The sequence below is a fragment of the Colius striatus genome, chromosome 2, assembly GCF_028858725.1.
Source record: "Colius striatus isolate bColStr4 chromosome 2, bColStr4.1.hap1, whole genome shotgun sequence".
Classification (NCBI taxonomy): Eukaryota; Metazoa; Chordata; class Aves; order Coliiformes; family Coliidae; genus Colius; species Colius striatus.
In genome coordinates this window covers 15,763,477-15,973,221 of record NC_084760.1, presented here as the reverse complement: position 1 = coordinate 15,973,221, position 209,745 = coordinate 15,763,477, and the positions used below count along the sequence as shown (strand labels likewise).

The window sequence follows — 209,745 nt, the reverse complement described above, 5'->3', positions numbered from 1 at the left end:
CAAGTATTATCCTGGATTCAAGGTATTTCCTTGAGTTGGAGAATTAGTATTAGTGAGGCCTCACCTGGGATGTTGTGTACTGCATGTTACTCATCTTTGACAAATATGAACTGTGATAGGCACAAATAAAGTCATAAAGGGGATGATCAAAGAGCTGCTCGTGTGAGAGAAGACTAGAGAGATTAGAAGGACAAAACCTAGAGCAATTAAAATAGATATCTAGAAGTACAGAATTGTTTTCTAGACATACAGTGATTTTAAACAGTAAGAATAATCTTCAAACTAGAGGACAGTTGATATATAAGACTGCATGTGTGTAACTTCACCATAAATGACCTTGGCTTGGAAAAAGATTTTTGCAATCGGTAGAAATTTCTTCATGTGACTTATTGGAAGGAAAAGTAACTCAATAAAATTTTAAAGGTTAAATCTGATAAATTTAGGAAAGGATTTATGTGTGTGGTTGCCTGTGGCTATAGGGGAATGTACTAGGTCCTTCAAAGGTCCCTAGCAAGTGCTGCTTCTAGCTAAAAAATTTTAATGTGGGGTATAGATAATGCAATACTTTGAAGCTGTTGTTGACCTTTTGAAGTACCAAATATATTGTAAGGACTGTTTCGAAAATATATAGCAGAACTTAGTATGTTCTCTCCTTGTTTAAAATAATAAAAACCATCACAGAGCACTGATTCCTTGTAGTAGGTGTTAGTAGGCATCCTAGATTTATGAAGAGATGACTCCAGTTTACTTACAAAATTAATTGGCATTAACTGATGCATCCTAGTAGCTAATTAGGCACATGACATTCAATGATTCTCATTCTAAAATGTCAAAATGCATACTTAAATATGTGTCTTAAGTTCTTCCGTGTCCTTTGAGTGTTGGTAAGCTCTTTATACTTCTCACCTGACCCTGCTCTCTTTTCATATGCTTGCAAGCAGACCACATTCAATGAGAGCACTGTCAAATAAAAGGACTGTTAGCTAGTTTGGTTGTTCACATCAGGCTTAAATGTAGTTGTGCAGTGAGAATAATCGGCATTAACAATTCTAGTAATAATATATTTGGGTTTTAAAGCAGTTGGCAGTTGTATGAAGTACAGAAAAAGTACAAGCGTTTTCCTTCATACTACTTTAGTATTCAGCAGCAATGTTACGTGATGGTGGCAGCGTATTCACTGTGAGTACTGAGATTTTGTATATGCTTCTAAGGAAAGCAGAATATTATTAGTATGGGATTTTACATGAGACAGCATTTCAGAAGGAAGTTGTGTAGGTACTTGGAGAAAAGCTGACAGGAGTGACCACTTGCTTTTAATGTGGCACAATGCTTTTTGGATGTAGTCAGTTCCTTGCAGAGCATCTACACTTTCTCTCTGGATCTTCTACTTCTCTACAGTAGCATTTTAATTGCCAAATGGTAATAAGTTTGTTTTCTCCATTCAATTCACTCTTCCCTCTGATGTGAACTACTGGGGTTGTTAGGGCAGTGGAGAAGTGTGCTGTCGTGGTTTAGGTCTATCCAGGGACAAAAGACCACAATTAGACTGAAGTACCACAGACCCTGGAACTCCTGAAGGACAGGGAGGGCTTAATTGCTGCTTAAGGTCCAGGACAAAACAGACCAGGCTGCTTGGCTTGGGGAAGAAAACAGAAAATAATTTAATCCACCACCAACCAAAATATAACCATAGACCCCCAAAACATAACCAACACAAAACAACACAGAATGGTACAATGATGAGGAGCACAACTAGCACTTTAAGAGCACCTTCTCCCCACCCCTCCCCTCTTCCTGGGCTCAGAGCCCTGATCCCAGTGTCTTTATCTCCTCCCCTGCTGAACAGCTCAGGGGGGGCAGGGAATGGGGGTTTCAGTCACTCTGTTCCTGATGGTTTCTGCTGTTTGTCTCTGCTCAGGGCAGGTGGGCTCCACACCAGTCCTCCCTGCACCTCCATGGGGTACCTCACACACACGGCAGCCCTGCACAGGCTGCTCCAACATGCGTTCATCCCAAAGGCTGCAGCTCCTCTCTGCCTCTCGTGTGGGGCTGCTCTGCGGTGCACAGGCTCTCCAGCACAGCCTGTGCCATGGCCTCCTCACACAGTCTCTCTCCCATCCGGGTGCACTCACCTGGAGCTGCTGGTGGCTCTCAGTCCTGCCATTGCCCTTCATAGGATGCAGGGGTACAGCCTGCCTGCGTTCTCACCATGGCTTGCAGAGGGGCCTCTGGTCTGGTACTCCTCCTTCTTTCCTCCTTCTCTGACTGTGGGGTCCACTTGGTCGCCTCCATCTTTTACCACTCTTACACGTCAAGCACTTCAAATTCCCCTCCTTAAATAGTGATGATAGAGGCACGAGATTAGCCCAGCAGGGCTGGAGGTGGGTCTGAACTCAGGAGCTAGAGTAAAGTCTGAGAACTCTTTACCGGGTCTGTGCTGCAGTTCTGTCCCCCTGTTACCAAGCAAAAGCAGCTTCTCACAAGCCCATGACACCAGCAAAATGTCCAGCTGGCACTTCTCTATGGTTTGACAAGGAGTGAGCAGGGCCCTGTTTCAGTTCTTCTGATGACCTGACAGCCACTGCTTGCTCTGTTCCTCCCTCCAGTGCTATCACTGCCTTGTGGAGCAAAAAATATCTGAAAATATAATTTTTTTCCTTGCATCATTCCTGTAAATTTTTTTCCTAATATTTGGTCAGATAATGAAAAATATGCATTTCCTATGTAAATGCCTTGATATATGAAATTGTACAACTCTGTTTCTTTCTCCTTATAGAATAGGAGATACATTTTAGGGTACAAAAGTGGTCATGAAGGAGCAAATGCAGCTTCTTTGATTCAAAATTAAGACATATTGTGAGGCGCTGTGGATGTATTGAGCTACATGAAATTTGTATGATATTGACAGAATTAGATGAAAGATTATGCCATATATTTATCTGTACCACTCAGTCTAGCATTCTACAGATTTCATTAGGATCACAATTTTTGATCAAATTTAAAGTATAAAGAATTGGGAGCAAGTGATGAAAAATAGTTTTGTCACCATTTTCTTGTGTTTCCCAGAAATGTTAGTTATGCAGAATAGAGCGGTTTGCTTCTTAATTTTTCTGTTTACATATGTAAATGCTGTCTGGGAGAAAATCAGGATCTTAAACACATTGTACATATATGTGTATTGATTTAATTGAATTTAGTAGTACATGATTGCAGGAAGTAATGTAAATTATCAGTACTGAAACACTAGATTTAGATTTCTGGTCTGTCTTTCACTGAAATTGTTTTCTCTTTAGCATAATATCAGTGATTTATACTTGGAAAGAAAGACAGTGTGGAAACATTTCCCTAATGGAATGTCAGGTGTTTTTGCGGGGTGTTTGTCATTTTAGTTCCTTTAAATTATGCTTTAAATTTGCTTACATAATGGCTTGCTAATTTAAGCCCTACCAACTTGAGCACATATGCTATGCAATTTAACTGTGTACTAATGGTAAAACAACAGAAGTTGTCAGTATTGTCAGAACAAAATGTCTGGATCGTCAGGAGCATTTTTATGTCCCTTTCACGGGAGTCCTATGTCAAATTGTCCATTAAAAAGTTAATTTATGTCAGTTCTGACTAATACAGCTGTAGAACCTAAAAAAAATCCATCAGAAGGAGGTAAATTACATAGCAAATTTCAAAGTGATAGTAGATAATTTCTCTGCCTCTGTAGCATTCAATGCAATTCATTTCCTAGAAGATGTGGGGGTTGTGTACAACAGGAAAGAAGCACAGCTTTTCATTAGTTGCTCCTTAGAACTGCTGCTTTCAGCAGATAAAAGAAGTCCAACAAGAAACAGTCCAGGGGTTGTTCTTCTTTATGCAAGATGGGAGCGACCAGACACCAATATCACGTGCATCGACTCCAAATTTATTGTCACATAACCATCACTTATATACTTTTTCCAAATGCTATGTACGTGCTTCAATTCATGACAATTAGTTAATACTAAGGATCACGCGCTATGCATAAGGCCTCAAAGTTTCATTTGTGTAACAACTTAGACACCAACCTCATTGTGTTAAAACACCATCCTTATTGTACTTAAAACATCAATCTTATTGTGCTTATAGTATCACCCCATCTATTTGTCCTTCAGTTAGTTTTCACTCACACTAGACTATGGTTATGCTTACCTTACATTTTACTTAACTTTTTACTATTGTTAGTTACATATATTGCAATTTGTTAGTCATACATGTGATCACACAATGCTTAATTGAATGCTCTATCCTGTCTTCTCGTTTTGACCTTGCCTCCATTACAGTCTATCGTTTCAGTTTCTTCCCTGCTCAAGCTTGCTGTCACATGAGCATTGTTTTCCTTTCTTTTTATGCTCCTGAAGGCGATTCAAAGATGAACTGCTGACTTTCTCCATCTTTGTCTAACTCCATAACGTTCATCATAGGCCCCAGCAACCGAGGAATTGCATCTCAAGTAACATGTAGAGCACTTTGCTTTCTGGGAACTTAGTTCACCTTCAAACCAATCCAAGATTTAATATTTTTAGTTAAATCTTTCTCAATGGGCACTAACAAAAACTATGCTTTTTTTTTTCCCCCAGCTTGGTGCTCAGAGAGGGAAAGAAAAGCTACTAGATTAACTTTAAGCTTTTTTTTTTCCTTCAATGTAGTATTTTTATCATTTTAACACCAAAAACCTCACATTCTGTTTGGTCCAATAAAGTTGGTGGTATAAAGCCAAAGAGCATGAACTGGAGAGGTTTGGAGTGATTCTCACAGCGATGCTGTGTATCCTACTGCCTCAGATATTGTCTGAGGTGTTTTTTTTCTCCGGTGAGTGAAGATTGTGTGATTTATTTTTTTGTTTGTTTGTTATTTAGAAGAAACATATGCTGAATACATAAGAAAAGTTTAATCAGTTAAAGGGAAAAAAACTACACAAAAGCAGATGTTGACTTCTTTATCACATTAAACAAAAATGCTACAGTTACCTGATCACAGTGGTTGCTCCACTGTGTTGCACGGTAGTTGTAACTATGTTTTTGCAAGAACTCATTCTATAATGATAATATTATCTCCTGTATTTCCTGGGAGAAAACTTTCTGTTTCTCTTAGTTTTTCAATGTCTGTTTTATAAGGTGTTTTCAGTTAAACAAAAGAACACCTTTTCCTTGCCTAGTGCGATTTTCACCAGATGTGTTATTTTGCAGTAATAAATGGTGAAAAGAAAGCTTTTAAAAAAGTATTAATAAATTTTAGATTTTAAAAGTATCATGTGACAATACACTTTATTTCCCTTAAGAGTTTTTTATTCCTCATTCTAGGAGTGAAATAAGATTTATAGCTTCTTGATTTTTTTAAACTTCTAATTGCTTGTGTGTGATCAAGTGTTGCCCTTTTGTTACCTTATGTAATAATAAACAGTGTTCACTGTGGTTTTGCATCTGCTGATGCATGAAAACGGGAAACTTGTATGGAGATATGATATTAGGGATTTGGAAAATAATTCTGGTTTTGGAAAAATGCACCGACATAGAAATACAATTGTTCATTTTCTGTCAAAGATGTATTCATCTATGTCCTAAACCTCTGAAGTAAAAAAGTGGGATGAGGGCCTTGTGTAAAGGGAAATATTTTCATGGAATTAATTTCAACTGCAGATTCATATTGAAAAGAAGAATAAAGAAAATAAGTTCTAACAATTGAAATCTGAGATTTCTTGTTTGCTTTGCACCTTAAATAGAAATAAGGAAATAAATTACTACCAGTGCAATGCAATATTAAGGAATCATGAGAATGGCCTGTTTTCTGTTTAACATGTTCATATCATAGAGTCATAGAATCATAGAATGGTAGGGGTTGGAAGGGACCCCCAGAGATCATCTAGTCCAACCCCCCTGCAGAAGCAGGTTCACCTAGATCAGGAACATGTCCAGGCGGGTCTTGAAGACTTCCAAGGAAGGAGACTCCACAACCCCTCTGGGCAGCCTGTGCCAGGGCTCCCTCACCTCAACAGTGAAATAGTTTTTCCTTATGTTTAAGTGGAACTTTTTGTGTTCCAGCTTCATCCCATTACCCCTTGTCCTGTTGCTATCTACTATAGAAGAGAGGGGTGTCCCAACCTCCTGACAGTCACCCTTTAGATATCTATAAATGTTAATAAGATCGCCCCTCAGTCTCCTCTTCTCCAGACTAAACAGCCCCAGTTCCCGCAGCCTTTCCTCATATGAAAGATGTTCCAATTCCCTGATCATCTTGGTGGCCCTGTGCTGGACTCTCTCCAGCACTTCCCTGTCCCTCTTGAGCTGAGGAGCCCAGAACTGGACACAGGACTCCAGATGAGGCCTCACCAGGGCAGAGGAGAGGGGGAGAAGAACCTCCCTTGACCTGCTGCCCACACTCTTCTTGATGCATCCCAGGATGTCATTGGCCTTCTTGGCCACAAGGGCACCTTGCTGGCTCAGGGTTAGCTTATTACCAATCAGGACTCCCAGGTCTCTCTCTGCAGAGCTGCTCTTCAGCAGTTCAACCCCCAGCCTGTACTGGTGCATGGGGTTGTTCCTTCATATACCTTAATAAAGTCCATAGAATCCTTAACTGTAAATTTATAGTAGATTTGGATCCTTGTCTATTCAGTGCATTGCAGTTTTGAAAATTAACAAGTATGACCTTATAGAGTTAATATGATAATTTATGCATATCTGGGTCAAAAGGAAATGACATGAACAGTTTGGATCAGACAGAATTCTATTCATTCACAATTACGGCAAAATATGTCTATAATTTGATAAGATAAGGAGAAAAGAATCAGCCAAATAAAAAAAAAATTGCTGAAATGATGTGCTCATATGCATGAAATCAAATTTTCTTTCTACAACTTACTGCTTATTCCTATTCATTATGACAGACTGGAAATACATTCATAGTATTTAATTGCTCTTCTGTTTGCAATTGTGCCATCAAAAAAATCTATAGATGGCTGTAATAATAGTGATACATACAATTAAAATCCTAATTATAAATAGAGCTCTTTAATGTTCTTTGATGGAGTATTTCTCCTGTAATGGGAACTTTTTAGAAATAGAAATTTGCACTTGTTATAGTTTCTGAATTAAGTTTGCCCTCTTCCATTTTACCTTAAGCCAACAGTTTTCTTTGCAAGGTACTGGATATTTACTCTGTTTCTGTTACCTTCACTTCTATGATGTGTTAGTTGTCACAGAATCATAGAATGGTAGGGGCTGGAAGGGACCTTTAGAGATCATCTAGTCCAACCAATCTGGTCACACAGAAACATGTCTGGGCAGGTTTTGAAAACCTCCAAGGAAGGAGCTTCCACACCCTCCCTGGGCAGCCTGTGCCAGGGCTCCCTCACCTGAACAGAGAATTTGTTTTTCCTTATGTTTAAATGGAACTTTTTGTGTTCCAGCTTCTTTCCATTACCCCTTGTCCTATCACTGGATGTAAGAGAATAAAGTGCTGCCCCAACGTCCTGATATCAACCATTTAGATATTTGTAAATATTAATGAGATCCCCCCTCACTCTCCTCTTCTCCAGACTAAACAGCCCCAGTTCCTGCAGCCTTTTCTCATAAGGAAGATGCTCCAGTGTCACCAGTGCAGATGCTCCAACATGTCTGCGCTATGTCAGCAGTGCAGAAATTACTGGCATCATTAGAAATCTCTAAACCACTATATACCATATATAATAAACATGCTGTTATTTTGTTTCTGCTATGGAATGCAGAACTAATGAGCAAATACACTATGTTAATAAAAAGGATGTAGAAAAAAGCATCTTCATTGTGCTAGCTTTAAAATCTAAAAATTTAAAATATGTTTTCATATAACATTTAACTATCTCAGTTGTGCTGCATATAATCTTTCTTCAGTCTGTAAAGAAGTCATCTTGGAGAACAAGAACTGGAAGTTTGGAATAAAAAGGCAGTTAATCCAGAGACTGTGATTGGTATAGATAATTTCAATTTGCCCCTATCTATCTTCTCTGAAATCTGGCTTGCATGTATTTATTGTATCAACACATTAAAGAATAGGTTAATTTTGTTGGATTAATTTATAGCTCTTTGAAATTAATAATTTGCAACATTAGGTGAAGGACAATGTGGAAGCCAGTGTGCTCTACCTGTGTGAGGGTGGGGTGATTAAGTAATTGTGCTATTGTTACTGTTGACAAACATGTAATGCGTATGCTTGTGTTGTGTCAGATGGTTGAGGTACTTATTACCAGCATTTGTTAATGTCAGAGACAGACTATCGACCAAGGAGGCATCTGGCAGTCAGAATCATAGATATTCATCATTTTGAAGTATTTCTTGAATGCTTCACATAAATGTATCAAAAATCCACACAAATCTATTTCTAAATGGAGGGCCACATTGCAACATGCCATCTGTTGGCAAACCAAGCGGGGTTGTGGACAGTTTCACTTGGGATGCAAAAAAAATTAAATCAATTAGTCTGGCATTGTAAATTGGAGACTTAATGCACCCAGGTAGGGGCTGTCCAGGAGCATGAGGTGGAACTGGCAGGATTCCCCAGGGAAGCCTCTGTGTAATTAGAAAGTGAGGAGGTACAGCTGAGCCACAGTGATAGGAGAAGTCTCCAGTGGGAGGCTCTGCAGAAGGGATTTCATGGAAGCCATGGCTGAAGGCAAAGGATTAATGCACAAAGACATACAGGGCTGGCAAACGTTTCAAACCACCTAAACTTTCATCTCATTCACACAGAAGACGTGAACCTTGATATCTCTTCCTGTTGATATTCTAGTGAAAGCTTAGCCTTCATGACTGGGAGACACTTTTGGTCCTTCATTTTTTTTTTTCTTCCTCAGCAATGTTGAGGAGAAGACCTCGAGGGAAATGCCTTAGGCTCAGGATGCTTGAAGGAGTGTGTGTTACTCAGTGGATGCCTGAGAATATACGGTACAGCAGCAGAGCTGAGTGCTGATGTCCAAAGAAAGAGCTCAGCTATTCATCCTGCAGCACTACGCAATGGAAGCAGTTTTGGGCTGAACAATGCACCTTCAGTTTTTCAGTGGTGGTCTGTTTTCTAGATATACTTGGTTTTAGTGCTCTGATTGAATCTAGACTGTCCTTTAGTTCAAACTATGTCCAGCTGCAGTATCAGTGAAGAGTCCTCCTGTGAAAGGATCCAGTAAAGTGGAAGATTTCTTCTAATCCTGCAGCATCTTTCTCTAATAACCTTCAGGTTTTGACAACTGAGCAAACTGAATCCCCTCATTCAGGCTCAGGCTACCTCTGTTCCATGGGGTCACATCAAAACTAGTATGCTGCCAACTCCTGGCACATTAGACTGTTGTTTCAACACAAGCTAATTCAACAGACCAAAATCTGCCTCTTACCCCCAGCAAATTCTGCTCTTGATCAGTTTCTTTCTTCTTGGAATTTACGTCTTTCAGCTCGAATCATTATGGTTGTCATTCATCTGATGAGATTTTTAACATGACATGTAGGGTTTTGGACTAAACACAACTTCTAATATTCATTTAAAATTTCCACAGCAATGTACACTGCTGAGGCACAATTCTGTGTTTCTAGTAATTACAAAACAATGTGGAGGTGCTAAATGGAACTACATTTAGCAAACTGAATTCTAGGGCTATTTTGTCACCCCCCAAACCAGGGAGACTTTAACTTATAAAAAGAATAAAATCTTAGTGCAAAGTGAGATTTGATAAGATTTATGACCTACTAAGCATGATGAGAAACTGACAAGTAGCAGAAAAAATTTCCAGAGAACAAAGCAGTTATGAGGACTAGATGTAATCTCTGCTCTCTCTACTTCTCTTTTTATTATAAATAACCTTAATCCTCATCCAGGATTAAAATTCAGTGTATATTTAGCAATGCAATGTCCTAGATAGAAGATGCTTCCAACTATATTTTTATATATTTTGTATCTTTTGCATTCTAAAGCATTTTGTGATTTTACTTAACAGATGGATGCTTTCATCTATGCATCTCCAATGCTGCAGTTAGTGAGGGATTAGGATAGTTTGTCACAGATATACCTGAGGAACCTGATTTTATTAAATATAGTGTGTGACTTTGAGGATACAACAGTGTGTTTTAAGCAAGCAAATCTATAGACAAAGGTTCTCTAATATTTTGTGAAGGCTTTTTTTTTGCTGTTTTGTTAATATAGGACCCATTTGCAACTCAGCCTTCCCTTGGAGATATACGAAACCCCTTCCTAAACCTATGATTATGAAATTATTTTTTTCTACTTGTTTAATGACTGGCAAGAGATGACATGAAACTCTGCACAAAATGTAATCTGCATTTTTTTAATGGTGCAGATAACACCTAATAGTTTCTCTTTATGCAGATCAAGATTTCCAAAGAGCTGCAAGTTACTTAGGCTGAAATTTAAGCATTTACTGTGCAACTTCAGCTAAAACACCCATCTACAAACTTACATTCAACAGGTGTACAGAGAATTTGGAATGAAATGTTGTTTTCTCAATGATCTGTTAGATTTATAGTTAACTTGTCCATAGAAAGCCCACTGCAAAACCTTTGTATTGGTGAGATTTATGAAAACAATTGGCAATATCATATTATCAAAAATTGAGTATTACTGAGAAATACAGATTAATCATAGGGATGAGCAGATGTTGCAGGGACTCTATAAATAGATCATGCACATGATGCTTTTGTTGTCATGATGGGAGGAAATTTTTGTATGTTCCTACAATGTTATTAATGAGAGTGTAACCTGCACCTCTGCAACATGTGGTAAGGATTAAAACTTATGTATTCTGTTACATACCTATCCATGCATTGGCAAAGTTAATTTTTATCTCTGTAACTTTTTTCTCTAGGTCAAATGTAGCTTCTACAAATAGAGAGAGGGCAGTTGAAATTCCATCCAGTAAACTACTCTCAAGACCTTTGTCAGCCTGACAGCTTTATGCTTTAGGATTATTTGGATCAGTCATTTTAGCTGCAGAGAAACGTGCTTTCCTAATCTATTTCAGGGACTGGTCTGAATATCTTTGGGTAGGGGTTAAAGAAACCACAGAGACATCTTCGTGCCCACATAAGTGCAAGCAGAAGGAAAAGCAGCAAGGTGGACTAGGGAATTAAATGGAAGAAAATTTCATTCACCTCCTGTTCTTCTGTTAGTTTTTTACCCCTATGCTTTCAGTATAGATATAACCTTACCCATGGTGCAGGTTATAGCCCTTTGCACTATACACCTAAGTATATGTTTTCTTAGTCAACCAGCAAGTGAGTATTTAGTAGAGCCTACTGTTCACATTAGAGGAGCTGCCCTCTTGATTGCTTCTGTAGACTATTAAAGAGGTGGCTGGTGAGGTGTCCAATAAAGATTCAGTCAATACATTTACATTTACCTATCAGACTGAGTAGGAATCAGTTCTAGATAATAACCCCTACATTAAATGTGAGCTGTGGTTTTGCTTTTATTATGCTTTCTGGAGGATATCAGTATGCCTCAGAGTGATTCAGCTTGCTCTCAACTAAACTAAATCTACTCTGAATCTTTCTCAGCTGTACTGCCTGTTTAGGGAAGTAGAGCCCTGTGTCATCTAGTGTCCTAGAAGGTACTTCAGAGTTTTACTGTGGCTCCCAGCAGCTACCCTAGGTGAGAGTGGCTCTCAGGTAATGTAATTCCCTCATACCTAGCAGCCCCATACTCTTATGTTGGAAATGTTAGGGCATTGCAGGTAGAACTGAAAGTCAATGTTGAAGCAGTTAAATCCTACTACAGATTTTCATTAGTTACAGTAGGAAATCAGACTGCAGCGATGGTCTGTAGACACATTTAGAAGCCTATATTTAGTCTTATCTCAAATGAAACTCTACATGCTCGGTCTGTGCAAACCTACGCTTTCTCTCCCCTACAGGCAACCTGACAATTCATACGGCAGCAGATTTTTTTTAGCCTTTTGTCTCCTACACAAATTGACCTTCTTCAAAGAGAGTATCTGTGGCTTTACGCAGTCTGTGATATGTGGAAAGCTGTGACTATATTCTGCTATAGAAAGTCCAATATGGAGGTTTTTTTCCCCATGTTAAAGACAAACACTGACAAGAAAATATTATATTGTACTAACTCACAATTTTCAGTTTTTATTTAGGATGTTTTTCAATAAATTATTAGTGTTAGAACTTTATTTTTCCTCTTCTTGAGTGTAATTCGTAGACCTGTGTAGACCAAGATACTTTTTTAGCTCTATGGCTATACAACTGGACACTCAAAAATTCTTGTTCAAAATTTGTTAGACACAATCTTTAGGTAATGAGAATGATGTAGTTTAACTGACTATGAGTATTCAGCTTCATAAAGATCAGTAGTCAACTAAAGGAAGAGTTTACTTAGCTAGCTTAATGTAGGCTAGAATGTTTTAGCCTTCTTGAGGTTAAGATGGTGACTGGAGAAAACCCAAGGTGGTCTGGTTGATTTAGGAGAAACTGTTTTTGTAAAAAGAAGCTGACTGACAGATTAGGGATAAAAAACCCAGATGTTGTAAGCCATACAGGCTATTTCTCTGAAGTCATAACCAAGAAGTAAGCGTAATGCTTAAATATACAAAAGGTTCAGGTAGGCTTAGCTAATATGTGCTTTTCAGAAACCATTCTCTCTCTGTAATGCCAGAGACACTTACTCTCAAAATTTACTGCAGAAAAAGCTTTGTGGAGTCTCAACATCTGTTGCAAACTGTTAGGTAAAGTTCTCTTCGAACTCTCTGTCTAAATTCCAAGGTCATCCATGGGAAAGAGAGCTTAAAACTTGACAGACCTTGGGCTCTGTGGAAAGATCCAATGATAAATAGAAATGAATACTTCACCAACTGACACAATGTGAAAAGTAACTTGTTTCTTAGGTCTTGATATGGAAGTTTACGACTGAGTGAAATTCGATTAAGGAGGCTGTTAGATCTATCCAAGCTGCATCCAAAATTTATCCAGTTTTTTTTTTTCTCCCATTGAAGACTATGGGCAGAGACTGTTAAGTCTCCGAAGACCATAAATGGGCTTCCAGTCATTTGTAAAACAGAGTTTATTTCACAAAGACAATGTTTATGCCAGTCAGATGCATTTTGTCTTTTTGAAAGTCATGTTAAAGAGGCTTCTGTGGTTGAGTTGACCTTGACTGGCTGCTAGATACCTGAATGGAGCAGGGGGAGAAAATAAGATGAAAAAGCTCATGGGTTGATGTAAAAACAGGCAGAATGCTCACCAGTTACCATCACAGGCAAAACAGATGCAACTTGGGTAAGATTAATTTATTGCCAACCAAACTAGAGTTGGATGATGAGAAACAAAACCAAACCTAAAACACCTCCCTCCTCCTCCCTTCTCCGTAGGCTCAATTTCAGTCCCCCATTCCTGACTCATCTTCCACATCTTGCTGAATGAAGCAGGGCAGTGGGGAATGAGGGTTGGGGCCAGTCCATAACAGCTCCTCTCTGCCACTCCTTTCTTCCTCACACTGTTCTCCTGCTCCAACTTGGGGACCTTTACTGCAGTCTTTCAGGAAAAAACCTGCTCCTGTGTGGATCCTCCAGGGGCCACAGCTCCTGTCAGGAAAATCTGTTCCAGCATGGGCTTCTCCATGGCTGCTGGGGAATCTGCTCAGATGACTGGAGACCCTCATTCCCTCCTTCTTCTCTTACCTCAGTGCCCACAGTGCTGTTTCTCACACTCTTTCCTCACTCCTGTGCCATGTTGTTGCCCTTCCTTACACTTTCCTCAGGCACCACCGTGGTGGCCGTGGGGCTGAGCCGAGCCCTGAGGCAGATGGGCTGGAGCCAACTGGAACCAACTGTGTCACCAGGACACCTGCATGCTCCAGCACAGATTCAGCCATCTCCCTGACAGTGTTTATGCAGCCTGCTGGAGGCTGGCCCGAGTCGTCTGTCCTGTTTAGTCCTCATACTATTTTCTCTTTCTTTCTTAGACATTTCTTTGTTACTTTGGCTGTGGTGGGATCAGCTCACTGTGTTCTGCTTAATTGCTTCCTTTTCTTATAAGTACATGTAGTTACTGCTCTCTTCAGTTAAATTACTGGATTTAATTCTTTGGTTTGGTGAGTTACCTTGTTTTCAGTGTAAATTATGTACATTTTTGAAACTTTACTTTGGAAGGTTTTGCTTTTTTATCTTTCTTGCCTTTTTTTAAAAGCACAGAATCCTTTATACAGTCAGTGACACACAGGTTGTCGCTTGCTTCCATTTTTCATTTTGTTCTCAGCTTTTGACTATTTTTCTGATTACCTGCAAATTTTGGAGCTATATTGTGGTGAGTTTTGAGGCAGTGTTGCATACTGACTTTATTTTCATTGCAATCTAATATATATTTAAGTAATAATTTAATAGATAATAATGTTGCACTTAGCATCCTCCTTCTATGCTGTATCTTGTGTAATAAATTAGAATCATATAAAAGCAACTTTGTATACATCAAGTGGTTGAAAATGAGTTAAAATGCTGATCACAGCGCTGATTCTAAGCTATCTTAAACATTAAATTACTCTTTAACCCTCAGAAAGATCAGATTTAATTGTATAACTGCTGTAACATTTGTTTTTAAAAGCCACTCTTTTGCAAGTGCTAAATTATGACAAGAAGAGCTTCCTGAGGTATAACACCTTATATTGCTTGTAAGTTGGGCTGCTTTCTTGAGTCATCTCGCACACTGTGCTGTCTGCTCTTTCACTTGGTTAAGGCCTTCAATTTGTTTGATAGCAGTTTTCCCTTTAGTGTTTTATTTTAGAGCAGTTCTTAGGTGACAAACTCTCATTTTTGGCTGTATCTAGGTTATAAATGTAACCACAATGCTTATGCGCTGAGAAAAAACAGTTTTTCCTCCATGCTTCTTTTCTTGGTTTTATTTTTCTTTCCATTTTCACATATAACCTGCCCAGAATATATTTTAATAGCAATTACTATTTCCTAGAAGTTTGTTTTACTGAATAAGTGAGAGGTATGTACTCTCTTAATCTTTTTTCCTTCTTTATGTCCGACAGCTTTAGCTACCCAGTAATTTCCTTTTCCAATTTAAGTATCACATAGTATTTTACTAAACAAGTGCAGGTAACAATGATTTCTGTGCTCCAAATGGCAAAAAAAAAGATAGTAGCATGCAAGATTGATGTAGCATACAGCAACTTTTAGGCTTCTGTCTTGTAAACTCTTTGGGGTAAGTAAACATAAGTAAATATATGTAGATGTGGAAACTGCTTTGATTTAACTTGAAAGACAAAACTTGGTACTATAGTCTGACTTAAGCAGAGCACAACATTAAGTGCATATATTAAAACTTTCAGTTCTCTCATATTTGGCCAACACCAAATGCTTAGAATGTTATCAATACTCCTATCACCAGAAGAAAAAAGTTTCTTCTAGTAGCTGGATGTTAAATTTTGGAATAGTTCTTGTTTCCTTAAAATAGACAGGACAAAAAAAAAAAAGAAAAAAAAGGAAAAGAAGGATTTGCAAATAAAAGATTACAATGCCACATCATTATTACAAAAGCTGCTGGACATGCTTTGTTTCCATTTAGAGCTTTAGTGTCTCACATTCAATCTGCCACTGTTTTCTGCTGTGTACTAAGAGTCCTAGTAAGCTCATTCGCTAGGTTGTTTGTCGTATTGCACATGTGTGTGTGTAGGCTTGTAAATGTTTTATGCTGATTTTGTCTGAAGAGACTTAAGTCTTGCCAAACCACATTTTTCTTTAAAATAATAACCCTGAATCCCCAAATGCTTGCTTTCTTTTCTGAAGAAACAAATTTCAAACCCGAAACAAAAATCACAAACCCAAAGGAAAAAACTGAGGAAAGGAAGTAGAGTTTCCTCTGAAGTAAGTTGTATTTTTCAGTGCATCATCTCTGTTCCAAATGCAATAACCTTTGATATGTGACAAAAGGCCAACCCAATTTTGTTGCTTTCCCAGCACCATTGTTTCCTCTTAATTCCTAATGCTTGTCCTTCTTTCTCCCTGTGACCTCTCTCTGAAATTTTCTCCTCCAATTGTCGTTGCCTCTTTAACTTTTCTTTTTTGTCCTCTTGGACATTCTCTCTTCTAGATCACTTCATCCCACAAGTCTTCCATCTTATCCTGTATTTTTTTGTCTAGAAAGAATAAAAACCTGAAGTGGTTAAGAGAAAATTGTTAAAGAGGACAGGATTGAGAGAGTCTGACCTCCAGTAAACCAGTTGTACTTAAGCTGGGATAAACCGCTGGTTTTAGTATAATCATCTAAAACTTACAGAGACAACCAGGGTAAAACAGTGCTAACATTATTAATATGTAGTCTACTGACCTGATTTCAGTATAGAGTTTAATTATAAACTAGAGAGAAATACAAATGAATGATTAAACACACATTCTAGAAACAACAGATATTACTGATATAAAATCTTGTAGAAAACCTTTCATAAAACCCTGTGGCTATGGATGAGGGTGGAATTTTCACATTTGTCTATTATATCTGTCTGGGATTGAAATAACCAAACTGATCTGTTTGTCTGGGATGATTCTGCTGCCCTGCTGTATTGTGTAATCTTTTTTTTTTAAAAAAAGAGCTCAAAGAATGATTGATGGATTCAAAAGAGCGTGCAAGGCTTAAACAGAAATGATTTTTTCATTTCAAAAGATGGTCGGGCTTTTTGGATGCAGCAAAAGGCTGATGTACCTGAAAGTTGGGTTTTTTTCCAGATCTACCATGTGATCAGAAATACTTCTAGTTCCTGCAAACTGTATAGTTGTGTTTAGTGTTCAGCTGCTTCAAGAATGGCTGCATTCTGAACTTTAAATATAGTTAACATCTGTATAACAGGAAAGGTGGTCCCAAGTTTAGGCAACAGTAGATGGACTCTGCCAGCTCTGGAAGGTATTGTTATTGGGAAGACTGCCTTCTACCAAGCCAGAGAATAAGGAAGTTCTCCCCTTAGTTACTGATATGCATCTCCTCTATATAAAGTGCAAGTACCTGGGGAGCTAGCATTTAAGAGAGATCTAGCTGGCCATTAAATTTCTTCTAGGTCCTGGTACACACAGAAACCTGCAACGTACAAATCAGTTACTTGGCTAAAATGTTTGCTTGCTTTTGTTGAGCAGACTTTACATGTGACCACAGAATGTCTTCACCAATGTATAACTGTGGACTAGGGGCTTACAGTCCCAGTGTTTATATCACTTGGAGTACTCATCCCTCTACTTCTGATAATAAAGAGGTAATAAAGAGGCAGGACATCCTTAACTGTTGCCTCTTCTACCCATACCCTTAAGTCATCACTGTGCTATATACCTTTTGTTTGTTTAGGAAATAAAAAGCCTCATTAGATATCTGTGAATATACAGGTAAGTGCAGAAGATCAGAATGGTTGTGTCATCATCTAGCAAAGTTCTGATCTCATTTTTTTAACCTGTTTTTGTAACAGTAGCTTCATTGGATAATGAAATATCATTACTGTTTGAATTTCCCAATTGTAATGTTCTGCACTGCTTTACATCTTCTTACCTTACTGAAACTGTCCTCTTTCCCTGTGTCATCTGCCAGTAGTGTTGTACATTCAGAACAGTAAGCTTCTGAAATTGATACCAGGGATGGTCTGTAGATTGGCTGTCAACATTAGGCTGCTTAGATCAGATAAAAAATTGGATAATATTCCTACAGTGGCATGAAACTCCTACTGCATTTTCCTGCCCCATTTTCCTTTTCCTTGTATTTTAAATCTTCCATATTCAAACTCACAATTGTTTATCCCTTTCTCAGTCACCCTGTACTTTTTACTCTCCTGACAATCTACACATTTCCTTACCAAAAATACATTGTTTCCTCCAATTTCTTTTGTTTGTTTTTTCTTCATTAATTCTTAGCTATCCACTCAAACTTGTTGTAGAACACTGATATTCTCTCTTCCCCTTCCTCAAATCTTCCATCCCAGATTTACTGAGATTCCTTTGTGCTCGAGCTTGATAGCACAGATAGCACAGACTTAACCAACTTAGCCTCAGACTCTGCACCTGGAGCGAGAGGTGGGAGAATTAAGAGAAAGGACCATGGACATCTCAGAAGGTAGGATCAACAAAGATGAAATGTAACAAAACCCCCAAAACCAAAAAACTTTGCCATCCTTTCAGTAAGGAAGTAACTGCAAAGATGTTCAGCCGACTTGTGTGATATATTGTGGTTTCAGCATAGTCTGGTAGCATATTCAGATGGAGGTGAGCTTAAGTATTTCCAATTGTGTGGAGAAAGCTACAAGCTTAAGGGTGAGGCTGGGAGAGACTGTGAATCATGAATGTATATAAGATGTGTAGGGTGTAATCCTACTTGGTGCTTTTCAAAACCACTAATGGGCAGTTCTAACTGTTGCAAAATACTCCTTTATGAGTAGGTATGAAAGATACTTAATGTTCCCCAAGCATGAAAATTTCTGTCTAGCTATATTTCCACTGTGTTATATGAATATAATGTGCATTTTTAATCTTTCATTGAGAATATTTGCTCCTGTTACTTAGGAAAAGGTAAAATGTGAAGGACCAAACTGGTAGAGGTTTGTCATGGTGTCATTTATTTCAGTTTACATTTTCAGTTTGATCTGGATTGTGTCTAGTGTTATATCTGTATGTGATATTATAAAGTATCTGTAATAGATCAAGCAAAGATCATTTCACATCTTTACTCTCAGCCTCAGGAGGACAAAGGGAAGGGCAGTGGCTGCCCCTGGCAGTGGTGGTGAGCTGGGGCTGGGTGCAAGGCTGCCGAGGCACTGGAGGAAGCCACATTCTCCTTCACTGTATCAGTGCAAATTAGATGCTTAATTTCACAGTCTGACAACCTTATCCTAGGCTTTGTGTGGACTTGAGGGTGTAAGAGGTAAGACCTCTAAGCAGAAGTCATCAGACAGAACTTCCCATCATAGGAGTTGGTGGGGAACAGAAAGAAGTTCTTGTAAGCAGAGCTGACGATCATCTGGCAATATTCCCTCTGAGGGGAAGGATGATCAATCAGAGTGGTCAGACAAGGACTCTGTCAAGCTGCACGACAGAGAGGACTGCGATGTTATTATCCTACAATATGTAAAAAATATGCTTTCTGTCCTCTCAGCCAGGGTGGATTTTAGCATTTGTTTGAACTGATAGATCTGAATGTGCCACACTCACTCCCTTGTGGTCCCTGAGCACGTAGTTATGTCATCCGTAAAAATCCTTGTCCTAACGTGATTGTCACTTTGCTGTATATTCAGCTTATTCCCATTGGGAATACCCCTGAACTGCCAGCCATCCTCTGTTGCCTTCTATCCCCATTTACACAGCCAGTAACGGTTCTCTTCTTCCTCACAGTCCCTAGATTTCTGCATCATGTCTGCATAGTGCTCTGTTAGTCTCAGCTCCACTGTCTCTTCCTGTGGATCTAAGCAGTCTCTGTAAGCATTGCTCTTCTCCTGTGCCCATTGTTCTTTCCCCTGAATTTTCCATGCAGATAGAGTGCCCTGAATAGATCTCCTGGTGACCCCATGCTCCTAGTGTCTGTTAAGTCCACTGTATTCTCTGAGGAACTCAACAGTCACATACATATCACTTGTCAGGGAACTCCAAATGCAGGTTTTAGGCAGACAGTCTCTTTTGAATCTAGAGGGAACACCATCAGCTATTAACACCTTATTTCGAAACAAGATAGAGAGATTTAATATCTGGAGATACATATGTAATTATTTTAAGACAACTTGATTCTCACTAACTCATACTGGAATCTTTCGAGCACACACCAGCATTTGGTGGAGGTGGCTGAGAGAGCTGAGGGAACTAGCTGTGTTTATAGACTGTTGTGTGCTCCTGGAAGAAAACAAGTCAATATCCTGTGGGCTTTCCATAGTGCCTTGTGTGAGTACAGAGCCTCTCCAACACAGAACTTTTCAGGTTTTATGTACTGTTTGCTTTAGGGCACAAGATGGTATAGATAGTAAAATTAAAAAGATAGTAAGAGTAAAAAGAGGCAGGTCTTCTAGCACTAAAGTATGATAAGCATACTAATACATAATGTAGTTCAAGAACTGTAGTACCAAGGTATTTAAATTTCTCAGTGCTTCACTCCATGCAGAATCACAGAGTGGTTGAGATTTGAAGGGGCATCTGGAGATCCTGTAGTCTGGATCTTTACTCAGAGCAGGTGTCCCCTTGAGTTTTGAATGTCTCCAAGGATGGAGAGTCCATAACAGTGTTTTTATTTTTCGGTGCGTTTGAGATTATAAAATCAGAATTTTGCCTGTGCCCATCAAGTCCCCTATGAGCTTCATCAGGTGACCCATTCACTTTTCCTTCCATGAGCTTTTTTTTGCATTTCAAGAATTCAACTATGCAGGTTAACTCTCTTTCCATTTTAACTAACCTTCTTTATGACTTCTCTGCAGCTACACATTTTCAATTACTTTTGTTGTAAGTTATTTTCTGTTCTATATTAAAAAAAGCCCTGTCTTGCCTCTCTACTATATTTTCTTTGATACAGCTTGTATAAAATAATATTCATACAGAAGGATAGTATAGAAACCTTCCTCTGGAGACATTCAAAACCCACCTGGACAAGTTCCTGTGTGACCTACTCCAGGTGGCCTGCTCTGGCATTGGGGTTGAACTAGATGATCTTTCAAGGTCCCTTCCAGCCCTTAAGATTCTGTGATTCTGTGAAAGATAAATAATGGTGTTGTAGTGAAAGCTCACACAGAGATGATATACACAGTCCTGCACCATTAAAGACAGTGTTGGTCTGAACATTTGTATATGTTGGTAAATATGTAAGGAGTGGAAAGCTTCTGGTGAGTTCTCTCTGGTTTTTGAATGACAAATTTTGCTTCAATCCTGACTAAGCTGTTTCATGCCATTTACCTCGTTTTGTTAGACTTCTATCATTTTAAAAAATTGTATGTATGCTCCATATACATCTGTAACTATGGAAACCATGAAGTGATGAACAGGAAGACAGTTGATGCTTCTGTGGCTGATCAGGACAGACAAATGTTCAAATAGACAACATCTTTTGTTGTTTTTATGAAATTTAGAAGAATGTACAAAAATTATGTATGAGAATGATTTCTAGTCTAACTGAATAGTCTGTGGAAAGTGGAGATTGATGTTACAGAAAGTGTGACTAACAATTCATGGCTACTACATTGTAAGAAATATATTGAGAAATTGAGGGAAATTCAGGCAGAGAAAAAAAGTTGAAAAAGAAACCAATCTATGAGGAAAGAGTAAGATCAAAGCAGAACTTTCTGAAGCTATGATTGTTGCTGGGGCTTTGAATTCTGCCACTGCCAAGCAAATAAAAACTCTGAGGGTGAAACTGGGTAATGTGGACAAAATGACTGAGAAAGGAGTAAGTGTAACAGTGTGGAAAAATGGATCATACCAGTGATTTAAGCATCATCATGATGACCTGTGGATGAATAGTCTGTGCTGTTTGATGTGCCATAAACGTTTCACAAAGGTTTTCTTTTTTTTCCAAAGATGAAATTCTCATGCCCAGACAAATCAGCCCAAACATATAATACTGAGCCTCTGATTTTTAACCAGCCAGGGTAAAGTCTCTCTGATTTGTAAGCTGAAAGTCTCTCCTTTCAGCTAGTATGATAGTCTCTTCTGTTTCCATCCAAATCATAGGTCTGTAAATATTGATCATTTTAGTTAGAAGTAGACCTAAAACCAAAGGTACAAGGAAGTTCAGGTGCAAGGTTTCACAGTTTCTCCTCCTTTAGAAGGTCACAACTGGAACTGTAACAATACAGTTTTAGTAGGCTGTTTAGTGGTGTGTATTAATTTGTCTAGTAAATTTAGAAAAAAACACAAACTTTCTGAGAGAGAACATTTCAAATTACTGCATGTAAATGTGCCAGTGTGAGTTTTTAGACAAAGCCTATGGCTTCACCACTGGTGATTTTGTTTTCTTCCTTAAACTCCAACAGCATTCTCAGAGAATTATATTGAAATAGTGACTGGAAGCTGTCTGTATGCTGTTTTAGAGATAATATTTCGCATGATAAATTTATAGTTGCCTGAATGTATCACTTCCAGCACTCAGTTTGCTGCAGGATTATTCTAGAGAATGTCTCAGTTTTTAAGTCATCGAGAGCTTTCTTAAAGATTGACAGCTGTAGCTGAGAGTTTTTGGCAGCAGGGCATGGGAAAAAAAAGTTGTTTTTTGTTTTATTTTTATCTTAAATGACTAGTAACACTGTTGCTGGCATAAAATACCCTTTCAATGTTAACTCCTTGAGTCATTGCTCCACTGCACCTTTTCTGCATCTTTCTAGTCACAGTTTGTAATGCTAAGTTTAGAAGCTTAGGGCAGGAAGAAGATTAGGATTGATGTGTAAACGTGTGTTCAGTTGTCTACAAGTAGATAACTGATGCCACTTTTTTATGCCCTACAGTACATAAGACATGGACATATGGCTGGCAGATGTGATGTAACTTCTGTGGCAAGCTTAGACCCTCTTAAGTGGCACGTGGCAGCCAGATGGGATCTGCTGACTTATTTCTAAGGGCACTAGCCTATCATTAGGCACTGGATTTCATCTTATCGTGTCAACTTGAAAGTGAGTGGATTCTCTTTGGATAGAAGCTTAAGTACCTACAGTCATTTCTGTGTAGACAGAAAATATTAAAGCATCTTGCTCTCATCCTCATTCTTACATGTAGGATCTGATTGGGAAAGTTAACCTCTCAGTTGACTATGAAAGGGAAGCTGGAAGAGAGGAGGCAGTGTGCTGTAGTACAAGCGGGAAATCAGAATGACAGAATCATACAATTGTTTAGGTTGGAAAAGACCTTTAAGATTATCTGCCACCTGTGCTGCCACCTCCACCTCTAAACCATGTCCCCGAGCACCACAGTTCTGATAATGAAGGCTTTTATTATCCCTCCTGGATGCTCTCAGTCAGGCACTAAATGGCATGGCAGACTTGAAGGTGACATAGTCCTGTGAACAATGGAGTCTCATTCCCTATGAACGTGTCTTGTGGTTGAATTGCCATGTAGATTCTGTGATGGCAATAAAAGGTTGCACTAATAAATATTTATAGACTTTTTTGTAAAACTGCTCATTTCATGAAACTTTTAAGAATATAATCCCTTGAAAACTTCTATGCCCGTGCAAAATTTTTCTGCATTTGTCCAGTGGGTTAAAACATCATTGGAGGGTGATGGGGTAAAAGGGGGAAGAAACCAATCCACTGCCAACATAAACCTCATTTTCTTGCCAAACCAGGATAAAAATATCAAGCTGAAAACGTTGAGCTACGAAGAAAATCTGCTGTGCACAGGAATGAAAGAACAGAGAGTGCTAAAATGATTTTAATAGCACAGTCCTGAAATGACTGAGCTACAATATGGTTGAGAATCACCAGCATGGACCAAGTGGTCCTCTCTTTGCTTGGAGGAGGGAGTGGCAGAGAGTTGTTCTGTGCTTTTGAACTCTTCAGTCTGGAGGAGAGGCTTCAGAAAAAGCAGAACCTAGATTCCTAGGCTACTTCATTACTAAGAAATTAAACCTAATCTGGAACTATTCCTAGGTATGAGAGTATCTATGCTAGTAAGCTGTCAGAAAGCTGCTTGGCATGATCCTGGTCTTCTGCCCACTAAGACTTTCTCATCAATTTTTCCTGGTGATTTAAGAGTTGGGATGCTCTGAGGCTTACGTCAAGGAGGCAACTTTTATCGAGCTACCTTGCTTTGAGGTAGAGCACAGGTCCTAGCATAGATGCAGGTTACTTCATCTCATTTGACTTCAGTACTCAAAAAAGGTTTCTGCACAAGTTTAATGTGCTAGTATTGGTGTCATTTCAAGATGTAGTTTGAGACATCAAGCCGGAAAACTTCTCCCCATTTGCTTGTGTTCTTGGCCACATGATTCCACCACTCGTCATCCTCTTATATAAGAAATACAGTGATAAAAAAGTGAAATCAATTAAAAAATACATTTAATAGTAAATTTAAAATATATAAATACAATAATTATATAGTAATTTAATAATAAAATATATTTTTAAATGCAAGTGGCTCCAGAGAGGACCTGACAATCAAAGAAGATGATGCAAGGGTGTATGTGGTATGGGAGAAGCTGGGAGCGAGGAAAGGAGAAGATAAACCTTGAAGGGGAAAAAGAAGAGCAAGAAAAGGAGGGAGGTGGGAAGAAGACCTTCTCTTGTGGTGTCTGGAGCCTTTGTATGAACCCAGCTGTCTGTACAAATTTTGAAACATTTATTTAATGAAAGCTTGGATTATTCACAAGCACATTTTCATTAGAAAGATAGAGTTCTTTACTTTTTAGATGTTGGACTAATGTAAGGATTTAAGTAGATTTTCAGCTTCATTTAGTTATATTTTAATGGAATGAAGCCTCATGACACTTTAGCTAGGGTTTTATTGCAGAATTCATTTTCAGACAGCAAAAGAGATCAATGCAATGCTGTATACCAGTTTTGTGGTTTGCTGCATCTTTTTGTTTTCCCAGAAACGTTAACTGATACATGGTCTAATCATTCTGTGATTTAATAGTTCTATAACAGCAAATTGGTAATATTTCTTCTCTCTGACTTTCAAGAGATGAATTATAGGATGGTGATAGAACTCTCCTGAAGTTCATGGTGCCTCAGGCAAAGAAGAGGGTCTGTCTAATTAGATCTGTCTGAAATAAGTGTGAGAAGAAGGTGGCTAAAGGGGCGTTAACAAAAGCAATGAACTGAAAAGATGTGAATACACCCTTCAAAAGGAAAATGATTAAGATAGCATGAAGGTTCACTAAGGAACAGCTGTTGGCTTGCTATGTTAGCACACTTGTTACCTAATTTGCTGTACAGAGGGGAAGCATGGTGCATAGGAGTCAGTGTAGCTGTGGGTTTGCAATTTTGAAACTCATGAAGCGTGAAGGAATGTGCTCCTAATGGAGCCTCCTCAGAATCTGGGCTTGGGTGAAGGATTTGGGGAACTTGCTCTGACCTCTGTCTGTGTTTTACCTGGCATGTGTCACACAAATTTGGTATAAAGTTTGTATGCCCCCCTAATGTAACTTTAGCCTCCTAGTGCATGGTTGGAAGCCTCCAAATTTGAATTTGAAAAAAGCTTTTCTTCTGCATTCTAAAATGCAGCTTTGAAATAGGTAATTCTGATGAAATGTTTTATTTTCGTAACTGAAAATACTCTTTTTCTCTGTATGTATAGTTGTATATATTATTTGCTATGGGCTCTTTCAAGTTGCAATTTCATGTTGTGTTAGTACAGGAATACTGTTCCTACACATTGTGGATCTCAGTCAACAGTACCTGTAAGAGTAAGTTTGAGGAATATTTTTTCTGTGAATGAACTACCCTGTATTCCACATGAAGGCAAGCATGGGATCCTTCTAGCATGTTTTCACGCAGCCTGCAAAGTTTCCACCTGAATCTGTGTGGGAACTGTTGACCCACCTCTGCTGAGTCCTGTATGTGCCACGTTGTTTTTGTTATGTAGCAATTAAGCCCAGAACCCTTTGCTATGCTGTGAAAATGCACATTTTTTTTTCCAGAGCCATTCATATGACCCCTTTGAATGAGGAGCACTCCTTTACTAATTCTATTTAGTAGCTTCATGTGCAGAAACATATTGACCTATGCAAGGATCCAGAAAACCAGAAAAGAACCCAAGAACAAAGAACAGACTCTGGATGTCTTGGGTGACTTACTGTAGCATTGCATCAGAGCCCACCATCCAGAAAAGAGTAAAGAGAAACTATTTTTGAACTGACAGGCCACAGAAAAATTGTCTCACACTCTTCATTTTACTGATGTGTTGTGTGGAGGTCTAGAAGCCACATTAGAAAACTGTAATCCTTCATCAGAGCATTTGTTTGGTTGCCTAACATCTGTGGATTGTTACGATAAGTTATTACACAGACCTGCTTTAGTTTAGATTAGTTTGGACCGCTTCCCAGTATATTCAATCAGGATATAATTCCTGCATGCTGCTAAATTGCTTGCTCCACATACTTCTCTAAAAATGTTTTTCAATATACAGTTTTGTCACTGAAAGTCTTCTGTCATCTCAAGTTTTCTGGATTTTTTTTCCATCTCAAAGAAAAGCTTTTATTATTGTTCCTTTTGGACTGAATATAGCATTTAATAAGTCCCGAAGAGACTCCTAAACAGGGATGGTAGTGTAGCTTCTATGTGAGTATTATACAGATTTCCTACATGTGTAATCTGTGGTGATGGGTATGTATTATGTCCAAACTGATGTGCTTGAAGACAGCTCCAAGGAATTTGTTTTGTATTTACATGTGTAGTATTTCTTCTTTCTGTATTTCGTATTTTCTGTGTCTATTGCTGCATTAGCTATTCCTGCTTGTTTGGATCTCACAGCACTTTGCATAAAATGAATTAGAATATCAAAGGTGATTATGTATATTAATGGCAATTGAGTGACATTTATTACATACTTTATACACATTTAAAATGAACAAAGACATTAAATTTGAAATTAATTCTATGGCCATCTTTACACCTTTAAATGTGCTAGCACACATACACGCAGATTAACTGTAATTAGAATATTTAAATATTACTTTAATATTTCCTATCTTTCCTTTAAACAAACTTGAGTTGATTTTTTTTATTAACACTTTTTAAAACTTTCCCTGTAAATTGATAAAATACAGGCAATGACATATTTTTTATTAATGACTTCGGTTTGTAGCGTTGACATAGATTTTATACGCTGACATGTGAAAACTCTTGCTGTCTAATGCACTAACAGTTGTGTCAGTCTATAAAGACATTGAAAAATGTACTTTTTATTTTTCTTTTAGTCTTGCTGATTTTTTAATACCTATAATAGTAACACCAGATAGACTAAAAGCCTGTTGTGTTAGAACAGTCTGATACACTGAATCTCTGTTTATGTGAGATATGCTAGATGAAGAAAATAATCCATTTTGAAATCAAGTGATTTTTTTTTTTGTAAAAGACTGACATTTCTTTTGTCAAAGTTGCTGTTCTAATGATCCTAGAGAGGGTTATTTGATTATTATCATAATAGAATGTTTGTGCCATTGTTGGAATAACTAGCTTTTGATTAAGTTGGCACAATCCAGATACGGGGAAAAGATCGGTATGTCTTCTCAGCATGCTTTGGTCAAACTGCAGAAGTGGTGTTGGAAGATCTGATGTAGTCTTCAGACCTAAGCAGATAGCCTATTCTAGGGAGTTTTAATTATCTTAAGTATGTAAAATGCCTACAATTTTCATCATGCCATATAAGCCCTACACTTCCTCCCCAGGCCACAGATTAAGAAAACTCAGTACCAGAGCTTCTGTCCTATTGCAATTTCTTTGCTGTTTTTTCGCTTCTTTTGAAGTGTTGTGTGTTTGTGACTGTTGCATCATTCCTGTGTCTAGACAAAATAACTTAAGCATATTTTTCATTGCAACTTTTGCCATCCTTCTTGCCATCATTACCATTTTGTCCACTTTTTCTTCTTTCCACATTAAATTCAAATATTTTCTCCTTACTAGCCATATTCCTTATTAGCTATCAGCTTGGTTTCCTTTGATCTCTATTTTTATTTCTGATAAAACTCCTGCCTCTCGTGTATTCTTCATGTGTTTTTTTGTTCCTCTGTCTCAAAACTCTTTTTTTTGCTTTATCTCTTTTTTTTTTCCCTAAATATTCACACCCTTTAGAGTCTTAATTAACCTTTTCTCTGGTGATTTGCTCCTGTACATGACTGTCTTGTGCTGTATGTAAACTTGAGTCACAGAGTCTCACTTTACTGTGTCTCCTCTCATTTATCTGTATATCTGGAATGAAAAAGCAATTAAAGATCCTAAGAAGCACTGTTCATATTATGCAGCTTGTGATTGACAGAGACTCATGTGTGCTTTATTTATTTGTTTATCTATTAATTACAGCTATAACTCAAAGAGATGGTAAATGATCATTTCCAAGTAGTACAAATTACAATACTTTTGCATTCTTCTTATTGGTGCATGTAGTTCTTTATTAGTAGGTTTCTTTAGGTCTTACCTTACATCTCTGGTAAGTAGTTGTTGTGGATGTAGCTAAAACCATGCACAGTCAACGATGAATTTATTTGCAGGATAATATTGAGTTATGTTGCGTGAGAAAAATTAATTAAAGGGAAATACCATGTCAGTTTTCTGTGGTGGCAGAGGGTGGGAGGTAGCTTGGCAGGACTCCTCCACCCCTGGTAGAAGTCCTGATTGCAGTCTGGTAGGCTTGTCCTACCAGCACTCCACACCATGGTAAAAACCAACACCCTCCCCAATTCCCCCCCAGTTGCATCAACACTCACAGCAAGCGTTGGTTGCGTTGTTGGTGTTTATAAAGAAGAGAACTAGGGCTGTGCTGAGGAGGGATTGCCACAGGTAGGACTAATGTATATTGACAGCATATTTTGGAGAAGCTCACGTAGCATGTGCCTGTAGGATGCTTGGCTCTAGCCAGTGCAGTCAGTGCTTGGAGAAGCATGTTCTGGGTCCTGTCATGAGCACCAACCTGACCAGTTCAGAGGAGAGTGAGAGGTCGTACCCACTCTGTGATAGTAAGCATGAGTTTCAAGGTCTGAGTGGGAGCTGCACTGACTCTTCTTGTTGTCTTCTACTAGGTTATGTGGGTATGCAATTTATGTCGAAAGCAACAAGAGATCCTAACGAAATCTGGAGCGTGGTTTTTTGGAAGTGGACCACAGCCCTCACCAAGCCAGGACGGAACACTGAGTGACACAGCTACTGGTGGAAGCTCAGATGCACCAAGAGAAAAGAAAGCAAGGCTTCAAGAGCGATCGAGATCACAGACTCCCTTAAGTACAGCAGCTGCCTCGTCACAGGAAATCTCTCCTTCCAGTGTGCAGTCTGACCGGAGGAAAGGAGCAGAAGTATCACAGCCAACTATGGGCCTGGATCAAAAGCAAGCTTCATCAAGGTCTAGAAGTGAACCTCCAAGAGAGAGGTAACGCTTTCTGTCTTGACAAAGCCTTGTGATTGTAAATGCTAGTTCAGTAATACTACACAGGGCTTTCAGCTGGGCCTTGCATGTAAGAAAAAAGAATTAATTGGTTTACTGACCACAGAAGCATAAGTGTTCACTAACATTGCCTGATTTGGTCTGTGCAATAAAAATGAGGAAAAAAAATATTGTATCTTAGGGATATTTCCATGTACTTCAATGCATTTCGGTGTACACTTTTAATACAGAATTGTAGGATACCTTAAAATTTGGCAGGTATTTTAAAGTTATTAAACAAAGAGCAAGCCCTTAGCTTGATGAAATAATGTACTTGAATTTTACAGACTTCCACCCCCCCATAAAAATCCAAACCAAACACCTCAAAACAAAAAATCCCACCCTATGGAGTTCTGTCAGATGTCCTTATATGTTATCTTTTTTATCAATGATTAAAATACTTTTAGTTATAAACCAGGGATTATTGAAAAACTTATTTTTTCATTCATAAACATTCATAAAGAACATCAGTAGTACCATATTGAAATCAGAGCAAGTCATATGAAAGAGTAAAGCCAACCAGAAAGCAAACTGTTAAATATTTTAAATGAGTAAATGAGTCAATTGCCAAGCTGCATTCACTGTAATGAACTGGCTGCGGAGTAGCAAATCAAGAGAGGATAATGTGATGAAGCAGTTGATGTTCTTTTGACTGCTGCCTGGCAGATGGCAGAGCAGTTGAGGAGGGAGACTGTGGCAACAAAACAAGAGTCTGCCGTAGAAGATTCTGTCTTGGCCAGAATGGTTAACCATTTTTATAGCTATTGAAGTTGAAAATGGATGAGGAACAGTGAACAGTGGTTGGTAACTTACTGTGGAGGTGAGGTCTGTCTGGGGTTAACTGGACCAAAACTCCATGATGAAACATGGCACATGGTGCACCCACACACACTCCCGCACCTCGATTCTCTTGACTTTTTTCCCTCAGCACTGGGAAGGCCTCCAGAGCAGTCATCACCACTCAGCTGAAGGACAATTTTAGGGCAGCAAAATGCTTTCTATTTCTGTTTTGTTGTCCAAAAAGGACATTATAATTACTATGTAATGTTCTGTACTTGTCACTGAGGCTTTCAAATGAAGTCCAAGACTTCTGAATAGACACCTTCTATGGTAAGCTCAGTTCTCATTTATTGCAAAAGCTCAGGAGAATCAGGAGGTGGTGAAAAAGGAGACAGGAGCTTAACTGGGATTGTATCCAACTTTGCCTGTCCTGTCAGATACATCTGTGAAAATCTGTGAAATGTAGCCCAAAGATTTCTTAGTTGTGGAAGGAAAGACACAAGGCCACAAAACAAAGCCTTCGTGACTTTGTCCTGGTGCGGGTTCATCTAAAATACAGTGTATAGATGTGTTCAGCTTTCTTAAAAATTGATGAATTTGTTTGTGAATTGGTAAACAAAAAGGCAATTGAAATGATGAGAGAAATAAAAATATCCAGTAAGAGATTTTATGATTCTTCAGCTTACTTACTCTCCTAAAGCAGAAGATGAAAGAGGAGAGACCATAATTTTCAGGCAGCTTGGTTATTCATTGTTTTGTACTTTGACTGTATAGAGAAATAAATTACACTTTTCATCCCCTTTTATTAACAGAGAAAGGAATGCCATTAATTTATCTCAAGGAGTCAATTTGTTTTTCATGACGTGCTTACAAAATGGGCACTTCTTTTTAGAGTTTTACCAAGATAAAGCAAACTAGGTCAAATATTATTGTTTCTGATTATATTCTCTTTTACATTTTTTATATCCATATTAACTCTTTCTGTTGTGTCATTGCGAAAGAAACTCCATTTGGTGGTGTTTATAATATCAGAGTGTTTGAAGTCAGTTATGTATATATATGGTTAGTCTGCAACCCTCATGATTGCTGCCAGGATAATGGAGAACATGTTCCATTACTTTGCTCTAGCGCTGTAGTTACTACCAAGACAACTTTGAGCCTTCTAACTTATGTAGGTAAATTGTTTGTACCTGCACTTATCCGTGTTAATATTGCTTGTGATTTTACTCATTAATGGGACCCTCTGTAATTTATGTTTTTGTGAACTCTGAAAGTTGTTTGCTATTGGAAAGTAAAAGTACCACTGGCCAGATTAATAGATTGAATTCATGTTAATGGATCCAGTACCTTTCTATATGTTTTGCCATAGCTTATCCCGATTTACAATCCTTTTACAGTAACCTATATGATGCATTCAATCCTTCAAATTATTGTACTTCTTTTCATTGCAGGAAGAAGACAACACTGGTTTCAGACCAGAATGGGAAAGGCTTAAAGAGCGAGCGTAAGCGTGTGCCAAAATCCTCACTTCAAAAAGAAGGACCAGCAGACGACAGGGAACGTAAAGAACGGCACGAAGGTAGAAGGCTGGAGAAAGGCAAGTCACAGGACTACCCAGACTTGCCAGAGAAACTTGAGGAAGGCAAAGTGCCTGATGATGAAAAAGAAAGGAAGGAAGATGAATATCATACCCGTTACAGGAGTGACCCCAATCTGGCAAGATACCCTGTAAAACCGCATCCCGAGGAGCAGCAGATGCGCATGCACGCGAAAGTTTCTAAAGCGCGGCACGAGAGAAGGCACAGTGATGTAGCTTTGCCACACACAGAAATGGAGGAAGCGGAGGTACCTGAGAATAAATTAGGAAAACGCTCACAATTACAGGGAACTCAGGACAGAAAATCTCTTGTGGAAACTCAGAGGTCGTACTCTATAGACAGAACAGGTGATGTAAGAATTTCTGTTTCTAAACAATTAACTAATCATAGCCCACCAACTCCCAGGCATAGTCCAGTTCCTATAGAACACGTAGAATACAAGAACCACGATTCCTTTAAAAAACAGAGCCGCCTTGATCCTAGCTCTGCTATTCTCATGCGAAAAGCAAAGCGGGAGAAAATGGAGACCATGCTAAGGAATGATTCCCTTAGCTCTGACCAGTCGGAATCAGTGCGGCCATCCCCTCCAAAGCCTCATAGAGCAAAAAGAGGCGGAAAGAAAAGGCAGATGTCAGTTAGTAGCTCAGAGGAAGAAGGGGCATCAACACCAGAATATACTAGCTGTGAAGATGTGGAGATAGAAAGTGAAAGTGTCAGTGAAAAAGGTAAGGAACTTTCTGTATATTATGCACATGGCCATGGTTTGGGGAAAAAACCCACTGTATTTTTCTCTCTCTCTTTTGCTTCCTTTTTTTTCCCCTTACCTTTTTTTTTTTCCCCAACTGAGAAGTGTCTTATACCTGTTTCTGTTTGGTTTGCAATGTTTCCTTTTGCATTCTTAGATGAGGTGGTTACAGGGAGCATCCGCTGATGAATTTGTCATTCTCTTCCCTCTTTCACCTAGAAACGACAGAATTCAAGGGTTCTAGTTTATTCTCACAATGATATCTGTACACCTTTGGTCATTGCTTCATCCTTTTGTCTATATGCAGAGTAATTTTCTGTGAATAGATTGAGGTGGAAAGTGAGTTCTGCAACAATCTGAGAAGCCCATTATAAAGTGTCATAATCTTACTGACACCTCAGTCTTAAGATATACAAAATCTTATTACATTTAATGAAATGTCAGTGTTCTGCTAGAGTTCATCATTAACAAGCACAAGATATGGTGCAGGAGAGTGTTGTATAGGAAAGAATTGAGAATTGCCTAACTTCTTGTCTACATGGATTTGCTTCCAAGCTTCCAAGTATGTTTAAAATCTGTTACTCCAATTTGTCTTAATCTGTTGAGGGTAACACTCAGCAATAAGGACTGAGTTTAGTATACACTGTGTGGTTTTAAACAAATCCATTCTTCTGGCTGAAGAAGTTAATCAAATTTGTGGACGGTGAACAGATAAAAGACTGTGGTAGAACTAACCAACTGTCTTATAACCCTAATTTGTCTTTAAGTAACACTACAGTGAGCTGAAGGCTTTTTATGGCTTTAGAAGTAGCTTTTAGCTCTTTAGTTTAATTATCTGTATTTGTGACTTGAAAGTTTTCTGCTGGTGTTCATAGTTAAAATGCCAATGGCTTGTCTGCACTGCCTTTTACTTCCTGGCAGTTTCCTGACATGTCTTTGATTCTTATACCCTAACCTATCTGTCTGTCTCTGGTGTTGTGGTCTCCTGACATCCCTTAAAGCTCTAGGTATGTGTATAAAAAGAGCCAACATTTCTTTCCTATCCTGTCTAAATAGCTATTTGTTTTAACCTTCTAAGCACGAACTTTTCCATTCAAGGTACAAAAACTTACTTTTCTGCCCGTTTTTAAGGAGGGATGATGATCACGTCCCTGAAGTTTTAATTCAGGTTCCACTTAGACATGAAAAAAACTCACCTTTTTGACTATGGGGGTTGTCAGGCACTGGAACATATCACAGTTCCAGTGTACAGTTTCCATCTTTGGAGATGCTCAAAACCCAAATGGAAAAGGTCCTGAGCAATGTGCTGTAGCTGAGCCTGCTTTTGAGGAAGGGAATTTGAACTAGGATTCTACAGAGGTCCCTTCCAGTCTCAACTATTCTGTCTTTCTGAGACAACACATCTCTTTCTTTGGTTTTGTGGCAATGTTTTATGTGGACATTTGGATTTTTGTAATTTTCCCTGACTTCCTCTGTTGGTAGTAGCAGTCTGCAATATAGCAGTTCCTTTCCATCTTTCTTTTTTGTTTTAACTCATGTGCATCAATTAGAGGTTGCTTATGAAGTTGAGGGATATTATTAACTGGAAGACTGATGATGTGAAAGTCCAGTCCAGGCTGAAAGGCATTGATACTGATATCAATATGTTGCCATAGTTTACTCTATAATGTAAAACCTTTTGATGGTTGCTTTCAGGCTCATAACACTGATCTCAGCTTTTGACCAATTTCCCACTGTATTGTTAAACTGTTAAGGATTGGACTTTTTCATTGTGTTGTAAATCTCAGAGGTTTCCAAATGTCACTAAATGCTTATGTTCTTAATAACTGAATCAAGTTCTTGATTATCTCTGAGATAAATATTTAAGCTCTCCCTTTAGACAGTGGAGGCCTTGGTCTGTATCACAGCAGAGTGCTATGATACTCACTATATTTGAATAAAAATTGTAATGGGATTATGTTAGGGACTTGTCTGACCACTGCCAGCTCAATACTTGGTTAGCGTTGCTGAGCATTCGTTGAGTCCTTACCTTTACTTCTCAGTAAGCCAGCACCATGTTAATGTGCGAGTATGGATACAATAATTACAGAACTGTATCTGGGACTGTTTAGTCTAGACCTTATTAACATTTACAAATATCTAAAGGGTGGGTGTCAGGAGGTTAGGACATCCCTTTTTTCTATAGTAGCTATGAACAGGACAAGGGGTAATGGGATGAAGCTGGAACACAAAAAGTTCCACTTAAAGATAAGCAAAAACTATTTCACTGTTGAGGTGAGGGAGCCCTGGCACAGGCTGCCCAGAGGGGTTGTGGAGTCTTCTTCCTTGGAGGTCTTCAAGACCCGCCTGGACATGTTCCTGTGCGACCTGATCTAGGTGACCCTGCTTCTGCAGGGGGGTTGGACTAGATGACCTCTAAAGGTCCCTTCCAACCCCTACCATTCTGTGATTCTATGATTCTATATTTGTTGATCTAATAGCTATGAGATATAACTGTTAATGGTTTGATTTTTTTTTCCTGACCTTGATAGGACTTTTGCATTACTTGTCATGGGAAAAGGAGTAGAAAGCCTTTGAAGCTGGTGGTATAGTATGGCCAAAGAGCTAGGATATATGCCTACAAAATACAAAAGCTAAAACATTTTTGTTAATAAAGTATCCAATTAGAATTAAATTTTCAGTGGTACTTGAAAAATTCTTCAGTATTTCATAAGGATAGATGGAAAAGCAGGAAATTTTGTTACTTAAGAAAATCTTTTAGGAATCTTTCAACACTCTAAAGGGGATAGTGTTACAAAATTGATATAAATAGTTAAAAAATATCCCTATTGTTACCAAGGTCAAAATCTTGTTCTTTGTCATTTAAGCAGCATTGTTACAAACAGAATTTCACCCACCATTCCTTTGATGGTTTGCTAGTAATTTGGGAGATATACTGCACAGGTCCCTAGTTTTAGCACTACAGTTTATAAGCCCAGGAGGGTCTGGAATCCATCCTCTCTTATCTAAATATCAGCTCAGTCAGAAATCTGGTGCCAAAGCAATATAAATGGAGCTAGTAAGAGAGAATTATTGCAAATAAAATTTTTAACTGTGAAGAGGGTTGCCAGGAAAAAACAAGATTTTAAAATATGTTCATGTTTAGTGAGTACCAATATAAACCAATCATTAAAGATACGTTCAATTCTGTATTGAACCATTAAACCAGAAATTTTCTCTGGAAGATGGCCTCCCGAGATGTTTAAAAGAAAATGACACCCCACAGAAATATAAGATATAAGTAATGTGGATATGACTGTATTGAAATTCAATAGCCAAAAGTGACATCTAAAATAGTTACTGTTCAGAAGTTACTTTTTAACATTTGCATTTCCTAGAAACACTGCTTAGGATTGCATTACTCTGTCTTCTGAGCACAAAGAAACCCTTCTGAGAGCGATATTCATGAACACGAAGCAAGCTAATTTAGCTACTACATGCTATTTACTATAACCATTTAATGGGCATTTCTTTAAAATTATTAGCAAAATAAGTTACAAGCAATAGAGATAGTTTCTCCAAAGAAAAAAAAATGATTTTTGCAATACAGTGGAATGTTATCTGTTCAGCAGAGGATGCATAAACTTATTTTGACTTGTTTCCATTTTGAAGTAAATCTAGAGAAAGAACTGCTTAGCTGTGTCCAAAAAGATAATCTCAAATTTCTATTAAAAAAAAAAATCTATATCCTTTACAGGGCACTATTACCAATTACTGATAATCATTTTCATCCTATTATTGATACAAGCTTTAGAACTCCTTATTCTGAAATCAGTAGTAGTTGAACATTAAGTGGACGGAGTTTCCCGTGGCAACACCCAGGCAAAAGGAGTCCTCTTAGAAGGTATAAATTGCATTCATACTTGCTTCAAAGACGTACTAGAATAACATAAAGCAGACTATTATGAAATCCAGACCTCATTTTAAAACTGAGAACTGCTTCTGCCTATTTCCATCCACTGAAGAATGTAAATTGGATTTGGAGTAGGTTTGAGAAAAAATACTTTCTTTCAAGTTTAAAACCAAGTATTTGTGTAGAACTAGTAGATTTGTGTCCAGATGAGATTGTACATATCTTCTTTTATCCTGTGATAGATACAAGATATATTCTAGACTTCTGTTATGCAGTCTTTGAAACTCGGAGATCAAATAGTGTTGCAAATTGGAACGATGTGAGGAGATACTACAAGATGCTCATGTACTGTTGTGTAAATAGACATGCTAATGGTTTTACATTTTGCATACTTATTGTTTATATCTGCTTAATGTATATTTTGTTGACACTGTCTAGGCTTGAAAATATGCCTAATACTTGCATATTATCAGCAAAATGGTAAAAAAGCTAAGTAAAGCTCAATTGTGTGTTTTTTATGGATTTAATTGGGAGAGAGCACAGTAGAGTTGGAACCTTGTTTGAAAAAGTCCTCCTTGGATGACTTTTGGGTTTCTTTCACTGAAGATGTGATTCTTTCATTCACAATACCTTTCTTACAGTGCTGGGAGGAACAGAGCGACCCAATTACATTTCCTTCTTATGACATTACCCTTCTGGTTAGAAAGTGTTAGGAACTGGGATCTTGCCGTATGTGCAGGTGTGAAGCGGCGTGGTTGTGACCAGGAGGAGTTGGACTTGTAGGTCAGAAGGAGAAAGGGACACTGGTTTGCAGATGTATATGTCTGTGCTAGCTCAGCTCCAAGGGGAGAGGATCTGATCTCTTCTTCTGTCCTCCTCTGGTGTTTTGAGTGCCACGAGGGAAGGAAAGCATAAACGAAATCTCTGCCCTGCTGATTTCTTCCAAGTGCTGTAGCATTGTTGGCAAGGAAGGTAGCTTGTGGGCTTGTGAGCAACCACATGCCTGCAGCAGATTGTGTAAATGGATCAAAAGAAAACATCAGGAAAAGGCTATAGAGAAGAGGAACCTGGTTTTAAATGTTTTTAACTAAGCATTTTCAGTGAGGTATTTTAAATCTGGAATGTAAGCAAGTCAAGCTGTACTGCAACATCTGCTAGCATATTTTCACATCTGTTCACGTGGAGAGTCAGGCATGGAGTTTTAAAAGAAGCTGAACTTGTTTAAAAATGCAGATGAGCTTTAACTTGGTGTGAAATCTTGATTGCTACATCTTACAAACTACTTCCAATTTATCTTTTAGTCCTTGTGCAATAATTTAGATTTACATCTGATTCAGATTTTAATGAAAATATAATCTAAAATGGCTCTAGTTTCTGAATTTTGGTCAGTGCTATCAATATCCAGTACTTTCAAGTAGCAGAAATTATTTACAGTGCTTATGTTGCTGTAAATAAGTGCTTGTTAACTTAGTGTTGGCCAGTGAGAAATCTGTTTTGTGTATATGAAATTATGTAAAGTGTATATATGTGTATGCAAGTGAAATAAGCTGAGCATGAGTGGGAAAAAAGTCATACTGTTGCCAAGAAATCCAACACTTCACTGAGATACATAACCATACAAATGGGGATGTCGCAGAAGATATGTGGCTGAATTCTTTAAAATCTTACTAAAGCCCTTTCCTAGTTTGAGTTAAGAAGACTGTGAATGTGCTGGAGGGAGTTTTCAAAAGAGCAGTGAGATGGACTGAGGTCTTTAAAGCATAATATATAAGGAAAGGTGGAATGGATTTGGGCTGAATAGTCTAGAAAAGAAAGAGGACAAAAGAGAAAGAGACAGGAAGGAAGAAAGAGGAAAACATTATTTAAAAGGCAGGAAGGAGGGACTGGGCTTTAAATGGGAAGGAAGCAGCTGGAGGGAGAAAGAGATTTCATTCTTCTCTCTTCCCGTAGAGGGTTAAGTTACAGATAGGGAGATTGAAGCTTGGTGCCAAAAACCATGCCAACTCTAATAATTGCAGATAATTGTAATCATGATTTCTTACTTGGTTGAAATAGAGAATTCCTGGGAATACAAATAGATTTATTCATAGCCTACACTGAAATTGCTCTGTCTTAGAAATACTGCTTTTGTTCTTGTGGCAGGCTCTGGGTCAAGGTGGGGAAATCTGGGGATAAATCCACAGTACTCTTGAGTGTAGCTTATTTTTTTTGTCACCTTTCAAGTAAAAATATTACCAGTAGAAAATCAAGTAACAATCTATTTTTTGAAAAGGAAAAAAAGAAACATTCATTTTGACTTATCAAGAGACATGGAAGAAAAGGATGTCACAGCCTTTCAAATCTCGAGTTCCTTCTTGCATCTCTGGCAGCTGGCAAGGCATTATGTTTTGTTACTATTAATGTGCTCAGTTTTTTAACATGTTCATTATATTATTAGTTTTTTTGTTGTCACTTACCTTTCTCCTGCACATCTAATTCATAAAATAATAACACATTTGTGCTGATAGTAATTTGTCCAGTAGTAAGGTTAGTATTGTCATTTCAAAAAAGAGGTACTAAAGCATGGAGAAATTACGGTCATATGTTCAAGAAGACTTAACACATGACAAGGACAGTAGCTTTAATTTCAGGAGCTGTTAGTGTTTGGACCTGCAGAGAAACCCCAAGACTTCTCTAGGTTTTTCCATGAAAGACCAATTCTCAAAAGCGTTATAGGAATCAGGCTTTTTCCAAACTACTAAAGGTAACTGTTGCAAGAAGTGCAGTGGGAGCTGTGGGTGGTGGAGCACTTTTTAAAGGTCTAAGAGAGAGCTGAAACCTTTTGAAAAACTTGGTTTTTTAATGCCATAAAAGGCCTGTGAATTGCTACTCGGGTTTACTGTTATTCTTTTGATCTGAGAGCTTAGAGTAAAAGGTGAACAGTAACGGATGAACCAATCTTTCTTTGGTAGAGCTGCATAACTGTGGAGAATTTGTGTTTTTCTACCTGTATGAAGAAACTTCCCACTTTGGATGAAAAAATAAAGCCTAAGGAAAAGAAAAGTAAATTTATTGTTGACTTAATCAAGAATAATATATACACTGCTATACATTTTAGATTTAATTTTAGTTGATAAATATTAATATAATAATAGTTAATAATAGTTAATTTTAGAATTAAAAAGGAACAAACAAGCATCTGTTTATGTAATTTTCTGACAAGTTTCATTCTATTTCCTTCAGTGTATTCAGTCAAATCATCCCATTGAATTCAAACACAGGGCTTATACCGTATGGTACTGAGTATTATTGCTTAGTATTTTGTGTTAATTTTTCTCTGATACCTTTGAAATAATTTTTTGCTTATAATAATACACTTAATTACTGTAATGGACAGGAACCATTCCGGTTTCTTTCAACACAACTTTGAGTAGATAGACTGGCTTATTTGAAGGCCTTTCTAAAATCAGTGTGCTGATAAATGGCTTCTAGATAAAACTTGATTGTGTCAGAGAGAAGAGTCATAATTATGAAATGTCTATGTTTCCTTTAGCTAAATATGGATGATTTCATCTTGTTATTGTCCATTCTGCTTTCCTGTTTTGGCTCATTTGTTTTGACATTGCTCTTATCCTTCCTTCCTTCCTTCCTTCCTTCCTTCCTTCCTTCTCTATGCAATGTATGATCTTCAAAAGCAGGGACTCCCCACCTACACTTTGGAATTGCTAAAGTTCATTCTTTTCTCATTTAACCCCTGATACTAAGCACAAGAGTTACATTTTTAAGTGTGCGCATCTGATATGGTCTCATTGGCTATATTTACTTTACTAGTAAATTAAAGAGCCATTCTTTGACATCTTTGGACAAGTAACAACACATGCATTTCCATATGATGAAGCTCTTGCATTCCTCAAGAAAAAGGCTCCATGGAAGCTGTCTGTTAGTATTTATTCTTGGCCTTTCTCTTGCTTAGAAATACATGGAGAGTGCTAACTGACCCAGGGGACAACTGTTCCAGGGGTTACTCTAATGACAGAGCAAGAATCACATTCATCCACTTGCTGTTGTCTATTATGCTTGTATAAATGCAGTCACTGTTTCTTCTTTGTTTGTCTGCCTGTTTCCTTGCTTTGCATTTAAATTGCCAGTTCTGTGAACTCATAGAATCACAGAATGGTAGGGGTTGGAAGGGACTTTTAGAGATCATCTCGTCCAACCCCCCTGCAGAAGGAGGTTCACCTAGATCAGGTCACATAGGAACATGTCCAGGCGGGTCTTGAAGACCTCCAAGGAAGGAGCCTCCACAACCCCTCTGGGCAGCCTGTGCCAGGGCTCCCTCACCCTCACAGTAAAATAGTTTTTCCTTATGTTTAAGTGGAACTTTTTGTGTTCCAGCTTCATCCCATTACCCCTTGTCCTGTTGCTGGATAGAATAGGAAAAAGTGATACCCCAACCTCCTGACATCCACCATTTAGATATTTGTAAATATTAATAAGATCCCCCCTCAGTCTTCTCCAGACTAAACAGCCCCAGTTCCTGCAGCCTTTCCTCATAAGGATGTCAGGGATTTCTTTATATATTTGTACAGCGCCTAACTGAATTTTAGTCCATGACTGAGACTCCAACTTGCCTTGATGATAATAAAATAGTATGCTTGTTTAATGCAAGGATGTGTCATAATTAGGTATCTTTTTCTTCCATTTGTCAGCATCCAGCAGAATTCCAGATTACTATCAAGTGTCCTCTGGCACACTTGCATTCTCATGTGACTAACTGCAAGTTGCCTGCCATGAGGGATTCAATCAAAACCAGATTCCTATTCTTACTTGTTATTAGTTTGCTCTTAATCAGCTAAATTGCCTTTTTAATTGCCTGGTATCAGGTAAAAAAGCATGTATACTTCTACCACTTAGAAAGACATTGTGGAGCTATTTCTTTCATGTAAAAAGACCAGTTTTACAGTCCTTCGAGGCTTTTTTAGCCTTTGGGTTGGGGTTTGTTTTCTGTTGAGCATTTATAATTTTTTAAAATTTGTTTGTTAGTTTTTAATGATGGGTTTTTGGGGGGCTCCTGAGTTGTTTTGATTAATGGAACCTCCACTAAAGGATATTACAGCTTGATGGTTCTATGCTCTATTCATTTCTCATTAGTTACTGCCCCCTCCCTAGTTTTTAAGACCTTAATGTAATGGTTCTGGTAAGTAGTCACATTGCTCTTCTGGTCCAAGTGGAGCTTTTAGTTCAAAGACAGACAGGACTTTCGCTTCAGCCTGATGACACATAAGAAAAGGGCAGCATGCTACAGTTTTATTTTCAATTTGATATTTTTGTCTTTTCTTCACAAGTTTGCTGTGAGAATAGAAAGTCTGCGAGCAGGGTATACAAGGTATAATATGCAACAGTGATTTTTTCTTGCCTAATTCATGTTGTAGACAGCTAGGACCTACGTGCTTCTATCCTAACTCTTCACCACTTCCTTCAGCAGACACCCAACTGCTCTTAATGATAAGAAACAGAGTTGAGTTAGTTACTTTTTCAGGTGCTCCAATACTGAAAATCTCAGCATTTGTACATGTTCAGCGTCTCAAAGATATCTCTGGCATGTGTGAGTTCCTAAGCACATTCTCTTGACTGACTGCAAAAATAGTGTATGAAGAGCTCTCTAATTGTTACACAATGTCAACCCTTGAGGTTTTTTGTAAAAGAGCATAAGTCTCAGAAATACTGTGACAATACACAGTGTGTATCCACAGCAATATTTTTTAGACCCTCAATATTAAATATTTTATTACATTTTCTTTCCAGACATGAATTGAACTTCTAATGAAACATTTTACTTAAAATATTTTCTTTTCACATTTGTTTCCTGTATGTAAACACAACCTTTTCTATTTTAGAAAAACTAATATCAGCACTCTTTGCTTTGTGACTTGTGGCTTTGCTGAACCTTATATGCAAACTGAACCAAGTTTATTGAGCAAGTAGAGAATTGTATAGGGCAGCATGGATCATCTGAACTTCCCAAAGCCAAATAGTGCTTTTGAAAGGAAGGTGAGCTGGTGTTGGAACATTAGACTGAAAAGGGGGGTTAAAATAATGTTATTGTATGCTTTGCTAGGGCCACACCTAGCATGGGATTATCTTCCAATTCTAAATGCAGGTCTGTAAAGAATTTACACGTATGTTTAACTTTCATTACATAGAGGTTTTGATTGCATATAGGATCCTAACTTGATATATCTATAGTATTAGCTGTGGGAACTATGTGTAGTGGAGGAAGAAGTAAAATTGTTATATACCTTGACTAGCTCTTAGTAAAATGTGTAATCTAAGACAAAATATTTTCAGACATGTAGCAAGGAGAAATGAAATCCTTCATGCATTTATCTGGTTTTAGCTCATATGTATTTTATGATTTAATTGCAGACATTAATTTATAGAATTTAAACTTACAGTTTTTGAAACCTAGTCATCAATTTGGTAATTCTTTCCTCTGTGATATGAACATCAATTCTAATAAGTCATTCTCAAAATTATTCTTGTAAGAATGTTCTATTTAAAGCAACTTGTTAATGTTGTTATACCAGTTTTCTAAAGGATCCAAATTCTTGGGCAGACTTGAGGTTATAGGCTTCTTTTCCTTCTAAAAAAATCATTGCTGCTCTGGATTTGTTCAGGAGTCGTCCTTCATAGAATAGAAATCACTTTTGAATCAGACCTGAGCTTTGAAATTTACTTCATGTATGTAAAGGCAGTGTGTATGTTTTAGTGATTTGCTTGTCATTAATTTGGGGTTTTTTTTCCTGAAAATCATAGAATCATGGAATGGTAGGGGTTGGAAGGGACCTTTAGAGATTATCTAGTAATTTGAAAAAAAAGGTAAGATAACTTTTCACTGGAAATGTAAACTCAAATGCAAGTGTAACTTCAACTGCAACTCAAAATCAGCAATTTCTAAATCTTTGCTGTTCAGGAAGTTGTATTTCTTTTTTGGAGACAATTTTAATGTTATATTATTAAAAAAACCTTCAGTGATAAGAATCTATTTTACTGTGTTTCTCAAAGAAGAAACATGCACCAAACAGGGCTCTTTTTAACTCTTCAGGCCCCATGCCCTTAACCATTCCCATTGGTGGGCCACTAGGGGGGGCAGCCAAATCTTCCTCTGTCACTCTCTCCTCATGCAACATGATTTTTCTCTGGGCAGAGTCTGGAAATGCAGGCACACCTTCCTGCTTGAACTAGTAATTTAAAAACCTTTCTCAGGTCTTATCTCCATCTGCTTTTTTTTTTTTTGGTAGGCAAATTGACACAGTCCTGTAGGTCCAGTGTTCAGAGATGATGTATGGAATGTATTCTGGGTATGGAAATTACACTGTCAAGTATAGCTCTATGGAAGTGCTTATTCTTTGCAGGAGTTGAGACATAGCTGCAGGAAAATGCACTCATAGGGGAAAAAACAAGGTATTCTTGTTTGAGGATCATGAGCCAGATTTAAGGAAAAAAAAAAAGAGGAATCTCAGGGATGTACATTTACAGACAATTCTGTGTGTCTGTGCTTAAGAAATCTTGCTGGTACTTCTGGTGAAGTCATGTATTTTCTTCCTACTTACTCTTCCAACCTATTTTTCTGTGACATAATGTGTAAGAAGCACCTGTTTAATGAGAGCCCACTGTCTTACCTGCTTCAGAAATGCTGCAGTAGGTTCAGGAACAGAAAGGAAAGATGTAGTGTATGTGAATGCTTTCAAAGTCTTTGTTTTATTGTAATTTTGTATCGTTAGCAAGATGAAATTTTTTGAGGGATGTACATGCTTATGAATATACACATGGACATTTATATGAATCAGAAGGCACGTGTGCATTCCCACACATCTGTTGCATTCAAGTACTTCAGGTATCATGATGTGTGCTTGGAGGACACCATCCCAGAGTGGCATTAGAGCATATATCTGTGTGTGAATATAAAATTCTGCAGATTTTTAATTTATTCTTTGCCTTTGTAAAGTATCTGAAAGTCAGACTTCTCTGCACTAAAGATCATTAGCAAATGTCACCTGAGAATAAATGTTCTGAAGCAGCTGGATACTGTCCTTGGAGTGCCTTAGCCCTGCTCCCAGGTGGGAATTGCAGATCCTGGTCCAGGGCTCCTCTGACTTTTGAGCAGGAGTGACCGATAGCTCTGCAGAGCTTTGCTTTGCTCATGCTGTGCAAAGCAGTGCTTCCTAGACAGCTTGCTTTAACCTCTGTGCAGTTTATTCATACAGTTCTCTAATGAATTGTGAGATGAGCAAAAGACTTTGCTCAGGCAGTGAATACTAATTAGTGCCATGAGCTGAGGGCTAGTGAGCAGCCAGATTTTTTTCAACTCCCCCAAGTCCTGGGTCAATCAGAGATAGAATGCTGGGTTTTGCCTGTCGCCTTCCTGATCTCTACCACAGCAAATTGGTGTAAATTTACATCAAAAAGTGTGGAATACCAGGCCATTTTGTATTCTGTACAGGCTCAGATTTTACTTATAAAAGTGACTTTGTCTTACAGATAAAACTAAAACCTCACCAAAGTCACTCACAAATTCAAATTGAAATACATGTAGATTCACAAGCCTTTCCAGTGTTTGCCGTTTCTGCCCATTTTTATGTAACACACTTAAGCTTGACATTGTGCCCAGGTCTGTTAAGTTATTCCCCCATGGGCCAGGTGTTAGGGATTTGCCAGTTAGTGGAGTTGTCCTCAGCTTTAAGTAGAGACTGTGGGAGGGCACAACAGTCCACTGGGAATGGGAATTGAATTGAAAGCTTAGGAACAAATACAGCTGTACTATTGTGGGCTCTTCCATTGAAAACTTGCTCTGAAAGAAGTTATACAAAAAAACTTGATTAATCTGTTCCTGTTACCCAGTTCTAAGTCTCCCTGCCAAGGATGTCTTAGGGAATGAATATTCCTGCAAGCCACTGAAAGGAGGTACTTAGGAAGATATTAACTTTTTGACAGTAAGCAAATCTATTTATTTATTAAACAGACGTACCATTTACATTTTTATTTCTCTTCAAATATTTCCCTTAGAATTCTAATCTATCAGTATTGTTTTACTTTAAAAAGAAAGCTATGACAGCATATAATGTTATTAACTTAAGGCATGTTAAGGTTAGACGTCAATTGTCTGTGCTGTTGTGGACCTAATCCCACTTTGACCTAGAAAATTATTATAAGGATTAGGAACTAATTTTCGGGCACCTCTTAAGCAAACAACATGGTCATCATTAAACCCTGCATTTAGATGGGTGGGTTTTTTGTGGTTTGTTTTTGTCTTGTTTTGTCTGCATGGTATATAACATCTTAAAGTAATAGAAAATGCTATTTAATAGAAGTTGACCTTTTGAAATGGTCAGTACTTGTGGTGCTGCTGCTCTAATTTCTAGGAATCGGAAATTTTTACAGTTATAGGATTTGGGAGGAATCTGACATGTAGGAGGAACTGGAAATTAAACCATGTCTATGCAGACTTAGGTGATATTGGAAAAAAAGCAGGGAATGTGAGCTAAGTTGTCAGAGCTATCAAATAGAATGGCTAGTAACATATAGAGGTTTATCACCCTTGACTGTACAACCTTTCAATCACAGCCTGTATGTGAGTCAGTTCAAGACATGCATTGTCTTTTCTTTTGCTGTGTTTTGCTAATGGTGGTGGGGAGAAGAATTTGGAAAGGAAAAAAAAATTTTTGTAAGAAGTTTTGGTAAGGGGAGGTAGCTGAATGAAATGAGAAACTGTAATGACATTGTCACTGTAGATTGGAGCTTCTGTTTTTTTTGTGGCCTAGGTTTCAAAGTGATACTTATTGCTTAGTTTCTCTTTTGGCAGGAAAACTTGGGTGCAGGTTACATGCCTGTGGTTTCTTCTTACAGGTAGTAGTACTGAATTGATTCAAGCAATTTAGTTTAGTGAGTTCATGTACTTGAACATGGTTATCAAAGGTAGTGGTGTCATACCACCAGTTCATCCTGACTTACCCTGCATCAGGCAGGGAAAAGGCTTTGAATATGAGTCTTCCACATCCAGCATGCTGTAGGGCATGAGAGTTGGGAGGAATCTGTCCTTATGGAGACAGTAACATAACAATTAGGAATAACAACCAGAGCTGGGAACAGAAATGATATCTTGACTATTGGTCAGTAAATTGACAAGTCAGTGTCTGCATATCACTCACAATTTCACTGAAGGCATTTGGCTTTGGTTAGCAGTTGAATGGCTGAGCAAATTGTTTGAATTAAGGTGTAGTTAATACCACCTTTGGCTCTAAAAAAGACTTATCAGCAAATCTTTTATAGATCTTGTAAGCTGATTTGTTAAGTACTGCCCATGTCACAAAGAAAAATACTCCACAAATTTATACAAAGGTCAATTTGTCATCCTGTGATGTCAGAAGAAGTCCAGAAATCATCTGTGTGACAGTGCAGCATTGATGTTCTCTGCCTTGATGTCGGTAGATCCACTACAATCAAGACCAATTATCAAAATGATTGGCCTGAGGAGATGCTAGGTTTTTTAATAGATGAAGTAACTAAGGTAAACATATTGCAAAATTACCATACCATGAAGGTTGGATAGCAAAGATCTCAGCCACTACATCTATGGGATTGAAGCCCCAGAGTAAGTTTGCTAGTGGAATATTCTTTTCCTCTCTTCTCAGTTTCACTCATAGTACCATCTTCCTCAGATGAGTCAAGAACAGTCAAGTCAATTGGGGCAAAGAATAGCGAAACAGAATATTGATGGCAGCACAGTGCTAAACAATTGGCATTGGAACTTGGAAACAGTGGATACAGGAGAAGTAGATAGTGGGGTGTTTCACAGGTTCACGAGGAGCCACTTTTGCTTTGTGGCAGGATGCAGTGCTGCCCCTGTAAAGAGTTCTCGGACTTTTACTTGGCTCTGGGTTAGGACCCACCTCCAGCCTGGCTGGGCAAATCTGGCACCTCTGCCATCACTGTTTAAGGATGGGAATTTGAAGTGCGTAGGAGGAGTTGGAAGTGTAAGGCAAGATGGCAGCAACCGTGGGGACCGCACAGTCAGGAAAGAAGTAGCAATGCTGGACCAGAGACACTCTTGCAGCTCGCAGTGAGAGATGTAGACTCCATGACAGAGATGATGAGAGATACAGGCCTCATGACAGAGGGGGTGAAAGTCAGAGATGCTGGGTCAGAGGAGGAGAGCAAGTTGGACCCCAACCCAAAGGAGATGAGATAGAGTTGCAGTGCCCCATGGGAGTGGTCCATGCAGGGCTGCCTGGTGTCTGGGGGACCTTGTGCTGGAGCAAGGGACGGCTAGCAAGGAGCACATCTCCTCAGGAGTTTGTTAAGTGGCAAGAGACATCAAGAAAGGACTGACTGCACCTCCCATTCCCTGCCCCTGGCACTGCTTATGGGAGAAAGAGGTAATGACACTGGGCTCAGGGCTCTGAGCCCAGTAAGAGAGAAGGGGTGGGGGAAGAGTGATCTCAAAGAGCTGGTTGCACTTCTGTTATTCACCCTACTCTGTATTAATTTTCCATTGAATGTTTCTGCTTATTATGTTTTGGTTGGAGGTAGATTAAATTACGTTTCGTTTCCTTCTCCAAGCTGAGTAGTCTTGACTGTTTTGTCAGGGACCATTAGGGACAACTGAGCCCTCCATGTCCATAGGGAGTCCCAGGGTCTGTGATACTTAAGTCTGATCATGGTCCTCTGTCCCTGGATGGGCCTAAACTGTGACAAGGTGTTTCTTTACTGGGTCTTTCATACATATGTCCTTGAAGGATTTGTCATTTGCTCATGCAGCAATGCTCTGCAGTCTTCCAGTGTGCTGCAAAATGTTGAGTGCTGTTCTGTAAAACTGCCCTAAAGAACCTGTAGGAACAATGTGGTGAAGCTACTTGTCTGGGATGTCAGTGGGAGGCACACCATAGCCTGCTCCCAATCTGTGCCTTTGTATTGTTTTTCAGACAGATGCCAAGTTACTTTCACTTTTAATCGATTGTATCAGATCGAGGTTTGAACTAAAAGCTGTGAACTAATGACACCATGACATTGGCCTTTTATTTAGCTTGGGATAAATCAAACTTAGTAGCTCCAGCATGTTCCTCTGTTGTTGCGTGTCATGGAAACAAGAAGCCATGATCAGCTACTTGCTCACTCCCTCCTCTCTTGACAGGACAGGGAAGAGAAAAGTATCAGAGTGCCTTTGGAGCTCCCTAAGGACAGGGAAGGCTCACTCACCACTTATGGTCCCAGACAAAACAGACAAGATGAGACTGCTCAACCTGGGGAAGAATGTGTCTCTGGGGCCTGTAGGCTCTCCAGCATGGCCTGCGCCATAGCTGCCTCCTCACACAGTCTCCTGCCCATTTGAGTGCACTCACCCGGAGCTGCTGGTGGCTCTCAGTCCTGTCATTGCCCTCCATGGGCTGCAGGGGCACAGCCTGTGTTCTTGATGCAGGCTGCAGAGCAGTTTCTGGTCTAGAGCTGCTCCTTCCTTCCTCCTTCTCTGACTGTGGGGTCTGCATGTCACCTCCATCTCATCTCACCCTTCCACCTCCTCATATGTACTATAGATTTCCCTTCTTAGATGGTGATAGCTGGGCAAGAATATAAACAGAATATGTTCATGCCTGAATAGAAAGGAACATTGATGAGTTCTAACAAGTTTGATGGGTGTTTGAGGGCAGACCATCCTTTTAGAAGTTTCATGTTTTTCTCAGCAGTCATCTCAGTTCTTAACCTCTGACCTTTCAGTAGTTATGAGAAGTGGCAGGCCAGCCTATGTCAATCTGATGATTAGAGATCATCTAGTCCAATCTCCCTGCAGAAGCAGGTCCACCTAGATCAGGTCGCATAGGAACATGTCCAGGTGGGTCTTGAAGACCTCCAAGGAAGGAGACTCCACAACCCCTCTGGGCAGCCTGTGCCAGGGCTCCCTCACCTCAACAGTGAAATATGTTTTTTCTTTATGTTTAAATGGAACTTTTTGTGTTCCAGCTTCATCCCATTACCCCTTGTCCTGTTGCTAGATACAACAGAAAAAAGGGATGGTCCAACCTCCTGACACCCACCCTTTAGATATTTGTAAATATTAATTAGATAAATATAAATAAATACAAATAAATTATAGATATCAGTCTCCTCTTCTCCAGACTAAATAGCCCCAATTCCCACTGTATCTTGGAATGTATGGAGCCTGGACATTGCTCTCCTCCAAGGAGTCATCTCCTAACGAGGCCATGTCAGTGAAAAAAGCAAATGTAGACATGTTGTCTTTCTGCTAGTACTGTGCTACTGGGGACATTGAAAGTCAGCAGTGGCCAGGGATGCCAACTGTGGCTTTTGCTGTTGACTGACAGGTGAGATAGTGTGTGCAAGGTGGTCTTCGGTACCTTGGTTTTGATCATGTGCTCCAAAATTACAAGGAAACAACTTAATTAAAAGTGTATTTTAATTGTTACTAATAGATCTGTATATTATTAAAGATGAAAGGACTGTAAGTTCTCATTAGGTTAATTATTTATATTTTATCCCTTCTAAGCATCTTTTTGTTTTCTCACATTTTAGTTTATAAACAGGAGGGTTTTCTGCATTTCTGAAGTCTTGCAGTATCTCGATATGCTGCAGAGAAACTTGTTTTTACAGAGCAAGACTGTCCCTGCCAAAGAAAAGGTTTTATTATTCTATGGTTTGGACATGATGAAATTGGATTGAATTCTTTAGCAAATTTTCTTAGCTGGAATTCTCTAATCATTTGACTTTTCCAAATATGCTGAAATACAGGTTCTGTTTTTCTCTTATATCTTAAATATGTAATTTGGAATACAAATTATGTCCAGCTTTTCTTTAGAAAGTATTTTTCTTATATAAAATGACATTTCCGTGCACACATCTATTATGTAAATAGTGTTAAATTGTCTCATTAATTTGTTTAAAAACTGCTTTTTTTTCCAAGGCCATTGTGTTTTCAATGTGCTAGAAGTAAATCTTTAGCTTGAGAAGTTTCACATAGCTTAAACCAGACGCATTTGCTTTACACAGTTGCTTCATTTATACAAGTCATTAAAACTTGCTCAGTGCACCACTGCTGAATGTAAATAGTAGCTGCAGCAGTAATATTGATTACTTAGGTACTTGAGTTTGTGTATACTGTTGGCTTTAAAGCACTAAGAAACTTCTTTCCTGTTCTGCCTGGAGACGAAGGAGCTTTTTTTTCCCCATTTTTTTTCTTGTGGATTGTTAATTCTGGATTCCTAACTCATTAACTCCTTCAAAGGACTGAAACTCCTTGTGATTGCAGCGAGGATGTATGGACTAATGCAGTAATCGATGCTTGCAGTACACTGCAGAGATTTGTTTTGATGACAAGAGCTCACATAGCCCTGTTTGGTGTCACCGGTGTTGAGTATTTGACGCTGCAGAATAATTTGGCTCAGAATCAGGACGCAAGGACCTTAGGGACTTCTTTTACGTTGTCTCCTTCACACTGAAGCAGATTTTTGCTTGCATTCCGACTCTGCTACAGTTGCAGGCTGGAATTCAGCAACCTACTAGATGCCAGTTGTGCTTTTTTAACCATTCTCTTGCTGATGCTGCTATGTTTGCTGGGTTTCTTCAGTTTCTGCTCCATACGTTGCATTCGGGGACAGGTAAACAAGTGGCTATACAGTGCTGGTTCTTATATTTTACATAAATATATTATGGGGTTTTTTAAAATATATATTTTTAGAAACAAGTTTCTTTAACTGTACAGTTTGAGTGGAGACATTGTGTCCTCTACATATAAGTATTAATTGTAGCAAATATTCAGCTTAAGCAGGGAATAAGGAACCATTTTGCTTATAAATCTGTGTTTCAGTTATGTTTATACTTTGAAAACTCATGTGTCGAATATCATTTGACATTTGTGATGCGACGTGGCATAAGTTTTTAAACAAAAATCTGTATTTTGAAAGCACACATCAGAATGTCAAAGTGTTTCTGAAAAGTAATCATAATATTCTGATTGCATTATGCTTGTTTTGCATTTTAGAGAAGTCATGGATAAAGGATTCAGAAATTTGCTTCAGGAAACAAATAATCATTCCTCGGTATTATTTCTCTTTGGCAGAAGACAATTGATGTGTCCTTGATCCCATGAATTGTGCTATTGTTGGTAGCTTTCAGAAGTTCAGAATGGAATACGATCCTATTACTTCTATTTTTGCATCTTATTTTGGGGGAAAAAAGAATCAAACCCATGTATGTAAAACAAGAATATGTATTTTCAACATCATATACAGATATAGTTGTTATAATAAATGCACGGTGGTGGTTATTTTATATGGTATCTCTGCATCATCATACTGATGCATTGCACTTCCTGAATCAGGGAAGGACATCAGCCCTCTCTTCAGTGGGAGGAAAATAATAAGCTATATTTGAAACACGGTCCTCAGCTAAATCACTAAAGGATCACAGGGGAAAGTGAAAGGAAGGAATGACAATTGCAAGTTCCTTTGGGATTATACAGTGTGTTGAGAATAACAAAGATCTTGAAAACTTATATCAAAGTAGTTGATAATACTGTCTGTGAAAGTCCTTTTTGAGAAGTGTTTTTTACACTAGAATAATTAATCCTAAAGACTGAATATATTTAATAGCATATTGTGAAAGAGATTTTATGCTCTCAAACATTGCAACATCCGTTAAGAAACGTATGTATGAAATGAATTTCTTTCAGCAGAGTTTAGTTAAAAGTAAGAGTATAGTGAGGGCAGAATCTGGAGAGATGCACTGGAGAAAATGAGGTTGAGAAGCAATGAGAGCAGAGGTAGAACTGAAACTACATAAACATCAGGAAAACAAGATGCTGCTAAGCTTGGAAAGAGGCAATGATCAGACTTACCTCTGCATGGAGTTTAAAGGATAAGACTGGAGAAAACCTTTGGTTAAGACCAAGGCCTTGCACTCTCTCCCACACTTAATAATTTTTTTACAGCAATATAAAGAAATTAACTCCCTTTTCTTCTTCAGGATACTCACTGTGGTAGACAGCCATAAAGTGCCTTCCAGAGACCCATTGCACATCCTAGCATAAATAGATTCAGAAGGTAAAGTAGGATTGGGATTGCAAAGTACAGAGTTGTGAGTCCCTGCATTGAGGAGATTCAAGGCTATGCTGTGGGCAATGGCACAGAGCAACACATTTCCAGCCTTTGGAATAACATGGAATTGGGAGAACTAAAAGATATTTTGAAATCACACTAACATTCTCCAGTCCAATTTTGGTCTCACTTGAGAGTGTTTGTGTTTTCTGTATTAGACTATAGACTTCTAAAGGACCATCTGTTAAACCAGACTCTCTGTATCTCTCTGGTCAGTAAATTTACCTTATCTCTCCCTGCCTAAGGCGGCCAATGGCATCATGGGGTGTATTAGAAGGGCAGTAGGTGGAGAGAGGTTCTTCCCTTCTACTCTGCCCTTGTGAGACCACATCTGGAATATTGTGTCCAGTTCTGGACCCCTCAGTCCAAGAAGGACAGGGAGCTGCTGGAGAGAGTTTAGTGCAGGGCGACAAAGATGATGGAGTGGAGCATCTCCTTTATGATGAAAGGCTGAGGGAGCTGGGACTCTTTAGCTTTGAGACTGAGGGATGACCTCATTAATGTTTACAAATATGTAAAGGATGGAGCCAAGCACTTCTCAATGATGTCCAGAGATAGGATAAGGGGCAATGAGTATAAGCTGGAATGTAAGAGGTTCCAAATAAACATAAGAAAAAACTTCCTCACTGTGTGAGTGAGGGAGCACTGGCACAGGCTGCCCAGATGGGCTGTGGAGTCTCCTTCTCTGGGGACATTCAAAACCCACCTGTATGAGTTCCTGTGTGATCTACTCTAAGTGGTCCTGCTCTGGCAGGCAGGTTACTTAGATGCTCTTTCAAGGTCCCTTCCAACCCTTAAGATTCTGTGATTCTGTGTGATTCAGTTAAACTAAATATTTCACTTGGAAAATTAAACTCTATGCTGCAAGGAGGCAACCTGGGAGACTGAGCTGTCATCAAGGTCATTGGCATATCAGCAATGGTACCCACAAGTTAAACCATGATGCAGAGTAAAGCAAAACCAAAAGCCATCAGCAACAAAACCTTAAGTTTTCCACCAGTTTGACCTGTGGAGGTATTTGGTCTTTGGTGGCAAGTAGTAGGCAAAGTACCTGATCCTGGACTTTGACCAACCCTGCTGAGTCCTCAAATGCAAGGGTAATGGTTTTCAAACAGCAGCCAGGTTTGTATGCTATCCTCTCTTATTACCACTGTTACAGATTGTATCTGCCTCATCTTTTAACATAGTCCTTAAATGGTTGACTTCCTTTCCCAGTTTCTACCCTTGTTTCTAGTGGTCTGACTGCATCAGAGTGCAGTGCAGAGTCCTGCATCTGGGAAGGAACAACCCCATGCACAAGTACAGGCTGGGGATTGACCCACTGGAGAGCAGCTCTGCAGAGAGAGGCCTGGGAGTCCTGGTTGACAATAAACTAAACATGAGCCAGCAATGTGCCCTCGTGGCCAAGAAGGCCAATGGCATCCTGGGATGCATCAGGAAGAGTGTGGCCAGCAGGTCAAGGGAGGTTCTTCTCCCCCTCTCCTCTGCCCTGATGAGGCTTCATCTGGAGTCCTGTGTCCAGTTCTGGGCTCCTCAGCTCAAGAGGGACAAGGAAGTGCTGGAGAGAGTCCAGCACAGGGACACCAGGATGATCAGGGGACTGGAACATCTTCCTTATGAGGAAAGGCCAAGGGAACTGGGGCTGTTTAGTCTAGAAAAGAGGAGACTGAGTGGGAATCTCATTAATATCAAATATCTAAAGGGTGGGTATCAGGAGGTTGGGACATCCCTTTTTTCTATAGTAGCTAGCAACAGGACAAGGGGTAATGGGATGAAGCTGGAACGCAAAAAGTTCCACTTAAATATAAGAAGAAACTATTTTACTGTTGAGGTGAGGGAGCCCTGGCACAGGCTGCCCAGAGGGATTGTGGAGTCTCCTTCCTTGGAGGTCTTCAAGACCTGCCTGGACATGTTCCTGCGTGACCTGATCTAGGTGGACCTGCTTCTGCACGGGGGTTGGACTAGATGATCTCTAAAGGTCCCTTCCAGCCCCTACCATTCTATGATTCTATATCTGTGGAACCATTTCCTTGTCTACTCCAAACTGGGTCCTCTTTTTCCAGTTCATTTTTCCAGTTCAGTAGAATAGCTTTCAAGTCCAATGCTGGTCTCTAACTACCCATTCCTTTTCTCTTGTGGTCAAAACACAAATATAATATGATTTTGTTTTATTACTATATCCTAGACAAATGTGATAGACCCCACTTAATGAATACTTCAGGTTATTTTGTTGCCAATTGTAGCTACTTAGAATATATATTTCTAATTAGCTTTTCACTTTAGGCTATTTTTATTCAAATACTTTTTCTGATGTGACTCTCACGTGACATGCACATAAACAAAAATATTGCATGGTTGAAGATATTTGACTTCTGCAGTTGTTACCTATCTTAAGATAGTGGTAGGGAGTTAAATTGAGTTAATTTTTTATTGATAATTCAATTTTTGGACATCTTGTCTCTTCTCTTACTATCTTAAAGGTTATTTCATTTGTTTTTTTCAGGAATTGATACTAAGCTAGATGGTCTATAATTTCTAATCTTTTTTCTCCTCCCCTCTTCTTTAAAAATATGTGTTCCTGGCAATGAGGTTCATACAGGTTTGTCAGTACTTCAGGGCAAAGTAAATGATCCTAGTGTATGCTATATCTGGGCAGCCTGACCTCCTTCTGCTTTGACATAACATCCAAGTTACGCTAAAAACGTTGTTAACCTGTTGCTATGAGTTGAATTTGTTTTTATCAGATGATTTTTTCTTTCAAGTCTTAGATGCCTTGGCATCATTTGCTGATAGAGACAAATGGCAGCAATCTCTTTCCTTAGTATTCTAGAATGACAGGTACTTGGTACTAGATAATAAGAACTAGAGACTAAATATTTACAGGATCTCAGTTGTTTTTGCATACTTTGCATTAAATTCAGTGTCTTTCTAATTTTGTTTTATATGCTTCCTGATCCTGTGTTACTGTTACTTGCTCATAGGCAACCTTCCATTAATTGTCTGTCTTCTTTTAGAAAATGAAACAGTTATGACTTATCTGGTCATTCTTTGACTGGATTTCTCCTTGCTCTGTATTAGGCTGGTTCTGCTTCTGATGTTGGCATTATTTCTTCAAATGTTTCCATGATTGCTGAACTCCTTTTGCAGTCATGGCTACTTCCTAATTTTTTGCTCTTGTTTTGTTTTGGGGTTTTTTTTTTAGTGGTTGGGTGGTGTTTTGTTGAGGTTTTGGTTTTTTGCTGGATTTCTCTGTAGAAAGGTTTTGGGTTTTTCTTCTGCTCAACTTCTTTCCCTTTTTAAAGATGACAAAGGTTATTCACTTTCACATTCTTAACTATTTCCTCTCTGCTAGTGGGAACAGAGCTCCAAAGCACCTTTGCCAGTTGCTTTGCTAGTGTTGGTGATCTCTCACTGCGCATGCCAAGGATTGTTCCTGCAGTATTTCCGTCCTGTCTAAACTGGAGAAACATAAGCGTTTAAAACATCTCGTTATCTTCAAATCCACCATAATGGAAGATTCTGATGAATGCTTATAAAAAAAATAAATCAGAACCAACTCTCACCAGTCTTATCTTCCTAATTTGGTGCTTTGGAGTAGGTCCCCGTTATGGTACTGCTGAAGTGGTTTTCTCTTTCATCATGATCCAGAGAATTTAATCTGCTCTATTTTCTTCTACAGTCCTGAAGCTATGGACAACCAAGACCTTTGAGGTTTTTTTTTCTGCTTCAAACTTTCTTTTTCATTATAATATTAGAGGTTCACTACCTCCCACAGTTTTAATGAAAATTAAGTAATAACTTTGATTATGGAATATAATCTTGCTATTTCTCAAGTGATTTGTGCAGATCTGCATGGTTGAGGCAGTGTGTGTATGCTGGTGCATTGACAACAAGAATCACAGAAAGAAACACTTCCTTCTCATTCCTGTGATCCTGTGGATAATGAGAAGCCTTGTTTCCAGTTTTTGTTTATCAACATGTTTAAAAACACTGTGCTTTAGCTTCTATATCTGAGCACACGTTCCTTTCTAATCAACCGAACCTTTTTAAAATTTGTCAAGGGAAAAAAACCAAAAGAGAACAAAATGAATATTACTTTTTGTCATTAACACCTACTCAATGTCCATAGGAAAAAAAAAACAAACCAAACCAAAAACACACCAAAAACCCCAACATACACAAAAGGAAAGAAATTTTGTCTATGGGGGCTTTTTAAAATACTTTCTTCCTCCTCTTTAATAAAGGAAATAAAAACTTCTCCTCCACCTCCCAAAAAAGACCTCAATCCAAACCAAAAAACCCCACAGGAAACAAAAATTATCTTAGACTGAAGAGGAGGATGGCATACTTGAAGTGCTGGGAATTCCTTCAGAACAGCAGAAAAATTATTATGAGCTTTTTGCTTACAGTGTAGCTATAGAATCATAGAATGGTAGGAGTTGGAAGGGACCTTTAGAGATCTGTGTATACATGTCTCCAAAATTACAATCCCATGTCACTTTTTGAGATAACTTGCTATATGTTTTGCAAATTGCATCATACACTGAATATAAATGTTATCATGCTAAAGCAGAAACAGTGTTCATTATATGAAAAAGGAACTCAAAATTGTTAACACAAGTTAGTGTCAAAATTGAATTAGGAATAAATGACAATAATAAATTTATTCAAAGAAGCTTTACATTTCAAAAAAAAAGAGATCTCCATCTACAAAAGCAGCTTCCACTCAAGAGAGTAACCAAAGTCAGAAAAATCAACTCAGACCTAGCTGTGAGGCAACAGATTATATCTTAAATCTTTAGGTACTACAGTATCAAAAGCCATCTTAAAATGTTTGCTTGATGAGTTGAAGTTCTTGGTAGCATGAACCACTCTTTTGGATACCCTTAGAAAAATGTCTTTAATAAGGCTTTTAAAAGAACTTTTCAAATTAATGGATGTTCATGCATCTTGTCTCTTCAGATTTTTTAGCACTTGAAACACTTTCTGAAAACCTTACAGAACATGCTTCTTGGAGCCATCTCTGTGAATCATGTATATTCTTGACTCACATGCTTACAGTAAGACTTACACATCTTCAGAGTAACATTTTAGACAATCTTTGAGGTAAAAATAAGCATCTAACTGGAAAGGGTTGCTGAACTCTTCAACCCTCTCAATGTCTGAGTGAAGGAACTACATAACGTTTTTTCTCATGAGCAGACTCCCTAGAGATTCAGGAAATTTAGAACAGCTTCCTTGTGTCCATACCAGAAGTTTTAGAAACATTAGTAAGTCGTGTTTGTTACTTGACTGGATAGGTGGTGATTTCTGGTTTTAAGCTTCTATTGTCAAGATTAGTATCTTCTAAGAAATGTTCAGCCATCAATGAACACAAGTGAAATACTTTCTTATAAAAGTGTGTATGTGCAAACTGTATTCCTAATAAAAAAACCCACAAGATAATCCATAAAATAAAAAAACTCTTTACTAATTAAATATCTGGGTAAGAAACTCATGTTATATTTTAAACAGTCCACAGAAAATTCACTTTACACTCAGATAAAAAGAATACTGTTTAATAATCATATCATTCCATGCAAAATCAAAAATAATTGTGAATTTGTAAACTCTTGTAAAGAAAGAATAGTAACTAAAGGAGAAGTCAAGTGAATTTTCCTTTTTACTAGATTTAGTTTAGTATTAGTGCCCTTAATCGAAATATTATTTCATGAGTTCACTACTTGCCTAATTATTTCTGCAACCTGAGTTGTGGTCACAATGTAACTACCACTTCAAAGAAGTTTTTAAAATTAAGGGGTTTGTTTCAAAATAAAATGCCAAAGTCTTCATTTTGTGTGAGAAAGAGAATGAAATGTCCTTATCTTTTAAACACAAAAGTAAGGAATAAGGATTTATTTTCAGTTTGTGCTGGATAAGCCCAGGTTTTCAGTTAACTAGATCTGAAAGCTAAGTGCTTGGTAAAGCTCCATAGACACATTTGCAATGATTTTCTCTTACTCAGACATTTCATTAAGACAAAGAAAAGCAACATTGTTTAAAATGCCTAGATGAATATTGAATTGAGGGAATGATCTGAGAGGCTGACTCTAGCTTCAGAAGCTGTAGACGTCACAGGCACGTGTGTCCCAAATATGAGTGTTATGTATATAAATTGTCACTTGTAGAGAGTACTAGTCTTTGAGCTTTGGAGTCTTATAGTATGCTAACTTTTGGTGCTTAGAACATGTACCAGCAGGGAAGTAAAATCTAATGCAATTAGATACATTTTCTGTATAAAATAAAACCTAAACCTCACAGTCACGTGGTGCATTCTTCCCACATACCACATGAGCCAGCCTGTCCTTGAACTGTGTAAATGGTAAAACACAGACCTCATTCTGCAAGGATTTAAGTTCTTAACTATAGCCATCTGAAGTGGGTTGATTTAAGAGCAAGGAGATTCTGGGCATTTTTGTGAAGCTTTCTGCATAAATAGGCAATAGGTAGCTTTGGAATTTTCTGCTTACCACTTAGATGTGAAGGCTGTCTGTCAAGCCAGGGTACCCACGTGTTTTCTCTTTATGTGGTTAGTTAGCAACTTGAATAACTTAAACATACATGGTTTATATGCTGAGTTATTTTTCTGATGTGTTAAAATGATTAGCTTCTCTTTTCTTGGTCATAGAAGTTTTTCCTTTCTTAAAGATATGACCTGTCACATCTGTGACAGCAGACAGATGTTTTTGATGGCAATGAAAGTGTGCTGAGCGCAGAGTGCATGCAGAGTGGACTTCTAACTCATGAAAGCTCAGTCTAAGACAGAGGAAGACAGTTGAGCCGATATATGTAGTTTCTTTACATTTGTTGTATTTCTGTAGGTTGATATGTAGCTTATATTTATTTTTTTTTTTTTTACTTTGGGAAACGATAGATCATCTCTATGAAATGCTGATCCAGTTCCATGGAAACTGAGGAAAGTTTAACAGTGGGTGATGATAAGCTTGTCTATTTAATGCAGGCTGTATTTGACTGTAAAAACTAACAAAGGTAAATACTACTGTAGCATGTGTTATCTATGCAGATCTAGTTTGGCTATATAGCAAGCGAGTTTGGACCACAATTTTAGATGCAGCCTCTGAAAACAATTGTCTGAGTTTCCTAGTTTATGTAATAGAACTGCTGTATTAATTAGCAGCTACATGTTAGGCTTAATTAAGTGCCTAACATGGGCTGACTGACTCTTATCATTAGATTGTCTGCTTCCTGTCTTAAGTAACAGCTGCAAATCTAGTGCATTTGGATTTGGGCAAAACACCAAACTGTATTCTGAATATCAGTAGTCTCAGAATACAGTCTGGATGGATTTAGGGAAACATTGTGGGGTATTTTATCTCTGGTATTCAAGACTCTTTGTAAACCAGCATAACTGGTCAAACACAATAACGGACTCATATTTTGTTCTTTGTTTTGGCTTTGCAAGACAGACAAGGCTGTCGTTTCCAGCGCTTCTCAACTTTGCAGGATCTGACTTGAAATCACAGGATCCCAGCATTAGCTTTTGGTATGGGTAGTGCTGCTGAAGATTAAGTACTTCAGGGGAAATGATTTTTTGGCAGCGTGAATTTTTCTTTTCCTTTATTTTGAAGTCACACATGTTGCGGATTTAAACACAACAGTAACTTATTAAGAGTTTTACTCCCTGTTTTGAAATTTGATTGAAGACTACAAAAGACTTCTCATGGAAAAAGCCTCAACGCATTTGTGTTTTGTAACGTTGATTTATGACTATATCTGCCTATGACCAAGAGTAAAATAACTGAGCAGTAGCAGCATAATAATAGGAAGAATATTTTGTTGCTGGCAGGATACTACTTTTTAAGTATTCCCTCAGGAAGAAAGGTTTTATAAATACATACTTATTTCACTTGACTGGTCTTAAGTAAATTACATGTTATAACCGCAAATGGATTTTTAATTATATGCTTTAAGTTGAAATACATTTTTGTATATTTTAGAAGTATATCAGTAATGTACAAAAATAACAACATAGTATATGTATATTTTTATATGGGCATAATGTTTTTAGATTTTTAAAATGTTTTTAAATTCAAAGTGTTGTTTAAAAAGTGTTTCAAAGTTGTTCCAGACTGTAAATTAGTTATTTGCTCCTTTAAAAATTCTTTTTTCACTCTTCATAACATCTTAGATTTGTCTAATTTTACTAGGTTTTAGTGACTGTTCCCAGTGGAGAGAGTACTCTGTGGATATGGGTTTTGTGTTTGAGTTTTGGTGGGGTTTTTGTTGGGAAAATCTAAAGTTCTGAAACTATGCTTTTAGTCTGTCAGTTTTTGCATGTTGTTTATCTATTCCTGGATCTCTGTAACAGTAGTTCAGTGCAATTATTTTGTGTAGTCAAACAGTCAGGTCTGGGGTATGTCAGTGCAAGAATGACATAAATAGGTATTAAGAAGCAGCAATGACACAAGATGATGAAGGAGAAATTATTTTTAAAAGTATAGGTGTAACAGTGTGCTGAGCTGCAGATGCCTAGACCTTAGTGTCAGTGTTGCTAGCATAAAATAATTTTTAAAGCTCATTTGTTCCTTTATATTTTAATTTGTATGATCTGAGTGTTTATGAATATACCTTAACTGATATTTACCAGTTACAGATTCAAGCAAAATTTGCGTGCTAGTGGTCTATTTTTTACTGAATTTTAGTGGGGAGTTAAGAATTACATCATTTTTCAAGAATGTGGACATTTTTTTCTCCCCAATTTACACATTTTTGCAGCTTCTAATAGATTCACCAAATTGTAGACCTGTCACTTTCAGTGAAGATTTTTTATTTGATAGATACCTATATGCCTTCCCAGCATATCATCCATGCTCCAGCTCAATAAAGTTGTGTTTTCAGTGCAGATCCTGCTCTCTTCTGAGGGCAGAAGGTGATAGGACTATGACTGTGGGCAGCTGCAGAGGATATAGCTGATGGCTTGGAATTTACTAATGTGCAGAACAGACAGAAAGATGAAAGGGGCAGAAAGCTAAAGATTTAAGTGTGAGGAGGAGGAGGATGTGATAAGGTAGCTTGGTATCAAAGGGTGTGGGGGGAGGAAGGGATTAAAATACACAACCAAAAAAAAGACAGTAATGCTGGAAGCAGGAGATAGAAGACAGTCAGTCCATGGCAACAAAATGGAGAATGAAGAAAGACAGCAAAGGGTATGTAGTTGGTGAAGATGGGAAGATTCTCAAGTTAGCCAAGACAGAAGACATGTGAGATGATCTTGCTACCGCAGGAAGTTGGTGGGTGCATGAGTCATAGATACGCAATAATCAGGAGGAAAAGCAGCAAGGAATCTGCGACCCAGACACTGAAAAAGAGAGCAAGGAGTAATGGGGACAAGAGCAGAAACATTTTTGAGAACTTGGACACACACGTCTGCATGCTGGAGTTGACACTTGTTGCTACCTGAACATTTCTCTAATGCTGAGCAAATAGATGTGAAACAGGTAGGCAAAGTGTGTTGTTTTTAGCCAGTGGCAGGCCAGCTCACACAGGAGAGAGCTGATTTTTGGTGTTACTGTTGATTGTGTTGGAGAGCTCTGTGCCACAGGTCCCAGCTTACTGTCAGCACTTGGGGTGGTAGTCTGGTTCATAGAATTGTTGTTTTTCTTGTTGCAATTTCAGAGTCTATAAAGGTGTGAGGAATGATGCTAAAGGTAAAACGGAAAGATCTTTAACGTGAAGTTAGGCTCTCCAAAATTGCAGAACTGCAGTAGCTAATGCAACCGCAAACGACCTCATGTAGTTATGCATGCAATAACAAGCTGTTTCAAAACAAGCTTGTGCATACGATCATGTAGATGAAAAAACATTAAAGATTATATGGATTATAAAAAGTGGTACAACTTGTATTTTGTAATCAGCATCTAAATGTTTGTGAGAAGAGTGAAAACTAATCAACTGTTCAGGTAATCTTTCTTTCTTTCTTGCCAGAAGCATACTTTTTTGGGCTTCTATTGAATGCCCGTGTCCTAGTAAGAGCAGTGATCTAGCAGTACTATTTTAGAGATGTGTTTTATAAAATAAGATAGTGAAGTTGGATTGCTCAAAGTGTACATGTATTTTCTGAAGACAGAGCATATCAAGAGTGCAGAGGATATCGGCATTAAGTATCTGACTTTAATGATAAGGTAGGATTTGTATCAAATAGCTTTTGAATGACTGGTGAAAACTTGTTCCATAATGAAAACTAACTGGGACATATAATTTGGAAACTTGAAGGAAAAGAATCACCTATTCATTCAGAAAGCAGTATTACCAAACTGGTCCACTAACATATTTCAAATGACTAAGATTCTCTGCCAAGGTGAGGGTGAAAAAATATCTCAAACGAAGGTATGGATATAAACCTCAGTGAGAGATGACTATTTCCTTCAGAATCTAAAAGTAACCTCTGAAGTGATAGTTTAGAGTTTGGATTCGCTTTTGTTCACATGTTTAAAGCCACTCGAAGCTGAATGGCACAATCAGCTATGTTTTTTCTCAGATTAAAGTACATCTCTTAATTATTTCACATCAAGATTTTATATGCTACTATTATTGCAAGAGACCATTAGAAAGAGTTGTCGTTTTCATTTTTTATGATGCTGTTGCATTTTTGTTAATACACCGTGGCAATGCCCAAAGGGATGAAATAATGCTGAGGTTCAGAATTCACTGGTGTATTCCCTTTAAAACCAGTGCTAGCACAGAAATCCCTCGGACTACTTCCTGATGTATCAGTCTCAAATTTGCCCTTCTGTTGGATCTGTTCTAGCCTTCATCGTTCTCCCATGTCCTTCCCAACATCACCTGCACCTTTCCTCTTTGTTAAGAAAATGGCACTCTCAACTGTACTGCTTGTTAGTCTTCCTCTTGCAATTCCTGCTCCTCCTTTTCTTTCTTGGAATGCACAGTTACATCAGTCCTCTACCACAGACAACTGCCAGTGAAGTGCTAGTTTTTTTACTACCAACTCAGCCTTTTACAGCTGTAGTATATTAAGTCAAACTGTAGTTTCGTTAGCTTCCTGTAAGTTCATGTATACTCTCTGTGGTGCTACCCTCCACTACCTTTCTCTCAAACTCTACCCAGAGTGCCATTTCTCCCAATGAGATCATGGCTTCCAAACCACTGTTATTGATGGGTTTATTTCTGATGGATGTAGGCTATCAGTTTTTCCCAAGCAAAATGAAAGATTGCAACCTTGTATCTGCTGTTGGTACTATTTGCTCTATTTTTGTGGCTGTTTTCCTTAGTACTCTATTTATTACCTGTTACCAGCTCCCATGCCTCTCCATCTGTACAGTACCCGTTGTCAACAGTATTGAACAACTACACAGATTCTTGAGTGTGATTGACTGTTCTGTCCTTAACTATAGCTAAGTGCCTATTTTGTGGAGAAGTCTCTCTCATATCATCGTTAGCTGTAGTCCTGTGTGTTTATTGTGGAGGTGGGTGGGAGGAGGAAGACTGTGAATGCAATGCATTGAGGTCTGTTCTTGGAAGATGACCAGGCAAAGTAAAACATAGCTGGAGCGTGCAACCAGGTCTGAGGCACAATTTGTGAAAAAACAGAGGTCCAAATAACTGCATTATTATGTGGTTTTGTTTTTATAGTATTAGACTATATTGCTTTTGAATTGATAAAAGTTAATTTGAAATATAATACAGGTTTTGTATTTGCTTCATCAAACTATTGCACGTTAATACATGGAGAAGTAATCATTCATACATCTTTCTCTGTTTGAGAGATTACACACTTCTTTCTATTCATATTCTTCCAGGTGACTTGGATTATTACTGGCTGGATCCTGCCACGTGGCACAGCAGGGAGACGTCCCCTATTGGTTCGGTAAGAAAGGGCAAAAAGAAGCTCATAAGTGTGAATTAAAATATTTGCTGATTATTTCAGTTCATCAGAGGTATTTCATTTGAAAAAAAAATCTATTAAAAATATATGAAAGTTTGGTTTAATGGATCATGGAAATTGAAATCAGAAAGAAAATTGAATCAAAATATATAGTGAAATTGCCAGAATTTTAACTTGAATTAACTTTTTTATAGATATGCTACTGCATTTCACTGCACACCACAAAAGCAGCTGTGAGTGTGAGGCTGCTTTGGGAGAGATTAGTTACTTTTTCTCTTGACTTGGAGTGGGAAATGATCATTTTTGTATAGTGAACCCATAGGTTAGAAATGTGTAATAAGTTTTTTGTTCTGAAGAACGGAGTTTATGAATTCACTTTTCTGGATCATGGAATTTAAAAGGAAATGTCTAATTTTATCACCTAAGATAATTGTATTGAACTTTGAATTGCATTATGATTATAACATTTACACCTGCAGATTTACTGCTGAGATTTTTTTTTACAGTGAGCATAAATACTTAATGAAGCCAGAGTCTTACATATAATAATAGAAAGCTCAGGTGCAGTATGTAACACATCTAAAGGATGTTTTTGTCTACCATGACAGAGTGATTCAGAAATTTTATTGATTTATAAATATGCATCTAAATACAGGAAGGTGGCTACACTTCTTTAATTCCACTACCTGTTTTTTTTTAACAGCATCCCGTAACGTGGCAGCCTTCTAAAGAAGGTGATCGCTTAATTGGGCGTGTTATTCTCAACAAGAGAACAACCATGCCAAAAGAATCAGGTGCATTACTGGGGCTAAAAGTAAGTATTACATGGTTAATGTGGTAAATGAAAGAAACTTCCACAGAACTTAGACCTAGAGATCTAACACATTAAATCAGAGGACCCTCTAATTACATGGTCGACAAAAATTTATTCATTATTTTTAGTAAGTTTTGGAAGTTATAAAGATAAATTATGAATGTATATGTACTCAATCCTTCCGTGCAGTCTTCCACTCATCCATGGCAAAGGAGGTGAACCATTTTGATTTAAAAGTGTGTGTTCCTTCAGCTTCCTGTCTGCAAGTCATGTACTACATGATAAATTTAACACATTATCTTATTGGCAGCCCAGTTGGCAGGTAGGCTTCTGGATCATCTTGGATATATATCTATATTAGAGCTTCTACTAGTCATTGTGATTGCAACATTGGAAAATAGTGCTGAATGAATCAGCATTAAGTTGTTTGGTTTTGTTATAAAACTCCTCTCAGGATATTCCCAACAAAAAAAAAAAGATTGGAGAGGATAAGATAGCTAAAGAGAACAATAAGTCAGTAAAATTATATATTCTTATTTTATATTTATATTTTATTAAAACTTTAATCTCATGAGGACACTTTAAAAAAAAAAAATTATTCTGATTTTCCTGTTCTCTGTATTATTCAGTCCTCAGAAATTTCTCTCTTCAGTTGTGTTTAACAAAAGCTTAAGTTGCTGTTCTGTCCTGTCACGTACTTGGATGGAAGGCCCTGGATTTTAGCTCTAGCAGTGTTATTGTAAACTGTTTTGCTCATGTTTCATAGCAGTGTATTGCTAAGTTTTTAACTGTTGTACCAATTGCATTTTAGGATTTTCCTATGTTTGATTTGATGTGCACTTGTAATTCAAATTTAAACACTTGCCAGACATAGGTTTGCAAAAAGTATATTTTCTTGGTTATTTATTAAGAAATGTTCTTTCTGCAACAACTTTAGATACTTAGTGAAATACCTAAGATTGATTAGAAAAACACGTTAAAAGGAATATCAATTTTATTCATTCTCTGTCAGCTTTATTTCTTTTCAAGTAGATCTGGCCTTAATGTGTCTTTAGTTTTGTATTTAGGCCTTTGTAAAGCCTGAATTGACAACAGATTTGCTTATGCATATTCTAGGTTTAATTTTTAAAATCATATAGAAACCGATCTGTCTGTGTATTTATGCTTGATATGATGGCTGGTTTATGGCTTGGAAACTCACAAGTTTATGATGAACCAGGTTGTTGGAGGAAAAATGACAGAATTAGGACGACTCGGTGCCTTCATTACCAAAGTGAAGAAAGGTAGCTTGGCTGATGTGGTGGGGCATCTCAGAGCAGGTAAATCAATCAATTGCATATCAAATATACTTTCTTTTAATTATGACTTTTTTAATGCCAAACTCGACATAAACATTGGTTGTGTAATATGCCAATATTTTTTGAAATGCAGGACACTAATGTTATTATGGAATACCACAATTGCCTATGTTTTTAATTTATTATTAACTTGGATTGCTTGGATGTATGAGCGAAATACGAGACACTCCTGATCAGTGCTGGTGTCAGGACTGTGCTTCACTGGTAAATTTTTGCTTACTAGCTCAGAAAATGCTTGTTACACTCTATAAAAGCAATGTAAACATTTTAAAAAACTTTTTCATTGTGTCAATCAAAACTCACTACAGTTACTTTACTTGCATTATGGTGTCATCTCAAGGGCAATGCACTGTGTACACAATAGACTTTATTAATGTTTCTTTCAATGGGAATTGTTACAACCCAATAAAATGGTCTTAAAATATTTAATTTATAGAAGTTATATATATTGCCCTTACAAATAAGTGACTATACTGTTTTCACTTCTAAATGAAGCGAGTTGGTTTTCAAAGTCACTTCTTAGTGGTTTATATTTTTACCATGGCTCTGTAAGACTAGCAAACCAAAGTCTATGCAAAGCCTTCTTAGGAATCCAGAAGCTTGGATGAGACAGCTTGTATGAATTTAGAATAACTCCATGAACCAAATAGTAATAAAGAAGTGGAAAAGATAATGAGTCTGCAAAATATCCTACTTTATTTTGACATCTGGTTTGGTTTTGTTGGGGTTTTTTTCTTACCTAATCAGTATATGTGGGGTTAATAGTACTAATTATTACAGTTGTTTATAGATTTTAATTGCAGATTACAATTACAAAAACATAAGTTCCTCTCCACTAATCTTGAGCTATTTGGGCTGAAATATTGCATTTCTAATGACTGGTCTAGGCTGTTTTTGAAGTCAAAGCTGGTTTTAATTTCTAAAAATATTGCTCCAGCCAATATAATTTAACAGAAAAAATACATTGTTTTCTGCATGTTTTCAATGAATGAAAGTCAATCTTATTATATGGGAATAAAGCACAAAAAAGACATCAATGAGTCCTGCTGTTAGGAAAACACACTTTTTCATCTTTATGAAAAATCTCCAGAATTTGGTTAGTTGATGAATCTTTGAGTACCTTCACAAACCTCGTAAATTTTAACAAAGGCGAATATGAAGTCTTGCATCAGGAACAGAATCACCTAATACAACAGTAAGCAATCAACTAGAAATCAGCTTGGCAGAAAAGCATTTGGGGGTGCTGGAGGAGAGTAAGTTGAATATGTCAACAAAGTGTCCTTGCAGCAAATGCCAGTCAATTATGGGGCTCTATTAGCAGGACTGTCACCAGCAGATTGAAAGAGGTGGTTGTTGCTCTTCATTCAGTCCTTCTGAGGCCATATCTGGAGTGCTGTCTCCAATTTGGGTTCCTCCAGTACAAGAGAGGTACTGACAGAGTGAACCAGGGACAGAGACACGAAAAGTTGACAGAACTGGGTTTTTTTCGGACTGTCAAACAAAAGATGATGGAGTGGTCTGATTCTTGGTTTTCCCTGGCTAATGGAAGGTTGAAGAGAGCCCAGAGCTGGGCTGTTCTCAGAGATGCATGTCAATCACACAAGAAGCAATATACACAAGCTGGAATGAGAGAGATCTTGTTTGTCAAAATCTATTTTTTTCTAGAGATGACAGTTAAGTCTTGAAACAGATTGCCCAGAGATGATGTTACGTATCCTTTCTTTGAGATACTCAAATCTCATCTGGTCAAATCCCTTATCAACTTGGTCTATCCTTTGATGTTGGCCCAAATTTGAACAGGAGTTGGAGCTGGTTGGCCCCCAGAGGCAGTTCCAAATTACTCCCAATCCAAATTACTATTTTAGAAATCAAGATAAAAAAATCAGAGGTTTGCAGCATAGGTCTGAAAACTTTCTGTCTCTGCTGAACATGCATCAGTAACTAGAGGCAGAATGCAAGATGCATTAATGTTTCTTTCTAGAGGCATCGTAGGTATTCTAGGAAGTATGCCTCACTAGCATAAGTGTCTCCATAAGGCTGTAGGTATCCTGTAGGTTCTGCCAGCCAGCTTTGTGCAGGTGTCTTGATTATGCTGAACAACTGCAGTGTTAGATATCCAAGTTTTCGGTATATGGATGGTGTTTTCCCATTTCCATGCCTATTACTGGTAATGTATGTCTTACACACAGCATCTTAGATTAATGAGACAGTATAAAAGGGCTCGGCTGCTCAAAAAGGTCAGGAACTGGACAAGCTAAGCAAAAGGGTAATGGTGGTGACCTGGTTAGAAGTAGCAGAAGTGTCATTTCGCTCAAATCTTCATTTGACTCTAGTTTTCATTAAGTGTAATTGGAGCCATTTCTGTTAATATAGCATTCTGCAATGATCTTATGATTAATCTTGACAATTCTTCGTTTTTTCCCCCCACTTGTTTGATCTTCTAGTGACTCTCAAAAGTAAAAAAACCGCTTAAGTCCTCTAAAATAGTGATACAGACACTTTGAATTATCCCCTTCAGGCTTCTCAACCACATTACACTTATTTTGTCTTCTCCAAAATGTGATGGATTCATTACTGTGTAAATTAGACCTAAATCACGATTTTTAGTGTTATAAATATAGCATATGTCTCTGTCAGTTTTTACTATTGAATTATGTCAGAAAGCTGGCCAAATTTTGTTGCTTTTAATGCCTGGGATGCTCTTGTAAATCAAGCCAATTCTCTTTAAAAGAAACAATACCTTGCTTTAGGAAAAAAATAACATGTTTGTTTTTTTTCTAGTAGTTATTAACTTTAAAATACATTGAGAATTATGGAATAAACTCTGTGTTTTCACTGAGTTGTACAAAATTTTAAATTAAGGTCCTAGGAAACAACTCATTCCTGTTCCCCACCAACATAAAATTATGTAATAAGTACACGAAATATTTTCACTAAACAATGTGGTAGGTCAGCGGGCATTTATAGAGTCAGGCATTAGAAGGCTCTCATGTTTTACAAAATAGTGGAATACTCTGTGCAGTCCTTTCTTCAAATACTAAAATATATGCTATTTGGGAAAAAGAACTGACAATTGCTGAACATAAAGACAAATTGAAGTTATGTATTTTGGTAGACAGAACTTCAGTTTGGATAGTTTTCCTTGGCTTATGAACAAGCGTAGGTTTGATCATTTGGCTTAGATCTCCTCAGAAAGGATCAAAGCTACCAGCTGAAAGGTTGTTCCTGACTGAATCTGATACATTTAGATCATTACCAATAAAAAATTTTTCATGGCATCAGATAGTGGTTGTGAAGTTTTGACTGTTGCATATCATAGGATGTAAGAGTGTAAACTTACCCTCTGGTTCTGCAGTTTAATAGTATTTACCAATCTTTCTTTAGAAACCTTTTTATAATCAAGTCAAAATACAATGTAATGTACTTACTATTTAAATTCCAGAAATGGCAGGCTGAAAAAAATAGTTACCTAAATAACTTTCACATCATGTTTTCCTTTCTGTTCCCTCTAACATCCTCGGGAGATATTGGCTCACTCCTTGTTTTTATTTTTGGTTTATATGACACACTGAGTGGAGACTGTCCTTTTTTTACAGAAATCAGAATGCGCAGCATATAAAATGTAATAAAATGTCATGATTTTTAAAAAGGCTTAAGAGTAGGTATTTATATTTTTAATTTTTGAGGATTAACCTGTTTTCAAAGTTTATTACTACTTGTTAATAAAGACTCTTGTTCAAAGACTTTTCCCTTTCATAGCAGAATAACAGATCTCGTATTATTTTGGAAATAATATGATGTTTTCTTTAATGTGTACCGTATGTACAAATTGTAGCTGTATTCTGAGAAAGGAGCCTTGACAGGGTCTCTAAACCATTTTTTAGGTTTCAGCACAGCTTTTTAATTGAGTTTGGGTAATGCTACTTGGTAATACAGATCTCATAAATGTTTTGCACTTCTTTGTAAAAGAATGTGGAAATGAGATAATTTTCTTTAAATTAAAGGGGATGAAGTTCTAGAATGGAATGGTAAACCCTTGCCTGGAGCTACAAATGAAGAAGTTTACAACATTATTTTAGAATCAAAATCAGAACCTCAAGTTGAAATTATTGTTTCAAGGCCTATTGGGTAAGGCTAAAGACTTGTTTCTTAATCACAGTTATTACTTCTACTAATGAGACTTTTAATGGGACAATTTGTGACTTTATTTTTTATGTCTAAATAATGGAATATGACTCACTTTAAATTATTGATGTTCTGTACATTCCATTTTCTTCACTGCCATTTGCAGTTTTGGGTATTTGCAGTGATATAAGTATAAATGTTGCTTTCTGTACGGTCAAAGTTCTAACAAGGTTTTTGCCAGGCAGAAAAGGAAAACAGGTTGATCAAGTGGAACCGTGCATGAAAAAAACCTAGTTTTTGGGCTTTCAGCTTTACTAAGTCTTAATATCTGAGTATTTATGAGTAAAAGGAGGTATCAGCAAACATTGAACATTGCAGAATTTTATGAAGTCAATGTCAGTAGGATTTTAAACAGACCTTCTTTAAACAGCTAAAAAAAGGAAAAGTCATATCTGTTAGTTTAAAAATTGCATTTTAGTCGTAACGATTGTGGCATCAAAATCAAAAGTTAAACTAAAAAGTTTATTAAACAATTATCATTATAATAAGCTCTATGTATAATCTTATTTTTTATGTATTATAAATTTATGTCTGGGATTTTATAATAACAATTTGTATATTATTGGTTTCCCAAATAAACCTTAGAAAGATGATAAAGTCTGTTCAAATTGATAAGTTTAATGGGTTTGACCGTGCATTTGTCATGATTGTTTTAGTGATATTCTACTCTCCTTCCCTGAATGTGACTCTATTAGGACTGTTTTGAGCTTACAGGATTGAATACGAATCATATATTGTTAATTCAGTTTAAATTGCAGAACAGTCACATGATTAAGAATAGGAAGTGAGTCTTGGCTAGTTTAAAAGAAAGATTAAAAGGATTTACATCTCTCTGTAGTTTGTCCCCTTCCTAGATTTCATGTACACTCACTGTGAGTCTCTAATTACCACTGTCCTATAGGTCGATGGTAAACTGTTTACTTCTTAGGAAGGCATGATTGTCTAATTTTGAATTTGCTAATTTTCATCGTAATTATAAATGTAACCATTCTAAAATTCTGTAAGCTATCAGTTTTGGCAACAAAAAATAATTCTCTATTCTAAAATATTCTTTTACATTTATTTCACATCAGCTTATGATTTTGGATTTTGTCTATACTGTGCAAGTGTAGCTATGTTTTGCAAATAAGTTCTGCCTTGTTAATGGCAATCCCTATTAAAAGAACTCAAATAAAACTAACATTCATTGCTAATTCCAGTTATGAGTTTGACCTTCTCATGGAAAAAGAAAGCTTGATGCAATAATCGTGGTTGTTAAAGACTAAATTTACTATCCAGATGGAGACTCTTGGGGAGTAGAAACCTTATTTTACATTCTTTATTTGGATAAATTAGGAGACATTCCTGACTGAAAATTGAAAATTCAGTCTTGCATCTTTGTAATTTAAGATAAAATGTTGTAAGGAGGTTTTTGGAAATCTAGTTTTTATGTTTAAATCAGCAGAAAAGAAATATGTTGCTACTGGACCTGACTTGAACTCCACATCTCAGTTGAAGAAAAACTGAACATTGATTTGTAAAACTGTTGTAGAATGAAAGTGCTAGATTAGTATTTTAAATCATAAGCTTTGGATATTTTAATTTCTATCAGTATATTTGCAGATGTCCTGTTTCCATAAACTTTTAAGATTAAACCAATTGAATTATTTCAGTTTATTAGTTTTATAAATCTAATGCCTTCAAAAAGTGAAGTACAAGGTGACCACATTCCAATGAAATATTCTTGAAGTAAAACAGAAAATAACACAACTGTTGAACTGAAACATAGAACATGGAGTGCATTCAAAATCAAAGAATGTTTCTGAGTTCAACCAGTGAATTTTACACTAAAAAAGTGTGCCCAGATATAATACCAATAAAATGTAAAATTTTGCTTTGCATGACACATGCATATTTTTATCCAGACATAGACAAAAATAACGCACACCAGATTGTGCTTATATTTTCAGATAAATGGAGTCTTGGCACAGAGCATTATTCTTATAAGAATTGTGTCTTGATTGATTTTTTTGTTTGTTTGTTTGATGGTTGGGATGGGTTTTTTTGAGAAGAGCAAAGACTGCCTTTAAACAACTAGAGCAGATAACTTTGAAATTTAAAAGGATTGCTTTTTTCCATCAATAATGAGTTTAGCACATTGAAATTTAATTGTCTTCCATCTTAAATGAAGAAAAATTAGCAGGCATGTACATACTGCACAGGTTTTTTTAAAAATTATAATCTATGTAGATTGTGCTACATTGTGGGAATTGTATTTAATCCAACAAATCTTGTGTACTGAAGTTTTGTGTCTACTTTATGTGTTGACTCAGCTAAATTTAAGCTACTTGATATAGCATTAAATAGTAATCCGTTACACTTAAAATTCCAGTGAGGAAATAAGTTCCCGAAAGGCCTGAAAAAAGATGTTTTGTCTGCATAATTTAGGTGTTTTCATCACTCAGTATTAATAATGCAAATAATGTACCAGCACTTTTAATGGTCTTGATCTAAAAAGTCCTAGCATATTAGGTCTAAAAAGCCCAAATATGACACAGTTTGGCTAAAGTGAATAATGGGAGGACTCTAAGTCCACAAATTAGGCTGCCCACAAATTAGACTGCCAGTTACAAAATTGATATCGAAACGATTTGCTTGGTCTTGTAAATTTGGATTGCTGTGTCTACCAGCAAATGTAATTTTGAGTAATGGATAATTGTTGGATGTTTATTAGAGAAAAACGTGAAACATGTAACACTATTAGCAAACGGAGGCATAACAACAATTAACAGTATAACCACAACAGTACTGTGAAAACTCCATCGAAACTAATTGATACTAATGCTGATGATTGCAACGCAAGGAAGATAAGAAACCTTAAAAAAATAGAATTAACGGGTCAGCTAGCTAAATATAAAGGGAAGAATTGCCTATGAATATGCATATGAAAATCCTCTAGCAATATGCTTTTTGGAGAAGAAACCTAGGATGGAAACTAACTCACCGTTTCTTGTGTGCTTGGGTGAGCTCTGTGGCATAGTGCAGGTAAAAAAAGTGTCTTTTTCATTTGTTTGTTTTCATTGTTGTATGCTAGCTATCTTTGCTTGGGTTTTAACAGAGAATATTACCAGAATCATCGTTTCTGTAGTGTGCTGTGCATGAACTGCTACTGTGCTCTAAGTCCTGAGGAGGAGGTTGAACCTCCATCACAGTCTAGGCAGTACTGAATTACAGTGTTGCTCAAGTAATATAATTAGTGCAAACTGCAGATTGATCTATAGGTACTGATGGGAAGTAATGGGTTTGGAAATAGAAGCATTAGTACTGAGGATGGGCACTCTGAAACTCTGAAAACTCTGTAGAGTGAAGAGGATGATGCTTCTGTCCCTATAGCAACCTAGAAAATTGTGAGTTACAATCACGTTTGAATTTGGTTTGTATTCAGGAACCAAGCTATTGACTATAGCTCTCAGAGAAATTGTAGCTCTTTCTCTATATTACAAAGTAGTGGTACTTACAAACCAGGTATAATTTGGTTTAATTTATGTATTTATTGGAGTGCCTTCCAAGGTAGAGACAGAAAGACAAAGTTTGATGTTGACAGTTCTTTACTGGAAGTGTGGCTATCGTTACTTTTCTGACATTCACATTGCTCTGAAAGGGGAGTAAAATTTTGTTACTATTTTAAATAAGTGGCTTTGCACCTTTGTACTTTGTATTTACCATTTGCTTTGACTAGACTAGTTTTAAATATTTTAAGTCATGGGCTCCTATTTCTTCTGAAGAGGTTTTCTTTGTAGATGATAGTGTCAGAATATTTGCTGCAATGCAAAAACGAAAGCAGGCTAGATTAGACCAATTGTCTTGCATAAGAAGTTTCAGATTATAGTTTCTTTTTAGAATTTTCATTCTTTAATTAAAATACTAACATTTTTTAAAAAGATCACTCCTACATTTGATAAAGTCTAACACACCAGTTATTTTTCCTGCATGCATATGGTAGTTATGAAATGGTTGTGTAAAGTAGTTTATTGAATTAGTAAGAAATTCACATATAGACAGAAGCATAGCTTCAAATTACGTAGTGTGCATCTCAGAAAGCAGATTTGTTAATGAAGCTTGTTAGAATATTCAGCTGTGAGTTTGATGATCGGTACTACCACCATAAATAAATAGATTTATTTATTTAAGCAATCACACTTGATTTCTTTCTTTCTTTTATTTTTATGTCTTGCAGTTCAGTTTGTACCTGTACTTAAACAAGATAAATATATTAGAGAAGATATTTCCCATCAATAGTTTGTGTGTGTGTATATATATATATATGTGCATTTATATATGATTCTCACTTAGATTTATTATTATTAGACTTCTATATGTCAGTCTAATAGTGTGAAGTTCCCTTAGTGTCAGTATGAACCAGCTCTTAAAGTTATATGTGGATTTAATATTTGCAGCTTATTTTTAGGCTTTTTTTTCTATTTTATTGTTGACAGCACAGAAAAAACCCCAAACCAAATTAATTTTAGTGTCTTTCTTCACTCACTCAAGGATTATGAAACATGACATCGTAGGTTGTGCTTTCCATGTTGAAACACTCCTTGCATGTATGATCCTCGTTTAGATATCCTAAACCTGATGTTACTATGAACAATGCAGATGAGAAAGTTCATGTTCTAGCACAAGAAAACAATATAAACTTAATGTTGTTTTAAGCAGAACATTGAGTTTGAATGTGGTAAGTAAATATTTCAGACTGATGAGAACTGCCTTGGAAATTCTGCCCTGGAAAGAGAGAAACATTAAGAGTAAGAATTCTGCACTCAGCAGCCCTGCTGTGCAACAGGTTGTTAATCTGCTTATGTTTGTAAAGTAGAACTAGGCTGTATCAAGAATGAGTAATACAGTTATATTTCCATGAGTTTGAGGAAACCACAGCACTCTTGAATTACAAAGGCAAAGAAGCACATTCTTCTTCAAGGATGTGAGACATAAGCTGATGTGAGATGTTAACTTGGAGCTTAAATACACTTTCTTTAAAACACAGGAACCAGCAATTTAAATTGCAGAATATCAAAAGGCAATTTAATGAATTGAGCACTGTTACGTTTCTTTTTCCTTAAGTGTCTGTTTCTTTTTCATAAGTGACTTATATACCTAGGAGCCTTAGTTTTACTAATGTCCAAGTAAGCAAGATAGTGTTTCTCTGAACACAGAAACACTTGTATATTTTTTAAATGCTCAGATTTAAACTTAAAATCTTTGAAATATTCTTCAGAAATGTTATTGTAGTTCCAATTTGTATGATTTTGTGCAGATGAAAATTTTTTCAAGTAATTCACTGAAGAACTTTGTTTCCGTTTTCCTGCTCTGCTGCTTTGCTGACATTTCTACAGTAACAGTTATTTCTTATCCTTGTAAAGTATTTTCAGTTACTGCTGAAATGAGAAGAGACCCAGGAAGTAGCATCGTCTAGATTTTGATGGAAGAGTAAATCTGTTGATCGCAAAATTGTGTCATATGTGTGTAGACTTAACTAGCTTCATTTTGCTTATAGCTGTGTATGTTCTGGGTGTGTGCATATCAAAAAATGCCCATACCCAGTATGGTTTGATTGCTTTAAGCATTTGAAGAAGTGCATTGTTCTTTTGTTTGTTTAACATGACTAATGTTATTTGCTTTTTCTTTTTATTATTATAAGACATTTTCATCAGTTTCATTCCGTGAACTCCTTGAGACGTTTATATAAAAATTACTAGTGAGTTAATCTATATCTCTTTTTTTGGACTTTTTAACTCCAAAAAATACTTGACTATCTGTAGCTATGCTACATTTTGCCACCTTTCTCTTCTTATAGAGCTCTCTGTTGTTTTAGCTGTAAAAAATATTGTGGAATTCATCCACAATATTAACATTGTAGTGTAGTGCTCATATTGTCACGTTGACAGGTTCCTTAACTTGAAACTAGTTTGCATTTGTAAGATATTTGTCTTTAGATATTTCCCTTTTCTTTCCTTGTAACCCAGTAGAACAGAAACAGATCCATGTTTCTTAGAAAGTGTCCAGGAAAAGTATTTGTCAGAGCAGAAGGTCATCTCCATTGTTTCTAATTACTACCTATATATTCACATTTTAGTGATATTCCACGGATTCCTGAGACTTCTCACCCCCCATTAGAGTCTAGTGAGTACACGCCTTTTTCCCATCACTAAGCATGGTCTTGTTCTCAGCACAATCTTTTCAGCTATGAATTTTCTGAAAGGCAAGCACTGAGAGAATGCATGGTCTCTGACATTTTTGTCTGACAAAAGTCAGTGAGTTTTGGTCCTGTGTGTTAAGTTCAAAACAAAATAGATTTGTTTAAAACTATACAGATTTCAAATTTGAGCACAATTTTATTGCTTTGTTCTCTATCTTGTGTTCTTAGTATCATACTGGTATATAGACTGGGGCCCAAGGCTGTCATTTACTTGTCCTAACATAAGAGAGAAAAGAGCTATAAAGAATTGCCAAAGGTACAAATGGTGTCAGGATTTCACCTCTGGCATCATCCAGCATAAGTCCAGAGTTTTTTTATTTCTTAACAAGGAAACGTTGGTTAGATGAGCTTGATGTACATCATGCCTCAAAAGAATGATTTTCTTTTTAATTGTCCTGTCAACAATTCCAGTGTGTGAGGGCCGTGGCTCTCAAGTCTGTTCTCATCTGAGCCTTGTCTGAGATGTAACCAGAAACTTTCCCTGGCACAGGATACTGTGGGTCTACCAATTGCTGTTTGCAGTTGTCATGAGCTCATTTTATTAGTAAGGGCTCAGCTTCTCTGATGGACAACCACAGATGTCCAGTAGTTGCTGGATCATCCTCCATTCCAGATACATGTCCTGTGTACCTTCCTGTGTGCCAATTCCTTGAGAGTTAAAATTTCAGGGGCTGCAGGGAGTATAAGCCATACAACAGATGTGGGTTTATTCATCCAAGATCTGAGAGTATAGAATCATAGAAATAGTTTGGGTTTGGAGGGAGACTTGTAATTCTGTCAGAGGAGACTATTTTATTTAAAACACTTTTTATGTGTTTGTCACTGTTACATGAGGAACACTTTTTAATGTATTATTTAAAATAAACCAAAAGATGGTAGATTTAATCTGAGGTGAGGGTATCCAGACAGTCTTTTTCATCATGCAGTCTACATAATTAAAAGTCTTTCTGTATAATAATGCAGTTATACTGTGTATAAATACAAACTTTATACAATTCAATGAAAAAGAAGTTAATAACATCCAAATTCACTTCAAAAGTTTGGATAGAAAGTTCATGTGTTTCTTATGTATTTTTAGGTTCAAGTTCTTTTGAATCTCAGAAGATGGAACGACCTTCTATTTCTGTTATATCTCCAACCAGCCCTGGAGCCCTACGGGATGCACCACAAGTCCTACCTGGGCAACTTTCTGTGAGCATATTTTGTTTTTTGTTAATGAAAGTCACTCAGCCCTCCACATTTCCAAAGTCTATTGGAGGTCAAAAGAAATGTCTGTTGTTGGTAATGAGTAGCATCTTTTAAATATTTTTCAAGACCCTCTGTATACACTCTCAAACCATCATTTTAATCGCAACTGAGGTACATTGACAGGAGCCTATGAAAGTGTCTTGTAATATGGCATCCTGTACTTCCTGCCTTGAAAATGGTCACTCTTCTGTACATGCTCTGTAACCTGCAGATGACAAGTGTTGTATTACTGTCTTCTTTATGGGAGCATTTAAAGAGCAATGCATTTATTAAGAGTTAACACTGTTCAGTAATACCTTTTAATTTAGATACACACATCATCCTGCAACTGTCTATAATGCCAATTGAAGCTGTGCTTGTTAAATATACTGTAAGTGCTTAAAGTTTTGTGCATTCTTATTTTTTATATTAATCATATTATTTTCTAAGTTACGGTAGGCTCAAAAATCTCATCATGTTATGGTTTTCTTAATAAATGGGTTATCTGTAAATTATACTTTTTATGAGAACATTTGCAAGGTGACAAATCAGAGTAGGTAGATTTCAGCTGTGAAAAACTTGAGTTTACCTGCAATCAGGGCTTTCTATTTGAATGGAACTTTTAAGATGCAGAGCTAAGACAAAATGCTGCTTTACATGCACCCACAGATACAAGATTATGCAATGAGAACCATAAATGTAAGTATAATCAAGCACCATCATTTTATTCTGTAGTAAACACAAAATCTTCAGTATATACTGTCATCTTTTCCATCTAACGGAATTAAATATTAAGGGATTTGAAAGAAAATGTGTCTCCTTGTCTCTTGGAAAAGAAAATGACTACTTTTACAATGTGGTTAATGTGATGCAGTCTGAAAATTCTTTTTTTTCCTCCAATTTCAGTAGTGTTTTCTGGTAACTTGATTCTTGCAGGTTAAACTGTGGTATGACAAAGTGGGACATCAGTTAATAGTAAATGTTCTGCAAGCAACAGAATTACCACCAAGAGTAGATGGACGCCCCAGGAATCCCTATGTAAAAATGTATTTCCTTCCAGACAGAAGGTAGTATTTCGGTTATATTTTAGTTTACTATGTCTTGAATCAACTGTTAAATGAATGCTTATGAAACAAAGGCTTCCTTTTTACAGTTCCTTATAGTTAGAATAATTGTAACAAAAAATTGTGCTTGAATTATGGAAGCCAGTGTGTAAAATCAACTTTGTGGACTTTTGGGTGAATGTGATACGCTGCACAGGATACTTTTCTCTTTCAGACATTATCAGATCAGAAAGAATGAAAACAGAGAGTGATGATGACTAAATGTCATTTTGTGATTTATCTCTATTAAAATTTACAATAAATATTTATGTTTCAGTGATAAGAGTAAAAGGAGGACCAAAACGGTAAAGAAAAGTCTAGAGCCAAAATGGAATCAAACTTTTCTCTACTCACATGTACATCGTAGAGATTTTAGAGAACGAATGCTTGAAATAACTGTATGGGATCAGCCAAGAGTACAAGAAGAAGAGAGTGAATTTCTTGGAGAGGTGATATACACAATCATATTTGTCCTGTTTGATCTGTTTGAATACATTTGTATATATATTTTATATATGTGTTTCTGTGTGTGTGCCTTGAAAGTAAAATTATAACCTGATAATTTTTCTACTAGATTCTTATAGAGCTGGAGACAGCACTTCTAGATGATGAACCACATTGGTATAAGCTACAGACACATGATGAATCTTCACTACCTCTGCCTCAGCCATCACCTTTCATGCCAAGAAGACATGTTCATGGTGGAGAAAGCACTAGCAAAAAATTACAAAGTAGGTCCAAATTCCATTCACCTCTTTTAAATTTTAAATGAGAAATACTGGATATGATGTAATGGTATTTAACTTTCATGTACAAGATAAAAACACTTTTTCATAGTCTTTCAACAATGTGTGGCAGTAAAGAGATGCAGGTGATGTAGCTAGTAATAGAACAAGGGGTAATGGGGTGAAGCTGGAACACAAAAAGTTCCACTTTAAATGTAAGAAAAAACTCTTTCACTGTGAGGGTGATGGAGCCCTGGCACAGGCTGCCCAGAGGGGTTGTGGAGTCTCCTTCCTTGGAGGTCTTCAAGACCTGCCTGGACATGTTCCTATGCGACCTGATCTAGGTGAACCTGCTTCTGCAGGGGGGTTGGACTAGATGATCTCTAAAGGTCCCTTCCAACCCCTACCACTCTATGATTCTATGATGACATTATGACATGGCAGCCTTTTGCCTGTGACGCATAGCTTTCAAGTATGTCAGACCTGTTTGCATTGGTTTGGTTTTGACTAGCAAAAGAAAATTGTTCAAACTTTTGAATGCATAAATTTCCTTTGAAATAGAAAGATGTCCGTCATAACTGGATATGTTTTTAATAACGAAAAGCTTTTTATTTTAAAAAGAGAAAGTCCTTAGACTTAGGGAGGCTTAAGGACTCTTTTCATCTTGAACTTAGTATCAACCTCCAACATGTTTGAATATTAAGGGCTAATGGAAAAAAGCTAGACCACAAAAGTTCCACTTAAACATAAGGAAAAACTATTTCACTCTGAGAGTGAGGGAGCCCTGGCACAGGCTCCCCAGAGGAGATGTGGAGTCTCCTTTTTTGAAGGTTTTCAAAACCCACCTGGACATGTTCCTGTGCAACCTGATCTAGATGGACCTGCTTTAGCCAGAGGGTGTTGGACTAGATGATCCCATAAGATCACTTCCAACCCCTACCATTCTGTGATTCTGTGCTCATTGTACAATCAAATGAGAAGTGTACTTTTGCAGCAAAAAGAAATTATATGCATATATTTGGGAGGTCCAGTTGTTTTGTTGAGTGTCATTTCAGTTTTATATGAGGCATATTAAAATGAATGTCTTGAAATATTCAAATATTGTAGCTACTTCATTCATTTAAATTAAGATTTATTTAGAAATGTGAAGGATATAGGGGATTATTTCCAATCTATTTTTCTAATTTCTAAAAAACGTGGAAGTCCTTCATTCCAGCCAATGCATAGGAAATTGGTGCACGTTCAGGAATGAATTATGAAAATGTTGTACTGCTTTAATTGCTGCATGAGGATATGTATAGAGAAAGCAAATTAAAGGTTAGTTTTCATGAGGTATTTGAACTTTTCTAAAAGCTAGCAGTACTGTTTCCTCTTCCCCTCTCTCACCATATGCTGCCACCTCTCCTTTCCTGTTCATCAAGCTGATTCAGCTTACTCACTGAAATAGCACAAAAGTATATTTCTTTCTTTATTTGAGGTAACTTTTTGCTGGTTTAGTGAGATAAAGTATCCTAAGGGGGGATTACTGAGGACTTGAGGGAAGGAGAAGGGAAAAGGAGGCTGCAGCAGCTCCAAAATATGAAATTGACTTGGCTGTCCTGTGAAACATCACTGTCAGTCACTGCAGTTCAGTTCTCCTCCTCTGTTGTTTAGATTTAAAATAATCTTTTGAATTTCAGTTCTATGTTAAATTAACATATTTTTACCTACTTTATCATGAGCAGATGTTCAGGTATTTGTTTACCTTACTGTTGTGCAGGATCTCGGCCAATCAGTGATAGTGACATCTCAGATTATGATGTTGATGATGGTATTGGAGTTGTTCCTCCAGGTGCGTGGGTGAACAGCATGGTCCTGCTTTCTTCTTATTATTTTTTTGCTTGTTTGGTTTTTTTTTCTTTATCGTATTTTGGAATATTGAGGATACTGGTTTTGGAGAGTGCGTTGTGAAATATACAGGTTTCCTGATTATTCTATGGTACCTGTCCTAATTCATGGTGAATTAAAAGATTCTACTCTTCATTCATTGATAGTCCTTTCACATATCATTTTTCATATATGAACCATGATGATTCCAATTATTCAATTATTTACTGCATAATGTTCCAAGCATCATTTAAATTGTGAATTAAATTTTAAAAATGAATTCAAAATTATGTTTTCAGTGTTTATTAAAAGCATTTTTCTTTTCTTTTGCTTTTTGCTTGAAACTTAGATATGATGCGGTCTCCCATGGGCTTTATTGAGAGTGCATGGCTGTAGTTTAAGATGCATGTAGCATGGCTATATTTTTTATAGTTTTCATACACCTTCATGAGCTATCATTACTCTAAATATTCATAACTATATACTTGTAGAGACTGTCATGGTTTGACTTTTTAGTTCAGTAGTTCTTACATAGTGAAAATATTGAGGATCATATTGAATGCCACATTCTTCTGCTTCTATTTGACTGTTGTCACAAGTCAGATGAATATGTTTCGCAATTGTCCCAAAATAACTGAGTCACTATGTCATTGCAAGCACTAAATCAGTTTTTCTGTGGATCTGCTATATGAAAATCACAGAATAAATCATGTTGGGGTTTTGGAAAGGTATCTGTCTTCCTGATCTGTGTTTAAATAATCTATTTATTTTTGCATTGTAGAACCATATTGTTAAATGATGTATGTTATTAACTCAACATAATTTTATATTTACTAAGCCAGATTATTTTTCCTTTGTTGATTGGGTTCTTTCCCAATTTTAATACACTTACCAGCAGTTACTAAGAGGGAAATTTCTTCAGGTGTGTCCTGTAATGGTATTTGCTTAAATGAAGTGATTAATCTTGATATTTTTACATCAACCGAGAGAGGGAATATTGGAAACAATTGTAAGTTCCTGTTTCTAATTTAGCTTTTTTTAGTTGGCAATGTAGATACTGGCACACCTGTGTACACTTAGTTATGTTTAAAGTTTCAGTATTCTGTATTTATTAAGAATTAAGGTTTTTTTTTTCAGCTGCCAGTTTTTCAAGGCATTCATTTGAAATAAAGCATTTTCTGTCTGACAGGAAATGTTAAAAATTGTTCAGCTAAATGTATTAGACTATTCACTGGGTCAGCACTTGAGTAACTCTTATAGAAATTTCTTGTCAGTCTGCAATGTTTTATTTGCACGTGCAACCTGAGTTCTTAGATGGGAGTTAGACTTTAGGCCCACAGGAGCAAATAAAAAAGGTTGCCAGTCCCAACATCTACTTATTTGCTCAGGAATCTTAAACAGACTCACAAATGTGCCTGGACACTAAGTTCAGATATGCATTGCTACCCAACTTTCCTTACTTATCACATTGCTGAATCTTCTAAGACTTTGGACTGCTACCTTCATTTGCACTGAATGAATACTACAGTGTCTTCTCTGAGAGTTAAACACTAAGTTGCATGTAAGTTCCTTGTTGTGCTGTAGGGTCTTTGTCCTTTCCTCCTCTTACCCTCCAATATCACAGACCTCACCAGAGCATACCTTGTCTCATCCAGAGTTCCCACACGTTCTCCTACAAGGTATGTGTGTGGGAGGGAATGATGGATATCCATATTTCCTTACATTCTAAGATGATGAGGCTGCTCAGGTATACCCTTAGACCATTTTCATGTAGGCTCTATTGGCTTCAACTAGATCAGCCTACGATTAAGATATTCCTTCTCAACAAAGTCAGAATATAAAAATTGAGTTTACAACATGTGATGCAAAAGAAAATGTCTTTCTTTAAAGCCTCCTTTCATTCCTTTACCACTTAGTTGCCAATGTTGCCCACCATGATGCTTATATATGATAAATAAGCTTCATCTTTTTTGGACAATCTACTCTTAGAGTGGTTAACTTATTCTTTTTTTCTTGAAATGTTTGGAGAAGAAGGAAGTTGTTTGCCTTCTTAACTCTAAATTTTCACAGAGATTATTGCTCATTTTCTAAAAATCAAACATATAACTGCAAAATGTTGAAGAACAAAAGTTCACTTGATCACCACTGTAAGCTAAAAATGAAATGGTGAAAATATTTTGGCTAATTTAACTAACACTGCAAATCTTTAAAACTATCATTTCAAATGTTTCACCAATTGCTAAGACAAATGTAGTATTAGCATTTAATAATAACAAACTTTTCCTAGAGGAAAACAGCAGCTGCAGTTTAAGCAGCTGAAAAGAATCACAACTTATCAATGACAGTAAAGCCTACTACATAGAAAATAAAGGCATTGTGATAACTTCAAGAACAGTTAAGGAAAATAATTTTTCCCTTGTCATATCACATTTTATCTTTCATGTAATTGACCTATCCTCATTTATTAGCAGTATCTTGCAGTGATATATACAATTTTTTTAAAATCAACTCATTGAACTGTCCATGAAAGGACTTTATCTCAACTGGCTGATTCCGCAGAGGGCTGTGCTGCCATTCAGCAGGATCTTGACTGGCTTGAGAGCTGGGCAGAGAGGAACCTCATGAGGTTCAACAAGGACAAGTACAGAGTCCTGCATCTGGGAAGGAACAACCCCATGCACCAGTACAGGCTGGGGATTGACCTGCTGGAGAGCAGCTCTACAGAGAGAGACCTGGGAGTCCTGATTGATAATAAGCTAAATATGAGCCAGCAATGTGCCCTTGTGGCCAAGAAGGCCAATGGCATCCTGGGATGCATCAAGAAAAGTGTGGCCAGCAGGTCAAGGGAGGTTCTTCTCCCCCTCTCCTCTGCCCTGATGAGGCTTCATCTGGAGTCCTGTGTCCAGTTCTGGGCTCCTCAGCTCAAGAGGGACAAGGAAGTGCTGGAGAGAGTCCAGCACAGGGCCACCAAGATGATCAGGGGACTGGAATATCTTATGAGGAAAGGCTGCAGGAACTGGGGCTGTTTAGTCTGGAGGAGACTGAGGGGAGATCTTATTAACATTTACAAATATCTAAAAGATGGATGTCGGGAGGTTGGGACATCCTTTTTTTTCCTGTTGTATCCAGTAACAGGACAAGGGGTAATGGGATGAAACTGTAACACAAAAAGTTCCACTTAAACATAAGAAAAACCTGTTTCTCTGTGAGGATGACAGAGCAGTGGCACAGGCTGCCCAGAGAGGTTGTGGAGTCTCCTTCCTTGGAGGTCTTCAAGACCCACCTTGACATGTTCCTATGTGACCTGATCTAGGTGAACCTGCTTCTGCAGGGGGGTTGGGCTAGATAATCTCTAAAGGTCCCTTCCAAACCCCACCATTCTACGATTCTAACTTTGAAGCTCAGCTTTAACAAAATTGGACTGTGACACATTTTTATGGTATGCTCGCACCTATTAACATAAAGAAAATAATATTTAAAATCTCTTAGCCTCTCCTCATGTAAGAGATGCTCCAGTCTTTTAATTATCTTTGTGATTCTGAGCTGGACTCCCAGCAGTAACTCCATGTCTGTCTTGTACTGGGGAGCCCAGTACTGCAAATGTGGTCTCACAAGTGCTAAGTATATAGGATCAGTAAAGTATTGAATAAAAACTGAACATGTTTTGAGGCCTATCTTTATAATGAAAACTTCAGCAGCTTTCTTAATTAAAAAGAAAAAAAAGCTGTTACACAATTGGCAATATCCCAAGGGGTATTTTTAATGAGCTATGTTGCTTATGCTATGGGTAACTCAATAGAAGAATTACTATTTCTGAAATATAATCTGTATAAATAGTTTCATTGTACTTACCTTCCTCCCCTAGCAGCAGAGTCACATCAGCACAGCACTTTGACATTGTCTGTATTGTCTTTAAATTGTTCTGGTATCAAACATTTACTAGAACCATTTTCATCATCCATCCAGCTTTCATTTCACATCGTGTCCTGACAGTTTCCCATAAGCAACTGAGAAACTACTTCTTCATATACTACCATAAGCTTGATTGCTGCTATAGTGCTGGTCCATGCAAAAAATTTCTCTGCTCACCCTGGAGAGCACAGTGATTTTAATTTGAGGATATGAGGAAATGTTACTGTTGCTGTCACTGTCACGGTCGCTAGGGAAGTATGGATGTGATTTCACCAACTTGGCAAAAGTTGACCTAATGCTTAAGATAAATGTGACTTGGTATAGTTCTGTGTGTTCTGTCAACTTTGTGTACACACAATGCACAAGTTTCAGATATTGTTCCCTGGATAGCTTGGCTATGGAGAATATATGGGATAAAATAATCTTTCTATACCAGATTTTTAAGTGTACAGGTGTACAGGATAATCCTAGGTGTGTTTTTTTTAAGACAGAGATAACCTAGAAATAAATTTTAACCTGATTTTTTCTTTGTATGTAAGTTATATGTATTTCAATACAGTCACCTAAAGTTTGGAAAGCAGTTTTTGATTTCTTTGACTTTAGGATGGAATAAGTGCAAGTTGGTGTTCTTTCCGATAGTAATGACAGGATTTGATCTAAAACAAGCTTGTTTGGAAAATTAAATATCTTTTGGCATATAGAGCTTATATTTAGTTATTCTGGGCAAAGGAACACATCCAGCTTTTGTCATGTATAGTCCTTTCTCTGACAAAAAATCAGACTGTGTCTGCAGCAACCTTAGTACATGACATAAAACAGACGCTCCACTGAAATGCTGAGGGAGTCCCTTTTTGCTTCAAAATTTGCACACAGACCACTGAGATTAGGGAGATCCTCATGTTTCTTTCTGATTTTATTACACAACTCTGGAACACTTTTTCAGCAAGTAAGGTAGTCAAGCATCACAGGACATCCAAACCTACAAAACACTGGAGTCCTTTCTTAGAAGGTTCATAAACTTCAGTAGATATTTTCATGCATGCTATCAACTTTTGCAGACCTATTTTGCAGTCATTACTCAGTATAGCTTTGCTATTAAAAATGCTCTTTAAGTGCCAAGCATTTACTGGTTTTGTAGCTACAAATGAGCTCTCCCAAAAGTTTTTAATCCATATTATCTCTGGTTTTCAAACCGTAGCCCCCACCCTCCCTCTGCTTGAGTATGGTGTCATTTTAAATACAATATTGCATTCATTTTTTTAACTTGACATGTCTAACTCAATGTTGTTTGAGAACAGTGTACACGTGCACTCAACATCATGGTCCCTGATGTTTGTTTCTGAGCTGCATGACATGTTCTTACTCTCAGTGCTTGTCTTTGGGCCCAATGCTAAACTCTAAGATTATCAGTACTCATAATGCTTCTCGTTTCCCTGATTTATTAACCTCATGCCACTTCTCCACTTAATGAAAGAAAAAAAAATATTTCCTTTGTTCTCCCATCAGAACTTGTGAAGATCTTTCTGCACATCTTTTCTAGCTGACAGTGACCAGAAAGTCTATCAAATCATTTTTGTTTCAACATCATCTTTTCTGTTGTACTTGCAGTGGTAAATAGATTAAAGACAACTTAGTGAAGCCATTTTTTGTTTGTTTACTGAAGTTGCTGGAAAGCTGATCCTATGATACTATGAATCATAGAAACCTAGATGCTCTTCTTTTATCTTTGGATAACTTTTGCTAGTTTATTCAATACTGTATAAAAGGTGAACACAGTTCTGGAGACTGCAATACTATAGAAACAGTCTTAGAGTTCCTCAGATGATAAAATGCATCATCTAGTAGGTTCCTGTTCTCAGTTTTATATTACTGAGATGAATCTTTTTTATGGTGGAAGATAGGCTTATTACTTATCACTGTTTTAACAAAGTGTTTTCCTCCAGTTCTAATAATGATGCAATATTGGGAAAATAGTATAAACGCCTCCGTGATGTTTGTGATCAACGTTCAGACTGACATGCAGCTAAACAGGTTATTAAGTGTGCCTGAATACATGACCAAGCCTAAAACAGATTCTATACAGGCCATACTTTTAAGAGGGCTATAACAAGTTGGTCAGTGAAGAACTACAAGAGTTAGACAAATTACACAAAATAAAAAAAAAAAAAAACAGAATTAGAGGGCTGTAACAAAATCCTTAAAAAGTGCAAATTATTTAATTTATCCAGTTGATGATTGATTGACTAAATCATAGTCTTTTCCTGCATAGAAAGAAGATTTCTGAAACAGGCTGGGTTTTTAGGTACAGGAACTTAATACTAGACAAATTCAGAGAAACGGCAAAAATATTATTTTGGGCTGTGAATAGTAATTTGTAAAGTCATTAAGGGATGATCATTTCTGTCATTAAGGGATTTTTTTGTCATTTCTATAAAATATCTTGAACAGGAATCTAAGCAAATCTCCTTAGGCTCTTTTGGTAAGATAACATGCAGCTTTTGAAAGCTGTTCATCTTATTGAGCTTAATTGTCTTTTTTAAGAAGTGTATAACAAGACTAACAGTGTGCTACGTGGAAAAAGGCACAGAAATATCAGTGCTTTAAAATGTACTAACATTCTGCTGATTTTTTTAAGAAATCTCATGTAAAAATGAAATATGAGAAATTTGCAGCTCACTCAAAGCATTTCAAGAAAGTGTTCTGCAGAGTGTGCAGCAGCCCATACTCCATACAATATATTCTTAAATGCTTTTAACTTTTGATGGTAGGTGACTTTGATGAAGTTCTGTTTCAGTGAAACACTAAAATGTTTTCCTGTTGGAGTCAGAGGGATGCTTGGTATGAGCAGTCTCGGTTGAGTCTGTGCTGCTGTACACAAGCATGCCTTCTCCATTTGTTTGATGAGGTAAAGCTACATTGCTTGGATTCCTTTCAAGTATTTGCTACTGTATGACAAATTTGAAATACCAGTTACTCTGAATACAATTCCCTAAGTCAGAAAACTATTTCAGTCCTCCACATCCTCAGGTACGTGATGAAAACCATCTCTGTCTCTGTACATGTAGACATTTAAGGTAATGGTGAAATAGTTTATCCTGGCCACATGATACATTGGAGGTACAACAGCTGAATGATGATTTGAAAGTTGTGTAAGCATTTAGGTATGTGTTCCTGGAAAGTCTAGCCAGCTGAATTATTTCCAAACGCAGACTTTTATTCTCTAATTTACTTTTGTTGCCCTCTTGCCAGTAGGTTATAGATCTAGTACTAGAGAAAGTAAATCTACAACGTTAACTGTGCCAGAACAGCAAAGAACAACACATCATCGTTCACGATCTGTATCTCCTCACCGTGGCGACGATCAGGGCAGGACCCGTTCACGTTTACCAAATGTGCCATTACAGAGGTAGGCATCACAACTTACGTGACACAGGGTGGTTTCAAGTCTCTGTAATCCCTCATTTTCAAATTTTCTTTCAGCAATTTTTCACAACTTACTGTTTAAAAACTTTTTTTGGAGGATCATACGTTTTTATTAGTCATTCAAGAGTGCTCATTATGCATCGTAGCTTTGTAAGGGTTACGTTCTCTTACTGATATGTTCTCTATGATTTGTTATCTGTGTACCATAACTAATAAGTAAGTTTGGAAATGTTTTTTTTCAGTGGCTGAATCTCCTTTCAGGCCACTTAAAGATATTTGTAGGATAATAAATGTGTACAAATAGTATATTAACTATGAATTGAACTAATTTCGAAGTGATGGCAAGGTGAAATTACCAGTTTTATTTATGATGTGAAGTTTTTAATGTAAGAAGGAAAAAATACTTTAAAGCATCAGAGAGTGATTTATAAACCCCTATTTTCTGCATTTACTTGCTTTAAATTGACAGCTTATTAATAGGAGAATCCTTTTTGAGCTTTTCATTTGCCTGCTTTGTTAGTTTTTGAATAGTGTCATACCAACTGTTGAAGCACAAAACTTGATACATTTAATACCAGACATCTGTGATGTTTCAAAATCATGAAATATTCTGGAAACCAGCTTCTCCTGGAGAATTCTGATGATCTTGCTTCTTTTCTTCCCACCTCCATGCCATATATATACTGTTCTTGTGTGCTGAAATTTTGTGTGCTACTTAAGTCTCTACAGGCATACCCCTCTGTTAAATCAGTTCTTCTAGATGAAGCTATTTCACTGCCCACCAAATCACAGTTGAATTTCTCAGTAATGCATCATTAACACATAGAAGAGTATGGCTGTACATAAAACAGACTATGGCAATGACCCTTTTGAGTTTTCTTGTATTAGAGAAAGAGAGCTCCTCATTCTGCCTTTACAAGCAATTATGTATTCTTGTTGTATTTTTCTACTTAAAAGCATAATGCACAACTGAAATTTTTCATAGTAAATTCCACTCATCCTTTCATTCTGTACTTTGAAAAAACTAATGCTTCTCATTCAATGGCAGCTAAACTAAAGGAGGAGTCTACCCTTTGAGTAGTAGTTTTTTTCTTGCTCTTTTCCACGTGAAAAGAGCTTTAAATTACTGTCACAGAGTCAGAAGTTACTTGCATTTATACAAAATTATACTCCTTTTGTATAGCAGCTTGAGATTGATAAAATCTACTAGAAGTTCCTGTATCCTGTTCCAGAATTTCTCTAAAGAATACGTGGAGATACCTGCAAAAAGTTGTCAACTCTTTAGAAATCTGGCTATGAATGTACAAATGCATACCACTTAATTTCATGTGAGGTAGTATCAATTCTTGTGGTTACCTCAGTTATTCTTAAGTACAGGCTTTGAAATGCCATTACTGAATCCATCAGTGTACACAGAGAAAGGTAGGTACTTCTAAATATGGTAGAAATGGCTACATTCTATACTAAGAAATGGGATTTTTGAATCTTAGGATCTGATATGTTTTTTTAGAAGTTATAGATTCAACCATCTTTTACTCTATTCCATTAAGCTGTGTTATTTATGAGAAAACAAGATTATCATACATATTTCTGCCTTTCAGGAGTTTAGATGAAATTCATCAAATGAGAAGATCACGTTCTCCAACTAGACACCATGATGCCTCCAGAACTCCAGTTGATTACAGATCCAGAGACATGGATAGTCAGTATTTGTCTGATCAAGAAAGGTACATTGTGAGCCTGAACTTGGGAAAAAGTTTAGAAATGTCTTTTTCAGTTTGCCTGATTTTCAAGTGCTCTATAGAAATACAACTGATGGTAATGGGGAAGGTAGAGAAATCATCCTAACTGAGAAATCTAGTGTCATGGTTACATTATCTTTTCCTCTTTTTTGGTAAAATTTTGCACTGGGTTGACGTTAATATCAGGCATCTAGACTAATGGTTCTTGGGTATTTGTTGTAGAGCATTCTACTGATTCGTGAATGAAGAGATTTTTTTTTTTTGCTAAAAGGCATAAATATATACAAATGCCCTACAAGTATATTACATTATTCACAATTTATCTGTTTTGGTAGCCAGCAAAATACCATGCATGGGTTCCTACTAGTTAGGAACTGCATATGATTAACATTTCTGTGCTTATAGATTGTGGACATCTATATATGCAGTCTTACAGCATCTTACGTAACATTCTGGTGAACTTGGTACGGCACCCAAGCATAGCAACGTTATTTGTGGTGCTTGTAATTAGCAAAACATACACATCTCTCCCGGGAAGCCAGGAAGTGGCTATGCTCCTATTGAATGCTTGGTCTCCCCTAGCAGGCATTGTTTAGCAATATAATCTATAATATATATTATATCTAATATATTAGCAATATAGTAATATAGATATATATTAGCAATATATCTAATATATTTAGAAATATAGTCTAATAAAATGGAAGAAAAGAAGGATTTTTGTTTAGTTTATAACTGAAAAATAGTTTTGAAAGATATTTCAGTTCAGTGTTTGGTAAACATGATGAAGGCAGTCACATAGATTATCAATATTTGTGGGTTGTTAGTTTATTTGAAATATATATAGAGCTAAACTATAATGACAAACTTTTACGACCCATGTAAGATCGATTGTCCCAGTAACATCTTTGGAGGTTTTTGGGGTTTTTTTTTTACTAAGTTACTGTGTTTTATGAGCAAGAATGACAAAACCTCTCCAAATGATCCAGTAAATTCAATACAGAACATACATTTCATAGTGATGTGAAAACATATAAAGAATAAACCATAAAGCTCTTTTGAACTCTGTCCATTTTTCGACCAGCATAGAAATTGAATAATGTGTTCTGCAGTTAAACTAGTTCAGTTTTGTGTACAGTCTTGCCTGCTTTGCTTTTTTAATATAACACACATATAGGAATTAATGAGTTATTTGGAACATTTTAAAATTCAACTTTATAGGCAGAAATATATACAGAGTTGTTTAAATTGGATTGTACTGAATTTCCTTTAAGAGGTGAATTGAAGTGCTTTCTAAAGGCTTTTAAAGTCAGATTTATATTTAAGCTAATTCAAGTAATTTCCACTTTTGCAAATGTTTCATGTTATTGTTTATTTAAAGGAGTGATATATTCAGAATATTTCTGAAGGCATTTTTGAACACATCTCTTATTCAGCAGATTTGAAGAGATCTCAAAAAAATAGTCTTTGTCAGTAGAAATAGATATAGACAGTTAACTGTGTTTCTTCCAGGACAACCCCAAACTGTGATATAAATGAGGATATATACATGGGTTATGTTTGGAGATCAGGGCTTGCATTGAGACTTTCTTGTAGGTGAACCGTCACACAAAAGCCACAGCAGCAATGTCTTGCTGGATATGATCAGAAGAATAGGACACAGTCTTCACTTCTTTCCAGTGTTCAGAAAATGCTTTTCAGAGGTTTAAGGTTCAGACATGAGGGATGCACATGGATTATAGACAAGCTTTCAAGATGGGTCCATGTACTTGCTTTCAGGAAATAATGTTGTCTGCAGTGGTGATCTCCTTTTTTCTGTTGTTATTTTCAACTTTCCTTCCAATTTCTTCAGTTCTGGAGACCATTTAAATCTTGCAGGTTTCAGCATTTCAATACATAAAAACAGTATCATAGGGAAAATCAAAAATAGCTTTTGTTGAGGAAAATTCTTTATCAGTACAAAGGACTGAACAAAAAAGTCTTTTAGTATTATACATTAGTATCAACAGTAATATAAGTAGTATGTGGTGTTCATTTTCTGAGACCTTAATTCAAACAATCACACTCATAAATATCTAACATAACCTTGGTTTGAACAGTGAGTAATTATGCAGTAGTTACATGGCAGAAATTACAGTCACTAGTTACTTTTGATCATTTTCTCAATTATCTTTTGTTGGTCCCAAATTAATATTGAATATTCTGCATAGAGCCTTGTAAAAATAGTTTCAATACTCTCTTACTAAAGCCACTTAAATTCCCAGTGGAACTTCACCTTTTTAATACATATTTATATATAGATGAGTACACATGTATGTGTGTTTATATAAATAAATCTGTTAGGAAAAGCTTTTTATTAGAAAATCTATCTAAGCAGTGTACTTTGCTCTGAATTTAAGATCATCATCCAATTTTCAAGACCATAGTGCTTTTTCTTTTTTCTTTTTAATGTTTCTTTTATTCCTAAATATGATCTGTTAATGTGAGTACTAAAATACTCACATTAGAAAATGCTTGTTTTAGAATAATATTCTAAATGTCTGCAAACCAGACTTCATTCATTATAGAACTGTGAATATGTTCTTATATTATCTGTAATCTACTGTGATGGATTCTTTTGCTTTACATTTTTAACTTGAAGATTTCATGATGCTATTTTATATCCCTTTTCTGGATGAAATTTATGTTACTATTTGCCATGGGCCACTTACAATGGATATTCTATGGCCTAGCAAAGGTAGAGTAAATATTAGTGAAGTACCCTATGATTTAATGTGGATTTATCTGCTTCACAGCTCTTTATAAAATGGTAACTTTTTTTTCCTAAAATGCATGTTTATTTTTACTTTGGTAACCTACATATAAATTCAGTCAGTCTTCTGACTGGAAATTTTGCCATAAAATCCCCAACAATTCAGTTCAACTTTAACACATTTTGTTGCATCAAAAACAGGCTAATGATTCCAGATGCAAAGTTAAATCTCACATATGAGCCAGAAGCCATTATTTCAGGCTGCCCAGCTTAGAATTTTAGATAGATATTACCTATACTGTATCAATTAAATGGGTCATTTTATAATGACATGAAGCACAAAACACGTTGAAAAACTGCTGCTTTACCTATTTTTTTAATATTTTCTCTCTTTGTACTTCATGTGGTTACCTGCTTCTGTTAAAATAGCACGTTTCCATGAAGTTTAGCTTTAATTTCATATTTACAATAATCAGGAGGTTTGGAGCTTGGTCTTTCTGATTGCATTGAAGTGCATAAAACTGCAAGATTAATTCAAGGGATATTTCATATCATAGTCACATTTACCATAGGCATAAATATGTATTGATTATACCATCCTACTTGTTGCAGCATGTGTTTTATTACAGTAAAGGAAAAATAGAATATATGGCCAATTTACTCAATTTGAAACAATAGGAAACAAAAAGTCTGATGGCAGATTAGCTATTTTGTTGATGTTGTTGTTTCTTTTGTATTTTATACTTGGCCAAATGTAATGTTTTCAGTCAACATGAATTTTTGTTTTTCCCCAAAGGATGACTGGTAAATCTTCCCATAAACACATCTGCAGTAAACTAGTAAGCAAACTCTCCATGCTTCTCCATGTGTGTTTTTCTGCCTTAGGAGGGAAAAAACCTAAATGAAAGAACAAGCATTCTTTTTTTTTTTCTTTTCTAAAGTATTTCATCAGTAATTAGTTCATAAAAGGAGGTTATTAGAGAAACATAGCTTCTTTATGGATTCCTGTCATGAAGAGCTCTAAAACAATACCTCTGAATTTTAAAAGAAGATATCTCACAAAATCAGGTGCCACACTGAAAGGAATTTGTTGAAAATGTACTTATCACGTGCACATTTTTGCCTCTCATTCTTTGAGAAGTGCAATCTGAGTTTGAATATTACCAGACTATGTATCTGGGTGGAAGCTTCTTGTTTCTTTTTTTATGTTTTCATTTGCGTATCATTGGCATAAATCATGTCATCTGATGCTTCATAATGATATCTGTTTCACTCACCATCCATCCTGTCTGTGCAGTGAGCTTCTTATGCTGCCCAGAGCAAAGCGAGGAAGAAGTGCAGAGTGCCTACATACCATCAGGTAAATACAGGAACTTGGTAATCATGAACACATCTGGTTAGTTGTCTGTACTTTGTGTGCCCAAATTTTTCCGTGGTGCTATTTGGTCCCAGTATGTAAAGAACTTCCTATTACATTGTTATCCAGGTGTCATTCATCCTTTTTTGTACGTTTCAATTCAGATTGGGATGTGTGTATATGTTTGTGAACTTCAGTAGTAAGCATAAAAGCAGTTGAAGAAATGATTTTGAAGTTGTATTTTCTGGTAGATTTTCTGTCTTATCACAGAAGTCCCATTCTCCCTGTGCATGACTCTATTGTTCCTATTTCAGACATACTTTTTTAGTTGTTTTTATATTTTCCTTTATTTGCATTTTTGTGTTTCTATTACAGCCATTCACAAGCCAAAAATCATTACTTGTGACACCTAATCTCATACTGATTTTGATAACTTGTAGAGGAAAGAACGGTGATTAATGAGGGCTCATTAGGAACCCTAGCTTTGAAGGGTCTTGTATTATTCTGTTTTGTGTCTACAAATTGTGCTATATATTAGACCCAGGCATAAAATTTGTAGTTTGAGTTTATCTTCAGTCTTCATTAATCTCTCATGCCAAAGCTTGGAGCTCCCTGTGTCAGGTCTTCCCAATGTTGTGAAACTAAATAGGACTGAAATATCTATGCAACAAAGCTAATTCTGACCCCTCCCCGTTTTTTGTTTTCACCTCATCTGTTAACCTTGTTAAAAATACATGTCAGATTGTGTAGAAAATCTTTAATTTAGAATCAGAAAAAAAAAAGTAGTTGAAGTAGTTAACCATTCAACTACTTTAGACAAGTCGTTACCCATGTTTCTGTTCAGGACTTGGATGTTGCTAAGACTTTGACATCAGTCCTATATGTTTGAAACTGTCAAACTTTTAAAACCATGTTGTCTCATGTACTTACTTTGTGTAGGGTTTTCCCTGTTATTTTATGTCTGTTTTTTTCTGTCTCCCTCCTCTGGCCTTTCTCTTTCTGCTGCATCTTCTGCAGTTTCACCCTACGCTTTGCCTCCAGCTCTGTGCTTTTTCCTTTCCCTCCTAAAGATTATAATTTTCATTAGAATTCTTCAATAATAATACTTAAATTCTCAGTTTATGAAGTAAATATAGTACGATGAATGTTTCATGCACTTTACCTAGTCACCGTAGATTTCCAATACTTTTACAAATCTACTAACCAGTCTGGCCAGTTAAACAGCTAAAAATAGTACATGGACAGCAATACAGTTAGGTAAGAGCTACGCTGAATTTAGAGAGTACAGCCCTTCCTTGACTTTTTCCTTATTCTAATTATTGCTACTAAATTTTTAAGATCAAGAAAAGTAGCAAATTTACACCTTAAAAGTAACAATAAAAGTATACTATAAAACAGAATAGATTGATTTGGAAATTTTACTCTGAGGCTTGTTCAGCCTAACGCAAGTTTGAATAATACCCAGAAAGTTGCTACTGTCCATCCTTGACTGAATAGTGTCCAAAACCTTTTCAACAAAAATTCGGTCTGCTCATCTTTTGACAGCTTTTGCCTTTTCTCATTTGTAGTGGCCTGACATTTATGCATGTTAGAAACATTATAATGCTTTATCCTTGTTTTCTAGACAGCTTGTTTAGTAATGTTTCAATTAATTGTTGAGATAACTTCACCTTAAAATGGTAAAGAAGGGTTTCATGTTAACTGGAGGAAGCATTAATATGAGATAGTCCAAGCTACAAAGTTAAGACATAGGGTTGGTTTATTACGCTAGGTTAGAATAATACTACTCCTAGCTGTCCACCCTGCCCATCTGCTTGCAATTATTATCTAATGGCAGAAACAGTGGAAGGACATGTCTACCTGTGCCATAGACCATGGGTTGTCACATTTCATCTCTTAGGTTAGTTTGCTTAGTAACACCTGCTACTATGCCAGGAGTAACCTAATGGGCAACATATTATCAGTAGTGATATGACTGCTAAACCTTTATGAGAATGGTCAAAGCTCCTCTGTTAAATCCCTCAGGCTTTTACAATTGTTAGGGTTTCCAGAGAGTTCTTTGGTCTGTCTGTAACAGAGCTGGGTTTGTAATCTTGGTATCTGTTCCTAGGTCCAAGCCTTAATAGGAATCAAAATGTCCTATTAAGACAGACTGTTCTTGAAGGCACAAAATCCTCAAGGCTGCTAGTCCTGCTAATGGCATCACAGCTGTGCCGAGGTTATAGTATAAGGAAAATTTTTAGAACTTGATTATTAGCCCTTAAATGTTAAAAGGAAATGATTCCCACTCGGTAGCCATTGTCTGCCTTTAAGTTTCTCCCTTGTTCATTTCCTGTTCTAAAATCTCGTGTACTATAAGTGATGATATTAAACACTTGTCATGTAACATGTCAGAGTGCTGCTGTGCTGACTGATGTAGGAAATCTCATAGGCTTTTTAATTAACTTATTATTGGCAGCATTTAATTGCTGTTAGATTTTGAAGCCAATACACAACTTCCAAACAAGTTCCACATTCAAAAATGCAAAATGCTAATACATCTATAATTAAGCTTGTGACACTATATATCACTGCTTTAGCTTTTCTTGCTTAACTAATGAAGAGATTAAAATCTCTGTAGATCTAAGTAAGGCATCACAAATAGAAATAAAGAACAAGTTCAATATAAATCTAATCCTTTACAACAGCTTGTGTATTTTAATTAAAAACTGCAAAAATTTAGATTACTTGCTATTACAAGGAAAAATTTGAGCTATACTAGTATTGTCTTGAGTTCATGGACTGAATTAACAAAAGCATAAACAGAAAAATTTGTCCCCCAGATAGCTATCACAGTAGTGAGAAAAACATACAATGAGAAATGTACTCACGGTGTTATTAAATGTAGTAGAATATTACGCATTTATTTTATATTCTGGTCAGTCTTGGCTTACATTTACCTGTATTTTTTAATTATTTTTGGCATGTTTTGTGTTGTTCTCTTTTCTTTTCTGTTCCACCACTTTCAAGAAGTTCTGTTAGGCACTCTAAAACTTTACCACCCAAGATGCCTTTATTAGAAAATGGTACTCATTGGAACCTTTACAGGTAAGAAGTGTTTAGAGATCCCTTTAAATAGTTAGTTCCTTTTTAAAAATAAAAACCAAAAAGTCTTGCCCTGTTAAGTATAAAAACCAAAAAATAAAATGTTTCTATAGCTGAAAGGTAAGGGATATAATCCTAGAATATCTTTGTGTAACTGTTTAAATTAACCCCTACATTTAAAAAACACCCAAACCAAATCACTTTGTAATAAGTACAATTGTCTTTGCTGTTAAAATTATATGTTGAATGTCTTTCTTTGTTACATTATTTTGCTTATGTGTAAAGTTTTGGTTGCATCTCAAATTTATTTTCATTTTGTTTAAATAATCTTAATTTCAAAGCTCCACTCTTCCTGCATGTGCTAAGACCAAATCCATGATTAGACAGGATATTTCACTCCTTCGTGATTGCCTTAATTCACGAATACCGAAATTTGGAGATGACCTGCTGGTTAGGTAAGAAAGTGAGGATCAGTCCCCCCTTCTCTTTGGTATTTAATATGCATTTATTTGCAGAATAAATGAGCTTCACTTGAAAGGGATTTGACAAAATATGTAGTCTATTTCATTCTTTTGTGTTGACTTAAGGTTTACTGCTGTTAATAAGGATTTGATTTATTGTTTGATATTTCTCATTCCACTTTCTTACAAGTGGATGTTGTTTTGTCTCATTCAGTTTTAAACATTTCAACAATTGAGTGAAAAATTTCTAGCAGTCTTTTGTTTGCTTTTATTTTCTGGACAAATCTTGGCACTTTCATCCAGTCAGTTCTTTTGTGTTTTTCTTGATTAAATCATTGTGATTCTACATTTTCTGTAGAGAAAGCATTATTTTATGAGTTAATATCTAACATTGTATTCCTTTCTTTGTTTTCTTTTTCTTTCTCTTCTACCATTGGATGCAATGCACTGGCACTAGTGAACTACAGCCCTCCCTTGACAGGGCTAGGAGTGCTAGTACCAACTGCTTGAGACCAGATACTAGTTTGCATTCACCAGAACGAGAAAGGTATAAAATAAAAACTTATTAATTTCTTGTCATCTGTGCTGGTGCTCTTCATCAGTTTTGTTTTTCTTCATATGAGTACTCTACATTTTTGTACATTCATGTCTGCTTTGGTATCTGTAGACATTTTTGCTCTCGTGTTCATGTATGTCATGTAAATTGTGTGTTGGAAGTTTATAACTGCTTCTGGCTTCTTTCCTTGTTTTGGTTCAAGCTGATGTCATTGTTTACAAAAGTCCTCAGTATGCTGATAATAGCATTGCTGTGTTAAGTATTTTGACAAAGTGCAGCTTGGTTGTTCATCATCATTTGCTAAAAAGTGTTACGTTTGTTTCTTGCTTGTTCTGTTAACAGTGACATAATTTCTAAATTATGACAAAACCCTCATATTTCAAAACAAAACTGTAGTTTGTATAGTGATCTGTTTTCTACAAGCCACCCAAACTTCATTGCTTTCTTAAGCTAATCTGCTGCATCTGCTTTTGCAATTACCAGGCAAATCACTGCATTAAAGTTTTTTTTCACTCTGTGACATTATATTAAGGCTCACATAAGTCTTAAGGAGACACGTTTGCAATTTAAATGAAGTATTCTCGTGTCACATACATTATACAGGCATTTAATGGATGCTTTCTGAATTTCTAATATTACCATGACTGGGTTTAAAATCTTAGGTGAGCCAAATACTACCAGTCTGTTTGACAGATGGGATTGTTCCACAAGGGAATTTTTCATCACCGCATGATTTTTTTGGATAGGAACTATACTATTTTTGGGTGAGATTTTTACTAAAGGCAATCACAAACTCTCATTGAGTGGGAATATAGTGGAATTACACTTTCATCTGTGCAATATATATTTAACTAGAGTGGCAGTTAATGTAAAGTTGCTTTGTGAGTCAATGCACCATGTGATGGTTACAACAATTGCATCATTTTCATTATTGTGAGAGAGGGCCTGTAAAGAAAGATAATAAGTGCATACTTTTGTGTCTGGTAAGTCTTCCATTAAGTTTGTTGTGAAACTTCCCTTTCACAGAATCAGAATCACAGAATCATAATGGTTGGAAAAGATCTTTCAGATCGAGTCCAACCAATAACCTCACACTGCCAGGCCCACCTCTAAACTAAACCGTGTCCCTCAGCACCTCATCTCATCTTTTGAATATCTCCAGAGATAGTGACTTCACCACCTCTCTGGGCAGCTGGTTCCAATGCTTAATAACCTTCTTGGTGAAAAAGTTCTTCCTAATGTCCAGCCTAAACCTCTCTTGTCACAACCTGAGGCCATTTTCTTGTGTCCTATCATTCATTACTAGGGAAAAGAGACTGATCACCACCTCATTATAACTCCCCTTCAGGTAGTTGTAGAGAGTGATCATATCTCCTGCCAACCTTCTCTTCTCCTAGGCTAAATGTCCCCAGCTCCCTCAGTTCATAAGACATGGTCTGTAGACCCTTCACCAGCTTCTTTGCCTGTCTCTGAACATGCTCCAGCACTTCAGTGACCTTTTTGTAGTGGGTGGCCCAGAACTTAACACAGTATTGAGGTGCAGCCTCACCAGTGCTGAGTACAGGGAGACAATCACTTCCTTGGCCCTGCTGATCCCAGTATTTCTGATACAAGCCTTCCCACTTCATGCTGCTCCTTTATTTACATGTTGTTCTTAAGTTATACCCTTGTTCCAGAGGAGTGACTAATGTTCTGTTGAGATGTCTCAGATGTATCTACTCTAGTTCATTCCTTTTTAAGATTGATCGAGACATCATAAATAATATATACATGGATATTAAAAACCAAAAAAAAGTAGGACAGAAATAAGGCCACTCAGAATGAAATACAAGATATCATTCTGGATTTTTTAAAAAAGATATTGTGGCATTACATTAATAACTGTGTGTAGACATATACAGCTATATTCATCTACAAGCAGCTATTTGCTGTAGTAACATATGGACATGAGCAGTATGTTTTGTATGTTTATTTCAAGGTGCCACCCATCAAGTTCACTATACACTGAAAAAGTAACTGGCAATTTTCATCTAGTGAAAATTTTATACTCAAACCTATACCTGTCACTAATGTTAACTAGTTCTATTATGTCATTATAATTCATGTCCAACAACCTCTGTTCAATAACCACTGTTCAGAGTCCACAGCATTTTTCCTGAGCTCTTTAAAGAAAAATGCTTAGTCTGTGTAAATGGCCTCTACTGCTAAACACATGTTTTTGCCAAATCATCTGTAGGCCTGATTGAGAAAAATTGTCCATCACTATGAAACCTTTACTTCTTTGGTTTAGAACTCGTAAATAAGTGCTTTTGACTTGGGGTCGGTCCTTAATGGGTGTAGAGAAGTTGTTTTTTAGGAAATTCACATTCAAATTTTCCATGATGGTTTCGTTGAAAATAAGATCTGTGTGACTCATGACAGAGGAATTAGGACATGCTTTTTTTTCCTTTTAATCCAACATAGATGATATTTTTTCCAATACAGCTCAATATTTAGAGGAAGATGTTCTATTTAATGTATAAAACCCACCACATTTTTTGTTTGCTTTGGTGGAAGTTAATTTTAGAAGGTTCAGTTTTCCACTGTTGAATGTGTCTGCTTACATTGACATTAGTGATCAGTTGCATGTAACAATAGCTAAGACTTTAGTTTGAAGAGCACAAAATTAAGTTCAGGGTATGTAGAATGCATTTTGTTTCTGTGCTCTATAGGATTAGAATAAGGAACTTAAAATACAATAAGTTCCATTTATCTTAAGCAGTAAGGAAGCTTTTTATGTAAGCAAATATAATGGAACACTGTAACAGACAATATGGAAAGATTGTCTTGACTTCATTACTGCACTAAGAAGAGATTAGATTAGATTAGATTAGATTAGATTAGATAAACATCTGTCAGGTGTAGAGTTGGTCCTGCTTATAGCAAAGAAAAAAAATTTACAGTTTTGTGAAGTCCAGTCTGTACAACACCACTGTCTTATCGTTATATTTGAGGGTTGAAGATTTTTTTACTTTTTTTCATGGAATTTCCCTCTATCCTCCAGTGGAATTGTACATTTTGTTTTCAAATTTAGACTTTTAGTTCTCAAAATGTAAAGGTACACTTCTAAATGTGGCATTGTATATTTCCTTCAGCAAAATTATCTGTATCCCTACATATAGAAAACGATTTCTACTTATTCTCCCCAACCTTTTGTCTCTCAGGTCATAAAGTAGATTTGAAATGAAGTGTTGAAGTGGTCCACTTGAGCTTTTTTTTTTTTTAGCAGAATCGTATTGACCATGTATAACTAATGGACAGTACAGGTCAATGATTTGTTGGAAATGATTTAGATTTTGAAGTAGTTTTGTTGACCCACATATACTAGCAGAAGAATACTGTCAGCATTATATATGATTTTTGGATATTCAAGTCATCTTGGCTGCACTAAAACAGAAACAATTTAACACCAACTTTTAACACCAAGAGACATTCTTTTGCTGCTACTATAAGCTTTCATCCTTGAGGAAGGAAAGTCCATATAACTTGACTGGCAAACTGACCTTGCCCTGACATAGACCTTCCAAAGTTTTTTGGTAAAGGGAATGGATTGGTACAGAGCGTAATCCTTCATATATCATTCTTTGGCATAGCATTCAATAGGACACTCAAAAATATCAAACCCCTGCTAATACATTTATACAGTTTCATCATGCCTGCCTTCTGGCTTTTCTTTTTCTCTTTTTTGGTCCTCTTATTTATTATAAACTGGCTTTTTTTCAAAGTGATTGTGTTATTGAAGTTCCTGTGATGAACTGCAAGCCTATGTTAGTTTATAATGCAGTCATAAATACCATCTAATGCCATTTAAAATGTTTTTTGCTGCTACTACTTCCTTTAGTAAGATTTTTTTTTTTTTTACTGTCTACTCAGTGTGTCTCAAAATTTCTTCTTTTTACCTTGTACATTGGTTTATTTAGAACAGATAAATTTGCATGTGACCCCCAGCTTCAGGAAAGCATGTAGTACAGTATCTGAACTTGTAGTTAATTACACGTAGTGTGGCCTTTATTTGCCTTTCAAGTTTCTTATGTTGCAAGCAATTGTGTGTTTTAGCTGTTAGCACCTGAGCAGTTGTATGAATTTGTGCTGCTTGTGTGCCTCAGTCTTGAGATATTAGTTAATGGAGATCTGAGAGAATAAGACTGAGGAACACAGCCCAGGGATTACTTCCTGTAGAACAGAGCCAGCACATCTGCAAATTGCTGTCGAACAACTGTGCTAGATTTGTTCTGAGGTGTCTCACTACAGTAGCAATCAAAACATTTCAAAGGTCTTCCAAGATGTTTGCTATCAGATGGTCACTACCACCTAAGCAAAATGAAAAGCTCAGCAATTAACTGTTACCTGCTCCTAAATAGATAACAGAAATCAGAGCTGTTACTTGATCCAATTAAGACCTGTCCTGGTTTCATGTTGATTTTTCTGAGATTTTATAGTAAGTCTGAAGTATTGGGTTTTCATATTGCATGGTCTAGTTGTGTGGAATATCACCATTTACATTTCAAATAATGTACAGTAAATTAACTGTTTTCATACCTAACGCAATATATTGTGTTTCCAGTTCTTGTCAACTGTGTGAAGGAATAGGTTATTGCATGACTGTCTGCATTGTACTGTGGCTCATTCTATGCTGAGTAAAAGAGAGCATGTGTTCGTACTGCATGACCTTGTTAATTCTGTCAAATGCAGTTTAATATTTGTCATGGATATCAGCATATTAAGGGCTTTGACTGAGTGCACTGATGCATTAACATTTTCTTTAACTCTTGCTTTGAAGACAAAAAGAAACCAACTAATAAGCTATTTGCTTTTCAAACTTCTGAAAGAACTACCTAACTGTTCAAGCGATGCTAATCTTGAAATCTTTGTTATTTGCATGTTCCATAAATCAAACCCTTTTCCTTATTACATGGACTGGAAGGATGCCTCAGAAAGTGAATTATTAGTTAGTGGTGCAAACTTTATGTGACCATTTTGCTGTTTGGAAACTAATCCTTATATTTTTATCTCAAATTATTACACATGCACTTGTACAGTTAAAACCACATAACACCAAAACAAAATAAGCAACACCAATCTGTAACATATTATATATCATTTGAAATTAAATAAGCTTTTTTCAAGGAAAAAAAAGACATGTAAGACACCAGTTTTCATTGAGAGTTCAGGTGCTTTTTGTTAAATTTAATTATACAACATAATGCTAGCATGTACTGCAGGGATACAGAGAAGTGAACAGGAGAGGAAGCTGACTGCACATACTTTTAATATATATTTTTTAATGAAAAAAAAATTATGTCAGTACACATACACAAATGTTTGAAGCTTAGTTGTAGCTAAATAATTTACCTTTACTCTCATTGTGTTCCTGAAAAGGGTCACTTGATGCTTTAAAATTTTTCATGTCATTCATGTCATTTTTACTGAGCATGCATTTTTCTTCAGTGCAATGATCTAGTAGAGGTGGATTTAGCAAACTACCAGCCACTAGTTTTCAGAAAATGACCATTGTAGGGTCTTTGAAAAGCTCTTCTAGTTTAGAATTACAACGTTCTGTGTGAATGACAGACTTTTAGATAACCTGACATTTGAAAATATTTGAAAACTAAATGAGTATACTGCATAAAATATTTATATTTATCTAAATCCTGCATCTTTGGGCATGTATTTTGTTTCAGCTGCAGTGTTTCTGCAGTAATCAGCTGTAATAGCATATTTGGGGATACAAAACTGCTAGAAAAATAAATTACACATTTTTATTGCTTTTTGGGGTATTTTTCCAGTCTCAAAATCCATACATCTAATTTTATCACAAACTAAATATCCTATTTTTTTCCTGTTTCATTGAACGGGCAAACAGGAGTAGATGGTCCCCCTCCCTAGAGAGGAGACGACCTACTAGTCCCAGGATTCATATCCAGCATGCATCTCCGGAGGATGACAGGTACTAGTCAACTCCTCCCAATTGAAAAGTGACTTACTGCATCTTGCACTCTCAGAGGAGTATACTGAAATTTACAAGTATGCGTATAGCTAGAGAGAGATTTACAAACTCCAGAAGCCCAAAATAAAACAACAGCATAGATCTCATCTCTGCCTTTTGTTGAGCTGTTTATAAAGCACCTAGAAATGAATGTATTTTCAAGTTTTCTGTTTGCCTGAATGGTCGCAAGCCATGAAATGAGTTGTCTAATACAACAGAACATCATTTGTGTTAATGTTCTTTAGCCTGTTTTTACCTGCTTCTGTAAATGTTGGTAGTGTTTTCACTGTGGTGCTTTATGATAAATATTTGTTTTAGAGCCTTTTGTTGTCTTGGTGCTTATTATTATTTTTATTGTTTTTTTCCCCTTTTATAACAAATTGTTCCTAAGGGGGGAAAAAAACCACCACAAACTGATATGTTGGAAGTGTTGGTAACACTTGGTAGTTGATACATGTAAAAATTGGTACTGTTCATAAGTTCTGTCCAAATCAGGATGGTCTCCATGGAGAAGGTTATCAGAACAAGGTAGGTTTTGGTTAAAACCATCAGTGCTTTAAGGAAACATTTATGCTAAATACAACCCATGATAAATAGAAGCACATTTGTATTTTCCTCATCATGAACTTTCTACTGAAATCAGTTTTGGTATTCCATTGCTTTGGCAGTAGTAATTTTTTTGGTGTGGGTTGTTTTTTTTACCAAATAGATCTAAGTTTTCCTATTTAGCAGACATATTAATTCAGAATATAACTTCAGATTTTTTTGTATTACAGTAAATGACAGGGTACAGATGGTTCATGTAAATAATCCATACATGTGTAAACTCTTAACAAGTTCCAGTTAAAAACGAAAGACTGGTATATGGATAAGACTTAGTTACTATAGTGCTAGTGCTAACCTTCTGCTAAAGACTCTCCACAGTATTTGTACTTTAATTTCTCTTGTTTGCTTGGTACTGTAAATATTCCACTAATACAAATTGTGAAGAGTGTAGTTATGTTTGGACAGCATTTGGGTCTTTTTTTAGTAAGACTGCATTATAAATCACCAAATTAAATTTGTGAAGCATTATTTCAAAATTGTCTCCCTTTACAGTTACTGCATTCCTAGAAGTTTTGTCAACACATCTCTTTGTTGGAGCAGCTATTATTAGTTTATTGTTTTACTTTATATGTGTTTCAAATGAATTTTGCTTCCCATTTTTTAAATAGATCAAAAGACTTCTTTGGTAGATAAGACTTGACAAAATCTTGTCATTGAAGTTATTAGAATTAAATCATAATCATATCACATATCAGTGAAATGAGGGTTTCATCTAAATACTGCCATTCTTAATACAGTTTTGTAGAGAAAGCCCAAAATCATCTAATAACTGTTAGCAAACATTAAAATAAAGGATCAGTAGGATATCAAGTCTGTTATGGGAGAGATTTGGAGTTAGAGAAATAGCCGTCCGATTTTTGTAGTGAAATCAGTGTCTTCTTGTCCTTGGAAGTCTGTCAGCTAAGCTGGTCACCAAAACTCCCCGTTTCCCTCCAGTTCTAAAATCTTTCTTCCTAATTAAGAGAATCTCAGAGAATATTGGTATCTCTACATGCGCAACACAAACTAACAGCCCACCTCATCTGGAGGAAGAATATCAGTGAGGGAAACAAAGATGCCTTACCTCTGCTTCATACTCTTTTACATTAATTTTGATTATTTCTCACCACTTTGGCAGCTGATCAACAACACTCAGTTGTTTGATTTATTTATAGTTTTTTTAAGACGTGCTTGTATCAGTTTGACAGCTGATGCAGTGGGTGTCAGGGAATGAGTGTCTGATGGAGCAGCAGAGGTAACTAACTGCTTATCACTCCTTTCAAATTATATTTTCACAGATTAATTGACTTTGACACATTTTGTCTTACTCTTAATTTGAGTATATTCCAGATTTCTTACTAATTGACCCAATTTGCATATAGGGTGCAGTCAAGGAGATCTGTTTCTTAAACATCTGACTTATTATTTCTAATTTTGATCCTTTAAATTCATTTTTTTCCAACATTGCATTTATTGATAATCATTTGTAACATATATTTTACTAAAGGTCTTGGCAAGATTGTTGTTATTCTGGAATTTGTTCACTTGCCAAATAAGACACAATGGCTTCTTGATGTACCTTGACAAGATGAATATATGGGCTGTATGTTATTTCAGTGTTAAGAATTAACAAGCGTTTGATTAGTATCGTGTACTTCTTTAAGACATTTTAAAGAAATTTTTTTGTTTGAATTTGATATCTTAATTGCTGGGAGGTTTCTTGGGGTTTTTTAATATTAGAAAGTGGAATTAGAAAGTCTTTCTAGTAACTGGAGAACTGAAATTGTGAAATGGTAAGTGATCATAAAACTAAGGAGAATGAGAGTTGAGCATTTAGTGTTAGGTGGGAATTTTATTCAGACTGTTCTTCTTGAGAAATCTGCATATCATTTTAGCATGTAACCAAGACTGGGTAAAACCTATTTGCAGTTAAAAGAAGTATGATGGCCATGCATGCATCTGTAAGAATGCTTATTCAAAATGAAGCCAACCGTAGGGCAAATACTCTTCTGGTACTTCCACAAAGAGAACTTGAGATACATTGTGTAAGCGGGTGGCAAACTGATTTGACATGGATGATCTTTTCCTGTCTTTCTGGCAACGCTGTGTGATGTGATCAGGAAGGCAGCTTTGCAAGTCATGGTTTGAAGTGCTAGGAATCAGTGTGAGGAGCTACCAAGCCTTCAGAGTAGCTATGGCCTCCCAGCTCTCATACCATGCAGATCTAAACTTTCAGAAGTCTTCATGAAAAATTAGGAAATACTGAACATGACATTTTTGATGACTTTAAGGCTACATAAATGGATAGGCTCTCAGCAAACCACTGAGGTCTCTTTTACAAGCCAATAAGAAATCATTTTAAGTGTTAGACATCAAACTTTATAAAAATGTTATTTTTATCACTTTAGGACAACATTTTTGTAATTTTTAATTTTCACAGGAATATTATCATCTTACTGTGTGTGGATTTTGTTTACACTCATCAGTGATGTATATTTTGAGGCACATGGGTCTTTGGAACATGAACTGTGAATAGCTTGTCTGTCTACAAAATAATATATAGTGTTTGTCTGTATACATAACAAGGCCTTCTTCATCAGTGATTTGTTATGGCAATTGGTAGAATTGTGTCCTTAAAGAGAAATTTTAGCATTTGCTTACCCTAGGAGGTGAGGAGGTATAGACATAAATGTATTACATACCCTAGATTATTATAGGACTATACATTTTTCTGAGTTTTGATAGTCATTTGATATGTGAAAATAAATTTTACATTGTTACACCTTATGAAGAAAATATATTTTTTACTACACATTCCATAAAAACCACTAATAATAAACCAACAGGCTAATAATATTTATTCCATATTGAAAGTTGTGAACAATTTCTGAGGTTCTTAAACAACTTCAACAAAAATTAATACAGAAATTGAGATAGTTTAAGCCTTATTTTTTTAAAAGAAGCAGAGTCAGTTATTCTACTTTGCTAACGATTTGTTGTTAATAATTACTGTAGCAGAGAGGTGGGCAAAAATATGATTTTTTTCATAAAACTATAGGAAATTATGAAATTTACTTTTTCAGTAAAATTTCACAATGACAAAATATGCATTCTTCAAATTCCTAAGGGAAGAGGTTCTGTGTAAGTTTATATAGACTGTAGATGAATTCTCAGGAAGAGTAATGGTGGCTCAAGCCACAGCACTGCCATTCAGCATGTAGAGTATGAAGGTTTTCAAAAACATTGTCATTCATTCATTATTGCATCTTAGTCTGTTGATATAATGTCTACAAATGTTAACATTTCCTTAAGGTGTATGGATTAAGTCGTTGGAAGGAGAAATGAGAAATGCAGCCTTTCTCAGCAGATAGTGCCATAATACTTTTGGTTTATATATTTGATTGCATGTCTCCACCTTCACTGCATGTGACCATCTCTCTATTTCTGCTCATTCTGTCCAAATTCACATCCATGTTTCCAAATTTTGGGAAGAACAAGGACGCTGGAGTCTTGCATTCCAAAACAGGACAGTGTAGACCACCTAAGTGCTCAACCTGGAGCAGCACAGAGGTATCCTTATTTACTCAAATCATAGTTCCAAGTAAATGAGATATTGGTTATAGTATATTCTTCATATGCTCTGCATACTTTCACATGTTTAGTTTTTTCTCTTTTTGTGTATAAGTGCATAGATGTGTGTATTGTTAGTAGATAATAATTATATCCCTCTAAAGTACACTTAAAAGGTAAATTTGAGCTTGACATGAGTGTTCTTATCCCCAGTGCACCCTACATATGTTGTATATGGGCATGAAAGGACACCTTTCTGTAAATATGTACTTGCCAAAGCCCTTGGTGAGCTCAAGCTGAACCAGGACTGTGAGTGCTACAGTAGGCTGTTGAGCTACAGGGAGTTTTACAAAGCATCTTCTTAGCAAGAACAAGAAAACAGAAAGGAAATTGAGATTTTAAACATGTCACAAGCACAGCACAAAGAATAGAGAAATTAAATATGTTTATCTCACTGGTGCTGTGTAGTAATTTTTCACTTTTCATAGGAAGAAATATCTTATTCTTAGCTTTTCCATCCTGCAAAGTAGTCACTATGTGGTCTTTTTCTCCATTGGATGTAATTTCACAGTCTAAGCAAGTGCCATAAGGAGTAAGAGCAAAATAATGCCCATAGTGAACCAAAGAGAAAATGAAGAGGGTGATGTTTGAGTGATAATGCTGCTTTGTTCAATGGATTTAACCATAACTTTTAAAAATTGCTAGACTTAAAGTAAAGCTGCAGCATTTAAAACATAATTCCATCTGTATTCACCTTATGTATATGTCTAGCTAAGGAAAAAAAAAGTAATGAGAATATTAAAAACATAAATCTGGAGAAAGTAGTTTGAGGACAAAGGGGATTTTGATTTTTAATCCTAGATATTATTTTTTTTGGTAAAAAATGTATTCTTCTAAAACCTAGAAAACATCAGGTAATGACCTCTGCTCATGCAAAAAGCATTTTGTATCTTGCTGTAGTATTTTCTTTGTTATGGAGTGTACTGCATCACAGTAAAATGCTCATTAAATATTACATTAAATACTACAGTGGGTACAAACATGAAAATCCACAGTGATTATATTTTGGGGATATAATTTTGTTACAGCTGTTTAAGTATCTTCCAACTCATACAGTGGATCACTCTTTATAAACAAAAAAATCTGAAAAGAATAACTAATTTTTTATGTTATTCTTATGTATTTGATTTACCCACATTAATTATTTTATAGATTAATATATAATATTGGTTATACTGTTGTATGTTCCTATACATATTTCTTGCACCAGAGTAAGATTGAAGTTACAGTTTGTCAACATTTCTGGTCTATCAATGAATAATCTTTGCTCCCTTTTCCCCCATTCCTGAAATGCTGTATGCACTCATTATTCTAAAACCCCGATGGATGTTTAAAATAATAAATCCTTGTTTATAAATGCTCACATTACCATGGATAGTAAAAAAACTGTTGGAACACACAAGACTTGCAGAGATTGTCATAGTATATTTACAATCCTGAGACATAATGGTGAAACAAGCTTTACATTTATTGACTCATATTACTAGTCATTGTTCTTAATTACTATCAAAGTAAATGCTTAGATTGTCAGAACTAGTGCCTCACTAGCCAGATGTCAGATTTATGTGGGAAAGGAATGAAGGAATGAAATAAACTTCTAATTTATTTATATTGGATAGAAAAACAAAAGAATTGTTTTAAACTCTTTCTAACAAACTTTAACAAGTTTTAATAGAATGAGGTTTTTGAAAAGCCAAGTTTTTATTAATATAGTGACAGCATTGCTTAAATCTGATAGAGTGAAGTATTTGTTTTGCTTTTGAAATATAGATTTAAAAGAAACTTTTGAGGATTAGATCTGAATAGCAGAAAACAACATTTTGTTTTCCTGCTGTCTGTTCTGTATTTGTTTTTCATGCCATTAAGAGATGATTTAAAGCCCTATGAACAGGCATTGTTTCTAGTCATATTCAGACTTTAAAGTGGGAACTAGCTGCAAGTTCAGTTAGGATGTTCAGTCAGTTCTCTCCCCTGTTTTAGTACCTCATAACTTTCACATCATCAGCCTCAATCAAACCTAATCAATGCAATGTGTCATAAACCTCAAGTTCACCAGCCTGTTCATGATGATAATTGTCACTTTTTCATCTGTCAACCATTGCTGTGATTATCTTTCTAATACATTAATAAATAATCTTCATGTTTCTATATTCTTTTTCTTCTTTGTTTTTTTCTTTTTTGACATGTCATTTCACAGGCAGTCCAGAAAAGTGGAAAGATATAGCAGCCAAAAACAAACTAGAAAAGTCTCCGGAACTGAAACAGAAAGGTAGGATTGTTGATCAATGAGTAAACGTCTCTTACAATCAATCTGATTCCAGTTTATGGAATATACATCTAATATGACTTTTAAAGAGGAACATCTGTGATGGTACCAAAAGCTATGTTGTCATCATTTATAGTAGTATTTACTTTGTATCTATATTATTAGCACTGCTGGCTGTTTTGTATATATACAGAAGTTTTCTGGCATTCTCCATTCAATGGTAAAAACTAGCAGTCCATCCATTTTATGAGCCAAAACTGAGAGTCATTGGCACTACCTTGGTCTCTGATGAAGTGTGAAGATGAAATTTGGAAATGGGTAGCATATTTCATTAGTATGAGTCTAAAACTATTCTGCATTTTACCACTGATCTTTTTGAAAAAAATATTGTCTATCGTAGAACAAATTTGAGGGTGAAATACATGTATTAATAGATAAATAATTCATCATGTCTCTGATAAAATTAATTGGACTTTCTAATACAAAAATGTTAAGTTACACATGTACACAAAATGTTAAAATCTATCATTACATAAAGTTAATATAGACATTGCGACTTTACCATTGTATTGGTTGAATTTTCCTGTACTAGCACTAATCATTTGTGACATATAGCTTTGATGCTACGGTAGTATAGGGCTAGCTTTGATGCTACAGTAGTATAAGGCTAGGTATTTGACTTCTTAAGAAAAAATGAACAAATAAAGATATATACTAAATCATAAGTACAGCTATTTCAGTTTTAAACCCTGTCTATTGGCTGAAATAAGAGCAGTGAGGAGTGAGACCCTGCCTTTGTCAGAAACAGATTTATGATATCCTGATTAGTGGAGGAATGCACATCTGTTAATGCTGTGAGGGTTGAAAAACTCCCATGACCAACACACATTTTTATTTTCAATTAAAATGCATATGATGTAGCAAAACTTCAGAGATTTTTTTATCATTTTACTGTTCCAAGTCCCAGATTATTGTTCCTGATCCAAAAGCCATGGTTACATGGTTCTTGGGTTTGATGATTCTCTTGTCACGACAGCCCAGTTGCTTTTCCAGGTTAGACCAGAGAAATTACCTAAATGATGGCTGAAATCCTTGCTGATTTTAAACCAGGGACAGTTTTGACATTGAGATCACTGAAGCTATTTTTTCCCCCGTTATTTTTGAACTTCCGAAGAGTAACAAGAGCCATAGCACTGCAGTCCAAGGGGCTTGCATTCTTGATAACCATTCAGCAGTATACGCAATGCAACAAGAGCATAGGAAAATAATTATTATGGTGCTTGTTTTTACATCTCCCCAGCACCTGGTGTAAATTTGTTTCCATAATCACACAGAATCACAGACTCTTAAGGGTTGGAAGGGACCTCAAAAGATCACCTAGTCCAACCCCCCTGCCATAGCAGGCCACCTAGAGTAGGTCACACAGGAACTTGTCCAGATGGGTTTTGAATGTCCCCTGAGAAGGAGACTCCACAACCCTTCTGGGCAGCCTGTTTCAGCGTTCCCTCACAGTGAAGACATTTATCCTTTTATTTCTTTGGAACCTCTTATGTTCCAGCTTGTACCCATTGCCCCTTGTCCTATGATTCAATATTATTACATGTGAGACACAAATGTCTGAAGAAATTTGTGAGCTGTAGTTTAGTATCTCATCGTAAATATAACATACTAGTGTCACTATTTGGTAATAGGACAGGCAATTATTTTTCTTGTCACATGAAAAATATAATCAATGACTATTTCTTCCTCAAATACCTATTTCTGTCATAGATTTATCTTAGATTATATATCAGCATGCTGTTAGCTTCCCTACAAAGCCTTTCAACATGCTATCTAAGATTAAGTTCTTGCTGAATTGTGGTATCTTAGGAAATATACATAAAAGGGAAAAAGGAAACCTTTTCAGGATAATTTACAGAGCCTAAGAGTTCTCTTAATTGAGTGAGATAAGCTTTCAAAGTGGGATTCAGTGAATTCTTCTGAAGGAGTAAAAGTGATTATGTGCAAATCAAATGTTTTCTATGTTTGTATGAGTGAGCAAAACCGTGATAAAAATTGGTTCAACCCAATCCTAAAATGTTTTATTTAGACTCTAAATGACCACAGTAGAAATGTCAGATTTGAGGTTACCTGTCATATATGTTGCAATATATATGGTCTTTAACTGTACTTGCTATATTTTACATTGAATCCTGTGCCAGAGGTGTGCTGAATTTTCAATGCTCATTTATTTTCAGTTTTTCTTTATAAGTGGCATGGTGTTTTATTTAGTATGTGCCACTGAGTCATTCAGTGTGAAGAGAAAGGAATTTGAGTTTTCTTGTGTCCAGGCAGAGCTGGAACCTGTAGGATTCCCCTCTAGACCATTGCCAAATGAATTAATAGGTTTACTGCTTGCAGTGTTACATTCCTTTGTGAGGAATCAGATGAGCTACACACGTACATGCCTGTTGCAATCTCATTGCTTACCAGGTATCATTTATCTACCAAATTTCTCTCCTTTCTATACTTCTTATCTCATTTCTGTCTCATTTTCTGAGTCATACACTAGCTTTTGTCTGCCGTGCTTGTTCCTTTTTGTCTCATTCTCCTGATCAGCCATTTACAGACTTCTTCCTTTCAGCAACTAATCTTTCTCCTAGGCTAGCAACTCCTTAACTCCATTCTAGTTTTTCTTCAATTCCCTTTAAGCTCTGTTTTCATTTGCACTCCAAGTAGCATATTCGTCTGAACATAATACCCCAGCTAATGCAAGTCTTAAGCCCAATTTTTCTTCACTTTAGTTAAGCAGATACTTTTTCTTTCATGGAAGCTGACAGGTCTATAAAAAGAGATTTACTGAAAGGGCAAGAGGTAAATTTATGAGACTCAGGTAAAGTGTCTGCTCTGTAATGGCAGGAAAGACTCTCCTAGTGCTTCACTGTGTTGTCAGATAAATTTCAGCATATTTAGCCTCTAAAATGAGGAAATTCAGAACTGAGAACATGCTGACTTTGTTAGTTTGGTGCATTCATTCATAGTAAAAGCAAGCAAGCAGTTTCTGGCACAGAGATCCATATTCACCTTATGATGTTAAATCATCTGATAAAATAGATACTTAAAAGCTGGTTGCATGCAATAATTGGCATGGATTACTTTTGCAGTTAGCGTGGAGAAACAGGCATCTTCAGAACTCAACTTGTCTTGATTATTGTAAGCTTCTTTTAGAATCAAGGGAATCAGTTTCTGCAAGAATGTTGTGGTTATCACCAAGACAAGCCAGGAGTTAAGCTAAAGAATATAGCAAGGGCAACAGAATCCTGGTTTTGTTGCATTGTGACTGGACATCCACATAAACTGGTACTGACGAAATGGCTTTGCAACCAAACCTGTTCCTAATCCTTGGTAGGCATCTGTGTGTTACCTCACATATAATTTTTGGCTTTAGGATGACTTTTCAGTGTATGGTAGTCATATGAGCTAGATAGTACCTTGGTTACCTTGGCTGTAACTTGTGGGAAAGTTATGCTGGATGTGTGAAGGGAGACTTCATAAGTCTGCAGAAGTTTCTTAAAAAATAATCAAAAAACCCCACAATGAAATGGTGTCACATGGAAATGACATTTCTGAAATAAAACCAAAACCAGTAGTACTATTTGCAAAATGCTGCCCTGTTGGGAAACCAAGGAAAAGTAAAAAGGCACAGTTAGAATTTGTTGACACTCTCCAAACTTGAAATGTTTCAGGTTATCTTATACTTGCAGTGTATTAAATTATTAAACTGCTAATAATTATACTTTATTATACTAAAATGAGTAAACATTTTACTGCATAATCGAATTACATTTTCTCATTACAGTTCCTTCAGAACTGTATTTCTGGTTTGGGACAAAATACTTAGATTATTTCAAACTCATAAGGAAACCAAGGGAATTACAGGTATGCTTACATGCTGTCCTTTTTTTAGGACACTAATGGAAATCCAGGTAATATTTTTAATAAAGATAAAAGGTATGTTTTAGAAACAGAAATGCTTTGTGGTAAAATGAGATTTTCATAGCCTAGGCTGTGCTAATCCTTATGTCATATGTTGTTAAGGTTTTGTTCGCTGTGTTTAAGATGCAGCAAGAGTTTTTGTCCAAGTATCCACTATATGCAGTACAGTTCAACAATTCCACAATCAGGGTCACGTGTATCTGCAACAGTGAGCCTTCTGCAGTTTGTCATTTTGAAAAATGGATTTGCATTCAAGATTAATAACTTCCATCTGAAATGTCAACCCTGGTTGTCAGCCAGGGTTTGCAATATTCTGTGATGAAGGGGGGCATGGGAAGGTGTGCCTGGAGCTAACAACTGAACAGTTTCTTTTTGGCCCTGATGTTTTAGGGGTCTGCTACCATGTCTTTCTAGACGGGGACTTCCAACCCCACGAACGACTGAACAGCCAGTCATTAGGGGAAAACATCACGCTCGCTCAAGGTCGAGTGAGCACTCTAGTGTCATACCCTTATGCTCTGTACATCACCTAGCGCCCGGAGGGTCGGTGCCGTCTTCTCCACTTCTGACAAGGTTGCTATTACATGTACAGCACAGCTTTCATGTTCTTCCTCCCAGGTGTCAGTGTGGTGTTGTATTTTCCTAAACATACATGGCGCATTCACTCATTCTGGCACTATAGATTCTCCTCTCTTCATGGTAAATATACTTCTCCCATATCCTTTAAACCATCTATCTTCACCTCTCTTCATGGTAAATATAGATTCTCCTCTCTTCATGGTAAATATACTTCTCCCATATCCTTTAAACCATCTATCTTCACCATCCAGATGGTGACTTTGCTGTTGAACTTCAATAGTTATGCAATGTAAGAGTAAAAAATTGGTGATGTTTCATCTTTCCATTGTTGTGTTTTGTTCCATATCCATATGAAAATTATTCAAGTATTTTTCTTCAACACTGTGCAGGAAATCACGTGCTGTTTGCACAGCTGACTATAACCTTACAGGCTAAGAGAAAGTCAGTTGATCTATGTTGTCCACTACAGTGAGTGTGGTATTACTGTAACTGACAAGGACATTTAATAGTAAGCTCTCCCTCTCAGTTATCTGCTTCTTCTCATCTTTACTTTCTTAAACTTTTTCCCTAGTTATTAGAGATGTCTCTACTTATTTTAAATGCAAACTTACCAGTGTTCCAAAAGTGTTGGATGTGTTACACTCAGATGCTGTATCTATATATATAAGAAATCAAGTAAGCAAGGTGCTCTGAAATAGTGTTAGCTAGAGTTCAGCCAAAGGGGTTTAGAATACTTACTTAGGGACAAATATTTAAAGTCTTGTGCACACACATGCACTTCCCCAATAGCAACGTTAAAGGTCTTTTTTCTTCTTTGAGTTCAAGAAAAAAACAGCACATTGTCCCATGGGAGTAAATACTTGTTGTCCAATACTCTGTGATCTTATACAATTACTGCATTGGCACAAAGGGAATGTGAAAGTTAGTAAAATATAGAGGTGATATTTTCTATTGCCCTTGTACTAGGACAGGAGAACATATATAAGCTGTGAGTCATAATCATGAGTTGTTCTTAGAAAACTACTTTTCATTCAGTGTTTTCTAACTAGTACTTCATTTTTAAAAGGCAACAGAAACACATACACCAAAACAAGGGAAAATATTTCTTCTTAGTTGAAGGGAGTGAAATTGAACGTAAGGTTAACTAGGCAGCTAGACCTGCGTATGTGCGTATGGCATACACCAAACTGCTTCAAACTTGTCTGCAGTTAATGAAACTTAATATGTACACAATAGTCAGAATTTTAAAAATTCTCTTAATTTGAGTTATTGTAATTATTTCCTAATTTCCTTTGCAGAATACATCCCCAAGGAAGTCCCACGCAGTCTCCTCCGGCAGACACATCCTTCAGCAGCCGCAGAGGAAGACAGCTACCACAAGTTCCAGTAAGAAGTGGCAGTATAGAGCAAGGTATCAAATAATGAGCTTATGATAGCTTAAACTCTTTGATTTCTTACCTTTTTTAACTTAAAATCTACTTTGATAACTATGTGTTCAGAGCTATAATTCTAAGAAAAAAGGAACAGAAGTTTATGAAAGCATATTTGTAGTCTAAGAAATCTGATAGTTTGACTGGTGGCGTATGACACGTGGTTTGACTGCCTTGATTTTCTAATACACTGTTATGGTTGTCTACTTTTAAATTACTGTTAGATTCGTGGTAGTTTCCAACACATATCTACTTTGTATTCAGATAAAGTAATCAGGGGAAAGATTTTTTCAACATTTTGACAGTCTTACTCATTTCTTATTTTATGGTTTGTATTACTTGTGTGTTGTTAACGTAGATTAACAATAAATACCACAAATCTGTGTTCAGTAAGTAAAGAATGAAAGGAATTACCATGGGAAATGTGAAAGCACAGGTTGTTAGCTCATTGGTTTTTTTAAGAATAAACTGATCAGGCAAAGACCTGTTCTTTTCTGAAGACAACATAGACCTAAAGGTTGTGGAAGATGTTTTTACTTAGTAATATAAAATAAGTATGAATATTGCTGTCTCCTTTTCAAGCCACATACCGCACAGAGTATGAGCTTTTATGCTAAAGTGAAATGGCATAATGGATGATACTTGCACATTCAGGTTTTCTACTGAGTTTATAAAAAGTATTTTCTCATTGACTACAAGCAATGACTGAGACTGACATGTACTGCAAGGTTTTCTTCTATGTGGGAATGAAAAAAATGCTCTTAATTATGAACTATTGTAGTGCATTTTAGAACTGTTGGCAAACCACTTTCTTGAAAAGATAATGCCCATGACCTTATTATCGTGAATGATTACCATAGGTTATTGAATGGCAACTTACTTTAACATGCAGCTAGCTTACATGAATTTTAGGGCTTTAAACTGTGATGGCATACTACACCTTCACTTATCACATATAAAAATTTATTCTCGTTTAATACATGTGTTTATTCTGAATGATTAATATACAAGTGCATTTTATTAATGTTAAAGCTTTACATTTGAGTCCTCTTGTAGTGAATCTAGGACTGTCTGGAATATAAACTAGTTACAAACTATTAGTAATTAGTAAGTTGGGAGCTTTTTAAGGAACTCCAATAGGTAATGAATTCCAACTTTCGTGTTTCTTCTGTAATTTCAGAACTTGGTACAATATGTAATGATGAATCAGCTTTAAGTTGGCTTTCCTTGGATATTCAACTATCACCTTTCTGCTGTTCTTGATAAGTGGTATACTAAGGATAAAATACTAGTTTACATTTTGTTAAAGATATTGGAAATGACTATAGAACTTACTGTGAAAGTGAGTAGAGCTGGGATTTATACAGAAGAGGACAGAAAAAAATGAAAAGCTGAGCGGAAGGCTAAAGCTACTGTAGGTTTACAAAATTGTTTGTACCGTGAACACCTATAAAGTGATGCTGTTTCACTGAGCTCTTATTTACACTTGTGGTTGGTATGCTTGCCTCTTATATATAAAATGTACAAGTAGGATGTGACATACTGTTTACGTTGTTGTCTATCATACCACCTGCGTCGATATGACTGTATTATGGCACATGGAGTCGAAGGCTAAAGAGATTTGCTTCTCTATGCGATACTTTAGTTTTGTCTAAGTGACTGGCTGGTCCTCTGGCAAGGGAGATTTTCTGATTTTACTCACATTTAGTACTTTGCTCAAGCTGATAATATACTTGCAGAGAAGTACGAAAATGAATATATTTTCTAGAATATTTCAATGGGTTTTTTCAGTCTTTTATGAAATAAATATGATAGTATGTGTGACCTTTATACTACTGTAAAAGATATAGTTCAGTGAGGCTATAAGACCATAGTATTTGCTCTGATATACAGTATCACATTTTAATATTAGTTTCAAATGGGACAAATGGAGTGACTAGAAGTGATCTAACCCTAACACAGCATTGAATCCAAAGCATATTGATGTCAGTAAAAGATTTTCATTAACTGTACTTGGAACTGAATTGTGTCCTTAATGATTTAAATTTATGGTGACCATGGATATAGATGATGTCAATATCTAATAGAATATACAAATGTTATAGGGAGCATTTCAAAATGCTTTTTCTTCATTTATAAATAAAGCTACTTTTCAGTGGTCAATATTGACATCCTGTGTTTCAAGGAAATCCTGTATGATATACCGTAAGATATCATTTTTATAGTAAAGTACTTCTTTATACTCTACATCAATTCTGTTCTGTCAGGAGAGCTGTATATGCAACTAAATATATACATGTATGAATCTGTGTCTGTTTTACAAATCACAGTGATTGTTGTAAAGAGGTTAAATGTGTGTACGTTAAGAGTGGGGGTTTTTATTTGCTCTGTGCTTATTCAGGAAGCATAGAACAATCCAGTAAAGTAATTTTATTACTCATTAAAGCTTTCATTGTGAAACAAATGAGAGTTAATGAAGGAGCAAGAAACTGCTAGAGGTTTGCCTCTCAAAAAACAGACTGATATTTTAATTCTTAATCTTTAGATCTAAATTGTAAATGATCATAGGCTTGTTCAGGGACTGACATTGCATGTTGGACATTCCATTTTGTCATTGTCAACTTTAGAACTAAAAAAAAGGTCGTTTCTTTGTCTCTACCAGATGAAGTTTTGGTTACTGCTCTGGTCAGCAATATGAGAATCATAAAAAGTCAACTTGTGAGAAAATAAGGTAGTTTTAAAAGGTTCTTACCAGTAGACACGCCGTATTAAAAAACCCCCATGTATTAGGAATTCTTACAGAGAAGACAAAAGTAATGATCACTGTTCCATTGCAGATATGGGCTTGGTGCTATTGATCAGGGAGAGTGAAAAAAAATCTTAAATGGAAGAAGTCCAATTTGAGGCCTGAAACTTCGACACAGCATAATTAGCACAAAAAGGCCTCTTGTTCTGAAGGGGAGATCAACTCTGCCTGATATCGAAGTTGGGGAGGGAGGCAGTTATTTTTACTTGGGACAATTCTAAGTAAATAATATCTTTTAGCAACTCTGGTACACACAGACTTTTTAGAGTGGTTACAGTTAAGATTGTAGATTTTTTTAAATTTTTAAGGCATTGTGATTCTTATTTTAATCCCAGTGGTATTCAAGGAAAACACAACTGTATTTCTTTCCTTTGAAACCTCTTCAAAAGTATTTCCTAGACTGCAAGACATACTGTGAAATTATTGCATCTAAAGGTCTTAGGATGCTTGAATACTTAAAGTTAGTCTGGTGTAGATTTGTCTGTACATTTTTGGTAACTCAAGATTTTATAGTCATTACCCTGACTTTTGCTACTTAAGAAGTGGTTTTTATATCTTTAACTGGTAATTTTATAAAAGGACTTAATAATTTGAAGATGTTTTGGTTCAGTGACTAAAGCAGCAAAATTCTAAGCCATGGTAAGGACAATGATGTGTTCTCAATATGTCATCCTCTGCCAAGCTGTAAGAGAATTGCATCAGACTTTTTTTTTTTCATTATTATTTGCATCATGTTTGAGTGGAACTGTGCAAATTGTTAAAAGGGATGGGGATTCTGCTTTGACATTCTTTTATAGATGGTTCTATATCAACTTTGTTATGTAGATGCATGGTTTTTAAATTATACTTTTGTATAAAGCGTCTTTCTGTCATCTTCTCTCAATCCATCCTCTGAATTCTTGCTTGAATAGAATTTGAAAGCGGGTCTCTATGCTTTTGTAGAATGGTTAATCATTGTGTTGATCAAGGAAACTAATACAGACTGAAGATCTGTAGCATTTTTCTAGACTTCTTTTAGCTGCAGTAGGTAATATTAGGACAACTAGAAAGTAAATTAGAAGAAAGGTATGTACTGTTGAAATTTATGAACCAGAAAGATAAATGTGCAATGAATGTAGTATAGAAATGATCTGTAAGATCTAATTCATGCAAAGTGGGTCATTCTCCCTGTATCTACCTCTTTTGGGCTCTTCACAGTGTGATTTCCTTTTCATGGCTTCAATAATGTGTTTTCAGGTTTCAGAAGTCCTATAATGAGAGTAAAGTTTGTGATAATCAGCAGAGTATTTCCATATAAAGAGCATCTGTAAACATAACTGATGTGGGTGTGCGTGTTTACCAGTGGCATCTGGTTACGGCAATAGACCTTAGGAGGTTACCTTTAGAAGAGCAACAATCCAAATAGCATTAAGTATTGCTGTGTAGTAGCTCACTTTAGGAAAAGCTGCATAAGCTTTGTGGATAGCTTGTATGCAGGATGAAGTGGATTTGTGTGCATGTGCTGCTGTTTCAGGAGGGAAAATTGTTGAAAGCTCTGCTGGTACAGAATGGGGATTACTTGTATAAAGTTCATGTGTATAATATATATATAGAAGTCTTTAATAGTAGTCATGTCATAGAGAAATTGTTTTGATGTACAGTATTTCCTTTTAGCAAATAAGAATCAGAATTTCTTACAGAAAATCAATATTTTGTCAAGTAGTACATTTGAGACACATTTTTTTTTTATTTTTAACCAACTTAAGTTCCTAAAAAAATGAATAGCTAGTGAAAACTGTTCTGTGTGTATGCACTTTATTATTAAAATCTCATTGCAGTGAGAGTATGGCTTGAGTATGGCTGGATCAAACCCTTTCAGTTAAAGCCTTTTGTCAGATGCATCAGTGTAAAACTGGAGTGGCAGAAGAATAAGTCATTTCAGTTTTAGATTTTAGTCTTTTAGTGTTGTTTGTTTTGTGTTCATATTTTTTATTTTATTTTGAAATTATGAGGTGGCACTGCATATTTTGAGGCAGCTTGTGGAACCTTTGCTTACCCTGGAGAGTATTTTTTTCTCAGCATTCCTAACTCTTGTAAATGAGTTCAAGCTTCATAACCTTTTATGTTTTCATTAAAGACCGGTTTGCGGTAGTCCAGTGGTTTTTGAGTAGAAAATAAATTTGTAACACTCATTATTGCAGAAGAGGCTTCAGAATCTAACTCAGGGCTATGTGATTCAGGAGTGAGAGTGATGCTTAAGGCAATTTTAAGATTTTTATGTCATTTGTAGATTTGTTTGTGACAATACTGCTCAAGCGGAATACTTAAGGAGTCCACAGTCTCAGTAACTTCATTATTCCTGTTAATTTTAAAGAAAAAGTCATAGGCTTTATTATTTGTCATGGTTTACCATTTTAATTTTTTACATTACCTTTACATATGCTGGAGTACTGCCTACTGTACATGCCATTGTCACATGTAACACATTTCTTTATCTAACTTTCAATTTGCTGATTTCTTTTTCTGTTTCCATCATTCCGTGCATTTAATTCATTGAAGAGCAAGAGACTTTTAACTCTTCCACACAAGGTAAATATTTATGTCATTTATTTTACAAATGTTTGGCAATTGTCAATACTGGCTTTTCCCTCAATATATTCTGTGTCAGTATATAGCATTTAGTTAACCGTGTGCTAATGGGCGGGACTGTTGTTTCTCAAATATCTGTAAGCTTTCTGATGCCCCTCTTTAGAGTCTGAAAGTGTTTTTTCTCATGATTTCTGATTTTCCTTACTGGGTTTACCAGGAGTAGTCATGATATTTTACATGGATCAGAAGCTGTGTGATTGAATTAAAATTCACTCAAAGAGTAAGATTTTACCTAAGCTTTTCTTGAGCTCTGCACATCTGCTTCTAATGATACGGACATGACTCCTGGCCTCTGGGAGGGTGATGGCATAGGTCTAGGTTTAGGAATAGGTAAAAGTGTTGATGGCCAGAAACGATCCTTTTTATGCAGAGAGGTTCTGAAGAATGAGCTGTGTTTTACTTACATGACAAGGCCTTGACACTCAGAAAGTTAGTCGTCTTCTAGGGCAGGTTTCTAGAGCCAGACATACAGCACAGACCTTCTCATGAATTCTCCAAGTTGCTTTTGATGCCAGTGAATCAGTGAACTCAAACCACAGGTATCTAAGGTAGTCCACAAAGTGGAAAGTGCAGTCTGTCATGTCCTTCTTGAGGCAACATTGCAGAGAAGTCTTTTTTTATTTTTTTTTTTCTTTTTGGTAAAATCAGAATGAAGCTTGGAGAGAAAAAATGAAACAAAATATCCCTTTTAATGTTAACAATAAAATACTATCCCGCATAAGCATTAATATCACACATTAACCTTTTCTTACTTTTAGTGCTGAGTTCTGCAAATCTTGGGAAATTCTGGTCTGAATACAGGCTTTGGCGGGTAAAAGCCAAACTGTGAGTTGAACTTGAATCGGAGTATCTCCCACAACTTCTTTACATGCTGAAAGGGTGAATCCCACTGACACATTCATACTTGCTTAGGTAAAAAGCTGTTCCACCAGCTATGAATTCTTAACACCCATGAGAATACTCAGGAGTTGGTTTTCATTATAATGTTTTAAAAAAAGACAAAAAAGAAATAATCTTTAACTTAGATATTAGCAATTACAAGTTATTGTACAATTGTAAGAGTGAACTATGAAACATCTGAAGAAAGTACTAAGAGTGATGGATTTTACAAATGATTTCTGTCATTTTTCCTTGCTTCAGTATTTATATTTCTCTCAAACAGAACCATACAAATCAGTCATGACGGTTTTGTTGTTTATGCCTCTTTCAAGTTCGCAAACCTTGCCCTGTGATTTGGACTGCAGTGGATGTTCCGTTGTTTTAAACAATTGACTTTATGCAGACAAACTAGACCATGACTGTAACAGGTTTGTAACAGAGCTTATTTCCACAAGATTTGAATGAATCTGGCCCTAGATTTGGGAATATATAGAAAGTGGTGGGATCTTTATGTGCACAGATTCCCCTGCCTCAAGGGAGCTGAATGCAGAGGCAGAGGAGAAGTAGGAAGAAGAGCTGGCAGTTCTGGTTGATGACGATGAATAACTTGAGCTGACTTACATGAGTATCCCACGGTCACCTCTGACTTTTCCCAATGCAAAATAAAAGATTAAAAAGAGAGACAGTAAGTGAATGGGAGATGGTGATGGAGGGCGGGAGTGTTGCAAGGTAATATGTGGCAAGAGATGTAGGTATGAGGCATAGGTATATGGATACCACAGATGTGAACAACACTAACAAAAAAATGAAGCATCTGTTCCACTCAATAAATGGAAAGAATTGCATTAAAAGTCCTCAGCAGATTACGAAAATGCTGACTTGGATTGATGCCAAAACCAGTGGTTTAGGGGTTTTTTTTTGATATTTTAAAAAGCTTCCTTCTTGTTTTCTTTGAAACAGAAGCTCTGTTTGGATCATCCCTACAATTATTTGAGGAAGAGTTGGATACTGCATCAGCAAATTCTGGTTTTTATAATGGCTTATTTTCCTCTGGGGTCAGTTACTGAACTCAAGATGGCCACCATGCCTCTGTGTGTACAGGGAGATCCAGACTCATTTCACAGCTTGGCAGTCTGAGTCATGTGCTTTGGTCATGCCTCAATTCTGATTTGGAAGGAAGTTCAGAGACGTAATCAGCTCCAGTGGAAAGGAAACCCATGCACAGAAACTTAAAGGATCCACAGCATGTTCTAGTCAGGTACAGAGCTGCGGAGCAGGCTTCAGAGCCCATCTCCCTCACTATCTATGTGTTACCAAGAAGTACTCTTTGAAGTCATATATACAGAGAACAGGTTCTATATCTTAACAACAAACTGATTTTTCAGTGTTACTAACCTTATATTTCAAAACATTCATCTGCTCTTGATTTCAAAATCTCACGTGTCTTTTAAAATTTCATGGTAGATTTTGCCATGAGTATCCACAGGGATACTTTGTGTATGCATATTGTAAAGTCAAGACTGAGCAGAAGTAACCTGGAGACTCTATATTATTTCTGAAAAGCTTCATCCTGGTCTAACACCAGTGTGAGTTCTGTCTGCTCTGCCACATAGACAGGTCTCCAGTGAATACTCCCTTCCCTTCTTTCTTCATTCTCTCACAGCACTAGGGGATTCTCCAATCAAAATTTCACTGCTGCTTTATTTCCCTACCTTTGTTCTGGACACTGCTTCTGCCTAGTTTCTTCTTCAATTTGCAGTTCCTCAGACCAGATACTGTTAGGTTTTCCCCCCGCCCCGATTCCCAGCCACAGAGTATCTAAGTAGCACAAACAAGTGAAGCTTCTGGCTTTTGCTGTGTAGAAAGGCTAAGTGTACAAGCCTGTAGACTACATTATAGCTGTAGCTGCTTGTCCATGTTCAACTTTTCTTCTTAGTACAAATACTGAGTGTGAAGAGTAAGACAGATTTCTGTTGGCTTCTAGGATAAGGGCAGTTCCCTGTTGCCCTGCCAGAACCTGCTTTTTGTGCCCCAGAATCACTATTACTATAAAATAGGTTTTGTAAGATAAATTTTTGTCTCAACTTACTTTTCATTAGCTTCCTTGTGGAAACAAATCTTTCTGTAATTTTAAACTTCTAGATTTTTTTCCCCTAATGTTTGCATCATAAGGGATGTGTGGTATATGCTGATAAGAGTTACAGCTATGTAAAATCTTCATGCCAGTTCCTTGTTACATAGCTTACTCCAACATTTAATAGTGCTGGTGAGACCTGGAAAATTTCCAAATTCTACTGTTATCCTACATCTCCTTTCTGTCTTGACCATCTTGAACTGAAACATGAAGTGCCTCAAGAGCAAATTCTGTGTTTGTTGAAGACTTGACCATTATAGAGAATGGTATAGCTGGTCCTAAGGCATCCATAGGCTCTCAATAGTCTTGGGAAAAGCAATATGGTTATCAGTTTTAGTCACAGACCAGGTAATGTCAACAGCCAATCTGACATTACTGCCATACTTGAATTTGAGCAAGGAAGTCCTTTGAGAAAGGTATTTTCACTTAATGACTGCAAGTGATGGAAAATTGTTTCTGTACTTAACCACCTGATTTTTTAAACAGATGTCTTATTACTTATCTGACTTTACCTAACTTCATAGCTACTGGGCATTATTGTACCTGTATCTGCTAAGAGCATTCTATTGTTAGAAATCATCACACATATAAATAACTATGAACCCCAATAAGCCACATATCTCATTTGTTTTTAATCATTTCCTAGATCAGTTTCTACAAGACTGCATTCTGAAGTTCCTAGGATTGTTTTAATACTTCTTTCTGAATCTTTTTCACCAACAGTATGTTTGGAATGATAGTCTTCCTAAAATATCAGAATCCAGTGACAAACTTAGTATCTTCCAGTTTCCATGTTTATTTTGATATCCTAAACCTCCCTATCTTTGTATGGCATTTAAGAATTTGTTGTTTCTTTTTGTAAGAGTAGAGGCTTATTGTTGTAATGTGAAGGAGGTGGATACCTAAACAGTTAAGCTCAGGAGTTAAAAGCTCAGGAGTTAAGCTCACGAGTTAAAAACTAAAGCTAAAAAGGCAGCTGTGTAGCATTTTTACTGTTCCTTGCAATCCTTATATCAGTAAGACATAAGATTATAGAATCATAGAGTGGTAGGGGTTGGATGGTACCTTTAGAGATCATCTGGTCCACCCCCACCCCCGCCAGCTGATTATGCTGTCAGCTTAGTAGATAGGTGTTTATAGCATCATACCATTTAAGAAAAATTATAAATAATATAATCTCCCTTTCAGACCTTAAATGGGGAACTTAAAACCTTAAAACGACTTCAATTTCTTTTGCACTGGTCACTGTTAGTGCAGTTTTTATAGCTCTCAATCTTTTTCTTAAGGAGAATTTTCATATTGTTGACATCAATGCAGGTTGAATTATTGTAAAGTCACTTTTAGTGTATTGTTAGATTCAAATTTTGTGGCTAACAGAACTATGCCAGATGATACATTCTGTCTATCTATTAAAATGTTTAAAAAAACCCCAAACCTCTGTCCTCCCTACTGAGTTTGGTATGTTAGTGTAGTATAATGCTCATGGTTCTGTTATTCTGTTCATAATTGAAAAGGCAGCCTATGTTCTGAACAGTTAGGATTCTAGCCGACTCTAACGTCTCTACCAGTTACACAGCAGATAGCAGTTGAAACGTTACATACTGTTTTTCTGAGGATAGAAATAAAGATGAGGTTGTTAACTAGTTAATGCCATCAGATGTAACTCTAGAAACCTTATAGTAGCGATTACATGTTAAAAGTAGTATGGTTAGTACATAAATTCTTATTAAACAGATGTCTTAGACAAATTAGGAAATGGGCATCGCCTTTAAGAAAAAACAACTGTAAGCCTGTCCTAATTTTCTTTGAGATTAAGTTGCAGGCTGAAAATTTGATCTTTAGTTATTTCCTTTAGTTTATTCCCTGCCTACTTTAAGTGGCATATTATGGACTTACATACTTTAGACTATCGTAGAATCATTGAACCATTTTGGTTGGAAAAGACCTTTAAGATCACCGAGTCCAACCATTAACCAAACACTAAGTGTCACATCCATATGCCTTTTGAATATCTCCAGCAATGGTGACTCCACTGCTTCCTCAGGCAGCCCATTCCAATGCTTGACGACCCTTTTGGTGAAGAAGTGTTTCCTAATCTTCAATCTAAACCTCCCCTAGCACAACACGAGGCCATTTCCTCTTGTCTTTTTGCTTGTAACTTAGAAGACATCAACACCCATTTCACCACAACCTCCTTTCACGTAGTTGTAGAGTGCAGTAAGGTCTTCCCTGAGCCTTCTTTTGTCAATTAAAGAAAAACCATCCCTTATGATGGAAACATGTACCAAGAACTACCTATAATGTTAATCAAAACTTCTTTTCTCACAAAAAATACAAGCAAATTTTTTAATTGATTTATGAGTGAATGAACCAACTCTTCCATTATTTGCATTTATTAAATTATTCTTTTTAGTAATGCCATGATCACCTCTGCAAAGACTGGAAATCCAGATGTTTAGTTGTGCTTCCAGCATGTAGTATCTTTACTATATATATATATTTATTACTGTAAGGTCTATTATGAATTACAGTACAGGGTGAACAGTCTTCACAAGGATATTTCTTAAATGACATGTGAGGAGGAGTCCCAGGAGGATCTGATGGGCCCACTAGTGTGTTTATTGTAGACTATGTCTTCTTCCTTTGAAAACCATTCACAGTAGAAGCCAGGTCGGACATAGCAGTGACTTGAATGATAAACTGAGTAATAACTAAAAGAAGTTTTGTTTGTTTGACAGAAGACTATTCAGAACCACATTGGGCAGTTAATTCTTGGTGGCTTGGTGAGATGGGTTCATCTAAGCCAGCAGATAAGCACCTACCAGCTCCTTGCTCACTTCAGCCTCCATGGTAGGATGGGAGAGAGAACTAGAAGAGAAATAGTGAGTAAAAACTCATGGTGGTCCATGATAAAGAAAGTTTAATAGTTGAAGGGAAAAAAAGAAAGAAGAAAAGGAAAAAACCCTCACCATTAAGCACTGTAAAAGCAATTGCCTCCCACCAGCAGACCAATGTCCAGCCAGTTTCTGAGCAACAGCTACCATGGAAAGACTACACCCAGTTTTATTGCTGAGGATGATACTATATGGTAAGGAACATTCCTCTGGTCAATTGGGTTCAGCTGACCCAACTGTTTCCCATGCCAGTCTCCAGCCTGCTTACTGGGAGGGCTGGAACAGCACAAGAAACAGAGAAGGCATTGGTGCTGTGCAAACGTTGCTGAGCAATTGCTAAAACCTTGGTGATTTATCAACACTGGTTTAGTCACAGACCTGAAATTCAGCAGCATACATAGACTGCTGCGGAGAAAACTGCATCCATCCCAGCCAGACACAGTACACCAGGGATTACAGGAGTTGGACCACTTTATGGAATTGAAATGTAACATTTTGATTCCATTTGTATGTCTGTCTTTGCTGCATGGCTTGATTGTTTATGTACATCGTTGTTATACAACCTTCACATGGTTTAGTAGTAGTAAAAGCTTTAGATCTTATCTGCCCCTTATCTAAGCAGCCTGCTCAATGAGCTCTTTTCTTTCAATTACTTCTTATACTGATTGATCTCACATCTGAATCAGCAGCTCTTGAAGAGATGGGAGTTAGAGCTTTTTCAAGTGTGACTTCTGACACCACAGAGTAACACACCTGATATTGATGGTAGTTGTACTACTAATTTGAGACACTTATGGTAAATCTCCATATTTGGAATTCTGGAACCACTGTAGAACTTAAAGATCACGAGATTGAAGTGCTTCAGTCTGTAAAATTACTATGTAGTCCTACCTCTCAAGAGCTCCAGAAAAAGCACTTTGTAAATACTGGTGTCCTAAAAGCAAGTAGATCTGTGTTGTTCTAAGAGGCGGGTTCTTGAAGTATTGTTTATGTCAAATTTTCATTACCTGTGGTAACCAGCTGTGTTCCAAGAAAGTAATGTGATCATATGGTGGTGTTACCTATGGTTGTTGCATTCTGCTAATGTGCTTTTGCTCCCATGTTAGATTTTTTTTCTGCTTCTTAGGATTAACATGTAAAGAGTATAAAGGCTACTTATCAGGCAGTTAATTTTTTCCATCACAGAACTGAGTTAGGTACAACATACACTCAGATGTGTATGGTAAACAAAGCTGGAAAGAACACAATCGTCTTTTTCTAGAGCAGGCTGACATTTCACACAATTACTTGCTTAGAAATACATTAACAACTTCTTCATGATAAATTGCATTTTACTCTAAGAAGAATTTTCTCCTAGAGAATATAGATTTACTTCACAGTCCCCATTAATTATTCTCATGCTATTCTATATAATGATATCTGCTAACTAAAACCAAAATATAAGCGTGTTCTTAAGGTTGAGAATTTAAACATTACAAAAATCAAGAATTACGGAGTTGAGACTGAATATTTACCCAACCTTGAATACAGTAATTTTTACATATAGTCACCAAAATAGCATCTCGTTATGTAAGAGAATATTCTTTCTCAGGTATTGTAAGTAATACAGAGTAACCTTATATCATATAAATTATTTAGTATAACATACAGTTGACAGGGTGAAGCACTTAAATGTCACACAATGAAAACCTTATTTTTTTTAGAGTAACTGTAATCTGTGCACCATACACATATAAGGCTAAATTTTTAAAGGGGTCTCAATTTTCCCTCTTATTTTATATCCTTGGTCTATTTCATGCATTTATGATAGGATTAAGATATCTCAGTTTCTTTACTTCAGTCACTAATGGATGTATCTTAATCCTTTCATATCTGTCCTTAAATAAGAGGCCATCTTTAAAAATTTCACCTAAAGTGCTCAATTTTGCCTTCAGATACCTCCATGCAACTTCCATTGAAGTAATTGGAGCTGTGCCTGCATATCTGATGGTGGAACTGGACTCATTGCAATTAAGGTACACATTTACCAACATAATTAGTCATCTGGAATAATCACTGGGCCCAGTGTGACGTTCTGCATGTGCAGAATTTTCTAGATTGGACCCTCCATGTGTGGGAGATCGGAGATTAAGATGATAATAATATTTCGTGCCTCAAGTTTGGAGCTGTAGCAGAATTTTCATGTAAAATTTTCCTATTTTTAAATAAGGAATGTGGAAGGATGACGAGAAAACAACATCTTTTTCACATTGCTGTGTTGATATATTTTTTCTTACCCAAGGAGCGCACAGATATTCCATCATTTCCACCAGAACCTTACGGATGGTACACACACGGACAATCGTGACTTGTGCAGTAGCACACAGTTTAAAATATCCCACCCTGAGTGTACTGCTTGTCAAGGTGTAGAGAGTCCCACAGTACACTAACAGCATAAACCTCACATATGAGAACTTTGGTACTTCATAATTCACAATGCAGGTCTTTAAACAGCGTGGTAGGGTACTTATTTAAAATTCTCTGTGTTTTGTGATTGAAAATTGATTCTGTGCAGCTTTTAAATTGGTGCCTCTCTCCTGTCACTGGTCTGGGAAGTGGCAGTTTACAAGTCTTGACTTTTAAAACTGTACGTAAGATTTATATCAATCCATGGTTGACCCAAAAGGAGAAGATTTTGTGGAGATTTTCCCAAATAAAATGCTAATGTTGAATTTGTTACCACACAAAGAATTCCAACTAAAAGAAGTTGTACTAGGATGTTATAACCTGTCAAAACATGATGAACATAGTGAGCACTGCTGTGATTTTGAATAGTTACTTTTGAGTACTTGAGTCTAGAAATGTGAAAGAGGGACAGGTTTCAAGATACTTGTTTTATTGTTATTCCTTTGCAGTTACGTGCTACCGACTTTTAAGAGTTACAGAATATGGAGTTCCCTTTGAAATTTATCCACTCCCACAAAGGTTAACTTATTTTAAGGAAGCCTTAGCCCAGAGACTTTCACACTGCTATTAGTTAGTGTAAAGTCATCTTCCTGTGGTAAGCACAGGCAATATTAATTGCCATAACTTGTTCAAATTGAGAAGGTACTCTTTATAGCATCACAACTTCTTGTTTGAGATTAGATTTCTTTTTTTTTTAAACAAACACTGCCATAAGTTGAAAACACAAGAACAAATAATTTCTTTGAAATAGAAGTGAACACTCCAGAGCAAAGCAGTGCTTTTAAAGGACTTCTTGTAAAAAAAATTACTAGAAAATTATTGTATTTTTTACTATGACTGGTTGAATGGAGAAATTATTCCTCTCAAATAATCTTTAGCTATGATAAGCAGTCATGATTAAATATAGTATTAGGAGTAAATAACTTAAAAAACCACAACTGTTTAATGCATTAATTCTTAGAATGCAACTGTAATCTTTTCTATATTTAAGCAAGTACATGATTAGGTGATCATGGATTTATGTCCCCTGAATCCAGAGTACTTAGCAGGTTTACAATTCAGCCTGTCACCTAAATTCTTTCACTCTTTTCATATCTGTTGCACCAGCTTGATAATGTATAGGAAATTGGGATGTCTTCCCATTTTCAGGTAAAGACTCTCACAATGGAATCGGTTGATTTCTTGACATTAGTGTTCCTTTGTTCTGTGTTTACACCCTGCTTGTTCTACATGTTTGTACATTTCTTTGTTTCATTGAGATGGAAATAAGCTAAGGTTTTTGTTAAACCGTTTGTTTTTCCAAAAAGTTTTTGCTGTTTTTAATTGATTTTCATTGTGTGTTTTTGCAGCAAGCTTAGTAGTGGAGGAGCGAACGAGACAGATGAAAATGAAAGTGCATCGTTATAATCAGACATCAGGGTCTGGTTCTAGCCAAGAACATGAGCGTGAGCAATATACCAAGGTAAAGTCAGTAGTATTGAAATGATATTTTGGATTAAAAATTGAAGACATAAGCCTGTTTGTTTAAAATATTTTATCACCCTCAAGACCACTGTGTTATAAAGCCTGACAGAAAAGGCTTCAAGTGATAGCTTTTTAATGTTGTTTTTACTCCCATCTGAAGTGCATTGGACTTAGTCACCTAAAATGAATCTGCAAAAAACAGAACACTTCAAAACTAATTCAGGAAAGAAAGATCCTTCAACAACTGTTAAAGACAGCCACATCACCTCTAGTTAGGAAATCCCTGGCCTGCAGATCCCTGGAGGCAGGAAAAGTGGGCTATGGACGTATCATGGTATGTTGGCCCTACTCTTTTGTTCTTCTCTGGGCCTTTTACTGTTGTCTGACATGTAGAAAAGTAGACAGAATTAAATCCCATCCCCTGCAGCTGTTCTCACGTTTATATGATTTTTTTTGGATCCTAATAATGTCACAGATGAAGTATTTTCTTTCCTGACATACATATTGATCTCTTTGATCCTCTTTTCTAATAAAGGCATACAGATTTCATCTGTTAATTAAATATAAATGAAATTACATAAATGAAGTCATGTAGAGAGATGTCTTTTTTTTTTTCCCCCCTCAATAATGATAAAATGATAGCCCACAACCTCGTATAGGCTTCTATGCAAACTGCTGAAAACACCTGCACTGCCACTTACAAATCAAGCTCTGAGATGAACTTTCTGCTAAAGACCTTTTTTTGCCTTCAGACACCTAATGGAGGGAGAACATTTGCAGAAATCAGGAGGGGAAATGTTTGATTAGATTCTGTGTTTTCTTTTAGAAATACAGCACAGTATTGGTGTGGGCAAAGGGCAGAGATAAAACTAGTGGTAATTCAGTTGTAGGGAAGCACTCCTGGAATTCTCTTCTTCCAGTGCCATTGAGAAAAACCTGCTTTCAGTGAGTGACCACGGGATGGCAGTGTTAATGTAAATGTCCACTGTCAGAAATTCAAAGATGGGCATAGCAAATGTGTGCCTGAGATCTCAGAACAATAATAGTTGGAAGAAAATCACACCTTTGATTAATTTAGGCTTTCATGCTTCAAGAACCATAAATTCAAACACTTTATTCAAATCAAGAAGACCTAAAATCTACATTTTATAAGAGATGAACTTTCCTTTTGTGAACCAGTGCCACACAGAAAACAACAAATGTCAGGCTCTCAACAGCCACAGACACTTCTGGCATTTATTGTCACAGCACAGGCTCTACACCTTCTGTCTTTGTCCCCACAGAGTCACTTCCCTGTTTTGCAGAATTGATGTGTGTTCTTGGAGGCACAGGTTAAAATCAGGGATGTGAAGGGTACTCAGCAGAAACAAAATCAGAATTTTACTTAGGAATGGGTAAATACGCAATTGGGCATCTAACTTGTGACACCAGATTTAAAAGATTTGCGCAGGGTCTTGTTATGGTTAAATATGGAGACAACTTTAATAAGGTTATTTCTTTTTTGAGATCACCTTACTGTGAACATAGCACTTAAGTGACACAGTTCTCAAAGAGAAATAAGAGGGACGAGGCTTTAGGTCCTCAGTTGCCACATTGTGGGATATCAGTGCTATTAAAGAAACTCAACAACCGAGAGGGAAATTTCCAATGAAATCATTTGTCAGAAGCCTGAATCTTTATAATAATTAGAACAGCTCATGTAATATTAGGTTTGCATTACCTTCACAAGAGGTCAACTCAGGACAAGAGGGCGAGATGCAGTGTATATCTGTGGTACTCTACAACAGTTGCCATGTTGAAAAAATAGTAGAAATGGATTTGATAAAGTTTGCAGGAAAGAAAGGTAATTTGGCCTCTAAGTACTTTGGTTGGGATGACCAAACATATACCTCTGTTCATAGTCAAAAGCCAGTTTTCTGATTTGGATTAACTGTGTTTACAGATAGATACAAATGTTGGTGCTTTTTCATTTCTTTTTAATCTTGACTCTTGAATATTTATCATAAGCATTATTTTTGTTCCTCAATGTATTTTTCTCATTAGGTTAACTTAGATCCAGAGTATGGTTAAGCAGATGTTGGAAAACATCAACTTATCCACTAGTACATAGAGCTTTCTGAAATCATCTTTAGCTTTTAAATACATGTTGAAATGAAGTCAAAATTGAAATCACAGCATGATGAGTACTAAACATAAAGAACTCTACTGAGAATCAGTCTATTTGTATTTTTTTTTTATAAAAAGAAGCAAATTCTCCATCTGCTGTTAGAAGAAAAATATTTTTGGAGTGCCAGAGTTCTGACGGACATGTACCCTTACCTATGTTAGAACAGCAGTAAGGAGAATGAGGAGTTGTCCTGGACTTTAAACCCAAAGGTCTTTAACTTTTCCTGTGTTTTGTACATAATAATGCTGTAGTCCTAGATAAGAAGGTCCAACATATAATGAATTTTTAAGTGATGAAGACAAACTATATTAGCACATTCTAACACTCGTTAAAATATTCAGTTATGTAGGTGTTTGGCTTCATATCACTATGGTGATAGTCTTCACTTCAAAAATGTTGCTAAAGCAAACCTTGTGCTGCTGCCTGTCTTTATCCTCAGAAGACACTTGAAAGAATCCCAAAAATAAACCAGACAGATGAAGATTTAGGCAGCTCTAATGAAAATGTAGTAAGTTGTATCAGGTGGTACATTAAAGCTGATGACTGAGACTTCTAAGGATTTAAGAGTATACCTAATTTCTGCAGTTCAAACTGTTCAGTGGTCTAACAAACATTTCTCAGTAGTGAGAAAGAAATGAATGGCTATTTAAAAAATGGCAGCTGAAATCGGAGTTTGTCGCATTTCAGCAGAAATGCTTCTTTCTTTCCCAAGTATCAATGTTTGCCCACAGCTTCAGAAAATTAAGTATTTATGTTTATTAGAGAAATTATGCTGTGCTGCACATTGAGTGAATCTTTTTGGATCAATCAGCTCACATGGATTTGATTCTTCCACTATTTTAGCATTTGCGAATATGCTTAGTTTATGATATATACAATTATCTAAACCTTTCAAATGTTTTCCTTCAGTATGGGCTGGATCTCCATTGCAATAGTTAATTAAATGTATGCAAAATGAATTCATTAAATTTTAGTATGTTTTCCCATATATTAAAACGAGCCATTTCTTTTTTCAGAGATATTGTAACATGACCTTTGCAATTTCCAGTTCATTTTTGGTACATTTCTTCCATGTTTGTAATTTCTCCCAATTTGTTTCTCAGTCTTCTAGTCTCAGTAAGCAAAGATTTTTTTTTTCAAGTATGCACCATGCAAGTTAGTGTGTAAATATTTTTAAGCATTTGCATTTAAACATCCATTAATGAGTTTTGAATAGGTCATTGTCTGCTCTGCAACGTTTATGTAGGTCTTGATGGCTATTGCACTGTATTTTGAGATGTTCACATCCTTATTTCATTCATTTCCAGTGGAAAGGCCAGTTTATGTGAAATAGTTAAATTCTAAAAAGCTAATGAAAATAAAAATAAAAAACCCAACCTAACAAATTCTCTGTGGATTTGACAAAAGGATTTAAAGAGGAGTGTTAAACATATTTCTGCCTTCTTTCTTGTACATTGCTAAGGCTGTAGTGGCTAGTATGCACATATTTGTACAGTTGCAATTCTTGAGAGGCTCAAAACACTTTGGTAGCATACTTCTGGGTTTGCATAGATATAAATGACAGTATGCCTTAATTAGACTTTTCATTTAAAATACAGTAGGGTTTTTTATTCCAGATGCCACACACAGAACACAAATGCTATGCTGCAGCTGCTTCAGCTTTCCAGAGAATGTATAACACATTTTTTTGGAAGATCTGTTTATCCAAGCCCATTACTGATCAGAGCACTGTAGCACATACTTAAAAGGATGTCACTCTATATTTAGATGCACGACAGTTAAGCTTCTATGTGATTGGAAAGCATTTAGCATAAAAATGTAATTGTGGCATTAGTTCAGTGGCACTCTGTGGACCTAACTTCATAGTTACTGTCTACAAGGAAAGATTGGATAGGAAGCAAGGGATGATAGGAGGCTGTGATGTTTTATGGGATGGCAAGGGCAAGGCACTTAGAGCTATGTATAGAAAGTGCTCTTGGATGTTGATATGATGAGCATCTTTTGATCCCCCTTCATCCACCTTCAAGAAAAAATTATTTGCTGTATATCATATTGGTATGACAGGCACTCAATGCTGGCAGGAAATTCAATGAGGGCCATTTATTCCACTCGTGGGCTTCACTGAAGTTTTCTCATGGTTTGGCTTTCTCGTTTTTGCTGTTCCCTGTTGGGAAGTTGGGTGGTGTTCACAGTAGTTGAGTTGGATACAGTATATCCAGTAGTGGAGCTGGATACAGTTACAGGAAGAATTGCTTAGAATTACTGGCACTTAATGAGTCTGTACCATCCCATGAGCTGCTCCTGAGACAGAGACTCAGGTGCTGGCAGAGATGAAGCCTGGACACACAAAGGTGCAGACTGCTGGGCAGTGAAGCCTGGCAGCATTTGGAGGAACCTTGTATGAACAGTCACATAGGTGCTTTGTGCATGATTCAACATTTCCTCACAAAATTCCTTGTCAGAAGAGAATTTGATAGAGAAAGGTGCCTGCATTCTCACCATGGCTTACAGAGGAGTCTCTGATCTGGTGCTCCTCCTTCCTCACTGCGAGGTCCGCGTGGCCGCCTCCATCTTGTACCACTCTTACACCTCCTCCAGAGCTCTTCAAATTCCCCTCCTTAAATAGTGATGGAAGAGGTACCAGATTGGTCCAGCTGGGCCAGAGGTGGGTCTGAACCCAAGAGCTGAGGGAACTGAGAGAACTCTTTACCAGGTCTTCACTGCAACCCACTCGCCCTGTTACCAAGCAAAAGCTGCTCCTTGCTAAACCATGACCTTGTCTCATTTAATTTATGCATTTTCAGCACTTAAGTAGCAACATGTTTTCAGAGGTTTGTTGCCTGAAACTTTTTTGTAGTCAAAGGAAAGTTCTTCAGTCTTCTGAGCTGTGAACTATTGTATTTTCCATGATTTTGGGAGATAAATCTAGAAATATATATACTTACTAAGATGGAAGATAGTGTAATTATAATGGACTATTAAATTACCTCTAAAATGTGCCTGATGATCAGTAAAATTGCTAACATTGCTAGTCATCAAGGAAGTGTAAAAGTATTCATGAAGTACACTCTTTTAGTTTACATTTATGCTCTTTCCATTGATGTTAATACATCTGCAGTTCATTGTACCTCTTTTTTTTCTCCTTTTGCTGGTGAAGAAGCAGCACCAACTCCACAGGTGATAAAGTGAATGAAAGAAGTGCATTGCAACTGTTTAGATTTCAGATAGTTACATTGAAAAAAACTTATGTCTTTGTAATGCAGAGGCAGACAGTGCAGACAGTTTGGGCATTTGAAGCTAGCTGCTGTTAATGTTTAAAAACCCAGACCTAGTCTTTAGTAATCACTATCAAAGTTGCTGCAGACTTCAGCAACTCTCATAATGTGATAAACAGTGGACCTCGGAATAGAAATTTTACGTAAGCTTTAACTCTGTAAGATACAGAGTTGAAATAGAATGAATTGCATTGAAAATTCTCTTTATTTTGGAGCTTTAAAATTATCTAATATTTAAATACATAACAGAGGAAATTATTGTCATATATGCAGAGAGAGCAGCAGTTTTCTATATGAGCTCGACTTAATCATATTACTTTTGAGAGAGGAAAACAAAAAGGTGAACTTCAAAACTACTTTCATTTTGTTCATATATTAGTTGAGATGACTGATTACCAGATTGTACTGAAAAGGGATAAGTGGGGAGTAAGTAGGAAAAATTGTTATGTCTCCTGTAGATGACAGTGAATTCAGTAGAAGCAGCAGCTGTAAGAAGGAAGAGCTAAATCCAGAAGAAGTAGTAGTAAAATGTAAATGCTTTTGCACTCAGCATTAACTTTTAGCATCACCACTTTTTGTGCTAATCTCTGTTTCTGTGAAGGGAAGGATTTTCAGTTTCTTGGAAATAAGAGCCCTGGCATACAGAATTAAAAGGATATGAAAAGCTCAACCTTGCCACGAAAATATCATTTAGCAAGGAATGCTCTATGTTTAATGCAGTAGCTCTGTGATTGGAATACCATGGCAAGCAGAAGACATGGATTCTTTTTTTTTTTAATCTTCCATCTCATAAAATTCTCTATTTGCCAAAGTATGAAAGCCACTCTGATATTTATGAAGCAATTCCATTTAGCATAAACTGCTGGAGTACAGGAAGAAAGACAAGAGTGAGGATATTTACATAGCCTCCACTTATAGAGGCTGATACCTCGGATGAAGACCCTATGACAATAAATGGTTTCCAATTGATACTGAATAGTCATTCAATGAGACTGAGTCCCTAAACAGTAACTGATACACAAGCTAGGACTTCTGACTTCTCTTGCAGTATCCTTACCAGTAAGCTGGACAATCCTGCTTGATGAATTCTTCCCTCCCCATCTTTCCCAGCCCATCAGGTGATATATATGGTCCTCCATGTTCAACTTTGGTTTTTGCTGTTGAATAGTGAATTGAATGCTAAACAGCAAGATTCAAGTATGGCCTGAGATAAAGGACAGCAGCCTAAACATCCCTCAACATGTAAGAAGAAAAAAAAGTCTTCCAGCAAGACCAAGGAAATCACTTGCAGCTGGCCTTGGTGGTTCCCTTGATGGGAGAGCTCGGATTGTGGCAACCTTCTCCAGTAGCATGTGATGCTTGCTCAGGGACTATACCAAGCTTCTACCATTCCAAATTCAGTGTATACACTTTCAAACCAAGGGCTACAAGGAGGATGTGAACTTTTGGGTGAGGAAGAAAAGTCACTAGGCATCATAATGACAGAGGCGGGAAGTCAGATTGTCTAAGACAAATACAAATAAAATATGGAGGTGTTTCTGAGAGATTCTGTTATTGTGCATTAGAAAAGCATGTATCTGAAAGAAAATGAATGATTCTGTTTTAAACAAAGTATTTTTAAAACCTTTCTGGAGGAATTATTTTTAGATATAGTTTAAATATATAGGAAAGCTGAGATCTTTATTTCACTGAAATAAACATAAATTTAATTATTTAATAAGATCGTAATTTCTTTTGCAGATTACTGTTCTACTTAGTCCAGTGAAAAGCCAGAACATTTCATGTGTTCAGACATTTTTCATATGTTTAGATGCCTCATTGTAGGAAAGCTTGAAGGATTCAATAGAAATTTGGTGGGAATTTTGCATAAAATATCAAGGCTGGCTCAGGAGTGAGACAATTCAACTTAAACTAGAAAAGAATTACTATTTAGTTTTCCAGCCTTTGAGCATTTATGTTTAATCTAAGTGAAGAGTTTTCATAGCTTTTATTCTGGCTTTAAATTTTTTTAAACTTTAGAATAAAAATATGTAATCTAAAGAAATTGAAATACCTCATTACTATGAAATAGAGCTGGTAAGAATCAATGTGCTTTGTGTTTCCATTTTTGAGAGGTTTGCAGCAAAATTGTTTAACAGACTGTAGAAGCCATTTCCAAAAGGTAATCCGAATAAAGATATCAGCATACTCCCACCTTAACCCCACTGGTCATTTATATTCAGATAAGTCACACCAAGTCACGTGGAAAGAGAATCTACAAATAGATCCTTGCTCTAGTTGAAAACATTTTAAGATATTGGAGTTCTTGAATCCTCTGTGTTACATAGTTTATTAAATCAGAATTCTGCTGCATCGGTTTGCATGTCAATGCTTGTTGGACATGTTTGAGCTCAAAGTCATCATAGTGCAAACTATTCTGAGATCATCTGCAGAGTTTCATTTAGTATGTGAAGCTGAAAAATTAGCTTTAGTCAACCAGAGCTTTCTCTACTGCAGAGGTTTTCAATTCAGGGAGCCTGCACAAGTCCCTCACAGGGTATTGCAAAGGCTTTCCTCAGTGCACACAGCCCCAGTCAAACTCCCAGGCTTTTATTCGTAAGTTGGTTTGTGTTTTTAGTCTTGGCATATGTCATCAAGGAGCTGTGAGTTCCCAGCCAGGTGTACCTTCCTCTCTAATGATAGGAGGTGGTAGTTTTGTGAACCTGACAGATTTGATCTTCCTATCCATGTGACTGAAGATTTAAAGAAGTGTGACAATACTAGGATTGAAGCTTCCTTTCCTATATATCTGACTGATGATATATTATGAACATTCTCTGTAATAGGCAATGTGGTGTCACAGATGGTTTTAACTAGTCAAAACTGTTGTAAGCACAAGAGAGTTAACTTCTGCCCCTGTCCACATATTCCTTCTGCTGGCTCCACTGCTAGTTCTCATGTGTGTGCGAGTGTAAAAGCAACTAGATTAGGGACTGGTTTGCCTGAAAGTAAATAGTGCTTTTGCCTAGTTGCCCTTCTGCCTGACCAGTCCTCTAGTATCATGATATAAAGATGTATTTTGAGGTAGAAAATATGCTTTTCTCTTTTTCTGATACAAGTTATATTCCTAATGTTGGCTACCATTACATTTAATTGAGACTCATACACAGTCCTGTTCCAAACTAAGTCTGTACAGGTATTTCATAGTGTCTTTTTTATATTTGAAAAATTGAGACAGTCTATAGCCAAACAGATGATATGCATGCACGTGAGAGAATCTGCCCGCTGCATAAATACTTCATTATTATAGTTCCAGTGTACTAAAGAGCCAACAGTTGATTTACGTTCCAGTGATATAATCTATTTTGTGTCTTATTTAGTCCATATATACCATGTTTCATTTCTTCACTTGACATAAAGACATTTGATATAGATAGTTCTCTGAATTTCATACAGTTTTGTAAGCAGTTACAGAGAACTGTCATACTTAGGTCATTTGTTATCTCAATATATGTGTTATGTTTTGATCAGACTCCTCACGCTTTCTTTTCTTAATCTCTAGTATAATATACAAACAGATCAGTACAGAAGTTGTGATAACGTCTCTGCCAGATCATCAGATAGTGATGTCAGTGATGTGTCAGCCATTTCTCGAACCAGCAGTGCCTCACGCCTCAGCAGCACAAGTTTTATGTCAGAGCAATCTGAACGCCCTCGGGGCAGAATCAGGTGAGTTTTCAGTGCAGCTTCAATTGCATCACACCCCCTGTTTTGTTTAGTGCAAAAATAGAACAAGAAGTTACTGAAATTAGATGACCACAACATAAGAATATATGAAAAATGTTATGTACATATAAACTGTCTTCCATTGCTAGCCTAGGGTGATGACAGTATTTTTGCAGTTGTGTATTTAAATCAGAAAGCAAATTTATCATGAGATGACTGATTAAGCTACCTATGTCAAGTGGAACTTGACATAACCTATCACCTCATTGCTGCTGATGAATCAGTGTAATCTATCTACCAATAAGCTGTGATAGCAGAAGTATTACTAGATTTTTTTTATCTACAGAATTTTCTTTTGTCAAAGCTCTTTTTTTTATTATCTTTTAGTCTATATATTTATTTCTCAACCTGCCTTTATTCTACTTTTTTTCATGCATATGGTAAATTACTGCATATTAACTAAATACTTGTATAGTAATTTTGATGTCTCTAGTTCAGAAGTAGTTTAATTAATTTGCATTATCAGTAATCAAATATCTCTTTCATACATTATAATAATCTATTATCAGTGTGGTGGTTTTTTAGATACACAGATTGGTTCCTGCCTTATTTTAACTTGATGACAAAGCTCCCACCAAATATCATGGTTGTAGGATTTGCTTGGTAGTCTACGATTGCATCTACCAATGTCTGAACTCTTTAAAAGGCTTCTAAAACACTGTAAAAATAAAAACATCCCTATGGAGGAAATCCATCTGCTAAAAGTCTGGATGATGTAGTTTAGTACTTCAGAAGGCTCTAGACAGACTCACTGTCCAAGAAGTTAAACCGTAGGCTTTTTAATCAGTTCATGCAATGAGAAGGGATGACAGGGCATCTCAGAAACTGGCCTCTATGTATGAAATAACTTCACCTCATGTTTTGTTAAGGAAAGTTCATGGGAGTATTCAACGTCATGTTTGAGGTTGATGAAATTATAACCAGATAGCTGCAGCAATCCACGATCCAGCAGGACACTGCAGTGGAACTGTAAATGTGTTTCGAGTGATTCAAGTGTTGAAAGTTATTTAATTCCTCTTTTTCATACTGTATTTCACTGCATCCTAGCTTTTCAGTATTTGCCTATTAAAGAGGCAGAGATTAGACTCTTTATGCTTTCTTGCCTTAATTTTCTCTAAATTCATGTAATACTTCCATCGTGAACAAAATGCTTATAATAAGATACAGTGCAGATCATTCAGTCGAAATATGAGGAAGATACTAAGAGATTCATTAATTACTCATAACTCTCAATATTTTTCTTCTAAGCTGGCAGTAGTTTTGCCTCCCTGAAAGAACTGCTAAAAGTGGAACATGGCAAATGGACTATTTTTTTATTTAGCCTATTTAAATCATTAAATGCAGTGGAGTGAAATTTAAAATAATTTTGATGTTATATTGGAAAACGTTATATCCTGCAGATTAACATCCACTGTTCAAAATGTTCCGTGTGAGTTGTCTACCCTTATTTTTGGATGATTGGCTATCATCCCTACACAAAGGTCAGAGTCTTTAGAGATCTGTAAAAATGTTATATCATGAGAATTAGATATCAAGAAGAGTCAGAATGAAAGGAAGTTGAGTCTTGAATAAAAAAAGAAAGCATTTTGCTGATAATCTGAGCCAAAGTTAGCTCCCAGCCTTCCCATGTAGCCTCTGTCACAACATCCCTAGTCAATTCTTTGCACAGCTTACTTACTATATGGAAATAATCAATTTGGGAAAAGGATTGATTGTGTTACAAACAGTGAGATTCAGAGAGAGATTCATGCTGATTGGCTTTCAAAACTAGGCCTTCACAGCCGAATTCACATTAAAAAAAGGGTTTTGTTAGATAATTTGTCTAATTTCCCTAAGTCATCAATTAAAAAGAATAAAGCATTTGTTATCTTGGATGGTTCATCTCATCTTCAGATAGATGTCAAACAAAGGTGAAATGTCCTTCTCTAGCAGTAGTTGTTGAAAGCTCCCGAGATGACTAGTTTAGATTAGTTGCTTTAATCTTAAACATCTAAAATTTAGTGAAATTTATTCTTTTTCTTAATTACTAATATTTCTTTCAGTTCAAGGAAATAGAAATTTTATGTTCAAGTTTTACTAATAATTTGAAGTTCAATCTGTGAAAAGGGATATAAAGGGATACTCCTAGAGGTATGAAAACATAAGATACTGTCCTCTATAGGACTGTCATGAAGAAAAATCCTTCAGTTGTAATATTCTACAAAATATGTCTTTACTTTTAAATGTCAGAAGGACTAAACTTTCATGTCATAGCACGTATTGTTTATATATACTACCTTCACCAGAATTTCTGCCAGCACAATTTCCTGACCTTTCTTCACAAAACCGAATGGAGGAAGGATCCTTAAAAAATCTAGCTAATGCCTTTTCCCCATCATTCTAGGCAGAATCAACCTCTCTCTCTTTTCCTTCAGTTTTGAAGATTTGAAAATCTGTATTATCCTATGTTTATAAATAGCTATTTCTTTATTCAAGCAGTAGAGGTTTTAAAATCTGGAAGCATACCACTTTTTCTTGTGTCTCTAAAGTTGATGGGTATTAGTTACTTATAACTAATAGTAGAACTATTTGTAGAACAATTCATGGGGTTGTTTGGCAATTTTTAATTTGAACAGGTAACAGTGATTTTACTCAAGCTACACTGTGCTTTTAATAACATATAGCATTTACAGAAACAGTACCTAAACAGCAAGGGTAAAACCAGTTGGTGCAGAACAAGGCAGAAGTATAGTGCATCTTCTTTGACTAGCTAGATAACAACAGGTATTGTTTGAGTCAAAACTCCTAAATTTAAAGTTCTGTAGTATGAGGAAAATTGAGCATTTTGAAGAATAAGAATAAAGCAAATCTTCCCTTTCCCTTAATGAATGACAAGACTGTGTCTAAATCTTTTCTGGCAGAAGACTAATTTAATTCCCAAAGTATAATTGTAATTGAATTACCTGTCAGAAAGTTGTAACATATCATGCCTGGAAAATACCATTAGGAGATTTTGTTGATTAACACTTCAAATAGGTTGCAAGAGGGAATTATGATTGATGCAAGTTCCAAATATAAGTATATAAGATAGCTTCTTCATTTCTAATTTGTTTAGCATTTTCAGGTGAACATTATAACAAATGACTGTGCCTGGATAAAGTAGTCTGCATATGAAATTACTCCAAACATCTTTCTTGTTACCATCCTGGGAATTCTGGTTGGCTGCCATGCTCTCTAGTGGAAGTGCAGGCAAATACCAGGAATTTTTGTTCTGGGAACAAAATGTTCTGTGACTTTTGACTTGAATCAGAATCAGACTTGTGGATTTGGCCTGCTGTAGCATTTGGAGTTGGTGTGTGTTCCATGACTGAAATCAGATTGTCATCCTTCTTTAAGGAGGTTTGCTTTGATCACTCACCGTCTTTATGCATTTGGAATACAGTCAAGCAATACTCTGTGCCTGAGTATTATACAGATGTTACGCTGTGACTCAGGAGCATTTCTCACGTCCTAAATGAAGCAGAAGTTGAATGCAAATGATTGATAAGTAAGAATCCATGTTGAATACATGATGACTTATCAGCACCATTTGGGTTAGATCAGACAAAGACAGACATTTGCTCACTTCATTAAAAATTATGCCAAATGGTGTCATTGCATCATTTTTCATTAAGGACCTGCCTATGCAAACTTACCTGGACTTCTTGTTGATGTCAAGTAGAGAACTGTCCTCCATGGTAAAGGTTAGCTGGAGGCTTGTGTTTTGGAGGATTTAGCAAGTTGGCTACTATAAAGTGTTTCACTTAAATCTGCTTGAATAATATCTGCAAATGTATGAAAAACTACATAACTACTTGTAGGGCAAATTTCTCTCAGTATATCTGAATTTCAAACAAATTGACCCTACATTAGGAATATCACTGTTATTCTTCATTTTAAATTTGAAAAACATATCTTTAATAAGAATTATGTTTCGTATCTTAATACATGTGTGATATAACATAATTATGTATGTATCATATTTTAATCTGGGTTTAAATACTTTGATTTGATTGAATGCTTAAGTTTAATTAAAATATTTTAAATGAGCTTACCAAAGAAAGAGGATAATATAATGGGTTGTAACAGCACACTTAAACCAGTCCTAATTTATTTCACATACTATACCATGCCACTGGATGGCTTGTATAAAAAATGCATATATGCTACTTGGGATTCAGGTATGTTCTCAGTGCATTACTGAAGGAAAATAACTTTCTTTTTTGCTTTGTACTATCAAATTGTATCTGACAAACCTTTTCATGTCCAGTTTCCAGAACAGTGTATACAACTTGCATGTAGCTGTTATTATTTCAGTACGCTGGAACTTTAGTGTTAGTACACTTGAGCTTTGAAACAGAAATCATGAAGGAGGGAAATGATGACACATGATCAAGTGAGGAAGCGGTTGATGGGTTGATAAGCAAAGGGTGCAGTATGGAAGACAGGCAAGACTTTGTAATCAGCAAAACAAGGAAGGAAGGAGTTCACCGCAAGTGTATGCACATGAATAAAGGACATGCTTGAGAGGAGAGCATTTGGAGGAAGCTCTCATACCTTTTCTGGGAGATCAGCACAAATGGGTGGCTCTCTGGATGGTCTGTGGTCTAATGCGTGGGCAGCAAACAAGAAGAATTTGAGGTATTTTGTGCAACTGCAAAGCTAGGATCTGATTATGACCATGAAGGGCAGAGTTGAAAAGATACTCGGGCAGAGCAAAGTGCAGGACAGAAAGGCACAGAAGGGGTGTTGCCCTTGATCTGAGAGAGCAGAGTATGCAGGGAGTTCTACCTAAAGATGTGTGATGAACCCAGTGAGAGTTTATGGGTTGGGGTTAGAGGGTCATGGTATTGTGAGTTAATGCTATCAACTTCCTGATTAGGAAGAAGAAGTAGATGAAACTTTCTTCCAACAACTGTAAGACTGATATTTACAGACTCTGGTTTTCATGGGGAACTTAAAGCTATCCTCACAGCTACTGGTTGAGCAATGCAGTAGGACACAAGCAAACAATCCAGGAGGTTTCTGTAGAGCATTGATGACAAGAGGGAAAGTCTGGAGCAAGGACTGAGCAGAGGATGATCAGATCAGAGAACATTTCAGCAAACTGGACATGTACAAGTCATTGACATGTGATAAGATGCCCCCATAAGTGCTGAATGAGCTGGTGCTGACAGGTGTAATTGCAAGGCCACTCAATAATCTCTGGAACATCATGGCAACTGGGTGGTGATCTTGAAGACTGAAAGAAAGAAATTTCATACCTATCTTTAAAAAGGGCAAGGAGGATCAGGGGAACTACAGGCCTGTCACCCTCAGCACAGCTCCTGGGGAAATAACAGAGCAAATCATCTGGGAAACCATTTCCAAACATACAGGACAAGAGAGTGACTGTGAATAGTCAGCATGAATTTACAGATGGGAGATCATGCCTGACCAGCCTGATAGCCTTCTTTGATTAGTTCACTGGATTGGCAAATGAGAGAACAGCAGGTGTTCTCTGTCTTGTCTTTAGTGGGACTTTCAGCAACTCTCCTCTGAAACAACCTCACAGCCAAATTGAGGAAGTACAGCCTAGGTAAGTGAACAGTGAGGCAGATTGAAAACTGATTGAACACCAGTCTAAGAGGTCTGTGATCTAGAGATAGGTCCCTAATGGTGTATGCCTGGGGTCGATATTGTGGCAGTACTGTGTAACATCATTAGTGACTGGAATGATGAGACAGAGTGCACCCTCAGCAGGTTTGCAGACAACACAGAACTAGTGAGAGTGGTTGACAGGCTAGGTCTGTGTGAGACTATTCAGAGGAACCTCAACAGGATGGAGAAATAGGCCAATAGGAACCTCATGGAGTTCAATAAAGCGAAATGCAAGATCCTACAACTGGGGAAGAATAATTCAGGCTGAGCTGCTGACTCAGGTCTAGTGAGACATGTGCAGTGCTGAGTCCAGTTTCTGGGCTCCCCAATACAAAAGACATAGAGCTACTGGAGCAAGTCCAGCAAATGGCCATGAAGATAATGGAAGGACTAGAACATCTGTTAAACAATGAGAGACAAAAAGAGCTGCAACTGATAAACCAGGTGAAGAGAAGGCTCAGGGGGATCCTATTAATGTGCATAAATGCCTGATAACAAAGAGTCAAGAAGACAAGAGACAAACTCTTCTCAGTGAACTAGCAGGACCAGGGAAGGGATTGTCCCCCTGTACTTGGCACTGGTGAGCCCACACCTCAAGTACTCTGTTCGTTTCTGGGCCCCTTACTAGAAGAAGGACACTGAGGTGCTGCAGAGTGTCCAGAGACAGGCAACAAAGCCGGTGAAGGGTCTGGAGAACAGATCTGATGAGGAGCAGCTGAGGGAGCTGAGGATGTTTAGCCTAGAGAAGAGGAGGCTTAGGGAAGACATTATCACTCTCTACAACTACCTGAAGGGAAGCTGTAGTGAGGCAGGGATTGTTCTCTCCAGTAATGAGTGACAGGACAAAAGAAAATGGGCTGAAGTTGCACAAGGGGAGGTTTAGATTGGACATAAGGAAGAGCTTTCTCACCAAGAGGGTTGTTAAGCATTGAAACAGGCTGCTCAGGTTGGTGGTGGAGGCACCATCCCTGGAGATATTTAAATGTTGCATAGATGAGTTGCTGAGAGATATGGTTTGGTTTATTGATGAGCCTGGTGGTATGCAGTTAGTGGATGGACTTGATGATATGAAAGGTCTTCTCTAACCAAAATGATTCTATGACACTATGAAAGGATGAGAGGAGACAGATACAGACTGAAATAAGGGAAATCCCACTTAAATGTAAGAAAAGCATTTTCTTCTGCAGAATTTATTGAACATTGGGATAGGCAGCTCAGAGGTGTTATGCATACTCAATACTTGGGGATATCCAAAACCCAAGTGGATGTCAACCTGCTCTCATTTGCCCAGCGGCGAGCAGGAGGGTTGGACTAGAAAAATTTCAAAAGGTGTCTTCCAACCTCAACTATTCTGTGATTTGGTGAATAATGTATTGACTGAGTATACTGTATGTGGAAGTGACTTGTAATTTAAGTCAGATTGGTTCTGAAGCTAAACAAAAGTAAAATATTTAGTTACAGAATGTGAAGTATTCTTTGCTTTATTGACCTGCCCAGGGAGGTTGTGGAGTCTCCTCCTCTGGAAGCTTTCAAAACCTGCCTGTGTGTGTTCCTCTGCAACCTGATCAAGGTGAACCTCCTCTAGCAGAGCAGTTGGAGTAGATGATTTCTAGAGCCCCTACCATTCTGTGATTCTGTAGAGTAGATGACAGTTGAGTGTGAAACAACATAGGTGACAGGAATTAAAACTTGTTTCATCTGTGTTTAACTCCCAAATTCTTTCTGCCATTTTCACATCACCTGTTGTAGATGCTGACCCTTTACCTCAGCCATATGCATACTTTAAAACTAAAGTTGCATTCGTTAGAGGCAGTCCTCTATAATCACAGCGTGCTAGATTTTATCATCCATCCTTTCTTCATGGTTTCCATACAGTTTCTTGCAGGTCCAGATCTTAATCCACACATGCACACACATGCATGCACAACACCATTGATTCTTAACTGATTCTTAACTGCTCCAGAACCCTGTGATTTTTACGTTACTTCTCTGAGTGTGCATGCACACACTTCAATATGCATGTACTTCAGAAATGCAAGTGACTGACAGATTCTGGTATCTCCTGCTTTCCACTCTCCTTCTATCAAATAATTTTCACACTTATAGAAGGAATACTGGGTTTCCTACCTCTTAAGACAACATGTAAATGTTACTAGAAAGCTTTTCTCTGTACTATAATCATCCTTTTTATATCATGCTATGAAATTGACCATGCTATTTGATATTATGTGTGTAGGATTAAAACATACAACTTGTGACTTTTTATTATAGGAATCAATGACTTTGAGCTCTTAAATGAGTTTTTAGTGACCAATGTTCAAGCTTATCTTTAATGGATACCTAAACAGAGTGGATGTAAGCAGATCTTCAGGAATGTTGTTTCATTACAGCTCAGCTTTCTTAGGCAACACATGCAGAAGCATTTGGTCATAATTCAGCCCTTTTTTGTAGTAGGTGCTGTCTGTAAGCCACTTTTCCCTACATCTGTTCTGTCTATAGATCAGAACATAAGACTGGAAGAGATCTCTGTGGTGTTACTGAATGTAACCTCTGCCATCACAAAGTACTGAAGCACATTCATATGTTTTCCATCTTCAACTTAATCAAATGCTTTTCTACTAACCTGTTTCAGAAGGGTTTTTCAAATCCACTTTCTTTGATGCTCTGAAAATTTCTTTCAGTTACAGGGTAAATTTATTCACAGGGAGTTTAAACACATTGTTTACCTCTGTCTCTGCTAATACTGGCATCCTATTTAGATAGGTTTTTCCTCCCTTCTGTGCACTCCCTTGGGAGAAAGCAGTCATAGCTCAATAGTTTAACTGGCTGTTGTTTTTCAGTTGCATATTACATCCTTTCTATTTTGTTGGTCATCCTAGCAGCCTTTCTCTGCCAATTTCCAGTTTGAAGGAAACCTTGAATTCATGTGACCAGTAGTGTAGATAGGTCTCCTGCTTATGTCTTAACCAATATATGGAAGAATCCATTTGATTTTTGTAGCAATTGGCCAAAATGGTCTAAAACTGTAACCATGACAGAAGCTGTGCCTTTGGAGGCATAGTTACAACTGTATGTTTTCCTCAGTCATGCGTGTCCTTCAGAGTCTGTTCTCCTCAGGTACTGAACATGGGTCAAGATGTAGCTGATAGCAGTGTGCACCATGGCACAGTGTCCTCTTCAGCACCCTGCTCCTGGCCTTTGCTCTGCAGGCTCTGCTTGCCATTTAGGCAGGGGGAAATCTGAGAAACTTAACATCTATTCTCTGTCCCCTCAGAATTTTTATTAGAAATACTCACTGAAAGGGTAGATCCAGAGGTTGCAAAATAGCTTTCGGTTACAACTGTAGTTTCCAAATAGCCTTAACTTTTTTTTGTGCTGGAAAGGAACTGTCTGCTAATAAATGATTCTGCTGTTCATTTGTTTCTTTTAAAAGAAATTAACTGATTAAAGTTGGGTTTGATCATGACTGAAGATTTGCAATAGAAGCCTGAATGTCACTGGGAAAATGAAGATAAAACAGCTAGCCTATCATGCAATGTCAGCTTTTTGGATCCACAGTTTTAGCTCAACCATACCAGTTCTTAAGGATTAGAAGTGCTCTCTTCTATGTCTATATCAGTCTCTCAGAAAATAACCTGACGTTCCTTTGGCTGAGGTAACCTCCTGCAATGAGCTAATTAGAAATAAAGTCATTTAAATATTTTCTTTTTAAAGCATTTGTCGATTTTCCCAGTTACTGTAACAGTTCTGGATAGTCACACTTGGGGAAGGGAAGTCTGCTGGCTTAATGTACATGTAGGAAACTCCCTAGAACATGATAGGGTCTCATCCTTATGCTGTTACACTCTTTTTGTCCTGTTAGTTATTGTGGAGTCAGTTCCTTCAAGCTCTTAAGGTGATGAGCTTGCAAACTCTAAGTCAGGCAAAGGCTTCCACTGACTCGATTAAGACCTTTTCCTTCCCTGCTTCTAGACATGCCTAGAGGCATTCTGCTCAGAGTTCATTGGGAAATGGTGAGTGCTGACTGGCTGCTTTTCTGTGCTTGTGGCTCCCTCTTGTTTAGTAACGTTTGTGCATGTAGATCTTTTCAGAGTTTCACTTCATGCTACTTATTATGCTGTTCTCTTACATTAAATGCTCAGTGTCTTTAGTGTGGAGACAGATGAAGTGACTGGAGGTTTGCCATCTCATTGAGAACAAACAGCAGTGTTGGTCTGCAGAAGATCTCTCAAGGAGTTGTAGCCAGAGAACACTCTCTGGATTAGAAATAAATTTTCTCCCATTGGTTTTCCATCCTCTCAGTATATTGGAACTAGTTTAATACAATTTATGGTGATGAGGGGGAATGGAGTAAGAGAGAGTCTGAAGAGTCTTCTGACCTTCTCAATAGTGCTGCCTGTTGCCATCATAAATGTATGTGATGTCACCTTTGCAATAAAGTTCAATCTTTCCTCCACTTGTTTAGGCTAGGGCTGCACACATCCTTGTCAGCCCATTAATTCACTTGCAAAGCTATGGTACTGCACCAAAGAGCCAGCTGAGCAAAGTTTAACTTCATGTCATGACAGTCTAAGACTTTTCATACATTACAGTTGATGAGACTGAGGTCTGTGTTAAAGTAAAGAAACCCATTGCTTTCATGTTAATTGTGAAAGTAGTTAAAACCGATATATTGATTTTATGCCACAGTATACAGGGTGTGGTTGAGATTCTTTAGCCATAGAAAAAAAGTAAAGTCTTCTAATTATTATTGTAGAAATTGCAGAAAAGGCCTCTTCTCATGCTGTTGGCTTTTATTCTGTCAACATTTGTACCAAGATGGATATTTGGGCATTTGAAGCCTATCTTCCTATCAACAAATTTAGCTGTGCTTGAAGAGGGAAGAATAAATGGGGAAATGTTGTATAGCTTTTTCTGTGCACAGCAGTAACAAGCAGCAGTGAGTAACTATCAGTAGTAAGAGATGGATACAGCTACAGACTATATGTGCAAGAAAAAAACAGATGGTTTCAGTGAAGGATGAAAGAGTCCTTCTAACAATCAATAAAGAGTTGTGGTTAGTGATTTATACTCAGGTTCAGTGAAGTATGTAGTTTGTCTTGTGCCACGTGCTTTGCTGGAAAGGAAAAGATTCGAGGTCATGACAGCAGTTTGCTGAATCGGGATATTAAGCACTTGTTTGTATGTTTGATTCTGGCTGGCTGGACTTCTGTGTTGCATTGAGCACTTGAACTTTTCTGCTCCCATTAGCTTCAGGATTTAGACTCTCTCAGCACTTGTATTAATGAGTTAATTAAGCACATGGCAATAGTGACCATCTGCTTTGATTTCCTAAATGTTAATTAACAATTATTTATTTGTAATTTTGAAATAAAATTTATTAAAGTCAGTATTAGAACTAAGATATTATAGTGCTTTAGCTTTTGTTCAACATGACTAAGACAGTAATGGAATTCCAATTTGATATATAAAATGACTGCTATAAATACCAGAAGACAACTTCTTAGTTATGACACTAATCATATTGCTGATAATTTGCCCCTGTATGACTGGTGCTTTGTAGTCAAAGTTTCTGCTGTAAATAAGACATTTAAGGTTACTAAGTACAGATTGAGTCTCATATAATGTAATAAGCAATGTTTATTGTGCAGTGGTTTCTGTGGTTTATAGTTCTGCGTTTAAATACTGAGTCAGATTAATTAGTTGATATTGCAGTGGAGAACATGTACTCTTTCATAACTAGCATAAGAGCATCCTTAACACAACCAATACTTCTGAGAGACTGAAAACTTTCCATAGGTCTTACTATTAAAAATAAACAATAAAAGCCCTCCTTGGATTCATAGCCGTATGCCTGCTATGTTTTCAGAAGATTTAATCTTGGAATTTTCCATTGCAGAGTCTTTCTTTAAAAATAGAATGTTTAAATTACCAATTTACTATGTGACTGGTGTTAGCATTTATTCAATCCAAAGAGCTTCTCAATGTTAATGATGCAGAGAGTGGCATATGGGGTGGCGTTATAAGAAGCAGCATTTTTTAAAGCATAAGGTGCTTTAAAATCATCAATGAAACTTATCCACTCCACAATTGTTAATCAAATTGGTGAAATCAAGACCATCAACAGCAGGTACCAGATCAAATCATTGTTTTGATGTAGGCTTTCCACATTTAGTATGCTCATTTGCACTATGTGTTACATCTCTATGTGTGTGTGTCCCTGGTAAGTGTTTTCATTAGTGCTGTGCTCACAAAAGATATACAAAGTATTAACAAAACATAACAAGTATTTGTTAAGAAAGCGAAAAGTGTATAGCCGAGGACAGGTTACCCAAACCATAACTAAGCATAAGAAACAGGGGTAGAAATAGACAATGGGAAGAAAAAGAAGGGATCTTTCCACCAAGTCTGGCACTGGAATGCCATCAAGCTGCCTGTTCTGGACACATGTTTGCTTCTGGATGTTCCCTGCCATAGTATCTGAAAGCATCCGTCTGTATTTTGCAGCTTTAATTTCCTTTTTGGAGTGCTTGGTTTCATCAAACAGTGCATACACAGCTATTCATATCCAACAATTTATTCCCAGCATATTATCTCGAGTCAGCAACTTGCTATGCCTGAACAGGGAGTCCTGCCATTCAGGGCTCGTGAGGTTGGGCACAACACCACTAAGTGCAGCTCCGTGGCTTCTCACTCCAGAGCTAGTTTGTTTACGGGAAGATTTTAGTCCCTGTATTACTTTATGTCTTCGTGTTACAAGTGTCTCCACAGAATAGTTACCATATTAAATTGTTTTATTTTGAGCAAGTGCTGGAAGTAAATATGTAGTAATTGAGTGTGAGAGTGATTTTTTTTGCATGGATCTGCGATTTTATAGTTAGTCTCTGTGCCTCCAATGTAACTTATGAGCAGCTGGAAGAGAAATTCATGCACAGTTATCAGAGTTCAGCCAGAATAGTAAAGGAATGTTTAAGTTCATTGATAAAAATTACTTAGATGTAAAAAGTCAGAAAACTACAATTTTAACAGTTTTGCTGGCTAAGTAGTTCAGTATAGCCTCTGAAACTGATAATGACCAGAAATAGAAGGATAATCAGCAAATTGGCTTGAACAGCTGTCAGAATAAATGTAAAACCGTGAAAATACTTAAGTCTACAATAATTCAATTGAAAAGAGGAAAGAAAAAGTTAACAGTTCCAATTTGCTAGGTTTATGGCTGTTCACTGTTCAGTTCTTCATCTAGTAGAATAAAATGTGGTTTTACAAAAATTCACCTTATTGAAGATGTAGCCTAAAATGGCAAGAAAAGCAATATTTGTTGACTTTTAGATTGATGTTTATATTTTTTTTTTTTCAAATCAGGAAAAAAATAGCAGAATTTTTCCTTGCATATGTGATTAATATATTCCACCAGTTCTACTGCTTGTCTGTGAATGTCTTCAATTAAGCACTAAGTTCCAATTTATGTATATAAAGAAGCTTACTAAAGAAAACTTCCACAAAATTTGTATTAAAGGAATATAAAGAGTGAGAAACTAAGTGCTGAAAGATAGGAAATACTAGAATGGACCCTTTTTGTGTGTAGACATACTCACTTCGTTAGTCACTCATTTCTCTTCATGGAAATTGCCTCAATCAGTGCATGGTACGGGCCTGTCCCAGGGATTAATGAAGACAATGCACATAAAAAGCTGGTCATCTTTAAACTCAAATTCTCTCTTACAGAAGCTGGAACTTGTTTAAAGGGGGGAGAGTGGAGAGTATAGAAAGAGAAAGGATGGTCCTTGGTCTCAGCTAGTTAATAACTGCTCTGGAAGAGGAATCTCTTCAGGTCTCTGTCTCATAGCTTTTATGTGATAACAAGTCACTTCAAATATGTCTTCTTTGGTGGTCATGTGCTGCCTGTTGCATGTGAGTTTATTCTGCCTTTATGCTGTGGATTCAGTCCCCTCACAAGGGGACAGTGACTGTTTCGTTGCTGCCAAGGGCTGTCTCATGGGAGAGTCATAGTTTCATAAATACTTGTGATAGTATGTTGGAAATACTTTAACTCAGTCTCAGGATTTTTTAGGAACCATTTTGTCTTCAGAAAGCGACAAAAAGAATTAATTCCCAAGTTTTCTTACCACTTCTTACTTCTCGTTTCTTCCAGGGGTTGTTGCCCACCTCACTTTTTTGCATTCTTATCAGATCATAGAATCACAGAATGGCAGGGGTTGGAAGGGCTTTAGAGGTCATCTAGTCCAACCGCTCTGCTCAAGCAGGTCCACCTAGATCAGGTCACACAGGAACGTGTCCAGATGACGTTGTCTTGAGTCATGCCTGATGGTCAACAGAGAAGCTGCAGCCTCCCTGCATTCTGGAAAGTCCAGCTAACTTTCCCAGAGCAGCTAAGAGAAGGAATTCCTTGAAAATACTGGCTTTCTGTCTTTAGCCTTAGAGGCAAAAGTGTAACGTAGAATCTATTTAGCAGTAGGAACTGTGAGTGAGTGCAACACTGCTTTGTAATACAGACTCTCCATTTGTCCTTTGAAATCTCTTAACATGAGTTATGACTTAAGGCTGTTGTTTTAACAAATTTACAGATACTGAAAGGAGCAGAAAACGATTTTTGCCAAATAGAAGGATCACCTCATTGTCATCTTTTGGTCAGGCATCAGCCATGAGTACTTCTCAAAGGGAAGAGAATTTGTGACAGTATAATATGGATTTTTTTTTAATTGTTATTTTTAATTCCTTCAAAAGGTATGGTTTTTCATCTGGAATTTAGAACAAATAAGAGAAGAAATTCCACCTTGAGTAGAAACCAGGCATGGAAACTTCGTACCTAAATTTTTACTGTTTGACAAATTTGAAGAGCAGATATAACTATTGGGCAAGCCAGTAGCATTATAACAGACTGGGATCTTGCATCTAAAATCTCTACAGTCTAAGCATCTGCTGCAATACTTGAAGTAAACTGGCAATCCTCCTTTGTTTCTGATTATCCAAATCATTGCAGCTCAACACCAAACACCAAAACTGTTTCATTAAGTCGTGCAATTACCAGTTTCATTAGAGAAACATTTGGGACGTGGATGGTGATTAATTAATATTACTTCTTAGATGAGCTCTCTTGGGGCAAGGGGAAGCACAGTGATGTAACCTGAGTCACAACTCTTGCTTTTTTAGGGGGAAATGGAGGGCAATAGCCTCCAAATTATTATCACAGAAGCAAGATATATGAAAAGTTGAGCTAAGCTGCTTAAGAAATAAAATGTATCCTTTTCACCCCCAAACAGTGTATTACAAATGGAAACTTTTGGTTCCAAGGTCATTTATGTACAAAACCAAGGTGAAACCAGAGTAATTAATGTTCTAAATATTCATTATCTAAAGATAAAAGATTTTTTCAAATCCATCCTTATAAACTGCTTTATATGTCTGTCGAAGAGAGGGAGGGAGATGGAGCCTTTAATCCCTTCAGAACATCTGTATGTGAAAAATGTTCTATGGAGCATTGCTTGTGCATTTTTAATTATCTAATTATGCTTCCTCTTTCAAAGAAATTGTCACATTACCAGCAGCCTTTCTTAATGACTTGAAAAAGACTGAAAAATAATTTTAATTGGTTTTTCCTTTAGTCATTGCAGTTGATTAAGATGAAATATAGTTCATAAACTTTCAGTGTAAGGACATTACGCTGACATTTTTAACAGGCAGTCAGTGTTATTTTCAGAATGAAGAAATGTAGGAAAATACTTTTAGCCCTGGCTCAGACCTCAGAGTAGCTTTCACTTGCATCATCTTCATCTCAGTTTATCTTTTTAAAAATGTTTTCTGTACTTTTGGTAGTCCTGTCCTTCCACTGTTCAATTTAGCTTTTCAGGTTTTCCTTCTCCATTCTCTATTTGGTCGCCATTGCCTGTCACTATTATTTAACTTTTGTAAAGGAGCAGTGGGCAATCTATTTCATGTCAATGATGTAGCCTTTCTACATGATGTGCAGTGAGATCACAGGTACTTCAGTTCCTTGTGCTTTGAAGGAAAAAAACAGTGCAAGAGATTATAACAAGGAGAATAATATGTTGTTGCCAAGTGTTATACAAAGGAAGAAAAACTGATGAATTTAGCTTTCTCACTGCTGAAGAGTTTCCTTCATTCAGTGGCAAGCATAAAAAACTCCTCATTTTTGTATTTGTCATACATACACCTCCCCAGTACCTATTTTCTCGTTACAGGTTTAACACTTACATCCTTTCTATGTGTGGGACACCTGAACTTCATATATACATGGTTATTTGCAGTCAAGTTGGGGTCATTTGAGCTGTTTGCCCTTTGATTCCCATTAGCCTGACCATATCAGCATTAATAGCAGTAGTAGACCCTGAGCAGCACCCCTGCACCAAGTAACTGCTTTTGTGTTGGTTTCATTTGATGATTTGTGGGATTAGTTGGCTTCAGGCCAACAGGACCGTGGGTATGCACTGTCTGACACACAGGCTCCTGTAATCAGAGGCAGTTGCTCTGTTTGTTTCGGAGAAAAGAAATTAACTCAATGAAATGTTCTCAGAAAGCAGTTAAAACCTGCTTATCCTTTGTATGTTCAAACTTACTTTGAGTTTCTTTCGTTTCATGGAGGAATGCTAGCTTTACAAGTTTAGAAAACCAGCAGTCTGTCAGAGCTGTGAAACCTGCACAATTCACCAGTCACTATGACACTGAAAAAGGCCCTTTAAAAAACTAGTTTTAATACTATTTTCTGACATTGAAGTTTCCCAATCTTCTAAAGTAAAATTTTAACCAGTCAAGCTCCCAGAGGAGACTTCTGTCAGGAAACCTTCCCCAGCCCTTGCCTCAGTGGGAGTTTACAAGTTGAACACAGTGAGACTGGGACTGTGTCATTCCAGAGGCAGTATCTGTGTCTCTGAGTAGCACTTTTTTTTGCAACATAGAAATATTTTCAAGAACAGATATAATTTACAAGAGTTACAGAATTTTTACTGTCTTCATACACCTGCAGAACTCTAATATGGTGACTTTAGAGTAGAAACAAGGGGTTTTTTTCTGATTCTAATAGCTACTTGATGGATTTAATATAGGAGCAATGTGCACGTGAGATCAATATTTAGTTCCAGTTGGTACAGACTGTACAATATGATTGAATGAACTCACTTCTTTATGGTCTAAAAAAGTCTCTTGACTGACTAAAGAGAATTTTAGTATAGGGTATGTGTTCTTTGGTTTGTAAAGCACCATGTTTGAATTAATTTATGAAATATTATAAATTGTAGGGTAATTAATCTTCCAGCAAATGTTATATATCACATGTAAATATCACTATATATTGTAAGAGTGACAGAACAATTTGTGGATAGGTAATTTAGACTTTGGATTTATTAATTAAAGATCATGTAATAGTAATAACAAGACTTAGTTTATTTTTAGAAATGTCGTGCTCCTCATTATAAAGGAGTGCTCATCTTCCCTTTGGTCTGCAACTATTACATGTTTAGCAGGTTATTAGTATTCATGAGCTAACGCATTGCAAAAGGGTGCCATAGGGGCTATGAGTTAGTATGTGATTCTGCATTCAGCAGAACAGAAAGGAAACTTACCAGCTCATGCTGGTGAAGGCCAGGGATTCTTTCAAAAGATTCAAGTTTTTGGAACTGTGTGGAAAGACTTTATATTAAAATACCAGCAAGAATACAGGGGATTATTTATTTACTCATGGCTTGCATTATTGGAAAAATGGATGGAGTAAAAATGAGTGATCATGAAAATAAACACTTTACGTATTTTTTAATAAATCCTCAGTAAGTCTAAGAGGATGAAGGAGATACTGTAATTTTAGCAGAGGCTAATGACTAAAGAGTTTTTCCCTAAAAGGATATACTTCCAGATATTATATAGGTGAGTTTATGGCAAAGTTTATTGTAGTTTTCTGTGATTTATTATCTTTCTTTTTCAGGTGATATATACTGTCAGCAGGTTCTTTATGTAGTTACTGAGAAAAAACTGAGTGTATACTAATTTTTATAATCCAACTAATTAATCCAGTGTAATTTTATACATCTTGAATATGTGTATTAGATATCTGTATATAGAAAACTATACAATGAGTTACTACATGTTTTTGATTAAGTTCGATGTAGTTGTTTATGCTATAGTTTAATGTCAGCAAGTATAATCCACAATGTCCTTATAGTGTGTTAATTTTATGGCATTTACCTCAGGGTTAATTTTTATGGCAGTTTGAATATGCCGTTTGAATAAGATTTTATCTAATAGCTTGTCTTTCATTCCCCAGATACAACTTTCAGGTAGTGACACCTTGCTAAATTGAGTACTGCTTTCTTTCACAACTCTGGCTGATGTATTAATACAATCTTTATTTTGCCTTGTGTAGTACAGACACCACCTTTAGATAGGATCCATCTCAAGTGCCTAAGTTTTGGCAAGAAAATGTAAGTGTTTTTTCCCCTGGTAAAAGGAGAAGTGTCTTCTCATCTGTTGCGGGAGCCTGGGGGTAGCAGGTCACGCTAGTGTTGAAGGATAGCTCCAGGGAGCCCAGCCTGGGGGATTTGGAAGGCTCTGCTCTTGCTGGAGTCAAAGGAGGTTTTACTTTAGTAATAAAAATCAAGGGATAGTGCTAAATATCTGTGAAGTAAAACAGAGGCATAGATAGATTGTAACTATTCTTGGTATACACTTTGATGTTGTTGTGCTAGTAATTATAAATAGCATAAGATTTTTCTTGAACTTGTCACTGAAAGAATTGCTACATGTGGTAAAACTATTTTAAATAAAAATGCAGTGAACTATTTCATTTAGAAATAAATGGACTATACTGATAAATATGTTACTCTTATTTATTCTGCAAATGAAAACTCTATTTATTTATTATGTTATGATAACTAGGTTTGAATCAATGATATAACTTACTAATTTACCAATTTCAGCCATAGGTCTGCAAAAAAAAAATGGATCGACATTTAAATGAATATGTCAATATTCTCAGCAAGTCCAGTAAAGGATAATGAAATTTTAGTTACAATCAGAAGGGGTGCTGCATAAGTTCTAACCAAATTCTAACCATATTGGTTGTTTTATATTCAGTGTGCAAGTTAGTAACATCACTTCTTAAAGAGAAGTCTTCTCCTAAGATTCACTAGCCATAGCCAGAATTCTGTGCTAGAGCTATGGACCACTATGCAGCCCCCAAAGTAAGAAAGATAAATCATCTCAAATTTTTATCAGAACTTTCAATATGAATTTTGTGGTGTTCATCACTGCTTTTTAAAATTAATTTGGTATTTGAAGAATAATGACTCATATGTTGCCATCCCAGCTCATATTTTTTCATTTTACAGTGTTTGCGGGGAGGTAAGGGAAGAAATCAGTATTACTTGAAACAAAAGCATTCACTAGGTTAGATAAATATATTGTAAAATTGAGCTTGTTACATTCTGTGAATTGCAATAAAAATATCTTCATTTGGGAGTCATTGCATCTTTAAAAAGTAGCAGTATACGTAGCCTATGAAGGAAACACCTCTACTATATTAGAGACATGATTTATATTATAGCCAAGAAATTAATATTTCTCTCACTCAAGAACATCTGCTTTGAAAATAGGAAATATTTTAGGGCATTCTCAATTGGGTGTTATTTTTAAATCAACAAGACTGGTTTGCCTTACACAAAGCCTTTTCCTTGGTACTTGCTTAATTATGGAAGATGGTCTTTTTGTGTTTTGTTTGGTTTTTTTTAATTACCAAAAAGTGCAGGTAAAATTCTTCCTGGAATGATGGAATGTATTTGTGTATGCATGCATGTGTGCTCACATACACGTGAGGGAATGAGTGCTGGGGGAGATTTACAATGAAATGCAATGGAAATTTGCAGAGAAACATCAAAATACTTATGTCGTCCATTTTTGCCATGCTAGCACAAAAAGCCAGTCACTAAAGTCACAGTGAGATAAGAGAGAACCTATTTTAAGCTCACTGTGTCTCAGGTGGTCCACTGAACCGTGTTCTTGAGTACTTCAGTGCATCACCCTTGTGATTCTGTGGTTCTGTGATCACAGCACCTTGTTCTGTATGAAAATGGTAGCCAGTGTTTTTATCTGAAGTTAACAGGAGCAGGTCCTCAGCACTGAACATAGTTAAATGCCTATGCAGAGAATGATAATGACCTTTCTGTTATTTGTTGCCTTTTCAAGGACTTTAGGTTTTTAGTTTCTTAAAAAAATATGGTTTTATCCGCTTATACTTATGATTACACATTAGTAAATCTTAGTCTGTGTCAGTAAAACATAATTTAAGTATACATTATTTGATACTTTCCTCGATCTGTCTTTGGACTGAACTGATTTAAGCGTTAGGAGGGCTCAGATCCATAGAAGTGACAGAATGTCAGTTCATCTCCCTGCAGGGAGGGACAGCAGGACTGCCACTCAACAAATAAATGCAAAATACAGAATTGCTGAAAAAAACCCCACTAAAATGAGTATGTTTTCAGTAGGTTTGCTAATGAGCAGTATGAGACCAAGGAATTTCCCACATGTGAGGCTGATGTAACAACTACATCTGAAGTTAGTCAGGCTTACATGTCTGAGTATCTTCAGAGTGATAGCTATTTTGTATTGCTGTTAGAGCAAGGGCATTGCTTGGTTGTAGCACTGTTAATACTATTAGCGTTTCCTGTGTGTATTTGAGATTGTTCTCTAGAGTGTGTTTCTGAATACTTTATCCAGCCTGTGTGTGCAGGAGCATGAAAGAGATTTGCATAGAAACATTCACATGCAATGTGATAGCTAAAGAAATTCAAACTGACAGAGTGATTCCTCTTTCTGTCAATCAATGAAAGTTCTAGTGGGTTATTAGGGGTTTTTTTTTTCCTCAAAATTATTTTGTTTTCATACCACGATTATTTGATTTACCTTTAAAGAACTTGAAAGAGTGAAGACCTGAAAAATACTATGTTTTATATGATCACTTTCTGTGAAGTATGAAAGTATAGAAGATGGTATCTTCATATCTATTAGGTCTTAAGGTGGTGGTGCACAGTGCTGATAAGATACAAGTATTAACCTACATGTGTTTTCTGGGCCCATACTCATTTTCTTTGAGTTCCTAGTTTACCATTTTCAATATTCTAGGGATATAGACAGGAAGGCTCCACATGACGTTTAGGTGTTGCATGTCTCTCTTTCAATCTGAAAAACACAGGAAAGTGTTCATTTTATTTATTTCCCTTGAAGAAGTGGAAATCAAATTATAATACTGGAAATATATACTCTGAGGAGCATCAAATGAACCTTTTATTTGTGAGTCAAATAAATGAGAATGTGCGAAGACTTAAAATTAATTTACTGATTGAGAAAAAAGCTTTTGGAAATGCTGTTAGCACAGACAAATTAACATTTTTGTTTTTACTTTGTAACTGTAGTACATTTACTCCTAAAATGCAAGGCAGACGGATGGGGACTTCAGGGAGAATCACTAAGAGCACAAGTGTGAGCGGAGAGATGTATAAGCTGGAGCATAATGACGGGAGTCAGTCGGACACGGCTGTCGGCATGGTTGGAACAGGTGGGAAGAAAAGGCGTTCCAGCCTTAGTGCCAAAGTGGTTGCCATAGTGTCTCGAAGGAGCAGAAGCACATCTCAACTTAGCCAAACAGGTGAGTAACACACATGCTCTTCAGAAACAGGACACTCACCTGACGTGGTTTACCGTTATTTCATCTGTGGCATCTGTGTTACATGTGTATGGATATAGACCAGTTCCAGAGAGAAGATTTTCCAGGTGTGGATAAATTCCTGAGATCTGAATTTTCTTTGATCATTAGGCGTCTGCAAGAAACAATATACAAATACTTTTTAGAATAAGTACCATAATGACTTTCTGTCCTGATCCATGCAAAGTGGTTTTGTCTCTTAGAAACCCTGTTTACAGGTAGGCAAGGAAGCTCAGACATACGTGAGTATCAACAGTGGATAATGGTTTGGCCAAGAGTGACTTTTTATCTGTAGGAAGTGTCTTTTAGCAGAACAATTGAGTGTGAATGGGGGAACTGAAATCTAAGCAAATGAACGGCAGTTATGTAACTTGGATAAAATGTTGTACCTGTAGTGACAAAAAAAAGGTATATTTTTTTTAAGCTACCTTTGGTTTCTTGGTCAAGAGTAAATCCAGTATTTTTTCTCAAAAAACAACAATGGCAAATTGGGGTCAGTGATTTCAAATAAATGAGATGACAACATGATGCTTCATTAGGAACATAAGACTTTCAACTCTTAATAGTGACATCAGAAATCTTAAAAGCTTCATATCTACATAGCCTGGAGGAACAAAAGCTCATACAGAAAGACACAAAAGGAAGAAAAAAATCTTTTAAAGTCCCTGTCCTGCTTCTAATGAACCCCAGTGAAGACTTTCGCTCTTATCTTCAGTGGGAGCAGGACCTAACCCTGAGGGTTCTTTCTTACTAAAAGAAGGAAAAGAGGAAAAGCTTCAGCCTAGCATAGAAGGCACACATATTGCAGCATTCCTCTCACGTACTCAGGTTAATCTAAACTAAGGTAAGTAACAATATTGTTTATATTTATATTGTCAAACATCCACCCTTTTCCCTTGTTTTTCTTTTATTGCCAGGTCAGCAGCAGAAGTGAGTTTTCAAAATGTACAGCTTGGTCAGCTTTAACAAAAAAGATTGTAATACTTTCCTACACTACTCATTTATGAATTTTAAGCCAGAAAGAATATAATCGTGCAATTGGACCAAATGAAAGGTGTGGTAGGTGCATTTGAAGGCCAGAATTGTAATCAATATTGTGTTGCTCAGAAATGCACTCTGCCTGAATATTGGGCTAGAATATAGAGAGTTGTATACAGTAGGATGCTATTTTAGATGCATCAGAACCAATTACATGCTCTTAAAGTAGTAAAAAATGGTATTGTAGTATAGAAAGGATTTTAAGTTGATGCTGTACTCTACTTAATGTTAAAGGCAAGATATTTAAAGTATTTCACAGGATACTTTTTGTAGTTTGATCTGATATTCCTTTATAGCTTCTAAATGTCATTGAAATAGGAGTTGCCATGATAGAGCAATTCTTTGGTCCACCTTACCTAGTAGTCTAGCTGTGACCAGGAACCAGAGCTGTATACTCAAGAGGAAGGCACAAGAAGCTACCAAATATAGGAAGATTTGCCTTGCATGAGCCCTAACTTGATCTTCTCAGTGCAGTAAATATCTTAAACTATACTGTAACTACCAAACACTTCTCTGTATTATCTATTTAAAGCTTAGATGTGACCATTCTTCATAGAAAGATATTATAGCTCTCCAAATTTTGAGTGGTGTAAATTTCAAAACAGCTGGAATTTTGCAAGGAATGGAACACCTAAAGTTATAATGGAACTCAAACAGCAAGTATGATTCATGATTGTAAAACAGAATTGCGAATGATATTTAGTTTGCCTTACTATGTCTCAGGCAAGCAGTGCTATCTGTGGGATAAGCAGAGCAAATAACTTTGATATGTTTTGTCAGTCACTGTTTTTTTAGTTCAATTATGCCAAATTAGTGAGTTGAATTGATGCATTTTTTTAGGATAATATGCACATGAGACTTGATAGTTTTCCAAAGCAAATCTATTGCTGGAGATGGAATACTCATGACCTGAATCAGGGACCCTTTCCCTCCTTCTTGCAGTGTAGTATACAAGGGTTGTAAAAAGTTCCAATTAGTTTTCATGTACTGTACCTAAGTCACTCAATAATGTCTCAACTATTGAGATTTTTTTTTTTAAATCTGTGTAAACAACATAATACAAACTATGTCCTTAAAATTAACTATATGAAAATAGGTTCTAAATTCTGTGTGGATGTGTATGGACCTCCAAAAAGTGGTGCTGAGTATAAACTTCTGATACAGATCTTCAGTAAATGAAGGTCTGCTGTTGACACAGAGCATGCCTATGTAAAAAGGAAGGAAGTATTAAAATAACAGAAACAGTGTAGTCCCCATAGATCTGAAATTCTAGTTTACTACTGTCTTCAAAACCACTAAGAATAACTTCCATCTTGCTTTTCTCGTTTGAAGAGATGGTCAATTCTTGCTTTTAGCCTGCTGCACAGGTTTGATTTTCTATAAAAAAGTAGTGTTATGAATCTGCTACAGATAACTTTATTTCTGAGAGCTGATTATCTTTTTGACTGAAAAAGGAATGTGTGTATGATGCTGTGCATTTATGTATGTGTCTGTATATGCCCATATGGACCTATTTGCATATGTGAGGCAGATCCACTTGCTTCTTAGGTATAGAAGGACCAGTAATCACATTACATTGTGTACTCTTGTCAGTGCTGTTGGAAAATATTTTCATTCTGAATATGTGTGTTGTAAGGTTGTCAGTGAAAGAAGCAGGGTTTTTTAATGCAAATCTGCAAGGAAAAGTGTATATTTCTGATGCACCTTCCTGTTGGTAATGTTGAGGATTTCATACTGCTTTCAGTAACTCTACATGGCAAGAATGAAATCTTTACTGACTATGGTTTGTTCATTGTGCCCACAAATTGAGTAGATTTTATAGTTAATAACAAATAAGAAAAAAGCTTGTACTCTTCTGTCAGTATTCCCAAGGAAAATCCATCTCTGTTTATGCTATCACTGTTAAAAAGAAGAAAAGAAACATAACAGAGGGGAAAAAAAGAAGCAAAACTCTCATAAAGAACACAGAAGAGTGAAAATAGCTCCAGGCATGTTCTATCTTTCTTTGCTAGCCTAATTTTTGTAAATAAATATATGCACGTATTCTAGTTAGATATATAAGTGCAGATTTTTTTTAATAACTACAGCAACTAGGCCATTGGAAAATGGTAGGAAAGTAGCTTATGATGGGAAATCATTATCTATTGTATTGATTGGGTGATACAATGCTCTATTCCCATTCAGATATTCTTATATTATAGTTTCCCAACCAATGAGTGACTGATTGATTTGAAGGTTTGAGTTTGTTTTGAAAGAGATAAAATCTGCTGCCATAGGAGGAAACATGGGACATCCCTTTTTCTATAGTAGCTAGCAACAGGACAAGGGGTAATGGGATGAAGCTGGAACACAAAAAGTTCCACTAAAACATAAGAAAAATCTATTTCCCTATTCAGGTGAGGGAGCCCTGGCACAGGCTGCCCAGAGGGGTTGTGGAGTCTCCTTCCTTGGAGGTCTTCAAGACCCACCTGGACATGTTCCTATGCAACCTGATCTAGATAAATCTGCTTCATGGGGGTTGGACTAGATGCTCTCTAAAGTCCCTTCCAACCCTACCATTCTATGATTCTATGAAAGAGTTTTATTAGAGAATATAGAGACATAATAATAATGCATTTCAGAGTGGATGGAGGTAATGGTAGGGGTATCACCAGTGAGACAAGTTTCAGAGAAAAGGAAAAACTGAATCTCAGATAAAAAGTATTCCTATCCCTGGATCCCTTCAGCCCTCCTGGTACATGCATAGGCATGCTTTAAGAGGAAGAAAGAATTTCCCCTCTTTTTCTCTCTAACCCCTTCTCAGGGGTTCAGAAAGATCACCTGCTAGTAGCAGCACAATTTTCTTCTTCTTTTAAAGTGCTGAAAGTGCTTTGCAAACATTCTGACAATATATCTTCACTGTCTTGCTATCAGAGGTTTGGTAGTGTCACATCTCTATGAGGTATTCAGTCTAATGCAATTGTCTGCTGGGTCGGCAAAAGAGATTTTTCTCTGTTAGGCAAAATAACAGGATGACTGACTATGTTTTAGGGTTTTTTGTTGAAAGACTTAAAAGATTTTCATTCTTTAGGTAGTTGTAATGAAGGACAACTTTTCTCTTAAAGGCATTGCGATTGGTATTCAGATTAGTTTTCCACTGACATTGCTTAAGAAACATTAATGATCTCATATAAGATGAAGGTGAAATTTAGCCTACGATATTGTATATTGTTCCCATTAATGGCTCAAAACAGACAAGAGTGGAAGAGGGGCAGAGAAGGACAGCTAAGGAGCTTGGAAGAATGGGGCACTTGTCTGGTCTGGCATTACATTGATATTGGATCATTTTTGTAAATGGAAATACCTTGCCATGTTTATGGTACTAAATACAATGAGATATTTCTACCTGAGAACCAAAGTAATTTGCTGTCCACCTCCCATTTGTGAAATTTAACATCCACAACCTGAAATGAAGCTCTAGATATTAGTGTTTCAGAGAGAGGTGACATACCTGGAGCTGAAATCGGGATTGCCACAAGGTGAAAACAGTGAAAAAGACTCTGTTCACTTATGTGTATCAGTGAAGTGGATACTTGCAAGAAATTTTTAAGTATCTGACTGCTTCACTCAGGAAGTAACTGGCAACCTGAGCAAAACTATGCAAGAATCTTATAATATGTTCCCCTGTGTAAAATTTGCACACATCCTCATGTGGAATTCCTGTAATTTTCCCATTAAAGAAGTGTCTTTCTGTATGTTCTTTTGAATTGGATCCACATTCTCAATTTGAGAACAGGTACTGTCATCTAAGTGAGGAAATTGTCGCTGAGCAGACAGGGATCTTGATAATCCACAGAATAGCTGTGCTCTTTTTAGGTGCTCACTCTAGCTTTAAGAACACATCTCCATCTGATTGACTGCCCCACGTCTCACCTGCTAATACTGGTATTAAGAAGAGTCTGTCTTATTGTTTCGTTGGATGACTGAACTTTAGGTAAACATTTAGATAAGACAACTTCATCCATTAGATGGTTCACTGGAGGTACTTGGTGACTGTTAGCAAGCACCACTGTGCTGTGGTAAAAATAGCACTGCCTGCAAAACATGGAAATTAATCAGAATAAAGCAATCTTCCAGGCTCAAAGCTACATCATTTCAGAGTAAACATTGCTAGAAAAACATTCTCAGATTTTCATTTTCATAGTCTCTGTTTGGCAATGCCAAGAGGGTTAATTTTCTGTCCTTCCTTATGTGATGATGCACCAAGTGATTTCGTATAGGTCTAGATAGTACAGACAGCTAAAGCAGATCATAATAAATAAGAAATAAAATGTGCCGGAGGGTGGAGGCCTTTGGGCTAAGGGAGGGATTGTTTGTTGTCTGTCTTGAGAAAACCATTGCCTCTTTCAGTAATGTTATTTCCTTACAAGGATGATGAATACCTTTTCCTGCAGTGGCCAGGCTTTTTCGTGTGTTTGTTTCACATTTCATTTTGACTGACTATCAAGTATAAACAATGACAAGGATGCATTTCTGAGAATGTTTCTTTTACCTCTTAACCTATTGAGATTATGACTATAGTGAAAGAAATTGTGGTTATTCTACAAATTACATTGATTTGATAAGAAAGCTGGTTGCCAGACAAAGTTCAAAACTTATTTTATATGGACTTCAATAAATCATCTATTATCATTATTATTATTAGACTGAATAGAAAGCATGGAGATCAGTAAAGAATACTGGATGTCAGTAAGAAACTGGTTATGAGGGAGGCATCATCTGGTTTTACTAAAACAAGAGACAGAAAGGTCTTCCCAGTCGATTTTCTAAAACAAAAAATGGGAGATAGTGTGTATACTGCTAGAATATGCTGCTGATACTGATTGGGAAAGTATGTCACTTGCAGGTGATATAGAGGAAGGACTGATGAACTTGAGGACTAGAAGAACAGAACTCAGATAAAACATGATAGTGATTATTCCTTTCAGAATAACTAAGGAAAATGTCCAGATGCAACCTGGGAGCCATGTCGTCTAGGAGAAACAAGAGGAGGAGGGAGACATTGGGTATAATAAAAATCACAGTATGATTGTAAACGTTGTACAAGGTCTGTCCAGGAGACAGGCAAATGCTGTCCTGGGTGCATCATGCAAGGTGTTTCCATGGATAGCTAAGAAAATGTTAACATCATTGAATGAGGCACAGAAGTCAGCTCATCTGGAATCCTGATCATTCAACATTCAAGAAAATGGATGCTGGATGTTTGTGGGAATCAAGATTTGTTCAGCCTAAAAAAATGAAAGTTGAACAGTGGTATGATTGTTCTGTGGAAGAGCTTTTTTAAGCTAAAGGGCAACAGTGTCAGAATCTGTAGTGTAAGGACAAACAGGTATAAATTATTTACTAATAAATTTTGTATTTGTCTCGAATTTACAGTAGTTTCCAATAGTCAGAACAGAGAGAGAGATATCTTAAATGTCTCTAAGAAATTTGTCATGCCAGGGATGAAATAGCCCTTTTTTTTTTATTTCTCATCTAGCATAATGTGCCATTGCTGTTTCCATAGGATTTCTTTAATGATGTTGTTCTTTTATATTGCTATTTCCTGTTCATCTGGATGAAATGCTGCAAGATCTCACATTTTCTAATGGTAGATTCAGAAGATTATCTTTTAAGTCCAAATAACCATGAGTCTTAACAGCTTGTGCAGTTACCTTACAGATTTAATTTAGTCTTCTGTAACTTCCTTATTGTTCACTGTGTTGTAGAGGAGCATTTCCAGGTATTTGCTTACACTGTGCATCTATGTCTGTAAGAACATTTAGCATTTACACATGAGCTTCCTTACCTACAGATACCTCCATTTTGTTAAGTCTGCACATTTTACAAATCTTTTGCTTAATGTTAGACCATGTACTTGAAAAGTAACTTTCTGCAGCCTAGCAGAAGTATGGTGGTCCATCCACAAGCTTTGTTTGGCTGTTGGGTATTATCTCCATGAGAGTCTTTCCCATCCATGTTGTTTTTCCCAGAGCAGGCTATTAGAGCTTGCTTTGCATAGTTGTGGTGATCTATGAGGACAATGTCTCTGTTGCATGAAAAGAATGGACATTAAGATGGATTTCTCCTTGCAGCTAATCTAAAAAAAAAAAAACCCAAGTCTGTAGTGCAGCAGCAGGGATGGTGATGGTGCCTTAGGGACCGTGATAGGATCTGGGCTCTTAACCTGACACCCTGGCAGCAGAGAGCACAAAGTGAACCCAGCAAAAGGTTCACACCAATCCTGTATGTACCAGCGTGTTTCTGCAGCAGGAGGGGGGAAACGAAAAAATGGATGAAGAACAATATTAAAAACAAAGAAAAAAAAATTTATTGTTTTTGTTAGAGGAACTCTTTGTTCTAGTAATGATACTTAAATTCTTTGAAACTATTGAGTGAATGTAAGCATGTTCTCTTCTATTTACTGTTGCCGTCTAGCTGAGGAATTCACTACCCTTAATAGAAACATAATTCAGTTCCAGTTACTCATCTTCCAAAAGATTTCCTAATAAGGGCTAGTATTTTCAAACAAAGTCCTGCTGCTCTGTTGAGTTAGTGTTACATGTGACTCTTTTCCTGTTTCCTGAAATATACATTTTGACTTTGTCTCCTGTTATGTAGTTGGTTGACTTGTACTTAAGAATATTCGTGCTATTTAGAATTTCTCTCTAGATTTCTTTAGCAGAGATATTACTGCAATAACAACTGACTTCAGAATATTTCTAATATATAAATAATGTGGGGTTTAGGGGAATTTATTCCCTTCCAGAGTATAATCTTGATTTTAGCTAAATTATGAAATACATGTCTTGTAGAACTATAATTTCAAAATACAGCAAATGTATTTGTTAAGTGCAGCTTCACTGTTATGTTTCTGTTGTGTTTTTTACAAAATGCTTTCTAGGACAACCTACTGATAATTCTGACACTATTTAACTGATCTTTGTTTAAAGAGGATTTTTATTTATTTTTAAAGAGGATATTTATTATATTTTCCATATAATTCACGCTGCATTCATTTTACTTTGTGCAAGTATAAACACTGAGTTGAAATAATACCAAAATTAGGATAGTAAAAAGCAATAGAGCTATGCCCAAGTACTATTAAGAGGGGGAAAAAGTCTACTATCTTTATATGAAACATTTCTACATAAATGCCTATCTGTAAAAGAATGTCATCCTTAATCTTGAATTTTATTACTCTTCCTGTACTTCTTGCCTCATCAAGTACACGGTTTGTGTCTTTCTGGACCTTGTGGGATTTTGTTGAAAGGTTTAGGGTACCTGCGGTCATCCAGAGGAAAAATACTCTCATTCCATGTACTCTCATTCCATGGCACAGGAGTTAACTCTTGTCTCTTTGTTTAGAATCAGATGATCTAGCTTAATTTTGATAGACTTGATTTTTTTTCATTTGAATGAGCCTGTTTAGCACAAAGTGACTCATTCCATTTTTAAGTAATGATTTGGGAACTCAGGATGTCTAATTTAAAACTGGGAATAACAGAAACAGATGGATCTGCAGTATATCCTTCACAGGGTTGTTTCAAGTGTCTAGATGAAGTTTTGGGCCCAACTGACTTGTCATATACAATTGTCTACTCAAATATCTGCTCAAGGCTTTTTTAATGCCACCATTTTTTGTTGAATTAAGCAGATTCTCCACTGTGCCATTTTCCCTGATACTTTTAGCAAATGTCACACAGAGTTCCAGAGAACAGATCAAAATGTTTTGTAGAAAGATTAATTTTGAAACCTGGCCAGTACATTTCTTACAAACCATTTTAGGTATTACTTTTCTCATGGGACTGAAGAATTTGCATTAATATTTTAAAAGTTTCCAAACTATTCTTCCCTGCAAACATACAACTGGAGTTTTCTTTGCACTCTTTTGTTTTACAGATCACCTTTGATATTTTGCTTGCTTGCATGTAGCTTCAGTGCAGTTACAGTCGGAGTGGGTCTTTGCATATAAATACGGGCAGAGATTCTTCTTTGATTCCAGCATGGTATTTCAAATATGAGTTATCTCTAAATCTATAACAGCCAAGAAATTATTTAATTCTGGATATATTAGAAAATAAACCTCACTTTTAATAATTTTGATTTTTTTTTCCAGAAAACACGTTTAAAATGTGTGCTAAGATGATAAGATATTGGTGGGCTGAGATTTGAAAAAGTGTGTTTAGCTGAGTGCAAAGAAGCACTATAGTCAGAGACATTGTTTTAGTCTGATTTAGGACTTTTACATGTGAGTGTGAAACTCAGCTTTGAGGGTTTCTTCAGTATTTTTTTTTACTAAGAGTAGAACTGTTAGCAACAGAACTCAAATGAAAAGCAGTAAACCTGACCAAAGACAAAAAAGAGGATCAACAGATATTTTTAAAGTGATTTTCAAGGGTAATGATAATAATAATTGATAATAAAAGCTTTCTGCTTTACTGCAGTTGATTGTGTTAATAACTGAAACCCTGTATACATAGCTGTAATGTAACTAATAGAGTTTGCAGTGCAGATAATGGCCCTTAGATACTCTGAAGTGCATATCATAAATAATGAAATATGCAGAACTCAGTACAATTTTGGCAAGCTTTTAAGTTGGATGCAAAATTATTTCAAATCTAACAGCTTATGATATCCATCTTGAAAGGACACAACTCAGCCTAAGTATTTCCTTAAATATGAATAAATATGAATGACATAAAAAAAATACTGTCAGCATCAGACAGAACAGGTATCAGTTCACAGCACATTTCAGTCCTTTTTCTTTGCTGAAAAAAAAATTATTCATCTGAAAAAAATTTCACCCAGCTTTGCAGAAGCCTGTTGGTATATTGTTTCCTCATGGAAGAGTCTGCATATGAATAGGAAAGAGTCTGGGCAACAGTTACCCTGCACATCATGTCTTACCTCTGAGCACACCTAAGGTATAGCCCTAAAAGCAACTCCTTCCTCCAGTACTCTTTACAAGTCATGAAGGGCAGTTGGGTTCAGCTGGCTAAGACTCAGATAACAGCAGCATTGCAAGACAGAAGACAGATGATAAATGAGGATGGTCACTGGCCTTGTTCCCACAAGCATCAGTCTGGCAGCATATTTGCTAGCCAGGGTTATTGGCCAGGGCAATGTTGGCTTTGTTTCTGAGAAGAGAAGGAGCAGCAGCCTAATGTAAACTGTGTGACAAAGGAATTTGGTCTCTGATTGTATAACATTTCTTGCCCAGAGTCCTTTCCATACTTTAGATGGCGTGTAAATTAAATTAACCTAAGTAATAACCACTTTGGCAACGCTTAAAATAGAACAAAGAGAGAAGAGATGAAAACAGGCACATCGTATTGCTCGCTGGTCCAAACTTGCTTCCTGCTAACGAATTTGATATACAAAGAGAAGGGAAAAAAGGGATTGAGGCACCCAGTGAATTTCTGCCTCTTCAGAACAAAGCTTGGCTCTTCAATGACATCCACTGGCATTTCATGTGTAAACACTTCTCCCGAGCAGTGGGGTTTATCCCATGAAGTGACTGTTCTCTGTGTGTGTCAATGCCTTTCACCAAAATATGCTCATAGTCTTTTGTTTTGTACATGTACTGGTATTTCAAGTGTTTAAGTTAAACTTTCAGTGATTTTTAGGCAGTTCATTTGATTACCTAGTTTGTTTCATCTGCTATTTTTTCTTTAAGTTGACAAGAAGTGACAGAGAAAAAAAAACCAGCCCAGCAAGTTAGAGATGCTGGGATCTAAGACACTGGCATGTTGTCAAAGTGCAAATATTTTTATCAGCCGTGGCATATGTTTACAGCTTCATCAGTTTTTGAACTTTGGTTTGACAGGCATGCAGTTTCAGAATGTGATGGTCCTTCCAAAAGGAGACCAATAGTGTAAAATGTTAAGTTTATTTAAATCTGTATTGAATTCTCTTACATTGCTAGGTGCTATATGTATACATACACATATTTGGTATAGCTTACTCTGAGTAAGACATGAAAATACTGTGTAATACTGACATTCAGTTATCATTTCCTGTTGAACAGACCTCAGTAAGTTACTTATTTAGACCTCAGTAAAGAGAATGTGTTGCCTCTATATCTCTTCAGGTCTCTGTTAGAAGGTTCATCTCTGAACTGTCTTGAATTTATGAATATTTGACAATCTGTTTAGATTTTCAGACTGAAGTCCACAAATATTTAACTGCAGTGTCATAGACTTAAGACATTCAAAGAACCAAAAGAGTAAACTGCAGTATTATTTCTGTTATCTGTTGCATGTTTCTCCTCATAAGTTACCCGAGAATTGCTTTGAAATGACTTAGTATTTATAAAAGTCCTTGCTGCTCACAGGCAGACACTCATACATAGTTTACTTCATTTACTCATGTAGTCATTTTTCATATTGCAAAAATTCAATTTGTGGTGGCCAATAGCTTCAAAAGTGTTGCTTTACAAGAAGTCTTTGAAATGAGATGTTCCTCTCCTGGGTTGTCTGGCCATCCCCATAGAAATTCTCTACGTGATGGAAGTTTGACCAGTCAGAATTGCTCCCTCTCCCCGCCCTGACTTCCTTCTAGATTATGAAAAAGGCAAGATTTGATGTTACTGAAGAAAGAAACCAAGGCAGAAGTGTCTGTATGAGAAGGCAATGCAAGATACCGCCTCTTTGCACCATCAGTCCAGAGGAAAAACCTCTTTTACTGTCCTTTGAGCACTCCTACTACCTCCTCTCCAATTTCCTCATGGCTTACAGTTCCTAAGTGTGGTCAGACAAAAAAACATCCAAGGGGGATGGCCAGACTGCTTTGAGCAGATTTAAGTACAAATCTTCTAGCCAGCTTATCCCACTTTGCTGTTCAAGGAATTGCATGAGTCCGTGTCCCTCACATCATGCTTCGTCAATACACCTGTATGGCTTAAGCGGTACTTCAGGGGCTGGAGAGACTGTGGAATAGAGAAAGGGAATCCTACCATTGACAGCTAGAGAGACATCATTCTTCAAAGGAACAAGCCAGGAGCCTTAAAGAGTGGGATTAGACTCGGCAAGTGTAGGTGTCCACAGAATAGCTGTCAACTCATCGCTTCAAGCTTGCTTGCTAGCCAGCAGAGAAGTGTACACTTCTGCACCTGGTTCATCGCCCTGTAGTCAATATCTGAAATAGGCAAGAAGAACTGCACCCTAAAATGTCTGCTTCTCTAAATTCTGTGTGCTCTAAAAGGAGTCTGGCACAACTGGCTCCAGCACAGCATCTTCAGACATGCAAAGTTCAGTGAAATGAGTCCTACTTATCTTCTGCCCAGACCCCTTTCTTTCCATTCTCAGCCCTTTCCTTGGTTCACCCTCAAAGTTCGCAGTAACATGGCTTCAGCTACCCCAATCTTTCATCTCCTGTTCATCTCCTGCTGAATCATACAAGATTTTCTGTTGCCACTCTTGCACAGAGGAGAGTCACTTAGCAGAGTTGCCTGGGTAGAAGAAATTACCGAAATGCAGAGCTACACAAAATAGACACTTTCTTGTTCTTTCAGCTTGACGTGCATTAAGTAAACTGTGCCACAGCATCAGGTTTGATCCTCATCTTGCTGCACGATAGCAAAGTTTAAATTAAAAATTCAAGAGTGCCTTTGGAACACTTACAATGAAATTACCTCTTCTTAAATAGGGCATGTTTTTGTCATTGGTACCATTGTCCTAAATTTTCTGATGCTATTTGTGTAGGAGATCAGATAATAATCTTTCTGAGATGGAGTAATTCTCTACCTTTTAAGCGGTTTCTCATTTGCTCTGTTGGTTGCTCAGCATTAATAAGAGCAGTAGGATTTTGGTTGCAGATATCAGAGTTTTCTAAGTCTCTTATGTGAGTACTAACCAAGAGTTACATGTATGTGTATTAATAGTTCATCTGATGGGAGCCATTAATATGTTTATGTAAAAATAGTGAGATTGTCAGCCTCAGAAGAAATGTACTGTCGTGAAAAGCTTTTAAGAAGTCCATTAGTTAATTGTTCTAAATGTGATCAAATCAGAAGAAATAAGGAAAGGCAGTTTTGTGACTGATCATCTCCTCAACTATCTTACCTTTTTTGATAAGCAAATGTCATCATCAAAAGTAACACTATGTAGTTGGTAAAAATCTTTCCAGTGAAACCAGAAACTGAACAATGGTGTAAATGGAAACAACACAATGAAATGTAATTGTATTGTAGCTCTAATTTCACTCTCAGCATGACTGTCATGATCCAAGCCTTTCATACATTGTCATATACCAAGCAGAGTATGTAATAGCAGTATTGTCTAGTGATACCTTGTTCATAATAAAAATGTAAGTACTTTCACTAATAATATTATCTTTTTTCAGTGTACCATTGACCAAAAAAATATTACTTTTGTCTATTATGTGTCACTGACAGTTTTTACAAGCTGGGAAAATGATTATGCTTTTAGCCTTCAAAAGGCAATCAGAGAGAACAGTAAGCTGCAGTGTGCTGTTATCCATCTAGTGCTACCGTGTGTTTGGTGCTGGTATAATGAGCAGTAAATATACTCTTAGTTTTACTCAGGGCATGGAGAATAACTTTACATGTCAATGCTTTTACTCATACTATGCTTTTTTTACTATTTTATTGATATTACTCTGCACATAGAATTGCAAATAATTCATGCTGGAAGAGTGAAAATATTTTGACAACATGAGCTGTAATTGAGATAGAAGTAAAAGAAATGGTGAGGGAAATCAAATGTCCAGTTGGATCAATGATTGGTCTCCAAAGGAGGGGCGAATGATGACAGACATGACATCTTATGTCTTTCTTCTCACCTTTATATCTGTGTTCGTGTGATACCTATCACTACAATATTGATAGTTCTTAGGACAGAAGCTGTGTGCCGTAGAGAAGCGGGATCATCAGTGTTTTGTAAAAGAACTGTGAATGAAATGAAGTTGCAAAATGGAGAAGTGAGCCTTGATGCTTTGCATCATAGCATTCCTTTTCCACTGAAAGACCTTCCTTCCTCCCATAGGAATGAAAGTCAGTATGTTACATGCACATAAGGTTTCTCTTTATGCATAAAAAGTTATCTTTGCTGGTAGAGTATGCTTATTTTTAATAAATCAATTGCTCTTGAGCTTGGTGCTGAAAAGTCCCATTTATTTCAAAGCTCTAAGAATTTGGTAACCTGGTAAAGGCTATTCTGTGCAATAAATGGATGACCTTTTGCAGATTGTCCTTTTTCCTGTCTGTTACCCAAAGTTTTCTGTCCTGTTCAGAGTTGCAGTAGCAGCATGGTAATCATTTTGCCAACCCAGCTGGAGAAAGAACTGCTGTGGCTACTATGTAAACATGTGCTGTGGAACATCACTTTGTAGTGTAATATATTTTATTCGCTCTTGGTTTATGTTCTTTTATAGTTCATGTGAAACCTCTTTAATAGTAGTGATGGTTCTTTGTTCTGTGCGTTGTTGGCAGTCATAGACCTGACAGCATTTTAGGAAAGAACAGTAAGTGCCATTGTCCTATTTTATTTAAGAGCAAACTCCAGGACTGAATGTGACCTACTGAAAAATATCACAGTCTGATGAAGAGACAAGACTTCCTAAAAACTTACCTCTGTAATTACCAGGTCAAAAAAAGAGATTTGTGTCTGTTTAAAGTACCTGGAACCACATTATAAAAGCACATATAGTAATCTCATTGAAATGGTGCTGGAAAAGAAACAACTCAGATTGCCCATGGAGTGTGTATGTATGGGTGTGAGCACAGGTGTGTAATCTTCAGTTAGTGGTATTGTTTTAAGCAGAGATTCCATGGGACCTGAAATGTCCATACATTAGTGCCTAAATATCACTTGCATATTAAACATATTAATAACAATGTTAAGAACACATTAATGTGTTAATAAACACAATAAGAACTTAATAATTTAATAACATTTACAATGCAAACGAGGACAGTGTTAACTTTCTTGAAATGGGAAGCTATTGCTGAAAGCATTGTAATGTTTGATGTCTACAACATGATATAGTAGGACTCACCTCTGTGCTGCTGGGATGTACTGTAGCTCGTGCATACATTCTTCCATGGCTTCATTTAGCATCTTCTGTTCTTGTGTCATTGTAAGAATGTTTCTATTTAGGGGATTTCAATTAAATACTGTATCAGAAAGGACTTGCTTTAAATGTAAATACAATAGATTATTCTCCTAAGTATAAAATTAGCTAAATGAGCAAGTAGTGATACCTCATTACTTGACATATTTTAGTGATATTGTTGCAAGAGGTATGGTGACCTCAAGCTGAGTCAAGACTTCACTGTAAAAACAACTGTAAAAGCTTTTGATCTGTTGAACTCAGTTGAACTGTGAAAAAAAACATAAGATATGTGAACAGGTCATTAACAACACTGAAATAATTGCAAATAGATTCAGCTGTCACTGGGTAGCCTTGGAAATGTCTGTATTTATACTCACATCCTATTTATCATTATTTCAGTTCATTTTGTGTACTTCATAGCATGGTGACATATCTTACTTGACGGCACACTGCTGAACTCTCTGTAACAGGATCTTTTTATTCATGTTGCCAGTTTTTCTAACTAAATAATAGCTCATCACTGTCTTAAGTTATGTTCACAAAATACCTGAAAATATTGTGGTTACCTGCCTTACTGAATAGGAAGATGGCATGGTAAGAGATTACTGAAGTGTATACCAGAGGTTCTTCATTCCCTTTGTAATTCTGATAAAAAGCAGACCAGAATTTCACACTGATCTGGGTTGATGCTTTATTTATTATTGTTTTGTTGGGATTAATAGAACAGAACATTTTATAAATTCATGGATTGGGAATATATTAAAAGCATGATACCACTTTATATAAACTGTAACCTAGAAGCTAGGTAATTGTAATTCTTTCAGTTCTTTTCCACCATTTTGCTAGAACAGGATTTGATTGGGAAGTTGACTTTGGTTTCTAAAGTGCATTAATTTCCTCACTGTTGGAATACAGTATTGTCACATTGCAAACTTATTGAAGGTTTTATTTAAATGTGATGCAGTAAGTATCCAGGTGATAGTGAGGTCTAGTCCTATGTATGTTTCAAAGGGAACAGTCTCATGGAAACCTGCACAGGGTGAACTTGGACTTTGGTGAAAGTTCTCCATGCTTTTGTGGATAAGTATGTAAGACATTTAAAAGCACTTCTTCCAGTTACAGAGAAATACAAAACATTCGATAGGATCATGAACTTTGGATTTGTTTTAAATTACCTATATTTTTTAATTTAGTTTGATTTAGTCGACCTCTGTAGCCCAGAGTTCCACCAAAGATAATTTAGAGAAAAATTCAGGCCTTTGACAAAGTTTGGTTCTTCATTGTGCCCCTTCCTCTTTTGCAGTTTGTCATACACATAATGCAGTCTTCAGAGAAAGACCACCACTGGACAAGGGTGTCCAACTGAGGGTTAGAAAGATTGCTTTTACTTAAAAATTTCTGTGCAAGAAAACACAAATTATTCTAAGAACTTTTCTGACTACATATTGGAAGTTCTTGACTTGGGAGAAGTTCTTGACTGGAGAACTTCCTTCTAGAATACGCTTCTTTTGTTAAAAAATAAATACATGTATTTAAAGCTTAAGAAAATAGGAGATATTGGGAATATATTTATTCTTCTGGAGCTTGTATGCAATCAGGAACATTGTAGGAAAAAATTATAAAGTAATTTTTAGAATTGAGTCATTCTTCACTGACATGAGGGTGAGGAAGCACTGGAACAGGCTGCCCAGACGGATTGTGAAGTCTCCTTCTCTGGAGGCATTCAAAACCTATCTGGATGTGTTCCTGTGTGACCAACTCTAGGTGGCCCTGCTCTGGTAGAGGGCTTGGACTAGATGATCTTTTTGAGGTCCCTTCCAGCCCTTAAGACTCTATGATTCTGACATTGGCTTCTGTTGCCACTGAGATGCACATCAAAACTCACTTCAAAAGAAACTGGAGATTGTCTTCAACACATATCTTCAGTGCTGCATCATTAATGGATAGGGTAAATCCTGTGTTTGTAGTCATCTTTTCAAAAATGTCCTTTTTCTAATACCTGGCATGCTATTTTGGATGGTTTTCATAGTCTAAACATGCTGTATTTAGATATCATCATTATTATTTAAAGATTCTGAAATTGTACGATGTATATTATTGAAACTTACTCAAACTCATTTTTGTTTTGATTGTTATTATTTAACTTATCAAGGAGCTTCCCAAACTGTTTTTCTTTTGCATACTCATCATGTCATCTTTCAGTATCATTTTTTTATAGGTTATTTGCACATTAGCTGGTTTTATTACATCCACCCAGTCTTTAGTTATTCAGGAGGGTAGTAGTAGATCAGCTTTTTATAAATGAGCTACGGTTTATGCACATTTTATTTTTTGCTATTTTCTCTCTGATACGCCGTCATGTTAATTTCTCTTCTACTCATGGAGTTTTAAAATCTTATACATTATCAAGATAATAATATAAAGATTTCATGTTTTCTTAGAGAATATTTCATAATAACAGCAAGACCATGTTTTGATCCTTTTACCTTACGTAATTTTGGTTTATATTGCATATAGCAATCTTTTTTGTTTTTTTTTCCTGTGCCCATGTCATGTTAAAACATCCTAACTGCATAGAACTTGCCTGTGTTATATTTGCCTACTATTAACTGGCCGTTGCTATTTTTGTAGCAACCTGTACCCAATAATAGCTAACCTCTCACACTGTGAACAGAACCAGAAAGAAGCACTCTCATTAATGATCATAGTAATCCTGAGCAGCAAATCAAGCTTTATCTGTCAGTTGCAAGAAAAAAAAATACTTTCTGAAATAATTTGTGTAATATACAGATAATAAGAGATTAGTGCATCTGTTCCAAAGAGCCTGACCTTCAAACCATTAACTCTGCAAGATTCAAGCACCATGGTGTAATCCTGCTATGAAAGGCAAGTTTGTTTTACTTTTGCATTTTACGATCTTCATCCATGAGCTAATATATATTGAAATCCCTGCAAAGATGTAATACTGCTTGGCTTGATTTATTCTATGCTCAGACAGAGACTAAAATTACTGTAAAAGGCAAGTTTCTGTTTAACCAATAGTAAGCCAAGGACAATAAAATTAAGGTTTCCTTATTATATTTTCACTTTATGCCATTTACTGTGGGAAGCCATCTTTCTGTATGCTGTCTGCAAGTAAATTGGGAATTTGAAATCTGTGGTTCAGAGTGGCTGATTGATTATTGTAGGATTTTATGTTTGTTTTTATGATGTGGATTTTAAAGCTTCCCTTCATTACCAGACTGTTGGACTTTCTGCTACCCTCTCATCTTCTTCAGTGCCAATGTTTGAATGCAACTATTGTTTTCCAGTTTCTTTTAAAACAGTGGCCATCTCTTCATCTGTGATAGATTTATCTCTGTCCTTCATATCAAAAGAAGAAGAAAATTTAATGCTCAATCTTGGCCTCTGCTTTTGGATGATATAGAAAGAAAAAAATGTCCTGTTAAATAGTTCAGAAATACTGGAATTAGCTTCATATTGCACTGTACTGTCCATTATTAACATACATGGAACAATATTTGCAGATGTTGTATTAGTCTAAGAGAAGTTGCATTTGATCCTTAAACTTACTAATACGCTTGCACCAGTATAGTAAGTCCAAGTAACCGTGTGTTTTAGTTGTCATGGCAGTCTGGAAGTGTTTTCTTTTCAGAAGTAACTAGACATTTGGGAGGGAATTGGTTTCTTCTATAGAGGTAGATTGTATTAGCATTGTTTCAGGTTTTTTTTCCATCTCATCCTGCTGTGTGTTTGAGAAGCCTTTAAAATTTGGTAAGCACACGCTGTCTGCTTCTGTTTATTTGCTCAAATTCAGATAATATGTCTCATATATAATATATAATATATGGCTAATTCTCCCTTGTGCTTATATTTTTTTAGCTTTTTATCTTATTTGTAGCAGAGTCATTATATGGGAAATCTGTTACCAAACAATCCAGCAGTCACAATAAAGAAATACTGCTGACTGTTGTCTGATCTCCTTTGCCTTTGAGAAAAGCAAGTACTTCCTCACTAAACAAGGTTTGCATCCCAGAGTGGAGAGCTGAGGAGAATGAGAAATGGGAAGGCGTTGGGATACGCAAGAATAACCTGGCTTCATTTTTAATGGCAAAAGTCAGTGTTACAGAAAATGCTGCTTGCCTACCTTGCCCAGTAATCAAAGCAATACTGTGGGGTTTTTTTGTGCCAGTGTCTGTGTGCAGCCCAGTTGAACCTTTACATCTTGTCATTAAAGTTGTCCTCAGTGCATATTTGATAATGGATCTAAACCAATAATATTGGATGTAAACCTTAGGGTTTCATAGCAGAGTTATGCCAGAGCATTCATTTGGGAAGTCTGACTGAACGATCTGTCTCCAAACTGAGTCTTCATGTACAGTTGTCCACTTCCAATAATACAAACACAATGAGAACAATTATATCTTAAAGTTATGCAGTGTTTATCTAGCACAGATCTACTGTCCAAGTCTGTAGGTGTTTTTACATACTGATTGCTGTAGCTAATGTAAACTGGTTTGAACGTAACGCCACAGGGCTGTTTAAAAATGGAAATGTTCAATATCTATCTCACTACTTACCTGTCTTAACTACTATTTGTGAATAAAATACTGGTTAAAAAGAGAAATTTTGCACCAAAACCACCATTAAGCAGATTTGAACTTTAGCTGACCAAAAGAAGGAGTCTCTCCTCAGTTTTTAGCCTCCATTCCAGCAGCTGTTACCTGGGCTGACCTCAAATGTGAAAAGTCTGTATGTCACCACAACGTAGCTGGCTTGGGACTTTATATGGTCACATTTAAAAAGAAATGCAAAAGCAAAGTAAACTTTAGCATCAGTACTTTGGCTGAAGAGGAGCATGGTTGTATTTTACCATAGCTGAAACTTCAGTGGGGCCACTAATGGTGATACAAGGTACAGCACTGCAAACAAGGTTACAAGAACAACATGCATATTTGTGTTTAGGAATGTAGAAAGTTTAAATGGAAGTTTGATTAAGGGTGTGGTACTCTGGAGACTGCTCAGAAAAATTTACTCTGTAGGTCATTCAAGTACTTCAGGATGCAGAGGGGATCAAATTCTTTCTTCTGAAGCGTTGGAGAAACAAGCCAATCTTTTGGTCAGCTTTTCTTTAAGCCATCCAGAAGAACAGGTCACACCATTACAGTCTTGGAAAGGGATTTTGATCCTGTTTCTTGGGACTAAGAAAAAGACCCTAAAGAAGGAAGGGCTGTGACCAAAGTGGGGCTTTCTAGGAGTCTGTATTGTAAAAGCCTTCCCCTTCACAGTTTTTTGGTTTTTTTTAATTTAAACTTTAAACTTCTGTTGAGTTTTCCTGAGCAAGAGCCTGAGTGGAAGGGAGCTTCTGTACACTTGACATAAGTACAGCACTTTTATTGTATAAAACTACTCAACATGACACCTTTGTCTCAGAGCCTTTGCCATGCACCTGCTGAAGATGTGTCTCAAGAGGGTGACCTGCACACATTAACACCTACCAACATCAGCCTTTCATTCCTACTATGGCATTGTACCGATCTTTGAAAGATAAATCTTTCCATTTAACTTTAATCTGCTTTTCTAATTTAGTTAACATACATCACAAGAGAACTGAACACCATACAACTACATACTTTTCAAAGGGGTGAATAGCCACCCTCTCTGTGGTGCTCTGAGCATAATTGCTAAATGAATAGTGCAGAGCAAGACGATTCAAATTACTTTAACCACTGCATTGTATAGGAAATACACAATGAAAATAGGTGGACATTGCTGCATGGGTGTGACATGAGATACACTGCATCCCTATTGCAGAGGATTTTGAATTTGTTAGTTACCTCTACAGTATTTGCAACCATAAGTCCTGTTGTATGTTTATTAGCTGAAGTGCACAATATCATTTGTAGCTTTTTTCTCATTTACCATTTTACAATACTTCAAGTAATCAGAACTTCACTATAACTTGAAGATCCGCTGGAGAGAAATTTACTGCATGCATGGTCTTTCTTTTTTCTCACATGATAATTCTTTTCAAAAGAGCTTTCATCCTTCTGCTTCACAAATGCAGAGTAATTTCCTTTCTTCTATCGTTAATCAACCTGATATCCAAAATCACAATGCATATTAGGTTGAGTACCTCCTTTCTGTATAAAAGAGAGTGAGAGAAAGCACATTGGTCCCTACAGTGCTTGAATGCCAAGTTGATAAAGGTCTGTTAAATTAACTGATTCTTAACTTACTGCAAGAGGAAAGCATATTGCATTTCCAAATATCAGAGAAACGGAACAATTTGACATGGAAACAACCATACAGCAAAGTCTGTTTCCTCAAAATGAAGTTTCAAGATGAAAGAAGTGATTAAAAAATGAAGTACTGTTCTCAAAATGCACATGGTTATTTAGCAGGCAGTGAAGCTTTAACTCTGATGTACTCAACTCCCTCTAAGACAGTAACATCATTAAGACTTTTCTGTAGCGTTAGCTGTAGTATCTAATGCTAATTTGATGCTTTTTCAGCTTTGCAGTCTTTCAGATAGTTTTGTACAAAAATACATATAGAAGCATTCCAAATTAGCAGGACAGAGAAAAGTGTGTCTGGGTTTATCTGCCTGTTTTCATCCAGTTCTGAACAGCAGCGTTAAAAAAAGAAAATGCATTGACCAAGGCTGCCAAGAATATTTTTTGCTCTTCTCTACTTGCACATGACTAGAAAGCACACTGCTGACTGAATTTTTTAACCTTTTGGCAATATATTATGAAGTGTTAGCTGGCAGGTAGTTCAGTACTTTTTTCACTGCAAGGCCCTATAATGTAATCACAGTTGTAAAAGGAACTTGTGAGTGAAGCAACTTGATCATTCCTCACAGTGCTGCGGTGCCAAATGGTTACAGGAGGACGAGGGAGAGGCAGCACTGGGACCCCAGAGATCTCTTCCACCCAGAAACAGCTCAAGATAGTTAAACAAAGGTGAAGCTGCTTTAGGTGCTGGCTGCTTGCTAAGGATTATATCGTAGCCAATGTTTAATTTTGCTTAAACCAGAGGTAAGCCTGTATTTTCTGTGTGTTACTGTGATGAGCCTACTTATTAGTCTGATTTAGCAGTGTGTGTTACTCTGGGGTTGTAACTTCGCAATGCTACAGTCACTAAGGAAACACCTGTGACAATGTGATACTCCATTGATCTGATACACTAGAAATGATCTCTAAAGGCAGGTTAGTAATGATTATAAATGCAAATGTGCTACCCACCTGGGAGATACTGGTAGTGGTAAAACTTGAAGGACTTGAAAGTTGTTGTCCAAAGAAATCAAACTACAGAAAAGGTAGAGCATATTCAGATCAGCTCACAGGATGCAAACTGTTGTGAGAAAAAGGAGGGGACTTTCTGAAGTTGTAATGTCTCCTGGTCAGTATGTTGTGCCATTAAATTACGGTTGCGTTATTATTAAGAAACTTTCCAGCTGTACAAAATGGCATGTAACATCTTTTTTACTTATCAATTGTCTTATTGGTGATACCATCTTGTAAACATTCTTTTAGTAATCATATCATTATTTTATGATTTTATAATAAATACTGGCATATTTGTAATTGTGAAGACTCTTATTTAGAAGCAGTGTCAAATATTGTAAAATTATGATGGCTGTCTAGAACCAAAAAAGAGCATCATGCGCTGCCTTAAAGATGTTTAAATTTTTAAAGGAATAAAATGTTGGTTTAGTTCATCTTAAGAATCTTTTCTACTTTCTTCTGCATTATAACTTTGTTTCTCCCTCCTGTATTAACTGTCAGCTGTGTCCCAGCACCCTTTCAGTGGACAAAAGTTGCCTCTGTACTGTATACCAGTTCTACGCATTGTCTGGTGATAAACAATGTTGTAATATAGGGCTGTGTTTTGCTGTTAAAATTTTACTGTTGAAGTGCAAACAGCTCTTCTGAGCTTTTTTATTTCTGTCTCGCTTTCTACTCCAGTCTAACAAAGCCAAGAGAATATGAGAAAGTGAGTGCTTGAAATTTTGTAAACTGTTTATATAGTAAATAATTTGTTGGAAACACGACTTTACTGTGTACTAATTGAATTACGCTGAGATAGGCTTTAAGAGCTGAAGAACTGGACATATATATCTATTATCAGTTTCATTGACATATTCTGCTTTTATATAGCTCTTTGCATATGTATGAAGAAGGTCATTAAGATTCTGTTATTTTTGTATGTTTATGAAGTGTGTTAGTGCAATCACAGCAGTAAAAACTCATTAACGTATATCATCATTGATTGCCTTATTTTGGCTGACAGTGGCTCATTTCACTTCATTGCAACCATGTGGACAAAACTATTAATGTAAAAGCCTTTGGATGAAAAATACAAGTAATTTCAGAAGCCATAGCTAAACTTCTTCTGACCAGATTGGATACTCTTGTTTATCCTTAACATACATGTTTCCTGATTAGACATAGGTTTTCTTCCTGGACAAGGGAAAGTATGTATCAAGTATATGTATCAAGATAGTCATACAAAACCACATGCTCGGATTTACTTACTTTTCTTCCAGTAAATATGCCTAAGACTATCTTTTCTTAAGGAAATAAGATTTGCAAAAGCAGTTTTGCAAAGTTTTGAGACCATTACCAGACAGTAAACAATCTCCTGATTGTCAAGTTCTTGTTTATTTTTGTTTTGATCATGGACCTCAAGCAGTTCCACCAATTTGTTCGCAAAGTACTACTGCAGCTTTGCACAAATCAATAGGAGCTGTTGGATAAGTTACTTTCCTTTCCAATCTAAGTGAAAACTGTTAAGAGTCGGAGTTTGCAAGTTTGCTTTTCAGTTAATAACACAGTTAAAAGTTCAGATTCTACAGTACACTTGCTAAAATGCCATCAAAGCAGTAAAATAACTGGTAACAGCACTTCAGTGAGGTCTCCTTTTGTTAGGATGGGTGCTTTGTCTCTAAATGTGTCAGGGTAAAAAGACTGTTTATATATTAATGGACTAATTGCTTTATCTTTTTTGTATCATCTGAAAAAATGTATTGGGAATGAAATTGGTTTGCCAGCTGAATATGTGGATTTATAAATGCAGTTTTGAGATACCTTTTTTTTTTCCTCCAAATTCCTGGTAAAAAGATGCATCTTGATAAATTATCCCATCTGAAATGGGTGAATATTCTTTCTAGAAGGTTTTATTACTTATAATAGTATAAATGTTGTCTGTGGATTTGTTTGAATAAACAGGAACAGGAAGAAGTACCTGATAGTTTATATTTGGAGTTTAAACCTTGGGATCTAACACCACAGAATGTAAACACCATTCTCCTTTCTTTGAATGTATTGTGTGATAATTGGAGGAAACGTTTAAAAGACCATTACTGCAATATTTTAGATGTCTTTTTATAAACATCATTATATATTCAGGAGAGTATAGCAGGATATACAGAATAGAAAATACAGTGGAGTATTGTGGGATATAAAGTCTTGGAAACATTTGCATTTAAATGTCATATTTTTTACTATTTATCTTCTGTCCATGGCCACATGGTCATGTGCTTTGAACCCTTGCAATAAATCTGTTGCTGAGTTCATCTTAGAGGTGTGCACATATAAAAGAACAAATGCTATTTGAATCATTTCTTCTTTTCTTTCTCTGCTTTAGGACTAGAAGCTAAGGGGCACTTTTTCAATTCATGTGTAAATGTATTTTGTTGTTGTTTAAAAGTGCTACATGCAAAATGAGTGGGATGCTGCAGAAATTGTCACTCAGCAAGTCTCCAAGCAGCTAAATTTGAGGTTGTAAAATCAGTAACACATCAGAAAGGACCATAAGTCAATGTGCCCCTTGGCTTTTCTTTTTATTGTTCTTTGAATTGAGGATGACCCTTACTATTCCAGTTGGCATAATCTTGTTGGTGTCTCACACAGTCAGCATGCAAACCAACAATATGGTCACAGTCCTGCCAGGTTTCAGTCAGAGATGGATTGGAGCTGTAGTCCTTTTAGGCTTTCTTTGGTTGTGTGAGCATGCTTGAAAACATGAATAATTTGCCCTTGAGTCATGTGCTGACATTATTAGTACCCTTCTTATTATCCTTTTCAGTAGTGGATTTAGCAGTGGTATGTGCTTTGTTCTCTGGAGCATTCCTTTGAACCAGTCACAAATTTTTCATGCCACATACCTGCGTGCTGCATGTGTGTAAATTTGCTTCTTTCTTTGGTGCTAACCAACTAGTTTCCCCCAGGTATGATTGCTCGAGGTCTCTCCCTGTAGGCAGTACATACACAACCATGTCATGATTCGCTGCTTCTGCCCTGCAGAGGTCTCTAACACTGTCCTTGGCTAAGTCACCAAGTTTGTGTCCTTGCATATTCCTGTATGTCTCTTAGCCTTATCCTGTGGCATGTAATACACACCTTGGCATCACAGGATAAAAGCTGTTCTCCTGAAGGTTGTGTCACAGTCCCTCCCATTATTTTCAATACTGAAACAAGAGCAAAATGTTGTAATTGCCTCCAGGCACCACAGGAAGCACAGAGGAAAAGCCAGGCCTGTAGTGATTCCATGTGAAGTCATGCCTTTGGTAAAGACAGTCATGGATACAAGTCATTTGGGGCCATTTGTCCTGGCATTGTCCTCTCTGAATGGAGAAAATTGTAAAGCTAGCCTTGAGATATCTCTAGTAGGCTATCTTAGTTCTACAAATACTATCACTGTAGCATTTATCTCCTAAATGCTACACTTGAAGGTGACTAGGAAGTGCAGAAAATGACAGATCAGTTTGCATTGATATATTTTGCAAATGAAAGATAGTGCATACCCTAATGAGCTTGCTTTTTGCTCTTCATCCTTTCGATGGGGATCTCCATTAATTTAACTTTGAGAAAACCAAAATCAGGAAGCAGTCTCTTGTCAGACCGAAAAGAATTTGCTACAGGCTCTATTTATACTAGGTAGACTGCAATAGCACACTGCACACTCTCAGTGAGTTGCAGCAGGAGTGTTACAACACGACTGTTGATGAATTGCAAAATGCTTACACACTGTGTATCTTTTGTAGCTGCGGGTGGCTGCTTTGTGGTCCTTTTACCTCAGTTATTAACTCTGCAAAAACATTCATTGCAATTTCTCTGTAATTGTTTTTCTCTAGCTCATACCTGTTTATGTGTTTATATGCAATTTATGCACATCAGTCTGCATTTCTGCATGCAGAAAGCCTTACACAATTGACACAGCAGACAGAAGCATACAAACTGTTTTGGAGAAGACTTTTCCCCTAAATGGTATTCAATGTGGAGACAGTTTATCTTTAGTCTGCACTGAATATAGTGTATTTTATACAGTGCAGGCAAATAACTATAGCATATTGTACAATTTAATTGCACATGCCAAACTAATAAAAATCAGGAGCAGGCCATGCATTCTCCAATAGATATCCAGACAAGAGTAGAAAGTCTTCCCAACAGTAGAATAGATAATGAACTTCAATATTTTATGAACTTGTACTGCTCATATAAAGACAACATTCCACAGATTATGCAGAACTGATAGATTAAAAGTAATTTAAGTGAAAATGAAAGTTAAAAAAACAAACAAACAACCCTCCTCCCCCAAAACCCCCGTTAGTAAGAGCTCGAGAAATATTATTATTGGTTCAGATTCCATATTTTATTGTAGAGTCAAGGCAGGACTGCAAGCTGTACCCTCAGAGTGCACCAGGGCACCTTTAGAAGTAAAAACAGTGCCCAACTCAGCTGTATGCAAACCACCTCCCTCCCTTGCAGAACTTGGTTTTGCTGAGAAGTTTACAGGAGTACACCAACAAGATAAGCTGTTCTCATTGCTTTTTGCGCTATAAGTGAATGGGAAAAAAACACCTGATCTGCATAACCAACCATGGTTAAAATTTTCAAAACCTATGTAATGTGTTTCAGTTCTTACTTGTGCACAAAACCAATTCCCTTTATGCCATAAAACTTGTGTTATATATTACCATTCTGTCTTGGGTTACTTCAACGTTACATTTCTGCTTGTACTGCAGAATATTAAGACTTAAGTTATAAAATGAAATATGCAGGAGGAAAAATTTTCTGAGGAAACATAGTGGATATTAGAAGCAGTTACAGGAGGAGCCAAAAGAATTCTTTCTTATCTTCAACTTGAAAAAAAAATATTGATAAGATGAAAAAGAAGTGGAACCCAGCACAGTCAGACAGAGGGCAGTGACTGAAGAATATTCGGAACAAGACAGTCTGGTATTTGCAACAGTTTGACAAGCTTGTGGGTTTGCTTGTGGCTGTGCACAAGGATTCCTGCTTTGTGGTCTGTACATTTAAAATCTGCAGAGCAAGGAAGTATGTTCGAGCAGCAACATGGACGTTATCCATGGTGATATCAAATTATTCTTCTTTAAACAAAACCACTTGCTGTTTTCAGTCTCTGCTGTGGCTCAAAGACAAGGCATTAATTTCCATAACTTAATCAATGGATTTTTTTTTACAGTAATTATTTCTATGAATATGTTCTTCATTATGCTTTCCCAACAGCCTGGATCTAATCTCTAAGTTTCTGCACCCACTGTGTTATCCAGGTGGTCCAGAATCTCTTTCCCAATTTGTGCCAAGGTCATGATGATCTTGTAGCTACCTTTAGTGTCTCAGAAAACCCTATTCAGCTGCTCACATTTCAGGCTCTGACATATCTTTCTAGTCATGCTGTCAGATCTGGCTGGCTCCAGAAAAGAAAGCAGGAGATAAACCACATCATCTCCCCTGTTTTGTAAGAGCAGATAGAAACAGAGACACTTTCAGACAGGACCCAGCAAATGAGAGAGGCACAGAACAATATGGGTGGCAAATGGGTAGCTAGTGAAAATGTGAGAACTGTGCTTTGGTGTAGGATGGGTTATAGTTCCTAGGCTGCCTTTTGATTCATTTTTGATGCTCCACTGACCTTTCAGCATTGATGTATTGGACACACCATCAATTTTTAAAGATAAAACTCAGATATGAAAGGTAGTATTTGATTTTCTATGTGTGGAGACACTCAAGTTCCACAGCCATGTGCCCTGTCAGAGAGTGGAGCCTGGTCTGCCTGATGTGCCTTATCTAGCCTGGTGTACCTTGTCTAGCCTACTGTACCTCACGTTTAGTCACACTGAATAATGAGTTTTCAGCTGACCAAGGACAGGGAATTTGGATGAGTTGCAGTGGCCCACAGCAAAACCTCAGAGGGAGTAAAGGATCTGTGGAAGTAGCTGGTTTCTTCCACTCAGAGACATGGGTGGCCATACATAAACAACCTCTGGTCCTGAAGGCTTAAGAGGAAAGTGGTGATGCTTCCTCTAAGCCAAATACTGTTTCTGTTTCATTTTGGCCATGTTCATTGTCTCTCTGCTAGCTCCAAAGAGGTTACTGTGATAACTCAGAGGAAGGAGGAGCTGCTCAGTCCTGTGATTTCTCCTTGCCCTTCACCAGCTCCGCAGGCCCTAAGAGCAAGGGTCAGCTCTTCACCATAGAATATTTAAACACCCTGAGCAATGTGCAGGCCATGTGGAGGCTACCAGAGCCATAACTATAATATGAAGAAAGGTGAAGATCTGACAGCTTCAAACATCAACGACATGCATGTGAAGCAGGAAGGTGAAAACTCTTTTCAGAGCAATTCAGTCGCCATAGCAGGCAGCAGTGGAGAAAACATTTACTTTTTCAGGTGCTCCATTGAGCAGACTGTGTGAAAAGGAATCACAGGCTTTGCAGAGAGCAAGTGAAAGAGCACTGAAATGAAGGGGCAGAGGCAGGATAATGTTTTTGCATGCACTTCTGTGAAACTTCCCAAAAGGAAGTAATGTTCTCATCAAATTAGGCTGACCTAAATGAAGAAGAACAGGACACCGAGTTTGAAGTCAACACACAGTATTACATTACATAGACACTTTGGTGGAAGTGCCTAAATCAAAGATCTTTGAGAACAATTACTGTCATCTAGAAGCGTAATTTCTGCTATGTGACAGCAGAATTCATTGTAGATCAGCCATTGCACCTTGAGCTCATAGCCACCCCTGTAAAGGATTGGAAGCTCTCCTTGCTTAAGGGTAACACAAAACCTTCCAATTGGGACTCAGATTGCATTTTAAAGAATGTGTGATGGAAGCTTTTCCAAACAGATCAAGTCTTTAAACAATTTCACAATATTTATCTTCCTCTGCAGTGTTCAGTTGCAAGCTTAGGCTGTGAAGTCCATCATCTCCCAAACAAATTATCCAAGAGTTAATTCTGCTTAGGAAGTGAGATCAGAAGTTATGTAAAGCTCACTGAAGAATTTCTGTGGTGAAAAGTAAGGTTTTGCTGAGTCAAAACACAATATTATATTTTTGATACTAAGTGTTTAATACTGAGCACTTTTCTGTGGAATGCACAAATGATAAAAGCCACATGGATAAGGTACTAAGGGACATGCTTTAGTGACGGGCCTGGCAGTGTGAAGTGTGTTGGACTCGATGATCTTAAAGGTCTTTTCCAACCTAAATTGATTCTATGATTTTTTTCCCTTTTTTTTTCTGTGAGAGTTGTAACTTATTTTGTAGTCATCAAGCCAAGGCAGCTCGAGACACCTTACTGAGTAATGGTTATCAGACACCATCACAGTCGTCCTCTCCACATTGCAACTGTGTAAAGGTTTTCAGTAAGACACCTAATTTCTAACAGTTTGCCCTAAGGAGACCTTCAGGTTGCAGCCTTTTTAAAAAGAAGTCATTTCCAGTTTGCAACTGAAGAAAAGTGAGTCTTTCTTTGATCACAATGGTCTTTTTGTATTATTAAATAGTAATGCTCAAGTCAGATCACTGTTGTTGGGGGAATGCTTCAAGGAAAGGCTTTTCTCTAAGTTGTCTTTCTAACTCTCACGTCTTTTTCTCTGCTTTCAGAGGCTGGCAACAAGAAGCTAAAGAGCACGATACAGAGAAGCACAGAGACAGGAATGGCAGCGGAGATGAGAAGTCGTATGGTTCGACAGCCAAGTCGTGAATCCACTGATGGCAGCATAAATAGTTACAGCTCTGAGGGCAAGTAAGTGGTGTTAAAAGTATCGGTCATGTAAAAGTTTCTTGTAAGAAAACTTGGGATGTGAACAGAGGTCTCAGCTCTGTCTGAAGGGAATAGCTCTGTGTACAGATTCTTCCTCTTGAAATGTTTGCAAAACTGAAATATTGTAGGCACATTACACAAATGTATTGAAAATTGAAATTCAGAGAGGACTCCCTAAGGATTCACATTTTCCCTGTCATCCAGTGAGGCATTTTGCTCATCAAAAGACAGCTAAATTCAGACTGCATTATTCAAAACAGAACATAGAGGTACCTTTTCTTTGAGTTATGTTTGGATTAACTCAGAGTTAAACTTCAGATGTTGTATGTAAATCCCTGTGATATGAATCTCTGTTCATTAATACTAGAAAGTTTAGTTTGGAGTTGGTTCAAGTCTCTTACTGGGAATTGTAAACCCAGAGTCCAGCTTCCCCATCATCTTGAAAGCTGGCAGCAAACTGTAGGGAATGGGGCAGCTGTTTTCATTCACTGCTGAATGACTCAATGTGTAGGAAAGGAGAACAAAGGCAGACCTGACACAGACCTGTGCATGAGTGCATCAGCCTCCTTTACAGCTCTCAGTGGGACTCTATTGCATGTGTCACAGTGGTCAACAGGCAATTCTTAAAAGATGCCTTCCCACAAAATTGTAAACCAAGTGTAGGGAAATGCTCCCTAAAGACCTGGAAAAAATGAGAGATTGAGACTTCGACTTCATCTTTTTATCTGCTTATTGCATTACCACAATTGCCACGGCACATTGTATAAGGCACAAAGAATGGAGTGCAGCCATGGTGGTGGCTAAGGGTTGTGTGAAGGTGCAGGTTCTCCATCATCAGATGATCTGAGCACCCTCATTTTTAATGATAAGGGTGATAAGTCACTGCAAGCCAGAGAAGTTTTGGATGCCCTGGCATTCTAAGTGTTTCATGCCAGGTTGGATGGGGCTTTGAGCAACCTGATCTACTCTGCCTATGGACTAGATGATCTTTAAGGTCTCTTCCAACCCAAACCATTCTGTGATTCTATGATTATGCTAAGAATTGCAACTGCCATGTTAGGAAAACAGGCTCCATTATGAATAACTCAAAAACAAAGTAGGTAAACATTGGATGAAGAATGAGAGACAAGAGTATATTTCCCAGTATGATTCTATCATAGGGTATTAACCTTTCAACAGTTCATCCTGCCATCCTCCTCTCTATGGTGGAGTGTCAGTCTGTAAGGCATTAGTTACTCACCATGGTGACAAAGGGACCAATAAACTGCTTTGTGGCTGAGTTGTCCCAGCAATTCTGCCTGCAGTTCACTCTTGATATTACTGTAAGTGGGTAATGATGACAATTAGGAAATGCTTATGTTAAGTTTGAACAGGCTACTTTACATTCCTTGTATGTGTACGTTATGGTACTGACTTTACTTCCAGGATCACATAGTTTATTGACAGTATCATGCCTCAACCTGCATTTCTTAGGACCAGTCAGATGTTTAGCTCAGCTAAGAATGCAGATTCCTACAGTAGGTGCCCCAGATACCACGTTATGTTCTTTTGCTTGACTTGTAACTGGAGTTTAATGAATTGGAATTAATACACATCAAGGTGAAAGTGTACTTCACAACCATCATTATTATTATGTGTATACCTAGAGGTGTCTGTAAAGTGAGAATGCTCAAGTGAACATTTTCAATATTGTTACTCACTCCATAGCAAAACTTAACACAGTTTGGGGAAAAATGCCAAAGAAACAAGCAAGCAACTTTTCATAGCAGGGACAACAGTTCTGGGCCCCTCAGTTCAAGAAAGACAGGGAGCTGCTGGCAAGCTCAGTTCATGGCCACAAAGATGATGAAGGGAGTGGAGCATGTCCCTTCTGATGAAAGGCTGAGGGAGCTGGGGCTCTTCAGCTTGGAGGAGACTGAGGGGTGCCATCATTCATGTTTACCAATACATAAAGGGCGAGTGTCAGGAGGATGGAGCCAGGCTCTTACTAATAATGTCCAATGATGGAACAAGGGGCAATGGGTATATGCTGGAACATAAGAGATCCCAAAGAAACACAGGGAAGAATTTCTTCACTGTGAGGGTGAGGGAGCACTGGAAGAGGTTGCTCAAATGAGTTATTGAGTCTCCTTCTTTGGGGACATTCAAAACCCACCTGGAGGAGTTCCTGTGTGACCTACTCTAGGTGGTCTTCCTCTGGCATGGGGGGCTGGACTAGATGACCTTTCAAGGTCCCTTTCAGCCCTTGAAATTCTGTGATTCTGTGACAACAATAAATTAGTACCACCCGGGACTGAAGATGATAGTGTGTCTTGCCAGGAAGGATGGGCCTGAAGCTGCATCTTGAGGTTAGGTGATCCTGTGTGAAGGCTGTAATTAGTGAGATGATGGCTGAAATAGAGACCTTGAGGTTTTTATTTCTCCATCTAAAGAAACCTTCTTGAAAGAAGAGGTTTTTTACAACTAAGCTTCTGTGAAAAGCTTACCTTTTGCTAAATCAGAGTTTTCTAATGAAAAGCACTGTGCTTTATATTTTCTGTCCAGCTTTAGTTATAGGCAGTCTATATTGTGCAGGCATGGTAAGAGCAGTTGGTCTTGAAGAGAGGAACAAGCTTTTTCTATCCAGCTGGCTGGGACTGGGAAAGAGTTTCAGTGTGAAATGAATGACTGGAGCACATAAGCCAGATCTATGGAAGACAAAGCTTTTCACATGAGATGTTTTTATTAGGAAGTTTTGACATTATTTTCTCCAGTCTAATAGGGAATTTCCTTTGAGGGAGAAGAGTGGTGGATGGCCTGCTGGGTAAGAGACCAGCTGGAGTGCATTCAAAGCCTGTTCTTCTGTTCCTCAAAACTGTGATGAAGGTGGCAAAGATGAATCTCTCTACCATGGATCATTCTTTCTCTCTCTTTTTTTGTTTGCATACTTCTTTTGATGTTGTATGGAGGCTGTGTGTCTATTTAAAAAGTGGAGATTCTGGACTAGTTTGGGTTGGAAGGGACCTTTCAGGGTCATCTAGTCCAACCCCTGTGCAATGAACAGGGACATCTTCAACTAGATCAGGTTGCTCAGAGCCCCATCCAGCCTGACCTTGAATGTTTCCATATATCCTATGCTAATGTATTATAGTTCAGTTTGTGTCCCAAAAGAGGGATGAGTATCAACTAGATCCAGATGTGGCTACCAGAATATTTTGACTAAGGAATGGCATTAGGCTTAGCTCTAATCAGCACTAGTAGTACCTGACAGATTACTGTTTCATTAAATACCCACAGCAATCAGATTAATTTGGTGTGTACATCTGTTTTTCCTGTTTGTTCTAACTGAGGCAGATGGGGTTTTGATGTGGATATAGATATAAAACAGTATGACAAGGCAAATCAAGCACTCGAAGAATGATAGGCCATTAAGTATCATGAGGCTTTTTATGTTTTCTCATACAAGGTTGCTCATAGTTTATGTTGCTCCTGGAGAACTCCTTAGCAAGAAGTGCTTTATGGACTACTTTGAGCCCATGTGCAGAATTTCACTGCGTTTCTCTGGGGTCCATGGGAGACAGCTCATTCCTCATGCTCCAGAACAATTTGTGGTGCCACATCCTGAGCTGCTTGCTTTGTATCAGTAGTACGTTTGAGGTAAATACTGTAGGACAATAGAAATTAATCATGGGTTTATACTTAACCAACTTTTCTTTTGCTTCAGCTTAATATTTCCTGGAGTACGGCTGGGCGCTGACAGTCAGTTTAGTGATTTCCTCGATGGACTTGGGCCTGCACAGTTAGTAGGCCGACAAACGCTAGCAACCCCCGCCATGGGTAAGAATAAGATGTTCTCTTCTATTAAATGAATAATGAGCCAATTAACTAATGCACACGCTGCCAGATTACAGCCCCAAAATGCCTTTTACAAAGTGGCTTCCTTTATTGGAACCATGAAGATCCTATATGCAGTCCCTGGTACTTCTAGCATGCCAGCATCCAAAATGGGGTGAGAAACAGTATTTGCTTCCTTTCAGATGTCAGCTTATCTCATTTGCAAACTGAAGATAGGAGTTTCACTTTACTTCCAACTCCTAAATTGTTGTTGCTTCTCTGTTGTGGCTCACTGCAAAATCGCAGCTGTTTAGAGTTTACTTGCTACAGGTCATATTGGATATAACAAAACAGTTTCTGGCCAGCCCTGCACTTACCCAAGCTTAGTTCATCCAACCCCAGAATGTGAAACTTGGGCCCACATTTGCAATGCTCAGTAACCAGTTGCTGATAAAGCTCATGGTTGTCATGAAAGAGACAAAATCCTTTTCTACAGCACCTGCCTGGAGCTATCTGTGACCTTGCCCATGTTCCACACCAATATGTACTTCTCTATAGTAGCATTAGCTGTATCTTTGTTATGAATAGAGGGTGAGTGTATGAGATGTGTAACAGTGCAGTACTACGAAAGTATCTTTGTAAAGTTGTGGGATTTTCTGTATGAGCAATACTTAGGCATCCTTTAGAATGCTAAGAGAGGAGTCTTTGATTCACTATTTCAATCATAATTCTCCTGCTGGAAATTATAAATAGCCAATGCTTCAGTACAGCTATTGCAGGAGAATCAACTGCAGTGAGGGCTACTGAGCCACCTCTGAATAAGGAGAGAGAAACAGAAAGAAAAATTGCAGATGAGAGTGTTCCTCTCCCAACTTATATGCAGAAAGAGACAGAAATTTTCTTGAGAATGCTTCGAGAACCACCTAAGTCAAGGATTGCTGAGTCCAAATGACTGCTACTAGTGCGTTCATAAGCACCAAGTTTTTTAGATTCATATTTTTATTATTATTTTGAAATATAAAGTATTTGTGAGATGCTCTGCCCAATAAAAATGTAACTGGCTCTATCAGGATGAATATAAGGGTCTAGATTTCTTCCGTCTCTTTATTTTAATCTTGTTTTGTGACTACATATTTTTCTGCAGGTTACTTGAGTAATACATTGATTTTCACTCCTTAGAACTGCTTTATTTACTGAAGGCTAGAGTTTTGCTCTGCCCCCACCCCAAATGCACTCAATCATGCTACTTCACAATTTTCAGAAGAACCTTCTATGTGATATCCTTTCTCTAGGGACAATTTGAAAATGTTTGTATTATCGCTCCCCCTTCTGGTTCCCTGCTGCATGTTTTATGAGATGTGCTCTCAGAAAAGCTTGTTGGAATTTTCCTGGGAACTATTTTTAGTGCAACACAGAACTCTGTTTATTCAAGCAAAGTTTGATTGATAAAAAGTCTTCCCTGCTGCTCTTTCATACCACAAGCACCAAGGTATAAACAGTGCTTTAATGTACTGTGAGACATGCATGTGAAAATCTCATGCTCAGTTAATTTTAAAATGCTGTCTTTCTAAATCTGGACCCCAAATTCTGTAGTACAGGCCTCTCTGTGAGTGTGTTTCTTTAGACAATCAGAGCCTACATGTTAAATATATACATGCTTATGTATACATAGATATATGTATAGTTCATTTGTTTTCACAGGCCCATGTCATGATGTGCATTTTTTTTATTCTAAGTAGCCTATTAGCTTTCTACCCAGCTGATTCCATGAAACCACGAAGATATAATACTGTGAGCATCAGCCCATAGTTGACTTCCCTTGCATTTTATTGACCTAGATCAGAACAGGTCTCAGACTAAGCAATTTCCTTTTTCTGCAGGAAAAGTCATTTGTCAGAACTTGGGCAGGGAAACAAGTTTGACTATTTAGTAGCAAAACCAGCTTCTTGTTTTAACACATTGCATCATTTCACTCAGACCAAAAATGTGTGAGGAATATTGATAAAAAGAAGAAAATAGTTACCCCTGTTCTTTTTGGAGACCGTTGCAGAAAAAAAAAAGGCCTCTTTTGATGTCCTGGTAGGCAGCACATCACTCTCTGAAGCTATGCTATGACTATTTGCCTCCTCTGGTTGGTGTCTCTGCTTTACTCTGAGAATCCAGCCAGGCAGTTGTAATTAGAGAAGAAGGTTTCAACATTAGCCTCTACCAGCAACTCTCCTTCCTGTTTCATCAGACAAGGAGCTTTTGCACTGCCAACTCTTCCATCTCAGCCTGGAGGCAGAAACTTCCAGCTGAGGGGACTGATGAATATGAGTTTGGGTTTTAGGCTCTCTCGGTGTGGGACCCCTGTCAGAGCAGCACATGTCAGTGACTCGCACAGTGGGACACCAGTCCTAGGTAGGAACTCACTAGATAGTTAGTTCACCAGTGTAAAATTAAAAGTGTGGTGGTTATACCACAGTGTTGCTGTCAATTTGCTTGCCTCCATGGATAAGAAATACTGAGCTCTGGTATAAACTATACACCAGGAGAAGGCATCACACTCCCTAAGTATGTCTCTTAGGCTTGGTTCAAGGGTGGAGAACTTAAAGGGATCGGGAGGAGAAGTGCCAAGCACACTAATGCAGCAGACTAGTAGCAAACTAGTCTTTACGTTTCTCACTCTTATATCCTATCTTCTGGGCTTCTCTAAAATGTGGACTTCTTCCCTCAGGTGACATCCAGATTGGAATGGTGGATAAAAAGGGCCAGTTAGAAGTAGAAGTCATTAGAGCCCGTGGCCTCACACAAAAACCTGGCTCTAAATCTACCCCAGGTAAGGAAAAAAAAAGTAGATGATGTATGAACAGAAGACAAGAATGTGAAATACATTGATGAACTGGGTACCAGAGACTTTTAGAGCTCCTCATGAGCTGTCGCTACACTTATATTTGTTTGATTTGCTTTCAACGAGGTGTGTGTGTGTGTGGATATATCCTTGCTACCAATGTCTGCTTCTTCCCACATCACATCTGCCAGTTGCATGCCACCTTTCAAGGAATGACTTTCAGCAACTCGACATCTGTTCTGGAAGGAACATTTGCGGAAATATTTCTTCATGTCTTAGGCAAGTCAGATATCTCAGAGGGGCTTCATCAATGTAGATGAAGTCCTCTGTGTTTGTTCCTCATCCAAATGAGAAATGGAGAACAGATGAAAGTGTTTTGAACAAACAGCATAACAGACGAGCATGAGGGGATCTTCTGTACACATCAGTGCTTCAAGAAAGCAGCAGGTTATGTCAGGGTCAATAATTTGTGTAATGAATGAGATTTCATATTGTATCATCTAAAAGGGTATTTTCTGAAGTTCTAATTATTTCTAGAAGTCTTTATTAGAGGATATTTGCAATGGCCACCACAACTGCTGCTTACTGTGACAACTGGCACAGTTGTTTCAGATAGCGTTTTGCCAAAATGGTGCTTTACATCCTCTTTAGGAGTGGAAGATGAAAGAGCAAGTAAAGTCTGTGTTGTCAGAGTGACTTAGTTGTAAATAATCCTTTCCGTGAAACTTCAAAGTCTTATTTTGAAATATCTTTTGACCCCTAAGCATACACAGAGACTCCAGAGTAGCTATCAGTGACAGTAAATTCATGGCAAAAGAGAGTGCTTTTAAAATGACAGACATAAAATGCAATTGTTGTTAGCAACATCTCATATCATTACATTCAAAGTTTATAAAAATCAGATTGATTTCTTACAGGCTGTGTCATTTGTTTTATGAATATAATGGTATTCAGATTATACAGGGAAGATAACGTGTGTCCTTTTCTTCCCATTCAGCTTCCTTTTAAGGCATTTGTCCTCCAACTTAGATGTGCAATGTAGACATTTTGAAGTCCAAACATAAAATTCATGATGTTCTATTTGCAGCTCCGTATGTCAAAGTGTATTTATTGGAAAATGGAGCATGTATAGCTAAGAAGAAGACAAGGATTGCACGGAAGACTCTTGATCCTTTGTACCAACAGACACTGGTTTTTGATGAAAGTCCACAGGGTAAAGTCCTTCAGGTCAGTTGCTTCTTAATTGCATTTTAGACTATCATTTGGAGAGGCACTTGGATGTGTTTAAGCAACATGCATAAACTCCATTCCACCTCACCAATCATTTAATTTCATAGATACCAGCAAACATATCCTTGTGGTTTGTGGGTTGAGACCTGCAAAATGTCTGTCTCTTTCATTGACTCTCGCCCCTGTCCTGCCATTATGTTTTCCCACAAGAGGGAGCAATCATTCACCCTTAAAAATAACGTTTTCTGTATGTTACACATAACAGTGGGAGTGAACATGTAAACATGGGTTTGGGGACAGTGCTGAAGCTGTATTTTATGTTCTTCCAGGTAATAGTTTGGGGAGACTATGGCCGAATGGACCACAAATGCTTCATGGGAGTTGCCCAGATCCTTCTGGAGGAACTGGATTTGTCCAGTGTGGTAATAGGCTGGTATAAATTATTTCCACCTTCCTCACTAGTGGATCCAACCTTGACTCCCCTGACACGCAGGGCTTCCCAGTCGTCTCTGGAAAGTTCAACTGGGCCTCCCTGCATTAGATCATAGTAGCAGGTGCTGTCTAATAAAAACATCACCCAGGATAGCAATTGGAACCAGATATTCACACGATCAAAACAATAAAACTGTTGGAGAGAGACAATCACTTCTGTTTCTGCTTGTAGTAGTTATCCAAACATATGTCTGTTTGTCGAGAGATGGCTTAAATTGACAGAACAAAGGTATATTACGTATGGCCAATCTATCAGTGGCTCTCACTGATGCTTAAAATGATCAAGAAAATAAAGAAAGAGCGAGAGACACCTTTAGATTCGACCTAAGTAAAAAATGACCCAAACTGGAAGCTCTCACTCTGTTAACAATCTTGTACTTTTCACATTTTGACAGAGCCCTCAAGCAGTGTTAACTTCCTGGTGTTTCAGCAGTTTTTCTGTACTTGTCACTTCCACTAGTTTTTTGCCATGTGATTCTGCTAGTTTTGTAGAAGTCCTCACAACGCTAACAGAGACCCTTCCTTTCTTTTTCTAAACCAAACAAACAAAAAAAAAAGGGCTGAAGCATATCTCTGTAAGCATCGTTAAAGTGTTCAACAGCCACAGTTACGATTCCAGCGAGTTCAAATCGTTTCTCGGTTCTGGTACTTTCAAGCTTCTCACATGAGAACCCAGACCAAATGACCTATCTAAGATATATTCTTAAAAATAAATAATCATCACAGTGCCACTTTTTCTTTGTAAAAAGCAGATATGTTTGCATTATATATAACTTTTATGTTTATGATGTTTTGCATGGAAGAATATTGAAGAATTCTGCAACTACTGCTGGGGACTGGTGTAAAGCAGCTTTAGTCTTAATTTTGACATTGAATATGTTACTGGTAATGCAATTTTCCTCCTAGAAATGGAGAGGAAATATTTACGTTTCTGTGTATAAATGTATATTTGACTTCCCAAAATGTTGACCAGGAATGGATTGAGCATATGACACTTTCAGCTGTACCCAGGCTTCTCTAATGTGTGTCGCTTCAGACGCACCTGTCTGCCCTGGATAGAGCATGGTATGAGTTGTTCGATGTTTCACTGGAAATTCCAGTTGAAATACTCTGCACTTACTAATGTTTTTATCAAATTTTAGTTTACATTTCTTTGAGATTGATGCAAGCACAAGGCTTGATTTTTTAACGCAAGATATCTTACTTTTTGGAGAAAAAAAAAGAAAAAAAAGTCCAATTTCAATTTGCTTTTTATTCATTTGAGTTCTTCTTGGCCTTGAAATCCCTTGTGATATTCTGTAAATGTGCGAACAACTGCAGATTCCTGCAGGTGCATTGATATGTTTCCCCTCCTTTTACAGGCCATCCGATTTTGTGATCACACAAATAGAGCAGCATGACTTGGAACTGTTCAAAGCTGCATGCACGTTTTGTAAAAAAAAGAGATGAAAAAAAGGTTATTTAATAATGTATGTTAGTTCCACATAGGCCAGCTTGTATGTTGCATGTACTTGTACAGTTTGCTCGTAATTACTATACTGAAGTAACCAAGAAATCTAAGCCATCCATTTTTCTTATAGACATTTTGCAGGTTTTAGCCAGGCTAGGTCTGTGAGTCTGGTGCTAAATGTCTATAGATGGACTTTATTTTTTACCCTATGGAAAACGTGATGTAGTACGGACCAAATTCCTTCTAATAACTATTTTGGTGTAGATTCCTACTGTGGGGCTGTAACACATGTAGAAACTGTGTACACGCTAGGTTTTAATTCATAGACGTACTGCCTGCACCAAGTGATCTATTTATTATTACTCAACACGTGGGAATTACTCTGCCCATCTTTCCATAGGGCACAGATTGGTTACTGCTCGACCTGCTGAGCAGGAAGAACTCAAGCATTGGTGCACTACTACTAGGTCCTGTTCTGTCTTAGTGGCCAAAAAACAACTAGTTATAATTCGATAGTATCTTTCTATTTTGACCACTTGTCTTAACACTCCCCTGTGCTTTTAAATGAACTTCCGACTCATGTTATGTAAACATGTTTAATAAAATTTCCTTTTCATGTCCAGTGTAGTAGTTGTGCTCTCTGTATGTTCTGAGGTTCATCTGTGATTCTGCTCAATGCAGGACTGTGTGAAACGTGTTAAGGAACAGTAAAATGATAAGTACTTTCTATGGTTCTTTTGATCGCTGTAATAGTGTATGTTGAAATCTGGGGCCAAAAACTGAGGCCTGGTGAAAGTCATGTTTGGTTGGCTTCCTTTTCCCCGAGAAAGGAGCCAAATTGTGCTCTCATTCAGCGACACAGGCAAATTGAAGTCAAAAGCCCTCAAATTTAGCCAAATTACCACCCAGTGAAATCAAATCGGTTCACTGAAATCAAATTGGTTCATTGGAGCAGAGCAACGCTGCGACTGCCTGCACTGGGCTGTAGGCGGTACGTGTGAGAGCCAGACACCAGCACTGCCTTTGGTGTGTGCTGAGCCTCGCAGACGTGCCAACAACTCCTCATCTTCCCTGCTTTTTAAACCCAGAAATACACCCTTGTCTTGTAATGCCATTATGGACAACACTTTATAGAAATTCACCTGAGAGCAGAATTTGGCGCTAAACTTTGTTAGAGAAGCAAAGATTATGTACTTTGTTTGATTTTTAGTTTTCCATGTCCCACAGATACCTGATCACTACTTTAAAAGAACATAAAGACAATATTGCCTCACTTTGAACACTTTTGTTTATTACTTTATTTAACTGATTACATGGTTAAGCTACTGAAAAAAAATGAATAATTAAACATGGTAAATCTCTGAACAAAAGGCATGTTATATTTCTGCTTCTGTGTGGTGGGAGTGACCTGTTTAAATACAGAATTTGTCATACTGTTGTGGAAAGCCCTCAGTTTCATAAATCTCTTGACTTCGACTACCGTGTCCAATGCTAGGTTATCTTTCCCTTTCTCATCCTGAGAAATCAATAAAGCTCAGCATTTCTGATCACTAGAGCGCAGAACATGTGGCGGCAAAAGAACACGCTAAACTGTTTCATTTATGGTGTTTCTGGTGAACAGGGATCACATATGCAAAGATTTCAGGAATTAAGTAGTAGCCTCTTCTGGGACAGATAACTTGTGTGCTGGTCTCCTTTTCTAGGGACTGTTACCTTTTAAAAACTTGTTACTGAGTGTTGTGATTATAACACGCAGATAAATCAGCTTTAGTTCCCTCCTGCTTTTCCCTTGAGAATGTGATACCGTCTTATATGGCATACGCAGAGGAAGGGCAAAGATATTAAACTCCTAATCCCTGCCGTATAATCAATCAGACAGTTATTTTCCTCACAGTGAGTAAATGCTCTAAATTTTGTACTGAAATGCAAGTTCAGTGTGTCTTTGTGGGCAGGGAAAAAGCCTTGACCTTTGTGTTCGAGTGACATCGTGGGGTAGGGCAAACTATAGCTTCAGGATCTCATTCCCTCATAACTCCCAGAGAAATGACATGTGCACTTTCATTACCTACTTTCACAAACAAATGGAAATTCAGTCCCAAAAGTCGGGTTCACCTCAGGTGTGATATGCTATACATAGGAGAAAAGTTCAGAGTGGATCTTAAGTGGCTGTTCTGTGTACTCCAAGATTTTACTTACAGCCCATGACCTGTCCTCTATGAAGTCAGTTGTCTGCTGCTCCTGTGCAGTCATTACTGTCCACAGCCCATTTAACTCTAGGAAGAAGGATTATGGGACTCATATGCTTCTTTTGCCTTAAAAGAAGAAAGTCATGGCATACAGCAATGTGGTTCTTCCTTTAAAGCCCCAAACGCTCCCTCCATGTTACCCTATTGTACTTCTGCAGACACAGAAGAAAGCAGTCTCCAAGAAAGCAGATTGCTGAGGAAGGATAAGATTTCTTAAGTCAAGTAATGAGTATTCTGGCCATATTGAGTGATTAAGAACTCCAATAACATCTATCAAGAGTAAGGAGTCTCAATTAATACTTTACTCCTGGCCAGTCCACTTCTCCCCAGGAGAAAAAGGAAATGCATGGCTCATATATGTATTTTCTCATTATCTGCATGGATGACCATGTATGCTGGTAGTTAAATACTGTAGTTATGAAAGAGGTTGCTTCTGGCAGGCATGACACACAGATTAAATGTTCTTTCAAGTTTTGTGATCCAAATTCCTCCCACCCAAGGTGGCAGAGATAGGAGGGGAAGCTGCCTTCACTCCATCTAGAGTCTAGCTGAGGATGATGACTCAGCTTCTGATCGCACAGCCTGGCATCTAATGAAATGCCCCTTGGTTAGGTACTTTCTAGTCATCAGTATGACTTGAAGCCATAGTCGTGCATTGGGACATGAAACCTTAGACATTCTGCCTTCTTGGGTCAAAGCATCTAATGTTTAGCACTAGTAGCTGAGGGAAAAGGTAAAAAGCTGTCAGAATCTAGACTGCAGTTTATCAATACAGCAGTTCAGGTAAGGTAAATATTAGACAGCTGTATTTATTTCTCTGCTAGAACAAGAAAAGCATCCTCGAGAGCCAGGTCTTCTGGAAGTTTTAGCTGCTGGAAGCAAGTCACTTAAGGGTTTCACAGAATCTCATAGATTATTTTGGAAAAAAAAAAAAACCCTTCAGAAAGTGATGAGCAATAGTTTTTATTATAATGTTCCTTGGACAACTCAGAATTATTCCTTCTGATCACAGTTAACATGTCTACAGTTTTAAATCCCTGATAAGATACAGTTACAAGTCAGTAGTGGCCTACTTGATAAAGCACTGGGTCCACGGTGAAAAGCTGTGAGATAATCACCATCTGCATGTACTAAGTCCACATTAGCGTGTTTAGGTGAAGACTGAGAGTTTCTTTTCACATGTCCTTCTTTATGTCAGTGGGATGTATGCTTCTGACTTTGAGAACCTAGTTATCAGTCTCTGCACCTGGCTTGTATGTTTAATAAAAATGGGGATAGGGGTAATTTCCCATTCAAAGGCACGTCACAGAAGGAGCAGAACATAAATGTGGAAAAAGCAGTTGTGAGGTCCTCAGAGACTGAGCTGCCATAAAACAATCCCATCTTTTTGTCCTGTCTCCCAAAGTCTTTTTTACACTGGTAAGTATCAGGAAGCAATATCTTCCACACTAAACCTTGTCACTACATTTATAAATATCTAAAGGGTGGGTGTCAGGAGGTTGGGACATCCCTTTTTTCTATAGTAGCTAGCAACAGGACAAGGGGTAATGGGATGAAGCTGGAACACAAAAAGTTCCACTTTAATATAAGAAAAATCTGTTTCACTGTTGAGGTGAGGGAGCCCTGGCACAGGCTGCCCAGAGGGGTTGTGGAGTCTCCTTCCTTGGAGGTCTTCAAGACCCACCTGGATGTGTTCCTATGCAACCTGATCTAGGTGAACCTGCTTCCGCAGGGGGGTTGGACTAGATGATCTCTAAAGGTCCCTTCCAATCTTACCATTCTATGATTCTATGATTTCAGTTACAGCCAAATAAAAATTCCTGAGCTGCACACCTAAGCAGGACACAGCTATCTTCAGTTTATACCATCTATTGTACAGAGTCCTTCCCACAGATGATGGCTCATGTCTCAGTCTGCTGCTCTTTCAGAAAGTACAACAGCATCATCACCGCTGCATTTCCAGTACCACCACTTTACCTTTAGTTCCTGTTGTCTGATCTGACAGCAGGTCTCCACAGAAGAAAACTGCCCATGTCCGTGCCAAAGTACTAGTTACAGAAGACAGAATAACCCCATTTAGAACAAGCTCATACAAGGGTCAGCAAGACAGTCCTGGATATTTTAAGAAATTTTGTCATGCAATTTACCCCAAATAATTAAGATGTGTAAATCCAGCAAATATTGTAAAGTAGAAGTTCAAGTAAATGTTACAGTATATACTGTAAAAAAAAAAACCCAATCAGTGTTGATAACTGTATCTGCATAGTGCAGAACCAGCGTCCACGCACAGCACATGGAAGTACAAACAAAGTCAATTATTACTTTCAGAAATGCAGAGAGTGAGAGGTGGCCAGGAGGGAAATAACAGCAAAGCCAACAGCAGCATTATCCTTGAGATGCTGTTTGTTAAATCTGCAACAAAAGGAATCAGGAGAGAGCCCATGAAATTCACCCTCCAGTTTTAGAAAGGACTGTATTTCTTCCAGAGTGACAATCTGAGGCCATGTGAGCAGCCCTTGAGTGCTCAGGAATGAACAAACAACCCAAAATGAAATAATAACTTTTTAAAAGATACCTGACAACCATGCAGAAGACTGTCTTGTGATTGTGGCAGCCTGAGAGTGCAGCTGCCCCTGAGCCAGACAGAGAACAAGTGTCTGTATCTGGAATGAGTCCCCAGGTATCCTTCTATACTACAGGTTAGAAGGGCTGGATGTCTGTTGGCAGACAGTATGACAGAGCTTCTTAGCACAAGTTGGCTTTGTCTAACAGAGTATGTACAGATATTTGTATGTACAGGTTGGCCATGCCTTTCTTTTTGGGGATGATCTGCTACATGCATGGAGTGTGAGCTTAACTGTAAGGATATATTTAATTTTAAGCTCAATAAGCTATGTTATGGAAGAGGGATCTTGCACAAGCCCCCACAAAGCATTGGCTAGGATCATAGAGAAGTTGGGTGCTCTTTGATGGGTAATCCAGCCAGTCAGAAACAGGTCTCCAATGAGGACAGGGCAAGAGCTTGGGAAGGAAATGGCACCTCTGTTCCCCTTAGGCAAAAAAAGAAGAGGGAGACACAGCAAAAAAATCCCAAGGCTCCTGTCTTTTTGCCTGAAAGCTCCAAAAACAAGAAGAGTGAACAGCTCCTTAAAGCCTTGCAGATGGCAGTGGATTTATTCCTGAAGGGGTAAGGCATTTGGCCCAACTTCATTACTTCAGTATTGGAAACAGACTGTCTGGTGGCAGCAGGTGTCAAAAAGATATGACTGTCTAGGAGTTAACCAGGAGAGGTTAACAAACGATGCCAAAAGGCGCATAAAGGCTATAATTTCTGGGAATAGGGGGTATCAACAGGCTTCTCACAGGCAGCTTAAGAGTTGATCTCTTTTTATTCTCTTTGCCTGGTAGAAAAAGGTCTGAAGATTTGGGACAATGATTAATTACAGTATCTGCTCTAGGAAATGTAGGAAAAGCTGATTCCCTCATTATGCCCTTCACTCTGGTCTTTGCTCCTGCAATCTGTGAAGCAAAGTTTAATATAGTTTTGTGCCTGGACTCAGCTCTCAGTTGGTCTAATCCAGCAGCTCACTTGATTCCCAAGCCTATTGGTGGAAAAAAAACCCAGCATTCTTAAACCATTCTTGTTAAAGCACAAAAAAAAAAAACCCAACTCAAAAAACCAAACCCAACCCTCAGGCCTTTTTCAGTCATCAAGTGCATGAAAAGACAGAGGGAAGAAACCCATCAGGTTTTCTTTTATTGGAGAGCTTGAAAGGGTATTAAATTACATCTGCATCAGAAGTCACTGCTGTGCTATCTATGTAATGCTTCAGCTCTGCTCTGTGTGTTAGATTTCTGTTAAGCCATTCAAATATTCTCTAAAACAAATACTAAAATCTAAAGGAGGAGGAGGAGATAGATTGTGGTGCCAGTGAGATGCTCTTCAGGGCTTCACCTTCTTCTCCCTTTGATCATTAGGTGAGTATCTCCCCCCAGCACTGATCTTAGCCTTGTTCGCCTGGCTCAGTTCTCTCCAGAGAGTACCTGTTGGATTTGGTAACATTTACATCTCTTTAGCAAGTAAGAGTGAATAGAGGAAAACAGAGAAGGGTGGTTGAACACCTCACCTCTCTGGGGCTGCTGTTCCATCTGTATGTGGCTGGTTTAAGACCACTGTTTCCCTCCTCCATGTACTTGCAAATCTCAA

At 37.0% G+C, this 209,745-nt stretch overlaps 1 protein-coding gene across 4 annotated transcripts; it reads left to right on the top strand.

Annotated features, from left to right (window-relative positions):
* Window positions 1–28,682: 28,682 nt before the first annotated feature.
* On the top strand, window positions 28,683–204,556 carry RIMS1 (regulating synaptic membrane exocytosis 1). 4 transcript variants are annotated; one of them, XM_061989497.1, is made up of 33 exons: window positions 28,683–29,023; window positions 31,309–32,180; window positions 64,051–64,118; window positions 64,840–64,950; window positions 66,170–66,269; window positions 70,313–70,436; window positions 76,174–76,230; window positions 76,609–76,655; window positions 77,810–77,922; window positions 78,895–79,025; window positions 79,339–79,510; window positions 79,636–79,792; window positions 81,546–81,617; window positions 88,814–88,970; window positions 90,589–90,714; window positions 94,779–94,841; window positions 97,848–97,925; window positions 98,264–98,377; window positions 98,841–98,930; window positions 104,842–104,925; window positions 109,042–109,119; window positions 111,377–111,448; window positions 115,811–115,993; window positions 117,298–117,410; window positions 122,774–122,803; window positions 132,565–132,677; window positions 141,663–141,829; window positions 162,982–163,214; window positions 193,318–193,459; window positions 197,181–197,293; window positions 200,007–200,108; window positions 201,208–201,347; window positions 201,680–204,556. In XM_061989497.1, the coding sequence occupies exons 1-33, from the start codon at window positions 28,683–28,685 to the stop codon at window positions 201,896–201,898; spliced, it is 4,782 nt and encodes a 1,593-aa protein (XP_061845481.1). In that variant the 3' UTR covers window positions 201,899–204,556. The 4 variants fall into 4 exon arrangements, with proteins under 4 accessions (XP_061845481.1, XP_061845482.1, XP_061845483.1 ...); XM_061989498.1 differs by lacking the exons at window positions 28,683–29,023; window positions 31,309–32,180; window positions 76,174–76,230; ... (7 more) ...; window positions 141,663–141,829; window positions 162,982–163,214 and having other exon boundaries at window positions 64,077–64,118; XM_061989499.1 differs by lacking the exons at window positions 28,683–29,023; window positions 31,309–32,180; window positions 64,051–64,118; ... (23 more) ...; window positions 141,663–141,829; window positions 162,982–163,214 and adding an exon at window positions 185,284–185,443.
* The last annotated feature ends 5,189 nt before the right edge of the window (window positions 204,557–209,745 follow it).

Coding starts and splice junctions, on each gene's coding strand:
- RIMS1 (XM_061989497.1), top strand. CDS start 28,683: ATGTGGGTATGCAATTTATGTCGAAAGCAACAAGAGATCCTAACGAAA. Junction 117,411..122,773: donor AAGTGGCAGTATAGAGCAAG/GTATCAAATAAT, acceptor AATTCATTGAAG/AGCAAGAGACTTTTAACTCT. Junction 141,830..162,981: donor CGCCCTCGGGGCAGAATCAG/GTGAGTTTTCAG, acceptor TTGTAACTGTAG/TACATTTACTCCTAAAATGC.